Source organism: Balearica regulorum, chromosome 2 (genome assembly GCF_011004875.1).
Source record: "Balearica regulorum gibbericeps isolate bBalReg1 chromosome 2, bBalReg1.pri, whole genome shotgun sequence".
Classification (NCBI taxonomy): Eukaryota; Metazoa; Chordata; class Aves; order Gruiformes; family Gruidae; genus Balearica; species Balearica regulorum.
Window position 1 is genome coordinate 161,438,163 of NC_046185.1, and position 288,358 is coordinate 161,726,520.

Genomic DNA, 288,358 nt, shown 5'->3' on the forward strand with positions numbered 1-288,358 from the left:
GTAAACAAGCTAATGCTGAATTGCCATCAAGTCTCAAAAGGACAATAGCCTGAGTAAAACACCAGTTTATGGTTGTGATGGGCTTTGAATGAGGTAACCTTTACTCTGGGCCTCCAGGAAATGAGGCAGGGGAAGCTACATGGGAGCTGGATCAGGCAGGTTTCAGTTACGTCTCTTGAGCATAGACAGCACACCAAAATGCTACACTTAGAAAGGTGAAAGGAAATGCCTGCTGTGGTTTGAAATATTCTCACTTGCCTCCTTCATATTTGTCAGACCATTGTCTTGCATCAAGAATGAGTTAATTTCCTACAGAAGTATGAACATTTTGCATGAGCAGAAGAGGCAGCCTGGAAAGCACAGAGCTTTCTGTGTAACAGTGGACAACAGGAACACTCTGCTGTATGCAACTTGCCCTCCAGAAATGTTGACTGAGTCTTTAGCTGTTTCCCAAATCTTGATCCCAGGAAAGTCACTGGGATCTCTCCTCCTGCATTCAAGTGGGTGAAGATTTTTCTGCCTGGGTCTAGCTCTGCTGAGCGTGTTTACTTGTGCCATGGAGGTGGAAGAAGAGTGGTCACTTGTAGGAAAACCTCCTGCTGCTGCCCTTCTGGGGCTGATGTTCCCAGAGAGGGGACCAAGATCCTATGTGAAATGGGTTGGAGGATTTACATCTATATGACTTCAGATGGGATTCATCAGGCCTAGTTTATACGTCTAAAAGACAGTTTTAGATGCAAACTTAGGCAGTCTGAGTTTGAAGCAGTTGGCCTAGGCGTCTCTTATAGCCAAGGGAGGGAAAAGGGAATTAAGCTCCTCCAAGAGGTAGCTGCAGAGCCCCTGTACCATTTAAGCTCATGTCTGACTCCCATAAAAAAACCCTCTCGTTCAGATATCTAATTTACAGAAGCCTAAGGTATTTGTGATCGGACCCAAATCAGCCAAACTAGGTCTATTCTCCTTTTGTTTCAATGGTACAAATCTGAGGAGGAAGCAATGTGTTGCTGCAAGAATAATGCCAGCAGGATTTCTTCATTTCCTATGCTTCCTAGCTCCAGGGGGGACAACGAACCGCATGGGTGATGAGTCAAGGTTTCTGATGCTACTTCCCTGTGTCAGCATGGATCTAGTCAAATGCAGATTTGGATCAGCTTGCTAGAAGGGTGAGAGGGACCAGAAGTATACTTTGCTTAAACAAAATTGAATGACCCTGGGGTGAATCAGCACCTAGAAGTTTCTTTACTTTTTTCCTTTTTTTAACCTAAATCTGACCATTTGGAAACATTGACTCATTGCATTATTGCAGGTAGACCTTGGTTTTTTGTACAGTGTAGTTCAGCTGGTCCTTCTCAGAGCTTGCAGCATCTTTTGTGGGCTCTGGTTGCTGGACCAGTGTATTCATGTAAAAGTTTTGCCCTCTGTGGGATTGTGTAAATATGTCTTTCTCAAGATGCACTTGAAAATTAGCCAGATCCCTGGATTCAATTTGCTTGGACCTAGCAGACAATGGGATGACAACATGAAGGATTTATGCACATCTCTGAAGTTAGCATCCTTACAATGCAGGGACAAAATTTGGTCCTGGTTGCAGTAACCTCAGACTTGTAGCTGTATCTTATAGCACCATCAGAGCCACACAATGTAAATGTTTATTGCCTTCTTTTCATGGGCCTGTGGCTTGTGTTTTGAGATCCATGCAATGCAGTGAGGAGGGCCTCCGGAGAGCAGTGTTTTAAGAGAGCCAGAAGCCAGATGCGTATGAGACTCTAGCCCAGAGAAAAGTCCCTGCAGTTTGACTCCGTCAGGGCAGCAGGGTACTGAGAACAAGGGAAAATTGAGTCGGCCGCAGGATGCCATCCGGTCTTTAGGGCGGACAAATGCATGTAATCTTGGTCGGGACTGTAAAAGCAGCATTGCTAGGCTGGAGGAGAGGAATGCGTGGCAGGGGAGCTGCGATAATGGAAGGAGGAGCTCGGAAGAAAGAGGAGAGGAGCGACATTCGCTTTCCCTATCTGCGAACTTGATGCAGAGAGACATTTGTAGTTTCCAATAAGCAGTTCATTTATCTTAACTTAATACCTTTTTACTCCATCACTAGAAGAGTGATCCCAATTAAGGCAGCGCAGCAGGGCTTCCTGTATAAACCTCCTAACACCGCCAGTTACGTTATTTGCTACAACCAGCCAGAGTTATGATCACCAGTGAAAAATAAGCTTCCTATCTGGCAGCTGGCCAGAGTCATCCTAGCAAAGCGGCAGAGTAGAAGGACTGGGAGAGGGAATGCATTGAAATGTAAAACAGTTAACATTTCTACAATATATGTCAGCATCCACCAAGCAGTGTGGGCAATTAAGTAATGTTACATTGTACACTTCACCTTGGAAGAAAAGCTCATTTTGATGGAATAAAATACCCAAATGCCACAGACTCTACTGCCAATTTCACATCTAAAGCAGTGTTTTCCCTTCTATGCACAACGCCTAGCACAGAATTAAGAGGGGAAAAAAAAGCAGCATGATTTTAGACTTAGAAGATAAGTAAAAGTGTGGGCCTTCTGCCAAGTTTCTCACCATTTAGCAGTACTGAGATGGGATAAAGAGCAGATTTCTGACTGCTTCCCACAGCCACTTTTCTAGTTTTGCAGAGCTGTTTTATATTAGAAAATTGCTGAAGATCTTTCATTGCATTTTTTTCTTTCCTCTGATTTAAGGGATCTTCGCGTCTCCTCCTCCCCCTGCTTTTCAGTGGAAGCAGCCTCTATAGGGGCCCCGACCTCGCACTGCATGGGAACTGTTTGCTTGCAGGAACAAGAAAGCTCTTCAGGAGAGTGACCGGGGAAATTGCTTGTGGCTGCATATGCCAGTCCTGCTGCACTACTATTTTTTTTTGAGGTAGGGGTGTCCCAAAATTAAGTGTGATAGCTCTGCCGGAAATCTTCCACATCACCCTATGGACAGCCTTGAAACTGGATGGTGACTTTACTGAGAAATTCAACGGTGTATGTGCATCCGGGCCATTAGTCTGAATAGCTGAACTCGAGAGATGAATGGAACTTGCCTGGTGCTTGAGTTCACCAGAAGGGAAAACCTGTCTTTCAAAAAAAAAAAAAAAAAAAGAAGAGAGAGAGAAAAGATATAAGCAAAAAAATGTAGTCTCTAAATTCCTGTGGCTTCTATTAAAATTCTTCCTCTGCTGGCATGTTACTGGAGAGCCTTTAGCTTTGAGAACTGATTGTCCAGTACTGCTGCTTGTCTTTTTTAAAACCTGGATGCTGACTGGAACCAGATGAAAAATTTTAACTGAAATGTCTATTAGGGAACTAATTCTAGGAGGAATTCAACAGACTTTCAGGCTCATTTCTGATACACCCAGATGCCGAATTGGTAAAGAGATACTGCACATGCTGCAGGCCAATAGAAGGAGAGGAATGGGGAAGGAGAGAACAAAAATAAAATGGCAAGAGTGTTTGCGAGGCTGGGAGGTGGAGGGGGGAACTTTGGTCCATGAATCTCATGAATGTTACTGTTAGTTTCATAATTAAACATAATAAGATAATGAGATTCAAGGAGGAAAGTTCCTATTTGTAGCTATGCAGAACTTTCCGAGAGGTGTTTTGGATACACAAACTGTTGTTATGCAAATGTAGAATGGCTTTTTCTTTTTTTCTAAGCCTCTCTGTTCAGGGCATTGGAGCCTGGTGCTGCATCTTCCTTTGGTGTGGTATTTTGGAAATTTGTTGGGCTCAAATTCTGAATGCAGGCTCTGCTCTTAACACTTTGCGGGTGTAGGAGGCTGGCTTTGATATTTTGCATAGGTTCTGCTGAACCTATTTCAGGCTGCAGTTTGATGGTTTACACAAGAAAATAGCCTGAAGAAAGTGACATTTAAAGCCTGATTGTTCATGAACCACCAAAGCCAGGAGAAATCGTGTGTAATGGGAGAGCTGGAAATCCCAATTTTGCAGAAATTCCCTGCTGGTCATGAATTTTGTGCCTCTGAGTAGTCACCGGTCATTCATACTAGGCAGGGAATTGTTTTTTTCAGACCTTTCAGAATACCCTGAAGGGCAAAACTGGGTTTCTCAGGCAGCCAGGACCTAATTAGTCCCAACAATACCAGGATTCAAATGGCAACAGAAAGTCCCCCTAGAAAGCATCCATGCGACCTTAGGAACATCGGAGCCACAGGGACTCCAATGGATTTAACTGGCAAACACAAAATGTCCTTCTGCCACCACTTGACCATGGGGTATGCTGCCTCAACCTGCTAAATGCCTTGCTGTGATGGACACAGGTGCAAATTGTTTTCCGGGCTTTGTCTTACCATTTATCTAGAGCTTTTTTGATAGCACAAAACCTCCTGTTCTTTGTTTCAGGTACAGCTCTGACACAGAGAAAATGTCCAGAAGCTCTAAGGCACGGATCCTGCGAGGACTTAGCCCCTAAACACATTGACTTAATTGGGACTACCTGAGCTTATTGTCAAGCGCACAATCAAGTATTTCCTGGGCTGATGCCTGGATTAGTAACCAGGACAATAAACTGACGGTGGTGGTTTAGAATGCCAAGTAGAACGTTTAAAATATTTAGATGTCCGGGACCTGAATCCAAAGAAAACAGATTCTATATTTCCATATTCTGAACTGACCTGTATGACATGGGGCCTTTTTTAATGTTCCCGCAGCACTCTCTTAATCCCTATTCCTTGAATTAACTCAAAAATGAATGTACTGCCTGGGGTAGCAGCTTGGTTCATCTCCATGGCACAGCTGTGGTTGCATGCTAGCTTGAGCAATAGGCTAGCAGGATGTATGTTTTTCCTGGGTTATTTTCTGCTGTTTTCACTGTTACCTTACTTATCTCTTTGCCCTTTTAATGTTAGCAGTGTTCATGCTAGTTTGGATATAATCACTCTGTTAATTGAATGCTGCAGTTGTTAATGTGTCCTGTTACACCCAAATCATGAACAGTATGACCCTTATATCCTTCCAAACTTCTCTTTGTCCAGATAATACCCTTTTAATGCCTTTTAACCATCTGAGACTATTAATAGTGGCAACTCCAAGCACCTTCTCCTGCTGTTGTTTCCCATATGGCTTCCGACATGGGACCCAGGAGCTCAAATGGTGTCTAGCTATGGCAAATCCCTTCCATAGTCAATGGGAGTTGTTCTGTGGAGGAGCATGGGTGATGGATCAGGCCAAATGAACTAGTCACTTGAATTTTTAAACACGGATGTGGCAGGTTGAAGGACTCATAGTCAACTCCTGCAACAATACTTGTGAGGATTTAGTCCGCTCCCTTAAAAAGCAATTCACATGCTGTTCCTCAGTAAGGTTCTTGGTCTGTTTAATGGGACAAATTCACCCTCTGCCTGACCTCGGTGAGTTTTATAGCAGCACTGTGTGTAACTCCCTGTGCTCAGCCAAGAGAGCTCTGGGTAAAGCCAGCAGTGGGAAGAGCAGCTATGCCATTTACTTAAGGATCACTGCTTCAGGCACAAAACTCTATCAGGAAAATGTCCCTAAATATGAAATTCTATTGCATATTCTGGAGAATGAATAGAGAAAATACCCCCCTGTAAGCTGAGATACCCTGGTGCCAGTACCCTGCGTTCCAGTTCTTTGTGTGGTGTCCTGGTGCTATTTTAGTCCAAAATAATCCACGGTGACTTCTGTGAGCAAAGGGCTCATCTATGTACAAAGTGCCTGTGTTAACCTGTGATAGGGGGAGCAAATTTGGCCCATGGCTTAAATGTGGTCTGCAGTCCCTGGGTTTCCTGAGCCCCTGTGAAATTGGGTAAAGCAAAGCTCTGCCAGCCCCAGCACACAGTGGTCACCCACCAACAAGCTCATCTTGTCCCTGAGCAGGGTTCTACCCAAGATACGGGAAGTTCCCATTCCTTCTTGTCCCAGTTTCAGCAAGAGGGGAAATGAGGCTTAAAGCCTGTCATTGCTCTCACTAATTCTAGTTCTCTTGGCTAGATGGGTAAAATTCATCTCCACTATAAACATCTTCAAATATTTACATACAATAACAATTATGGGCATTTTGATTTAAATGATTAAAACACCAGGCTTGACTAGACACTAATTGCTATTGATTGTTTAATGATATTGTGGAATGGTAATGCAGGCTTCATATTGACAGTCAAAAGCAATTGACCGAAAAGTCATTATCCATTTTTAGCCTTACAAGTAAACTGCCTGAATTTTGATTGAAAAATATTTTACTAAATGTAGAAAACCTCCTAAAGAAAAAAGCATGAAAACTCTAACCTCCATATTATTGAAAGCATTTAAATTACTCTTCTGACCACACAGCGGGAATACAAGAAGAAATTTAACCTTCATTTCCAGAAGGAAGCTTTGACTACAGTCAGTGGTTAGAGCACTAATCTTTTGGTTCTGGGACTGGGATTTAAGTTCCTTCTCTGATTTTTATGTGCAGTATGTTTATGGCCTCATCTCACTCCTATAATTGGCATTGCATTTCATCACAAAACCATTATACATAATTTAGCTGTGTTCTTCATAGGTCAGACCTGAGTAGAAGGTCACATTGGAGCTACCTAAACCATATGCATTCTGAAGATAAACACTGAATCTTGATTTTTCATTTTGCTGCCAATTCTTTTTCCTTTTTTTTTTTTTTTTAATGTGAAAGGGGGAAGGGAGGGTACAAGGAAAATCCTGAAAAATGCTGTATTTTATCAGTAGCAGTATACTTTTAGTGTTCTCTGTGTATATTACTATGCATGCGGCTTGCAGCATAATATACAAACCTACTGGGTAATATCAAGGGTCCACAAACTCACTATCTTCTCTCTTATCATGACCAGTATGGGAATTGTGACATATTATTTGAGCTAATGTTCCTCAAAGGTGTATGGAAATTAAGGCAGAATTGAAGCAGAATCATGGACCTACAGGACGCTGAGCCATTGGGAGGATTGGAGCTGGACCAGGGCTTGCACAGAGCTAACCAGCTCCAAAATAATCATCCTGATGTTGGCCAAGGCCAACTTCTGCATCTCATCTCTCCCACTCATGTTAGTGGTTGTCCAGGTTTCAATCCAGACCCAAATTCAGAAACCAGATTATTCGTCTCCAGAGAAGTGACCTCAGCGGATTTCAGTTCAAAAGTCGAATTCTGCTCCTTCTAGAAATAGGAAGACATAGTTAACATGTGAAAAAGGAATGAACCTTGAAGTAAAGGAAGGATTTGAGCAAGTGAGGGTTTCAGTTCACCTGGTAATTGTAGGGTGGGCATCAGCTAAACGATCTGAATGTCCAGAAACCTCCAGCAGTTTCCCACACGGGCGATTTCCAAGACATCTCTACAAAGGTGTCAAAACAACGGCTGGGTGAATTGCAGTGGTAAGACCGGGGGGCAGAGCCATGCCAAAATCCAGCCATGCATACAACGTGGAGCCTGGCACCCAGAGGGGTATATCCTGGGTATTTCTTTGGTTTTTAGCTGTTTGCACGGGGGTGAGGCTGTCTCTCATGCCTGCACTGACTTGATCACAGTCAATGGGCACAGCATAACAGCTCCACCAATAAACTCAGGAGAGAGAAGCACAATTTATGCACTTAAATTAATTGAGAAAAGCATACCTTTTCTGTATCATTTATTGTGATACTCAGGAATCTTTTCTAAGAAACTGAAAGCAGTCAGTATTCTAATTACTAGACTGAATCTCATCTTCTCTCCTTGTTCGAAGTACTGAGCTATTTCATTACAACTCAAAGAGGATGGGCTGCTAAATAGAATGCCTCAGTCAATAGTAAATCACAACTGCTTTTCAGGGCTTTAAGAATATAAAAATATACACTTTGATAATTGCGCTGTGACCCCATTATATGACAGGTATAAACCACTGCTGCTAATGAGTTGTCATGAAATAATATGAAAGCAACCAAATCAATTTATAAATAGTAGTTTTATTTTGAAACAGTTTGGAACATATTTTCCTAAATGGAATATTCAAAAATTACTTCTAAATACTTTTCTGAAGGAAATGTGGAAAATATTTGTATACACTACAATTAAGAAGGAAAATGAATATTAAAAGTTTTTACCAGTCCACAAGCACAAATCATGGCCTTCCAGCCTAGCAATGTTATGAGATTTCCTTCAAAGTAAGACCAACATTTCCAAATATCCGTTTTCACTGGCAAACTCCTAAAATCTAAACATAATCAAGTAAAAGTAGCCTGATTTTTATAAGATTGTTGAACCTTCAGAGGCTATAGAAGCTGAGAACAAATTTTATTCATTTTTAAGGCCAGAAAACCTTCAGAACAGCTTGGGGGGGGGGGGGGGGGGGATATCACATAGTTACCATACCAGTCCTAGCAGTATATCCAGCTAAAAATTCTCTTCTTGAAAGAAATCTTGTCTGGGCTGGGATAATTCAATCAATGTAGAATCTTTCTTTATCCTTGGTATCCTGCTAAATTTCCACATTAGTTGGTTTTTAGGAAAGGAGCAGGGGCATTTTTCTATTTAAAATGAGCTGAAATTCCAGGTGCTGAATCTAACTGATAAAGTTTCTTTGCTAAAATGCCCTTTAGGACCTGGAATTCTCTGGCTACGAAGATGCCTGATGATGTATAATTATCACTGAGATTGCTCGGTTTTAGGCTCAGTTCTGGGCACGTTGGTCCTTTCTTGCAACTTTGCAGAGACTACTGCGCTGTTTGGGAAATGAAGGAAAAAATGACTTCCTCTAGTGCTTCTCAGTGGCACTGACAAGCTGGGAGTCAGGTACTCTGCTCCCTGCTTTTGAATGATGAAAGAGATGAGCCTAATACGGGATGACGGCTTCTCTGATGTGTGCAGTTCTATAACACCGTGTTCATTCTCTGCGCTGTTGTTCTTACGTGAAGAACACACATGAAGCAGATGGGCTTCTCTCTGTGAGGGTGGAAAGTCATTGGCCAAGCTTGGCTGCTTGATTTGTGTGCTATTTCATTGGAATTTTACGTGCCTTATCCTGAGGAAGAAGGGAGGTGATATCATCCAGGTTGCCTAATATACCTAAGTACCTTTTCTTAGAGTCCGACCCTTCTGAACAACTGCAGGCTAGAGTCCAGCCTACCTAATTTTGATGCTTTCTTCCTCCATACTTAGGAGATCTTTTCTAGACCACATATAGGTCCAGAGGACAATTCAGTCTGCTTTTGCCTCTTTGTCTGACAGTACTGGGAGGCAGTGGGAAGCCCTGGATGCCACCACTCAGCAGGGAATCGTGTCTGCCAGGCTAAAAGACCCTGGTCTCTAAGCTGTGCTCAGCAGGAAGGGATGGCAATCCTTCTGTCTGCCCCAGTCTGTGCCCAACAGTGATGGGACTATCTCTGCCTTCCTCGCTCTCCTAGGGCTGCAGAGCAGCCAGGACTGGCAGAGTCATAGTGCTGGCCAGAGAAAAAGAGAGGAGAAATCTAACTTTAGCCTAACCGTAAGGGCTCTTAGCTGGAGGAAATCAAAACTGGGCTCCAGGCCCAGCTTTCTGGCAATCCTGTGCAGTTTTCTTTAACTCATCAGTGGGGTAACACTGAAGAAGAAGTCTGTAGCAGGGACCTGAAGCCTAGGTCTTTTCCCTTGACCACCAGCCACTCCTTTCCTCATTTTTTACCCAGTCCTTGGGAAACTTCTTTCACCCTCTTTTCTCTTATGGAAATTTTCACATTCCTGCCTGCAGAAATAGCCCAGCTGCAAGAGAAGAGTGCAAGAGCAGGCACTTCTGGACTGTCTCATATCCTAGTGGTTAAGGACCTCTCCTGAGATAAGAAACAGGGAGATTAGTCTTCCCTGGACTGAGCAGGCATAAACCACAGCATCCCACTGTGGGTGAGCATTTAATTGCCAGAGAAAAGGGCCAGAAGCTGGTGACACCTCCACCACCATCTTCACTGCAGTCCTAATGACGTGTATGGTCTCAGGTACCACCTACCTGCACCTCTATCAAAATACGAGACAGCAACCATCTTCCAGTTTAAGGATGCGCGGTGATGGGTAGGTGACCACAGCTATGCAGCCAGTGATCTTTCAGGCTTAGTATATTTAGACATCTTCAGGGCAAGGCAGACTAGGTGTATACACAGGCTGTTTGGGACCTTTGATGAATTTCAAGTGTTTCAGTCTCATTTGAAGCAGGATTTGAGCTAGCTGGATCCTTTTGTAAATGACTAAAAGTGTTTTGTGCCTTATTACGTGATCTTTTGATAGGATTCATAAGTATTGGGCTGGGAAATGAAATACTTTTGAAATGTCTGGCAAGGAAAATGCAATGGCTTTAATTCAAGTCACAGAGACTTTCCCTGTTTATTTTAGGACACTCAGTCACCACTTCTGGTATAATCATATGCACACTGGAATTAGAGATGGAGATAAGAACTTTATGTGTTTCTTTCCAAGATCTTCTTTTCTTAAGTGATTGGTACTCTCCCCTTAAACTGAAAAGTTTCTATTATTTGAGGTGTGAAACTTCAATTATGGGTAGTGGTGTCTTCTGTATACACATTCCATCTATCTTTATATCTGACCTTTCTGGTGTTAACAAGAGACTTACTAAGCATCTAATAGGTAAAGCGCTCTGAAAAAAAAGCATGTAGGCACTTTTACTACAGCTTTGTTTTTATTGCAGATTGAATAAGCTGGAATGCAATGCAGATATTAATTACAATCCATTTTGCTATGTAATCAGAATAATATAGGAAATACTTTCCACTTTCCTGGCAGTGGCCCTGATCCAGCAAAGCACTTAGATTAGGAATAGTCCCATTCAAACAGGCAGGAATTTTATAGGATCAGAGTTAAAGCATATGTGAAAGAGATTTTTTTTTTAATGTGTGTGAAAGCGCATACATACACATATATATAATCCAGATGAATTTTTTTGGTTAAATTTTTAAAAGGCAGTTCTCTAATTTCTGAATATTAGGGACAGATCTAAAAGGAGGCAAATGTTATTGTCCATTTCACGGCAGTTACTGTGAGGCCTCTGTCTATTTGATGGTACTGCTACTAAGCCACATGCAACACCATGCCAAGGTGGCCAGATGACCCCTTGAAAAAAACTGGCTGATGGGATAAGTATGAAGTTGATTGTCCATCCATGTAGACATGCCCTTAGTCATGATAAGTGAATCACATTTAAAGAAAAAAATGAATTCCTGGATGAGAACGTCCAGTTCTTTTGGATTTATGATAGCACACTCTGAAGTTAGATCCAAAATTCATGGCACACTCTTCCCTCCAATGATTCCAGCCAAATTTCTGGACAAGAATAAATATCCTGGAACTCTTAGAGAGTTTGAGATCCAGACCAAACTTCTGCAACTCACATTCCTCTCCAAGGGATTGCAAGGTATTTTTTAATTGAATGGTTGTTTTCTTCAAATAACTCAAGGCTTCAGAATTTGTCCTTTAGCCTCCAATTCCATTTTGTCACTTGTGAGCAATCTATACTAACACATCCAGGTCAGGCATCCAAGGTTTACAAGTCCAGCTTTGCATACCTCTCTCTTTTTCCTTGTCTCATCTTGAAATAGGAATAAAAGCTCTGCTTGCTAGTAAAGCACAGGGAGCTGGTGCTTGCAGTGGGGCTCATAGCACATGGGATTTGTTTTGGGGTTTTGTTTGTTTGGGTTTTTTTTTAAACTAAGAATGAAAAAGAAAAAAAAATCCTAGGACTTGTATCCATTAAGGTCTGATTGGGCTTCACCACCAGGACAGGGAGCAAGCATGGGTGATCAGGGGCCAGTACTTTGGCTTCCTCCTTAGACCTGTTCTGATTAACCACGTAGACATTATCTTGCAGTCTTAAGGCCTCAATCCTCCAAAAATATACAGCTTTGCTCAATTTTGCACACAGAAACTTGATATATGAAGAAATCTGTGCGAGGTCAGGGCCCCAGTGAACATAGACTGAGAGAAGTGCAGTGACGAAGCAGCTTGCTCATGGTTAAAATCCTCTGGGAATATCACCAGGAACAAAATTTTGTTCTCCTTAGCATCAGTCCACCAAACCCTCCCAAGTGACTCCTTCAATAGAGAAGCACTGTTGTCATCTCTGATGGACACTGTGTAGTACTGCTACTGGTGGTTCTTTACACCTGGAAGTGTGCAAAGACAAGTTCTGGAGTAGGACAGGCAGATAACTTAAAGAACATCTAGAGATCGAGAGGGACTGTAGCTGATGAGACCAGAAAGCAGGAAAGCTGCCTTCTCTCTTCTCCAGAAGAAAATCCTACAAGACCTGCTGGAGTCCCCCAATTCTGTAATACCTGGCAAAGGGTTAAGCACTACAGAGGCTCCAGCCTAACAGCCACACTCACTGTGAGTAGTTAGGAGCTCTTTGGCCCATCCTTCACACTTTAGGAGGCCCTTCTCAAAGCAAACATACGTCAATAGTTTAGAAGCAGAAACTATCAGGTCATGCTGTGTTACTCAGAAACAGAGAGAAGAAACCGGTATAATGGGAAAAAGAAATGATCTCACCTGCCTGGTGGTAGAGAGACATTTCTCACAACATTTAATCTAAGAACTAGTCTTAGCCGCTGGCCATATCTATCATTCATCATGACTTAATGAGAGAGGAATTGTCTCGCATTGGGTGCAGAGCTGTGCAATGGCAACAACAATAAACATTTTTGCACTTATAGTGGGATTCTCTTATCTTTCTTTTTTCTTTCTTTTGACATATTCAGCACCACGCAGCAGGGAATAGTTTGGCTTTATATAGAGCTGTACACTTGCTGTGTGCTTTGCAAAGTAATGGATTGGTATAGTAGCAACGATACAGCTGTGCCGCTTGGACTGTCAGCTCAGCAAGGGCTCACTGGTGAATGTGGAGCCTATGGAGATGAGGAGTGCTGGTCAGGGCATCAGAGGTATCCTTCTCCTTCAAGTTTTTCAGTGGTAATTTACCAGCAGGATAAAAATATGAGTTGCAAAAATCCCACTGAACCTTTGTAATCCTTTGCATTTGAACATTGTTCCCAAGGCTGTGGTGCAATGAACAGATGATGGGTTTTGAAACAAGCTAGCTCAGATACTGGATTCATTTTAGCTGGAGTAGCATCAGGGTCCATGCAGACCCACAACTATCTGCTTCTCCATCATAGTCCTACAGCACAGTATGTGTCTGTGAAGGGTCCTGTTTTTCCTGCTGCCTTACTTGGGACATGAGGTGAAATGGCATCCTTTGGTCACTTCTTGCTTTGCCTATGCCTCCTGCTCATATCAGGTGAACATGGAGGTGTCACTTCATGTCTGAGTCTGCTTGCAATAAGTAGCGTGCCTTCCAAAATTCTCTCTCTGTCAGCCACCATATGGTATAGGACAATGTGCAGTCATGGCTAAACCTACTGATGTGAAGATCTGATACAGGAAAGACAATACTAGCCAAGTTACCATGAAAGTATATGGAAAAAAGCACCCCACTGATGTCCAGACCACCACCAAAATATGTTGTTAGTTTTTTAGTGATGTCAAACCCAGCTCTCTAGAGATTTTGCTTTCTGTCAGACAAGTGGAGTCAGAGGAATGACAGCCTCAGGTTTTGGTAGAAAAACACCTGGCAAAACAGCAGAAAGATGAGTGTTGCTTAGAACATACGGCCCACCCCGGGAAGGGAAGGGAAGGGAAGGGAAAGGGATTCAAAGCACTCACAGGCTCTTTAGGAAGATCGCCTTACCTGCCACGTAGCCTGTGCTGTCCCTCCAGGGTGTGAAGATCACAGCGTTTACCAGATCTGTGATCCACATAGACCAAAATACAAAGTGGCAGTTAAATGAACAAAGTGTGAAGTAAAAAAGGATTCTTTCTCTCCCAAAAGCTACACTTCTCTAGACAGAGATCAGAACAGGGGATCAAGAAACAAGAGTACATGTAAAAATTGCAAGCAATTTTTTTTTTTAAAGATGCTATCAAAAATGCCACTCCTTCATCCCAAATGTGAAGCCCCTTATCCTAAGGAACAGGGTGATGGAGAGTCTTGGAAAAAAAGGATACCAATACTTAATATTAGTAAATTGGACTTTTCCCCCTTCTTTTTCTGCAGGAGTGTTCTCAAAAAAGTCTGGACTGCTTTTGATTATATTGACAAGAATCAACCCGAGGCAAACACCCAGTGTGGAAAACCTTTTCTTATACCACCACAAGTTTGCAGAGTTATAGGAAATGGAAAGCAGAACATTTTAGTGAAAAGCATTAGCTTAGATTAGTAGTTGGCAGCATTAGCTGCCCTAACAACGATATTGTTTATCCATGGATGAGATTACGAATAACCGCATTTCTAAGTACATATTATGATATGTCCATAGGAGCTGCTCCAAAAACTCCTTGAAGTCTATGAAAGTCTTTCCACCGATTTCACTGGATTTTCACTTGGATCAAACCCAAGGGGCTGAATTTGTTAAAACTGCTTAACACAGGAGAGTGTTACTTTGAGCTAAAATTTGCAAGGTAATTATAAAAATAGTTGGCCGTTGAAGTAATGTACAGGGAAACCACTGTTTGTTAATGAGAATAGCAATGGGCTTAATATGTCTAAGTGGAGGTAATAAATAAATCAGTCTCAGATTTAGAGTCTGGGTAGTTACCTGATGCCAGGGTAAAAGAAGCTCTAATGTTCTTACATATGCTGTATAATAGGGACTGAATTTGATGAGGATTTTGGAGATTTGTCTAGAGACAATGGAGCTTTAATAGTCGAGTGCTTTTTTATAAACCTTCTTAAACTTATGTTACTTGAATATATTACTGGATTACATGCACCAGCTATAGGTAGATTTGCAAACAAAATATTGGATTTAAAAAAAGAAATTCTGTCAAGACTCCAGTCTCACATTGTTTGCCGCAAAGCATCAAAACTCACATCTTTGTATGTCCTGTTTCTATGTGTCTTGTATGTAAAACCGTTTTGAACTTTTAGGTGATTTTGATCCAATTCAAATAGCTTGCTTCCTCCATCCTATAAATTTCAATCTGTTTCAATCATACTAGTGGAATAGTACAGGTTTCTTCCAGCAGATAAAACAACTCCTTTAAATTCTTGTGGGTGTTAAATGTCTACTACTTCAGTGCTAGTTGTTATAAAAACTAATGCTAAGCTATGTTCCACCTTGAAAAGCTTTCATTTGAAATTTCTTCAAGTCTTTTTACAGTGAGCAGGTTATTTGGAAGTTTTTCCTTTTCATTGGCTGTATAAATTCATAGACTGTGCATCTAATTCCTGTCTGAAGGGAGATACAGGTCTCACCCTGAAGGTGCCTGGAACTGATTCTTTAGAGCATCAGCTAAGGGTTGGTTTGCTTGTACTGGGGTTACCAGAAGGAGTTTTCACTATAACCAATGCAGTGTCCGATTCCTCCTGTACATTTTTTTATAGCTTGGCAAAAATACAGTTAAGTAGTGGCCAAAATATTGAGCATATCTGGTAACAGTTCAGTGCACTGTGTGGTCACAGGCACTGGTGAGAACCTGATCTGCGGGTGTGGGTTAAGCTTCATCAATATTGGTGTGGAGAACACAGGTCCACAGAACGTGCACAGGTATCTGGTGTGGTCAGTAAGCTGGCTGGATGCAGCACCCATGGCATCCTCTATCTATCTCTTTACTTGCCAAGCATAGATGAAGAGTCTCTCTGGAACATCCCAACATTGCAATCTTGGGTGGGATTTATAGGCCACTGGTGTTTGGTCTGTCCTTTGTGAGGACAAGCAAGACTGCTTGGAGCTAAGGCAGGGGACAGGAAGGACCGGGGACAATCTGTCTTTCTGGAAAGCCAAGGGAAGCTCTGTGTATCCAACAGATGCTGCAGCCCTTGTCAGGAACAGGAGATAAATTCAGACCTGCCTGCTCCCAGATGAACCTGAAGCCAACCCTCCTTCCTTCTCCTCTGGCAGTCTTGGCCCGAAAACAGCAGAGTACCCACGTCCTGGAGTTGTCCTTTCCATTTGTGAGCCCTACACATACTCCCACAGGCAGAAACACAGAGATTACTAAATCAGGAATGTTCTCTCTTTGTAGGTGGGAGAAAGAAATGGGAAGGAAGAAGATGTACCTGGAGACAGACTGGGGAAAAGCTACAGAGTTATTTTAGGAAAGATGGCTTACTTAGCATAGCATACAAACACTCAAAGGGACAGCATGCGGAAACACTTACCATCCTGGGGTGGAAGAGAGAGATCGTTCAAAAGAGCATTTCCAGAACAGGATTGTGAGTGAGGACATAGAGACGTCCTTCTTCCTCTGTATCTAGAGTAGTTCCCTCTCAGCCATCTTCCACCTTCTCATTCCCCCCCTCCTCCTGGCATTTTTTAAAGGTAATATTTAAGTGGGTCAGGGAGAGAAAAACCCTAACAGTTAGGATGGCTCAGACAGGTAAAAGCTATGCTTTACCCATTCTTCTCTTCAGAGCAATGAGTCAATGTGGAGAGTGGTTGAGGATGGTGGTGAAAGGGGATGGCCTTTCTGTATCTGACCCAAGCCAGGGAGATGGGATCTGAGGTTCCTTGGGAGGGAGGGATCTTGAGGCAGTTTGGGGCATAACTCATGGGAGGTGAAACAGGATTTACTAGTAGTATGTGAGGACACAAGGTTAAGGTGAGGGATAGCAGCAGGTCTAGCTGCTGGGCGAGGAGACAGGCAGAACTGCAGGCAAGCAGAAAGATGGAAACAGTGGGTTTTTCAGGTCTTTCCAGATGACTCTGAAGGCACTTAAAGTAAGAAAAGTTGCTTATTAGAGGTGACGGACTGACCTTTGCAACTTGGCCAGTCTTTCCCTTGCAAACCAGTCCATCCCTCTGCATATATAGGATGTTTGAAAGGAAATAGGTACAGTCCACAGCTGTTGAGGGACACTTGGCAAAGCATGGTGAGCAGCACAGCCACAGCAAGGGCAGCCTTGAAGCTTGTCGCAATCCTTCTTCCAAGGGAGCATGTTGCTACTGAAACATCTGCAGCCTCCCAGATGGGCAGGGTTGTTGGGAAAACAGCAAGGAAGTGGTTGAGCCAAAGATGTGAAGCAGTAAGAGTCAGAAGACAGACATCTTAGGAAGATGGGTCTAATTTGAATATCGCTGAGCAGCAGAAGTGCAGAGGTACCAGCATAAACAGAGCATCTTTGAACACCCAGTTTTTGCCTTTCTTCTCCAAGCTACATGAGCACGGTTCACATGCAGAGCAGAGAGGAAGCCCTTCCAGCTGTCTGCCTGGCACGTTCACAGCAAAACAATTTGGCTTCCAATTTCTAGAAAACCTTCATGCTTCTTAAAAAAATAATAAAAAAAAGACCCTTTTGTAGCTGAGCAATGTGGGCACAAGCTCCGAGTCTTTCTGTTGTTTCAGTTATCTTTATTAATAAGTAAAAATAGTAATGGCCTAAATGCATGTGTCATGGAGATGGCTAGTGTCATTCTGCTCCATCATCTTGCTGATGCTAAAAAGGTGCAGTAAGGGACAGTGATGCAATACTGCATCCAGCATACTCTGGCATTATTAATATTGCATTGTGAAAGGCCTTTATCAGCTAGATTAGAGCAGCAGTGGTGGCAACACTAGGAAATGCCTGCACATTATCAGTACAATAATAACTATATAATTGTACCCCCGAACTATGCTGTCATTAAAGAGGGCTCTGAGATATAGAAAAATCCAGCGGCTGAATTCTAAAGAAATTCATTTGGCCAAAGTCCCTCTCATCAGTAACCTATTTTTCTGACTATTGAGGAAAGAGGCAGATGATTTTCCTGCTCTGCTCATTTAAGGATCACCTCCAAAATAATGCCCTTTATGAAAAATTTCAATCAGGTTTCAGACCTTATCATAATGCGGAGGCAGCTCTTCTCAGGGTCAGCAATCATTTACATATGTATAGTGTGCTGATCGCAACTTACTGTCAGCTTTTTTATTTTTGGATTTCTCATCTACTTTTCACAGGACAGACCACACAGTCTTGATCTCAGCTTGGGGAAAAGTGACTGTACGATTTCCAGCATGGCTTTCAATGAGTTCAGCCCTTACATTACCACATCCACCAACTGATTTAGCAAACAAGATGGGACTTTTTGTTGTTGTTGTTTTATTCCTCCCACAGCTTTGCCTAGCAATTTCCTGAAAATTAAAGCTTTGGGTTCATGCTTTAGTAGAGGTAATATCTTTTGTATTGGCAATTAAGCAGCAGTAGGACTGAGCTGTGTTTGAAGTTCAGCTGTGTGTCTCAGACCATTGACACCAAGGCTAATGTGTCGCTGAAATCGTCTCCTACCAACCCAAAGCAACATAGTCCTTGAATCTTCTACATAAACACCATATAAACAGGGTTGAATTTTCCCCTTTGCTTCATCACTTTTATATTGTTTCTCTCCTTTTCCTCCGTTTGCGCAATTCAGGTGGAAAAATGGGATTGTACCACTGAAGCTTGGGTTCCTGTTCATGAAATCGTTGTATGTATTTATGAAATATCATTAAATAGCAAGTGCATATCCAGGACTGAAAGCAGGCTAGGACCCTAAAAAACCTTACCCCTGCCTGAGTATTGTAAACAACAGACTGCAAAATAGGGATTTTTTTTTGACTTGTGAAACTTGTATTCCTGAAAAGTGGCCAATTTCAAGCCATTTACCTGGGTCATGTGGATTCATATCCCAGCACCACAAGTAGGGAGGGAACATGACTCCCATTTAGGGCCTCAACCCCACCGCTGTCATTGTCTTTGAGAGAAAATAATTTTAGACTGCGTTATTTTTGTGGGTCTGGGTCTTGTTAATGTGAATCAGGAATACTCAGATGTATGAACGAGGGCTAGGTAGGTATCCAGCAGTAAGCGTAGGAGAGTGCTTGTTGGCATGAGTGGGATTGGGACAGGCATTTCCTATTAAGATGTCTTTTCTGGGTCTGGGTCTTTGCTTCATTTATACTTCTGTAAAAGGGAGGTGATGAGTGTGAAAGGCTCTTCATGGTCTGACCAAGTCAAGGGCAATTGTTTTTCCTCTTTGCTGCCACAAAAATAAACCTGATGGAGAATGGAAATGTTTTCCCTCAGAAACTCTCGTCTTTCCAACACTTTACGGTGATATCAAGCAAGACATGCCTTGCACTGCCCAGCGTATACAACCTCTGATTAATCCCATTAACTGCAGGATCCTGCTCACATGTTTAAATCTAAACACGTGTCTAAGTATTGTGCTAAACTGGGATTGTGGTGCTCTGCTTCTTTACTCATAAAGCCAGATTGTTTTTTAAGGCAAGTTCACTTGAGTCCATTCGGAAAAGAGCAGCCTAACCTGGAGTACTTTGCTTTTTGTTTCCTGTATCTCTTTGAGCTGGGTAAGGATAGAGGCAGCAGAGAGTTTGTGACTATGCAGCATCCAAACCCAATATAACAGAGGCTTTAACATTGCAATTCAACAAAAAACCCCCCACGAAACCCGTTTGTCTGATCTTTACTTTCCCTTGTTAAATCTCACTTCTCCTCCTGTTTCTTCATCCTCTGTCTCATGATAGCACCTCAGGGCTTCGGTCATGACCGATGTCTCTCCTGCTGATACAAATGCTAAGAGAGGATTCCTGCTTTGAAGAGATTGCGGTCTAATGGAAGATGGTGGAGCAAAGATGCTGCAAAGAAAGAAGCAAAGGGAAAGAAGCAACACTGAGAGTATGAGGAGAACACATGTGGGCTTAGCTGGACAATTAGATGTTTTTAAAAAGCCATAATCAACAAATATAAATAGTTTAAGAGCTGATGGATCTGTTACGGCTTTTTCTTTTCTTTCAATATTTGTTCCCTTACTTTAAAAGGTGTTGAAACTAGGTTTGGAGGATGTAATAGGCTGAGTTTTGTCCTTTTTTGAAGACCAGAATGTTGTTGTTCTTTTTTTTTTTTTTTACCCTTTCATCTTTTTAACACCTCTCCAGGTGTCTAGAATTTCTAAAAAAATAAGTCAGTAGGACAGTAAATTCATCAGTAAAGCACTCTTTGATGTCCTCAGAATGGATGTCTGCAGATATTCCCTCAGGTCCCCTGTCCACTTCTTATTGACAGGTTTGACTGCAACTAAACCATAGGAGGCCAGAAATAATCTGTCAAAATTCCCCTTTTTTTTTTTTTCCTGCATGTTTCAGTAAACACAGCTCTTTAGGGATAACATCTGTTTCCTGAAGAAGGCTTCCACTTTGGAAGGAAAGCACAGGGATTTACAGGCAAATTCCCTTTCTCTTCCCTTTTCTTCCCTCGCCCTCCCTTGCCTTGTCTTCCCTTCATGAATTTTTCTCTTGATATCCTCATGAAGCTGATGTTGTTGCCCTTTACCCATATCACCATTCTTACACAAGAGTTACTTGACTGTGATACAGTCTCCCAAGTGGATAAAGAAGCAAAGTTTGGGGGTCTATGATTCTTCCTCTCTTTTAAAATTGGTAACACTTGCTTTCTGTGCATTTATCTTGAAAAAATATTTTTAAGGTAGGTTATTATACCTTGTGTTCATCTGACTAACTGTCTGAATCTCAGCTAGTCACCCTCAGCTCCCTCTGCAGTCAGTGGAGATCTAGTCCAGGGAGCCAATGATTCATTTAATCCTAAATTAGATACTTAATATGGATGAGAGAATCATGTCTTAGGTGGCTGTTTGTCTCCATTGACTATGAGGGAATGACTGTCCGAGTGACTAACTTACCTGCAGCCATCTGCTTATAGACATCTGAAGGTTGGTAAGGCAGACCCTGCCTTCTCTGGCTGATGTCTGAGGTTTAATTTAATTTTGGTTTTGTACCACTTCATTCATTCTTTGTTAGCTAATGAACCTAAATTCTGTCTTCGGATGCTGCGAGATGGGCCTTGGAAGATTTAATTATTGCAAAAGTTGCAAATATTTACATTTGTACTAGTGTATACTGGCAGGTGTGCCTTTTCTTGTGGAAATACATCATTACGTTTGTGATATAGACATCAAAAAATCTGTTTCATATCCAAGTTGTTTTATTTATACCAACTATTGAGAAAATAATAATTTACCGGAGAAATAGTTTCTATTAATATTCATCATCATATGCCTGGAAAACCCATACACAAAATGTAATCACAGTCTGTATTAGCTCTGTAATTTGTGCACCTGACAAATAACCTGCAGTTGTTTGAGAACCACACTGGTAGTAGTATTGACAGAAACTCTCCACTTGCAGTGTTTCACAGTATCTGGATGGGAAAGGAAAAAATGGTGGAAAGATGTAGGATATTACCATCGCAGTCTGAGAGAGACAGCCAAGTCGAGCTGTCTGCAATAATTAAAAGCTTAAAAAGCTTTATATGGAAATTGGAGGAGGAAGAAGGTCCTAATGCACTGCTGAGGTACATATATACTGAAGGGTTTGACTGAAACCGAGGAAGCGTTAGAAGATTTTGATTTTGACTCCAATTTGGAAATGGAATTTGGAAAATAAATACCAAAATATGTTAGCTTATGATGGTTCAATTGGAGATGGAGGAAAAGTGAAGTAATAGCTAACTCAGGCAACTGATTTAGTGTTATAGCACATTGGAAACTTAGCAGCAGATACAAAAAGGAGGAAAAAGACTTAGGGGTGAGATTTGTCTCTCCTAACTTCAGGGATAGGATCCATCTCACTGAAATGTGGGCGTATAGAGAGTGATTCACTGACCAGACGTAGGAGTCTGCTTTACAGTGAGACAAATCGCTTCCTAGGCTCCGCCGACCACGTTGACTAGATCCCCAGTGCCGGCAGTGGGAGTGCAGACTTCCAGCTCACATGTAGACTCTTGCATTGCACCATCCTACACAACCTCCTACCCAGGCTGGCTTTAGGGATGGGATTCACTTCGTCTAATTTCAGACATCTCCACAGCACACATCTACATCAAGCTGGTCACCCTGGGCTCCCTGCACAGTCAATGGAGAGATACAGGTATTTTTAGGGAATGAGTCATAACAATGCAGATCTGTCCCTCCCAACTGTTGGGCTACAAAGCCAAAGCCCCTCTTGCTTGATCCTGTGATTTCTGCACACTTGTCTATATTTAAAAGAAGGAAAAGCAGAGGCCATCATCCTACTCTTGCTGTAACCTGAAGAACAGGGAGCTGCAGGCTCAATTTTGCAGAAGGCTTGGAAGCCAGGTTTTCTCCCAGCTCCCTTTCCCCGGCTGAAGTTCTCCTCAGCTCAGTCTCTGTGCCTACAGCCAGCTCTAGACATACAGTCCGGAGGGTGGCATTGCTGTCGCTTTGTTCATGGCCCTGATTCAGGCATCAATGTCTGCAGCCCAGTGCAAATTCCAGGTCTCCTTTTGTGGTGCCTCACTCCATCTGTTCAGAGCTTGAAGTACCTCTGGGCTCGACCTGAGCGATGCTAGAGCCCAGGTCTGTACAGTGGCTTCCACACCATGGCCAGGTACCCAAAAGTGTGTCACCATGCACCTCAGGTGTGGGCACGCACATCTTTTCTGGGACTCAAAGCTCATCTTGGTTCCAGTCTTGCTGAAACTATTATTTCAGCAAAGTGTTTGCCAGAGGGAATTGGTTATGAAAAAGTTCATTTTTATTTTGGCTTTATTTTCATAGAGTTATTAATGGGGAAATGCTGCTTTACCTGTTCTTGGCTTCTAAGATCTTGTGCCAACAGTGCTCTCAATTGCAAGACCAATAAAAAAACCAAACCCCATCACTTTCATACTGCTTCTCTCCTTTCCCCAATTCATAAGGTCCCAAGGTGCCTTTCAAACTGCATATACATATGTGCAGAGGGGACGTTTAGCCATCATTCAAAGGACAGTGACTATTCAGCAGCCAGCTGGACTGCTAAACTGCTGTTTTGGACAGGGAGGGAAGAAAATTGCTAAATGCCAGGGAAAACTGAGGAAGAAATTTAGATAAGTGGGACATAATTACCTGAGCTGGGACTGAGCCAGGACACTGGAGTAAAATATCTTCATTGTTTGGGCTCACCAGTGCTATCAAATCTTCCTGGATCAGGACTTTGGTCTTTTGCTCTTTTACTATGCATGAAAGAAGTCAGTTCTCCCTGAGAAACAGCACTGTTGGTGGGCTACAATCTGAGCCAACAGCCCCAAAATGTTTCCTTGTAGGACTTTATCCCTGCCACCTCCCCCAGCCCAAATTTACTTAGCTTGAATAGACGCTTGGAATCACTTCTTTTGAACAAGCAACTGTTGATTTAGTACCAAGCCACAGTTTTTCCAAGTGCAAAACACAAAATATAACAAGCTACACATCTGTCTGCATGGAGAGATGCAGTCCAAATCCACTGGAGACAGGAAGAGCTAATTCAGCACTCTTGCTGAGCTCCATTAATCCACATATTTAATACAAACACAACATTAGAACTAATTCTGGCTCTGATGTAGAAAGCAGATGTAAAGGGTGTATGTGTGTCAGAAAATCCAGCTTTTCAGATTACCCATCATTTGTGGTTTGGATGTTAATGTGGTAGTCAAACCTCTTAGGATTATCTACCTGTCAGGAAGAGAAAAGTAGTAGTATTTTCTTTCAGGCAAATGTTAAACCACATAAATGAAGTTAGTCCATTGCCAGCTGCCTTAGAGGATTGTCTAAAGATCCACTGTGGTTATCCTGTTTCAGAACTAAAACTTGTTTATCTAGCTAAGTGAATTTAATTATTTGGATTATGTACGGAGGGCAAGATCATCAAAGATGACTCCATTTTCTGTGCTTCAATGTCTGGGTGCTCGGCAAGGTTACACTGGAGGAGCCCAAAATTTGGAGGCTGGTAGCATACCTGGGGGCTCTACCCTGCCGAGTGCTCTAAAGGCTCAAATTCTTGTGCAGATAGCTGGAAAAAAACTTCAGTTCCTGAGCCAAAGGCACGCAGAAATGTGTAGGGCAGAGAACGAGCAGTGAACACCTATAAATTTCTTTCCCATCCTTTCGGATCTGACCTCTTGAATTCTCTTTGTGTCTCAACCGGCAGGTCCTCGCCACGACGGAGTTCAGTTTGCGCTTGAAGCACCGTACGTGACAGCGAGAGGGGAGGGACCTGGCTGCTGGGGGCAGAGCTGGGACCGGTACAAGTGGCAGTGGAGAGGAGATGGGATGAAAAATACAGCTGGACTATTCAAAGGTGGCCAGTACAGAGTTTCCTGAAAAGTCAGTGGAAAAGGTTTTCCTTTCCTCTAACCAAAATCTACGAACCCCTCCTCATGCCGAGGCAACCGCCACCGTGCAGGCTGGCTGGGGCAATAGATTAGTCCCCGTGCTCTGCAACGCGTGCCTCTGCTCCTGGGAAAGACAGGGAAAACAAAGAGCAACATTACCATAAGGTAAAAACTCTTCGGTGGGGGAGGGATATTTAGTGCTGGTTCTTGTGATCTTTACCATCTGTAGAACAGATGGAGCTTCATTATGAGGAAGGGAACACCTTGAGAAGCATTATAATCTCACACCAGCCCGGAGAGAAGCAAAACCTGACTGTAGTCAAGATCTCTCTCAGGGAGGATTTCGGCTTGTGTTTGTGAAGGTTTAGGGAGCAGGGAAAAGAGGCTGATGAACGATTGGCCAAAAAAAAATGCTGCCATTAATTTTGTTAGCATCTGAGATGAGAAGAGCAGGAGTGGTTTTATGTAGTTCTCTGTCTGAAATAGCAGAGTGTATATTTTTTAATCCTGGGAAGCAAGCCTCATGCTTGCACCTCAGAGATGAAGTTAGCTGGGTGTTTTTTGTTTGCAGGGTTTGGTGGAAACACTTTTATTTTTGTTTGTTTAACCTTTGTGCCTTCGCCCTCTGTCTGCCCTTCGGAGTGTCTCTGAATCTGGCATTCTTGCAAATCCCAAAATTGCAGCAAATCTCAGCTCAGTTTTTCCTGCGTTGGCATGCAAATACCAGGAAACCGCAAGATTCATCCTGCTCACGAGCGGTGGATTCAGCACGGATCTGCACGGAGGTTGTGCAGGCATTCCTGCTTCACGAGGCCAGGAGAGAGCTGGCTGCAGCAAGCCCTATAATGGGGGGCAGGCAGACCCTTAACCCCCTGGCGAGTCTGCACCTGGCTTCTGCACCGCAAAGCCATAAATCAGCTGCAGGACGTGCCGGTGGCCCTTGGGTTCCACCACCCTCCTGACAAAACACAGCTGAGCTTCAAGTGTGAAATGAAATGCAGGTGATTTAGAGGGCTGCAGAAACAACCCCATGAAGCTCCCAATCCCTAAGGGTGAAGAAATGTAGCTTTGGGAGACCAGCCTTTGCTCTTCATGATTTCCTAAAAGTCCCCTCTGCTAGTTCCCATGATCAGATATTCCTGAACCTGAAAACTGTAGCTGCTCAGATAACTTGGCATCTTCTTGTCACCCTTGCAATGATTGCTATGTTTGCCTACTAGAGGTATAAGAAGCTTTTTTTATGAAACAGCCTGGTCCACTAGACACAGAGCGTGGGACTGGGCAGCAGGAGCCCAGCTAGAGCCTTTCTCCAGCTTCTCCATACAGCTTTTTTTCCTTACCACTCTTCAGCTGTCGTCTCTTCCTCTGTGTTTATGCAGTGCCTAGCACTACAGGGCTGGGGTCTCAGCCGAGCCTCTACCAAGCAGCACCATAATACAATATAGACACACTCCTTTAGAAACTCTACCACCTTCCGTGAATAGCTGCAAGTTTGGTTCTGATCCAAGCAACCTTATCCACAAAGTACAGAGAGAACCTGTCATGGTGTGAAATACTGAACTCTGCCTCTATTTGGAGGAAAGCCACAATTTATCAAGCTGAACACCACTAGGAGCAGATCCGTCTGCCTACCTAAATCTTCCTTCCTAGTTAATAGCTAGGAAGGGAGGTTTATCTCTTTTTTTTTTTTTTTTTAAAACTCAGAAGATCTTTTTTTCGAAGTGTAATGACTGCAGTAGATGGGACTCATAACAGATTCAGAATTAACATAATGATATTTGATAATAATCATAACATTTCATAATATTGATTGCCGGAGAGAACTGACAGCAAAAGAATGTACCAGCTGTCTGTACGTGTAACATCTCCCAGCTTTTTAACTTTTTGTCTCCTGATGAAAAGCATCAGACGGAAGCTCTATTTATTTATTTATTTATTGGGGTTTGTTCATTCATAGAGAGGGAAAACAGAGATGGCAGAAATGTGAACATTAAAGTATCTTCCCAGGAAGGCAAAGACCTTAAAACCATGACCTTGGCCCAGACGTATTTTCTCACCTCACCGCCTCTCGCTCGGCCAGGCGGGAGCACTCTGAGGACAAAGCCCTGGTCCAGCCCCTCTAGATGCCCACTGGGACCCCACGGGCTCCAGGAACCTGTGCCCGAGCCCTGGGATGGTGTCTGTGGCTGAAGCTGATTTCAAGAAGGGACTGCTCCCTCGCCCTGAAGCCAAGAGCGGTGGCATACTTCACACCTGTATTGCTAAACTCTTTTGTTTCTCTTTTCTCCTCCCAGCCTCAGGGTGGCTGTGTCCAAACTGCCTCCTACCCACAGCCTGGTGCATGAACCCCTGAGCCATGCTGGGGCCAGAGCCAGAGAGCATGAGCCAAAAACCACGCCAGGGACGGTGCAGCCGTGTGGGTCGCTGCAGGCCAGCCCAGTGCATGAAGCTGTGATTTTATTGATGGCTACACATGGAGCCTGGATGCTTCGTGGGTCCTAATTCAACAGCACATCTAATCCTTTCCCGGACAGAGCTGCCGCGGTGGTGGTGTGGCATTCCCAGTGGCTAGATGCTTTCGGCTTCTTCAATATTACCACAGTACATCCCTGCAGATGCCAGGCAGGATTTAACTTTCCAGGTGCTTAGCGGTTTCTGAAAAGCTGTCTGTGTCAAGAGGAGCATTCAAAATCACTAGGCACATCAGCTAGCATTGTCTGGAAAAAGTGAAGTGTTTCCCCAGACTATGCAAGTTTGAAGAAGAGAAATCAGACTACCTCTCTCAAATCTTATTCCAGCTCTTTAATTATAAAATCTTACAGTTGGTGAGCTTCTTTTGACACTCAAAGGAGAATGAATTGCTAAATTTGTACTGTGGGGAATTTATATTGTGGGAAATTATTGCCACTCCTACCACAACTTAAAGTTACGAGTGCTTCTCCGTGCTGAGAAACAATTCAGAGGGTCTGTGCACAGGGACGTACGTGCATCGGAGAGCTCACTTGAGCTGCCAGCCCCCTGCTTTAACTCTTTACCTACGTTCTGTGATAAGTTATATTGCAACCCTGGAAATTTAGGGTGAGGAGTTTGTTATGCACGTGCAACGTAATGATGTTGTGGCAATATATGTGGCCGGCGTTTTCTGTCATGCGATGGAGTTTAACAGCAACGCGAAATCAGGGCTGAGAAGCATTATCTGAGAGACAGAGGGGGAAGGAAGGAGGAAGAGAGTCTGTTGACTTAAGAAACCCTCCAAAGAGCATGGGATAAGAAAATAAGGAGACTGGTGGAACAGTCAGTCCTTGTTTGGCTGGCTGGCTGCAGATTGAAAAGATCAAATATTTACCGGTGCTCCCAGTGCACACGAATAGCTGGATCTCTGGCTGATTGGAAGCAAAGTGATACTGAGTGCTGTTAAAATAACATAATGCTTAATGCATAATGCAATTTTTCAGCTAGTGTTCTGGTATTCAGCTATACCTATGCTTGGGAAAACTGTTCATCACTGCAATAGTTTTCTCCTTGGAGAAAGGTGAATTGGGGAAGAAAATATACATTAGGATTGGGGAGATGAGTGATTTTGTAAGAGAAAAAAAAAAAAAGCCACTGATGTGAATGGAAAGGAACTCTTCTAGGGAAGAGTTCATTTGTCGCTGACAATGCAGTCCCCCTCTGTAGCAGCTGGCTACATAACGGAGAGGAGATGGACAGCACCTGTCCTCTGCCTGGTCCTGGCTGCAACGCCCGCAGCTCCGGTGCTGCTGTCTTCCTCCTACGCTGAGACCCAGGCAGCAGGCACAGGCCACCAGCCTACATGAAAACCTGCTTTTTGCAGAGCATACCAGAGAGCTGTGACTGGATTTCGCTGCTGAACTATCCAAACCCATGAAAATGAAGGGTTCATGAATGGGATTGTGCCCCAAGCAATTGCACTTGTTTTAGGGGCACCTGGTTTAGGAGATGGTAGCAGTGCCAAGGTACCAGCCTGCGTGTTGCGAGCGGTGCACAATGCAGGAGATGCTACATGTCCGAAGATCCCCTTTCTAGTAATCGGGGAAGCAAAAGGAAGTAATAAAAGGCACACCCTGAATTTCAGAATTGCTGAGATCCTTCGGTCTAACGACTTCAGCTGGATTTGCAAACACTTGGCACCTCTACAGATTCAAGCTTTGCTTCTTGGGATGGTTGAAATAAAACTGGGAGGACTGCATTAAGCGTGGTAGGTAAAAGGAGAATGAGGCTCAAGAGACACACATGCTTTAGCTTGGTACTCTCCAGCCTTCTAAAGCTTCGGCGAAATCCTGAAGCTTTTACCTAACGTTGATTCGTCCTTGCTCAAGGAAAACATTCTCTTCTTGCAGCGGATAAGTTGCCAGAGGAAATTCTTAAGGATTTGTCTGATAATGAAAAGATGATCGGAATGGCTGTGTAAAAAGCCTAAAATGGTGAGAAAGTAGCAGCAGAGTGGTTTCAGAATAATACATTCGCTTTTCTGTGTGTATAGCTCCACTGCATCTTTTGTGTAAATTCTCAGCATTCCCGGAAAAGAATATCAACCAAAGGTGGCATTTTCCAGGAAACTCTTTGAAAAGAATCATCCTCATATTCATTCACTGGAGGCTACTTGTGTGTGAAATTGTAAAGCCTTTTGAGAGAGCAGTTGAGTTTGCAGTTGTTGGTCTGTGAGACATTTTCCCAAATACATTATGCTGTAATCCCCTCCTCTCCTTTTTCCTGTTGGTCTAAAAGTTGGTCATTTTAAGTAATTGATAAAATTGATGATTTTAAGTAATTAGTCTGCCCAACACAGTTTCTTCTAAGAACTAGAGTTGAACCAACTGCTAAACGTAAAAAAATGGAAAATACTGGAGTAGAAGTGCTTAAAACGTTGTTCAGAGATCATATACCAAAGTTTAATGCAGTGATTCTTTCAGGTGCCGAAAGGTGAAAATGAGTATATTAAGCATTTCCTATGGTTATTTATCTGTGGATCAAAAAACCCAATAATTGATTTGGTGGTGGTAGAACATGATAACGAAGGGTTCATGAATGAGAATGAGGAGAGAGTGGTCTACTCTGCAACAAAGTGCTCCATGCTTAAGTTCCTGTAGCAAGTCATCAAGTCATGGTCTCTGCTAATGAGCTACAGCCTAGTCTTTCATTCAGCGTGCTTTTAATTCCCGTGTGTTTCATTTCTCTTGAGGGACTACAGAAAAGCCAGGTGAGAAGTTCTGCTGCCATTCAGCCTGCATGCAGCTGAAGACTTCAGTCTGAATCAGCCCATCCAGGAGACACTGATTTATTGAAGAGGATTGAACACATTAGAGATGGTCTGCTGGAGAGGCAAAAATCTGTTGAAACACTGAGAGAAACTTCAGGGTCAACCAGATTCAAAATGGAAATCACAGCTGATCTTAGTTAATGAACTACTGGGAGAATGGCAGTAGAAAAGAGGATTTTTGATCTTGCCAAGCATGTAGACTTGTGGTAGGATGGCCAAAGTGCCTTAGATGCTCTCCATAAATTTCAGAGAGAAAAATACACCTACTGGGGAAAAATTTGGTGTATGTGAGATCTGAATGCCTGGTTGGAGAGTCCTGTCTCCCTCAGTAACAGAAGCAGCCCAAGGTGATTAAGTTTCCAACTTAGATGCCCTAATGAGATGCCCAGTGAGGAATCCTGAAATTGCCACATCCCAGAGCTGGTTCCTGGGGAGGATGAATTTGGATCATTGCTTTTCCATGCAGTGACGGATGGCTCCCTGGGAGAGGGAGGAGGAAGGAAAGGGAGGTTTAGAGAGCTGCTGAATGCACCCTGGTCTCTGCTTCTCATGCTAAGAAGCAACTGAAATATTAAAGGTAATAAAATATGATTTAGTTCATGCTGTGAACTTCAGTTATTTACTTCAGTTCACACTTTGCATTTTATCTGCTGGGCCTCAGACTGTCTGTGTTGATAAATCACCATGTTCCAAGTACAGAAGGGGAGAAGAACACTTTATTTCATAACTATTCAATTATGAAAGCAAGGGAGGAGGGAAAAATGCATGAATCAATATAACTTTTTCCAGAGTTATCAATATCTCTAGTGTCATCCTTATTTTACCCTTTCTCAGCCAGGGATCCCCATCCCCATTTTAAGGACAGGAATAGTGACTTGTTCAAGAAGCCAGGGATAAAAATGAGCTTTCCAACTGTAGTTAATTTTTTCCACTCTACAAAACTGCATAACAACACTGTTCTATGGTTAAAAACCAGCCCCTCCGCCCCAGGGAACCTCTGGACCCAAATCCTCCCTGCCAAAAACCCCAAGTTGCACTCACAACTTGTAGCACGAGGAGGTTGTCAACAGCAGCACAGTGATGCTCAGAGGGGAACTGTTGTTGCAGTTTTAGGGGCCTACCCTTAAAATGACAAATTGTGACACTAATTGACAGAGTCCCTGATAATTAAATGGAAGGTTGAAGTGATTTCCTTTTTTTTCTTGCATTTCTATCCTTTTGCCACCCCCAACAAAGGACAAAATGTCAGTCATTACTTCAACTCAGCTGAGCTTTGTCACTTTATCTCTGTTTTAAATGTTATTTGAATGTTAGCTCTTTACATTTGCTTTTCTTTACTTAATAAAAAAGGCAAACCTATCATAATAGGCATAAAACCGTCATGAGAAGGTCATAAAATGCATACTGCTCACTGAAATGAATGGGGCATCTTCCATCCTATCTATCTGGTAAATAAATACTGAAGGAAGTTTCTCTGTCTTGCTGTTTATACATTTTTGAGTGTACTCCGAGCTGGTATAAAGTGCCAGATTGACAACTCTGCTTGTTGCCAGAATAGTGACAGCATAGACTGCAGGCAGGGTGAGACACCGTCATGCTAATATGTTTCAAGTCTGTTTTGGACCAGACTGGGATGAAAGAAAGTATGTGGAGTGAAAGATCCAGTGTGTGGCCCATGTAATCTTTTGTCTTTATAGTCTAACATAGATGGTGGTTGTACGTGCCAGATTACAGAAGGAAAAAAAAAGGAGGGAAAAAAGGCTGGCATTAAAATAATTACTAAGCAAAGACTTGGCCAAGATTTACAAATACAGTTATTTTAGTGTGGTTGGATGCCATTATTTCTGGGTGTGCAAATTAAAACACCTTAGAGAGCTGGTTTTCAGAGCGCATGGAGCACTCCTCCTCTGTGAAAGCTGTGCTGCTTAAACAGCATGCCTCTCCCGCAAAACCTAAACAATACTTCTGAGTATCCAGCTTACATACAAACAGGAGATGAAAATGCCAATAGCTTGTGGCAAGTAGGAAGTTTCTCACTGTAAATTGCCTTTGGATTCTACCCAACCAAACATTCATTAAAAAGGAAAGAAATCCCTAGTCCCACAGGTTGCGAAGAAGTCCTTTTGAAACCTGAAAAATTACTTGGGACATGATAATATTCCCAGCCCGTGAGTCAAATAGGTAGCTTGGGTGATTTTCCTTCTGCTCCTGGTTTTGTCAGATTGGGGGGGATTTAAAACTCTCCAGAGCCTCATCAGTTCTCGCTGAACCTGTGTGTTACACTGAGCCAAAAATCAGGTCAAGGTCATCCTGTTGCTGCTGAAAGTTGCACAGCAAAGTATATGTATGCATCTACCATATACATATGGATCTATACATTATAGCTACCTATTGGAACAGAAGAAAGGGAAAATTTCCTTCACCTCCACCCTCAGTTTGGGAAGAAAAAGGACAAAAATTACTTATTTAAACAGAGATGTTACATGACTTAAGGGGAAATTGCTATTTAGAGGTTTGATGAGGATATCCTCTTTAAATAGAAGATGCGGTAAGCTAAACCACTACTTCCACTTTTTAGACCTGCAGGTGGCACATCTGATAGACAAAGCGGTAACATGGGTGTTTTTCACCTTGTCTAGGCAGCAGTTCATGGGCCAGGGGATGTCAGGTGAGCTTTTGGGAGCCCGGTTTCATAATAAACTACAACCTGTGGCTGGAAAACCTGTAAGCCCTCCATTTATCGCTTCCACAAGAGTTGCTGTCAGGGCAGAAACATCTCAGTAGAGGTGGGTGTACGCACAGAGGCTGGTGCTGGTGTGTTCCTGCGAGGTCTGACCGACCAACGCAGCTGCGGGAAGGGGAACCCAACTGTGTTGCTTCATCAGCTCTTGCAATTAGTTGCATCTAATCGCAGGACCAAACAATAGCAATTGATGAATTAATGAGTTGGCAAGAGATGATCAAGAGAACATAATGTGGCTTTCAGAGCCTTATGACTGACGTTGCGATGTGAAAGAGAAGGAAAGAAAAGCAGGAAAGAACAAATGTTCTCACATACCCAGCTTACCGTCCTGTCCTCAGGAACTGGAAAGGTTAGTGGACAAAGAGGAGAGCTCCTACAAAAGTTAAGACACATCACAGGAAACAAACTTTGCACGGAAGAAGCTGCAGTAGATAAAGGAGCAGAGATGGGTGGGGTGGGAGAAGCACAGTATCATTTTCCCAGTAGATCCCTGACCCCCCAGTTGGATGCATGAACTTGCACTTCTTTGTGCAGGAGACACATGACAAAGCCTTCAACTGAACCCACAGCTCCACATTTAGGACAACTTGTAGACAAGTGTTTAACTTTACACACGTGCTAAAGTTCCCTTCAAATGCTTAAAAGCTATCCTAGGTACTCAGGAACAGCAAGTGCAGTTCCCTGCCTTTTTAAGTGACCACACCTCTTTCAGAAACTGGTTTCAAGCCATCTTCAGCCCACTGGATATTTCGCTTAATTCCATTCTTGGCCATCACTGATCAGCTGCTTTTATATCAGGAATGCTCTCCAGCCTGCCCTGGCCAACAATACTGCCCTGAGTTGGGACCACGTGATCTTTATCATAAAATCTCTCTGATTCATTTTTGTCCTTTTATTTACATATTATTCTTATTCCCGTTATTGCTAAGCTTACACTGCTGGGAAGCACTCTGGGCTAGGACACTGAACACATTCATATGGTGTTATACATCTCCTTCCTTCTTTGTGATGGAAGGAGCCAGGGGAACTTGGGTCCGTGAGTGAGCCTAAAATGAAAAGCAATCCATTGCCACTTCAGTTTGGAAGAGGAGCTGCAGACAAAATGTTACCCTTTGAAAAGCTGTGAGCTTTGGAGACCCCAGGCACCTTCCCATCTCACAAACCATGTGCTCTTTGGGGAGGGCAAAGTTTTGGTGCCTTTCCTGGCACATATCTGGGTGATTCCAGTTCAGATGTTGCTTTGTACCCACACTTAGCCAGGTTCCAGCAAGCAAGGGAAGCGCTTGGCTGAGCAAAAGAGTTATTCGGGGCTTGAGTCATGGTAGAAATGAACCTCCCTGAACCTTGAGGTCCCAGCCAGGATTGTGAAATCACTGTGTGTCTGGAGATCTCTCATCTTCCCTGAATAACAGCTTTGCTCAGTTGACTTTTGGAATCCATCTTTTTTTGTCCCAATAATTCTACAACAACATCTTGGGGGAATTTATCTTAATCCACAACAAGCTCATGTTTCTGTTCATCATAATCTAAATTTAGACAAATAGAAAACTACAGTCCACTTATTCTCCCTACTGAAAGAGAGGCTAAGAGGGAGCTTTTACCATTTGCACAAGCTAATGGAGATACATCTCCTAATTCCCTCTTTGCCTCACAGACTTGAAGCTGCTTCTTGCTTGCTGTTAAAGCTGGTAACTGATAATAAAGGTAGCAATTATTTTTACATTGCAGGATGCCCAGTACAGAGGCTATGCAGGAGCCTTATTACTAAACAGTATTCAATATTTATTCATGTATGTAAATTCCACTGGTCGAAATCTTGACACATTCACAGCATCACATATTTCATTCAGTTTATCCTCTGTAATTGTTCCCAACTGCTCAACAGCTCTGAACGAAGAGTCCCATTGAGAGCAGGAGGTACAATGAGTGTAGTGGCTGTTGCTTCATAAATAATCTCAGAAGCTTGAGGACTGCAAACGACCTTGTTGCGTTTGAGCTTAGAGCAAGGAGCGCACTGTTGAAAAGCTGTTCGGTGGTTTTGACTTTTACACTCTGTGTTTACAGATGTGTTCCATTACTTTGTCTTCGTGAGGAGAAGATGGATGGCACAAAGGGGTATAGAGAATGTGAGGTGCAAGAGGGGTGTAAGAGTCATTGCTGTAAATAATAAATTTGGTATTTTTACTCTGGTTTGGGATTTTTTTTGAGTATTTATTATACAGAATCACACTGTGCAGTTGATCTAGTAACCTACATGCATATATATTAGGAACAAAAATTTTAAAGGGGTTGCACACAAGAAAGGGTGGACATTGAAGAGCAAATAGGTTAACATATGTTACGGGATTTATTTAAAATTTATCTCCTGATTCTTCGTCTCTGTATGGAACCCATTTTGGCATGACTCTGACTACATTGAGAAGGACTAGTTCAGTGCAACTTCAAGATCTTTTTAATTTGAGCCTGAAATGGTGGGCATGGCAACACCTAGATTTTTCCTTCAAACCGTGCTCACGTTGCTGGCCCTGGCATCATTGGAAACGCTTGGTAACTATTCCTGAGCTGCCTGGAATTTGTGCTGCTGAGCTAGTGGTGCTTTGCAGTGGTGTAGTCGAAGATAAGCCCAAGAAAATGGAGTTCTCACATGTTATTTGGGAAACGTGTTGTTTACTTACTTCTTTGGTGCATCGATGCTGAAATTTCACTCTGTCCTCACTGCTGTGCCCCAGGGTGCTGCCTGGCTCTTAAAGCATCAGCGAGTTCAGCTGAGGGAGAGAGACCCCTCTGAGAGATCTAAGCATTAATAAGACACAGATTATGCCTTCCACCCTCACACGGGGCAATTTGGAAGACACCACTAAACATGTTGAAAGGCAAAATCAAGAGGCGAATATTTTCACAAGGCAAATCAACACCAGCACAAGGAAAGAGAACAAAACACCCAAAGGTTTTTAACATATCTGCAACTTGTTTGTTGCTTTAAGCAAGACTGGAGCATTGAAATGAAGCCTAGAGAGGAGGTGGAAGAATACAAACATTATTATTACTACGTGTAAATGCGGATGTTTTTGAAGAAAGATTTGCCACAAGTAATCACAGACTAGAAACTTGCACTGGGGAACCAAAAAGTGAATCGCTGGAGTCCCAAGCCCAGACAAGTGAAAGGTAATCAGCAGGCTCGATCTCACAGAAGGAAAATAGTGAGGAGACTTGCACTCCCATTTAAAAACAAACAAAACTGATCTTGGCACAAAACTGATCTTGGCCTTATTGTTACTGCCTAAAGTTTAAGAACTGCATGGTAGTGATTATCATTTCATCATGGAAGGAGAGAAAGACTGCTCCAGGCTCTGGCTGAAGTTACAGCATCTTGTCTTCCACGTACCACTCCTCTGCATCTTCAAGATCACTGCCGATGTGGCAAGAGGCTGTCCTTGAAACCTTGGCACAGCCACTGCTTGCTACAGACAAGACACACTTGCTGAGCCGATGTTCATGGTCCTTTGACATTGGTCCTTTTTTTATTGTTTTCTTTGAACTAGGTGATGTTAGACTGAAAGCATATGTTGGCTGTTTGTATAAAGAAAATCATGACCAACCACCACATATAAATTACAGCTGGTCTTGTTACTTCTTATTAGCAAGAACAAATTTGAGAGGATGCTGTTTGCACTCACCCCGACAAGGTTCTTATATTGTGTCTGTCTCCAGAGCAGGCTTCAGAACTAAAGAGTTTTGTATTTCTGCTTTTCCATGAAGTAACCTGGCCCATCTGCTGAGTTCAGGCTGCGGCACAAGCTTAGCAGGAATTACTGTGAAGAGAGGAGAGTATGAATGATTAAAAGGAGCCTTGACCAGCTAAGCTGCAAAGGCATTTGACAAAAAAAAGTCTGTTGCTGTCACAGAAGTTAATGCTGAAGAGTGTTTTGGTGCCATGAATATTGTACTTAAGGAATTATATCAGCATGTTAAAAATGCATCATAAGAGGGCATGTTTCATTTGACTTAGTTTCAAAAAGGAACAACTAATAATACAAAGACATAATACCATACCAGCAGGGAAAATCATCCTTTCTTCTCTTAGGTTGCTGTAACCAGACTCTTTCAATTACAGAGATCCCAAAAATGTGCCCAGTTGTTAAATTCAAGCTAATCAAGATTCCAGCAATACTGTCGGGTGTTGCCAAAAACTTATCGGGTGTCTCAGATGGGCGCTCTCGAGAGAAAAATGAAAGCTTTCCAAAAATTGCATGCTGAAGCAAAGGTATTTGACCACATCTTTTCTACAATGTGCAGCTCTGGTCCTCCAACCCCTCCATCCTGAGAAGAATCCCTTAGAACTACAAATAAATGGTACTAAAAAGGTGAGAAGGTTGCTTACAAATAAAAAAAGGCTTTATTACAAGGAGGCAACATCTGTGCTAGTAAATGAAACGGTCTGGGGCCCTGAGGACAGGTAGCCCAGCACAGCTTTTATGAGTATAGCCAAACTCTTCTGCAACAGAACAGGCAGGTCTGCTCCCTGCTGCCTCTTGGCAACCCCTGCCTTGATCTGTCCCGGGGAAAGTGGAGTGTCTTCATTATTGGAAATTTTGGAGAATAGGTTAAAAAAAAGTCAGGAATAGTTAATCTCTACCTGAGCCTGCCTTGGGACTGGGACTCGGTATCTTCCTTCCAGCCCCAGTGCTTTCAGTTCTGTTAGCTGATAAATATATGTCTTCTTGCCCTAAGACATGCTACAATTTTTCTAGGCATTTTTCAAGTCTTACCTTTAACTCACTTCTGAAGTGGCTGCAGGAGGTGGTGAAGTAATCCTTGTTCATAACAATCTTTGTATTGTATGTCTGCACACAATGTCCCTCGGGATCCAGCCCAGTATTGGATGTGTACTAGACATGACTATTTTAGACATCACTTTTCTATTCAAACTGTAGGATGCTCCTCTGCCTTTCCTTTCATTTGATGGCGTCATCTGTCCTATTCTTCTTCCAGCTTTTTGTTTGTTTTGTGTTTGAGGAATGTTCCTTGATTCTGAAATGAATAGAGAGGTCACTAATGGAAACCCTGCATCCGAAACACTGGGAAGTGAGAGAAAAACTCTGCCCAGCTTTGAGGGACAACTTCTGGTTGTTAGGATATATTACGAAATTTTTGTGCCTGTGGCAAAGGACACCACCTTGGAAGTACAGGGATGGAAACTAGTCTGCTCTACGTACATCAGCTTTCTGGCTTAATCTCCCAATGGCCTGTACCTTGAGCAGTTATTTGCACCAGCGTGTACTAGCATTTTACGTCCACCCCATGTGGCTATCGATCTTCATAGGGCAAAGAACAGCAGCCCTCTGCTCCCATATTATAAAGGGAGATGGGAGGAGAGGGGAGTGGTACAGGGGACAAAGCTGCCATCTGGGGACTGAGGTCCCAAGAGAATAAATGTCCCAGCTAAGCTTTGTGCTCTTCCCCACTAAGTGTTAGAGCAAGTCTGATTAATACAGACTTCTCTTGCTTTGTCATCGAAACCTTTGGTGTTGTCTAAATTCATGAAAAACATGTTTCTTTTACCAACAAATTGATTTGATTTTCTTTGATAAATTATGAGTTATCATAAAAGAAGAAGCACTTTGTGTGCCTGGTGACAACTTCCTTTGAGGTAGAGCATATTAATCTACATACCACGTTTGCTTTGAAGTCAGAACAAAATCCTGAATCGTGATGTGTGTGCATGAAAAAGAGACAGACGGCCAGCTTAATTCTCTTCTGCTACATCTGTGTAAATCCGGATCAATGCCAAGGCTGCAACAGAGATAAGGATTGGGCCCACTATGTTATCTCCATGCATATCCCATGCTTGGTGGGAAGCAAGAGACAGGAAAGAGAGAAGTGAAAATTCCCCATCTTAGCTGTATGTCATCTCCCCAGTGAAAGATGCGTTGACCGGAGGATGATCTTGCACATTAAAGGTAATATTGTGTATCTGTATAGAACAGCTTAAAGTGAACTAGAAATAAAAAAAAGTCAAAGGAAGCAGTTATGGTGGTAAATATCAGTGTGACACAGACAAAATAACTCAAAATGCTTTTTACTGACATAGCGTCAGCAAGATGTAGAGCCTGTTTCTCCACTCGTACCAGTTTTACAGCCACATAACTCACCGGATGGCAACAGAATAATCCTTGATTTGTGCTGGTTCAAGAGGGTCAAGCAGTTACCCAAATTTCTCAGTCCAGCCCTCTCATTTCCTTTTGCAATAATATAACCTCTTCCTTCCCAAAGCTGCCATTGCTGAAGCCTGTGGGCCTGCTGCTCTGACAGCTCTGGTGCTGCAGGACTGGCTGTCTCTGGGAAGGTCCTCCTGCGCTCTGTTAGCATCCCTGAGAAGGGAGTCAGACCCCACGTGTGGTTGTCAGCACCCCATTTACAAAAATCATGTTCAAAGGCAACATGTATAATGCTGTGTTCCATGGAAACCTAAGTGAAGGAAGGGAGATGTCTTACCTGATGTTCACCATTTATCACTTTTCTTGCTCTGGTCTCCTCTCGCTCTTACTGCTTTGGCCAAAGTATGGACCTAAATATCACCCTTGGATTTGGGTATATTATAATTTGGGTTACGACTTTTACTTCCCAGATGTCTCTGAGCACACCTTGGTAAAGGAAAGCCGTTGAGTGGGAGGAGGTTGACGCAGAGAGGATAATGGAGCAGGAAAAGCAATCACAGGCATCTGTGCTTGGATAACATGGGAAAACCACAGAATAAAATAAAGAGGTGGTGAAATCATTGGAAAGGACTGGTTTTATTATCATCATTGTTGGAGTCTGTACCACAGCCTGTAACGCCCAAAACCACAGAAGCAGCTGGTCTGCTTCTAGTGAGAGAGCTCCCTACATTCACTGTGGTGAAGTGCTCTGAGATGGATGGAGACATTGTACCTCCACCCAGCACAGAATCACTGAGGTGCTGAGGCTGGAAGGTGCCTCTGGAGACCACCTAGTCCAACCACCCTGGTCAGAGCAGGATCAGAAATAGCAGGTTGCGCAGGACCTATTCTAGCTGGGTTTCTAATATCTCTGATGGTGATGCCACACACTCTCTGGGGCAACCTATTTCAGTGTTTGTCCACCCTCACTGTAAAAAAGTTTTTATTTCATTTAAATGGAATTGTATGTATTTTAATTTATGCCCATTGCCTCTTGTCCTGTCACTGGCTATCACTGAGAAGAATCTGACTCCATCTTCTACACCCTCCATTAGGTATTTACACACATTGATAAGATCACCCTAAGCCTTCTGTTCTCCAGGATGAACAGTCCCAGCTCTTGCAGCCTTTCCTCTGACATCATATGCTGCAATCCCTTAACCATCTTGGTGGCCCTTCAGTGGACTCACTCCAGTATGTCCATGCCCTTCTTGTACTGGGGATCCCAGAACTGGATCCAGCACTCCTGATGTGTCTCAGTGGTGCTAAGCAGAAGGGATGGATCAACTCCCTCAATGTGCTGGTGATGCTCCTCCTAATGCAGCTCAGGAGGCTGTTGGCTTTCTTTGCTGTAATGGCACATTGCTGGTTCATGTTTGACTTGGACACATGGGCCTTTTTTGCAAAGATGCCTTCCAGATGGTAGGCCCCCAGTATGTACTGGTGCATGGGGTTGTCCCTCCCTAGGTGCAGGAGCTGGCATTTCCCCCTGTTGAACTCCATGAAAATCCTGTTGGGCTACTTCTTCAGCATGTTGAGGTTCCTCTAAATGGCAGCACAACTGTCAGCTACTCCTCGTAGTTTTCCATCATCTGCAAACTTGCTGAGAGTGTCACTCTGTCTAGGCAATTAATCTAGATGTTGAAGAGTATCAGCCCCAGTATTGACCCCTGGTGCACACCACTAGTGACTGTCCTCCAGCTACATTTTGTGCTGCTGCTCAAACCTTGAGTTCAGTGGCTCAGCCAGTTTTCAGTTCACCTCACTGTCCACTTATCTAGCCTGTACTTCATCACTTAGTCAATAAGGATGTTATGAGAGACACTGTCATATGCCTTCTTAAAATAAACAACATCCACTGTTCTCCCCTCATCCACCAAACCAGTCACCTCATCATAAAAGGCTATCAGGTTGGTCAGACATGATTTCCCCTTCAGAATTCCATGTTGAGTACTCCAAATCACCTTCTTGTCCTTCCTGTGTTTGGAAAAGGCGTCCAGGAGGATTTGCTCCATCATCATCCCAAGGATCAAGGTAAAGCTGACTGGCCTGTAGTTCCCCAGATCCTCTTTCTTGAAGACCATAGTGACATTTGCTTTCTTCCTCAAGAACCAGTCCCAGTTGCCACGACCTTTAAAAAATAATTGAAAGTGGCTTCACAGTGCCATCGGCCAGGTTCTTCAGCACTCATGGGTGCATCCCATGAGGTCCCATGGACTTCTGTATATTCCGTTTTTTTAAATATTTCCTAACCTGATCCTACTGTACCAAAGGTATATCTCCTTGCTCCATACTTTGATACAGGTCTCAGCACCCTGGGATTCCTGAAGGCAAGACTTATCAGTAAAGACAAGTAAAAACAATCACAACATTCAGCAACAAATAACAAGGCAGCTTCCCATCTTTTTTCCCTTGTCAATAATTACAAGAAATGGTATATAAACTGTGATGAAACCAGGTAGTATGTAGAAGCCAGTCTGAAGAAGATACTGATGCAGCTCAGTTCTTCTGAGTGTTCATACGATTGCCAAATAAATGCTTTTTTACTAGAACAGCAGCCTCTTTGACCCATCAAGAATGTTACAGCCAGTAATGCCACAGTTTAGTCTTGTGCATTTTCCTTACAAGCCTATAAATACTATAGAGTCTTGCTTATAAATACTGTAGACTCTTGCCTGTAAATACTGTGAAGTCTGTCTTACACAGAAGGCAATTGGGGGCTTCAAATGTCTTCCCTTTAAACATACCTCACTGTAGTGTTTGAGGTGCTTCTCAGCATGTGAGAGTAAGTGAAACAACCAGAAAGGAAAAGACGCAATCTGGATGGTGTTGGATCTAGTTCAACTTTTTGTGTGTGTATGTTACGTGTAAGAGATCATTTGCATCTGCTCCATCTTTGGCTTTTCTTTAAAAAAAAAAAAAGGCACTTTTTTTTGTGGAGGGAGGGTGAGAGGGGAAAGAATTGTTTCTGAATCTTATCAAGAAATAAAATAACATGAAGTACATCTTATGAAAGAAGAGGCATACTGTGCCTTTTTTTCCACTGGCCTACTGCCTAAGGAAAACATTCACTGGCAAATCTAAAACTTGTTCAAAACCCTTTGGAGAAGCAGACTATTATTAAATTATTTATTTTATCTTTGAAGTGTTTCCATTTTTGTACTGTTAAGGATTTCTCTGTAAAAGCCGGGGTGCCTGCGAATATTTGGCCTGTAGTGATCTTTGAAACATAAGCCTCTTTTTTTTTTTTGCTCTGTCTTTTCTTCTCCCCCACTCTCTCCCTCCCAGTTTCTTCCCAAAATGAATGAGGATCTGTCTGATGCAGAGAGGCTGTACTCATTGGGGAAATTTAAGGAGATCTTTAGGAGCTGGAAACAACGAGTGCCTGGTTTGCACTGTGTTTGCTTACTTATTTTTTTTTAAGAGAAACAAACCTGGCAAAATCAGAAAGGGTGGGAGACATACCCAAATGTTCTCAAGCGCTTATTAAAATGTTATGTAATTAAATGTTAAGATCATGCCTGTAGCTGTGTCTTTTGAAATAACTGTACTAGCTGGGCCTCGTTTGCAAGGTTATCGGCTATTGAGGCATATGCCTTGGGGACCTAATTTAATGGGAGAACTCCCGTTGACTCACGTGGGCTTGGACAGGACTTGAGGGGAGCCCTGCTGTTGTTTCCCAACGTGGTCCTTGCAGATTCAGAGGATAAAATATTGCGTAGCAATATGACGAGCACAGTGTTTTGTGTTGGGGTGAGGTGCTGGTGTGACCCCGGGGGGGTAGCAGCAGAGCTAGCGGGGCTGAGCCCTCCACGGGTGGTGGGTACAGGGCCCAGGAAGGATGCTCTGCTGGATGCTGGATGCGGTACTGCTGGCAGCAGGAGATGCGATACTTGAAGACACAGGGACCATCGCTGTCTCTGCAGGATTTCTTACTGGGTAGCAGAAAGAGGGGATACAACACACAGGGCTAGCGTGTGAGCCTGGTAGAAATGTGCCTTTTAAAACAGCATCATGGGGCTTTCCTTTCCAGCGGTGGCTTCCCAGTTACTATGAGGAGGGCACCTCTATTAATGCTGCTTCAGGCTCAGGGAACAGAAAGGGTCTGAGTGTTGGGTGAAACGGGTGTAGAGGTGCAGCCTGGGCGCCGCGAGCAACCCTGTGTCAGCGGATCCATCCCTCAGTGTGGGAGGTCCCACGCTGAGAGGGTGAGCTGTGCAGAGTTGCGTGTGTGGAGGAGTTAGCAAAAAGGATGCGTTCTTCCATTGGTGGGATTAGGACCATGTGTGAAAGGGATCATTTCTGTGCAGCTGGGCTAAAGCTGAGCGCAGCAGCGAGGAGTTACACAGCGGCAACAGGAGGGGTAGGGCAGGTCCCAATGCAAAGGGGCTGACGAGGCTGTTGGTGCTGCTTCCTGCAGTGGGTAACATGCTAGCTGGTTCTAACCCATAATGCTTGATGAACACGGTGGGGAATTCCTAGCTCCCAAGATTACTGGTAGTGAGATGTTTTCTCTTTTAGCCAGGTCCCTGATTGAAGAGCAGAGCTAAAATGCACTGAAAGCCTGTACACAACGCTCCATTTATATTGCTCAAATTTATTCCACAAGGGAGGGCTTCTGTGTTGGTCTGTTTTGTCTTGTGCAACCTCCTTCTTGCTGTCTTAACTGCATATGATGATTAGGTAAATGAGTCTGTTCTTTCCCGTAAGTAATGGGCATCTTCGCTCTTTAGAGCAGTCTGGGCTGCAGTGGATCACCTCACACTTTTTCACTCAGCATATTGCCTGTCATTAGAAATCTGCTCATCTTTCCTTCATTTCTAAGGCCAGTTAAGTGCACACGGCTGCAAATGCCTTCAGGTGCTGCCTCGGCTCCCACACCTCTCCTTTTACAAAATATTTGAAACCTAACATGCTGAAAGTGCATCTTGTGAAGGGGGACTCTACTGCCACAAATTTAAAACCACACTTCCACGATCGCCAGCGTCAGGTCTCCGCAATCCCTGATCAGCCACCTCTACAGACCTGCGTTGGAGCAGCCACATATCTGCACTGTCATCAACTGGCAGGAATGGGACAGCATAGAAATTATGATCCCAGTTGTGGGAAGACTAAACTCTTCATGTGGCAAAACAATTCCTGATAAGGGTTGAATCACCAGTTTTGAACTAGTGAGCTCCTACCAAACCAGTGTTGTCAGCCACGTGGTCTTTTAGACCCGGCACTTTGACACCGACGCCAGAAGTGGCATATCATCAAACCATGGCTTATGCTTGCTGCAGGATCCATATTATGATGGGAAAGCATAAGTCTGTAATGTTAGGCTGTCCACTTTATATTTTTTGCGAAATAACTTAAGTGAGTGCAAATAATGATTGTGGGACCCAAAAGCAATATCAAAATACTAATAATTAAGAGATTTTTGTTATTCTGGGCAGCCAAGACAGCAAGCCAGCTTCTGGTTCAGGGGAAATCAGTGGAAGGCAGTGAAGCCACATTTCAGCCCTCAAAATGACCAATTTTGGAAGGGCCCCGCTAAAATCAAAGGTATGATGTGTGCCTTGGAACGTCCCTGAGGTAACTGCTTTTGCTCGACTGAAGGGTTTGCAGAACAAGGTACAAGGAGGGAAGGAAAGCCATTTTCCTTATGTACAACGTAAAAGACAGATCCAATAAACAACATCATTGTGTTCCCTGAATAACGTTGGGGGGTTTTTTCATGCTTTTAACATTTTAAACTACTACTTGCAAAGCCCTACACTCTAGCTCCCTCTTAGCAGATGGAAATTGGAGGAAAAAAAAAAAAAAAAAAAGACTGTATGTGCTGGCATATCCATATGGCATTCAAGTGAGAAATCACTTGGAACATGGGGCCTCGTGTGGGGTCACAGCCTCCATACGTTCTTTGATGGGTGCAAAGGGTCCCGAAACTTGTTGCTGCTGTAACAGCAGGGGAATGGGGTTGGTATAGCACAGGCTGAAAATCCCTGACAGAGAAGGAGGGAAGACAAGAGATATGAACAACCCCCAAGGTGTTTAGTTACCTATCTGCCCCTGAAATCTCAGGCACCGTTGAGAAGCCAGGCCTGAGTGCTGTTGAATGATTTGCAGCCTCTTGCTGTAAAACGATAATTACATCAGAACAAATATATGCCAGCTTTATCATGCATAATAAACTCCATCTGAGTGAAGCCCTCTCCAGCACGGAGGATCTGCAGAGGATGCTGCGCAACGTGTGGGGAGGGTGTAAGTGATGCAGGAGCCTCGTGTGGGCTTTCTGCCTTACTAGAAGGACGTGTGAGGACTGCACATGCTACAGCAGGAGCACAAGCGGATAAGAGATGTTCGTGAATTGTTCTGAGTGGCTCAGTAGTCTGCTCAAGTTGTCTGAGCAGCTACCCGAATGCCAAAGACTGACTTTGAGCAGAGTCTTTTCTCTTATCCCCTTGCATTATCTAAACCTGTTCTGGAGTCATCTAGTACATCCATCTTTGGCTTTTCATTGACTTCAGCAGGTTTGGCATCAGCCCTGTGTATGCGCGTATCTGTCTCTGTAATTCTCCTAGCTGTTTACATATCTGTCTTATGTATTTATTTTCCCTAGTACCCACCACTGTAATATATAAGGCAGGAATCATCCTCCACAATGCCAATTTCTTTTGGCTTCTTTCCTGTGCATGTTTGGCTTTGCACTTTTCCTCTAAAGTTACGGCTGGGATTCTCAGTTATTCTGCAATGTTGCTCTAACTCTGCTCAGATGAAGGGTCTACCGCCAGCTTCAATGGGAGCAGACTCAGAGCAGGGCTGTGTTTTTCTGGGTATCCTGCCCTCCGTGTACAACAGAAATAGCCTGGAGCTGCAGTGTATCCTCCAACAAAAAAGTAGTGGACCATGACTTTCCCAGAAAATTAGAAGGACTTCAAAGACCCTGCAGATCTTTTCCCACCTGGGCAGGCTTAAATGTCAGTTGTTGCATCTCTAATTAGGAGTTAAAATAGCTGAGATGGGTATATTTTTTGAGAATAGAATATCATGTACAGAAAGGAAACTAGCTGTATTCAAAACTTTATTCAGAACCGTATCTGCAGCCCCAAACTCCCATGTATGTAAGTCAGTCAGGGGAACGATCCATTTGTTCCTATTCAGAGTGCCAAGAGGAGGCTGCAGAGAAGTCACAGGACTGCAGCACTCGCGGACCTCAGGATCCTCCGAGGCCAGCTCTGGTTTAGCCCTTGTTCAACCTCTCGCCAGCCAGTTGCTGTGTTCCTTCCCAAGCTCCGAGAGGGAAAACCACACAACCGAAGCTCCAAAACCCACTGAAGCGATGGGGAGTCTTGGGCTGAAATCCAACTCTGTGGAAGACTTTCATCTAACCAGTGCTAGTGATTAAGCTCTAGGATGACAGATAGACATTAGCTTTGTGCCCCTCAGAGCTCTTTCCCAAAAAGCTGCTGGTTTACATGCCCATATATTAAAGACTAATCTCAGTTACAAGCTCTGACATGGACTTCTCATTAGTAACCACCTATGAACTTGAACTGCTTGAGGTCAAGTCAGTTGCTACTTCTAATTTTTCAAAAGGAAAGAGCTTTGTAGAATACCACCCTTCTCTTCATTTCTTTGCTCGTGCCTAACGGGCCCTTGGAGAACCTTATAAGAGGTGTGCACCTGTAAGGATGTGTTCTCGTAGCAATGAAACAAAAGACAACAAAATCCAAACGCAGCTAACACTTGTTAATCTATTGGAAGTCCAAAAAGCCAGTCATTACATATGGACAGCTTTATACCAGACATAAGTATTGCTTGGCATGGGTCCTTCTTTAATTGCATTATACAAACATAACAGAAAATTGACCCAAAGGGGGAAAACAATTTTATCCTTAGAACACTCTTCTGACTTAGTACAGAGCTTTTAATTAAATTCCCTATACAAAGTGACTGCCTGTCTCTCATGTTGAGCCTAATTGATATCAAAGCCATCCTTAAAATCAATATTTTTTTCTGGAAAAAAGAGTAGATACCCTCTCCACCCCAACAGAATTCAATAAATAATTTGATAGTACTTGACTCCTAACTGTAATCTTTGTCTCATTTGAGCAGAATATAAAGTGAAAATTTGTCCCCACCGCCCCCCAGCATTCCCATTGCATCACAAATCAGGCACCACAAAATGTCAGTATTCTTCCTCAGTAGCTCTGCTGTTTCCATTTATTTCAGTGAACCATGCTGAGCAAGGGAGGAATTTCAAATCTTCAAGTGGCAACACATTTATACGGCTTTTGTTACCTATTTTATATTTTTCACTTATTTATGATTACGGATGCAATCGGATCCCATTAGAAGTCTCAGTAAGATCAAAGGCTTGTTAGAGCAGGCAGCAGACAAACCCATACTTTTCCAAGCCTGCTCGGGAGGGTTTGCAGTGCATCGTACCCCTGCTGCAAACCCGTAAGCAGGTGCTTCACTCTATTCCTAGGAAAAACGGCATGCAGGTCCCTGCAAGATGGGGCCCTGCTTTGATAAGACAAATACACAAATCAAAGGAGCAGGTCTTGTTCGTTACCTTTGCTTTCCCAACAGTCTCCTTCATCTGTCCTTCTTGCTTTCTGCAGGAACCCTGTCACTCTATCTTGTCAGAGCTGGCAAGAGAGTTGGTCTCCTTTGCCAGGAGCAGCTTAGAAAACCAAAGGAAAAGAGCAAGAACAAAAATGAAGCTAAACGTTAGGGTGTTTGTTTGCTTGTTTGTTTGTTTGTTTTTTTCAATTATTCAGCCAGATTGAGTGAAGCGGGGAGCTGGAGGTCTGACATTGGTTACTGCCCCACCAAAAAGATGGTCTCACCGTAAGTCAAAGCAGAGTTAGCGTGCGTAGTCCTTTCCCATTGCCTGTTCCTGATAAAAGCAGGAGTAATCTCTGCAGAGACCACTGCCTAGCGAGGGAGCACGGACTTGAAAGCTCAGCCCTGATCTTCAGTTTCTGCTCTGTAATGTCTCTCTGTTGATATTGGCCCTCGGGGACTTTTGCTACAAGCACAATTTTCTTTCAAGAGCGTATGCTAATTGTGGCATTAGGGCTGTATTTATGATCTCTAGCTGACTGTGGCAGGTAAGATTGGGAGGGCAGTGATACTGAAGCTGCAGACAGATCACACTCATAAAGCATGATTTTGTGCTTCCCGTGCACTGTGACACCCTGAAGCACGAGGGATTAGCATAAAGAGGAACCTGCCTCGGCATTACTGCAATAAAAATTCAGTCACAATTTAGGTAGCTGAGCCAGCTCCATGGACCTCGCAGCACGCTTGCGCGCCGGGATAACGACCTGAACCCTGGTTTTTGTAGGCGACCAGCAGAGCAGTCTGCTGTCCTGGGCTTTGGGAATGAAGAAAGGCTGGGGGAAGACTGGGGGCATGGAAAAGCGATGCTATTTTATCACATTATGCCTGGTCCTTTATTCCAAAAAGCATCATTCATTTAGTCCTAAAAATTATTTAGCTTCCAAAGTGGTCCCATGCCCTCATATTTTCCTGTGGTCCACCTCAGAAGCAAAAACCTGGTGGTTGCAGGAGAGAGCAGACAGCTAGCCCTCCTAAAAGGCTCACCTTCTGGGGGTTTCTCATTGGGGTCTGCATCCCACAATCCTTTTAAAGTTTTGTTGCTGGCTTTGGCAGACAGAAGTGATCGGATCACCGTGTGAGCGCGTTTGTGCACACCTAAGTCGCATCCTCAGCTGGGATTGCAGCTGGCGGTGGGGAGCCAAGCCAGCGCCCGCCATGGAGCACAAAGGGCCCTTGTAGATGGCGTGTGCTCAAAGACACCACCATTTCTCACCTAACATAAACTTGTTTCAGCTACACGCAATACAAATAAAATAGCAGAGGCTGGCCATACATCTGAATGCCAGCAGAAAGTGAGAAGGGCTGAAAATAAATATTGACGTGAAGGTGCCAAGGCCTAAGGTAAGTCAGGTGTACGTGTCGCTATTTTATAGGCTCTGCTAAATAACCAGAGCCTGACTCTTCTCCCAGCTGCAATGGTGTAAATCTGAAATAACTCTGCCGATGGTAGAGTTGCACCACTTCAAAACCGGTGTGTACGAACCTCTGTCCAGTGGGGTTGAGCATTTCAACGCAGTCAGGAAGACCCAGACCTCCCTTCCTATTAATATTTATGCAGGACTCCCCAGGCGTCTTGAGAAGAGTCACCATAAAGTTTCTGTTGCTGTAGGGAGGGCCTTGAAAGAACAATTTGCAGGCAATTATTATCATTATTAGACATGGCAATTTAATTAGTAGTTATTTAATTATTATTATTAGTGTAAGAAATAGTTCTTGCCCTCCTTGGTCCTGCGAAACGCAGTCTGAGGAAATCCCAGTAAGAGGGAAGAGCTCCTTTTGGAGACAGCTATTAGAAAAACACTGCAGCGAAGGAGGAACCAGAGGAAATACCCATACCCACCCAGGAGGCAGTTACTGCACACTCCAAAATATTTCAGAAGAGGTGCAATATTCTGGCCACTTCCAGAGGTGTATTTTGGTTCAGGGAGGAGTTAAACTGGGAGTTGAAATTGTTGATTTATATGTACGTGTATATATATACTGGGCTTTGCTTTGTCAAATGTATGGCATAGAGGCTCCCAGGGTAACCGGTTAACTTTTCCATGGATAAGTGGCTTTGAGTTATGAGAAACATTTATTTACTGATGGAGGCTGTGTGTTGACAACACAGCCTGTAAGGCAAAGCAGGTGGAAAGAAGGGTCCGTCTTGGCCAGTCTTTAACACGAGCCCAAGAGATAAGCGTTTCCAATACAGCATGCCAAAGCGATGCAGGGAGATTTGTCTCCTACCCAAGCTAATGATGGAGCCATGTCACCATATGTGTGGTTAGTTTCCAGCAGCTCCTCACTTTTTCAGCACGAATGGAGGATGACAGATTGTATATTAGACAAATTACTCTTCTCTCGAAAGCAGCAGTCACAGTGATATCCAAGTGCCTTCTTCACTCTCTCTTCACTGAACAATTTCTGCACCATCATTCAAAGCTCTTTGCAATAAAAAGGTGGTCGGTAAGCAAGAATTACAGTGCAGCTCCTTATCCCTCAGCCAGTGCTTCCCGAGGCTCTGCCTGGACCAGCGACCGCAGCAGGCTGCCGTCCACCCTCTGATCTTCCTGCCAGCTGGCACGGCCGTGCTGGCACCCACATGGACAAACCATCTTCTTCTGAAAAAACAGGGTGGTCACATCCCAGCTGCCCGCTGAGAGCAGCCCGGACGGCTCCAGCCAAATCCCTATGGGGGATGATGCTTGTGGGGACAGTGCCAATGTCACCCGGCTGGGGCTCCAGCCAGGCTGCGGACCTGTGTCCACCCTGGGATGAGTGGCGGGGGGGAGTCTCCATGCATAGCAGGGTGGATTGATTCCCTGACTTCTGGGCTGCTCCCTGGAAAGTCTCCAAAGAATCAGATCCATCAGCACTGTGGGAAGGAAATGGGGAAATGATGTCCTCAGGGGAAGCCTTAGGGGTTGCCTCAGACAACAAATTCAGTAGTTGCCTTGGGGGCAAAAACTGGAAGGCAAACATGTCCTTAAAAACATCGTGCCCCTGGGCATGCTTTGGTAGAGATGAACTTTTTTTCACCATGTTTGCAGCTTTCAGAGACAGGTGTTGATTCCCCTTGCAAACTCAAATTTTTAAGGCATTTCTGACATTAAAGATTCATCTCAGTTATCAGTTGAACCCCAGGTTCCCTCTGGTCATTGCCTAAGGGTACAGCGTGTAGGGTGACCCAGCTGGTGATGACAACTGGTCTGTAAAGAAGTACCCTCTTGGCCTACTCTCCTTTGAAGACAAAACCGTGATCCCATCGGCCACACATTGCCAGGGGTCTGGTGCTCCACGTTACCCTCCATTCATCTGCGTTCGCTTTTGCCTCACATCATCCACCTTCTGGCACATCTTCCAGGCACCACTCGAATCACAGACCTAAATCTTGGGTCTGGTCTTTGGCTATCACTTCCGTCCTTCTCTTTGCCCCCTCCTTAAACTCGTGCTGCTGCTCTCTGTCTCCAGGACATCACTATGGATAGTGCATTGCCCTCTAATGGATAGATTTCAAACTAAGCTCCTCCACCCACCACAACTGTTGGTAGGATTCTTTGACCCACTAATGAGGCAGAGACTTGATATCCACATTCAGGCCACTTTCTATCCCCTGCTTCCCTTGATTAAAAATAAAATACCTTTTTTTTTTTTTTTTTTTTTTTTATAGCACAGGCATCAGACTGAATGTTGCAGCTATTTTTAAGAGGCAGAGGAAATTTGTGCCAGTATGAACCCTGGTTTGTTCATGTCCATGAATACTTTAATTGGCTTCAGAGTTAGGAAAGCATTAACAAAGCTGATTTCTGTGATTCCACGCATCTGGATTTCAGGGTGGGTTTTTTTTTAGCTTGCCTAATCCTGCTTAAAGTCTTAAGATTTATTCGTATGTTTATAAGATGCTGCTTTTCTCATTATATGTACATTACAGTCACTACTAAAATAATACAAACAAAAGTAAAAACAGAATGGACTTGTAAGCAGCTGATAATTAATTACGGAGAACTTTTGAAAGGGTGACTTAGCATCTTAAGCAATTCCTTTTGCTGTCAGATACATGGGCTTGTTTTATAAACTACAATCAATCTGCCATGGGGGGGGGGGGGAACTGCAAAATGAACTTAGTCATCTGAGCTCATTTTCAGTTTCAAAAACTGAAAGGCTTTGGAGTATAAAGCACCCTCTTCTTTTAATGCCAGTAAATAAGTTGATCTGTTTATATGGTTTTCAATACAAGTAAACTGCTTGCCATTTAAACAAGTTCAATCAGCTGTGAAAATTGACATTTTTAACCATAAAATCAGACTTCATCCTACCATGATATTAAATATTAAGGAATCATTTAAAGGACAGCATACATTTCAGAAACCTGCCTGGAGAGATGAATGCCAATTTCTGCCATTCACACATAACATACAAAAAAATGGCCCGTCGGCTTGGGGCCTGCTGCTCTGTAAAAGCCACTTTACAGACTTATTCCAACATGGTAAATCATCGTTGCTCTGAGAAGACATTCAAGCTTCACGTTCAGCCCTTGCATGGCGAAAACACATCCTCGAAGAGGACTGCCAGCGAGGACGGATGGAACAAGGGCATCGTACGCTGATGCTCTCCCTGGAGACGGCATGTCCGGGTCTGTGGGAGGCTGCGGCAGGGCTCAGCATCCTCCGGTCCCTGGAGCCTGGGGCTTCGTGAGCCTGGGAGGCATCTGCCCGGCCATACCCTGCCCATGAAGGCGAGCAGTGGGATTTCCAGCTCCCCGTGCTCATATGCGTGGCTGTGCTCGCAAGCGGCACTTGGGAATGGGACATTCCTACTATCATCGAGACTTCAGGAGGTTGCACATACTCCTCCGGCCCCTGCCTTTTTAAAAATTTTTCTTTTCCTTCCTTTTTTCCCCCTGCTTCTATCCAATTTTGGGGACAAAAAAACCCCACGCTGCTTCTGACCGGGCTTACAACTGACACAGCTCTTCACAGCTCAACACCCCTGATGTTTTGCCTGTGCCAAAGGGGTCTCATTGTGTAAGGGGTTTCCTTCTGAATAGGACAAAGCAAAACAGCGAAGCAGTGGGATTACTGGGCTGCTGAAGGGAGACAATGGGGAAACAAAACTCAGGCTGGAGAGACATTTATTTTTCGGAGGGGCATGGCTGCTCTTACACAATCCCTTTCAAAGTGCTGTGAAGTTTCCCTAACATAATCCAGTCCTGCAGCCAGGCAGAAATCCAGCGCATTCGAAAACTTTTCGTTCCATCTTTAATTTAAAAAATGTGCACCCATTTACTACCACAAACTGCAGGGGTATTAAGGTATGGGAAGATCTAACAGCAGGCTTTGGGGTTTCTTTGCTTGAGCACCTCTGGACGTTTCAAGCACCGAATGATGATGGCGGTCAGTCCTCTCCGTGCTGACTAGCTGATGGGGAAATCTGAGTGGGTGCCGGTTTCGGTGATCTGCTGCCTTCTGACTGAGCACATCTCTGTCATTCCCTGTCCTGTCCTGGCTCGCTTTTGGCTTCCAGCCTGAATTTTAGCTCTAAGTCCCCCCAAATGGCCTGAGGCTTTTCCGCTTGGGGGCAAGAAGAAGCGGCAGCCCTCTCTTTGTGGCTGTGGTAGTGCTCTGCATCCACAGTGGGGTGAGATTGAAAAGGGGGTGTTAATTCTGGGGGTGATGGGGGTGCTGGTAGGGTCTGTGTTTGCTCGTTGTTGGGGATTCAGGCTGTGACTGATGTTCTTTCCCTTGTAGAGATTTTCTCTGGAGCCCCTCCAATGCTGGAAGATTACCTTACCCAGACAGGACCATTCAGTGCTGTCTCACTTGTCACAAGTGCTGGGTACGAGCCCCCCAAATCAGCCCGAGGGATTCGTTTCCTCTCAGCTTCCCACATGCCAAGCTGTGACTCTCTCCCTGCCCTGGGCATAATGGGAAAAATGTTGGAGAGAGAGCAGTACGGTAACCCACGGGGCCGCTTGCTATAGGGCTAGCTCTTGGCATTCCTTTGTTCCCTTACAAAGGCATGTGGGATGGGGAGAAGCCAGTCCCATCGTAAGTAAACAAATGCGCTGAGTTAAATTTTTTAAATGGAGTCATAAATAAAGAACTATCATTGGAGAAGTCCCTAAAGACACTGGTTTTGCTAGGGTTTTTTTTTTAATGTTGGCAGCTTCAGCAACTTTTACAGAGATGTCAGAGTAAATAGCCTGTGATCCTACAGCATCTTATAAAAGTCTTTAACAAGAAGAATTTTATGCTTTCATATTAGATGGGTTCCTAATAGACATTCTGTTCATGTCTCCTTATTTTATGTAGTGTAGAAAAAAATAATAATCCCTGTCTGTAGCGTATCTTAAAATGTACATCTTTAGCAATTTCTGACTTAAGGAAGAAAGAACTAGATGCCTTTTGGACAGAAGACGATCAGAGTTTTCTGGGATTTAGAACATCCCATAGCTTCTGCACCAGCCATAAAGGGGGAGGGAGGGGAAGAAATGTTTATTCTGTTTAACTTAACAAACAGAAATTTGTGAGACTTAATCACACCGTGCAGGTAAATTTCCTGATATGCTGTCAGAAGGTTCTTTCATCCTGCGGATTAAAGGCTACCTGGGGAAGCTGTTGCACAGTGAGGTAAAGGGTGCATTAACTCTCCTGGCTCAGCAAGTACAAGGTGGGGCATTTCACTTTCAAAGTGGAGTAAATTTTGTCTCATGAGGAGAGTTACTACAAGGAGCATTAGTACAATGTGCTGTATGCTTACAACTTTCATTTGGGATAGGGTTGATTTCCCCCACAGAAGAGGTCAAAACCATGATGAGATACAGTAGCTGAAGGCTGAATCTCTCAAAACAACCTGAAAATGAGCATAAACTATTAACATCATAAGCATTTTTAGCTCCTGGAACAACTTACCTAAATTCCCCATCATCTGACAGCTTTAAATCAAGTCTGGATGTGTTCCTAGAAAATATACTCTAAATCAGCTGAAAGTCAAGAGCCTGTTCAGGGAGGGTCTACAGCCTACATCATGAGGCAGATGAGACCAAGTGAGCAGAATGGTCTTAAAGTTGCAGAAGCCAACACACAACATATCCTACACCACTCTCAACCAACTGCATCTACCTGCAGAGTGAGTACCTTTAATAAATCATGTTTTCTCCTTTTTGTGCTTATCACTTGCTTCATCTCTGGAGCTTTCTCAAAGGGAGTGGTATCGGGGCCCAAAACCTTCACCCATGACTGAAGTGCAAACATGATGATGGGGTTATAAAACATGGAGCTGGTTTTATTAAAGTCTCCTTTCTTCCTCATGCCTGGAACTCATCCCTTAAACTTTCAGACCCCATCCTTTTCTAAATCTACTTCCAAGGTGACAGATAAGGTGAAGCCCACCCATACTACCTTTGGAGTTGTCTACGTTGCTGATGTCCACCTGACCCAGTCATTATGTATAGGAAGGAGAGAAAAAAGCCTTTTTAAAGAGTGACTCTTCTGACCAATGTTAGGGTGAGGTGACGAGTGCCCTGGACTCCTTTGGCTCTACCAACTGGACTGGCAATGAGCGTAGGAGGACCTGAGGATGGTGAACTCAGATAGACTTAGAGCCAAGACGGTGTTTCTTGTACCTTGAAACAATCTCCAAAGGAGAATTTAGTGCAGCCAAGCTGGAAGGGGGAGGTGGTGGTGACAATTTTTTATTAGACTTACTGGTATCTCTAGGGAAGCCCCAGGTAAGCTTCTCAGAGTTGTGTTCCTTCACCAGGTCTGGCAAGAAACAGTAGGCTCCAAGGCAAATACTGGTTAGCTGCAACTGCAAATCCAATTGTCTACACAGGTCCAGCTTGAAGGCTAAGTGCTGGGGGCTGTCAAGAGGTGCTCACTTCCTAGGAGCACAGTTCCCTGCAGTTGCAGGAGCTGTGCTGGCTGTGTATATGGGCAACTCAAGCCTTGCCTGTAGTACCAGCTGCCTCCAGTCCTCTGAAAACTGGCGTTCTCTTTTCCTTTCCATGTGTGTAAGCCATCATTAGAAGCTCGGTGTTTCCTTTAATGCTGTAAATAGGCAGCCTGTTAGTTCCATGACTATGTTTGGCCTAGATACTTTTAAAACATTGCTCTCATGGATCTCTATTCTCTTTACTTCAGGCTATTATCAAATCAGCGTGAACTCACGATGCAGATGATACACTTACAATGAAGTAAGAATCATTCAAGCTACAATTGCATCTAGTTTTGCTGCAAATATATGTCCTTTGTACTGTCTCTATGCTGATAACCTTGGAGACTTTGTAAAGGCAGAGTAGAAGTTTGGAAGGATAGTATCTATACCAAATCTGGAGATGTGACTGCAACTGAGATGGACGCCTGTCATGGTTTAACCCAGCAGACAGCTAAAACAACCACACAGCCGTTCGGTCACTCACCCCCCCTTCAGTGCAATGCAGTAGAGAATAAAAAAAAAGGGTAAAACTTGTGGATTGAGATAAAGACAGTTTAACAGGACAGAAAAGGAATATACTACTACTACTCATAACAACAAGAACAACAACAATAATAATTATTATTATTAATAATAATAATAGAATTTACAAACCAAGTAATGTACAGCACAATTGCTCACCACCTGAAACCAATGCTCACCGAGTCCTTGAGCCAAACCAGCTCCCAGCCCACTGCTCAGACTACTCAGAAGTAGATCGGGCATCTCATATTACATAATATGTCCACACTATAGTTTTTATAGGACTACCTAAAAAGGGCTAAGAGTGGGCCAGAGGAATGGCACCTTAGAAACTGGGATAATTTCTTAACAAGCAAATCTCTTCCACTATGGAATGATTTCCAGTGGCAGCTCTATTGCTTGGGATATTTAAATCTAGATCTGGAAACAATAAAAATCAGCAATGGGATATGACCACCCAAAAGGTATCCTCCAGCTCCACTTCCATTGAAACCATGAACAGAAAAATGGTGATGGATTTACCATCCCAAGCAATTATGAGGCCATTCCTGGCAGATGGCACTGGACCTGATCCACAAGACTCCGCCCAGACACCACCCTCCCTACTCTACTACAGGACATTAGCTTATGACTGCTACCAGCTAGTAAGTGAGACGCATTTCTTCAGCAAGGTGAACAAAGGTGTTCAAATCTTCTGCTGAGCCAAGGGGAAGTCATTGTTCCACCAGGATGTAACAAGGGGTGCTTTAGATTATTCTGTGCATATCTGTGTTGGCCCTGAACTATGGCATCCAAGGGTATGCAGTATTAAGAGGGTTTTTTAGGCAAACAGCAGGATAATAGGTTTTATTAAGTGCTACTAAAATCTCTGCAGACAAATTTAATTCTTTAGTGCACAGAGCTTCAAGAATTATCTTGGTAGTTATTGTGTCTTTGAAGCGCAGAACAGCCCAGATACGAAACACAAAAGGCAAGTACCAACTGGAAGTAGACAGAATTAGGGTTGCTTAGTTGTGTGGAGATGTGCAGTGAGGCTGGGTTCAGACAAGGACCTTCTTGTTGTCAGATTGTGGTTTTCTTGTTTACATTGTTCTGCATTACCTCTTTCTGATCCAGCAAATCCATTGTAGCTAAGCCACATGTGTGCCTGCTTATAATAATTACCAAAACCTGAATTGAGGAAATTCAGCAGTAACCGAGGGAACCAATGTCCCTTGACCACTCCTAGAACTGCTATATCTGAGGAATATGCAGCTGGAGCAATACACTGGGGACCCATCTTACATTCCCTGGTCAAAGCAACTTTTATGTATCTTAAGCCTAGAAGCTGCAGTCTGCAGATCATGGCAACTCCAGCGGGTCTATAAAATCACAGATCTTCTTAAAACAGAGGAGGGCCTTTGAAGAAAGCAGAAACAAATAGGCTGAATATGGGTTGACTTCCTGACTTGTCTCCCTCCTGTTTATCAGGGCTCACACCCTGTCTCATTCCTTTTATGCTCTTTATACATCAAATGGCTGAATAGCTACTGTGAGTAAATCTGTCATTACTGCCTTACTTAGCATTCAGAACAACTTTCCTGTTGGACGCAACTTGTGGGATCCTAACTTTGCAGACCTAAGACAACTTGCGTAATTTGTGTTCATATGAACAGAAGTTTGTGCATTTTGAAATACTACAATCAAATAATCCCATCTGTAGTTGGGAGTCTGAGGCAGCCTGACTTACAGTTGCTTTTTTGCAGTAATTATGGAACTTCCTTGGTAGAAAGCATTTCGGCTGAGCTAAACCTCAGTCCTCTCAGCTTTCAGCTTCCTTGCAAGATGAGATTTGTAAACCCAGTGGAAAATTCAGCATTTCGCATTTTAACGATCTCTGGGAAGACCGACCACTTAGTGACAGCACCTCCTACCTTCTTCAAAACATCTCCAATCTCCTATACTTCAAAATCCCTGTGAGCTTTCAAGGTGGAAGGTATTTTACCAGATTTACCAGAAATACCCAGGAAGGTATTTTTATCTCTAGCCTTTCCCTGACTTTCGAGCATTTCAATTTTTTCATTAAGTTCAGTGAAGACCCGGAGAAGATTGCTCTCATCTTCCAAGTCAAGCTTTGCCCATCCTCCTAATAAATACACTGCTGTCCAGTTTCTCCCTTCACAGCATTTTTGGCCATAGGTGGGATAGGATGAAGTCTTCATCAACATGAACAATTAAAATAAAATTTCCCTGCTGCTTATTTGTGCTGTATTTTGAAAGTATAGGCGAAGATTGTTTTACAAACTGGATTTTCAAGGATCTGTCTTTGAGGTCTAAACGCAGGTTAATAAGGGTTTCGTAAATGTCAGTCTCCTCCTCCTGTCACTGGTGAGGGTTGCTTAGTATTTCTGAAAAATCAGATCCATTGCTAAAATGTGCTGCCAGACAGAATTTGATATCTATTGTTAAAGTTCATTAGACTGAAGCCAAAAAAATCCCCCGTCTGGTTTGGTGCAAAGCTCTTTTTCCCCTGAGTGCCTTTGGCTACGAATTCTGCATATTCTAATTTTAAAGTATCATTCATTTTCTATTTGGTGATAAATGCTTTCCTGCATAAGAGTCTTTTGATTGCTCTGCTAATTAAAGTGGATAGTTTCCTTTTATGTTAGGTGACTGGGCTTCTGGGTAACTGCACTTTGCAGGGAACAGCCAAGGTTACGTGGCAGTGTTTATTACCTTCACTCGCATCACCAGCAGGTACATCTTCTGGAGCTCCAAATTCTCAGGAAGGAAATTAATTAAGAAAATGAGGAATTTTTCATTCTGGATGCTTTTTGGTCCCCCTTTCCTAGGAGTGGCTTTTTATCCATTTGCTCTCCTAGATCCATTACACTGTGAGAAAGTTCTGATGACTTACAGGGCACAGAGACAGAAGTAGGAGTGGAACTTCCATGTGGACCTCTTTTTTCCCCTCTGAGCCTATTTTGGTCAGCATAGATATTTGTGACAGTGGCACATGAATGTGTGCTGAGAAACTCACTCTTTCTGTGAATGCTATTTTAATTGCCAAATGACACTGTGCCTTCCCTTCCCCAAAAATGCCTATCTTGATCTGGACTGCTCTCGCAAGTGCAGGGAACTTGATCTGAAATATTAGAGAAAACACTATTTTTTTTATATATATATATATATATAATATTATATATATATTATATATATATGTATATTTTTTATATATATATTAGACAATGCCCTGAACAGAATAAAAAGTGAATAACCATGGCCAGTCAGGGCAATATATACAGAAGAAAGCCTCTGTGGGTGGAGATCTAGCTAGCACCCAAGGGACCTTTGTTCCTCCAGGCTGGACTTCTCCCATGATGGAAATCAGCAACAAAACTACCAAAGATGAGCCTCAAAATATCCCGAGTATCTGCTAAAGAGAACTACTATACAAGAAATACTTTCCAGTGAATGGGACTTACAGATGGCATAACAAAAGTTCACAGGGAAGATGTGGAAGTTTTGGGGTGTCTCTGGAAGGACATCACTCACATCTTCAGGATGCTCCTGCCTGTAGGTGTGTGTTCCTGCAGGTCTGTAACTGTCATGATGTGTCTGTCTCAAGTGTGAACATGGCTTAGGAGTGCTGTTAAAACGTGACATTAGGATCTTTAGCTGTTTTCACACTGTTGGGGTGACCAGGAGCTCTGGTGATGCAAGTGGTTTTGGTGCGGGGGAAGGTTCCTGCCGCTTCTGAAGTCTACAGAAGCTGGTCTTCAGAGCTTACATGGAGCTGGAAGGGGTACAAGCCTTAAAGACCAACTTCAGAGCTAGTGTCTAAAAAGGGATCTAAGACTCAACAGGACCAAATTCATGGACCAAAGTTTGGGTTTAATATAACATCATGACGACAGTTCTAAGCAAAGCTCTGCCAACTGTCTTCAAGTGAAATTTGGAAATATCTGGAGACCCAGTCCCCCGATCTGACTGCTCTTCTCTGAATGCCAAATATCCCTTTCAGATTCCAGTTTCCCACATCCTGAGTAGCAGCAGAAATCATGAGCCTTGCAGGTCACATCAGTGAGGGAAAGCAACCATGGATGCAGCATGGGTAACTTGTGTGTAGGGTAACTTGTTTTAGTCGAACCCCTGAAGTAGCATAAACTGAAAACCTTATAGCAGCACCATTCTCAGACTCCACAGGATTAGAGGAAGCCCAAACTGAAACTCTTTTAGGCTTCAATGCTTTGATCCTCACAGGACTTTACATAACTCGAGCTGTGAACATTTAAATCATCCTACTAAACTGAACACGCCTTTGAGATTAAGAAGAGCTTGGAAGACAACGTGTGCTGATACCCCCATAACCACGTCTGCTGGATATCATGTGAGGGGAAAAAAAAAATAAAAAATCTTACCCCGTTATTGGAGACGTAGCTCTCTGCCTGCCCTGGTTAAGGCACTGGGGTGCAAGATGAGATCGGTCCTACCCCACATGCAAACCTTCCCCTTTGTACCTACAGCAGCAGACTGCACGGCACGCTGCATTAGTTACAAAGCTACACTGTGCACACTACTTTGACTTGTCTACAGTGACCAGGATTTTCCTTTTATAACCCAGACAGTGAATATTATCTACATGATTTCCCCAGAACCATCTCTCCTGTTGTCTCTGAGGCAGAGCCACTGGGTCAATCGCCAGCAAGATTAAAGAAGCTGCTATAGTCTTCTTGTTCTTCATTTCCACAGATGTGCCCCCTCCTTATAAGCAGTAACAGAAACGAGGAGCCCAGACCTCAGGAACCTGCACAATCCAGCCTCCTGGGTCTTGTTTACACAGCATTTTCCATTTCTAGGAGCTGGTGACCTGCGAGAAAGCCATCACCTCCACTGCAGAGACACTGGCACACTTACATAAGGGGAATCATGGTTTTCTCAGTCTGTGCTTTGTTTTTGCATTTGCAGTGAGCATTGCCACATCTTCAAAGCCAGGCCAGCCTCAGGTGGGAGCCTTAGAAACTCCCCCTGCTTGCACTTTGGGGATTCAGTCCCAGGATTTTGCCTTTGGATCATCCCTACCCAGCAGCTGCATTGCCAATGCTGAACAGTGACTCCAACTTTTGCTACCCTGTTCTGAAACCTCCCTTAAAACGTGGAGTGAACCAGGGGAAAAAAAGACACCGCAACAGACAGGTGAAGTCTAACATTTGGCCACTCCAGCTGTAACGGCTGTAACAAGTTGTCGTTCATTACCAGGCAGTCTTACACATGAAACAAATGTTGTTCACCTTCCAGGTATCCTCTTGTGGGCATGATGCTGAGTGCCCTGTGGAGGTTAATTGGCTATTTAGAAGTGCCACTTTAGGGTAATACACCGCTAATAGGTAGTCAGCAGGTCCTGAAAAATAAATATTCAGCCAAATAATTCTAGAAAGCAGAATTTCTCTGGATGTTTTGGAGTCACCACAAATCCTACTAATAATGCATTTTAAGCCTGGCTGCATTGGTTCACTGCAGTCGTAATTCCAGAGTACCCATAGAGCTGATGTGGATCTGGGGAGTTGTTTAACAGATGGTTTCTTTTGGAAGCTGGATAAGAAGAGCTGCCTGTTAGATACAGGACAAGCAGCTGTGTGAAGATTTTTCAAGTGTTCAGGTAGCCTTCCAGTCGACACATCTCTGGATTTAGTTGTTAAGCCTGACTGAGTGAAGGTAATGGTTATTATGGAATTATATAGGTCCAGGAACAGTACAACATGTGTTCAGGCAGAAGATCTCTGACTTTAGGTAGGGGATAGGATACAGTAACAGTGTAAGAAGGGCTCCTTTAAACCTGAGGCAGCAAGGCTAGGCATGGGAGAAGGGACTTGGGCCAAAAGACTCCCACTGAGATGTAGATTAGGGGCAGCAGCAGACTCTGGGGACAATGCTGATCCCCAAGTCCTCAGTCAGGGTTAGAATCGGAGAATCACAGGTTCCGTTCTGTGATTCCCTGATTTTATCATGGGGCGATTATTGTAAAGTCTAGGAGCAACACTGCATCATTCCCTATTGCTTTTTAGTATAGCAAATATCTGCATCCTGGTATGTTTATTCTGAATGATTGAGTACTGGGGTCATTGGGGGAGAGCCATTACAATCATCTGCAGTTCTGCTAAAGCCAGAACATTTGGACTTGCCAAACCAGGTTCAAGATTTCTTAGTCTTGTAATGACTGAGAAGATGTGGGTACCCAAGGGAGTTGTACCATCCATCACTGAGATTTTCAACACAGGCTGCGTGAAGACTTTTCATCTGTTCCTGCCTTTTAAGTCCTGGGGTTGAACTTACCTTCATACAGCCATGCCCTTATCTCCTCCAGCTCTTGTAACCATATCTCATTGGCAATGAAAGCCTTGTGCCGTGGTGGACTTTTTGCCTTCTCAGTGAGAATATGATAAACCCATGGCAAGACCCACAGCTGTGTGTTTGTGATTAAGGGGAAAGAGTTCTCATTGGCTTTGATGGACAAGGTTGATGTTTTGATGGTTTGTATTTCACATCATGCAGCCCGAGAGGGGAAAAGCTAGTTCTGGAAGAAATTATGTTTGCTGTTCATATCACACGAGTCATTTCTCATTATGGTACGCATAACCAAGTGAGTTGGATGCCTTTCCTTGATGTAGACACTTTTTCTATAGGATGCTTTGTGACACCCTAGTCAAAGATCAGGCAGACCCCTTAAATCCATTGCTAGCACTAAGAACAGCATCATGATGAACAGTTAAGTTTGCTGTACTAGGAGTGTAATTGTAAAGAAATTCAAATCAATATAGGTCTAATCTAAGTTAAACTGAGCTTTAGGGATTAATCAAATCTTAATTACAGACCAAACCACACAGCTACAGTTATTTCTAAATTCACTGGCTGAGCATTCAGGCGGGTGCTAGAAACTAAATATTACCTTTTTGTATTACTGTTATTAAACATTATACATTCATAACCTTTTCAGTTGTAAATTATTAATGGGTGTAGTTATACTTTTAATTAAGACAAACTCTTAGGGACAGGTTCTACTACTGTTCTTTATCTTGTGCCTTTTCCCACCAGGACTTCCCTTAACTTCAATGGGATAGTTCATGTGATAAGATACTATTAATTTGTATTTATTTTTGGAAGAGTGGATAGTGTGTTAGACCATATATTCAACAAGGGAACATTCATGTCCAAAACAACTTGAAACCTAAGACTAACAGGCAAGAAGGCAGAAACTAAAAGAGAAGAAAGAGTGACATAGAAAAAGGATGGACAAACAAGGTGGAAAAATTTATAGCTAACATCACTCCTGTGTCCAGAATAGGTAATAAAGAATTTCTGAAGGTCATAACTGAATTAGGTGAGTGGACAGCATGAAGGTACATGACAAGTTAGTATTAGCAGTAGTATTATTTTGTGGGCTTAGCTGTGGATCAAGGTCTTACTTTGTTAGGCACCATATAAACCCAGATCAAGGTGAGAGTCCTTGCCCTGTTATCCTTCAGTTAAACCGTTGCTGGTGAATGTAAAATAATCCATATAAACAGACTGGAAAGGAATTTGAGTACACTTATTAGTTGCAGATGCAGCGCTATCGTAGGACTACTGCAGTGATAGATGGCAGGGGATCTCAGGATAATTTAAAGGGACTTCAGAAAGTTTGCAGAAATCTTCTATTAATTAAAAAATATTAATTAAGGCAAAACAAACTGAATTGTGTTGACTTACATTGGCTCAATACCAGTCCTCTGTGGGGCTAGTGAGCGTTTATCTCTGCTGCCACTAATTACAGGTGCCTCTTCCACAGTGGAGAACCTGAGCTGCTGTCAGCAAAGAAAGGTAGTTAGAGGCACCCTGTTTGGAGTATGGCACAAGGAAAGAGGAGCTCAAAAGGTGAATGCACTTGCAGAAAGCTTGAGAAACATCGAAGCACCTTAATAACAGCACTGATCAGCAGAAAATATCTCTGAATCATTATTGCACCCTTCTCACTTAAGTTTTCAGCTCCGGGGTACAGCTTCCGTCAAACAGGCAAACAAAAGGTTAGGATGTGTAAGAAATGGTATGGAGTAAATTTCAGCATGGTATAAACCCAAGGCTTCTCTCTCATCTGGAATGCTATATGTCACTGCCAAGGGAATTAAAGGATGTTCAGATAAGGATGACAAGAATAATTTGAGACCTGGGAAAAAAAAAAATCTTATATGGAGAGAGATTGAAAGGATAAGTGGTGTTTACGGTGGAAGGGAGCTAAATAAGAAGGGCTGTGATAAAAGCTCCTGCTGTCAGGGCTATGGCAAGGGAAGGAAGGAGAATGGTGAAAAGGAACGCAGAAGGTGTGAGTGTGCCTGAGGCTGCGGGCAGAGCTGCACTCAGGAAGACATCAGGCAGGGTGGTGGGAGAGCTGGGGACATCGGGAAGGAGCCAGAAATCTTGCTAGGGCTGAGGACATGACTTGGGCTCCAAAGGGAAGGGACACAAACCTGTTGCCAAAATTTCTCACCCTAACGCTATGCACTGTCAGAAACAGTGAAAAGGAGGCTGGCTCAGCATTTTGTTTTTTTCATGTCTCCCAACACAAAGCATGAAATAAAAAAGAAGGCAGCAGGAAGGAGAAGATAAGTAAGAATTGCCACTGTGGAAAACATGATGGGTTTGTGGAGCTCAGTTCCACTTGATGTTGTAGTGGCCGAGGACTTAATGAGGTTCAAAGAGGGACTGACCATTCTTGTGAGGAAATAAAACCCAGTACTGCCATAGAGAACATGAACACACTATTTGGAGCAAACAGGCATTCTCCAGCTCCAGGGGTTACACTATCTCCTAACTATCAGGAGGTGAGATGAGGCCTTTGTGCAGAACATGGTCTGCAGAGGCTTTCCTGGCACACGGCCTGAGACAAGGTCCAGGGCAGGATGGAGGCAGGTTGGTTTTGCTGTGACCAGCCACCTGTTCTTGAGATACAGCCAGTATGAGAGGGGCTGTCCTCCAAGAAGGTCAGCTCTCATGCAATTATAGTGTTCCCCATGGCTTGGGGAAAGCAGGGTGGCCTGGCACCGCAGCTCTGAATGAAGAAGAGGAGCCCTGGGCTGTGCTCACAGCTTCACCACTGGGTCCTTAGGTGCTCTTCTCCACACCACGGTTTCCTCATGTGTAAAATGGCATCAGTGACACTGACCGCACTAGAAAGTTTGATGATCTGCTACTAAAAACTGCCACACAAGTGCTAATAACTTACATTTTTTTGCTCACATAATGCTTGCATAGCTCCATGGGAGGAATTCGTTCCCAGCAAGAAGCTCCAGCTGCCTTTGGTGTCACCATTCTTGCTCCAGACATTCTTGCACCATTCTTGCTTCCTCTCCCTTACCTCATTCAAGAAACTGTTCCAGCAAAAGGCTAAATTAAGTTTACCCAAAAGCGTTTAATTTAGCTTCACTGAGACAGTTATCCTATATTAGATAAATACCCACTGGGTTTTAAGAGCATATTTATTTGAAGATTAACTACAAGGCAGAGTTGTTTATTCAGTGGGGCAACTGGATTAATGAAAACTGAAGCACCTATCCTATTATACTACAACTGATGACTTAGTTTTGCTACTTTGGTGTTTCGAGTTATTCTAAGTCACTTCGCCTTGCGCTTCTCCTGCTCCTCCTGTCTAGGCAGAGCTGCTGACCTCAGTCTGTCCGGCTTCAGAACGGGGAACTCAGTTAAAAATGTGTCAGTGGGGCCAGTGATACTACAGGAGCCTTTGGGATGCAGTCTGGGGTCTTTCTCACTCTTCCTCCTTCCTGCCCTGTTCCCAGGACCCCATCCTCCTTCCATCTTTCTGCATTACAGGCTCTCTGCAGATCTCAAATATCTACTCTTCAGCTTCTTCTGAAACTTCAGTCTGTCTTTTGCAGTAGGTGCGTATTCATTTGTCCAATAATGTTCCTCCAAAACAAATTCTTTCCATTAGCCAGAGGAAGAGATTTATGGCTGCACTGAGCGGTTGCCTGAAGTGTGTTTACTGCCATCTGAGATTGTCTAGCATCTCCCACTTGATGTTGCAGAGGAGCATAAGTAGAGTTTGTATCGTACCTACCTGCCCCAGATGTCCTGGATATCCTTACACCCATTTACCACACACCTATTTTTGGCAACGAGTCCTTTATTTTTATGCCTAATTGGATGCCTCCTCCTTCACTTTGGGATATGAGAAAAAGAAATGGGGATGTGAAAGCATTATGGCTGCAAATTTAGACTTTCAAAGCAAAGGAGCTAAGTGTCAGCTCCTGTTGACTTCCAGCATATTGTCTGAGTTTGGTTGAAAATACCAGCCATACCATATTCCTTACAAGGTCACAGGCAGCAACGCTACACATAGCATCAGCAGCATTGCATCCCAAACCGGTCATGATAGTCTTGCTTGAGCCAGTCTTGAGGAGCTGCTGTAATCACAAATCCAGCTAAGAACCGTTTACGTCTCCAGTGACAAGGAAATTAAAATCTCTAATCTTCCTCTATTGAGGAAAATGGGGAGGCAGGGGGTTCGTTGTTGTTTTCACGGAAAAGACAACTGATATTCTGGACCAAGGGCATGTGGCAGACTAGTCCTTATGGGCTAAAATTGATCCAACTCTAAATTTGGTGCCAGTGTGAGTGGAGTTTTGATTAGAGAGCTTCCAGTGTTCCCCATTAACCTAAACAGTCTGCTCATCTTGGTTTTTTATGCAATGACATGGGAAATTATGAGTTAGTTGGAGAAAACAAGAATGAGCAGTAGACTATAAGAAGAGCAAGAAACTAGCCTGAGGAGAAACAACCATCAATTGTGCTGAGCAGTGATTTCTTCCATGGGGCAAAAGACACAGATAGAGCTTGGCACCAAAGGTAGAAGGGAGGGAAAGAAAATGTGCTGGTGACATCAAGTTGAGAAGCATTGTCAGTACTGAAGGGGCTCCAGACATCCTGCAGGAAAGCCTGGATGATCTCACAGATTGAAATAGCGGAAACGGGATGAAACTGTAAAATCCTGAAGGCATGACCTTGCACTTTGCATTAATTCCTGCTGTAATCAGAAGTTCTATGGATTCACTGAGATTGCAGAGGAGAAAAACCCAGATGGATTGGTTAATCATGATATGTCTGAGCTACCAACGTCATGTCACGTCATGTCAGACTCATGCAATCCTGAGACGCATCAAGAGACACATTTCTAGCAAAGATACAGCTGTATTAATGCCATCGTACAGGCGGCTGATGAGGCCTCTTCTGGAACAGCATGTACAATTCCTGTCACTGGTGTTCAAAACTGATGAATTCAGATTGAAACAGGAAGGACCACTGATCAGGGAAACGAACCAACTGCTTTGTAAGAGGAGATTACAAATTCGACTCCTTCAGCGTGGGAAAGACAAATGTATATAATGACTGCTTATAAATGTATCAGGGAGGTAAACATCAAGGGGGAGATAGACCTATTAGCCTGAAGGACAACACTGGCACAAGAATAAACAAGAATGAATTGGCCATAAATTTCAGCTAGTAAGTAGGAAGAAGTGTGCAAGTGACAGGAGAAGTGAGTCTGTAGCAGCTTCTTCTCTGAACCATGGAGAGGAAAAACCTGGTTAGGTTTAAGTTGGAGCATGATCATTTCTGAAAGGGGAAATATGGAATCTACTGCTGTAGGGACTTGTTAAAACAAAAACAAAACAACCAAATACAAACCAGAGGCACTTTTTAACCTCTAATAACTTTTTTGTTGTTGTTTTTTGCAAGTCCACTGTCCACAATAATGTTGCATGGATATGAAAGGGGGAGATGTCAGCTGCAGGATGCTTTCTAGGCAGAGCTCCAGCAACCATACTGAAAGAAAGTCCTCACTGACATGTACTGTTGCTGTGGCTGAACCCAAGAGCCTCATTTCTCCAGGCATTCTGCAAGTCCATAGGTGCAGTCCCTGCCCCAAAATCTTACAAACTAAGGTAGGACTTCTTGTTTTGTTAAAAACATTTTATGGTGTCTCCGGATACTTTCCAAACGGGGCCAAACCATTGAAATAAATTCACAATATGCTTTTTAGTGTTCAAGTGATATATTAAACTGGATTATAGACTTGTATCATAGGAAATTATACTTGCGCTTTAGTTCCATTAGCCTACTTTAAACATTGGTATTAAAAGCGGATACTTACTTAAATACCAAACTGTGCCTGGGTTATAATCTGTTTCTCTGATATCATAGATCATTTGCAAACCACAAAGCCCCTTTGATCTTGCAGAATGCTCAACTGAACTTAAAAGGAAATTAAATGCAGAGCTCAATTTTTCATTAAATTGTCACCCACTGTTTTAGAGTTATGACTCTTCAGATCTGTTTCTTCTAACAGGTGGACAAACAGAATGTTAATACCATGGTATCTGTGGAGTTATAAAATCTGCACTGAGCAAGAGATTTTCTAATTATTACCACTTCTTTATTAGCAAGACTAAAATCTCATTTTTCCAAAAAGTCTCAGGACACTCTAAAACACGACTGAAAAATCAGGGCTTTAAAAAACTGGGGACAATTCTGTAGCCTCGAATGGTTTAAGGCAATAAGAGCTAAACAGATTTTATAAAATTGGAGCTGCAAAAATCAGGGCTTATGTGCAATTAAAGAAGTCCTTCATGGGTGTTTTGCCTGTATAAAGCCAGATATATACTCCTTAAGATTTGCAATACAGTTGCGGACTTTGATTATGAACCTAAAACTGCGGTGTGAAATCTTGCAGGTGCTTTTTGCCAGGGGCACCGATGGGTGCAGAACCAACCGCTGTGAGAAATTCCCGACTTGCTCTACCTCACTGAGCAGGATCGCAGCAATCATTTTGTACCCTAGAACTGAAGCTCCAGCTCCCTGAAACACCGGCTGCGCAATGCCTCTAAGAGGCTGAATCAGGAAGCTGGGTGATATAAGGTGTGTGTTGCATGACTCTTTTGCTATCTCATTCTCAGAGAAAAGATCTATTGCAGCTCCATCCAGACAGCCTTTGGTGTCTTTAATCCAAACTGTGGCAGCTCACCATTTTAGGCTTGAAAGCCTCCAGGTTTGGCAAAGGTTGTGGTCGTAATAGATGGACTTATCAAGCTACCTATTAAGGTCACAGTCTGATGCTGCAGATACAGCAAAGACTGGCTGGAGGGAGATTAGGAAGCTGCCTGTTGACTGCATCCATTAGTAACATCCATTCTTTTGGATCAGGGTTAGGGTCGAGTTGTGCTAAGAGCTAAGCAGAATTAAAAGCTGACTTGGATCTGTGAATTATCTGTGCTCCAAACTCCAAATCCCACTGTGAATTACCTGAGCTCTAGTATTTATTCATACTAGAAAGCTTCTGGTAAAGGGAAACAACTGCGGCGAGTGAGGCGGTGTTTGTAGAGCTTCGTCTGAATGGGGCACATTGCTTCTTATTTCTTTGTTTTGTAGCTGGAGTTTCTTACAACTGGGAAATTTTTTTTTATCTTTTTTTTTTTTACTTTTTAATTACAACAATTTTTTAATTGGAGGAATTTTGGGTGGGCTCTGTCAGGTCCAACAAGTCCTGTTCTTGGAAATCTGTTTTTTTTTTTTGGCAGGGTTTTGTATAAATCTCACTGTGGTTTCAGAAAACTTTCTCTTTTGAGAAGTTGGCTGAGCTTTTGTTTGTTCGCACAGTCATCCCTCTCTCCCAGGAAATGCGTTCGGATTTAACGTCGTCTTCTGTGAACAGCCTGGTTGGCTCACCGGGCTGTTGGGAACAGCATGCTGGCTGCATTCACTGCTTTTATACCAGAGCCTTAATGCTCTGACAAGTTGAGAAATGAAGAGCAGAAGATGTTTCCGAACTGTGGAAGGAAAGACATGGTGAGGGTGTCTGGGCCTAGGTGGGGAGGCAGACACCCCTCTTCATCCTGAATTTCAATGAGACTGTGAAAGCACAGCTATTATTTCCCAAAAGAGGAGTTTGGAAATACTGGGCAGATGCTTTTATTATAGCAATACAGTCAATGCTAGTACAATAAAAACCAAAGGCAACTGTTTCCTCTGAGCCAGGGAGCGAGAGAAGACACTCTTTGCATGCCCTCTTTCCACAAACACCGGCGGAAGGAGCAATACTTCGGGACAATTTGAAAAGCAATGGATTAAGACAAAAGTGCATGAATTTCCACGGTGAAGACCTATTGCACAGCACTGTTAGTATTATAAAAGATTGCAACTGAGGTCAGTCAGCCCAGACTCGTTTTATTTGAGCCCTGCAGAGACTAGGGGTTTTAACTATAGCCCAGTGGAAAAAGGCCAAAAGAGGTGTCTGTTCCAGGTACATGTCTTCAGGGTTGTAGCTGCATTTTCCAGACCAAATAGTTGCAAGTGGATCATCTCTGAGAAATGTCCTCTCCACACTCTCGACACCTGAGTGACAGCAATTCTACTGACATGGACTTGGTGGATCCTGAACAATTTCTCTGATTTGTTTGAAAATCTTTCCTTAATTAGTAAATCAGTGCATAAAGGAATAACTCCAAACCCCTTCTGAGATTACTGTGGTGTCCTGGTTTCAGCTGGGATAGAGGTAATTTTCTTCCTAGTAGCTGGGCTTGGGTCAGGCTCCCATCAGCATTCTTAGCTGGTAGCGGTGAAGATGAGGCAAGACTAGGAACTTCTGTTGAGGTCTTGCTCATCGGCCACCCATTGAGCCTCATCATGCCATGCACATGCATACATACAAAGAGAACATCCCTGGCTATAAGGCAAATATAGGAGGAGGCTAAAAAAAAAACCCAGATGGGTGCAAATGTAGCGGGGAAGCATGAGGCAAGAGCAAGACAGTTAAAACTAGCTTGAAAATACCTTGGACCTCTTGGCCCCTACCAAATCCCCACTGGGGTGCTTTAGCTATTGTGTGCAAACAAAGAGTAGGGAGGAGAAGCTATAAAAATGGCACTGCAGTCAAATAACTTTTTAAAAATTCTTTACGCTTAGCCTCCATTAATCTTGTAATGTTAATTAGGTCTCCTGGGAAATAAATGTTCTTCCAGGACCGCCTTTTGCTGGGAGGCAGAGTATGGATTGGAGAGAAGATCATTCTTTGGGAACAGAAGGCTCAGAAATCCCCCTTGATAATTGGCAGGTCTGGCTTACTTGCGGATTTGCCATGATAATACCTGTCTGTCTGGGTGGGAGAACCAAAATCCAGGAATTCCAATAGAGAGGGTTAAGTCTTCCTTTGTATGGTCATCACTTTTTAACTTTAGAAAATGATGGCCCCTTACAAACCAACCCTTAGCATCTAGCAGCTTGTTGTTGAGGGCTCCTTAGGGCTCTGACTACAATTCATGAAATTTTTGATATGTTTCATGCTTAGATGCAACTAGCTAACTACCAACAATTAGCCCTTAACCAGCAATACTTGGCCTTTGAAATGAGAGGAGAGGAGATACAGAGTACACAGGGATGCTGCAAGCTTCCCTGTGTGTTTCTGTCTAGGTATTTCAAAACCTGTGACAGCAGGAAAGGCTCCACCCAAGGGGAAGACCACTTGCATCATGCTACTTAGAGGGTCTTGATCCATTTAAGCATTTCCAAGGAACAACTTACTGACAAGTAAAAAACTTTTCCCTATCTTCGAGGCTCAGGAGAGCAAGGCTACCAGTATATTATACGACTACATCACACAACCTCCAGACAGAATATGTTATTAGGATTTATTAGGTTATAATCCTTTTTTGATTAAAAATTATAAATCAGCTCATGTTTGATGTTAACCCATAAAAGTATAGCACGTGTCAAGCAAAGCATAGTATGCACGGCCCCTGGGCATGCATGGAGGAGCCCACCCTGCTGCTTCCACCACTTTGCAGAAAATAATGGACACGATCAAAGCAGTGTGGCCTGCGCTGCATCAGGGTTCTGGCTTTCAAGAGGTTAATTCTCAGAGATGGAGCATGCTAAGCTGTTGCATTTGATTTATTGTCCCTCCTTTCTTCTTGTTTCTCCTTGAAACATAAAAGCTTGCAGCCCACAGACTCTTGACATTTCTTTTAAATGCTCTTGTCATTCAGAAATTGCCACAGTCATCTCCCGTAACTTTGCACTTAGTGTTCCCAGCCTGTTTGGGGTTACTTGCAGAAGTTAAAAAGGAAATACGAATAGATTACAGGGCTCAGTCCTGCAAGGTGGAGAGTCTTCTAGCTCTGAACCAATAAAGCGCTTAACCATTTACTTAACTTCAAGGGTGGGAGTAGTCTGACAGAACTGTGTTGCCACTAACTGAGTTATAATCTTGAGAATTAAATTGTGAAGATGTCTGCAAAGCAAACAGCCACTCTAGCTACCGAGGACAGGTGATACTGTACGGGATTTTTAAAGGGTCTTGTTGATTTATGAGCACAATTATGGCTTGTACCGGAACCTGCCACTTAAATGCTTTTCTAAAAATCTGCCTCCCTATGATTTGGGGTTAGGTCCCTGCGCTCCTTGAATTCTCTTTTCCACAGCAGGACTGTTTTTCTGCTCATCCTGACCGTACCATGCAGGTGTCTCTCTCTCTAATGCATGCTAATGAAGGATGGAGAGTCTTTCAACGTGCAAGACAGTTCAAGAGGTTTGCAACTTATTATCCCAGACCTAAACATCTCTGCAGGAAACTCAGTCTCTGGCCTTTGTAGCCACCTAGGGTTAAGAACAAAAGTTGAGGGTTAAGAATAAAAGCTAAGAAAATCCTGGGCTTTTGGGAAAGCACCTTTATTTACTTCAACACAATGCAGGAATGCCAGGTGGAGCTTTCATCCATTTATGAGCAATTAAACTAGCAGCACATTGTTTAGCTCTGTTAGCTACGTATATGAACAGGGATAGAGATAATCGGCTTGTAAATGGTGCTACATTCAATATGAAAACAAGCATAATGCCACCTTCAGTATTGCCTTCTGAAGGACAGCCAAACAGTGAAGACACCTTCAGGACCTTCACTGATCTCTGATTGACAGGACAGGTCCTATGGTTCTGACCGGGGTGGTGCTGTTGATCACAGATAGTGCTTAAGTGTGGTTCCTTGACTGTCATGAACCTTACCCTCCATCCAGTGCTCATCTCCAGGAAACATTCCCCGTGATCTAGTGCCTGTATGCAATTTTTTGTTTCTTTTCTTGGAAATTTTCTTGCTTCATCCTTTTTGGTGGAACTTATTTTATTGTGACTAATGCTTCCAAAATCCTTTCCTTTCAGCCCTGAACACTAGGGAACCTGAATACTAGCCAGCTCTTCCAAGGACACGTGGAACTCGTATTTCCTAGCTGAATCCTGAAAGCTCACTGGGCAAGAAATCCTTTTTTTTTTTTTTCTCACACACACTGTAAATTGGAATAAAAATCTTAACTTTTTCAAGTTGCTCGTGGCTGAATGCAGCTGTTGTTTCAATGAAAAGGTCATGCAAGAAAAGCATGACAAGGTGGTGGCAGGTTGAGGTTTCAGGCCTCCTCAGACAGAGGAAGGGAATGGACCCAAGTCTTCAACTTCTTGGGTAAGTGCCTGAAGATGAGGTTACTATGTGGAAAATGTGGTCCCTTCTTTTTTCACTGTACCCTTTCACATGCAGTGCTGCTGGACTCCAGAGAGCACCTTGCCTTCCAGCTAGGGCATCCCAGGCATTTTGGGCAAGCAGCAGCGCTTGCAGACACCAGAGCGTGGGTATGGCACCTGGATGGGCTTAGTGAAGACAGGGACATCCCCAGGCATGGGGAACAGCAAAACTTCAAAGAGTTTCCTCAGCAGCTTTTGCCAGGGAAATGGAGACACTTACAACTCTGCAGGCACCCAAGTGGGATGGCATTATTTTTTTCACAGATATCTCAGTTCAGCTGAGGTGTCTCTACTTTGTGCAACTGCTGTTTTAAATGTTGCCCTCTGTGATTTGCAAGATGAGGCCTCAGGTGGCTTCAGGAAGCCGTGCTGCACTGAAGAGGCACAGCTTTCTCTCAGTAATCCGGCTAAGATAGCAGCGACAAGTGACATGAAAGGTGCGTTTTGCATGACGTACGTGGAAAAGCCAATTACATGTAATTAATGTTGGTTAAATGCTTTGAAGATGAAAAGCTTTTATATAAGTGTGATTAACATCTATTCTGTCAAAATGATTGTCTTTCTAATGTTTTAAGAAGCTTAATAGCATGCTTCAGCTTTTCAGTGTTTATCTCGGAGATGTGATGACCCCATGTAAAGCATTCACTGGAAAGCTATGTAAGAAAGGCCTTCAGTGGGAGTTGATGTTGGCCACAAACCAAGAGTAAAGACTGAGACACTGTGGGACAGAGATGATTCACCTGTCAACAGCTCAATCTCTTACAAAGGTTCCTAATCAGCAAACCAGTTGAGCGATGCTGTTGTCTTGATACAAGGTCTTAAACTGTGAGCACTCGCTACAGCATGGCTTATGGAGCCTATGGAGATAGTCTGTGCGTGCTGGATCCAGTTTTAGAAGGTGCTGTACCAGCTTACACTTAGCAGGAGCCCAGGATCTGGCACAGGACCGAAAAGACACCTCCAATCGGGAATTTTGCCACCGATTTCAATGAACACATGAAATGACTACATTTTAGCATGCAGAAAAATAAGCTGTTATTGACTGAAGGCTTATAGTCGATTGTCTTGCTCCAACACATTTTGCTTTCCACTGTAAATAAAGTGGATTTCACTGTAAACCACTCGCAGGAGATGAGAAACAATAAGGGTCGGACACTGAACAATAGGCATTCTGAGAAAACAGTGAGTTCATACATTGGCAGTTGCTGTTATTTTCTGAAAATGAGTGCAGATGTTTTAGTATGCTGAAATCACTCAAGACTTTTATGGCAGAAAGAGGCCATGGAGTAAATAAACTGGTGACAGGTATAATGAAAGGCATTCAGTTTATTTGCTTGTTCAGAGTTATTTTATTCAAGGGAGCCCTGTTTTGCCTACCACAGGCAAATCCTCGAGACCATCCTGAAGTATCTCCCTGGAAAAAAGAAACATGCAAGATCATGTGGCAAGCCCAGGGCTTCTGGATGACAATCAAATGGGTTACTTAATTCTTTGTAAGCAATTCCTAGAAAGCATCAGATCCCAGAAGAGACATATATGAAGGCTCTGTTCTTTATTTGCTGGTGGGGAAACACAAGGGCTGTACCTCCGGTAGTGAGGGGAAGGCCATTTGAATCACTCGTGGTGCTGTGGCCAAGAAAAGTTTCCAGATATCACCCAACATCATGCTGTTAAATCAGCCAGATAAAGGTCAGGGAGGTTTACAGGGCTGGCAGAGATCATGGTCTTTCCCTCCATCAGTTACCTTCCTGGATGAACTGATCCACTGGTGGGTTAGGACCAGTCCCTGCAGGTTTTCCCTGTACGGTGGAAGTTGCAAGATAGCTCTGAGGGGTTGCTGGGATCGCCTTTTTCTCCACTGTTCAGCCAACCTAGCTAAACCCTTCCCTGCACTGTCCTCCTGGCCGTGGTGGAGGAGCGGGTGCTGGGGTCAGTATTAGCATCAGTTGCAGCCATATTTGCTATCGAGCACCAGCGCAGTGTCACTCTGAGCTGTTGTCCTTCAGGACATCTCTCCTGAGGTTCAACACATCCCTCAGAAGTACCAGTGATGTGGCAGTGGGGACACTCAGGACTCACAAGGTCTGTGCTTACCTCGTCAGTCTACACATGGCAAACCAGGTGAGATGATAACCCGAGCTTCACCGGGCCCTGCTAACACACCCCAAAGATGGATGAGGTCCTCAGGGCGTATCTCTGCCAGTTCACATGTATTAATACTTTGGCTGCTTTGCCTTGACTGGGATTTCACCTCGGGTTAATTACTCTGTATTTGCTGATGCCATGTAGGAACATGCTTTTTTTTTTCCCCCTGCTGAAGAGGAGCTAGATCCAGAGAAGTGCTCCCCTTCAGTGCAGCTTGCAGCTTCGTCCTTCAAAAATGCGATTGGTAAAAATGTCAAAACCGTTTCCATGAGGCTGTTGCCGCAGGTGGGGATTCACGTGCTCTCCCACCCGGCACCGAGGTGCGCTGCTGGAAAAGGGGCATTGCTTGGGCTGTACCATTTACCATGCATCGGGTTTTCAAGTCCACCACCTTTCATAAACATTAAATGCCCTGAAAAAGAGTTTTAGAGGAGAGAGCTGCAAGACAACCAACCTTTCCCTCAAAGGGAGCCGTATGATAACTTCAGCTTTTGTTCCTGTGACCTGCCCTTGCAGGACTGAAAAGAGCTTTGAGCACGCACCCAGGAGAGCAGGAAATCTCTCCTACGGATCACTTGTAAAATGGCCCAGTTTGAAAAACACACTGCAGAAAGAATGAAGCCTGACTGCAAAGGAGAGTGGGGTTTTTTTTTGCCCGTGAATAGGATTTCAAACTAGCAGCCAAAGTGAATCATTATACATCCTTGCCATATGCCACTTTCAATCAATAAGGCCTTATGCTCTGCTAACAATCATCCTAAACTATACCTATTAACAAGAATGCACATTTTCATAGTAATATTCCACGCACGTCACCGCACACAGACTGCAAACAGTCGAGAGTGATCACAGCCGAAGGGAGACGAAGTTTCTGAAACAACAGGCTAAGTGTGTGGACGCACCACGCTGTAGAGGCTGCCGCTCTTACACGTGTAGGCTGGTTTTTGCTTTTAATGGCATACGCTCCTACAGACTGATGTGTTTTTTTTCTTTCTTTCACGCACACACTTCCTTGATGACCCAGCCAGTTTCTCTCCTGATGACCCAAGAAGTGGCTGATGCACTGAGGAGAAGGTGCAGCAATAGCAACAGGGGGTGAGATACAGCTTCAACAGGACGCCTCCAGTTTGGAAGGAGAGAGATGACAGCAATCATCATGAACTAATCATCAGTATGATTAGTTCATACCTGAACTGATCTCTCTGGGAAGATATGGAACCCTCTGTAAAAGAGACACAGGGTTTGAGGGACGTGGTGCAGGAGCAGGAAGTGCAGACTTTATTTCCTGCTGATCACAGGGCACCTCTGTTTCCCACCCGCTATTTCTTTTGTCTACTTACATTGCAAACTCCTCCTGATGGGTGTCGCTTCTCCAAAAATACTGCACTTGCTGTAGAAGTTATTGACTGAAATGCCACAGTCTGAGCTGCTCAGAGCAGCCAAGTCTTACACCATGGGCACGAAGCACTCGGTAGGTTCACCCGACTACAGCAGAAATCTGCACTTGAGCTAGTCACCCATGGCTCCCGTGCTAGTCAATGGAGAGCCAGTCAATACAGTCGATGGAGTCTACGGTGATTCATCTCCTCCTAAAGTAGATGGTTAAAACAGAGCAGATGAATTGCATAATAAAAACACTTATTTCTTCTTGCTGCCTGGGAAGCCCAACGTGACAGCTTGCATTCAGAAGGTTACTCCGTAAATATCTGAAATGAGGTGAATCTAATCCCACCACTGCCCTCATGACCTTTCCCTGCCCTGGTGCTCTCAGGCATTTGCTGGTGCAGCTCGCTCTGTGTCCTGTAGTGCAGAGCGCGCTACGGTTGGGTTGAGGGACGGCAGGGCAGAGCAGAGCAGAGTGGCAGTCCCACACGTGGGTAGCTAAAACGTACCACCTCTGACCAACAACCCACAGCCTCAGGCCCTCCCATGTGTCCCCAGATCCCAGTCCCCCGGTCCCACTCATGAGTCACGGCCAAATGACTCAAAATGTGAGCTGTGCTTTGGGATTGCATCAGCCCGGGGGGGTCTGGTTGTGCAGGACCTGAGGCTAGACTATACAAAGTTCTTATGTCTGCAGATCCCGGATTAGTAGAGCATCTACAGTATGGCATGGTCCCAGTACAATGGCCTTTGGACGCTACCACATAAAAACCCCTTCTATCTTTCTCTCAAAGGCCGAATTTAATCTTTGCCTATTTCTGTGTTTTGTAACTAAAGGCTGTTTCTGCAACCCTTCTGTAGATGTCTTACACGTGGTCTATGCAATACCCTTCACGAGTAATCCTTGTGTGTTTTTCAAGGTTCAACATAAAAATTCTTTGCTAATCGAAAGGCCTTACTGCTCAGATGTTTCTGTGCTGCAAAATAACCCCCAGTCAATCAACCCCCCCTCAAACAATCCCTGCCTATGCTTATGGCTTTGCGGCCTTGTTGCCTGTGGGTGAAGGTGGGAAAGGAGAACATGCTTACCTTTGAGCAAAAAGCTGTGCAACTCTGTGTGTCAGTAATACCACCAAAATACACCCGAGGTGGTGCAGTGCCCTTCTGCTGCCTTTCTGTGCAAGCACATATCCGTAATGGCATCATTTGCTGCAAAGATTTCACTTAGTTTCTTCCTCTCTGGCACAGTATGCACTCATTGAATCTGGAAGACCTTATTCCTCAGACAATTCCTCTTGCCTTTGATGAAGATTTGTAACCCTGGAAGGGCTGTGCAAAATTTATACTACTAATTTTTCATATTTGGAGATATTAATGATGTACAAGTCACTGGATTCAGTATGAGATAACTGGCCAAATTGCTGTAGTCTATTTTATATGTGAAGTAAATATAAGCGATCAAAAGAGAACTTCTGGCTTGAAAAGGCATTAATACTACTAATATCAGCTGAAGTAATTAAACTGCATGTATTTGTTTAAACACTTAGTGTAGCTGTTGACCCTATGGCATCCTCTCCCTTCTTTCTAACATCCATAGACATTTTGACATCAGGGGGATCTTTAGGAATGAGGGCAGTAAAGCTGGGCAGAAAATAAATTTTCCCATCACAAGAATGCTCATGACCACAAAATAAACACGCTTGTATTCCAAACTGGGATGAAAGCTCAAAATCACAGCCCCAGAATCCAGTCCTGGCAACGACAAAACCACACACGGTCCAATCTCATTTTACATCTGGAAAATATAGTCAAACACCTCCTAACATTTTTGGCCGCTGTTTCTGGCCGAAACAAGACGCACCTGCTCCCAAAGCAGCCCTGCATCCCTGGGGACCCCGTGAAGGCACGCGATGGGGGTGCAGGTGCTCCCTTACGGCAGCTTCTTGGGGATAAAGCCGAAAGATGACCTTAGCTGGGTCTGAGCAGACAAGGTGGTGGATATTTCACACAGAAAGGTTCCTTTGAAACTACTTTAAAGGGCTGTGGCGAGTTGAAAGGCAGATTCACATCTGCTCCCAGCAATTCGTCCCTACGGTGTCCCCAGGCGTGATGTTCTGCATGGTTTGGGACACAAGACTGCTTTCTTACCCATGTCCTCCGTGACTTTTTAGGAAGGACGGCAACTATTGAGATAATTATTTTGCTACCCATACTATATGCAGAAATACAGCACAATCTCATGCTCTCAGTCGGTTGTTTCAGGCACAGCCAGTGGGGCTGGCTCTGCATGGACATGTTAAGCTGAATTCACAGCAAACTCAACTCCCTGTGTTGCAACTAATTAGAAGGTGCTTCCAGTGGGTGAGATACTGGAGAAGAGCTTTAGCCACGGCAAACCATGATCTCCAGCCAGATTCAAATCCACACCCCCCAGCAAGCGCAGAAGTGTGTTTTCTACCCTGCGCAGTCCACATTTATTAATATTTGCGTGTCTTCGGTTTTTTCATCCTTCATTTCCCTTTACAGTTTTATTTTTCCCAGTCAATAAGAATGATTTTATTCTTCTTAATTAGATTTTTTTTTTTTTAGCTTTCCCATAGTAATTAAAGCACTTTTCTTCAGCCGTATAACCTATTACAGTAGTTAAAATATTAAATCATGACTGGTGCCAGATCCAAGGGACCAAGAAACATAGGTTTTTCAATAGTCACTTCGTCTTCATCTTTTGAATTAGTCTGCAGCCTGCTTTACATTTTTGGGTAAGTAATAAGATTTGTCGATTTGAATGAAGAACAATATAAAAATAAATTGCATTGTACTTTTAATTACATAGTCTTAATTTTTGTGGTGACACTCCAGGCTCTCATATAATGTTGTTTAATGTTTACTTCTCTTTATTGATTTGATAATTTAAATACAAAAATGTCATTTAATTTGCAAATTTCTACATTCATCGTTGGGGGGCTGTGCTCATTAAGGAATCAAAGGAATTCTATCTTTTCCCCCACCTCTTTCATGCTCACGCAGGCATGTATGTTCCATATTTGCTTTTTTTTTTTTTTTTTAAGCATCAAATCCCGGCTACAGAGATGTTTTTCTACTCCGCTGCTGTGAGACCAAGATCCTCCCTACGTTCGACATGTCGAACCAGGGGACTTGGTGTGAAATGGGCTGCTGCTCCAGGGAGCCCTTTTTTTGGGACTCCTTGGAGGTGGTTGAAGATAGCGGTGGGTAGGTCAAGAGCCATCGTTGGATGTGCTAGCCTTGGCAGGCTCTTTCTTCACCTGGGAAGTCAAACACCCTCACAGCACTGAGTGGTCTGAGTCAAACCCATCCCTTGCAGAGGACATGGTGGAAGCAGATGTTGCAAAGTCCACAGAAACTGTAAGATGAGCCCAGTTTGGTCTCCTTTGGTTTAGGGTGAGGATGATATCCTTACTGCTCTCCAGATGCCATTCAGAAATAGATATGAGAATGCAACAAACCAAAGGCAAACCTTCAAACCTCCCTTCCTCCATCAAAAGCAACATCTCTAACCTACCTCCTCCACTCACCTCAGCTCTCTCGGAGAGGAGCCACAGACACCGCTCCGTCCTACCCCAGGCAGTGTTAGGCACTCGGCTACATCCCAGCTTTGTGGACTGGTTTTGAGGTGTTTGTCTTCTAGTTTTGGAGCTGCAGGCATATTTCAGAGCTTCTAGAAGTTAAGCAAAATTAAACTTTTCTTTCAAAAATCCATCACCATAAAACTGTTTTCCCCCCCTCTTCATTAATGATTTACTTTCTGTGGAATAAATGCACCAACTGAGGACAGAATCATTATCAAAATCTCAGTTAACAACACAATATTACTTTGGTCCCTTCATTTCCTCCACTATTATAAAATTCAAGATTCATTTCATCTATTAATATTAGCAATCTATTTTTTTTTAATTTTGACCAGGCACAAATTAAAGGGGGAATGATATTATGGAAGTGGCACAGAACTTATTCCTTTTTTTTTTTTTGTAAAATCTATTTTTTCCTTTCCATCAGTTCTTTCTTTGCATCTAATATTGGCTTCTTTTGCATTGATATTCCCAGTGACTTCATTTCATACCTGGCATTACTCCCATGGAAGTCAATTGGAAGAGGCCAACAGACTTCCTTGGAAGGTGATTAAAATTAGAGGTCAATGAAGAGCTGAAGGCTGGCACACGGGTTTGGGAGCAAGGGAACTGGGTTCTGGCCCTAGCCCTGCCACAAAATTGCTCTGTGACCCTGCACAAGTAATTTTATTTCTCTGTACTGCAGTCTCCATGTGTTTAAAATAGGAACAGGAATGTTTGCTGCTCATCGTTCAAGTCTCCTAGCAAATAAAACATGATGTGTAAGAGCTAACTGAGCAAGAAGGCACACATCCTTCTCAAGAAATCTGCATCCTGGAGTAGCGGCAGACAGTGAGGACTGGGACAGAACAGAGATGCACTCTTACTTTTCCGAGAGCTCATGAATTGCTCCTGTTCCCTTTATAACAGGTCATTGTCAGTGGGTTCTAATAAGATTTCCTTTGTGCCTCTCTAATACTAAACATAACTGAGATTTCTTTGCAGTATTTCACACGGAAAAGCTCCGCTTATGTGTAGCGTTTCCTTGTCAAAGGCTGGATTTTTAATGCTCTAGAATAACCAACTTCTACAGTTATGGCACACTTATTTCTTAGCTTGTTTCTTTACCCCTACAATCCTAGGAGCTGCACACCAGCTAAATATGCATGGGATTGCTCTTGCAATCTCCTTGATTGCAAACAGGAGATTGCTATTGTGGCAGGTCTTCCCAGATGCTGAAGGGCTGAATTCCAATGATTTCAGTGGCAACTGGAGGAAATAGAAAAAGAAACTCGGATAAAGCCTTCTAAGAAACCCCCGGTACAATGAACAATACTTGAACCATCCCTGCGAGATCTTTGTGTAACACCTTCCTGCAGTGACAATTCCACAACAGCCTATGGAAATATCCCTGTGCTGAACTACCCATAGCACCGGAAAGTTTTTCCTCATCTTTTACCTACATCTTTCCTGCTGAAGCGGAAGCCCGTTACTCGCAGAAGGTGCGAGGACACGTTGTGTCATTCCTCTTTCCATCAGCCTTACACGTATTTGGCAACTTGCTTCGTCTCGCCTCGGTCCCCTCTTCAGATCACACAGTTCTCTCTCCCTCAGCCTTTCCTCAAAGGCAGGTTTTCTACACCTCCAACCATTCTTTTTGCACCTCTTTGGGCTTTTCCCAGCTGAGCTGTATCTTTCCTGAGGTTTGGAAATTTTTCCTAAGAGAAGACCCCGCCACTGCCAAGTTGAATGGAAAGATTGTCCCGTGCCTTCTGCAGCGTGCCCCTCCAAACAGGCATCCCGGGAGAACTGCTGGATTTTTGCAGGGCTAGATTTCTGCTGTGCTCCCAAGTATCGCATCCCCGGATCTTTTTCCGCACAGCAGCAGCCTGGCCAATTGCTCCTCACTTTGTATTTGAGAAATTGATTTTAACTCCCCTGCCAGGGAGTGCAACATTTTAATTACTTCTGTGGATAAAGCCCATTGTTCCCATTCTGATCAGGACTTAAGAGATAAGTAAAGCAAAGCCTATCAGAGATCCTGCAGAAGCTTGAGCTGGAACCCAGGCTACAGGAATATCCCCAACCAGTGCTTCTGCCATATGTCCTTCGCCCTTCTCATCCTCGTCCCATGCCATCTTTGTTTTTAAAAAAATCTTTCTTCTTCTCCTCTATTATTATCGAATTATTTTCAGATCGGATGTTAGTAGCCACCTGCAACCATTGAAACCGTGGTAGGTGAATAATTAAGGGTCTGTGCACTATCCCACAGCATGGACAGGTCAGAAAAAATGGGAAACAGATTGGTTGCTTGCTGGATTATTGATTTAATTTCCCTGCTGCCAGTTCCTGCTTCTCAACACAAATGAGTGGCATTTGGTGGCAAAAATAAAGGACAAAACCAGTGGCCTTTGGGAGCAAGAGAGTCTGAGTGGATACAGGGCCAGGAAAGTCAAGACATGAAGTGTAGTCTTCTTTCCAAAGGACCTAATCCCAATTGAGGGGACACCAAGACACCTACAAATAGAGAAAACCTTGAGCCTGGCTACAAAAATATTTGTGTCTCGTTCTTCTTCCTGCCCATGCCCCAGCATCTCAGCCTGCAGGGCTGGCTGCTCTCACTTGTCAGTACATTTATCACTGATAATAGGCCAAAATGTCCAAGAGTTGAAGGCTGTGGAGCTCTGGGAAGGAGAGCAGGTTCTTCTCACAAGCATGGCTGAGCGCAGCAGTACTTTACCTGCATCTGTATTGGCAATGTGTCACTCCTGTCTCTCTACAAAATTGACGGACCAGTGGTTGGATTTTGAACAGAATAGTTTTCATACTTTGTAATTTTTATGACATGTATGACTCTATGATCCCTGCTATGAAGCTAAGGAAATAGTCTGAGAAACGGCATTACGGCAGCTGAGCAAGAAGCAGTCGATAGGAGGGTAAAGAGGCAGGACCAAGGAGGAAGCCCATGAAAGCCAGAAATTGCTTGGATGAGCCCATCAGCAGGTCGAGGGAGGTTCTCCTCCCCCTCTATTCTGCCCTGGTGAGGCCACATCTGGAGTTCTGTGTCCAGCTCTGGGCTCCCCAGTTCAAGAAAGACAGGGAACTACTGGAGAGAGTCCAGCGGAGGATGACGAGGGGACTGGAGCATCTCTCGAATGAGGAAAGGCTGAGAGAGCTGGGGCTGTTTAGTCTGGAGAAGAGAAGGCTGAGAGGGGATCTTATTAATGCTTATAAATACCTAAAGGGTGGATGTCTAGAGGAAGGGGCCAGACTCCTTTCAGTGGTGCCCAGTGACAGGACAAGGGGCAACGGGCACAAACTGGAACACAGGAGAAGTTCCATCTGAACATGAGGAAAAACTTCTTTACTCTGGGGATGACCGAGCACTGGAACAGGCTGCCCAGAGAGGCAGATTCTCCAGAGAATCTCTCTCTGGAGAGATTCAAAACCCACCTGGACATGATCCTGTGCAACATGCTCTAGGTGATCCTGCTCTAGTAGGGGGGTTGGACTAGATGATCTCCAGAGGTCCCTTCCAACCTCTGCCAATCTGTGAATCTGTGAATCAGGGAGCCCTTCAGCATCCCAAAGACCCACAGTGTAAGTAGGAGGGCTGAACGGAGCGAAGTCCCCCCACAGCCAAGGAGCGTATGCCAGAGATGGTGGCATAGGGAGTCAGGACTTCAGCAAGGGAATCCAGTCCTCGAGATACAGCTAAGCAGCCCAAGAGATGGAGCGAGGGTCATGATGTGCAGCCAGAAATACAGGGAAAGGACAAACTGGCCTGGTTTGGCTTTGGTAGACTGAAGAGAGACCGTCTTCCAATGTGTAAAAGCTGGAGCAGAAAGAGAAGGAGCAATCCAGCCCTCAGGTGCTTGGTATGGACCAAACTGCAGCAGGGAAGGCTGAGGTTACGCAGGAGGGAAAATATTCTGCCAGTGAAGCTTGTGAAGTTCTGGGGGACTGGAGCACCATGCAGTGACCAGCACTGCAGGAAGAGGTCAGATGAGCATTTTCCAGGAATGACACAGGTCGAGTAAACACTGCCGAAGGGAAGAGGATGGGCTGGATGACACCTGAAGATCCCTTCCCACATTAGCATCCCACTTGCACATTGACAGCTGCCAGCATGTGGGACCAGCTTCCTCCAGGCAGTTTACATCAGCGTTTCTCCACGTGAGCAGCAGAGACAGACCCAAACTCTGGTCTCAATAACGACAAAACTACCTTGCTAGTGATGTCGCATTCATTACTCAATACCATGTAACACAGTAACATTGCACTTGAAAGCTTAGTGCATCTGCCTTACTCTATTTATACTGTGGTCTTGAGTGTTTATCACCTCCTGCTAATGCAGTAGAGTATTTGCCACAAAAACTTAATTATTTGCCTTCTTTGAGAGGGTATTTTTCCTGATTAAAGCCTTCCTGAGAGCAATGCAGGAAGCACTCGGCCCCACCGGGCATTCTTTTACCCTAACCACTGAAATCTGGGACAAAGGCCAATAATCTGGGACAAACTCTAAAAATACAGCAATCACTCCGGGACATATTTTATTGGCCCTTCCATACATGCCTTGAGTGCGTCAGGAGGCACAAGGCCACAGGTAAGAGCAGTGAAAGTAAACCCTCCGGCATGGTCCAGCTGGCTGCGGGAGCGATACGGATGCTTTTCCTAGGCAGAGCCATTTCAAAGAGACACACGACACCTCCATATGAACCTTCCCAGTGTTAAAGCTTAATTAAAACCAGTTTAAAACCCCCGAGTCTAGCCTTTTAAACAAAATATTGGAATTTGAAAGACCTTCTTCTGCCAACCAAACACCTGGGGAGGGAGGAGGGCGAGGCAGCTGGAGAGATGACAGCCCTTAGCTCTAGGCTGCCGTAGCCACCATATGCACTTTAAAACACCCGCACTGCATTTTCAGGTAAAACATCAACAGCTGAAGACAATGTGGGTAAATACCTACTATCTTCTTTCACAGAGGATGGTAATTTAAACGGATAGAGTTAGGGAACAGTCTAAGGGCAGTGACTGAACATGCTGTTCTCGCTGTATGGATTGAAGGGCTGTTGTATTCCCAGGCTTTTTTTTTTTTTTTTTTTTTTTTAAGGTGTTGCAAAACCCTGTGGGATCTGCTGGCAGCCACCCAAAACAGCGTGGCACTTAAGGCTGCCCTAACCTGGTCCAAAGCTCTCCAAGCGCAGGGGTTCAACGCCTTGCCCTTCGCCTGCCACCCCCAGCTGATGCCAGCGACGTCGGCTGTCGCACAAAGCAAAGCAGAACGACCAGGGCGACCCGGCAGCTCCCGAGCAACACGCTCGCGGCGTTGCACCCTGGCTAGTCTTACACCGAGGATGGGAAGAGTTTCTTTTGCTGTTCTGCTTGTCCATCTCACATAGAGGCATTGTAGATAACCTCTATGGAAGCAAAATGATTTGACGATGGGACCTGTATTTATTTACCTTCAGCTTTTAATGGAAGGAGGACAGAGTGCTTTACCGGCACAGAGCAAGAGATTAATAGATTCCCATTACTGGAGGCTGTCACAGCCACCAGGATTGTCACCAAGGACTGATTTCGGTGTTGCTACCAATAATTTGGGAGCACATTTTCCTGACAGGCATCCAGGCAGTCTTAAACATTTCAAGCAGAAGGGATTTTGCTGCTGTGGCACTCGGTAATTTGTTTGAATGGTTAAGTACCTTCTGGTAGAAACATCTTCCACCAAATTTAAGATGCACCAACTTCAACTTGCTGTAACACATGCTCTCAGAAGTTGGACAGATACTTATTTTTTTTAGGAGCTAAGCATCACCAATGCTGTACTTGTATTTTACAGGGAAACTGAGGCAGAGAGCTTGAAAGCAGGACATGAAAATTAATGTCTAAAGTTTGGTACCGTAATCCACTTATAGAAATACCGTGCTTTTCCCGACTCCTGGCCACCAGCTTGTGCAACTGCCGGAGCTTTTGTACCTGAGGTTCAGGGAAATCCCACTGCGAGCGGCACAGCCTGGCGTTTCAGGGGAATTTGAATGCTGGTTTCTCATCACTAAAATGCACAGCAGTGCTGAAGGGCGTAAGACAATGCCAGCCACCACAGTAACTTTAAGTACAGTGAATCTTAATGAAGAAAATACCTGAAAGAAACCACAAGCATTAGGCAGACCTTTGACGCTATGTCCTGGGTTAAAAAAAGATAAAAAATGCAGTCCTTTACCAATTAAGCATATACCGTCATTACAGAATTAGTCATATGATGTCCGTAATCCTCCTTGTCTGAGCACAGAAGTCTCCAACTCGAGCGTGGGCGTGCTTTGGTTCCCGGCGAGCTGGCATGACTTGGGCTATGGATTAGAGCCTGGATTCTCCTTTTGGGGGTGGTGGGGGTGGTGGGGGTAACACGCTAACGGTACAGCTACCATCCAGCGCTGACCGTCCTCCGGAGCCTTCTTGCAATTAAGTTCCCCGCCCAATAGGCCAGACAAGTTCTCCTGGATTTAAAGTGAAATAATTATATGAGAACTCTGGTGGTTACAGCGGTAAAAATAATGAGCTATGCCCTAGAAGTCCTAACAAAATTCACGGATGAGTAAAGTGACACTAAAGATCCAACCCGAACAGAGCTTTGGCGTGTGGCTCTGACACCGGGTGACACGTGCCAGTTGCTGGTATTTACACTTTAATCAAAATACAACCGAAAAACAAGGGAAAAATTCAATTTCTGGAAGACGGCAAAAGCGCCGGTTTACGGGCGTCTCGGCAACAGATCCCTTCGCTCGGTATATTCCCCCCTATCTGTCAACATCTGATGCCTTGCTCTTTAGTCTGGAGCTAAGAAAAGCTATCAAAAAATACCTTCGTACAGTTTAGGGCCCATTCTGTCTGCCGTATCACTCGCTATTTTTACCGGCCGCACTGAAGCCAGACCACAAAGGGCAAATTTGTCAACGTGGGTGGGCTTTTTTAGTGCGAAAACCAAGGGCTCGTACAGACAGTAGCAAAGACCATCTGCATCCACGTCTGGAAGTTCAGGCTCTAATTTAAAGCTGCTTCAAATATAGAAATTCCAGCAAAGTTAATTGTAGCTGCGTTATGGAGAGGTGACAGCAGCGAGTCCTTAGAAAGCTGGGGAAGGTTTAAATCTGCCTCAACTCTGCTCCCTTTAGAGTCAGGCAAAGCCACTGGAGCAGAGTCGGGCTAATACTGGGTGTAAATCCTACCGGGAAATTCTGCAGGTGAGATACTGACTACACAGCAATGGCATTTCTTGAAAATAAGGATAAAGTTCTTGAGCAAAACCATCTTTTCTTCACATGTCGAGAACCGTGCAACACCGCCCCGCTGTATTAATTGGTCTGTGCTTTTAAAAGCTTCCCAATTCTGCTCACAACCGAGAATTTAGCTCACCATTATATTAAGAAACCGCTTCATAGTGTGGGTTGGTTGTTACTGGGAAGCGCTTAATTACAATGAAATGTGTAGTTCAAGTGACAATTTATTTACTCAAGGTTACGCATAGAAATCGTTGTTTCTTACCCAGGCATTGCGAACTGGGGAGGCAGAGGCTGGGATCCCGGGAGTTTCGCTAGGCTCAGTGATTTCCTACAAGCAGCTTTAGGAACCGATACGGAAACTGCAGCCCGTAAAGCAGTTTGCTGTCTCGGGGCCGCAGCACACGTGTCTCACCTGTTGCAAGTAATGCAAGTTGTGCTTAAGACGACTGGAAACGGGTCCCTTTAATTGCATCAGAGCTCTGTAACCTGCAATGAACCAACGCAGAGCTGAAAAATAAATCCCCGTTAGTGAGCACATGAAGAGATAAAGGAAAACGTTGGGTCCCCTTCCCCCAGTATTTTCCATGTTTTATAACACCTCTGTCAGTATAAATTTCCATTCACTGAAGAAATTACATTTCACGAGAGCTACAATAGGATTTTAAGATAAATGACATGCGAGCACTGCAGTTTTGTACAGGCTTAAGCGATCCAAGTATCTTTATCACGTGCGGGGTATCAAAATACATGAATTTGACTTGTTACAACAGTCACCGAGAAAGATTGAGTGTCATATGAGGCTGCAAAGCATAAAACCATCTTAGTTAGAATTTATTTTAGCGCGGGAAGGTTTTTTAACTGTTAAGAATAATTATTTAAAAATGGTCTGAGCTGCGCAGCTCTAACGATAACTGGAAACAGAAAAAAGATCTTGAAAAATGCCGCTTGTAAGGGCACTTCTTGCAAGCACTGCCTGCTCTTAACACTTGCTACCTTCGTTCATCGCTATTTCCGAAATTCTTGGAGGCTGACGAAGTTTTTAAGTGTCATCTTCCTAAGGCTGTAACATTATCTCCAGTGACAATACTCACTCCTGGGCTTTTATGTTGCAAGTAGAGAAAACATTTTAGCTTTTCAGGAGGGTAAACATCTCCCTGTGAAACAATGTAAGCAAGACGGATTGCAATTTAATAAATGAAAATTTAGAGTATCATTTATCCCTGGGCAAAATATCGCCCTGGATCCGGCTCTGTGTCGGTTTGCTCTTTGCGGCATCGCCTGCGCCACGCAGCAGCACGCTGTGCAAGCGCAAAAGGCCACGCTACGCCCCTCGTATCGGGTGGCTATAGGACAACATCCGAAGCGCTCCAGGCCCGTTTCCTCAAAAGCGATGACAGCCGCCTGATAAACGTGCTCCCAGGTCTCTGCCTGTAAAGCACAAATTCGGGTACCATGAATCGGGGCTTTCCATGGCGCAGCGATTAAAAATAGGAGCGGCATTGGCCAGGGAGCGTTTCAGGCCAGGCAGGGAGGCAGCCCAAGCGATCGTTACGTTAGCCACGCTGCCAGCTCCCGAGGGCTAGTACTTTCTTGGTGTGAACTACATGACCCTTTTTAGGTAATCACGGGGTAATCACTGTACAGTGAAACACTGGGTCACGTTTTATCACCCCACACATTTCTCCACACTTCAGCCACTTGGTAGCTGTTTAAGAACTTATTCCCCTATTGAAATAAGCAGAAATATTGACCTGTCATTTGCTTTCGAATGAAATAAGCGGCGTTATAGGAAACACTGACCCATTATTTGTCTCTTCTCCAGGCTCCAAATGCATCCCGAGCTGCTGCAGCCCACGGCCAGGACATTTACTTCTCCTTTGACCACTGTTTTACATTCCCCTTTGCCCCTCGAGTGCCTTTCTCAGTGACTTGCCCCACCAGTGTCCAGTGACAAAACCAGTCCTCGCTGCCTCCAAACCCCCAAACCCCACTTTGTCAGTGCTTGTTTCTGAATAAACAGGGATCAGCCCTGGCCCATCCCTCTGACAAACACTTCTCCTTCTCATTTTCCATCCTTGGTTTGAGCAGCTGGGTGACATTACCCACCTTGCTTGCTTTTTCCGCGCCACAGCCCTGCCCAGCAGCAGCTCTTCGTGGACTTGTTTTTGCTGCTTTTTTGCTCTAAAAATTATTTTCTTGAGTGGTTTTTGTAGCTTTACCAATTGCATCGCCCATCGTCGGTGCGCACGTTAGCTCTAACTTTCCCCCAAGAGTCTCATGTTTAAAGTCGCAACCACTATACGCGTGCCGATGTATTCCTCCTTACTTACAGTAAACACATGAATGAGGTATGATAGCATGAATGATCCTATTAATCACTTTATTGCAACTCCACCTAGGAATCCCATTCACAGTTAAGACCTTGTTACGCAAGTGCTATACGTATATAAAAAAAGTTTCTAGCTTCAAAGAGGTTACGAGCTCTTACAAAAGCCTCCTGAAGTTTCCTGCGAGCTTCTTACTGTAAAAGAAATATACGTATTCCTTCTTGGAACAAAACGCTTCTCAAAGTTTTAAAAGAATGATTCATATCTATTCTTATCTCCCTCCAGAGGAAAAAGCAAATGGTTTTACAAATATTTTCAGCCTTACTCCCCGTCGGACAAATTAGCGAGAGCTGACCTGCAATTCACCACCGTGCGCAGGAGCTCTGTCCGTGCCGCAGCCCTCGTCCCCGTGAGGCGTCGGACCTCGGAGACCCCAAGTCTTGGGAATGACCCAACTTCAGCGTCTTCCCTTCCTCTTCCTTCCCCTTACCAATCCTTTGGTGCTCCCTAATGCCGTCATATTCAGTTATAATTAAAATAAATTGTGGGGAGAGTTCAATTCCTGTAACCCTGGCAATAGAGGAAACCTTATTAACCCTGAAACGGCCAGAAAATTGATTCTGCTGAGGTTGATTCAGCCCTGGCACCCCCGGACACTCCCTGAGCCATCGCTCCCGCAAGATCTGGGGGTCACAGCACTTCCTTGGGTGCAGGGGGCTCTGGGGCAGGCGGGACACCAGCAGGGAAAACACATTCTCACCAGCTTGGGAAAAGAGGATTTTTTTTTTATTTATTTATTTTTGCAAGGACACGGTTTATTCCTACCCCGGGGGGGGGCCCGCGCTGTTCTCTCCCCCGGGAAGGCGGCGGGCGCGGGGGGCTTCCCGACGGCCACCCCCTTTCCCCGAGAGGCCGCGGTGGCTTCGCCCTGCGCCCCTCCATCCCCCTCCTCTCCCCCTGCCCCTGTCCCTGTCCCCCCCCCCCCCCCAGCCCGGGCCGCTCCGCGGGGCGCGGCCGTGACGGGCAGCGCCTCTCCCCACTCAGCGGCCGCGGAGCCCCCGCGCCGCTCCGCCCCCCTCCAGCCTCTTTGTATCAAACATCCGGGTTTCCCCCGCTGGCTCCGCTTCGGCTTCTCCCTTTTTTTAGAAGCCATTTTGGACTCGGTTCAGGTTTTTTTTTTTTTTTTTAATTATTAAAAAAAAAAAACCCAACAACACAACAACAAACCTCCCCTTTCCCCCCCGCGCTTTTTTTTTTTCCGCCTTTCCCCCCCCCCCTTCCCCTCCCCTGTACATGGCAACTCCCGACCCAGCCTCTGCTCCCGCCGCCCCCCTCGCTCCGCGCTCCGCGCAACCCGCGATGCCGCGGCGCGGCCCGCCGCCGCCGCCAGCCCCCCTCCGCCGCTCCGCGCCCCCTCCGCGGGCTCTTGCCTGCCGCTCAGCAGCCGACCTGGATGCGGGGTCGGTAACCTTGTAAAGTTTCGCTGCTGCTGCCGCTGCCGCCCCGTTCGCTGCCGGTGCTGGGAACGCGTGTGCGTTGTACGGGAGAAGGGGAGTGTGTGTGTGTGTGGGGGGGTGGTGTGGTGTGTGTGTGGATGCGCGTGGGGGTGTTGCGCGCCTTGCAGGGGGCTGCGCGTGCATTGCACGGGGCTGCGCGTGCATTGCGCGGGGAGGGGGGTGTGCGTGTGTGTGTGTGTGTGCGCGCACGCGGGCGTGTGCGTGTGCGCTCGCCCCTGCTGCTGGGGGAGCCGGAGGGGCTGGGTTGGGAGGAGGAGGAGGAGGAGGAGGAGGAGGAGGAGGGGGAGTCGGTGTGTGTGTGGTGCACGCCGCGCTCCCAGCACAAAAGCCCAGGGAAAGAAACTCTTGGAAAGCTCGGAGCAAACGCCGGGGCCGGGCGGGAGCAGGTCGAACCGTCCGGGGCTGTTCCTCTCCACTGGATACATTTTGGAACTGCGAAGGAATTAAATCCGATTTTTATTTTTATTTTTCAGGATTTTTTTCTTCTTTTTTAAGAGAGAGAGAGAGGGCAGAACCTCGCTTCTCCCCCCTTCTTTCACTCTCTCGATATTTTTATTTTTGTTTCCCTTGGGGATAGAGGGGCACACGAGGAAAAAAAAAAAGTAAAGGAATATGATTGCTTCGTGGCTGACTTTCGCCTTGCTTTGTGGAACTTTCTGTGCAGGTAAGTGCATTTCTGCGTGTTTACCTCCCGCTCGGGCTTACGGTCGCTTCTCCAAATGCAGAATTGAATGGGCCGTGCAATTACTTGCAGCCACCCTCCAAAACAGAGCACCCAGCGACCCTACAAACTGGGGAATAACCCCACCGCTGCGATCTGCTTAATTTTCTTTTCTTTTATTTTTTTACACCCCCCCTTTTTTTCTTTTCTTTTCTTTTCTTTTCTTTTTTTTTTTTTTTTGCTTTTCACCCCCTCCCCTCCGTTTTCTCTCTGCTCGCAGAACGAGCCTTCCCGTGCTGCTTTTTGTTCCCTTCAGGCAGCCTGTGGGAATAGATGGCAATGTAAACACGGCGCGATATCGAGGAAACTTTACAAAAATGGGCATTTACTTCTGGGCGGGTGCTGCCGGAGTGTGTGTGTGTGTGTGGGGGGGGGAACCTGGGGAGGTTGGGGGGGGGGGGGGAGTGGAACTTGGGAGCAGCGGGAGGAGACCCGGAGGTTGCTCCGAAATGGTGCGGAGCCGCTCAGGTAGTGGCCATGTGTGCGCCCCGCTCCTGCCGGGCTGCGGTTGTGTAACCCGGGGAGGGGGGGGATGAAGGGGAACCCCCGCTCCGCCCCGAGGGGACCCCCTCCGGTTCCCCCTCAGCCCCCCCGGGATGCCGCGGTCCCGTCGGGGTTTGCCTGTTAGCACGGAACGAGCCGTTTGGGGCTGGCTGGCGCTGCGGGGAGCTGGGAGAAAGTTGGGAAAAAGGGGGTGTACGGGGCGGGGAGGGGGTTGCCTGGGGGAGCATCCCCCGGGAGGAGGCTTTTGTGGCGGAGGGAGTGTTTATTTTGTATGTTCTCCATGCCATTTATTTTATGGAACTGGGCTGGCCCCCAAACTTCAGCTCCAACCTGCGGGGTGCGCGGTTTGCCGAGGGACGCGGGGTGGAAGTTACCCGAAAGCCCGGGCAGCGCTCCGCGGGGCGGGGGGGGGGTGTCCACAGGGTGCCCCGTCCCGCAGCCCTCGGGGGGTGGGGGGGGCGGGAGGGATCCAACCCCCTGTGCCCCAGCACTGAAAAAGCGGGCGCGCTTGAAGTCCCCACTTTCCCTCCTTGTTTTTATTTATTTTTTTAATTATTATTTTTTCCCCAATTCCTTTATATTAGCGCAGCATATTCCCCAGGAGAACCCGGGCTGGCACTACTTTTGCCCCCTTCCCCCCCCCCCCGCCCCCCCTTTTTGCCTGGTCACCACAGCCCCTCGACATCCCCCCCCCCCCCCCCCAAGGGGCTGAGCCTGCCGCCCCCCGCCCCGGCACTGGGCAGTAACTTGTTACGTTACCTCCATTCCCCAGCCCGGGGCGGGGGGGGGGATGTGTGAGCGGGGGGGGGGGGGGGTGTTGTTTGTGGCCGAGGGCTTCCCGGGGGCAGGGTGTGGGAGGCAGCGATGCTGCAGCCCTGCCCTTTCCCCGCTCCGCGATGGGCAGCCGGGGAGTTCCCGTTGGCTTTGCCATCGCGGCTTCATTGTATTGCAAAGCGGGTGTGTGTGTGTGTGTGTGTGTGTGCGTGCTCGGGGGGGTTCCCCGCGTGTCCGTGTGTGTCCCCCCCCCCGCCCCGGGGAAGGGGCTGCCCGGCGGGGCCGGGGTACGGGGCAGGGCGCGGGGGGGAGCGGGCGGCGGAGCCGGCCCCGGGGCGCTCCTGCAGCCGGGCTTCCTTTGTTCCGAGTGCCCATTAAATATGCACTGCCACCGCCTGCCTTTGGCATTATAAACACTGCCATCGCTTAATTATTTTTTTAAGTCACGCCGAAAGTGTGAGGCGGGGTGGTGGTGGTAAGGCAATAAAAAGGGAGCGGGCAATAAAAATAAAATAAATTTGATGGTGAGCAAAGGCAGCTTGGGCTTTTTTATCTGGTCGCTGGGACACTTGTACGCAGCTTTGTTTCCATGTGTTAGGAAGGGGGTTGTGCGGGCTTGTATTTACATAGCAGTGCTGAGGGAGAGCAGGTATTTTGGAAGCAGCAGGCTCTGCGTGTGTGTGTGTGTGTGTGCACCATCAGTATTCGTGGTGCTCGGCGTTGCTATCATCACAACAGCTCTCCTGGCTGGAAAATTCTATTATGTGCATAAAGGAGATTTATGGTCAATGTATTTTCTTTCCATATATCTTGGAATCCTTTTATCTCGGGTGATTCAATAAAAGAGATGGCTTCCGTGTCGGGGTGGGTTTTTTTTTTGTTTGTTTGTTTGTTTTGGTTTTTTGTTTTGGGTATGGGGTTGGGTTTTTGTTCGGTTTGGGGTTTTAACCTGATCCTGTGGCCGTGTGCATATAGTGGCAGAATGAAGTTGGAAGAAAAAAGCAATTGCTTTAAAAAAATTAACCCTGAAAGCTTCTTAAATGTATCATGTTATGAAAAGGATAATCTGATAGGGCATGCCTATGCTGACTTTTTCTTTCCCGTGAAAATACAATAAAGAAACCCCAGAAAATGAATATAATTCTGTTTATTTGAAAAGGTCCTCTCGAATCATTAAATCAGTGCATTAGCAATTCTGTAAATACCTCCCTCTTTTTTTAAAGCCTTTTCTGCCTTTCTTGTGATATTTCTGAGTATTTATCAACGTGATCTTCATTGTCCGGTTTTTCCTAAAGCTGTTCAGTCAAAAAAAAAGAAAAAAAACCCAACAAAAAACCAACCCCGAATACCCAAAGTTGCAATGTGTTGCTGGGATTCAAGCACTGGGCTTTGCTTGAAGTATGTCTTTTGTGTGTGTACATATTAGGACTGTGCGAAAGTGGTGGGCTTTTCGAAAATTGCTTGACCTCCATTGTTGATGATTCTCATCGCTACCTTGGCTGGCTGTAACAAAGCAAGCACGGGCTGCTATTCTTTCAAAAAAAAAAAAAAAATCTGTTATGCTTAATTTTTGGAATACTGAGGATTCATTGAGGAAAACATTATGTTCATTTTTAGCCCTTTGTTTGCAAATTTTCTGCAGCCCAAATGTTCAGAAATCATGTTTTAATCTATGAGCTTTAGAAAATACAGAAGGTGTAAAAGGATTTGTCTTGCAGAATGCACTGCTAACGCGGTTTCCCGAGCCATTACATTACTTTTATTTTGGTGCAAGTTTAAGTAATGCCATGCAGCAATGAACTGTGCTGCAAATGGATCTGGTCTCCTCTTTCACTGTCTTGTATTTATCCTCTTGTGCTTGAGAAAGGGAATAAAACTGGCTTCATTAGCTTGCTAATTAAACACAATGAAGTGCATGGCCCAAGGTTAATGGCAATGGCCTTTAAAAACACAAAACTCTTGAACAGGTGTTTGGGATATATATTTTTTTAATCTGTCATCAAATCTAGATAATTATACCACCGAGATAACCATTGTCACAGTTCTGTGGAGAAGAAAATGCTATGTTAGAGCTGCGAGCGCACAGTGCATTATTTTTAGTGGCATTATTTATAAACACCTCTCCAGGTCCTGCACAGCCTGTGGTTTAGCTCCCCCCTTCCCCCCCGCCATTGCAAGGCATCTTCTGCACCTCCCCTTTGGTGTAGGTTTTTGTGGATCAGGCAGGGTGAAAATCCCTGGACCGGACTGAGAGTCTTAAGCTGAGCTTGGGTAGTTAGCTAAAGTATTTACGTGCTGAAATTTCTGCCATTTCTTGTGTCTTTGAGCAGCCCATCCAGGCTGTACCGCTCCTGCTCGCTTGATGAGATGGTAAGAAACAGCCAATTAAAGCGGAGGTCGCTTACTCCCCGCGTTCGAGCTGTCACCAGCCTCCTGTCCACTCTGGTCTCCGTCAGCTAAAACACGCTTGTCAGGTTTTTTTGTGCTTTACGTGATGCAACAGTTGTAGACCTCCCCTGCTGCCACTGAATAGATGGTAGAGAAGAAAGAAACAGGCCAGCCTCACTTTTTTCCTTCCTTTTTTTTTTTTTTTTTGTTGTTTTTGTTCTCTCCTTCCCACCATCTCCCCCCTTCCCCATCACGCACTCCTTGCCTTGCAGATCAAGCTAGCGGGGTTTCCTGGCTTCGCCAGTTCTGGGAAGCAGGATGCAGGTTCAGATGGAAGAGGAGCAGCTTTCGGAGTGCTGGAAATGGGATCAATGTTAGGACCAGCCCAGGAACGCACTGCTGTGACTTCCATCACGCCTGTCCACGGGGTCGGTTCCTCTGCAGAAGTGTTGCAGGTGTAAAAGGAACCAAAGGATCTTTATCATAATTTATCAAGAGCAGAGGAGGTGGATGAAAGAGATGGTTTGAGGCTGGGCACCCAGCGATGGTGTACTTGTGCGCTCTGTCCATGTGGTGCCTGTTCCTAGAAAGCCGGGGCGCCTTTAAAATAAAATAAAAAGAAGTCAAAGTTACTCCACTTTTGGGCCTTGTGGTGGAAGGTGTTTTGGCCTATTTCAGGGCCTACTTTTAGAAGCATCTCTAACATTTAACGTTAATAGTAGTTGACCACGTGGAGCTGCACTAGAATAGTGAGAATTAAATGGGATTTTAGTAGTGCTGCATCTTTTGAGCCCCATAAAATATAGCACCTTTCTACCAGTTGCACCCAGGACAGTTATTTTGAGCTTAACGTGGGAGCTGTAGTCTAAAAGTTATGGAAGGGACTTGATAACCCCCCCCGCTTCTGGCTGTGTGTGGCCAAGGCAAGGTACTTTGCTGGATGCCCCTTCCCAGGGACCACCGCACCTGGTGCCGGGGACGCGGCCTCTCCTTACGGTGCTTCCCATCCCTCGCCTGGAAATCTGCGTATCCAGCCCCATCAGCCGGCGCCGAAGAAGCGCCGCTGTAATTTGGGAAGGGTGTGGGCAAGAGAGAGAACCTGGTTGAGTTCGGTGGTAATCAAGACCCAACTGAAAGCCCTGATGGGGGTCTTACCCTCGGCTTCAGCGACCGAAGAACTACTTACATGCCGAAAAAGTCTCGCAAAGGCAACTTTTACGAAGTCAGGGTTGGTCGATACACTGCTTCAGAGTTGGCTTTCTCTTGCTGTTGGCCTGAAGGAGTGGTGTCAGAAAGGCGGCAGCATTTTCCAGGTTCCTTGGGCAGCTGTGGGCAGCGATGCGGGCAGCGTGGTGCCGTGCCTTGGCACTACCGCAGCACCGCGGCTCCGGCGCTCTCGCTGTAACAAAACATTGCGGGAAGTTGGGAAATGGGAACCGCGGCGCGTAATCTCTGCTTTAAAGAGGTGTTGTCTTTCCCTTTTATCCCTCCTTGGCCTTTGATTTTAAAACTAGCAGGGGGGTGTGATTTTCTTGCCTGGCCAATAGCGCTGCCTGGATCTGAATTATTCAGTGTAGCACTTGGCATTCTGCACCCTGTTCCCACTTAAGCTCTTTTTCGCCTGTTCCTTCATGTGGAGATTTTCACATCAGTGAAATTGGATGTGTTTAAGAGAGGTGTTTGTGGCCGCAGCGTTCACCAGTATAAGCTCTCCTCTCCCCTGCCTTTCCCCTCCATTAACCATTGAGGATCAACTAATGTCTAATCTCTTCTCTTCATTATTACTTCATTCTGAAATAATTTTGTATCTCTCTAGTCATTTGTTCCTTTAAGGTATATTAAAAATATATACATCACTTCCCCCCCTCACCCCCTTAAATCTTCTTTGTAAGTTTTCTTGGAGCCGCTGAAGTCAAAGGGGCAGAGAAGTAAATTAAAGATGAAACACTCTGCCTGCATTCTGCAGACCCAGCACATTTTATGCTTAGATTTGAATATAACCGTTGGTCTTTTTCACCAATTTCATGTTCTTTTCTCTCTGTCATCTTCCTCCTTTATTACGGTATAGCTTCAATTCAAACTAAAAGTTAAGAGCAGCAGTTGTCAATGTACACTGTAAAATAATAATATGCTTCCCTCCAGCACACAAGTGCCTCTTATTTTGCCAGTATTCGAGTCGTGTCACTCTGATTATGTTATTGCATGTGGCATTGGTCCATCGTGCTACTTAAGAAAAAAAATATGTTACTGATGTCTAGGTGCCTTGGAAAAATACGACTCCTCTTTTGCAAAGTGGTGGTTGTGTAGAGAGAAGGTCCCTGCCCCAAAAACCCTGAGTGGAGGGGCAGAGCATGGGAAAATGGTGGTATCTCCAAGTGTTCCCTGCTGCATCCTGAACTTCTCACCCGAGGTCACACCAAATATTTTGTACCTATACCAAAAAAAAAATGAGCCGCGTATTGGGTAAAATCAGGCTTGAACCTGGTAGTGTGCTCTGGCCACTTAGGTGATTTTGTTTTCTTTTCTTTTGATGACTTTATTGGAGATGGTTGGTGTGGTTTTGCTCCTAGAGAACATCTTTCCCATTTGGGTTGAATTGACTGTAAGCAAGGACTGGCTCATGCATACGGATTTGTGAATTTAAATATAAAAGAAACATAGTGGAAGGAGCGAGCCTGTTTGTGCTTGGCTGGAGGAAGATGTGAATTACCTGTTTCTCATAAATAATTCTGCGATTTCCAGCTTGGTGTGCCGTTTCATCCCAGGTTTGGTTTCGGATCTTAGGGGAGCTCTGCGGGCAGGAGGAGGTTGCTCAGAGGAGGGCAGGAGGCAGCCTGGACCCGAAGCACCATTTTTGGGTTTGGAATGCAGGGGTGTATTAAGGAGCTGGAACGAGCCTATTAAAATGTTGGCACAGGAGCTGTTAGAAGTAAAACTTGTATCCGTGGATGTTTGCATCCTGTTCCTGTAGTGCATAATTTATGGGACGTAGCAACAGTTTAAGAGCTATTCCCACCTCTTCTGTGGCAGGAGTGACTTCTCTGAGATTTTGGGGGTCAGCGGCAGGGCAAGAGTGTCGCTCCCCATCCTCTTGGGTCCGCGGCTGGTGCTCTGACCACCCCGTTACCCTTTTTTGTCCACCTGGGATTAAATTTGCTGGGAAAAATGAAGTGTTCTGCTCGTTTTGTGAAACCAGAGGTGTCATTTTGTTTTCTTTCTCCTGTCTCAGTCTATTGCTAATAGATCCATATATGAGTTCCTCCTCTTTAAATAAAGAGAATAAAGCGCATTCATGAAAAGATGCAGTGCTTTCTGGTCTGAGCTACATTAATTTTCCATCTAAGTGGATACTTGTGCAAATTAAGACATGGATTTTGAACTCGACTCTTCATGTCTAATATCTACCCTTGTGTGATGACAGAAGAAGAAAAAGGGGCTCACGGGAGCAGAGGGAGTACGTTAATCCTCCTCCATGAAAGCTGGAAACGGAGCGTATTGCCGTCAGTTTTACTGAGAAAGAAACAAAAACTAGGAGAGATGAGTGTGTCTCTGGCACTTCCCAGACCAATCCAAAATCCCAGACTTGTGCTGAATGATCCCTAAACCACAGCGGCAAAGGTGGTCATTTTAAGAAGTCCGGGTAGCCGACACTGCCCTGTTGTGTCTTAGGTGCTGTGACGGTCTCTACCTTTTCTTATTTAAAGCTTTTCCCATTATAGAACTTGTTTTCTAACTGCTGGCAGAAGTTTAAATTTTCTCTGTGGTGCTTGTAGTGCTAATGTAATGCTTCTTCCTAATTTATTGCTCCAAGGTGTGAGATTATAAGCTTTTGAGTCGATGAGAGGGATAAAGTTAGGTCCATTTGTGCCCGATCTATCAAATGGGTCAATCTAGGTGGCTAACCCTTCTTTCCTCCAATGTTACCTAATTAAAATTCCTTTTTTAATGTGTGCAACTTTTAAAATTTGGCTTTTAGGAATATTTTGCTTATACATGATTTATCTTTGCAGACAGTTTTGAATTCCTGAGGAGGGAGGAAGGCAACTGTAGATCTGAAGTGAAGAAATGTTCAATCCAGCTCTGTCTCCTTTTTCTGACTTTTTAAAAGCATTTCATAAAATGAGGGCATTTTAGGCTTTTTAAGCCCTTTTAGTGCTATTCTCATGTTTTGCAGTCTCTAGCTTGCTTCTGTGGACTGGTGGCTGTTGCTGCAGTTTGACTGAGCTATCTGCAAACTTCCCTCTCCAGTGGCTCTGTTTGCCATTGATACTTTTTTTTTTTTTTTTTTTGGCAAACGAGGGCATTTAAGCTTTGCACAGTTGATGTCCAGGCCTTTCTCTGAGGCAGCAAGCTGAGCTTTGCACTATTAAAGTTGTAAGGAGAACACGGTACCGCTCTTGGAATAGTCTGTGGGCTTTGTAGGCGTTGAAGCGCGAGGAGACGTTTGCTTTGAGACCTGTACGCTACCGCCTGGATTTGTGAATGTCCCCATACTCAGCAGAGAGGAAGCGATGGTTGACTTGAGACGTGGTGGCTCAGCAAAGTGCAGATTCGTGGTTATCTTGGTGGTAGCCTTGTCCTGGCAAGTTCAATCTTGGGACAACTGAGACATGGCAGTGCAACCTGTGGGCGCGCAGCTCTTGTTTCTCCAAGTCTTTATTTTTCTTTCGCCAGTGTGACAACAGAAACACAGCGGGCTTTTGTATTCCTGCTTTAGTTCCTGAGAGTAATTAATGGGTTAAGAATGCTAATTCCCTTATATATGTGCAGGCTGAGAAATTCAGTTGTCCTTGGGTTTTCGTGGTGGGAGTATCCAGTTACAGCTCGGCGGCTATTGGGTGGCTCTCGGGTGCACGAAAGTTTGAACTCGGAATCCCTTGCTTTCACATGCACCCACAACTTACCAGGCACTTTTATTTTTATAGGAAAATCTCCGTTAAAGCACATTCTTATGCCCGGGACAAGGCATTTTCCCATGTACTCACCTGCTTGGCTCCTAAAAAGCAAGTTTGGGGTGGTGGCAATAGGCACCGTTGCTGATGTTCCTGCAGCAGTTCCCTGCCGTGAAATTCCTGTTTAAGGTGCCTGGCATGCATGTGGAATAAAGCTTAGCACAAGCCGAAGGAGGAGAGGAGGACGGTGCATTTGGTGCTGCCTTCCCGGGACGTCGGCTCTGGCCGCCGGCAGGCGCGGTGTGCGGTGCTGTGAGTGCCCGACCCGGTGATGGCACCGGAGCCGTAACGTCTCTGGCTGAAATGCTGCGCCTGGACCCTCGGGTGGGGATCTTCTCATGCAGTGTGCCCTGCCACGGAGCTGCCTCATCCGTGCTCCCTTGGCTTCCTTCAAAATATTCCAAAAACACTCTTTTTTTTTTTTTTTTTTTTAACAAAAAAACCTAATGGAGGTGAACATTTTTATCTGATGGTTGTTGTTTTACTGCCTTGCTGTTACAACAGACCTTAGTCTCTTCCTCAGGCTCCTGGAGCATCTTTTTAAAGTGAAAGCATGAAGCAGGGGCCTGCAGAAAGGGCAGGCTCGGCACGCTTACTTATAGCAAGAATTTACCGTGTAGATTTTAATCACCTTTTACTGTCTTGGAAGCGACACAGTGGCCCTTCGTTCTCGATTTCCGGGCTTCTTTGCCCAGGCGATAAAGAAAAGCGGAGCCTGATGGAGCATTTCTGATGAGCGTGCTTGCTGTTGCTGGGCAGTTCCCCTCGTGGGTGCAGCTTGGTGGCACAAAGCTTATACAGCCTGAATTTTGAAGGTGATGGATGGAGAAAAAAAAAAGGGGGGGGGAAGGAGAAAAAAAACCCCAACCCACTGAACGTACCGTCCCTGCAAGTGCGTGTCCCCGCGGCTGTCGCCTGGCTGAAGCCCTGGCACAGTGCCTGCTTGCATCGGCGGGGAGTTTGGCCCGATGCGTCCGTTCCTCGGGGGGTATTTTAACATTTATATTGTACCTGAGATAACTTGGGAAGTCTTTTACAGATAATTTTTATGGCTGTAGATAATTTTCTGTAGATAGCTTCTGCTGTTGTCTAATGGGATGGAGTTAGTGCTGCTAAAAGCAAACATGAGAAATCTTTTTTTTTTTTTTTATTTTATTGGTAATAGAATTTCCTTTCCCATGCAATCCTGTACAGATTGGCTATTTATTATGTAAATAAAAGCTAAAGGAAGCCCTTCCAAGGTAACTGTAAGCCCCAAAGGTAAATGAGATCGCTCCTACCCTGGTAGATAAGTGAGATGCAAGTGTATCTGGCTGTGTAACTGTGTCTGTAGGCTCCTTCTCAATGAATTGCTGATGAAAGAAGAAACCCTGCGCGAGGAACGCGCCGTTCTCGCAGCCTCTGCTGGAGAATTGCCCCGTTGACGTCCCCGCCGCTTTTTTGTGCGTGGAAATGATTTCGAACCAGCTAACACAAAAAAACCACTTTGAAGTGCGGTACGACGAGATGAAGTTGGCTAAAAATAGGTCTGAATATGAAAGTCAGGCGAAAACTTGGGGGGGGGGGGAGGTGGGGTGGAGCTGAGGGTTGGTTTACAGGCATTGTTGATAGAGTTTCAGGGTCCCGAGAAGGGAAGATGAATGTCTTTCTGTTATAGTAACAGCTGCTCTCTGTCCATCGGGATCTAGTGTTTGCCCATCCAACTCATAATAATTAAACAAAAGAGTTATTTCATAGCAGCCTTGGTGGAGGATTTATGTTGGAATTTTATCTTTCTCCATTTCGACTTTTCTTCCTCTATTAAAGAAAAATACAGAGTTCTCTCTCACCTGGACTGTGTCTTGCCTCTTGTCAGATCCAGCTAATAACTACAGGGAGGAAGCTAGCCGGTAACTGGGCATTCAGAGTTACGTTTCAAAAAAATAAAAATTTCAAGTTTCACTAATGCCCTTGTCCTTAAAGAGATCCTCAGGGCTTTTGCATCCTGAACCTCTGAGCGGTTGGTGCCTCTCTGGGGTTGTTAGTAGGTCCCTAGTATGGCCATGTAAAGCCACGTGCAGATGTCTTGTCTTCTTTCCCGTTAATTTTTTAGGGATTCCCCCCCTTTTTGACAGCTAACAGCTAGTGTGAACAAGCAAACAGCTTCAAAGGAGTCTCAGATGCAAAGTGTAGCAGTGTTTCAGGAACGGATCTGCGTCGTGGGACTTTATTCCCATGTAGCTAACTCTGCAAAACCCCCGGGTATGGGTCAGTCTTAGGGGAGTCCCAGAGGTCCGGAGCAAGGCACAGCTCAGTTACTCGGCACTTCCTCACGTGTTCAGCCACAACATTTAAGACAATTTGATGTTACCTCTGTACTCCAGAGTACAACAGCCCTTGGCCAAGCGGGTCGGCATGGCACGGCGCGGCTGGTGCCACGCGCTCCCGTTCTCCCCCTGAGCAGGACGGGCACGTTCGAGCCCTGTCCTTGTCCTGTCCCATCCCCTGGGCACGGGCTGGAGAGGCACCCTCCAGAGCCATGTCAACTGTTCCTTCTTTTTTGCAAATCTCTCCTACCATTTTTTTTTTTGTCACGGGGCTCTGTCCCTGCAGAGGCTTTCCAGAAGATTGCACCTAGAAATAGCTGGTTTGCAACTGTTTTTCATCGCAGTGACGCAGCTTTTGTTTAAAAATACGCTGAAGCTCCCATTCCTTGAAGATCACAAGCTTGAATTTATCCAGTGCTGAAGCACTGCAAGAAGCTACCTGAAGCCCAGGGCTCCCGTTGCAGGATCCTTTCCCATGTCTTAACGGGATACGTGCCTCCGCGTAGCTGCCTTTTGAACCCTGGCTGCTAATTTAATACCGTTTACCCTTCTCCGAAGGAGAATAGGCCCAGTTGGATGGTAAGGTTAAAACCTGAGCTGCGCTATGTTTGTATTAATAATTTCCACTGGTGAAATATGGATCTGAGAGTTTCCTCATTCATTTAAACCTCATAGTTAATAGGCAATAGTGGAAATGTACCATGTACGTGATTATTGCAGTGACCTGATTTCACATGCTTTTCTGATCTAACATCTGTTTAAAAAAAAAAAAAAGAATTATATATAAAATTGATTTTGGGAGCCCTGAGAAGGAGAAGGAAACCAGGTATTTCAACCCCCAAATTCCTTTGAGCTGTAGAAACATTGTCAAAGTAATTGTAGCCTTTTCAATTTTTTCTGTGTAGATTTCTTTCTGTGTAGTCTCAGAAAAACCATGCTCTGTTGATGGATGTCACTGTTTTTTTACTTGTGACAAATATCTCCCAAGGTATTGTTTGAGTGATGTAAAATTTGGTTCATGTGTAAAATTCTAGCTTTTCATGAATACTTTATTATGGATCTGTGTATGCCAGCTTCGTCTGGATTAAGGTGTTATACCTTTAGTGGTTTGCTGCGGGATATCATCTTAATCATTTTTGCTGTAATTTAATCATCTTAATTAAAACTGCATTGAATTGTGGAAAGTAATTTGGGTCTGGAGAGCAGTGGGTTTTGTATTTGTATTTTAGTGTGGTGTGGTTTTTTGGGTTTTTTTTGTCTTGTTAGAAGATGGTAATGGTTTTGGCAAGGTTCTGCTAAAAATTAGCACAGTGTACAAAAACTCATGTTGCCAAGTTAATACAGTATTTCTCCAGCTAATTGTGGCCTTGAAGGGTATAATATAAAAGGTCATCTTTGTTAGTGAACTGCAAGCTTCTCCTGCGAGACAGAAATCCATGTCCTTATCAAGGATGAAATCTTGGCTCCTTGGTTACACAATTGAGCTTTGCTATAATTTGGACATCATTAGGCTCTTTATTAAAGCAGCGGAACACTCTAATCAATCTTGCTGCTTTGCTTTCTTAAACGTACTTCTGTATGTGAATTTGTGTTACGGCTTCCCCTTCTTTTTCTCCTCCACAAACCCTGCAAAGGGGAAGGGTCTGAAGATAAGGTGGGATGAAAAGTTGCTGGTTTCCCCTTTTCAGGGTGTTCTTTTCCTAGAAGGTTCCCATTTGTGACAGTGGTTTTGAAAGTTGTGATGTACGACCTCCTCTTCTGATTATCTTCTGTAGAGAAGAACCAGGAGGAGACCGTTCTGGAAAGAGCAGCCACTCGTTTGGGTTTGTGGTGTTAAACAAAAAAAAACCCAAACCAAAAAAACCCCAAACACCAAGCCACAAAACTTAATGAACCCAAAATTTAATTTAAAAAGTAGTTGGCATTACTTTTTCTTTAAATCCAAACAAAAGGGTTTAAATTTTTTTTGGGGTGGGAGCCCCAACCTAAACCAGAACTCTTTCTGTGGCATGTGGTCATAGGGCAGAAATGTGGGGGAAAGTAAGAGTTTGTGCTTTTGCCCCTTTTTTGTGTTCTGGGTCTTATTTTCATTAGGGTGTTTGCCCTCCCAGGGAAGTATTTTTGTGGCTCTGACTTCTGGATCATAAAACGTAGCTGGCGTTTACCATCTCTCTTTGATTACTATTTCTTTAACCAGCAACTATTTTTCTAGTTGGATAGTCAAATGGATCTTTCCCACTTACCGGACAGTTAGATCTGATTTTTGCACAGCTATAAAAGTTAGACCCATGCTTTGGCAGAGTTTCATTCGCAAGGTTTTGGAGGTTCTAAATTTTGGTGCCTTCCATCGCCTGTATTTGGGTGGATGATGTGCTGGAAGTGCCTGTGTCCTTGAGACGCTCACGGTTGTTAGAAACGCTTGCAGAGGTGGGAACAGCAACATGAGGTCATCTCTGAAAAGGACTGTCTTCTGCAATATCCCTGCCAACTTCACTTTCATGCACCTTGAAGATGATAATCTGAGAGTACCGCCCCACTGGGACGTGGAAGCGCTGTTATTCACACACACAGGTGAGGACCGGAGCAGAGACGCGCTTTATGGGAGCAAGTCTGTGGTCCCTGATCCCCAAAGAGAGGGGTTTGTACGTGGACCTCTAGATCATCTCGACATTCCCTTGCTGGGAGGCAGGTACCTACAGTTGTCATTATTAAAATAATGTACCATATAGATGGTTTCACCTCAAGCACAGATACTGCGACAAATGCCTCGTTTCGCAGTTGGTTGGTCTATGTGCTGTGGCTCTGTGCAGAGTAACATGTCATGCCTTTAAAAATAATTAAAAACTGGAAAAGAGACTGTGCTTGCGGATGAAAAACACATTTTTGGCATCTAGTAACTTCTTTTCAGGAATCCTGCTTTTCCTTGAATCCGCTTACTGGGGGCTCCTGACCTCACGCTGGTACCACCGTCGTTCGCGGCTCCTTGCTGCGTGGATGCACGTGGAAGCGCTCAGTGGCGTTTGAAGCGGGTGTGTGCACTACCTCCTTTACAACCCCCTGGTTGGTACTTCCCCAGTTTCTGCCTGGCAGATACGTGTACTCTTCAGGAGCTCTCCCCAGGTTTCGCTGGTTCCTGCAAAAATTTGCTCTTTGAGCAATTATGAGAACCGAATGTTTCTGCTCTGAAGGGATGAACTTTCTTGGGCTGCAAGTTTTTAATGAAAGCTTTAGGTTATGAATGTGTCATCATCTCATTACTGTTCCTTACCGCTTGGCGTCCTGTTGGCCCAAGCCAGTTTAACTGTCTCCAGCCTAAATGGAGTGCTGCTTTCAGTATTTACAAACTCTACAACTGTTCAAACAAACCAAGCCTCCAGTTGCAGCAATGGCAGTGGGGTTGAAGACAAGGAGTTGTCTCTAAGGAATATAGTCTATTATATGTTGGGTATAAATCAACCTCTGACTTGTGGGTGTTGGGAGGAAAATTTCCTCAGGGACTTGTAATCCAGAATCAGCCTCCTATAAATCTGCTTGGATATTCTCCTGAAGCGTGTGGCGGTACTGGAGAGCTGATTATGGATGTAGACCATGGACCTGGGAGTGTGAAATACTGCTGCTCCTTCCGTTCCATCACCACGCTGGATGGACAGATCCGAGGAGCAGATTATTTTCAGTATGTTAGAAGTGATGAGTTTATTGTCCTGTTCCCTCCCTCCCTCCCAGTAAAACCTGCAGACTTGGCTTTAGATATTGGGAATTGAAAGCAAACAACAACAAATATAACTGGGTTGGTTTTATTTGCTTTCTGGGGTTTCAGGTGTGAGAACGCGCGTTGGTTGCATTTTTGTGCTTTTTATATTTCTTTTCTTGTTCCTTGAGGGCTGGAAAATATTTTTCTTTAAATGGAAAGTGATGTTTTACATCTTCTAAATGTCTCTGAGAGATGAGTTTGTAGCAGACAAAAATCCTGCTCTGTACTGGGTAGTGAGAAATCTTGGGAAGGAAGAACAGGGCAGGAACTGATGCCACCACAGCTGCAGGGACAGGTTGGCTCGTGCCGGCTGGACATAATGGTGTGTGAAGTTTGTCATTGCACACTTTCTTCAAAGGTTTTTTTTGTCTGTTTGTGGTGCAACCTAGATGCTAGCAGCAATCTTAGTGCGGCAGGTTAAGGTAGCACTCAAACGACGGGTTGTGTGAGCAGCTCTGGACCTTCAGGGGTTTCTGTGAAGAGCATAGTATGGTTGATGTCCTCTTTGTAGTCGATGAAATTTTCTCCAGAAAGGTAAACCATTCCTACGACAGCTCTAAAATGCCATCCCTATTCTGTGCTAGAAAAACCCCAGCGATTAGGGCAGCGTTATTCTCTTCAGTTGCCTTCAGTGGGCTCATCGGCCTCTGGGTCTAGGAGGTTGCAGGATCAGGCACCTCCTACAAGATGTAGGACTTGTCCATTCCTCGTGTTGGTCACTTCTTCATCCCTGTGTCCATCCTGGTTTGCGCACCGCTCAGATGCGGCGTTTACAGGAGGTTTCTCCTAACGGGAAACATGGCCAGTAGCAAGGGATACATGGGCTTGGGTTGTGGGTTTTTAGTAACCTTTTTCTTTTATCACTTCTCATGCAACTTGCCTGCTTCTCTTCTTGGGGTTTTTGTTGGGTTTTTTTTTTTGGTTGTGCTCCCTCTACCTTTCTCGCTCTTTAGAAGAAATTGTCTGTTCCAACTTCAGGAAATGTTTTCTCACTTGTCAGAACAAAAACAGCTGACCCTGGTGGGTTTTTTTGTTCGTGTGTATGCAAGAAACGTGTCAGGGTGTTTTTACGGGCGCTGCTGCCGAGCTTGTCAGCAGGGGCTGGGCCAGGCAAGCCAGGCTCCTTTTCAGATTACATATCTTTACAGATTTTTATCTCCAGTTTGCAGAGAAGGGTAGCCTGAAGTCAGTTCTTGACAGTTCGGTAGAGGAGAAGCCTGGAACCACACCGCTCATGCAGTGCTTTGCCAACAGACCCGTCCTCCTGCCTGTAAGCAGAGGAGAGGGGTGATGGGCGCTGTGGACAGGGACCCTCTCGCAGCATCTCCATCACCAGAGACGAGTCATCCTGGGGTGGTGATCGTACTGATCTGCTTTTGCAACGACCTCTGCTCCCTTCCCCTCCTCTCGTGCTTGTTGCTCCTCGCGGCTGGAGGAGCCTAACTGGGAATGGAGAAACCCGTCCCTGCCCTTTCCCCATCCAGGGGAAGGTCCTCTCAGACTACTCGCTCTTCGGACTCCTAGTGACAAATGATTTGCCGTTAGTCAGGAGTCCTTAAAAATCGTGCCGATAAAGGTTTTTTATTTATCTTTCTCCCAAGTGGCTGTTTGGGGGTGGATGCTTGCAATTCTTTAGGCATATTTCTTCTCCTGCTCCTTATGTTCAAAGGGCCCCGGAGAGGAGCCGGATCAAACCCTCTGGGCTGGAGCATCTCCCACCCCAGGGTGAGCTCCCCTTCCCAGCGTGACCGCGCTTGTCCTGGTTTTAGCAAAGTCTGGGCAGCGCCCGTTGTGATCCGATGAGTTTTGGCTGCAATTTAAAGATATTACAGGGTGTTCTTGCTTGTATGGGCATTGACACCCGTCCCTCCCCCTCTTCCCCTCGGTATCGGGGACGCCGTTATCTATAGCAGTTCTGTTGGGTGGAGGGTGAGCTGTCAGGAGTTAAATCGAAAACAGGCAGCAGGTAACTGGACTAAATTAAACTGGTAATTCCCTACTAAACCCCTTCTCCCTCCCCTCACATCTTTGGAAATGCCTTTTATCTGGACTGTAAATTAGATTATGGTTCTTCTTGTTGCTTGAAAGAAGCTGCAAGGATGAGTTAATGGGAGCTCCTGAGAGAGGTCTCCTAAGAAAGTCTCCTCTTAGTAAGATGTTAAGGAATCTTTTTCCCTCTCTTCCCTAATTTTTCTGAAGCTAGGATAGAAATAATAATTCTGTCTTTTCCACTTCAACTTTCATGATACATTTACAAAGGAAAAAAACCAACAACAACCCTATAAATGTCTTAAGTATTATCTTTTCTTGCAGGCTTCATCGTAAAAATATTTATTGAGACCTCACAGGCTTAAAGTGTTGTGGTCAGCATCATGAAAGTAATGTTTTTCTTTGTTTCTTTTTTTAGTGGTACTTAAAAAAAACAAACCCAACAAACCCACCTAAGAAAACCCTCATAGCCTGGCAGTGCTTGGTTCCCTGGCTTTTTGGTATTTCTTTACCAGGTAGGAACCTGAAAAAGGAAAAGGAGCAGTTCCTTTCTGTTGTCAGAGCTGAAAAGGAATGTTTAAAATAATGCTACAGTTTGTACACTGCTAAAGGTTTTTCTAAAAAAGATAAGGCATAAAGGGTATACTTTTTGCACTTTTTGGGGGCGGTGGGTTTTTTTTTTTTTTTCCTTTGTGGGGGGGAGTGGTGAGGGAGTTGTTTGGTTTTGTTTGTGTTTAGGTTTTGGTTAATTATCCTGGCTTTGGAGCTGTGGAGGGAAGAGAAGGAAGGGGGACATCAACCATTGGCACGATTTGGAGAGGAAGGAGTGGGGCAATGGGCAGGTTTGCAGGAAGAGAGACAAGGCGGCTCCTGATGCTTCCTTTCACCGCTTCCCTTACTCTTTTGTTTCTGCGCCTCTCCTGCCTCCGGATCTTGGTGTCACGCGACTTAATGCTTTTGATATCACATCTCCTACGCATCTGCTTGTCCCTTTGCTAAACCCCTTCTGTCAAAAGCACGCTGTCTTTCGTCCGTCGGCGCTGGACAAGCGGCACTTGGGCGTATGGTGGTGCAGGAAGGTGGTGGGACGCGCTGGGGTGGGAGCGTACCTGGGGGCTGGATGCACAGCGGTTATCGCCGGTCCCCTGGGATGTGAATTAGTGATGATAAAGTAACGGGGAGATGTTCCTGACCTTTCTCGGCACTGATGCTGCCTTGGAATTTCTCATGGAGACGTTCGTGTTTGTTGTCGGTTGTGTAGTTGAAAACACAAACGCGCACTGGGGCACTTGTGGGTCCCAGGGCACCACTTGGAAATCCCTGGTGTCAGGAAAATACGGGGAGGGAAAAATAGCTTGGAAGGTATTTAAGAGTCTCAGGCTGGTACCTTTTTATGAGATGTAGCTACCTACATTTTTCTAACTGTTTCCATCTCTGCGCGGACGTGGGGCTCACCCCTGTCAGGAGCTGTGCTGGCATTTAGCCATGGCTGGAAGCTGGGGCTGATGCTGACTGTAACTGAGATCAGATTTTAGTGCAAGAGATGGACTTTCTGGAAATGATGAACTAATTCCTCTCATTTGTCAGTGAAAGTACAAAACTTTGGAAATCCTGCCCCCGTGCCAGCCAAGAAAAGACAAAACCCAATCGGGGAGAGTTTCTGTAATGGGGATATGGCTCCAAAACCCAGCAGCAGTTTCTTGTTTCTTGCCTGCCAGAGCACACTGCAACCTCTCCTCCTCAAGCTGTTGTGGTGCCTGACACAAACCATATTTTTCAAGTAAGAAATCATCTTTTCCGCAAAACACAAAGGTCGCCGTGTGTATGTGCAAACCCTCCATCTGTGAAGGGAATAACGTAACCTCTGTCCTTTCGGGCTTCACCTCAGTTGATCTGTACCACATGTCCTTCAAGGTAAGCTGGGTAAGTGGCTAGCAGTCAAGGCAGGGAGAGAGAAATCCTGTTTGAAGCTGACCTGATGCCATCTGACATTTTGCTGATTTGAAAAGAGGAGGTTTGGTATGGAAATGGTGGGGCTAGTTCTGAGTTGCTGCAGCTCCTTACGACATATTAATCTTCAGAGTGAATTACAGCCTGACAAAACAAGTTGGTTTTTTGGTTTTTTTTTTTAACTCTGTGGTGAAGACTTTTTCTTCCACGGGCCACCTAAGTCTGCTTGGATCCTTGATGTGTTTGTGTGCCTCACTCGAAGCATGTTGAGAAGCCGTTGTGTACCTAGTTAAACGTGTGCGTTAATTCTGTAAAATTAAAGCCTACTTAATTATCCCTCTGCTGAGGTTTTATGGATGACGCGGTGCACGTTCCCTACTTGTAAGTCGGGCCAATGTATTCTTTCTCTCTCTTTAGCTCTCCTTCTTGGAGAAGCTGAAAGTTTGCAGCGTGCTTTGAAGATGAAGGAGTTACCGCTGCAGCCTGTCTGCTCTCCGGCAGATGCAATCCCCTCCCTTAGGAAGCGTTCAGCTAGAGGTTACAGAAAATAAAACATCTCTCCGTACTGTAATAGTTTTGTTTTAAATGGGCTCTAGAATTTATACGCATGGGTAGGAAATTCAGACTGCTGCTCTGCTTGCTTTTTGGTCTTTGTGAAACGGCATTAGCTTTGAGGCTTCTTGATACTTTCTGTTGACTTTGTGCCAGGTGAGGGGTTCTCGAGCCTGCCATCCAGCTTTCCGTGACCGTACAGTTTGGAGCGTGCCATCAGCACACAGCAGATATGAGTGGTTCTGCCTTGGCACGGGAGCCCTTATGTGCCCTGCCCCTGTTCCAGCTCCTGGGACTCGGACTGACAGAGCAGGCACAGGAGAAATTTAAGGCAAAGAAATGCCTGTCGTTGGGAATAGAAGTTACTGAAAGTTTGTATTTTTCTCATTTTTCATTGATGTGATGTCTCCAGGAGGAAAGGCAGCATTTTTCCTGTTCGTCCCCTCTCTCCCATCACCCAGCAGCTGGCTGGTGAGGTGGCTGCTCCTCTTTCCCATCCACATCTCGCCTGGTGCACCAGCGTGCTGGGCTGGGGTTGCATTTCCTATCGTGCGCTCCACTGGGCGCAACCAAGGAGCGGGAAGAGCCAGAAGAAAGATCTGATGGTCCCCAACCCACGAGGATGTAGGGAGGGGGAGAGTTGTGGCCACGAGTGAGCTGGACGCTCTGCCGTTACGCTTTCTGCCCAAGTCCCCTTCTACAGTTGCATCTTGTCCAACATTCCTGATTTTACTTGGCCAAGTACTCATCTCCGTGATACCGTGCTGGATGCCCTTTACAACGTACTGTAATCTGGACATCGGCTCCGTGTGGTCTATGGGCTACTGGCCAGGCTGTGGGACAGGAGTCGTTCTCCTAAGGGAGGTCCAGCCCAGCTGCCACGAGAGCAGGTGGACCACTGCCACGGCCTGGGGGACATCCACATGGCCATCCCGCTGCAGATGGACATCGGGTGGGCCATAGGGTGATGAGGATGTGCAGTTGGTGGGATGTGGGGGTGCAGCAGGAAGGTGAAGGACATCTAAGGAGACCGAGGGTCACTAGCTTCCACACATTTGGAGGGTGCACGTGGCGGCTCTCCCATACCCCTTGTTTCCAGGCAGCAGTGTGTATTCCAGGGAGCTCTTCAGGATTTTCCTTCTTAGAAGGAATTGCATTGGGTGAAAATCCCCGCACAAAAAAGCTGCTGTTGTCCTGGTAGGATCACGTTTGAGAGTGCCCTGTAATTCAAAATCATAGCTGAACAAAGACTTGCATCTATTCTGTTTTGCTTTGTTTGCATTCCTAAAAATCATCCAGACTTTTTCTTCTCTTTTAAAAGCAGCAGCGCTGCAAACCTCTCCAGCTGCTGTTACGAAATGAGTGAGTTATTCTAGCTCAATTGAGTAGATTGGACTGGAAACACTTCTGGAAATACTGTGCAGGTTGTGGACCAGCTGTTGGCAAAACTAGCCAGGGTTTCATACACAGGGCCCCAAAAAAGAAACAGTATTTTGCCGTAGTTATTTTTTTTGCCCTCTTTATTTTGCTACAAGCGCAATCCTGCACTTTTTAATTAAAATTTGAGCTGTCTCAGCACTGGGAGAGGGCTGTAAGTCTGCGGCACGAAAGGGCAGTCATTTCCTTCATGCTAGGTGGTTTCTCTGCCTCCGTCGGGCGGCCGGTGACCTGAGACAACAGCACGTGTGAGGCGACAGAGTGGAAGGAGCTTTTTTTTTTCCTCCGATAGCAGAGTTTTCCTTGCCTTTCCAACCCCCTTCACAAGCTGGCTCCTCCTCAGCTGCACTCAACGGGTGGCCCAGCGGCAGAGGGAGCAAAGGAAGAGTTTGTGATAACTGAGATAACTCTGCGGAGCATCCAGCGGGGAGCAGGAGAGGGGTCCATCGGGGACAGGTAGACCCGCGCTGATCTCAGTGCAGGTTGGCAGTTGTGGACATCTCCTGTTTGCTCTAGTGGTCTCTCCACATCTGCCTCAGTCTATTGCTCTTGGGTCCAAACCAGTTTCTTGGAAATTTTCTGCCTTCCCAAGGGTATATCCTAACTCTTTAATTTAGGGCTGTGGTTGTGCACGAAGGCTCGCAAGCCTCCTTCCCTGCCCGAGCGGCTGGGGCAGGCGCAGTGGGCTGGATGGGAATGAACACAGGCTTAGTTTTCTTTTGGATGCATAGTCAAAAATTCTCCCAGCAACATCTCCCCTCTTTCACGTGGAGGAATATTATCATCAAGCAAAATGGAGAGCGCCAAATTCTTTAGCCTACTGCTACTCTTCTTGTTTGTGAAGGGTATGTCCTTTTTGACTCCCTTCTTAAATGTTTCCCCTTTCCAGTTTGGGTCAGTTCTTAATCCATCAGGTTTTCAAACACAGATAGGAATTTTGTTCTTGTTTTCTTGCTGCACTTGCGTGTTGTCCGCTGTCAGGTATCTGGCCAGGTCAGCTGGAGCCCGCTACTCCGTCCTGCCTGTGCAGGAGCAGCAAAGTCCAGATGCAGCCTTGTCACGGCTGGCTAGGGTGAGCTACCATTAGTTTCTGAATGAATCCAGCTTTAATGCCCTGCTGCCAAGGGTATTTGAACATAAGAGGGACCTTTTCTCCAACCTCCCAAAGGAAAAAACCCTAAACCCTTTAAAGCGTGGTATTCGAGAGTCTGTAACTTTCTCCAGCCAGTTGACCAAGAGGTTGACAGAAGTAGTGAGATGCTGCTCGTTACGCCCAGATGCTGCTGAGATACTAAAGAAGTTTTGACTCCCTTAGAACAACTTGAATTAGTCTTTGCAGATTGAGGTGTTTCTGCTCTGCACTGAACATAGCATTTAAAAACGAGAGGAGGTGGATGTGAATCCCTCTGTCACCCTTCCTGCAGAAAACCTTGGAAGTGCTACAGGAGGAACCGCTTCCTCCTGTTCCTTGCAGTCTGCCCTGGCCAAAGGCTTACTTCCATTTTGAGGCATTTTAGCAAAAGCATGATACTTGGGAGCGTTGGCAATTCATTTCTCATAGCAGAGTAGCAGCTGTATGATGCAAACTCTCACAGCTAACTTTGCAGCACCAAACTAAGGTTTTGAAATGTTGCTTGTGATCCACCAATGTGCCTTTAAACAACGGCTTTGAACTAGGCCACGCTCTGATTTTGGGGAAGACAAGGCAGTGGTGGGATCTGTGGCTGAGTAGGTGTGTTGTACAGGGAGATAAGCTACCGCGTCCTCCCTCCTCTGCTGTAAATTGTACAGGAGATGAGACACAAGTGGCGTTCGTGGTGACACAGTTAGGTGACCTCCCAGGACCTCGCTTAACTGTGGGTGAGAACTTCCCTGCTTTGCCTTACGATGATTTTTAGAGCGGTATAGCTGTCATGCGATTGTTAAATTATGGTAAAAATACAATTTTGGGGGGAATTCTGCTCTTTAGCTGTTTTATCTTAACTCGAGTTGTAGCTGCTATGAAAACGCCCATTTTGTCGCGCTGTGCACGGGGTCAGAGACCTTGCATACCTCGTCTGAAACCTAGAAGCGTTCAGCAAACTCCATGGATCTCTTTACTAGGTGTACTTGACATTGTAGTGTGCTGATACGCTGCTTTAAAATGCTGTTTGGCTGGGACTTTCCATTGTGGACTCCACGTGCTTTGAAAAGCACTGCTCTCCTCTAGGCAGGCAAAAGGAGGATCTGAAGGGGCTCAGATTGCTGTGATCGCCCTCGGAAATCCTCTGCCGGACCGTGCTGAGCAAGAGCCCTGCTCCTGGCATCGGTGGAGAGGGATATCGCCCTTTGGAAACGTTTCGGAAGCGTGAAATGCTGTCCCTCCCAGCGTGCCGACCCCGCGAGGCTGAATTTTGCCCCTGCCCCCTCTCGCCGGTATAGTTTTTATATGGGCAAAAATTTTGCCTTGACTATTTCAAATTTGCATTATCAGCATGAATTACTTTCTTTTCTCTCTTAGGTGTAAAAAAACTATTTCGAATGGCTGCTCCGCTTTCCGAGGAGTTATTTAAGCGCAGTAGGTCATCAATGTATTGCGCATATTACAGCCATGCCTTGGCATTTGGTTTGCGTTTGTAATTCAACACCCAGCTGCTTCAGCCTCAAACTCCAGGCAGCTATTTAGTGGTTCAGCTAGTGCTGAGGAATGCATTGTGGTGCTGTTTACTTCGTTACGTGCAAGGCTTATACGGAGTACAGTGAGGTTCAATTAAAAAGAAAAAAAAAAAACAAAACAAACCCACCCAAACAAACCAAACCCAAAAGCCAAAAACCCAGGCTAGGAAATGCAAGCTTAATAGAAATGTTAAACCAAGTCAGAGTAGAGGGACCCAACGGAGGAAATTTGGGTTATATTCCGCAGTCAGTGCAAACATTCTTGATGATGAGAGCAGAGATTACTTGCAGTGCGATAGGGAACTGGACCAAGAAAAAAAAAAAAAGTATCCATCTACTCCTCTGCTGCAGCTGTTCTGTTGCTTCTCCATCTCTGGCTGAGCAAAAAGCACTGAAAAACCCCACCCAGAGCAGTAAATGGGGCTTTCCTGGGTATATTCAGGTTGTGCTGCTCCTGAGCTGGGTTAGTATTTCAGTTGTAGGCCAGGCAGATGGTTTCACCCAGCGTTTCCACATCCCCAAACTCTCTGGTTTTACTGAGGTGCTGTGGGGTGAGTTGCCCTGTGCCTTAATTTATATCTGGTGCAGTAGTGAAAGTGTGCGAAGGCAAGGAGAATTCAATACATTACGTTTAGCTGGATAATTAGGATGCTGCTAGCTCGTTACGTAAAGGGTGGTAGTAAGCAAAGCCTTTGATCAGCTGATGAGGATTTTGTGCGTATTCCTGCTGAGGCTCTTTAAGCCTCCCGGGGCGTGAGGAGCAGTGGTGGCTCTTAAGAGGATCTAAGGTACTGAAATCTCGCTGCTCTGGTACAAGGGGGAGAGGGCAGAGCTCTTCTTCCTCAGCAGCTGGAGATCGTCACGATGGTATCTTCTCGCTTGCAGAATAGCTTCTCGTGACAGACGAGTATGTTGTCTCCGAAATGAGGAGTGATTAATGGGGGGCTATTCCCGTCCCCGTGCTGCAACAGCTGGCGTTGGAGGAGGGATCTGAGGATGCGGAAAAATTCAGGGAGCTCGGTCCTTGTCCCCCTAACCACCAGTCTCATGGATGGATGTGGTGGAGTCAGGTTGAGGGTGGTTAGCTGGACTCCCAGTTTGGGCTGACCACAGCAGGGGACACAAACTGGGTGTTGCCAAAAAAAAAAAAAAGTGAAGGATGTGTTTTTCTGAGCTGGAAGTGTAGCACGTGTGTGTGTGCAATCTCTTGGAAGAGCCACTGCGCTGCAGTGGTACCTGCAAATGCTCCAGCAACCAGGGCGTGATGCTCAGGCTTTGGTGGTCGAAAGTGTTAGTACCTGGCCGGGTCACTTTGTGGTTTTGCTGGAAGAAGAGAGCGATAACCTTCGCGTGCTTTATAAAATGTGGGCCCGTTCGACTCAGATTTCTTTTTTAAAAAAATTGTATGGCCTTGAAAAGAATAAAGATGGGATTAGGATATAAATCTCAAGGCAGCTTGACTGTGTGACCTGGGCAGCCTGCACAGCAAGGGTTTTTTTAAAATATAGGGCTAGAGAGCAGTCATTCCAGTTTGAAACTGGGGTTTTTTTTGCTTTACCAATTTGTCATTGGGCTTTCTAAAGATGATGCCATCCTATTTTAGCTTCTCACTGTTCTTGTGTGGAAGAAACAAGTGACATTGCCCGTACTGGTGCAAGGATACATCCAGTGAGGAGGTCTGGAGTGCTGGATGGACACAGCTATCCAACAGAGAGGGTTTAAAATGCATTTGGTTTTATTTGAGCAAAAAGTCTCTTGGCATATGTAGCTGAATCTGACTTGGCATTTATATTTTGGGTTGGGAGAACTGCTTTAAAACTCGTGTATCACTGGCACGTTTGCTTGGGGTTTTTTTTTTGGATGCCATTATATCCAGCAAGCAAACTGTGCTGGGCTCTAGGAAGGGTTTAATGAGTAAAGGTTGGAGCAGTGACCTTTTCCGCGTGTATGGTTTTGGATGGGATCCTGCTGTAGAGCCTGGTGTCTGACTGCCCTGCGTTTGCGGCTGGAGTCAGGGCTTTATCAGCCTAAGTCAGCATTGCTTATCAAATCCCTGGACGGGAGTTCAGTTTCAGTGCCAAAAGGAGAAACTTTTTTTTTTCTTTCTTTTTTTTTTTTTTCTTTCTTTCTTTCTGTGCAGTGGGATGAAATTTGAGGGAAATGAGAGGTTCTGTGGTCCTCTTCTGCTCCACTTGCCAGGGTGTGGAATGGATGGAGGCTGCGGAATGAGGTGGGACTCGTCCCCACGGGTCTCCTAAAAACGAGTGCAGAGGCAGCATCCTTTAGAAACAGATCTCTGCACCATGCTCCCCTGTTGAGAAGGGGGAAAAAAAAAAAGAAATCTAAGCCTATTTGTAACAAAGCAAATAAGAACTAGTATTTTATTGAGAAGGGACTGAGACATCCCTTAATTCCAATAAGCTCTTTGTCCTTTACAGCGGCGGTAAAGAAGGATCTTCCTGCCTCAAAGCTGATGCTTCCAAAAGGGTTTCCTCTGTGTACGGCAGCAGTCTTTAGATTCAGAGAGGCGTTGGGTCCCGCGAACGTCTTCAGCTGCGAAATGGTTATTATCCAGCTATTTTTGTAGCAGAGGGCATGTAAAAGTGGCTGTGTGGATTTCATTTGCCTGTTTTCCCTGTCAGCGTAGGTTAGGTATCTTGTCATACTCCGCGGTGGCTTTCATTAAAGTGGTTTCCAAGCAATAGCACTTCAGTGGTTTTGTTGTCTTTCTTTCTCTTCCTACTTTTCTGCTGGCACATTTCAGATTTGAGAAGAGTTGAAGAAAGCTGGCGTGTTTTTCGTGCTTTCTCACCTAGCAAATCCTTCCCCGCAACCTGGGACCAGCTTCTGACTGTGCCCCATTTTTCCAGACTCCCAAACCTTTGCAGTACCGGGCTTAAAAAAAACCCTAGCTGATGCTTTCTTATATGTTATGGGGTAGTCTAAAAATAGCGTGCTGCCCTTTTTAACAGAAGCATGTATTATTAAAGAAAGAATGAATAGGCAACGGAACCCACATAAAATCTCCTTTCTTGCTGAAGATGAGTTTTAAAATCCTCTAAGCCAAAATATTTGACCCTTTTGAAAATGGGAGTTCCTATTTGGGAAGTGCAGTCTAAACTTTGAATTTCTCAGCAAGTGGCGAGGTGGTGGTTTGCCTTTGCAAATGTAGTTCCCAGGCGATGGGTGTGTTGGTTTTTGGGTTTTGGTTGGTTTTTTTCCACCGAGAGGAGCAGCAGCAAGGATGGAGCTGGAACCAGCATTTTCCTAACATCTCTATGCCCTTGCATTTCTGCCAGGCGCTCCTAGGTGGTTTATATATAGTGATAACGGGGCCCATTGTATTTATCTCGCCTGGGACGTAGCGATATAATATACCCCTAAATTGGGCTGGTCGCATCTGACACTGCGCAGTCATTCACGCGGGTGCTGCGGTGTGTAAAATGATCCCGTGCTGCTGCGGTAGCATCTTCCATTCGCTGCTGGCGCAAATGAAGCGAACAAGATGCCCTGTGTCTTTTCTTGTCTGAATGACCGGTTGGGACAAATTATTGAAGGGTGTTTATAAGCAGCAGGCTCTTCTCTTTGGCTCGGTTTCCTGCGTGTTGCTGGTTGAATAACAGTGTGTATAATAAGCAATTAATGTCTATACATTTAATTTTAAAGGACACTGTAAATAACAGGTTTTACTTCTCTCCCTCCCCCAACTGTTGCATTGAATTTCATTCCCTTTAATTATACTAACAAATGTGGAAAAAATGATAAATATTTATAGTGGACTGGGTGGCTTTATTCCATGAGTGAGTGAATGCCCCAAGGTTGATTATAGTCTTCCATTCAATCACAAATCAAAAGTATCTATTATACAACTTCAAGAATGAAACTCCAAACTTCTGCCAAAGGCAGAATGAAACAACATCGGATGTCAGGAATGTTGTTAGCGCGCGCGCTGCGGCACGGCTGGCCGATACGTTTTTGTTATTCCTGGTTCTGAGCAGCTAAAAAGTGAATTCTGTGGCTGTAATTCTGGTGCGACAGTGCGTTTTAGATGCTGCCAGTAACCAATTTTTGGAAAACAAATGTCGAGCCTTGACATTGACTTTGATTCAGTGCGTCTTGTAGAGTTTTAATTTGTTGAAGTATATTTAGGCAGGCGTATGAAATGATGGGCACACAAGTTTGGGTTTGTTGGTTTTGTGGGGATTTTTTCTCCCCATCTGTTAGTGTAAAAACCTCTAGTTTCAATATTGCTTTTATATCCCAGGTTTCTCTCTGACAGTCTGAGTTTCTTCCCACATCCTTTCCATGTGTGCTGGTCACGGGAGAAGCCATCCTCCTGGCAGACCAGGGTGTTACTGGGAATGCTGTGTATGTCCATTCACCTTGAAGACTACCAGCAGCATAACCCTTTGTATGCCCTCAAAAAAATAGTTTTATATTTAGTTTAGTGCCTTTTTTTCTTTCTTGAGAAATGCTCAGCCGTTACAGAGATGGGCCTTCTCTTGCTGCAAGAAGAATATAAAGTTTCATGTGGAGTTGTGGAAGGGTTGAGCATTGATTGCTTGGCGGAAAATAAGAGCTAAAAGTTAGAGATTGCTTAAAACTGGTTAGTTTGCACCAGCATATGCCTGCTTTTGCTTTATGACTATATGGCTGAGAAGAAAGGAAAAAAATATCTCAATTTTCACCACTGAACATTTGATTGTCACTTTAGTGGACATGTTAGTGGTGTGACCAGCTCTTGGTGGATGAATTCCTCAGTCCACGTACTTCATCTCTGCTAAACTCCTGGGACTGCTTCTGTGGGCTCTGGTTGTGTATCTGCACCAAGCTGATACACCTGAGCTTTTTACAAATGAGGGGAGAATTATTTTTTTATATATATATATATACACATAAAAGCATTGCAGCTATAACCACTGAGTAATGGTCTGTTTGATTAAAATTTTCTTGAAAAGAAAATAAAGAGAAGACTTGCAAACCTTCTTTCTGTTCTTTATTAGCTATTCTTCTTTGTATCATCCAGCTGCTGTAAGCCAGCCAGGTAGACTTTTAACGGTACGGATTGTATTTTTATAAAGAGTCCAGCATAATAGAGTCCTAACAGGAGCCCATAATAGAGACAGTGATCATTATTGGCAATAAAACCTGGCAAATTTGCTGGAAGTGTCTTGTGATTTTATAACTTCAGATGTCTATCTTACATTATGCTTAAATAAACGTGTCTCAAATTAGGAATTTAAGGCTTAAATTAGACTAACATTCCCACAAGTTTCATGATTTTTGTTTTGACTTTGAAGAGCTGAAATAAAATCACTTTAGTTTATCACTCATCCCCCTCCCTTTTTATTATTGAAGAGGACTGAAGTGACAGTCTTTGAATGTGGTCACACGAAATGTTGGTTGTGTAACTTTTTAATAGGTGCTTTCAACTGCAAATAGCAGGTTTGAGTTGAGGCTTAAGTAGAAGACATGTCAGATTTTTTTTATTTTTTTAATTTTTTTTTAAATGTTAAGTTTTTAAAATAAGTTGTAGTGATGGGCAAATGCTATACAGTCTCCCATGTCTAGGCTCCTGACATTGGCTCCTTTGGCCTCTCCTCTCCAGCTACCAACCCTCCAGCCATCCCCACTACATCACCTCCATGAATATCCCCCAGCCTTTCCTTCCCCGATATCACACGATCTTTTTTTAAGCTCCTTTTCCTCATCTTTAAAGATTCTTCGCGGCTCTTTCCCCGGTCGCTTAGGTGATGTGGTGCTTTGCCGCGTCACTCGGACGATGCCAGCCTTAATCATCCATCTGTCTGGCTCTCCTGCGGGTGTCCTCGGCTGCTCTTTCATGTGCTCCTTAAGCGGGTCCATGAAGACGCTTCTTTTTCCTCCAGATTGTTCTCTAAGACTCCAGGGATCCTACGGAGAGTTGGTATTCATACATGCTAGGAGAAAGGCCCTTTTGATTTGCTCAGAGAGATAATTCGGGGAATCCTGGAGATACAGTTCCATAGGATGAGGGTTTTAACTTTCCAAACCCCGTGAATTTTAGATGGTGCCTGTATAAAAATCACATTCTGTGTCTTACTGTGGATTTCCGTTCTTGTCTCTCTTGCTCTCCCTTTCCATTGTTTCTTCTCAAATTAAATTGCAAATGACGGTGTGGCAGCACAGAGAGGGAAGAAGGGCAGGAACCTTTCCTTATGTGCTTTGAATGGTTCCTACCACAGTGAGAGCTTGATCCTGTTTTATACCTTTCAATACTGCTTTAATGTAGACCTTTTTGTTGAGTGACACACATAATTCCCCAACAGCACGGTCCGCTGGCACCTTCCTGGGGCTACCTTGTCCTCCCTGTGTGGGGAGGAAGCTTTCACATGTCTTTTATATAGACCACAGTGACCTTGAGATACTCAACAACGACCTATTTTATTTTCTTCTGGCCTCTTCCTAAAGTTGGAGTAAATTACCTATGTGGCATAGTTGCTGGTAAGGCTCCTGGTAGTCCAGCTCTGTAAGTCAAATGAAATTGGTTGTGAAACTCTTCCCCTGTATTTTAACCTCAAGTTGTGCCACGCTGGGTCTCAACGGCTGTGTGGTGGGAAAGAGGACTTGTGCTCACCACGCCGGGAAGACTCTGCGCGTTCTGCTGTGGGCATTTGTCCTGTGTAATAAAAGTTGTATTTATGGGTCAGTAACACACACGGTCCCGTTCTGGAATAGTGCTGATTTGTACCTCACAGCCCAGGAGGCACCCAAGTGTGTGCTGAGGGTGAGAGCGGTTGAAGCTAACTGGGAGCCAAGTGCAAGAAGGAGGGGGAGAAGGCAAGGTCCTAATTTTTCTAAAGGAAAGCATGGCTGAACACCTGCTGTTCCCCAACAGAATAATAAGAATTTGCATCAAAAAGGGGTCCCAATCAGTTGTGCTGGCTGCTTTTGAGGAGAGCAGTTGTGTCTGGAGGCATTCTGTTGGGGGAGATGTCTTCCAGTGAAAGCATTTTCCACACAACAGCCGTGGGGCCCACCCCGTGGCTGGCATTTAGAGAGGGGTGGAAATGCTATTTAAATTTCAAATGGACTCAAGTTTTCACAGTTGCCATGTCAATAGATCAAGTTCCTTGAAATACATTTTAAGCGGAGTTTACACAGAGCCGCAGGAGCCCGCATTGACTCCGAGGCCTGCCTTTATTGTGCCTCCAGCAGTGGTAAGTCAATATGGCATATTGAAAGCAGCTCTGCTCTGACACCGAGTGAAAGTTAGCAAATTCCCCCGTCTCCTTCCAGCTCTTTTCTTGGGTAGCAGCATGTTTAACTAACTGAAATGGTCTTTTTTTTTTTACTTCTTTCTTCTTCTTCTTGACTTGTTTTGGGAAGGCGGTAATTAGATCGGGCTATCAAACTCATCACACCTTCCAAAACACCAGACCAGGCAAGGCTGAAAAGCCGATGTGATACAAGGGAAGGTAACAGGAAAACAAGTGGGACCGGGGCGGTGCTGATAAAGGCCGACAGTTGCTTAGTACAGAACAATAGAAAATAAAACTCGGAAAGCAAGACCGGCCAGAAGAGTGGTTGTATTTCATTGCAGGAGCTGATAAAGTTTGCAAACCCTAACTCTGGCGGTTCCAGGAACAACATCCTCTGGGAGTGACCTGATCTGACCCTCCAACTGTTACCCTTGCCTAGTTGTGGTTCTTACTCATTTATCTTCGCTCCCTACCCAAAATACCTTCAAATCCTGTACGACCAGGGCTTGCAGCAGGTGTGGTTTGTGGGCAGAGGATGTGGAGATGGGGTTGTCTCCAGATAGAGGTGGGATGGGAGCTCCCAGTGTGACTGGAGGTGGCTGCTCCTGGGAAAGGCTCTGGACCTTGTCATTAACTTCCCCAGCTCGTCCATCAGGGTGCAAATCTATCTGACATAAATGTCCTGGGTTAAAACCGCTTGATTTCTACCATCCTGCCTCCCTTTTTTTTTTCCCTGGGGGAATGGTGCAGGGAGCAAACACATTGTGCTTCTGCTGGCTGATGCTGGAATCGAATGTTGTCTCTGGTCTTCTGGCATGCATCTGAATTTTGTGTGTGGGTGCATGCAGTGAGTCTGCAGCGCTGGAAACTGTAATCTTTGATTTCGACAAGACATGTTTGAAATGCTTTTGGAGATGTTGTGTGTACTTCTCCATCATCCGCTCATGCGTGGAAAATAGTAATTTCTCCTTGGGACTACCATACAGGTTGTCGCTATTAAAGATCATAGAATCATAGAATGGTTTGGGTTGGAAGGGACCTTAAAGACCATCTAGTTTGAATCCCCCCCTGCCATGGGCAGGGACACCCTCCACTAGACCAGGTTGCCCAAAGCCCCATCCAGCCATACTTCCAGGGATGGGGCAGCCACAGCTTCTCTGGGCAACCCCTTCCAGTGCCTCACCACCCTCACAGGGAAGAATTTCTTCCTAATATCTGATCTAAATCTCCCCTCCTTCAGCTTAAACCCATTCCCCCTTGTCCTGTCACTCCACGCCCTTGTAAACAGTCCCTCACCAGCTTTCCTGTAGGCCCCTTTAGGTACTGGAAGGTGCTATAAGGTCTCCCTGGAGCCTTCTCTTCTCCAGGCTGAACAACCCCAACTCTCTCAGCCTGTCCTCACAGCAGAGGTGCTCCATCGCTCTGATCAGCTTCATGGCCTCCTCTGGACTCTCTCCAACAGCTCCATGTCCTTCTGGTACTGGGGCCCCCAGAGCTGGATGCAGTACTGCAGGTGGGGTCTCACCAGAGCAGAATAGAGGGGAAGAATCACCTCCCTCAACCTGATGCTCATTAACTATTTCTTGCTAGGCATTCACAGTGGATGTGTGAATCTTAACGTCCCCATCCATGGTGAGTGGATGCTAGCAGGTATTCTGATTTTGAATTTGACCTGCTTTGATATTTTAAGATGCGACACGTTGCTAGCTATCTGTGGTCCTCCTCTTTGCGCTGGTGTGGTGTGTGAGGAAGCTGAAGCAGTATGCAAGCTGGAGTCTAGACTTTGAATTTTAAATGCTCTGGTATGAGTTGTTTTGTTTCTGTTTAGATTGCGCCTACCACTTTCATACCCTAGTGTTACCCTGCCAGGATAAATCACTCTTGAGGTGACCACGCATTTCCTGAGAAATACCGGTAACTTAAGCAAGCAAATGAATGACCTGGCAAACTGCCGTGTGATGTTGGGCACTGATGATGGAGGCTTTGGTTCTGCAACCCAGGGAATGTTCCTCTCTCTTTTCCAGGACTCTGGTAAAGCTCTGTGATTGTGGTACCCAAAAAAAGATGGCTAGATTTACATTCTACCAGAAATAGAGGGTGGCATGGGAGAAACATATGCCTTGATTCCTAAATGGGGAAAAAAAATTATTTAGGAAGGAAAAAACAGTTCTGTGACTAATTATTTTTAATTGTTTTCTTTATAAAATAAGATCAAGATTGTTAGAGTGCTTCTTCCCCTCCAAAACATCTACAAGTGATCAGGCTACCAAACAGACTAATTAGATGTCAAATAGACTTCAGTTCTTAAATTGGTTTAGTTACACAATGCAAAACATCACATTGGGAAGCAGATGGCGTGTCATTTTTAATATGTCTTGTAACTTGCCTGAAACCACTTCAAAGTTTCCTTAAAGAAAATGTTGCTACTACTGACCAAAAGAGATGCCACTGAGTATCTCTCAGCGTAACAGCAAGGTCTTGGGCCAGCATCTTGCAAGTATTGTCGGTGCCTTCAGAGGCTTAGAAGTAGAAGTATCTTTTTAAAGGGGTTTGTGTTCCGTGGGTAAAGAGCTCATGCTCTCTTAGAAAAGAGATACCAAAAAAAAAAATCAAGGCTATAATATAACTAGTTTTGACAAATCTTCCTCTGTGCCCAGACTATATAGTTCAATTGGCAAGACTTCGGGCCATGCCTTCCTTAGAAATGCCTGTGTTGCCCTGGAATCTAAAAGATGCGTTGAATAGGAGTATGGAGAACCAGAAACCCCACAGCAGTGGGGGGGAAGTATTAGCCTTGTTTGCAAAAAAAAACCCCAACCAAAACACATTAAAATGGCTCAATATCTTGTAACTCGAGTCATTACAGCATTAATAAAAACATCATTAAGTGCTGCCAGGCTGTTCCATTGCAACCTTAATTACTGAAATAGTAGGAAATGAGTGTTTGGGTGAAAAACAGGTTTGGGATTGTAGTCAAGATTAAGTAATACCAAAGAGGAGGGAGAGCTGTGCTCGAGTGATCAAAACTATGAGATAACCTCAGTTATATTTTGAATCCCTACCCAAATATGCTTTGGTGGCTTTGGAGGGTATGTTTGTTGCATAGGTGGAAAAGTCCATGAGATGCTGACAATACCAATGAAAACAGAGTCGGTAGTAGGTAAAGAGATGGGATTTTTTTGGTAGGCTCTATTATATATAAAAACTCAGTTTAAGTATCCTCGAATGATTTAATGCTTGAAGTAATGTGCCTTCCTATTATAGGTTTCATTAAGTATTACTGGAATGATATCGGTTTAGGTTGGGGTGAAATTTAGAAAATACTTCGGTATAGGTAAAATAAGGTGGAAGATTTAATTTCTTTCTAATGTTCTTCATTCATACACAACATTAGCTTCATTACTTAAAATTCGTATTTCTAAAGGAAAGTGATAAATGCAAAGGATTAGTTCTTAATTAATATTTTAATCTCTTGTGCAAACTTTGGAAATACCTTCTTTTATTGCAAAATAACCCAAAATAGTGGAGTCTCCTCCCTCTCTTCAACCCTCCCTTCCTGAGCTCATAAACATCAGGAGGAGCAGAGTAAGCTTTGCCACGGGGCATCCTCTTGTCAAAGATGCTTAATGGCCTCCGAGTCTACTAATCTAATATATGAACAAATACCGAAGCAATTAATTGTGTTGATTTAAAACCCATTTCCCCTCTTTTCTTTCTGCTTCCCCCTCCCCAAATCTCTTTCTGTATTTGTCCTGTTGGCAACAGACCACCGGTTGTGAAATTGGGTCATGTATTGACCTTTTTGGTGTTGGAAAGCTGTGACTTGCAGAGTAAGTGCTATTTTAGGTGGGAAGGAGGAGATAGAGGAGTTGGTTCAGATGCGTTGGCAGCAGGGAATGATTTCTGCTGGGATGAGGTGTGGTCCAAAACTGCTGTTGGATGTGGGACCTGTGGTCATCCCCATGGGGAAAGAGGAAAACCAGGCTGGATCACACCTTCGTTGGGCAGGGAAGAGGAAAGCTGGCCCTTTTGAGTAGTTTTCACACCCTTTAGTCCCCCTGATGGTAACAGAGTTTATAATTAACCTCATTACTAGAGTGTACAGGGCCTCAATCAGTCTCTGGGCAATTGCTCCCAAGGATATCTTGCTAAAGGACTACACGATAAGCACGTTTGGCACCAGAACGTGCTGAAGATCTTTGTCTGTGGTGCTAATTGCTTGTGTCATCCTTCTCCCCGCTGCCAGCTACACGCGGTTCTGGAGATTTTCCTGAACGGCAAAGAGTTTCCTTGGAAAGCAAACAGCCTTGACTGTATTTTTTATCATTTTATACGGCAGCAGTTGTTTTTCAGTGCTGCTCTGAGGGATTTGAGGTGGTGAAGGCAGTTTGAGGGGAACCTTCTGTGAACCCAGTGGATGGTTTTGAAAGGTGCTTCTCACCTTGGGGAGCTTCAGAAAAATCTGTTTTTAAAAGAAAAAAAACACCCCCAACTGAAAGCATAAAACAAGAGAAGCAAGGAGCAGGGTCACTTGCCCTTTTTTTTTTTTTTTTAAATCCTTGCTTCCCCAAAATGGAAGTGCATGATAGTGTGGAGCTGTATCGAGGTCATGAAGTTTGCAGAATAGCAACCAGGTGGAGGAGAAGGTGAGAAGGCAAAAGTAAATGCAAAAAGACTGGGATTAGTTTGGGGTTTTGGGGGAAAATGGTTCTCTGGGTTGCTTCTCTGGTAGACTGCTTTCTTTTGGGTGCAAATTGAGTCATCTCATTGTATTCAGCTCTTGGCATGACTTTGTTTTTTGGTACCTGGTGGGTTTCATCCTACAGGGCTTTGCGGACCCTTCCACATTTTTACTAAGGATTTACAGATCTCGGAGAGCACCTTTTAATAACATTGGCAGTAGAGCTGCTTTCATTTGCTGCTCTCCTAGACCTTTCACAAGTTGTCCTGGGATCCTTAATGGTCTGTGCATCAGTACCTTAAAACTCCTAATCCCTTGAATTATGGTAGCGTTTCACCTGATGGATTGGGACCTGTTCATCTGTTTCTTCTTTTTTTTTTTTTTTTTTTCCCCCCCCTAAAAGGCAGAGGAAGACTGGAAACTTTATTTTCTTCATAGAATCATAGAATGGTTTGGGTTGGAAGGGACCTTAAAGACCATCTAGTTCCAACCCCCCTGCCATGGGCAGGGACGTCCCCCACTAAAGCCCAAAGCCTCATCCAACCTGATCTTGAACACTTCCAGGGAGGGGACAACTACAACTTCTCTGGGCAACCTGTGCCAGTGCCTCACCACCCTCACAGGGAAGAATTTCTTCCTAATATCTAATCTAGATCTCCCCTCCTTCGGCTTAAACCCATTACCCCTTGTCCTGTCACTACACTCCCTGATAAACAGTCCCTCACCAGCTTTCCTGTAGGCCCCTTCAGGTACTGGCAGGCCACAATTAGATCTCCCTGGAGCCTTCTTTTCTCCAGGCTGAACAATCCCAACTCTTTCAGCCTGTCCTCATAGCAGAGGTGCTCCAGCCCTCGGATCAGCTTTGTGGCCTCCTCTGGACTCTCTCCAACAGCTCAATGTCTCTCCTGTACTGGGCCCCCCAGAGCTGGATGCAGTACTGCAGGTGGGGTCTCACAAGAGCCGAGCAGAGGGGCAGGATCCCCTCCCTTGAGCTGCTGGTCACACTTCTGGTGATGCAGCCCAGGACACAGTAGTTGCAAAGGAGTTATGGAAACTTTCAGCACGAGCACGCTTTTTATCTCGCAGTGGGAGTAAAGACTCCAGGGCATTTAAGAGGGACCTGAGCAGGGGAGGTGGGTTCTGGGGTGCCGTTGCTGGTGGGTGATTGTGGGTGTTTGCTCACCTTCCTGGCAGCGCTGGATTATTGGCTTCATGTGATCCTGGCGTGGGAAAAGTTGTTGGAGGAGGAAGCGAGGAGCAGCTCTGTTGCCCATCTCTTACATTGAATCCAGTCTCGCTCGCTATTTTAATTACGAATGTTTTACTTACCCGTTTGTTTATGTGGGCCTGGACTCCAGCAGTAGCCCCTTGACCACACACTCAAATGAACAAGAATGACACGAAAAATCTGACCTACTGTTGTCTTTCATTCTCAAAGCTTTTTTCAGTAACTGTATTTTTTGGTTGTTCTACACCTAAAAAAAACCCAACCCTTTCAGCAGCCTCAGTTGGTAGGCTGCAGGAGGATGGGAAGGCCCTGTAACCATTTCCCCCATGTTATTTTCCATAAAGTGTGAGCATTTTAAACAGAAAACCTGACAAGTCATTTCCTATCATGCATTGTAATTATCTATTATAATAGGGAATAAAGGATTAATTAGTTTTCAAGCTGCAGATATGATTTAATTAGTTTTCAAGCTGTATCTGAAACACCTGTCTCGGCAAAATCAAAGTGATTTCAGTTGGGGGGGGGAAATAGGGGAGAGAGAGAGAAGGAGAGACCGAGTTCAGGGTCACTGATGTTTGCTGACTCGAGGGGTTGCTCCCCCGTTTTGCACCCTCAGCATGGCGCGATGCGTTTTTTATTTTAACTCTCCCGTTTACAGCAAGTGTCTAATGGCACTGATGTGCGCGTGCTCAAGAGATGTCACTGCCAGTTCATGCCGCTGCTCCCCAAAATTTAAGAAATTTTGAGTGTCCTCTATAGGGTGTATGTGTTGATCCCATGGAGTCACGGCAGAGAGGAAAAGACCAAAACCCACGTTTTTTTGTGAAAATGTCAGCTCGGGTCACTTTGAGAGAAGGCGAAGCGGTGGCTGTGAAACTCTCCTCTGGTCATTGATTTGGGGACAGTTCAGTGCTGAGTGGTCAATTTAGGTGAAATGATGTTTTTGCTCTGCGTGAGCGGCAGGTGAAGTCTTCATCATGGTCAGCTGCATCTTTCATTGGGATTAAATGTGATTTGGGAGGAAAAAGGATGTAAACCAGGAGGATTGGGGTAGGTTTTGCCATGGCGTCACCACTCGCTGTGGCTTTGCCTGGGGGCCAGCTCTGCCTGTGAGTGAAACTGCATCCTCTCTACTGTCTTTTCCTTCCATGATGATGATGATGATGAAGAAACTTAAGCTGCTTCTTCCTCTTCCCTGCCCCAAAACTATATTTCAGGGTCACTCCCTGGAAAGAGGTTTCCAAAGAAACAAGAGTTTTGCATCTTAAAGGTGAGAAAAACGGACCATTCCTGAAAAAGGCTTTTTTTTTTTCTTTTTTTTTTTCCCCCCAGTCTCTAAAGATTTTTCTTTGTGCATATTTTTTCCCCTCCATCTCCCTTTCTCCCCACCACTTTTATTTTCAATTCTGCCTTACAAAGCCGCTCTACCTCCCCAGCCAGACGCAGGGTGCAGCGTGCTTTCTTCCTGTAGTAGTAGTAAAGGTCACGCTTCCCTGCGGTGGCTTTTTTGGCTGGGTTATTTTTAACTCAGAGCAGCCCATCCGCGCTTCTCCTCTCTCTTGCCATCGCTTTCGCACGCGACGGGGTCTGCGGGAGGAGAACAACAAACCAATTGCACTTGAGTTTATTTTCTTGTTGTTATTATTTTGGTTTGCAGTGGGGGTTTGGGGGGATTTTTTTGTTGGGTTTTGGGTTTTTTTCTTTTTTTTTTTTCTTTTTTTTCCTTTTGGAACCGCTGGGGCTCTGCGGTTGGGTTGTGCCTGGTTGTTCGCCAGCAGCTATAAATAGCGTTGTGTACAAGCAAGAAGTGCCTGAATGAGGTTGAGCGGCAGGAAAGGAAAAGCCCCTTTTGGCTTCCAGCTGGCTGCCGGCCAAGCAGCGCATTGCTTCAGCAGATGAGTGTTTTGAGGTAGCGTGGGAAGGAGAGAGCAGTGAGTAAGATGGTCTTTCTCCGGTTAGAGGTGTGTGTGGATGTCTGCGTGTGTGTCTTTTGTTGGGGTTTTATTTTATGAATGGCCGCCTGCGGGCAGGGCGGTGCTGCCGACGGGGATGCTGCGGGTTGTGAGGGGCTTCCTCCCGAGGTTTGATCCCTCGAGGTGTTAATGAGCGAGCCTTGAGAAGGATGTAGCAGTGAGGATGCTCTGGAGGATCCCGGGCGAGGTGGTGCTGGCTTGGGAATCAGGTGGGTTTTGGTTGTGATTTGGCTCTGCTGCTGCTGTGTTTAATGTTGCTCGAGATTCTTCTCCCTTTTTTTTCTGGTCTGGAAATGTGCCATCACATTCAAACTAGGGTGTTGCATGTGTTTACGGGTGTCCCGTCTCCAGCACTTCTCATGATCCCGTCATCCTGATGGGTTTTGGACTTTCGAGGTCAGAAAATGGGAACGGTCCCACTGCAACGGGAGGGATGGGACCATCGTGCATCACTCCCTTTGCCCCCGTCGTCTCGGGGGCTGAGCCACCGGTTGGGCACCCGAAGGGCACCCATATCCCCAAACCCGCTTCCTTGCACCCGGCTCTTCTTTCCCACGGGGTGGTGAGGATTTCTTGCGTTACTCTAGCACTGAGCGGACCCTGGTGCTATTGGGGCTGTGCAAATAGACTCGAAGAAAATACTCAGAATCAACCCTTGATGTGTATATTTTTTTCCTTCAGTGCACAGATAATTTAATTTTAATCAAGGACTTTGCTTGAGAAGTCTTTTTGTCTATACATATATTTAAAAAAAAAGTGCCTTTAAGTGCTATATATAGAAGCATGGATTAAATGGCATTGTTACTATTGAATCAAATGACTTTTCATCAGAACACTTAGAGACGCTTTTTCAATAAAACTTGAATTGGACTGGAGAAAACCTGACTTTTTCTGTGCAGTTATTTCAGCTCCACTGAAAGGCTTTCTAGGAAGAGCCGCAGCTCAGCCTGGAGAGCCTGCCAGGTTTGTGGGAAGGAAGGAGGATGAGGGGAGAGTTTGCTGTCTTTGGCTTTCAGTTTTAAAAAGAAAAACAATAAAAAAACTCCACCAAACTTCCTTTTTGAGTAAAGACTGAATTTGCTAGATTTTAGTCTGAAACTTGACTATTTCAATGACTTATGGGATACTAAAAACAGGGGTGAGAAGTGGAAATACTTTGAGAATTTATTCATTCTTCCCTCTCCCTATTATAATTTGTTTGCAAACTCAGTGAGAAACATTTATGCTCAAAAACACCCCACATTATATTATTTAAGATGGGCAATTATTGATTTCCTTAACCAGGTAAGATTTCTTAAAACTTCAAAACTGATGAATTAGCTCTGCAAGAAAGCAAGCAGTACGTTAGGGTTTGGCTGATATGCTAATAAAGGCAGCATTAGTTTTTAATAGTGATGGTAGTGAGTTAATGATTGCTTATATGGCAGAACAATATATTCAAATGTTTATGGTCTGTGCTGTGGCATGCAATGAGTTCGCAGTTACTGTAACCATCACTGCCCAAAATAACCTCAGATCCTGCACAGTCTGCTTCAGAAAAGCCATAAACTGTGGGGTTTGCTCTCTTAAATGTTTTGGGGACTTTTCCTTTCTTTTTTTTTTTTTTTTTTTTTTTGAAAGCTTCATCCTAATTCCATTGATCATCCTGCAATACAGATAATGCAGCATTAATTTAAAAAATACATCAATCTCCCTCTTTTTGGTTTCATAGCTCTTCAAATGCTATAGCTGCATGATATTGCTGGATAATTGTTTTTTCCTTCTGTAATTGAATAGTCTCAAAATGCAGAAGCAGCATCTATTTATTTGAACTGTTTAGAGGAAAATTAATTGGGCTATTTTTATGATTGGTGTTTTGTGTCATGGTCTTATTTTTTCACTATCTGATTTATGTAGCTAGAGTAAAAGGACCAAAAAAAAGATCTGCCTCATTTGAGTTGCTGATATTTATTTTATAGAGGTTTAGGTTGGGATTTTGTAATTTCTGATTTTGGACTAGAAGATACAGAGCTTGTGCAGGAGAACCTGAAATACGAAATTTCTTTTGTGCTGTTGTGATATTTGGGCTGCTTTGATCTCTCGTGATGAAATGCAAGATGCTGCAAAATGAAAAGTTGCTCGAGAGACCGGGGCGGGGAGGGCTTTTTTTCCCCTCCTTTAAATTCTTCATGCAGCTGGATCAGAGACAGACCCTGCGGAGGGAATGGGACGGGGAGGGGGACGCAGGCTGGAAATGCCGTTAAGGGAGTCGGAGCGACAAAGGTTGGCAGAGCCCTCCATAAACCCAAGCGGAGGTTGCGACCCCCAACTCCTGGCTGGGCACCGTCCCCTTCGAGGCTGCAGGATCGTTCCTGGGTGAAACCGAGCCGTGGAAGGCTGGCTTCTCCCTTTTCCAAAACAGACGATTTGTTCTACGCGGTGGTGTTTGCTAACTCAGGTCAGAGACCAGCAGGGAGTTTGCGAGCGATAGTTTGGGAGGTCTCTAAAAAGTGGACGTGGGAACACCACCTTCAGTACCAGGTTTGAAGCCTTCTCCTGAGCTGCGTCTTCTCCCTCTGGTGCTGGTGCTGTGAGTGGTGGTGGGAGGTTTCTAGAGGTACTGCTCCGGTTCCTTGAGCAGACCCAAATGGAAGCAGAGGGGTTGGCAGCTGGCAGCTAGTGACTGCCCGGCCGTGTGTCTGTCCCCGGTTACGTGCAACGCCAAGAAAACAAGGTGGCTTGAGCCCCGGAAGGAGACACGGGGGTGATGGCTCTGCCCATGCTACAGAGCAGGCGACCCCTCAAACCTCGCCCTTGCCCGCTGCACCCAGTTTATCTTCTCATCCCCCTTTTTTTCTGACTTAGCAGAGGAGTTAAAGCACTTTGTTATTCCCGTAGTGAGCAGCTCTGGTTTGATATAATCCATTTAAAACATTGAAATTTTCTTTTTTTTTTTTTTCCTTCTTTTTTTCCCTTTGTGGTTGTCATAGACGGTTTGAAGCAGTTAATTACCACCAACCTGTGGTTCTCTCCCTTTCCTCCCCTCTCCTTCCCGCCCCCCCGGCACCGTTGGAGGCCACCGGAGGAACCCTTCCGACAGCCAGACCTTGTTATCCAGGGAAATGCTGTTATCTCTCCGATAAAGTTCTGTTTATGGGGGTTTTTTTTGGCGAATAGCCTTCTCCCCTTACAGTCACGACTGCTGGAGGAGTTAAATCGTCCAGCTTGAAGGAGCCTGAGCCCAGCGAGGCACTCGGAGCGCTGCCGGTCCCCGCGAGCTCCCTCTCCTCAGTGGCCTTTGCTCGTTTGTGGCAGCGTAGGTTGTTGATAGGGAAGTGTTGTCCTCTAATAAACGAGAGATAGCGGATAAGGAGATGTTAATGGTGGAAGGTGCCGCATGAAAGCCAAAGACCCAAAGCACGTTGGGGGCTGTTGGCGGTGTTTCCCTTCCTGTGCGGGCTTCGATGCGCTCCCAGGCTGCACAGTTCATGGCTACCGTGAGGGTTGTTAGGAAGTTACTGTTAGCTCTGAGGGTAAAATCTGTGTTGGCTAATGATAGTTCAATACCTCTACATTTTACACCTTTTTTTTTTTTTTAAGCTATATTAAGTGTATTTTCTAGTTAAAACATGTCCTGGCATGATATAGTTTTTTGTTCTGTGAGCACTTAATGGTCAGAGTTAGCGAAATGAGCCAGAAGACCTTCTGTTTGGGGTGATGCCACGTACCCAAGTTTCACCACTCCAGAAGAGCTTCACATCTTCCGATGCGGCTGCGAAGGTCACGCATCAATGGAGAGAGACCCATCAGAACCATGCTGCTTGTTTGAACTCCGGGCAAAACCAAGTATGGTACTTCATGCTTTAACTCCTCTGCTAAGTCAGAAAAAAAGGAGGATGAGAAAATAAGCTTGTTCCCATTAAAAAACCCCCCTATAGCCATATTGGTTTTATAGCCATTATAACCATAGTTGGGGGGCATCTCTGCTTGACGAGAGGAAGGATGAAGCAGTCATCAGAGCTCTTGGCATGTGGGAAATCCCAGGCTGATCCCCTGCTCTCCCGGAGGTTGTCCCTGGTAAGTCACTTTCCCTTTCGGTGTCCCAGCCCCCCCAGTCTGTAAGCACAGAAAACACTTTCCGGCTGCACTGGAAGGCTGGAAAGAATATATCAGTGTCTGTAGAGTACTCAAACTATCAAGTGGAGGTTATGTATGCACCCAGCATGTGCATGCTGAAATTGTCTCCTGGTAATGTGTACAAGAAATTGCTGTTGTGATAAAACCACAGGTGTATAAAGTACTCATTTTCCTATGAGATGAGGTCACATCAATTTGGGTTGGGTTGAAGGACTACCAGGTCATGACAAGCGCGTTCGGTATGCAAAGAACAAGATGCGTTATTCCCGACCAGCAAATGTCTTCTTTGTTACTACTGTTATGTACTTCTTGTGTTTACTTATACATACGTGCATTGAAATTATGGAGAGGGTTTTGCAGGGTTATTTGAGAAGCAAAACAGCGTAAGTGATCTGGATGCCTGTAGTCACTGGAGAGAGTGGATTGCTAGATCATGTTTTCTTTCTCTGTTTGAAACTTTGGAATATGAGATTGTGCGGAGTTGTGTTTTTGAGACACGCAAAGGAGTGTATTTGAGCGTACAGTGTAATTAGCAGTGTAATTAGCCTTCTAATTAGCGAAAGCCTTGATTTTGACATCCAAAATAGTGTCCTGGTGGTTGGGAAGAATACATGTCGCTGTGATGGGGTTGCACGGTGTCCCTGATGACTGCGCTGAGAACTGCTGGTCCAGGGCACTCCGGCAGAGCTGCCGTGGGGATCCCGATGAAATATGTAGGCAGGGATGTGTGCTATTAGGAGAATGATGTAGGCACACTGCCATGGAGGTAGAGGTTAAATCACTGTGGCCTAATGCAGATTGGCACTAAACCTTGCCAAATTAAATGTTCAACCTTTCCTCTGTCAGAGGTTGCATTAACCAATGGTGTAATTAAGAAAAAACCAGTAATTTTACTCCGAGAGAGAGTTGAGAGGGGTCTTGTACCTTGAGTTGCAAGAGTGAATAATGTGAATGTCTGTCGAATTCAAGTGTTCGTACTAACAGGTTTTTACCAAAAATGAGTCAGTAGGGGGAATTAATTCTAGTGCGAAGCAGAAGTTCCTGCTGAAAAATACCGTGGACTAAAGAAGTGAAGAAGATGGAGTGTGGTTAAAAGGAAAGGTAAAAACGCTCTTTTCATTAGTGTTGATGATAATTGGCTGTTCGGTGGTTGCTTTAGCTGTATTTAATGGGCATAGGTTCCTTCTTGTTATTTGTTTTAATAAACTATAACAAAACCCCACTGATTTTAATCAATTGAGCCATTTCAGCTAGATTTTGGTTTTGCTTGTTTTGTTGGCTCCGCATCATTCATTCGCACCAGTGAAGTCTACTGGTCTGGAGAGGGCAGGAGCTCCGCAGGAGCAATCGTGCTGATATGGTGGCTCAGACCTTCACTGGATTTTATGTTCCTCCTGACGATGCCATTTTTTAATTCTTTCAAAAGCTCCTTTCTGCTGCAGCTATTTGGTGTCATCTCAGCAAACTGTGCAAAACCGAGCGCCTTGGCTGCGGTGACTTTGCAATGCTGGACGGAAACGGTTTGGGTTTTGTGTTGGGATGAGCTGTTGAGTACCCAGTCCTTTCTCTGCGTGGTGAGAAAACAGGGCTGTCCCATTGCGACTGATACTTCCCACGGCGGAAATAAAACCAGCGCGTGTGGGGATGTGGAGGAGGAGAACATCCATTTTCTTGGGCTGGAGGAGCAGTGTGAGGGGGAGAGGACCTGTTTTGTTGGGCTGGAGGAGCAGCGCAGACTCTGGAGGTGGCAATCTGTGAGTGAGGTTACAATCAGCCTGTCTGCAAGAGATCTTCAAGTGAAGCGAGACTCCCAGGAGCCACGTCGTTACTGATAATCGAGCCGAGGCTCCGTGAAGATGGTCTCAGCAGCTGTGCCGGTCCTTTCATCTTTTCAGGATGACCCGAACGCCCTCACGGTTGTTGAGGTACCACTAAAAATTCCCGATTGAATGGCATGGCCCTGACGGCTGTGGCATCAACCCGAGCTCTGCCAGGAACAGCCCCTGTGGGTGTTGTTTGCCTTGACAGATTGAAGGTGCTCGTTCAATTAATGCTGCATCATGGTTCGCTTTCGGTAACGCAGGAGGTGTCAGCAGTTTTGTTTACGAGCCTCTGTGCTCTCCCGGTTTAAGTCATTCCTGACAAAAGGAAGTTTAAATGCTTGCATTGATTCCTCGCTCCGCAGTGCAAAATATCCGCACGTGGCAAAGACGCGGATATTTTTCAAAGCAGCCTAAAGGATTTAAAGTGCTTTTAACATCTCAGGCACTGAGCTCCCAGGCCTTGGACCACTGCTTTTAAGCATCCGTAAGTCACAAATAGATTTAGAAGATAAAATGCTGGAGGCTATTAGTTCTCTCAGCACGTACTTTAGTTATTATTTCTTTTGAGGAGAGCACGCTTACTAAATTTACCCTTTGTAATGTTTAGAGATTGATATTCACAGATTTGGCCTTTCCAAAAAGCATGTTGGGTTTTGTAAAGAACATTGTGGCTTAGAAGCAAGATTTCTGGAGACTTTTTCCTAAGTCTTCTCCCTGTCACTGAATAAACTACCCAAAAATACAGTCCTTAACAATTTGAGATGTGATACATGTAAGCAACTAAGACGCTTTTTAGTTTTCAAGTAAAAGCTGTGTGGGTTTTATTTTGGTTGGGTGGGTTTTTTTTAGGAAAACCAAGTTTTTAGCAGAAGTGGTTTATATTTCCTACTTTTTAATCAAGTTAAAATGTTCCATACTTGAATGTTTCCTTTGAAATTTTTTTGAAAAGTCTAATTCCGTGTTTGCTGAAAAAACTTGGAATATCATATATTAAGAAGTCTCAGTATTTGGGGAAAAATGTGTGTGTGGGGAAAATTTCAGTTTGAAACTATTTTCCATGTCAGATATATTGGAGTTAATTGGCTTTTGTATCTTGTTCATCTGTAGTGGATCCACCAAAATAGCCTAGATGATTGCTCTGCTCCATCTGGTTATTATCCTGCTTCTTGTAGTACCCTCGTGCCACGCTGTCGTGGCCGGCCGTGGCTGAGAAGAAGCTAGCTGGAGATTCCCGAAGATCTGCTCTGTTACACGTTACCAACTTGTCAGGGACTCGCTTGACAAATTGAAAATTAGCCAAATGCTTTTCCAAGCCAAAAGTAGCCTGAGATGGTGTCGATGCATCATACCGAAGAGCTCTTTTTAGTTCCTTAAGGTGACTGACTCCAGATACTCCTCAGATTGTTAATAGTGCCCTAATAAACCTGGAGAGCGATCCTATAAATTTCTACACGTTCGAGGGTCAAGCAGTGAAGTCAATATTAATTAATAGTCAAATGCAGTATTTTATTTCATGTAATCAGCTTCCTGACAGTCTGAGCAGTCTTGCAGGTTAGTTACGCTCAAAGAGTGGGAGCGATGCCAGAGCATCCCATGCTCCGTTGTTATAAAATAACAAATACTCTCGAGCTGTTGCATGTAATAGCTGCAGATTTAATACATCGCCTGAACGCTCCGTGCCCTTTTGTAAGGGGCAGTAGGAGCAACGTTCTGGTGGACCTCGCGCTGGTTTCTCCTTGCCCACCCTGTCAGCTCTCACTGGAGGAGTGTTTGGGAAAAGTTGGCTTTATCATGAAGGCCGGAGAGGGGTGCAAAGACCTGGGTGTTGGGGTGACCTTGGGTGGTTGGTAGCTGCAGTGGCTTGGTGATGGCAACTCCAAGGTAGAAGGTTGCAGGGGGAAAGGAAGGATACGTGGAGAAACTCCACACACAGCGCAGACTGAAAAGGAAAAGGGGCTCCAGAGAAATGGAAGAGGATGCCTCTGATGTCAGCTCTAGTATAAACTAAATGACTTCAAAATTGTTTAATGTGCACTACTGGGAATATTTGAAGGATTCAAGTTCTTTTTCAAGGGGGAGTTGTGTTTGTGTACCTGGACTGTCAGATTACTGTGCTCAAAAGCAAATCCATTTATTTGAAGGAGTGATTTATAGATTATTCTGCCTTTAAATAGCTGATCTGCAGCTCCTGGAAATTCCTCATAAACTCTTGTCCTTTGCCTGGCTGGCGGTTGCCATCTCACCCGGATTTGGCTGTGGTTTAGAGACACCCTTGGTGGACAAGGATGGGCGACACCTAAAACTAATTGCAGGATGTTTGATAATATAAAGCCCATCTTGTCCAGAAGTTCTGCCTTCACCCATTTTCACGCTAGCTTGAAACTGTAACGTGTCCCAGATGCAACCCTTCACCTCCCAAAAAGGGGATGAGAGGGAAGAAAGAAGAGGGGGGAAAAAAAGAAAAAAAAGATAATATTTTCCAGGCAGGTGCACAGATTCTTCTTAGCTGAGGATATTTGACAGTGTGAAGATAGATGCTCCATCCAGGTGTTTGTATTTTCTCTCCAATCTATTAATAGAATGAATTAGGATACCTTTTGGCTGCCATCTCTTCTCTAAGTGGCAGGCTTCTCCTAAGTTATTTATGTGGGATATGTCACCTTATTAATTATATTCCTATGTAACCTTATGGGGCTGAAGCAGAGTGTTCCCCAGCGTGAGGAGGATTCACTTGTGATGGAGCCAGGCTGGATCCACAGCGCTCATCTCCAAAGCTGCGTCGTACTTCGTTCTTGGGGAAGAAAAATAAAAAAATTTTCAGAGATTTGTGGCCAGTGAACCCAGGCAATACTTCATTTTTGTGGAAAAAAAATAAAAGATTTGTGGCCGGTGAAGGGTTTACTATAGAATTTTTAAAATATCACGTATCTATACATACATGCATAAATACAATACGTGAATATAAAATAAACATATATTCACTGCCAGTGCTACTGATGGTACGTTAGCGTTTTAATTCAATTTAAATACATTTTGCCTGCCATCTCGCTGCAGCTGGAGTCACAGTCTCCTCCGTGAAGTCCCTCACCGCAGGGCAGCCAGGTGATGGCCCTGCAGGGTAGAGCCGAGCGTGTTGCTGTTTCCAAAGCAAAACTTCTCTCTTCATTTTTTTCCACTGTTGAATCTGATTAATTTACTCAAAGAACATGAAATTTTGATTGAAGTCTTCCTGTGTCCCAGTTTTGGCCCCTGTTCAGTAGACCACATCTTGCGATTCTAGTTTAGACCCATCATGTATTTATATATTTTTGTCCTCCTGTCATGGTGAAGGCCTTTGCTGAAAGATCTGGACTGAAGCACGTTAGGTGAATGTTCTCTGAATTGGGGTTTTTAATAATATTAACCAAATGTTAGGCAGCCTGGTTTTGGGGGGACGTGTGTAGATGGGGGGTAGGAGTGGCAGCTCTTGCTATCAATCTGTGCGTTTGTAGTGCTTAAGGACACAGTTGTTCATCATCCACATTTCTATATTACCAGATGCAGATGAAAATAAATGTGCCCGGTTTTAATCATGTTTCAACAAAATTGTTTAAATACTTTGCAAAGCTCAGGGTTTCCTTCCAGCAGCTCTTTTCATCCCAAGACGTATCCTAAAGGAGACGTTAGGCGATAATGTTATTGGTGCCGTCTCAACGGATGAAGTTTTCAAAGGTGACGTGTTTCTACAGCTATCCCGAGAAAAGGCTGCTGGGTTGAACGAGTTGTGCTTCTGCTATCGCCTTGGCCAGGCGTTTTCTCCCAGCTGGCCTGTTTGGGATTTTGGGGTGCAAACCCCAGCTGCAGAAGGGATTACCCCGTGGGTCAGCCCTCCAGCGACTGGTTCAGCAAACCTCTACCCGATGGGGCATCCCGGCGCTGCCACAATCCTACAAACTTTTACCGTCACTGCCTTTTTCTGCCCCCCCCCCCCTTTTTTTTTTTCCTTAAAATAGTATTTTGCCTTCATCTCTGGCTGTAAATGGATTTTGTGCAGTTGAGGAGATAAACTGAGAAGCTCCACTCGAAGGTACCTTGTTGACAGCCTCTCCTCCGCCGCAGGAGTGCTTTCTCTTTCTGGCCACGTGCGTTTTTTTAGCCACGGCAGCCGAGTTTCGAGCGCGTATTGTTGAGCACGTCGTGAGGCTTTTTGGTGGGCAAAGCGCCTGTGCATGCAGCACCGAATTCCCCAGCATTACGGTGGGTTTTCTCTTAATGCCAGCAACATCAAAACAATTTTGCTAGATCCCTTCTTTCTAGATTGGTGCAAAAGTGGGATAAGTAATGGAGATGGATTAGTTTCGGAGATAGGCTTTTTGGGGGAGTTGTGGTGGTTTTGGTTTTTTTTAATCCATGGGGCTGAAAATTGGTCTTGGATGAAGATGCGTTCCTGCAGCGTGGCTTTAGATGTAGCTGCAATCTGGTACGTCCTCTCCTAATGAGAAAGCTGGCTGCCTCCTCCCCCCCATAGCATTTCTTGCTCCATTCCTTGTCTTTTTGTTTAAGTGTGTGCCTTCCATAAAACCCAGCAGTTTAAGCATCTTGCAGTCTCAGTTTAAGCACGTGGTTACGCACTGCCTTGGATAGGGGAGGATTTCAGTCCTGAACTGCCACTTTCCCTGAGAATCTGTCTAAAAAATTAACACAAACCTCCAGCTTTTTTCAGCTGTCTGTGACATGAGTAAATAAACAGCTCAGTGTTTTCCTAAAGGACCAAATATATTCCATAACTATACCAAATAACTCTCATTGTGCAGATAGTGGTATTTTGGATGAGACCATCCACCCAGATGTTTGGGGTTTTTTTCAGTGGTAACGCTGTGCCTAAACTTCAGCTTCCATTGCCGTAGCTACATCAGCCAGGGATGGGACGGCCACGATGCCGAGGGAAGCGCCTTGTCAGATGATTAAATAGTTGTATTTTTAACTAATTCCTCAGTTGTGGGATACATCTGAGTGGATGGAGGCTGATTAATGCCCACCATTGAGTTTGGGCATCTGTGCTTGAACTCCCAAGTGTCCTTTTTATGATGCGAGGAGGCAAAAAAGCAGTTGCGTGAGCTGGTTTAACTGGTGAAGCATTGGTGTTTTGTGGGAGTAAGGGGGAAGGTGGTCAGGAGAACTGGGGTGCCCACTTGGCTGTGCTTTGTTCTCCAGGATGGGAAAGATGCTGTAGACCACAGCCATAAAATAATAAATATTTAAGCATCTCAATATCTTGGCAGGTCTGAGCTGGTTTTCCAAAGGGTGCCAGACCCCTTGGGTGATTGTTGGGTTCGGGTGGTACCTCCAAGTTTGCAGCCAGGTGTTGGCGTTTGGTCCTTCATCTTCATGTTGATTGTTTTTTTGTTTGGTTTTTTTTTACGAATGCTCAGAGGCTTTGGGTGGGATCCTGAGACACCCATTCTCCAAATGGGTCCCTCCTATATTTGCAGGGTGCGTGCGCAGAGACAGGATTTAATGAGAATGCATCCTCTGTCAAAATCTGGTTTAAATGGAGACAGGACTCACTGGGCTCCCCTAATCGCTGGTTTGAGTGGCTGAGCAACGGAGAGAGTCTTGGCCTACTTTGAAGCGAGAGGAAGGGAATGTGTAAGGGGAAGCAGGAGCTGGAGTTGCTAGGGAAACACGAGCGGGGATGCTTGCATGGCTCTCACCTGATCCCTGCCGCAGCAGCTCCGCGGCACAGGTTCCCTTTCGTACAGGTGTCGTGTAGCCTCCTGGGTGAAGTCACGGTCACAAAAATCTGCTGAAATCGTCCGCTCTGGGAGCATTTCTCCCCCGAGGCTCGAGGGACGGCAGTGGTGCCCAGTAGGACCCCGAGGAGACGGGGGACACGCCATCAGCCCCTGGGCTGCTCCGGGGACGCGATCCCCGTCGGCGTCACGGCTGATCCCTGTCGGCGTCACGGCTGATCCCCAAGGGGTTTTTCTCCTTCTGAGATCACTTTTGGGGAGCTGCCAGCTCTCCCCTCGCTAGGAAGAAGTGCAGCAGGTTGGGTGGTTTCTCCACTCGTGCCCGTAGGACGTAAGGGTCCTCCTGGACCCACCTGGGTTCTCCCCATTTTCATTGCTCTTACAATTGTCATTCCCATTTGTCCCTCTGGACTACGAGTCCCGGAGTGCTTTTGCTGTTTGACTACTTTGTGCCAGGCCATGTTCCTAGTGCTTAGCACACCCTGTACCAGGAAAGATGACTTTCATTGTATTTATGATTATGCAGGTATTTTCTTTCCTGCAGATGTTTTATTTATTGCAATGGTTATTGATAGCTGCACGTACCAGTTCTGTTGAGGCAAAACAATCTTCTGCAACAATTGTTGTGGGTTTGGTTTTTTGGTGGGTTTTGGGGCGGTTTTTTGGTGTCTTTTTTGTTTTGTTTTGTGGGTTTTTTGTGTGCATGTGGAATAAAAATCAATCCTGGCAAAAATTTGAATATCTAGATTCCTCTTGGCTTCCTCCCCCACCCTCTGTAAGATTTAATAATATCTTGTAAATGTTTTCATCAGCTGCTCCTGTGTTGTTTAATTGAGCGCAGATGAATCTTGAATGAACGGGGTTTGTATGACTTCTGTTTGTTTGTTTGTTTGAATGTTTAAACAGCGATCCGTTCAGTTTAAGCAGTGGGCGCTTTTGGGGGATGGATGCGGGACTGTTTGGAGTGTGATTATTTTCTTAAGTTTCGAATTAAACAGTTGAGGAGGAAAGCAACTGAAACTTTCCTATGCTGGCTGGTTCCTTGGGAAGCAGCCTGTACCGTGCAGGAATTGGAAGCAGCTGGCTTTGCTTTATAATTAATCAAGGGAGTGATTATCTTGCGATAATCTTGCCCCCTTCATCTCCTGTTGCATAAGTAAACAGAACTTCAGCTTGTATAAATTGAATTTTGGCCTTGCACCTTTTGCTACCAGAGGTGAAAATTCAGGCGTGCCGTGATGAGCTGCCCTTCCAGCAGCTCTGCCCGGCTCGTCGTCCCCATCGCTGCGGGACGGTGCAAGAAGGGGCTGAGGAGCAGCGACAGAGCCCGGAGCCCAGCTCGGTCGAGTGGGAACCGCATTTCACAGCCACATAACTGCGTGAGGAGAAGGTGTACGTGGATGCCGGGGGGCTCCAGCAACTTTTATGGGTTTGGGTTTTTTTAGTTGGTTTCTTTTTTTTTTTTTCTTCTTTTTTTTTTTTAAATGAAGCATTTCTGGCCAGGAGGCTGCTGCTTTGAGCTTCGAACAGAAGAACGGGACCAATTAAAAAACGAAAGGCACCTGCTGAGGGGTGAACGTGGAGCTCGAGCTGCGGTGCCACGGAGTCAGCATCTCGAGTTCAGTAGGTTGGCGCTGGGTGAGATGAGCTCAGATTAGCTGAACTCCTGTCCTTAAGAGCCTTGGTAACATCCGAACTTGCAATGGACTCGTGAGGTGGTTGGCACGCACGCGGCCGGCTTCGGGGCAAAGCCTCAGATCCCTTTCGGCCAGCTCGGCCGAGTGCTGCCGGGGGGTCAGCATTGCCGCTTCCGCGGGTGCCAGCACCCCAGGCTGGGCTTTGCCTTCCCAGGCTGCTTTCAGGTCCCGTTTAAAAGGAAGGAGAGAGCACATCTGAATAGCAGACGCTGCATTCGCCTCTGATTTTATTCCTTACCGTTCCCTTGCGATATATTCCCGCTGGGAAGGTGAAACCGTGAGCTGGAAGGAACCGGCTCCTTGCTTGTCAGTGGCGCCGGCGTGGCCCGTTTGCTCGCCTGGAGGCGGGGGACGCTCAGTGCCAGCTCCTGGTCAAAATACATTTAGTTTCTAAATTAAGACAGGGATTCTGCAGAAACACTTGGCATAGGTGAGTTGGAAAAAGGTTTTAAGGGTAAGCAGGTTATTTATACTCTGCCTTGCGTGTCCAGCCTGCGTTTGCGCTGCTAAGTCGTTTATTTTCTGGAGAAAGACCTCTGCCATAAATACTCCTCTAACCAGCAGCCAGCGCGGGGTGGCCACAGGGCCCAGTGTCCAGCTGGGATGGGGGGGCTGGGGGCTTAAATGGGCTACGACCCCTTCCCAAGGACCGTATCCCACACCGTGCAGCGATGGAGAGGTGTGGAGACGAGCGGTCCTGCCCCGGGTTAGGAGTTAGGGCATCCACGTGCACACGTGTACAGGTGTCCCCAGCCTCCCTCCATCCCTGGGCAACTTAATTTTAAACATTGGAAAGATTTACAGGCTTGTGGGGCTGGGAACAATCACACCTTCATGCATACGATGATTTTTTTAGCAGGGATTGGTGTGTTTATACGAGCCCTGCTATGCTATGGCAACGATCCCACTGGTGAAGTCCCTGTGCTGTTTTAATATACGTTTATATAGGTGCTGTTTAATATACATTTCCCTCCTCGGGACATAGGTACGCACTGGCCGTTGGGCACTCGGGTTTGGGTAAAGAGGGTTTGGGAGGTGCCCCTTGGTTCAGAGGTGGAGGAAAAGGGTTTGGCAGGAGCTGAAACCCGCAGGGTGTTAAAGAAAATCCTCCTCTTCCCATAAAATGTCGGCAGGGACGTTTATCCTCGCATTTGTCTCGCGGAGTCTTCAGTCGGAAAGAGTTAAATGTCTTCTCACATGTGTTCATTGGCACAGCCTTGAGGATGTTTCTCTTCTTCAAGAAATAAACGTAGCACGTGTTCAGCTAAAAATACTGCAGGAGGAATCCTTCCTTGGCCACAGCCCCGATACGGGAGAGCAGCTGTGAGTTGCGAGGATTTTGTTTGTTTTTAAACTTTATCTGTCTTCAAAGTGATGCTGTGGCGGTCATGGGACGTTAGAAGAGCCAAAGTCCCCATTGACCTTGTTTTGCATCCGAGGATGGACGTGGACTAGGACTTCTTGGCAGCTATTTGCAACGTGGGTTGGAGGAGGCTGTTGGGTTTTATTTGCAGTTCCCCGCAGAACCAGAAAACCGGGAGGTTACTGGGATGAGTTGCACATGGGTGGCTGCAGGATGGAGCGTTTTGAGGTTGCTCGTCAGCATGACGATCTGCTGCTGCACAGAGGTGGAGGGCGAGGAGAGATGTCTCAGCCTAACTTTGCGCAGGAATCAATCCACGACACGGAACCTTCCTCATCGAGCAAGGCTCCCGGTTCACTGCGTTAACGGGTAAAATGGATATTGACCCCGCGAATCGACTGTCTTCCTCTAGCCGCGCGTGCCTTTGATCGGTCCACTGCTTCTGAAAAGTCAAACCGCTCCCGTGCGTGTCTCAGTGGGGTGGGATTTCTTACGTTTAGCTTAACCTTCTACTTTAGGGCCTTTTACCCCGGCAGGTAATTTCAGCTTAGTGTTTCCGTTCTCCAACGTGTAGTGCAGAGATCGGCGGTGTGGGATGGGACTTCCTTCCCGGCTGGACTGGCACTGCAGGTGGATGCTGCTGCTCCTCAGCATCGTCATGAAGGTGCTGGGAAGCTGCGCTGGAGGACCAGCATGCCCTGTGCTAGCTGCTCCCACTCCCAGACAGATCATTTTAAATTGTGCCTTACTTTGCATTGTAAAAGTAACCCTCCCCTCTTTTTTTTTTCTTTTCTTCTTTTTCTCCTTTTTATTTTCCTCTTTTTTTTTTTTTTTTTTTTTGCATTGCTGGCCAGTCATTCACCCACCACCCCAAATCCCAATTGAGACGTGATGCTGAGGGGCAGATGAGGCAGCGAATGTATTCAGCCCGATGATTTCCACATGAGCAGGGCTCTGTGCCGATGAAAGACGTGAACTCATTGCAGAAACCTCCCAAGAACAAAGCTTTGGAGAAAGGATCAACCTTATTAGCACATTTAAGGAGAAAGGGGGTTTGTCACTGTATCCGTTTATGCTTCAGCACATTAGCGTTGTAAATCTCTTTGTGGAATGATTGGTTAAGAAACTATATTTACTTTCCCCCCTAAAAACCCAGAAAGAAAAAATTAAATCCCCAGCACGCTAGTTTGCTGTAAATCTTTTTAAAAAGTTTAGGGAGTTTGATGGTTTTGAAGCCTCCTGCAGTTAAAATGATTATTTATTTTTTTTTCCAAGCAATCTTTTGGTTTCCCAAGTATTCTTCTGGCCTTTTCACTTGAAAAGGAAAGGCAAACTTTCATGAATTGAGCAGGGGCACTCTTTGAATGAAGCGAGGGTCAGTGCTTCTCCAGGCTTTTCTTCGCATTGTTTGAAGAATACACTGAGGATGGTAGGAGCAGATGTGCTGCTTCTATCCAGGCTTATTCTGCCCCTAGTATGGATATATATGAGCTGCCTTTGCATTAATTCCTCCCGTGGCTGCTGCGGCTTAGTCTACGTTACTTAATGTATTGAGGCTCTTCTGATAAAGAGTTGGTGCTTTACGTTGATACCATCCCACTGAAAAAACAACAGCAGCGCCAAAAAGGGTGGAAAAAAATATCGGTAGAAGGAAAAAATCAGTAGGAATCTTTCTGTTCTGTGATTTATGTTATGGGATGTAGACCCTGCACTTGTGACCCCCTCGTAGAGGTGTATCTGCCAAATAGTCCTGCCGCAGCTGGGAACGGGGAAACTTAGCCAGCTGCGTTAGTGATGGAGGGGGAACTAATGCAGCATCCAGTCACTGATTGCTGAACGTGAAATGTTGTTTGTAATTGTACCTGCTGCTGGGATTTAATTCCAGCCCCCCCCCCCCCCAAAAAAAAAATGTGGAAGGTGAAGGAGATTGCATTTAAAATAAGTGTATGTGAATGATTTATCTGTATTTCGTAATACACAGAGAGATTAGCCATGCTCTGAGCACTGGACTACTAATGGCTTTTGTTTGGCCAGTGACTCTCAATTTAACTGTGTTGTAAATGGAATGGAGAATGAGCGCTCGTGGTCACGAATGTTTTAATGTTAATAAAACCAAAAAGGTACGTGTTTTTATTAGAGTGGAGGTTTAGCAGAATCTGGCTTTGGAGCAGAGATGCTGCATTGTTAAAGGCGGCCACAAACCCGGCAGATTTTTTTGCTTTTGGGGAGAAATCCTGCAAACAGGGGCTTACTTCTGACTATCCAAATTGACATGAAAAATCTCTGCTTCGTCTTAGTTACAGATGTAGCATCCTCGGTTAGGCTGTGTCCCGTCACGGAAATACTGTTATGTCGCTGCCTGTTACCAGCTGGGTTCCCTCTGTTAGGATATTTTTTTAAGGCAGGTTTTGTCTCGGGAGCACACATTGCAACCACCGTTTCAAGGACAGTATCTCTTTCACGAGGACGGTATCTCTTTCACCTTCTGAATCCCTCATCCTCTTGAAACAGCAGTTGTTCGGGGGAGAATGTAAAGTACATCCTCATCCCTACCTGCCAGTAATGATGGAGGCGGTTTGTTTTGCTTGGGGGGAAAAAAAAAACCCTCACCATATAATGACTTATCTATTCATCTCCCTTTCTGTCCCATTCTCTTACCTTGTTCACGCACGCATGTGGGACACGGTTTGCCCAGAGGAGAGGGCGGAGGTGGGCTCGGGTCCGTGCAAGACGAGGCAGCCCAGGGAAATCGCCATGCTTCCATGAACGATGGCTCTAAAGAGGGTCACGGTCCGCTTGTCTCCTTGTAGTGGGCAAGGAACGCTCTTTACCCCGTGAAATGCCCATGTGGAAAGTCTGCGGCACGTCCCTCTTCCCCAGAGGGAGACACACTGGGAAGAAATTCCGGTCCGCTCCCCTGGAGCTGCCTTTGCTGCAACCCCCTCCTAATTCAGCCTTGTCTGGAGGAAATTACTGGTTTGCACCTGATTCATTATCAAAAAAAATCCGCTTGCAACAGGCTGGATTACCTGTGACATTTCCCAAGGCCAGCTGGGAGAAATGCTTCATGATTAAGTGAAGCCAGTTTCTACCCAAGCCATGTGCTTTACTCTCCAAAATGTTTCATTTTTGGAGGGCAGGATGCATATTTCTCACTTTCTTGCTGACAAGTACATTTTAAAAATGGGGCTAAACTGCAACCAGTCAAACTTAACTCCATCCCCTGGTCAAACAGAGTTGAAGAGATGCTATCTGCAGCAGGATTTATGATGCATTTGTGTGCTTGGAAGGTGCTGTGTGATACCCAGCCGCAGGTTGACCGTTCAGGGAAGCGGTCGGATGACAAGAGGAGTCACCCAGCAGAAGCTTAGTGCGAGGAGCTTGAGATTTTATAGACGTTAAGGTTGTTGAAGACAACTGTGATACGCTAATTTAACCTTCTACATAGCACGGACGGAGGAACTTTATCTTCTGATACCCGCAGCCTGTCTTTTTTTCTACTGGGTACTCTTCAGGCTTAAAATCTGTTCTAAGATAAGAGTCTACTTAAGCCGTCAAGATTGCTTAGCCATCAGTAGAGCTGGAAACAGAACGGTTGGCTGAGGAGCAAAATGATACTGGGTATATCGGTTCCAGATCCCACGGGGATACCCGTGATGTGGCAGAGGCCGTTGCTACCGACGGAAAGCTTTGCCGAAGGAATGGGACCAAGAAATCTGACTGTAATGAAACCTAATATCCACGCTGGTGTTTGAGTTGAAAACCATCTGCTTCAGCTCTCCTGCTAGTCCAGCATGAGAAGTCTGCGTGTTTCCAAGAGGAACCATGGAGAAGCGGCGTCCTTCATCTATAAGTGGAAAATGGAAATTAGAATTGGGAGATAGAAATTTTCCACCCTAGGATAATGAGATGAGGGAATAGAGCATCAGGAGGAAAATACCTGGAAGGCGCATCTGGCCGATGCAGACAACTCCTCTGAAGAAAAAATTGTCAATCCTTAATCTCTCCTACTGAGGATGCCCTGGGTTTGGGATTCCTGTTCAGCCCCGGAGAACATTTTGTGGATTCATGGGGCTTCCCTGTGCACTGAAATACGTGAGAGAGCCGCTTGCTTTCTAGCACTGCTGCGGCGTGCTCGGTTCTTGCCATCCCCGAGGCGGATGGTTTGCAAGGCGGGATTTCCCAAAAGCACTTGGTATTGACTCAGCCCTACTTCCAGAAGCCAAGGGAAACATCTGCTGAGGCACTGGGAAGCCCCCTCCTGGAGTTGCTGAGGTCTGTGGGGACTTCCACATGTGCTTTGATCTTGCTGTCTGCTGCTCTTTGAAACAAACATTTTGTGGGTAGCAGATAGTCGGGATTCCTGAAGGCTTTTGACTGCTGTTGTGTAGCAGCTCTCGGTACGTCTTGCCTTTACGGTGATGATCCTCAGAAGTGAAAGACCCCCATCCAACGCGACCTCAACACGAGGAGATGCAAAGGGCACCCCTGGAGCTGCAAGTGGGGTTTTGGGTACAGATAAACTCACAGCAGTGGCTTTCTGGTTTGCAAACTCTCCTACTTGCCGAGCAAGAGGCCGCGCTGCAGGAGGGGACAGGGCAGGAGTACGGGGAATTTGGATGCAACCAGCAAGTCTGGGCACTAAACCACTGGGTGCCCCTCCTCTGAGCGCCGTGCTCTCCGAGTCCTCGAGTGACTTTGAGTCTGTGGGAAGGTGGTTTGCTCCGTCCTTCACCGGTGAAACCGCATCCACGTGAGGCTTTTCTCCAGTGGCACAAACCTGCCTCTCGCTGCTGCCAACAGCTCCTCGGATGCTGAGTTGGGAAGAGCTCTTTGGACTGCTGTTGTAATGCTCTCGCTCAGCATACCCCGTGTTTGCCTACCTGGTTTAAAGTGTTACTAAGTCCTGAATACAGAAACTATTTGCAGGAACTCATTAGCTTCCCTGCTCTTAAGGGCTACAGCTTTTAAGAAGTGGCTGCTAAAGATTTGGTCAGGTGTGCTATTGAAATTAAAACATGATATGAATTTAATGGGAAATAGCTGCTTCTAAATGGCTACCCGCATGCAGATATTCCTAATCTGCAGGGGAGATTAATTTTTAATCTGTTTTATTTCATTGCAGTATATCCACGAGGCGAAATTGAAACAAAACAATATTATTCCAGGATAAACATGCTCGCCTGTGGGTATTCGGGAGGAACGGGAGCCCGAACAGCTCTGCTGGAACAGCTCCGTGTGCGCACAAGCTGCAAACCGATTGCAGGCAGCAATCGTCTGCTGTGATTTTAAGAGGGAACCCATGATGTGGAAAATCCTTTGCAGCTGATATGTCAGTCATACCTGAGGATCAGCCAGGAGGGAGGGATAACAGCACGTTTGCTTCCCAGTCGAGGGCGAGCAGCTTGCAAAAAAACCTCGAGTAAAGCTGGAAATAAGCTGCTGGGACTTAATAGGGAATTGTGGTGCGGCGTACGAGCAGTTACAGTGTGGGAGAAAAAAGGAAATGGAGCCGATGCTCCTGATTTGGTCAGTGTCTTAAAAGCACTAAGATTGATCAAAATTTCTTGCAAACCACCATTTTCTGGGGCGTTCGTGCGAGGCCCGCTCTAAGATAGCTGGCTCTGCAGGAGGCATCTCTGCGGGAGCTGTTTGCACCGAGCGTCGTGCGAGGGGATGGGGACGTTTTCAAGGTGGTTCTGGGAACTCATTGGGCTAAAAATAAAACATAAATCTATGGTGGGTATGAGCAGTTACTGTATTTTCCCTTTTTAGCATGCCTGAGCTGGTCTCTCCCACCCCTCCATCGCCCCCTCCTCTCTTGGTGCTCGCCTGCCTGCCCGGCTCTGGATGTGCCAAACCAGAAATGCTCCTCCTTGACCCCTTTGGCCAGATTTTAGGGTAGGGGGAGAAGTTTCTGGCTCGCAGGGGTTGAGATGCGTTCCGGATGCCTTCGCTTCGGCAGAGGGTTCCATGCCGGGCTGCCTCCTGGTCCTCTCCCTGCCTGCGCCGCTGGTGGTGTACCGGTGGTCCCAGGCAGGTTGGCTGGCCCCGGTGCTGGTGTCCTCACACCCAGCGTGGTTGTTGCTGGGCAGGGTGGAGGGATTACAGGCGCTGGTGGCACCCAGGGTCTGTGGGTATGTGGCCACGGGAGCTTCTTGGGCCACTGTGCTCCCCTGGGTCCACTGGTTGGGAGCGATGCAGGATGCCACATTTGAAGGGACTGGAGCACAAGTCTGATGAGGAGCGGCTGAGGGGTTGTTTAGCCTGGAGAAGAGGAGGCTGAGGGGAGACCTTATTGCTCTCTACAGCTACCTCAAAGGAGGTTGTAGCCAGGTGGGTGTTGGTCTCTTCTCCCAAGTAACTAGTGAAAGGACAAGAGGAAATGGCCTCAAGTTGCGTCAGGGAAGGTTTAGATAGGGTATTAGGAAAAATTTCTTCACTGAAAGAGTGGCCAGGCATTGGAACAGGCTGCCCAGAGAGGTGGTGGAGTCACCATCCCTGGAGGTGTTCAAAAAACATGTAGACGGGGCACTTTGGGACATGGTTTAGTAGGCATGGTGGTGTTGGGTTGACGGTTGGACTTGATGATCTTAGAGGTCTTTTCCAACCTTAAAGATTCTATGGTTCTATGATTTCCCTTGATAGAGTTAAATAATGCTTTTCTATTCTTTTTTTTTTTTTTTTCCTTCTTGTTTCGTGGGGGATTGTGACACTTTTCCACTTCAGCTATTTATACATCCAGGCAGCCCTGCCCGCTAGTGCCGGTCCCTATTTTAGCACAGCCCAGCTCCTTCCTTTGAGGTTGCCTTCACCTGGTTTATTTTGTGATAAAACAAGCCCATCTTCACCCTGGTTTTTACCTTCAGGGCTGTGAGTTATCCGAGTTAAGAGCTATGATATTCTTCACTTAGTCATATAGAGATGCTCAAAACCCTGGTGCTAAACAGCATCGATCCAAGCACTGGCTGCCCGGGGTCAGGGGTGCCTGTGGGAATTGGGTGAAACATCCCTTTGCTTTTTGGGTTTTTGTAAAAATTGGTTTTGTGAATTGGAAGAAGCTCTAAAAACTTAGTTCCTTATTTTGTTGTTTAAAAAACCCTCAGACCCATTGCTTCAAATGGGTGAAGAGGACGGGTGCGGGGCTGCAGCCAAAATTGCAGGTGATGGGAGGAAAGTAGTGAAATGTTGTGGGATCCCGGACTGTCGAGAGTTGTCACATGCCTGTGGCATCTTCTTGCCGTAGGGAAACACTTGATTTCATCTTAGCGAAACCTGGGTGGTTTGTGCTGGGATGGTGGCGGTGGCACACCAGGTATTCCTTGTATTTGATACCGTGCTGTTTCACCTCCGATAGAATTTGGATGCTTTTCATCATCTCCACAACATCTCTGTTAAAATTATTGATGATTAATGTGATTTTCCCCCTAAATTCTGGGAAATCTCAGCAGAATGTTGGAGCAGAGCAGGAAGCAGCAGCAAACACCATCTCTCCCTCATGGGGAAAAATCCCTCTCCTTCCCTATTAAAAAATAAACAATAACGAAATAATTCCTTTATACTCATAGCTGGTCAGAAATAACTTACCCATCTCAGGAGTTTCCTTATGTGTTTGCTGAAAATCTTTTTCAGGATGCGGGGCTTACTTTTTTCTAGTTCAAGAAAATTGCATCCTCGCTGGGAGCGATGCTGTAATAGCGTGTTGATGAGAAAGCGATCCGGACGCTTTGGTTTTCTCTCGTATTAAACCTTACAGGGGGTTTACCTACTGGAATCAAGAGGATTTAAAATGAAAGCGGAGGTGCTCAAATGAAGGTAGTGTGCTGAGTCTGGTGGTGATGGGAAACAGCTGTACACCATTAGGGAGGGTAGTCTGAAATCTCAGGCAGTCAGAAGGCAAATGAAAAGTAAAGATGAAAAGTTCCTCAGAGGTGTTTGTTTACTCAAAACAAAACAAAATTAAAATAAAAAAAAATTAAAATAAAAATCTTATGGAAGTAGTTCATTGCTAACGCGCACCCAAAAGATGTGGCAATTCAAAAAAAGAAAACGCTAAAAACAGAAATTAAAATTCCTTATATTGTTTGAAAGGCAAGAGACTGCTGCTTTAAAAGAAGCGCCGTTGGCACGTGTGGTATGTTCTGAAATTGCTTGGGAGAGAATATTGAACTGGGGGGGGAGGAATGGAGGGAGAGACTAATTATATATAATCTTAAAATGAATTAGGTGATATAAATGTAATGAAAGCAAATCCTGTTCCTGGAGAGACTTTTCAGTTTGCATTTTGATATCCTAGGGCAATGGCATGTTGCTCTCTGACAGACAACCATTTGATTTGGAAATATGTGAATAATTGGAAAGTGGAACCTCTTTGAATTTGTTACTTTCCCCTCTAGCGTTTGAAGGACTAATTATAGGAAGAGCTGCGGAATGCCCCATGCGGGCATGCATGCAGCCAATTTTATACTGCGCCGGTTGCATGAGTCACTGCACTGCATCCCGTGCTCTTTGATACGTGTCCTTGCTTCCAAAATTATATATTTATTTTATAGATGGAGAGATAAATGTGTTATACTCCGTGTCGCTGAGCCCTCGCTAAAGATACCTGTGGGGGAAAAAAAAAAAAGTGCGCAGCAGCTCCATGGTCAAGGCTGGGGATGGGCTGGGACGTGGAGGTGGTTGGGTTGGAAGAAACACACACACGGACGATGGGCAGAGTGAGCGGCTGAAAGCTTGAGCATCTTGGCAAGGCTCGAGCTGCCTGCTCGATTGAGAGCCATCGCCCTATTTTAAGATGTTTTTTTAAAGTGGGTCTGAGGATGTTTCTGTCTGCGGTTCTCTGCTTACCAGCTGCTGGAGGCTGACCCGGCGCTGGCCAGGAGGGACCATCTCCCTGTGCCCGTCGTGACCACGGCACGGGCAAAATTGGTGTGGCCAACCTGAGCTCTCCGAGGAGGAGGAAGGGTTAATGAGCTGCGTGGCTAGTTGGGGGCACTTGGTCTCATTTATCATCACTGCCTGTGCCCAGCCCCAGGATGGAGGGTTTGAAGGGAGCCAGCACTGGGGCAGGAGACACCGAACGCGTGAATAAAACCACTTCTTAATCTGGAAAAAAACCCAGTATTTCACTACTTGGAATAGCTCACAAATCCTAAATAATAATACTCTATAAATGTATGAATGTCTTAAAAATACATGAAGTCCTTCTCTCGCACTGAAGGTAATGTTCATGTTTGGAGCACAGTCACCACCGGGTTGGGCTGTGTGGGGGAGAGGGGCACTTACAGCGAGGTGATGGATATAAAGCCACAAGCCTGCGTGCGAGATCTGCAGTTCCCAAGCTGTGCTCTGCAGACCCCTTACAGTGTCTTGTGTTAAGCTTTCGTTGTTTAGGCAACAGGAAAAGTTTGGGATCTTCTGACATTGATGAGTCAGATATTCCTAGTGGCTCGTTCCTGACCCGATACATAACCTTGGGCCTGGAGCTGTGCCTCCTCCTCCGGCTCTCCCCACCTGTGATAACTGGGATAAAGACATTTGCTGCTATTTGTAAAGCAGCACTGGCATGGAGAGCTGCAAAGTAAACCGGGATGCTTTGCTGGGCTGGGATGCGGGAGGCTCCGCTGGTGATTTCGGCCGAGAGCCGATGTGTGAGGTTGCACGAGACTCGGCGCATCCTTTGTCTCGCCTTCTTTAGGCAGTATCCTCTTCGGGAAGAGACTAATGCAGTGAGGACCAGATGTATGTTAAGCCCTTAGGGCCATATTGAAATGCAAATGGAAATGAAATAGTGTATTACTTCCAAGAGCAGTAATGGTGGTGTAAAGACAAAAATGCTGCGTTGGTAGACTGTGCATCAAAAGCGGATAGCTGGGTATCAGCCCTGACAATGCTTTGTGCTGTTGGGAAACCTGCATGCAATGCAATGTTGTATTTGGGGTTTTGAGGTCATTGTTACACAGATTGTTTAAGCCTGGATGCATTTTTAGCTGGACTTTGTCTAAAGAATAAACATAACCAGGGCTGTTTTCCAGTCATCAGCTAAACAGCCAGATCGAGGGCTTGAGTCAGCGATCCTTGCAAAACGTTACTGACTATCTTCCGAAAAAATTCCTGACACTTTTTGCTTTTGAAAATGTAATCATGCATAAAGTGATGCACGTTATTTTCACTTCACAAACGATTCTGGTGCCTGGACCGTGTCTGCGTGTGTGTCTTGGTTCTGCTTCTCACATGCGCGTATGGTGCTCTGCTTCCTACATGCATCCATGCACGCCTGAGCTGGCAACCTGAAGGTGGGACTAGTCCTCTTCCAAGAGTAAAAGAGCTTAATTATCTCCTCTGAAAAAACAGTGGCAGAAGGACAGGAGTTATATTTTCGCTACGCTGGGGACGTGTGGCTTGTAACAGCATCACTAACATGTAGCCCCTATCCCACTAGAAGAGCCAGCTGCAAACAAGGGCTACCAGCTTGTGCTGCAAGGCTTGTGGTTCTGCCCTGGCTTCTGATTCAGTCCGTAGGACTCCTTTCCTGTAGAAAGGCCAGTATCGTGCAGAGTTTTGCAGTGAGGTAGCCAATCCCCATTAGTTATCCCATGCTAGAAATGTACCTTTTATGGCAAGGAAGGCAATATGTTAATTTATTGCTATGCTGAAGTCAAAGGTGGTTGTGAGATGCCAGCTTGGACCGAGCACTGTGGTGACTTCTGCTCTATGCTTAGATTTTTCAGAACTGTTTAGTGGCTTGTGGATACTTCATTTGAGACATTTTAAACGTTTTTTTGTCCCCTCAAGACTCAGGCACCTTTTCAAGGCTGCTTAGGCTGGCTGCCCTGCATGAAAATCTTTACTCCCTTTGAAACTCTTGGCCCACATCTTCTCCCAGAATACAGCCGGACAGACACGGCAGCTTCCTCTGCTTCAGTGAAAAGGTCACTTATGATGTGTTGTTAATGAATAATTACTACTGCATGCTTCCCTCTTTAAATGGCAGGGGCATCCTTGCTACATAAAACATTAAAAAGTTGTTAAGATGCAAAATGCCAATGAACAGATGAAAACCCTGTGCAAAATCTGCCCATTGGGAAACAGTTGCAAGGGTTGATCTGAAGGAGAACGGGGATGGGCTCTGGCAGGGAAGAGCTTGTGGAGTCGTCGTGTCCTTCTCCCAGCAGCTGCTGGCTCCAAATGGCACTTCTGGGCTTGGGGCAGTTGTTCGAAGGGATTGGGTTCCTCGAATCCCAACATGAAAAGAAATGCAGGCTGTCTGGATAGGTCAAATGGAAATCAAGGGCGAAGTCGCAGTCAGTAACATACTGTGTTTGGTTTACCAGTAGCTGCTTGGGTCTTGAAAAGTTTGAAGTATTTTTAAATAATGTTTTTCAGATTGAAGACATTTAGTGATGTGGACGATGGCCAGACTGGGCCAGAACAAAAGCCCACCCAGCCTGGTGGCTGGTTGTCCCCATCTATAGCCAAAAGATGCCTGGGGAGGAAAAGCAGAACAAGGAAGCACATGTGGTTCTTCTTAAAACATTATGAGGCCTTTTCTGAGAAGGGGCTCCCCATGTGGCATGACCTTTGCATGAGGAACGGCCTTCTCCAGGTTTGTTTTGAACCTGAATCCCACCAGCTGTGATTGTAGCTTCATCCACTGTCTCACCCTTCTTCCGTTCTCTCACCCTTACAAAGGTGAGATGGAGATTGATCAGCAATATTGTTCTCCAGTCTTCATTCAGTGTTGAGAAGAGAGCATCTCTTAGCGCTCACCAGAGGTCCCAGGATAGCTAGAATGATAGGGTATGTTTTGCTGGGGTTATGATGTTAAAGAAAGTGAGCGCTGTTCTAGAGTATTTATATTGAAAAGCTGGAACTGTGACGTGATACCCAGGGGAAATGTGTACATGTGGCCTAAAACCCTCCCATAGTCTTATATTTGCTCCGACCTTAAGAAAAGAGATATGAAAGACGGAGAGTTTCCCGTCCTTGCTGCTGCCTTGCCGGGGCAGGTGCGTTCACCTGCTTGTTGGTGTGGAAGCAGATGGACAGTCCTGCGCTTTCCAAAAAGTTATCGAAAGCTTTATTTGCTCTTCTCGTTTAGCTGCAACCCCTTACCAAAGTTCAGGGAAATTGGCTGAAGAGCACTGAGACCCGTGTGTTCAAACCTAGTGGGTAGCTTAGTGGTTTTATTGCTCAACTGGCTGCTGTCATCGTGAAACTTTTCACATTGCCTTGGAATTTTTTTATTATTTTATGTAGAGAAAAATGGAATTTATTGGTCGTATTGTCCTCTATTTCTGTTCCTGCTGATTAACAGCAGTGTACTGTAATGTCTCATACGGTACCTTTTTATTAGAGAGGTGGGAGTAGTTTGCACACCTGTGTCCCCGGGTATATCTGGGCAGGGAGGAGGCAGCGAGAAGATCTGTTCAGGGTTGCAGTTTGCTCATCTCTGTGTAGTTGCCAGACCTCTGTCTGTATGTTCTTGCAGGAACCTCTCTCATCTTACAACTCGTGCACACGGACGTAAAGAAACCATTATTGCACCTTGCTGATGAAGGTCTTGAGGAGAAAGAAAAGGATTTGTCTGCAACCTAAAATGATGATGTTGCACATTGTGGAGGGAGTATTTGAAAGATTTTTTTGCAAGGTGGTTTAAACAAGGATGAGCCGATCTTTGGTCGCCCTCTTTCTGAAATCTAGAGGAGAAGGAAGAGAAAGAAATTTAAAGTATCTTCAAGTTTTGAAATGGTTTGGTCTGTCAAGGTCAAAGTCTGACCTACTCTCTGATATCAGGAAAGGTCTCTCCACTGAGTGCTCAGGTTAGTAGAGGGAGGATTTATATAAAATGATTGCTTAGAAATACAGCTAGATCTTACATAGAGCTTCAGACATTGATGCCTGTAGATAGTCCTTTTTATCTACAGGGAGACCAAGGCATGGCAAATCAAGGGGTGACTTGGGGTGGTTAGTGGTCTTGTGGTGTAACCAGGAGAGGGACTTGGGCAGCAGAGTAGTGCCGTGCGCTCTGGGTCACACCTGGTAACTCTCAACATGGTGAGAATCACCAGGGATGAAACGTCCTCTTGTCACCACAACAGTTGTGCAATCGAGGCTGACAACCATGTACTGTTGTTTTTCTTTCAGAGACCCAGCTATGTCCATTATAGATTTACAGGCTGGTTTGGGTTGGAAGGGACCTTTAAAGGCCATCTAGTTCCAACCCCCCTGCTATGGGCAGGGACACCCTCCACTAGATCAGGTTGCCCAAAGCCCCATCCAACCTGGCCTTGAACACTGCCAGGGATGGGGCATCTGAATACATGGGAGCAACATCAGAGATGGGGCTTGTTGAGACTCCCACCTATCTGAGGTTAGGAAATTGTCTAGGAGTACACTACTGAATGTTAGAATATTATTTTGTGTTGTTTTATGTAATATTGGAGCCTGGTCACCATGGGAACAGGCATCTAAATAGAAAGTTGAACTGGAAGGGGATGTATTCAGTTCTGGGGTGGAGCTGTTGAGCTCATGTCATCCAGAAAGCTCAGACATGGATGGGAGGGTAAGTGCTTCTCCTTCCATGCCATGTGCACACTATGGTCCGAAGTGGTTTAGTCTTCCTTATGGCTTGGGAAAACTCTAAAACACCAGGAAGGAGAACTGTCCAAAACCATGCAATTATTTTATTGCTTTCCGCCTGTTACACAGGCGGAGTTTCAACTCTCTGGGACAATCTGCTCAGAAATATTTTCATTTCAAAGTGGAATCCGGACGCTGGTGAGTGCATGTAATCAAGATGAAAGCTAATAAGGTGACTTTATTCCCCCCCCCCCCCCCCCCCCCCCTTTACATAATATCTCTTCAGCATCTCTTTTATAACTTGTCTTTAGAGAATCACTGCAGTTATCCAGCCGTTTCTTCCGTGCCTTTCATTATTGTAACAGAAACAATCACTGGAAATTGCATGATGGTATTGGATTGTGCTACATTCCTTCCTCAGGTCATTTGACGGTAGCTTTTCAATAGACCCGAAGGAGAAAGGTACATTTCTGTAAACACGAGACAAGTCCTAGATGTGCTTTAGCCACCTGGGAGAAAACTCCATTGTAAAAGAGGCTTTTAAAATTGCTCATGTGGGATTTACCATTAGGAGCATAAAGACGGGAGAAATGGACTTCTGATTCGGCTGACAACTCGCTTCTCATCCTCCAAAGAATTTTAGGAATGTCTTTACTTCCTTTTGGAGGGCTTAAGGCTAGTGTGTGATTGCGAGGGCTAGAGACTTGCTTTTCTTCCTGCCTCCCTTCTCTTTCAGGCTAGGTTCAGCCGCCTTCTCATGCTTTGACTGAAGCCTGTTAACTCTTGATATACCAGGGTGTGCTGGAGAAAGAGGCTTTTAAAAGTCAGCGGTGTCTTCTTTTGCCAAACGTGAATGACCTGAAGTTCTAGGATGTAAAGTAAAAGATGTCGTTTGCTTCAAGGAGCTATCGAGTATTTTCATACGTACTGCTGTGGGCTGAACTGAGGAAGCTCTGACTGGGCTGTGGTAACGCATGCTTATCCTTCATCAGTGTAACTATAAAGTGTGCTAGTGCTTGCTTGTGCACTGTACTTCAACTGTAGTCTTACTCTTTGAGCTAAAATACACCAGGCCATCAGAGCATCAGCGATTTCTCCTGCGCCAGGGGATGCAGCTTGGACTGGCAGCTAAAATTTGCACGTTTTATTCTCTAGAACATAGGGAAATATGGGAATTCTGTCATACTGTATTTTGATGACAATGGTCTTTGCCCCAAAGGACATAATTACCCATCAAAACATGAACCCTCAAGCTTGCTCTAGGGAGCAGTGGGCTTTGCTGCAACTCAGGGCTCTACGTAAAGACCTAGGCAAGCAACCCCCACGTGGTCCTGCAGCGTTTCTTCTTGCTGAAGCCCTTGGTTCCTCTGAAGCAGAAGTCTGGTTTTCCTAGGTGACTAAAGTAGAGACCCCAGTTGGGATCAACCAAGAAACATTCATCATCACACTGGAACTGAGGTTCGAAGTTACACGTCCGGTAAGATTTTCTCTCTGCCACTGTCTCCCCTTCAGTAGGCTGGCGAGGAGAAACTCAGTGCCTATAAAGCTACGGAGTAGCAGAAAGGTAATCTTAGAAACTTGATTTCTAGATAGAGTGAATCTTCTTCTACTGACAGTGATCGAGTTAATTCTTCTCTGAGTTTCCCACTTGCTCACGTACTCTGCTGATTGATTCATCTCAATGGAGTATTTGAATTTTGGTCAGTGATGGAGTTTAAAACAGTGATTTTGAACCCTGTCCCACAGTTTAGAGTGATTGTGCTTTTTTATTTCCTTTCTTCCTCCATCCTGTTGAGAAAACTGCCCAACTCTGAGCTTTGGTTATTCAAGTGGAAGAGGGTGACAAGAAGACAAACAAACATCATTTAGTTCTTGGGGGCACGCTTTCCTGATGCTTGACCTTTTGGACTTCCAACATCTCCTTGTCCATTTACATGCATTACAGTTTTTCCAATTACCAGTGAATTAAATTTGGAATTGTGGTATTTGGAAATGTCAAGCAGAATCAATAGAAAAGCACTTGGGGCCCAATCTTAGTAGACTCAGCACATTTTAAAGCATATTTGAAATGTCCCTGCTGATAAATCTCAGAGGACCACGTGTAGATTATGAATTGAGGTGCTGCTGTTTGGGTACCGAAGCACTCTGTGGCTTGCCAGGTGGGCTGTTTCACCATTATTTTAGGTGCGTGGGGTGTGTTAGACACACATCAGTCTCTCCCTGGAGAAGGCCTTAGAAATTAGGAGCTCTGAAAAGCCTTTCTGCTGGTGACAGTGGTATGGGAGGATGAGGATGGTGATGGAGCAGGGACGTGAAAGAGCTGGGAAAGGTATTGTTACGTGGTGATTGGTGTTCCTTAAATCTCTGCACTCCACAAGGAGATGCTCCTGTGTCCTCATCCCTTTGCCTGGAAGGAAGTTTGAGGGTTGCTTTGAAAGCTTTTCAAAACTTTGCTGTGTGGGGGAAAATATTTACGAACATACGTGATTTCACTTCCTCCTCCCATGCTCTTTGGAGACCTCATGCTGGCTCCTGAGGAGAATGGGAGAGAACAAATGATTATATTTTAAATGTCATTTCAGAATTCGCTGCATATTTTACTTGGTGATTTGTGGCATCTGGTCAAAATCTGCCCTCTATTTGATTTTTAGGAGTGTAGTTGGAAATATCTTAATCTTGTAATTAAATTCTAATATTTTCCGTCACTGAGGCTGCAAAGTTTGGGGGCTGAGACAACCTTCTCGGTAGCTTATTTGCACAGTGTTTAGCCCACAAGGGTCCATTTGTCATGCCAGAGAGTAGTCAATGCTGTTACAAGCAAAATAAATGGTCTGCTTAATGCTTTTATGAATGCACACCTCAAATTTAAGGAAAAAAAAAATAATCTCAATAACTATGCTTGTTTGAAAACTTGTGGTCTGGGGGAAAACACAACCTCTCCTCTATGGAAACCCCGTATGGAGCGAAGCATTTTCTTGGTGTGGTGGTGCAAAGGAAGCCAGGAGGTGTCTCCTAATGAGCAAGGGTGGATGGAGGAACAGTTGGCATTCGCCTGCTACGCTTGTGGCAGAGGTCCTGCACGAGGTGGCATCCTTGAGGACGGTCACACACGGATAAACATCAGCTCGGCATCTCAGGAGGTTTGGCCGGGTGGTCTGCAGCTTCACGCGTTCTCCTCCGCGCTGCAGGCAGGCGGTCGGTGGCGGTGCCCTCTTTGGGTGCTTAACTTTGTGCTCGTCGAGGCTGACTTGATTTTGGTTTTATCCCCTGGGGTGTAGTGCAGGAGTGTATATCTGTATAAAAAAAAAAAAAGAAAGAAAGAAAAATAATTTGGGCCTTTTTTGTGTGTTATTACTAATCCAGCTTGAGCTCTGCTGTCCAAATTGCCTCGTTTGTGACCCAAAGTGCATTTAAACATGAACTGCAGAAGCACCACGGCATTAAATGCTTTTGATTGATCTCCCTGATGGTTTTATTAAAGAACTAAAACCTTTTTTGGGGAGACAGATACAGTTAGTGATGTGAAGGGAGAAATCTAATTACATTTTGGCTTTGTCCTTAACTGAAATGCTACAAAATAGGATTTTTCTAATGGATAACTAAAATGATCTCTTCTTTAAATAAAATATAGAAATGACCAGCTGAGTTCAAGTCAAAAATGCACTCTTTCCAAAAATTGATTAACTGTTGGCAACATTTCTGTCCTGCCGCACACCAGTCCAGCCGGTGAGCTGGCCAAACCTCCTTGGATCGCTCTGCCTGGCCAGAGGAATGATTTACTAAACCTTTCCCTGAGTGATCCTCCCCTTTGGGCCAAGAGATTAATCTCATCAGCTCTGTGTGTGTATGTACACCCAGTATTTCACTAAATCAAGTAACGCTGTCATCTCGCTCGGCTCGGTCTTCCCTAAACAGGAATCTGCTTGGTTTTATGGGTTTGGAAGGAGCTGGGAAGCTGCACGTCCTTCTCCGGATCCTTCTTCTATCAACCCTATTCCACTTAATATACCAGGGAAATTATTCAGAAGAATTAAACCTTTATTGCATCCTTTCCCTGAGCTGGTAGTAATGACTCTTAAAACATGCTCCCTATATTTTACAAAACATGTTTTACTAGCAGTTTGGGGCAAAATTGTAATAAAGCTCTAATTCCTTTGAATAATTTCCTTGTTATCTTTTACTGAGTTAAGCCCAAGTTAAAAAAGAGATATATGGGAGGGGGGATTGCTACACAGATGTCCGTGGAAGCTGTGAAGTGTGAGTCATGGTGTGAATATAGAAGCCCTGAGTTGTCATCCCTGGTGAGCAGGGAGGATGTATTTCTTAATATTAAAGTTCCTTTTTTAATTTTAAAAGAAAATGACTTAAAGCCTCCTGTCCTTTTGAGACTGGTTGTCAATGGCATCATTGCAGGTTACCATGGCGATATATGCTGAGATAATAGATTAACAGCCATTGATTGACTAGAAAACTTAGAGCTCTTTTATCGTGGGATATGCCAAATGTATTGACAGAAAACAAAATTCAAAGTAATATCCTCCCTTGGCGTTACACCGTTGCAGTTCTCGGTGCTGCAATGGACCCGGTTTTACCTGATCTGGCTTAAGAACCAAAACATTTTGAAATAGTCGGTGCTTTACTAGATTTTTTTTTAATAAGCCAGGGCCCTGTCCGTCCCTGCACCCGGCCGGCTGGAAGGGGCAAGCCCTGGACAGCTGATGGCTCCGTGCCTGGGTGGACGTTGGCCACGGGGTTCCCAAAGGTGGGGTGAAGTTTTGGCTTGAGAAAGGGGCTCTGCAGAGTCAAGGGGGCTCGTTTCTGTTCTGTGGGGCTCCGCCGTTTCCAGGCTTTTAGGGAAGAATGGAGGATACAAGCAATGAGTCTTTAAATCCTCATGTACAGTTACGTACTTAACCACAGATGTCATCGCTAGTTTGATGCTTTGCCTAAAAACGTATTTAGACCCTATTATTTAAGTACAGCAGGAATGAAATCACTCTGCTTGGGGAATGAGCGCTGGAACAACAGTTACTAATTGCAGATTCATTATGTGCTCTGTAGAGATGCAACTGGGTGGTCTCTGTAGAGCAACATTTTCCAAACTTTCCCAGTTGCGAGCCTTCCTCTGGTTTGGTTTTGGGATCCAGTAACTATTTGAATTTCTTTAATTTGCAATCCTGCCACATAACTTCTGGACAAGCATCTGGGAGAGGCAGAGCTGGGGGGCAGCGTCCCTCTTTCCCTGCCTTTCCCTCCTCCACAGCGCTTCCCAGCACGCTCCACACGTGCTTCCGTCCTGGTCCCCCCACTGAAGGATGTGCCAAAATTCAGCCCCGGGTTCGGAGGCGGCTGGTTTAGCATCCCTGCCCGTGCCGAGCGTTGGGAAGGGGCGGGCGTGAGCCGGCGCTGAAGCGGCTCATCCCAGCAGATGCTGCAAGGTGAGCGCCCAGCAGCTTCTTATTTCCCAGCTCTGCTGAACCATGCCGCAGTTTGAGGGATGGCTCTTGAAAACAAACCCAAACCTCAAACAAAGGGCCCGACTTTCATAATCACACATGCAAGAATGCATCCGCAGTTGCTTAATTGCTGCATGCAATTACCCTCCAAATTAGAGGGCAATTACCCCAATTCAGTGTACAATCTCTGTCATTTTATATTATAAAATTACATGTACAAATAGCTATATAGGGACATAACTAAGTGTTTGCAAATAACTTCAGTTGCATACACATTTTCTTGTATAAAGCCCGGTGGTTTTGACAGTTAGGCAAACAGACTGTCTGGTAAATCACTCAGTGTTTATGCAGACTATTTTGACACATCCCATCTTTTCGTATATACTTTCATTTTAGGTTTTAAAAAGGGGACAGGCAGAGATAAAGAGCTGAGATTTATAGCAGCCTTCAGCCTTGGGGAAGATATTCCCCATGTATCTAATTATGAGTTAGGAGCCCAGCAACTGCTAACACCTAGACCTGGAGTTGCTACACTGGATCTTGGCTGTAATTTAGCAGCTGTTGGATAATGACACAGCCTCAGTGATCTGTCGGCAGCTCCAAATTAGGAGAGCAGAGTTTAGTCTCAGATCAGCAGCAAGGTCCCATGCCTCAGCAGGCTGAAGTCCTTCAGTTCAAGAGGACCCTTTTTAATGAGCTCCCTCTGCGCCTTGCAACTCCCGAGTAGAGGAGAGAGGTCTTCCCATGCCACGCAGTGTTTTGACTGCTCTTCCCATCATTACGTGCCTCAGATGGGTGCTGGAGGTCTTACTCGGCAAAAACCTAGTGATGCTCCGGTCGTTTGGAGCAAAAATTTGACCCAAGGGAATTGGCGTAATGATAGTTTCTCAGGACTGAGGTCAAAAAAGTTGATTTCTACCCCAAAAATGGGTGGTGGTAGGTAGCCTCCCTCTGCCTTCATCATGTGGTGGGAGTTATTTGGACTTGGTGGTATTTTCTGTAAAGGTATTTGCGTGAGGTTTTTGTTCAAGGAAGGTGTTGGGGAGAAGCCACGCTGCGTCATTCCCAAAGCGCTGGGTGGATGCAGTGGGATGCCAGAAACCCATCTGCTCCTGCAAAGCCTAATTCTTCCTTAGACTTTGATTTCAGACAGGACTTCAGACTTTACTCTTTAAATGACTATTTGTGCTATTAAAATCTTTGTTGGTTTTGCCCGGCTGCTGACGTGAGGCTCTTTTCCACGGAGAAAATCAGGGCTGATAAGTGGGCTGTGCTGCTGGAGATGCCATGCTCCTGCCTGACAGCCACCCCAGGCACGCTCCGGGTTTGCTTGCTCAGCGTTTTCTGCAGAGCGCTGCCTTTGCAGCGAGGCGGTTCTGCCTGCCGTAGTTTCAGCGCCGTTGAAACACCCCCCCTGCAAAATGCATATACGTGTGGCGGGGGCCAGCAGATCCCACCTGCCTTCGTACCTCTTGCCTGTACCTAATGGGAGTCCCTGCCGGGTAGGAAACCGCTTTTTTTCCCCAACTTTTGCTTTGTGGCTGGTGGAGTAGGGTTAGGCAGGAGGGGAACGAGGGCCCAATGAGTTAAACCAAGTTCTGACAGCAGTCTTCAAACACTTGCTTAGCGAACGTTTTATATCTCGTTCCAAATCCTGTTGACTTTCTGCCAAAAGCTAAGCAGTTCCCAGGTATGTTTGCTTTCCACCCCACCTGAGCAGGATGTCCTCACCAGGCAATGCCACCAAACGAAGGAGGTGAGGAGCTTTCCTGCCACGTACCAGTGCTGGTATGAGGGACATCGTCGGGAGGGGAGGGCAGGACGAGGGGGACAGAACCCCTTTAGTCCATCTCAAGCTGTGGTTTGTGACTACACCCAAAGGCTTTTGTTTCAAGAAAGCCTTATTTTTTTGCCAAAGTTAATCCTGTCCTCCTCTCAGCTGCTCAGGTTTGGTTCCCTTGAGCCAGGTCGTGCTGAGGGAAGCCCACTCAAGTCCAACCCAACCCCTGTTGTGCTAACGTATCTGCTGTGTCTGGTGGAAGGAGACAAGTGCTTCCTGCACCCATTTTGGGGCAATACCCATCAATTTTTCTTGCAACTTGAAATGAGAAGCAGGACATGGTAGATCTGTGTCTCTCCCACCTGTGTCACTTGGCAGAAGTGTCCAGCTCGGTGTTTCTTACACACCTCCGGTGGCCTTGGGGCACTTCCGTACCCATTGCCCAAGGGAGGAAGAGGAGGCAGGAAAAACCAGGAAAAACCACATGATTTCCTAGAGATGCAGGGAGGAGAGCTCAGATTTCCTCCTCTTAGTCACCACCACCCCACAGTTCTCCATCAGAGGGACAAAACCTTGTTGACCCTCAGTTGAGGGTTGTAACGCAGGGAGTGTAGATAGGGCAGTTAGCTACAAACTTTGGTCTCCATTACAGAACAAGGTGCGAGTGTTTCGTGATGAGCTAAAGCAGCAGGTGAAGTAATACCCGATCCTGGAACCGTGCCCCTTCCTGCTGAGACCCTCTTGGGCACAAACAAAAGGGTTTCTTGCAGTCCTGAGCACCCAGCAGGATGAGGATCCTTACCAAATGGCTTTTTAAAAAGATCTGAAAGCAGGTAGCAAACGCGCAGGTTTTTTTAAGTGTCTCCTTAATGCAAGCATCCTTAGGAGCTGTTTTAAGGAAAACATACATGTATTTAGTCATCCAAAACTTTATACAGGCTTTTATTCAACTCAGCTAAACTTTGACAGCGGGGGAAAAACCTGTGAAAGGCCTTTTTCCTGGCGCGGTTGCTGTTTGCAGAGTTGGGTTTGCGTGTTTGCAAGCAGATCTTAGTCTTCAGCTAAAACTTGTTCCAGAAAAGACAACTGTCTTGGGGGAAGGGAGCCTGGGCTCAGCACAGGATTTAGCGGCCTCGATTTGCTGGTCCCCGAGCCGATAAAGCTCCTGCTTCACATCTTTTTAACATTGCCTTTTCAAAGCGTAGTGGAAACATCAAATCTCACCGCAGCTTTGTGCATTGCATTGGCCCTCGTTGCAGGTGGAAAAAACAGAGGCTACGCAATATCGCTCGAGGTTACAGACAGAGGTGGCTGAGCCAGGATTAGATTTTGGAGGCTGCTTCCCAGGAAAATGGTTCATTAAACCTTCTTGCTTTCTGGGACATAGGGTTGGGGAGGGAGAGGAGATTTCCATCTAGAGCAAAAGCAGGATTCGGGTTGGGATGATGGAAATAATATTACAGAATGTATTTCAAGGACTGGACCAGAAGGTGACAGTGAGTATTAGCTATCGGGTATCAGCTGGAAGGCGTGTGAATTATTACAATGAAGCTAAGGTATTTACTCATTCCTTTATAAATAAAAAGATATTGCCTTCCCTGTGCACAAGACGATGCTCCTTCGCTTTCCTGCTGATTTAACCGGTATCTAGCAAAAATGCTTAATCTGCCCTAACAAAGCATGGTGTAAGTATCAAGAGAACAAATATCAAGGCTTTAACAAGAAGTGTCAATATTGACATTGTTCTGTGTTGAGGGATATTGGTAGGTTGTTTTTATTATAGTAAGCAACTTGTCAGAGGAAAACTCCGATGGAGCTTTGCAAGTGCCGATAAAACCTGCAGGTGCTATTGAAATTGAGCTCTTGTTCCTGTGTGCTTTGAATATAATTTCCAGTTCCAGCAGTCCGCTTTACGACTTTCTCCTACCCCTCCTCCCTTCCAGTCTCTCCCATGACGCAGATTAAAAATTCTTCCCAAAAAAGAGTTATTGAAGCATTGAACATCTCTTCAGCTTGCAAAGACATCTTCCTAGTCTGATGAGTTTGCTCCGTACCACGAAAATTGCCCGTCCCTGAGTCCAGGTGTCAGTATCAGGAGCAGGGTGGACACGTCACCCCTCGCTTGTGCAGAAACTATGGTTTCTCCTGCAACGTTCTTAAACAGTTCCACTTCTGCTCCGTGCCAGGTCATCTGCACTCCTTACTTGATGCCTGTTGGCAGCAGAAGGTTGATTCCCAACCGCAGATCAGGCTACATTCAATAGCTTGAATGCAATCTCTAGCTCAAGCGCCGTCTCTAGAGTGTTCTCCATGCGCTGCAAAATTGGAGGTGGATCCTGCCACCAGGTAACAGCTTGGAGACTTGGCAACTCGAGGAGTTGCGGGCTGTAGAAAAGGTAGGTCAGACTCCCCCTGGCATGCTGCTCGCTTGGGACAGGTCATTTAATCTTGGCATGTTGCATCTTCAGTTGGAAGTAATACTCCCTTTTCCATCTGGATGTTGTGAGGTTGCTTATGTCAGTAGCGGATGGGTGTTTGGGTATGGAAACGATGAAGCTACAGAAGGTACCCGGGACCTGGAGCTGGTGCCTGTGGCCAGGCTGGGTGTTTGCTGGTTATAAGCCACTCGCTGCTCAGTGTCTTATGAAGACTGAATTGCATCACCTTGGAGACCTTTCAGAAGTGGCTGGTTTGCCATGTTGAGTGGGAATCACAGGGTGAGTTGCATCTAGATCATCCAGATACGGCCCTGACTGCCGTAATCTCAACATTAAAGGTTGCATGGCCTTTGGAGAAGATAGTCATGAAAGCACTGCAAAATTTTCCAGCCAGAAACTTAGTTCTGCACTTTACAAAGGTCTGGCTATTCTGGGAATGCAGCACTTTCATTTCATCATCCTGCGGGACCCATTCATGTTTTCTTCCTAGTTGTCAACACATTTTATTGGGATACCTACGTTTTCTGTGATTGCAATCCATCAAAATAATGGCCAGGTCTGACCTTGCCTTAGGTTGGGTAATCCCAAAGAGAGATAGCTGCAGGGCATCTCAGAATTTACAAAATCACAAGCTTCATGGTACCTTTTCTGGGTGTCTGCTTATATGTCATGTGTTTGCTTCATTTCTCATTTTAAACTAATCCTCAAAATGCCACAAAGCAGAGTATTTCTAAATGAAGAGAGGATTTCTACATCTTAGGACAAAAACGGTCACCTGCAGATATCTGTGTTCCTTTAATTGACTCTATTTTTAATGGATGTGTCCATAATCGTGTTTCAGTTCTGTGCCATGGTGGCCATGTGGGAATTGTTTCACTTGGGGCAGTAGGAACTCCTTGGTCCTTTGGTACAAGGCTCTAATGGGGGAAGGACCCACAGGCTATGGAGATTCCTTGGTTTGTGGTGGCCAAACATCTGTTTGTGGTGGGCAGAATTGTGTGGGGAACAGAGGTGCTTTTTGCTGAAGGTCTTGCTTGGGTGGAGAGGCAGCATGAGCTCTGTCAACTGCAGCTAAAAGCATGGCATTTACTGTATGGAGACTTACCCAAATAAGCCTGAACTGGGATCTAAGTGAGGAGCAGGCACTGGTCTGGCCCTCCTGTGCAGGATGAATATTATCTACTCTCAGTTACGTCCTACTGACATAAGAAACCATTTATTTTTAGGTGGTGTTTCCTGAGTGGTGGAGAGGGTGGGTAACTCTGTTGTGTGACATCCCAGCAAGCGGCAAGTAGCACCCTGGGAGGTTGTCTTTCCTAAACAGGGTTTCTGTGGTTAGAAACTACTGGATAGGGGTTGTCTTGTACATCCCCCTGTTTGGGTTCTGCTGTTGAAGCACTGGCTGGAGGAGACCTGGAGGGGTCTCAGCTGGGCTCTTGACTTCACCATGAGCTCCTGTGGTGGGCCTAGGCAAACCTGATGGCTCTGTTCCCCACCTCACACCAGCAAAGGAGAATGATCCTCCACACCATGCTGAAGCTCGCAACAATGAGCTGCTTAGCTCCCAGGGAGGCAAATGTATGTGTCACCTAAAGCTTAGCCATGTGGAGATGTGTCTTCTGGGATCTGTTTCTCATTTTACTTGAACCTACTTGGGATTTGCATTTTGCTTCAGGACCAGGCCATGGGGAGGCTGAGACAAGGGAATGCATTTACTACAACGCCAACTGGGAGTTGGAGAAGACCAACCAGAGCGGCGTGGAGCGCTGCGAGGGAGAGAAGGACAAGCGGCTCCACTGCTACGCCTCCTGGAGAAACAACTCGGGATCCATCGAGCTGGTGAAGAAAGGCTGCTGGTTAGACGACTTCAACTGTTATGACAGGTAATAGTCCAACTGTTTTATTCTGAATGCGGGTTTAATTGTTCCTCTAAGTGCAAAGGCTCTTGCTTTTTGCATCGAGGAGACGAAAGCAAGTCCAAGTCAATTGGCCCATTCATCTCCTGTAATTACTTCTGTTGCTAATGCAGCTCTCAGAATTGTCACTTATCTGCCTTGACTTTCTAAACAGAAGCTGCAAAAGGCACTTTTAGGGGTTTTTTGTTGTGTGGTTTGTTTTTTTTTCCCTTAGCAAAGCTTTGATAATTCTGGCATGCATTGAAAAACGTGTCCTGTACCATCAAATGAAGAGCAATATGTTCTTCCAAGAGCATTTGGCGATACAAAGGAAAACTTGGAATCATTTGGAGCACAGATATCTGGGGGTGGTTAGAGGTTGAGTTATTCTGCCGTTGGTGATGTCGCAAAAAGTTTCACTGTTCTTCGGCTGAGTTAAGAGACGGGCCAGGAGAAAGAGTGGGGCAGCAAAAGCGATAGGCGTGTTTGTGTGTCGCTGCCTGTAGCGAGCTGAAAAGGAGACAGGTTTTGTAGAATGAAGGCTCCAGCCTCATTAAAGAGCTGGGAAAGTCAACTGGTCTTTTCTCATTCCCCTTGGTGCAATTCTGCAGAGGGAAAAAGAATTACGGCTGAAGAAAACAGCCCTCTGAAGTTTCTCAGTTTAAAAGGACAATGCTCGGTAGCTCTGGACTTGGTGTTTCTGTTAAAAAAAACCCAGTGACCAACCAAGGAACCCAAACCCAACCCTTTCAGTAAAGATTAATAGGACATAAAATTCAAGGATTTCCCTTGGTGTAACACCATTGTAGGTTGATGTCACCTTTGTGCAATTCCCAGCTGCGCATCTTTGTAGCTTCTCATTCCAAAAGTTTTAGAACATCAGGTCCTAAGCCTTGGGGCTTAAGCTGGGACTAGATTTGTCCCATGGCTGGAGAGTTTTCTCCCTTCGGCGCTGTACACTATCCCTGCTTTTGCGCCCGTTGTCTTAGCTTAACCCGCCTGTGAGCCGTTCCTCATCTTCCTTCTATTATTAGCGCCGGGGTTACTTTCCCACCACACCTATTCCCTTGCCAGTTGCGTAGCCACGCTCTATATATAGTTAAATTTTTATTCTTTCTCGATAAATCAATCCTCCTTGGCCCATTAGTCATCTTAATGCCGATCCTTCTGAGAACAGAAGGTCACTCTAGTTTCCTACTTCCAAGCAGAAGTGTTTACTGTAAACAGATTTCTCCTTTCAGTGCCTGCTCTCGTATACAGTGACACTTGTATTGTCACTGAGTGTCTCTGTGCAGGGATGTAGTGGTTCTTAAACTTTGTCATAATGTGTTGCTCTGTTACAACAGTAAAAAGTTTCCAGGGCTCCTCAGAAGCCTTTTTGCAGCCGGGGGGTTGAGCATCCATTATCCTGCAGTCTGATTCTTCAAAGTCGCAGTTCCAGGGCAAAGCTAAAAGATCTTCTGAGAATTAACAAACAGCACAAGTGTTGAAAGCAACGTTTGAAATAAAGGTTAGCTTTAATTAAATAAAGGGAGTTTAAATGGAGTCTTTTTTTTTTTTTTTCCCCTCGAGTGCCCTCAGCAGTCTTTCTCGCAGGTGGTGTTGCATCCCAAGACAGCAAAAATGGCTAAAAAGATGATTTTTCGATCAACGGTGCTGCCCTGATGCCGTTTCTGTCCCTGTTTTCAGCACCTTTGGGTGCTGAGCTCCTGGGTGCAGCCTCGGGAGGTGCACCTGTACCCGTATCTGCAAGCATCCCGTGAACGCAGGGCACGGTCCTGCTCTGCCAGGCTGCAGCTCCTCGTGTAGCAGAGGCAGCACGTACCGGCCCGTGGCAAACGCTGCCTCCTTGTCGCTGGAAGGTGAAAAATTCAGGAGTGCAAGGGTTGGGACGTTGAGGGTGATGGCTCCTTACTCTGGTCTTTATCTTAAGGAAACAAGGACGTGGCATATGTACATTTAAGGCTATAGGAAAAAGGTGGTGTTTAAAAATCGACTTGTGTGCTCTTCGTTTATTTACACAGCCCCACCGGAGAGGTCGCGTTCGTGTTCCCTTGAAGAGCACGTGAACCTCTACGAAACGTGCCCTCGCTGCCGTAGAAAAATGTGTCATTCTCTCCCACTGTCTCATTTGTAATATTTGCTAAGTATAACATGTCATACGTACCTGGATGGCTGCCCTGAGCGCACACCAACTCAGAGACAGGGATAATGAATTGCAGATGTGGAGCAGGCTGTTTTCACTCATTAGCTTGATTTCTTAACCAACAGATTTAGCAAAGGATGTGTTTTCTATTGAAGACTCCAATACTGATGCTGTTAAATCCAAACGGCTTGTTATCTGATTTCATGAAAAAGCATCTGGAAACATTGCTTAACTTGTTGAAACATGTTTGTTCATTTGAATAAGTCAAATAGCTGCTGCTTTTTTTTTTTTTCTTTGAAGTTTGAAAAAATAAAAGCCTGAAAAACAAACCAAGTGCTTCCCAGCTGAGACCTTGCATGAGACATTTCGGCCAAAGCCGCTTTAAATATTAAAATATGTAAATAATAAAGCACCAAAACCTACCCTGTGTTATGATTGAAGAGAGCCCTTTCCGTTCTTCTCGTGGCAGTATGTCAGTGATACCACAGAGAGGGAGGCTTGGCACGGGTTCATAAATGACTAATAATGTCAAACACATATGATTGTTTTGCTACTTCCTCCGAGTGGTCGAAGGAAGGAAGTTATGCATATAATTTAGCTGGGCTTCAGGAAATAGTTTGATACAGTTCTCTGCGGAGAGCAGCTCTGCAGCCCTAATAACTAAAAGCAGAGGGTGACGTAGCAAAAGGTGGCAGGGAAGGGAAGCAGGCATTTCAGAAAGAGAAAGAAAGGACTGCTGGAGCGCTGCGAAAAGTCACTGCACGTCTCTTTTGGCATTGATCTGCGGGAGAGGGAGGATGTGTGGAAGTGGAGTTGGTCTGATCCGTGGAAGTCCCCTAACGCCTTGCCGAGTGTGGAAGGAAACCTCAGTGCTGAGGAGGCTGTAGTGCTACCTGGATAACGGGCAGATATGAAAAATGAGAGCTGCAACCTGATTTTCTTAAAGGCTTTTGTGCAGGAATAAGTTTTTTAAAGGAGAAGGAGATGGCATTTGAAAATTAAACTTTAAAAAAAAGTCCCCAAAACCTGCAGCCTCCCTCCTGCCTGCAGCAGGACTGCTGCTGCTGCCGGCGTCTGGTGCCCTCCTAGTGCATACAGTGATGCTCAGGCTCTGAGAGCAGGTCTAGCTCAGCCCTCTTTGTACGTGCTTTATGGCACAATCTTTAATTGCACGAGCAAATACTCCTGTCCCCTGACAGCATACATACAGGCTGCGGGAAAGACACTGTTCAGGGAACGAGGCATCTCTCCATCGCTTTTCTGCTTCTCATTCAGTTGGCGGCAGTGGCTGTTATTTATTACTCGCCGTCTAATGCCTTCGGTACATATGGAAGCATTTGTTTCCTTTACGGTCTTTTCAAGGGTCTTTGCTATCCACTGGGGTATTTGAGTGCCAAGTTGTTTTCTGTAAGTGCAGATCTGCGCAGCGAGGAGAAGGCGCGTGGAGAAGACAATTCGGAGCAGGTCAGCTCCCAAAGACAACAGGCAGGAGTTGGCTGACGTTGTTTTTTCTCTTCCCTTCGTTGCCGTGTCTGTCCCTCCCTGACACAGGCAGGAGTGCGTAGCCACAGAAGAAAACCCCCAAGTGTTTTTCTGCTGCTGCGAGGGCAACTATTGCAATGAGAAGTTTACCCATTTGCCTGAAGTCACCGGCCCAGAAGGTGAGTGACCGGTCTCTTCCTCTAGACCCAGTTTGTGATGGCTTTGGGCTGCTGGATGGTAAGCAAAAAAATACATCCAGTGGGACGCAAAGTACCGTTTTGGTTATTGTCGTGGTTTTACCCCAGCCGGCAGCTGAGCACCACGCAGCCGCTCGTTCACTCCCTCCCCATCGGGATGGGAAAGAGAATTGGAAGAGTTAAAGTGAGAAAACTCGTGGGTTGAGATAAAGACAGTTTAATAGGTAAAGCAAAAGCCGCACACACAAGCAAAGCAAAGCAAGGAATTCATTCACCACTTCCCATGGGCAGGCAGGTGTTCAGCCATCTCCAGGACAGCAGGGCTCCATCACACGTAACGGTTACTTGGGAAGACAAACGCCATTGCTCCGAACGCCGCTGCCCACCCCCTCCTCTTCCCCCAAGCTCCTTATAAACTGAGCATGACGTCATATAGTATGGAATACCCCTTTGGTCAGTTTGGGTCACCTGTCCTGTCCGTGTCTCCTCCCAACTTCTTGTCCACCCCCAGCCATCCCGCTGGCAGGGCAGTGCAAGAAGCAGAAAAGGCCTTGGCCTCGTGTAAACACTGCTCAACAATAAGTCCATAGAACAAAAACATCTCTATATTATCAATGCTGTCTCCACCACAAATCCAAAACGTATCCCCACACTAGCTACTATGAAGAAAAATCAATCCTCTCAGCTGAAACCAGGACAGTTATAAAGTCCAGAAACCCTTCTACTGGGATTCTTTAAGAATAGTTTTGTAATGACATTTCACTCTGTGGGTGAAGGGTGTTGTACCAACACCTCGGATACCGTCGGTAAGGATTAGGTTTTCTTTATGGGGGATGTTCACAGTGGGATCTTCCAAAACAAAATCCCCCCACACAAGGGGAAGGGAACAGAGTAATTAATACAGCATGGCTCCCGACTCAAACTCTTAAAAGGTATTTGACACCTTCTTCATTAATTTTCGTAGGTCACAGGTCTCCAGATACCTTGAGCATCTGGGATTTTTGCATTTGATCGCTATTTTGTTGGTCTGGGGATTGTAAGGGAGTGGGGGGGTTGTCAGCTTTCAGAGTTTGTGGATATATTTCAAGGAAGAAAAGTAATAGCAGGTCCTTCTGCAGAGGCTAATAGAAAAAGGATTCTTTTAGCTGTACGCTTGCTAAAGTATCATTCAATAAAAATTATTAAAGCAGGTGGATGTTTTGCTTAGGATGGTTTCTTTTGCTATCAACTACCTACATTTACTGCGATGTTCCAGTAGGCCATTATCAGATTTTCCTGGGCTTTCCTGTTAGGTTTTTAATTGTTTACATGGGTTTTATTATCTCCTGTTATTAATGTACCCGTAGCAACCTAGTAGCAAATTTTCTTTCTCTCACAGTTTTTTGTTTAATTTGGCAAGTCTTGCTATTTTTTTTCCTTCCCTGTCTCCAACATAGCAACATGGCTCCATTTAGTATTCCCATTGTTTGTGTCTCAACTGCACTGATGTAATTTGGAACAAGAACTACTGTGGGAATAGTGCATTTGATTGTGGCTCCGGCAGCATTTTACTAAAAACTGACGTCTTGTCAATCACTGTAAAAGGCAAAGCAACGCTACGAGGGATTTCTTGCTCGCTTAATACATTCAGAAGGGTTAAGAGGAGGAAATTTTCTGCTTTTACATAGCCCAGCAAGAAATACCCACCTTAAATAAAGGTCAGATGCAGGCTCGGCTTGCAAAGCGTGGTTTGTACCATTGTAACTCCATTAGTAATCACCATACGGGAAAGGGTAAACCGCAGAGCCCTGTGAATACTGTCGGACGTGATGGGACATGCCACTAAGTGCTGTCAGCTTTGGAGTAGAAGGAAGGATGGGGTTTGGTTGCATCTGGACGTGTAGCTGGCAGTGCTGTTGCGTGCCTGAAGGGTCCTCTCCCCCGTTGACCCTGTTCTTTTCTCACAGTCATCTATGAGCCGCCACCACCAACGCCCTCCCTGCTCAACATCCTGGTGTACTCGCTGCTCCCCATCGCTGTCCTCTCCATGGCCATCCTCTTGGCTTTCTGGATGTACCGTCACCGCAAGCCTCCCTACGGGCATGTCGACATTAATGAGGTGAGGGAGTCGCTTCCCTTTATTTGGACCTTACAAAAGACACGGAGGCTGCTCAGTATGTGTTCGCATCCACTTTCGCTTCACTGTTCAGGTGACCTAACTTCTCTTCTCTCTCTTTTTGAAGCTGGTAGGTACAGATGGCCTCTGTGGTGATGTTAGCATCCCCTCCGAGGCTGATGGGTTTAGATGGGGTTGTTAACACGTCTGAGATTCCTAAGGGATGGAGTTACACAGCCCTGCTTGGGGGCTTACCCTTCCCCCCAAACTCTCAAACCCGTTGCCTGATTTTGGCCAACTTTGCAGAGGAGCAGAGATCAGAGAGATGATAAAGTTCCTACCAGCTTTATGGGGTGAGGGGAGATGCTTTCCCTGGTGAAGCTCAGTTTTTATGAGCCATCAGAGAATGCATGCAGGAGGTCATCCTCATGGCCCAAAGCCATCGGGAACTGGTCCTTGCTGGCTCTGCTGTGCCCTGAGCCTTCTGGTTTCTTCTGAAGGGCCGAGCTCTCCTCAGCCCGGTAGAGCCCATACTGTGAGCCTTTCCCACCTGAAAGCAGAAAGGACAGAGCTCCAACCCCACGCGTCCTGCGGGGTTGCGATGTTCTCCTGGGCAAATGCAGAGTTGAAACAGATACGATCTTTATGATGCTGACAGACCTGTTTACTGCCCATCGCTAGGGTTATGTGAAACACGCCTGGTGAAGTGTAAAGCGGTGGGAGGTTTTAGGTGTAGTTGGCTGTTGGGTCACAAAGATCAAAAAGTTCCTGCGTTTGGCAGGAGGTGGCCTTGAGGTCATCGGTGTTTTACAGCCCAAAATAGCTCTTGCTTTGAAAACACAGGAGGATTCAGGTTTTGTCAGAGGATGGCAGGCAGCAGATTGACACACGAAGTGATGCTTGGAGGCGCAGATTGTTATATACGTTCTATACAGATACCCTACCAAGCAAGACAGGGAGCTTCGGGCTGCTCTTGCTGCAAACGGTGCATCAAAATAATTTGCATTAAATAAAATACCACTTCTTTACGCCTCTGTCCCCATATGCAATCTCTCCATTCCTCCTCTCCCTTTGTTTTACAGTCCAGCTTCAGCTGGTGACTATGTTTCTCTCTCATGCAGGACCCCGGCCCGCCACCCCCTTCTCCCCTGGTTGGCCTAAAGCCTCTGCAGCTCTTGGAGATCAAGGCGAGGGGACGCTTTGGCTGCGTGTGGAAGGCTCAGCTGATGAATGACTACGTAGCGGTGAAAATCTTTCCTATTCAGGTGAGAAGGGCGTTGCATTAGGTTCTCGCTTGTCGGGCTTCCTCCCCGGTGCCGAGATGCTCGTAGTGCCTATGGAGGTGGTTTTAAGACCATAACAAAGATGCGTTTGGACTCTTCTGCTGGGGGAAAAACTTCAAGGACCCTCCCTTCCTACACTTTTCTCTGCGCTTCCTCATTACCAAATGCTTCCTGTAGTAGTAGTTGTTACAAGAAAGGCAAAACCAAGCACGTTTTGAAATCTACAGGGTATTTTAACTTCACTCCAAGTGTCTGTGTTGTTAAAAGTCCAGCGAGGCATTGTGCGGCCGCAGCGCCCAAAGCGCACACCAGGGACCAAAGCCTGGCGCTGTGTGTCCTGCCTGGGTAGATCCTAAATCCAGCCCCACACCTAGCAAACAGTTCGCAGCTTAGAGAGGCACGGCCCCGGCGCTGTGAAAGCTAATTGCACCGCAGCGTTTCTGTCAGCTCACGTCTTCTGCTCTAGGAAACCTTTGAACGCTCCTGACTTGACTCTCTAGGAATTGCAGATGGAAAGAGAAAAGCAATCAAAAGTCAAATGAAAGAAGAGTGACTGAAACATCTGTGTGCTCCTCCGCTATCTCCTTCTCCGTTAATTTTTTGCCCTGTATTTGTTGTCATAGCGTTGCTAAAGGAGATTTGCACATCTCCTGGCCAAGCCAGCAGTGACCTACTAGTAAATATTCAATAGAGCCTAGATTAGATTTTGCAGCCGTAACAATTACAGCTACAGCGCAGATCTGGGTGCTGTATGCACAGGCTTTATTCTTGCAAGCATCCTTAGGAAATCTTGACAAATCTTATTTCTCAGCGAGGTTGAGTTTTGATTCCTCCCCCCCTCCCCACACATGTGCTTTAGGAATAGCTGAGGATAATTTTGGAGAAGGAGAGACTGAGAACGGCAACTTCCAGTCTTTCTCCAGCATCTACCCTTTAGGAAAACAGCCTCATTTTGAAGGGATACATCACATCCGAACGCCGGAGGATGATATTAATAGGACCGTGAGCAGCTCTGACTGAGCTGAAGGAGCTGTTTGCTTTAAAGGGAAGCGTGATCTTTGATGGTGCATTTCTCCCTGCTTTAGGATAAGCAATCTTGGCAGAGCGAGAGGGAGATTTTCAATACTCCTGGCATGAAGCATGAAAACCTTTTGCAATTTATCGCAGCAGAGAAAAGAGGGACAAACCTAGAGACAGAGCTCTGGCTGATCACAGCTTTCCACGACAAGGTAATGTATCATTGCATCTACATTTTGGGAAGGCAAGAGAGCCAGCTGGTTGTGGAGCAGCAGGATTTGGTGTCTAATATTCTCCCAGAAGCTCCCCTGTGGTCTATCCCGTCTGTCCCTGGTGAGCCATTGCTCACTGGTCGCAGAGAGCTGCTCCTGCTCCGCTCCGTCAGAGGCCCTTCCTTTAGCTTTCAAGGCTTTCCTACACAAGCACAGGATTAATAAAGGTGGGACTTGGTGAGAGAGAGAGGCACAGAAGGCCACAGCTCACGTATGCGGTGGTCGCCATCTCGTACCCTGCGCAGATGAGCACGTGGGAGCCGGGGGTTGCAGACCGTCGCAGTCCCGACTCACCCCTTGCAGATGGGCTCCGCGTTTGCTTTTGAAGCTCGGGGCGTATCTCCCGTTTCATGGATTGCTTTAGTTATCAAACATGACTAACACTTAAAATAAAACAAACACACACAAATCCGGGGTTGAGCCAGCAGCGTTATCCCTCTGTTTAATCCAAGGTCTACTGAGTCAATCATTGCCACAACCACTTGCTACGATGCATCATCTTCTTGCATGGATGACTTTCCCCTTTCTTAGGTTAGATGAATTGCTGTTTTGAGATGATTTTGTCTCTTCCTTACCTCCCTCCCCTTCCCTTGCAGATTAGTAGACTCCTTTTAAACATCCAGATACTTTCTGTGCTGTCAAGGGCTGAGGACTCATGAATGCTTCTGCTTTTTATTTCTTCTTTTTTACTTTAGCTAGTGATTTTTTTCCCCCTGTTAAACCAAGGTTCAAATTTCTCAAGCACTTATTAAAACCATTTTCTAAACTGATGAGTTGGCATATCTGTCACGTAGCAGAGTCTGCGATTAAAAACATACGATGTCCCGTTTCGCAGGGCTCTCTGACGGATTACCTGAAGGGCAATATTATCAGCTGGAATGAGCTCTGCCATGTTGCAGAAACAATGGCCCGTGGCTTGTCCTACCTTCATGAAGACGTCCCTTGGTGCAAAGGTGAAGGACACAAACCTGCTATAGCACACAGGTACGGCCTCTTTCGTTGATGCCATTCGAGTGCTGTGTTCAAATGCTCGCAACTTCTTTGAAATGATGCTGTTGAACGGAGGAGGAGATTGTGCTTTTAGGAAGTAAATGCCTTTTAACCCAACAAATCCCGTGCCTTAGCGCAGGATTCTTGTCTAGACAAGATTTTTTTTCAACCACATATGAAATGGTGAAGGGCAAGTAAGCGTCTTGTCCGTGAAACCGTCAGTATGGTTGGTAGTGGTTTGTGGCAAACGTCTGAAGGGGACGTGCTCCCCTCTTCCATCAGCACTTCTCTTGATGTAGTAGGAAGGGAAATCTGGTTGCTGCAGAACCAGTCTTTGAAAGAACTGGGCTTGATAAAGCACATCCATCTATTTCTGTGGCCATACCAAGATTTGGACCCTGTTTTTCTTGGTTTAGACAGATAACTCCACTGTGTGTCTTCCCACAGAGCTTTTGATCATTACACAAGAAATGGAGAAACTGATGAAACGCAGACAATGGCTGCTTTTTATTTTTCGCTGTAGTTTTGTAGTGCCCAAAGCGTGCCAGGGTGCTTATGAGAGACACCAGAGCAGGCATCAAAGTCCCCGAGACCTCTTGGCACATGCTTCAATCCACCTGGGTGACAGCATCGTGGGGACAGCGGGAATCCAGAAGGCAGTGGGTTAAACCATCCTTATTGCGACAATCCTTGGTTTTAGCCCTTAGCAGTCCCACATTGCGGTTTGCTAGTGACACGGCAGGAGGGGGGAGTTTTCCAGAGGGGATTTACACGGGCTACACGCCATAATCCGCGGCTGTACTCCCCCCACCCCCCCACCGCATTTCATCTAGGAGGGACTTAAACCCCACGTTCAGCTGCAGCAATTTGTACCCGATCTAACGGGGCCGTCTTCATGTACGGCGAGATAATCCCTGCTTTTGCAAGGGTGTCCCTTCCCCCAAAACAACCCCCCCCTCCCCGAACCTGAAGGTTTCTGAGAGCTGGGGGCTGTTGAAAGAGCCTGCAGCTGCCTTTGTGCTGCTCCTGGAGCTGACCCCTGTGTCCCTGACATTTGTCCCTGTGGAATAAAGGCACTGGTTTATACATGGGAATTCCTGAGGGTGGGGAACAGAGAAAGGCTAGAGAAAGGCTTTAAAGCAACAGATCGTGCTCATTAGTGTCCCCGTCCATTTAGCAAATGATAAAAGATGGAGAATGCACCATTTGTGTGAATTTAGCAAATACCTACAGAAGAGGGATTTCAGGAAAAAAGAGATTTCCCTTGGATTTACCCCACTGCTTTTAGTTGTATTTTTTGTTTTACAAGAAACCGCCAAATACATTTTAAATCTGGGGGGAGGGGGCGGGTGTGTATTTTCGACCGGCTTCACGCGGTGCATGGGAAGATGCTGGAGGTGCCAGGTGGGACTCCCCCAGTCACTGCTGGGCAGGGGTTCCCCTAACTCCTTACTGTCCCCCAGCGCTACAAGGAGGATTAAGGTTATGGGATCGCTGGTTGGTGCGAAAGTGCCCCCACGTGGAAGCTGAAAATAAAATCTCCGGTGTCTGACTCGAGTTAACGCACCCGCTGTTCATAGTCCGCTCGCTCTCTTTATTTCCAGTTTGAAGCGTTACGTGGAAAAGGATATTTTCTTCTTTTCAGGCCGCTTTGCTTTATCAGTGACCATTTTAGGATGGTCTAATGCACACGGCGTTAGTGGGAATTCTACCTGGCATGGCTTGGATCAGGTCTTTCTCCCTGTCCTGGGTACGTTGGCATTGCGGCTCACACTTGCCAGTTCAGGGTGGTTTGTAGAAGGTAGGAAAGCCTGGAAAAATTGGGAAATGTATGGAAATAGGGGGAAAAAAGGAAGTGCGAAGGGAAATCCCTGCATCACGTATCAAGATGTAGTAGTTAACTGTTGCATGCCTGAAGGGCAGTGCGGGTGAACAGCAGCAGCAGACGCCCGTACAATAATCCTGGTTTACTTCTCGCTTCACTTTAGAAACGTCTCGTTCAGGCAGACTGTCCGGTAATTTCTGTGTGGTCCTTGTCGAACTGCTGTTGTGTAAAAATCTCGTGCACAATCTGTACCATCCTGGAGGGCATAATCCCCTGATGCTGACCGAGCAAAGGCGTTTATCTATGTCATTAGATGATGGCTGTTTTCTACGCCTGTGGGGAAACTGCTACAGCGTGGAAGCAGTCAGTCTCTTAAGAGGACAGGTATTAGGTAAATGGTGTTTTTCTGCGTAACAGAGGGGTACAAATGTTTTGCAGGCTCTGCAAAACTGTACGTGTGTCCCTAGAAACCCCGTGTGTCCCCTCGATGTGATGGAGGCTGGTTTCTGCTGGGGTTCCCTGGTTGTATGATGCTCTCTAACTTCACATATGCTTCTCCTGTCTTGATCCTCGAGTCAGAAATGTCCATCACGCTATGTTTAGCTTAGAAAGGAAAAAATCCTTTCTTCAGACTTTTTTAAGCTCAGCATCAGGGGCTGGGTGGTACAGGATGATTTTTGCTCACGGTGCTTTGAGCTGGTGCTCCGGCATCCAAGGCCGTGACGAGCAGCCCTTCTCTATGGTCCATCAGTTTCTCTCTTCCCAAAGAATTTTGACAGGTCTCTCTAGTGCGGAACAATTGTATCTGCCCTCATTAATTATTTTGTGCAGGCCTGCAATATCCTGCAATCAGTAGGGTCACCGAGTGAATTGATGATAGGGAAATTATAATGCTGAGCATACAGGACAATTGCCATCTGCTGTCTAAGGTCTGTAATTTAATTAGATTGCCAAACATTCCTTTTCAGATGAAAATGCGGGAAGGCCAGGGAACAAGGCTCAATAGGTTAGGCATCTCGGTGTGACCCTCCTCCACCTCCCCTTTCCAGCCCCTGCAGATTTACCTGAGCTGCCCTGGAGCCATCCCGCTGCGGCACAGGACTGACACAAATGTCCCCTTAAAGCCATCCTCGAGCACAGACCCACCATCTCTGCCGCAAAACGCTTACACCCGCCCGTCGGCTGTCCGGTTCGATCCTGACGGCTTGTCCGAGCGTGGGCTCACTCCCTCCCCTGCTTGCTTTCCAACCTTCCGAGTTCTCCAGGGGAGATCGTTCCAGCAATTAAAACATAAGTGTAATAGATGACTATGGCAAAAGTCTGTTCAAGTGTGTAGTCGGGGTGAACAGAGTCCCGCCGGCATCTGCTAATTTCCAGGATGATCTAGTTTTGTAGACAGGAGCAAACGTCCTTACCAGGACAAAGAGTAAATTCCCACCCTTAACCTGCCTTGCATTTGTCGTCGGGAGTGAGAAATGTAAGAAGCGCCCAGAGGCGGGGGTCCACGGCTGGTACTCGGAGCAAAAAATAGTGCCTGCTCGAATTAAAACACCCCCTTCATACCTCTCCTTGATTTTATTTCGAGGTTAACTCACCGTATAGTTCGGCTGACTCTGTGCTGGGCAGCACAGGGCTGTGTGGTTGTGTTTTAGGGACACGGGCAGCGGGAGCAGCTGAATTTGCCAGCGCTGGCTGTGCCGGGCAGCCGGGGAAGGAAGGAGGGAGGGAGGGAAGGAAGGAAGGAAGGAAGGAAGGAGTGAGCTGATTTACTGGGGGCTGCTGAGCCTATTGACTTAGAAGGTGGTGTGTTGCAATGTGATTTAGAAGCGTGCCGTAATAAACCCGTCCCAAACTTGCTTCTTGGCTTGTCCGTAGGGACTTCAAGAGTAAAAATGTCTTGCTGAAGAACGACTTGACGGCAGTGCTAGCTGATTTTGGACTAGCTGTACGGTTTGAACCTGGAAAACCTCCAGGGGACACTCATGGACAGGTAATCATTATCTTTAACAATAACATTTTAAAAAGTTGAGCTTGAAATAGCTCCTCAAGAGTGGGGAGTAGTTTGTATAGACGCATTTAATTCTCTTCAAGAGATGTATTTTCCATAAAAGCTTTTGCTCAGACATAAATTCCAGGAGCTGCTTTGATCTGGGTGAGCAGGGCGAGCGCTCGGACCCTTCCCACCGCTGGGTAGGTGGGTCCCCCAGCCCCGGGGGCAGGCAGCTTCTTCCTTCAAGCACGGGACTTACTGACTCTCTATTGTCTCGGTATTAAACATTAATAGTCCTAAAATTATCAATTTATTTTTAAGCATTCAGCCAGGCTGGCTGCTCAGGTGGCCTTTAGCAGCGGCAGATCTTGCGAGCTGGCTGGGCGCTGCGTAAACAATTTAATACGTTTTTATGGGTTCTTAATTTTCTGCCTTTGCGTTGCAGCGAGTGGCCCCTCGTTCTGCTCTGGTGCCGGGGCGCAGCGAGGCCGGCATCCTCTCCGTGTGCCTCCGGGGATTTTTGAATGCCCATCTCCAGTGCAGGCTCCTCTTTCTTCCTTCATCCCAGAAGGAGTGAATGCTTTTCTGGGTTAGCCCCCCCCCCAACTTTCCTTACTTTTGCCCTCTTTATTTGGACTTTTTCAGTATTTTCCACGCCTTTTCATGGCTAGGCTTCCCCGTCCCCGCTGCCTCAGATAACAGCAAGAACAGATGAGAGTTTCCTTAAAGGAAAATATTAGAGGCATTTAAATTCCCGTGTTAAAAAGGTGCTTTTTCCCTTGCTCTCCTCTCCGCTCTCCTCCAGTATGGGCTATAATTCTGCCACCTATATAACCAGAACTATATGAGGAGCTCAGCGTGGCTCTACCTGGACTAAACACAACAAGATCCGTGCTATAACGAGGACTGAATCCCCTCAAAGCGAGAGGGGATCTTTTCCAAACCAGATTGTGGCAAGACAGGGCAGGGGAGATTTTGCAGGTTTCATGTTTGACTACTCCTGTGGGTGCAGAACACTTGTTTTATCCAGGGCTGTCAAACCAACACTTTTTCCTACCGTCTCAGGGTATATCAATTTTACTCTTCTTTTTTTATTATTTATTTATTAGTGAAAGAGAGTTTAATTTTCAACGACTATGATATCAACCCAGTCTGACTTGACTTCAGGGTGTTTTGTGTGACTCCAAAGACAGCATTTTCTCATGCAGCGTGTGCTGCTGGATCACGACGCGGTGGGACGCGGGGAAGGCAGGATTTCATCCGTACTCGCCGTGCCGCGCTGCATTTAAATTAGACCTGTAGCGTACGCTGAATGAATATCACACACGTAGCCGTGCACTTTGGCTTTTTCCTTCAGGTAGCTTATCTAGACTCGAGTGATCTTAATGAGAATCGGTGTCAGAAAAAACAACCCCCTTTTGCTCGTTTTCCGAGTGAGGTGCAACTTTAGCAGAAGTAGCCTTAAGGCTAATGAAACCAACTGTCACTCATCCCCAGGCAGCGGAGGCTGACGGCCCCAACTGGAATGTAACTTGAGTTGTTTCTTTCTCCGTAGGTGGGAACGAGGAGGTATATGGCTCCTGAAGTGTTAGAGGGAGCAATCAACTTCCAACGAGATGCCTTCCTGAGAATAGACATGTATGCAATGGGACTGGTGTTGTGGGAGCTAGTCTCCAGATGTAGAGCAGTTGATGGTAAGAATAAAGATCGTCCTCTTTCCCTGGGGAGGGCTCTGTTTCACCGTGGTTTAGTGGTCCAGAGAATGGGCCTGGCTTTGTTTAAAAAAAGTTAATAACCAGTGGTGTATTTTTATTAAGCAGCTAACCTGTTTTTCACTTGCCTGTTTTTTTAACATAAGCTGTCATCCTCTGTAGAGAATAACCTTTGTAGCATTCAAGTCTCAAAGTGCTTTTAACTATGCCGGTTACATTGCAAATGGGCTGAGGACGCAGAGGGAGAAGGAGCAGGTGATTCCTCCACCAGTGGTGGGTGTCCTTTAGTCCTGAGCCTGCTCTGTGCCGCTCTCCGTGGCGCTCGGCATTCCTGCCTGCGACCAAGGCAGGCTTTGAGCTCCGGAGAAGAGCCGTGCCCAGCTCCAGCTTGGCTGTCACACATCACTTCTGCCGGGCAGTCTGGAAGCCCAGAAGTGAAGCACCTCCGTGTTCAACAGGAACACAGGGCTGGAAGGATCTTCCTGGGTCAGCAAACCCATTTCCCTGCTGTCCTAAGTCGTTAGGTATTAATCTTGTGACTTTTGCCGATCAAGCCCTCTCTCAGCAGTGGGCTGACTTTGTTGTTCCATCTACAACTTTGGAGGATCTCACTTTCTCCTCAATGATCCAAAAGAAAGAACTTTCATGGCTTCCCCTTTCTCATTTTTTTTTTTTTAACTCTAAAACGATGCTGCAAAATGGGGCCGATGGGGGCCTTTTCTGTCCAAAATAGCATATCTGCTTTTTGGTGACATCCTTGCCGTTGGCAGGACCTTGTCCCTGGTCAGGGAAGGAATCATTTCGTTGTAGTAGCTTTAAGGCTGCTTGCTTCAGCTTCTTTCCTCTTGTGTAGATATGGGTGCTCTGGACTGACTGTGAAGTTCATAAATTACTAGTACCTCACCTGGACTTCAAATATTTTTGTTAGTATTGCCGTAGCATCGAGGAGCTTGATTATAATTAGGATGTCTGCATAGGTGTGTGGTAAGAGAACGTGTTTTCTTCAACAATTACTAGCTAACCAGATAAAATGATGGAGGAGCAGGGAGGTAGGAGCTCAGTGGGGTGAAAAAGTGATACCTGGATCACTCTGCAGGTTTTTGTTAGATGTAGGAATAACCCTTCTCTGCTGAGGCCCCCCCAGATACCCACTTGGGTTTTTGCCTGTCATGTTTGTGATCTCCTTCCAGCTCTTCTCGGGCAGCAGCTGGCCAAGATGCTCCAGGTGTCATACACAGCACCGTTAAATCAGAGGAAAGGCTTCCTTTGGAATGAGGGGTGTTGTGCTGATCCTCATCTGCACATTTAGCTCAGAAGTGATGTTGTCTAACTTGGATCACCTTATTTAACAGATGGGCTCCATCTTTGTGGTCAAAATTATGTCTGCTGGCTTCAGTGACCGGTAGCCCCAGTCCTGATGTGTGGAGCTGAAAGGCGATGAGTGTAACTTCAGAAACAGAGCTTTAACTCAATTCCAGTTGTGGGATAGTTGGTGAGCGTGATTTGGCTTGGAGATCACCAGTGCAGCTCTTCATAGTCTTGATTCCTCTTGGAGGAAGAGGGAGGGAAAGTTGTGAGCTTTATTGTGCCATCCGTTATGACGTGTGTTTCGGTTTGGGTTAGTGACTGGCATTGTGTCAACAAGAATAATGATAAGCTGTTCTAGTGATTTTTATTTTTGTTTTAGAGTACCTAAACATCATGTTTGTGGTGTCACAGTTCATGACCGGCTGAAATGGCCAGCTTTTTTATTTTCGTCTGGAAAGGCCCTCTTGAAATATCTCCACTCTTGAAAGAGATCACTCTTTGCTACCGAGAAACCATAAGCGATGCCGCGGAGCACCCTGAGAAAGCCCATCAGTTAAGCTGGGCTGCCGTTTGTGAGAGAGCATCTACGCGTTGCCAAAGGCCAAATGACGTTTCAATAAGCAGAAGTTATTGCTACCGTCCGGCGTCTGCACTGATACTCATAACAGTTGTCTCATTCCCGTGGCCCAGGGCAGTTCACAGCCATAACTGGTATAACTAAAGCGTTCAGAAATCATTTTGCACTTAGGAGCTGGTACTTGGGACAAGCGCATCTGGCTCCAGCGTGTCAGGGCTGACTCAAACCTGTGAACAAGCCAGATCACGAAGCAAGAAATTATAAGCGTTGTATATGCCTGACCTAGGTAGTCAGTGCCTAAAATGAAATTAGGCTCATGCTGAAACCTTTCTCTAGGTTATTGTATGTTGAATTGCTATGCTAAAATGTGAGGGTGGGATGATTTGCTCTTTCTGTTAAAATAAATCACGGACTGCTCAGCAAGCCCCCTCAAGGAGAGCGGTGGGATCGGGAGGCCCAGCTGAGGGTTCAGATTTATAACTCAACGAGGTGGAAAATGCGTGGCCAGGCAAGCAGCGGGGACAGCAAAGTCCATTGTGCAGGAGGGATGTAAATCACATTTGTCTGTAATGACATGTGAACTTCAGGCTTTGCTGCGGTGAGTTGAGGTTGCTCTGGAGCCACAGCTCACTCGTGCATGGGGAGGACGTGGCTCTGCAGAGGACATTTCTCTACTAACCCGGTTCTTCATGTGCACCTCAGGTCCAGTGGATGAATACATGCTGCCTTTCGAAGAAGAAATAGGTCAGCACCCATCCCTTGAGGACCTGCAAGAAGTGGTGGTTCACAAGAAGATGCGCCCCGTGTTCAAGGATCACTGGCTGAAACACCCCGTACGTCCCTCCTGGTTAACGGCAGAAAACGTTTTCTTGGGTGACAGGAATGAGGGATGCGCTTATGCGTCACTTGTTAGCTTCAAAGGGAACCTAACCAGTCCACCCTGGTGCACGGACCTGCTCCTCGGTGGTAGACTCAGTCAGCGCTGGGGAAGGAGGGTTTTCTCAACACCTTCATGCTCCCCTTTCCGTTTGTCCCTTGGATTTAGAGAGTAAGCCAGTTGATTCAAGTCAGCCAGCGCTGAATGTGGAGCGTGTGGTGGTTTAGTGGGACTCGTTTAATATGATGAAAGAATGGAAAAATGTCGTCCCTTTCATTAAGAAAAAGAAAATGATCCGTACCATCGGAGACGTGTTCCTCACAAGCTAGATAGCGTGCAAGGCTTGAACAACTTTTTGAGGAAAAATTAATTAGATGTGAAGGCAAACAGACAATGAAGTAAAATGCAGCGTGGGTTTCCCAGAGGTAGATCGTTTCGGGCTCGTGTTTTTAATAAAAGAGGTGATTTTTTTCAGACTGGAAAACTGAGCAGATGATGAAATCTCACAGGGCTTCCGTAAGAAGCTAAATATCTCTATTTTGACTAGACTCAGGTGTACTAACTCGTTGCCTAGAAGTGAAGGATTGCTGTGGGTTGTAGATAAAGACGACTGTTCCAGTTGCTGGGTGAACGGGGTTCAAATAGGAGCTGCGCTCTTCCAGCAGTGTGGAATTCGGTTATTTCGGGGATGTCTATGGAAGGGATTGCCAACAAAGCAACGGTTTCGTAGTAACTGATGCAGTGCTGCCAGCTCTCATGGTTTATCATGGGAATCATATACTTGATGTCTTTTAAAGCATAAACTGCTGAGTCTTGTGATGTACTTTGATATTAAAAAAGTACTTTTAAGGCTGTGAAAAAAAGCTGGATGAGACCAGATCCTACTGCCAGAGAAAGAGGAAGCTTAAAAAACTGGAAAACACATATTTAAAGTAATTTTTAAAGCTAATCTCATGATAATTCTATGAGCCATTCTGTAATAATTTGCATACTGTAGAGCAAATATTGTTAGTTTTTCTTTGCGGCGTTAAGCTGTGTTAAGTGGACTTCCCCGTCCGCTACAAGGACGGTTCCCGGAGCAGATGTTGTTGCTGAAGGCGCTTTCTCCCCCTTGTTGTCCGCAGGGCTTGGCGCAGCTCTGCGTGACCATCGAAGAGTGCTGGGACCACGATGCGGAGGCTCGGCTCTCGGCGGGCTGTGTCGAGGAGCGCATTGCGCAGATCCGCAAATCCGTAAACGGCACTACCTCGGACTGCCTCGTCTCCATCGTGACGTCCGTCACCAACGTGGACTTGCCACCCAAAGAGTCTAGTATCTAAGTCCTGGTTCACTTTTGTCTTTCCAGACTCAGTGGATTTAAAAAAAAAAAAAAAAAAAAAAAAAGAAAAAAGTTTTAAAAAAATAACCACACACAAAAAAACAAAAACACAAAAATCCAACAAACACATGAATGCAGCTGCTATTTTATCTTGACTTTTTATTATTATTGTTATTATTATTATTATTATTTTTTTGGATTGGATCAATTTTACCAGCACATTGCTCTACTGTATTAAAAAATGGACATTTCAGCAAGCATTCAGGTGCCGACTAATGAATGCAGAAAAGGTGCAGGTACCTCAGAACCTCAACAAACTCACTTCAGTTGTTTTTATTTTATTCAGTTTTCTGGGTTTCTCTTTATTGGTCTGTCTTCTGAGCGGAGCATCTGTGACATAAAGGAAAACCACCTACCATCTTAGAAAACGCAATGCTGCAAACTGTGGAGGAAACTTAAGACTGTTATATAAAGAATACACCTTCCTCAAAAGGATTTTTTTCCCCATTTTGTTTTGGTTTTGGGTTCAGTTTCTTTTTTTTCTTTTTTTTCTTTTCTTTTTTTTTTTTGGAAGTGAGCTTCAAAAAAAACAGCAGATGTGTCTTTTACGGATCTAACGGGTGTCATTGTAACATGGAAAAAAAAAAAGTAACTGGGCAGAGAATGTTAATTCTTGATGGTAGAGTTGAAGGGGGGAGTGTAGAATAGGGGTGGGGAGAGTGACGTTGGATTTGGCAGCATTTGGGGAAACATCATTTGCTATGGAGCTACTTCTCAGGTAACCATTAGAGGAGGGGAAGGACATTTCTGGGCAGAGTATTAACGGCTGCAGCGTACGGAGAAAGCCGAGTTAAGGAGCCAGTGGTTTTGAGCAAGGTGCTAGTTCTTTCTTCCTCCAGTGTCTCGGGCGGGAAAAGAACGAAGCAGAACTAGAATTACCTTTTCTTTTCGACTCCAGACAGTAATGGGAAGGATGCTTTTAAGCAGTGTAATTGGAAGAGGTGGGCAAGTGTGTTCTCAGAAGCACTTTGGTAAAATACTGGAAGATTGGAAAATTTTTGCATCTCGCTTTAAGCGCCAGTCAGTTCAGGAAATTCAGCCTTGGGGTTGATTATCTGTCAGCCCAAGCTACCGGTGCAGATGGTGAGAAGAGGAAAAGTGTGAAAACTGGCTCTGTAATTTTTAATTTTTTTTCCTTCTTAGTTTGGGGTTGGGAGGAGGTGTGGAAATACCTGAACCATTGGCAGATGGCTCCTGTAGCATCCGAGAAGCCTATGAACTGCCCAGTGTCAGGATGCAGAGGCAGCTGAGCAGCAGCAGTGATCTAGTGCAGCATCTCTCCAACTGGTTTCTTTGACGCTGCTTTCTCCTTACTCTGTGACGAAACTCTTTTGTCTTAAAGTGGTGCATATTCTAAGATACCGTTACTCTTATTATGCCATAAACTCGCTCTAGTCAGTGAATGTTCCTAATGCTGCTGATTCAACATTGAAATATTTTTTTAATTTGCAAAACATGCAATGTTTAAAAAAAAAAAACTTTAAAAAAAAAAAAAACAAACACAAAACACACACACACGTTACGTGGCTTCCGAGGTTTAAACTGAAAAAAAAAAATTAAAAACTTCATGACCACAGACCACCTCAAACCAGAAATACCTCAGAATTTTCTACTTGTATGAGTTTTATTATATATTTTGTTAGTTGTGTTGTCTTGTAGTAAGTATATTTTAATGTAAGTTGGCTTTTATGACAAGGGAGTTTTAAAAAAAGAAAAAAAAGAAAAAAAGTTCCAAAATCTTTTAGGAAGTGCTACCATTTTTTTTTTTTGTTTTATAAAGCACCATTGTAAATAACTGTATACAGTTGTAGAATAACTGCCTATATAAGGTACCTGGGCATTATTCACTCTTATTTGTGAAGGCTGTTTCCATTCTGTGTTATTTTTTGGTCTGTTTTAGTGAAAGGACAGTACATCTTTTTTTTTTTTTTTAATTATTATTATTTTTATTTTTTTGACTTTGTATATAACATGAATTCTGTGTCTTGCTAGACTGACAAAGTTATGTCCATTGGATGGCCAGAATTTCTAAATTTTTCTTTGTGTTAAGCCAAAACGCAGTCCTGAACCAATCACCCTGTAACAAAAATGTAAAAAGTCTGTACTATACAAACGAATTGGACTTCTTGCCACTGCCAAATTGTCAGCGTGCACCCTCGCACAGATACAAGTTATTAAGCAAACAAAATCGCTAATTGGAGAAAAGATAAAGAAAATATTTCTTGAAAAATATAGCTTTAAAACCTAGAGGTCACAAATGAGGACACGGTCCTTTACCTTGAAGAGACATTAAGAGAATTGCCTTAATTTGTCTATCTGAATAAAGTCTTAACCTATTCTTTCAAGTTACTGAATGTATATTGCATATTAGTATGTACACACATGTAACTGTATTTCCGTGTGTAGGTTCGGAAGTTTCTTTTTCTTAATGTGCTTCTGTTGCGAACACCTTGACAAAAACCAGACAGAACGATACCGTTTTGACCCAGCCGATGTCCCCGGTGGTGGTTGGCATCTTTGGGCCTGATGCTGCGACATACCTATGCTTGGCATTAAACGTGCAGGTCGCTCTTCTGCGGTCATGACGTTAGGCACTCATTTAATGTTAAGCGTAGTCGTAAAGGCTTGCAGGATCGGTATTTTTCATGTTTAATACATTTCTGCACTGAGATTTATATAAAAATGTGACTATGTTTTAGAAGTGAAGTGATGTAAGGGTTGGGGTGGAGCGGAGAGCAGTTAAGATTGAGTGAATACTTGTTTCGAGGTGGGCTTGCTCCCGTTTCCCCGGGAATGGGAGCCAGTTCATATTGCTGCAGAAAGAAAAAAGCTGTACTGTCTTTTAACTGTTAATATCTGTTTGCTGTTCTGGGTTTTTCCTTCAGCATTATGTATTATGGCTAAAACAGGCTTATTACAGCAGTTGCTTTTTTATCCTGATTTCTTTAAGAAGCTTTAAAGTATTTATTGAAAGTGCCATATGATTTTAATAGCCTATTAGACAGTCTCTTAAATCTTCTCTTTTGAGAAAGCATAAACAAAAATTTCTCACGTGTAGCTTATCTTACTGCGGGGAACTGCGCGATCGTACAAACCTTGACCAAATGTTGATTGTAAAGTACGACATCTTCCCTGGTGTAACGGTTCCTTATAGATCATCTTGTCAACAGGATTCAGAAACTGATTTTAAAACGAATTTCCAAATTGCGTGTGTGCTCAGTTACAAATTTTAAATGTATGTAGGTTTGTGTGTCTCGCTGTCGCAGCTGAGAAGGAAATCCTGAAGTTGTGCTTATTTACAAAGTTGTACCAGTTTAGCTGAAGCTGTTCTTTTAAGCTGGTTTTTATTTATTTTATTAATGAAGACAAGTTCTGATGAACTTACTGGTCTTTCAACACTTGAGCTGTCAAGCAAGTAGTTTCCTCATGGCTAATCTAGGGTTTGAACTCTCACTGACATGATTTTGGTTCCGTTCAGTACTACAGAGGGTTTTTCCAAGTCGGCAATCGGGCACATCCGTAGGTGTGGCTGTAATAAGCAATTGTGGCTCTTTTCCTCTTAACACTCCCTTGAATGCGATGGGTACATCATCTCTTGCATTACTTCCCAAGCACTAAATTTCATTTCCCATTCAGACTTAGAGGAAGCAGCTCTTCAAAAAACTTTGCTGGAGAATTTTATCGTTGGCCTTCCTCTCTTGTATGGCAGTTCTTAAGTAAATACTAATCTTGAATATCCTGGGTAAAAATTCTTCTTGACTTTAGGAGCCAGGGTTCCCCATCTCTTTGGTGTAACTCCCTTTATGAATTCCTTGCACTGGCTGGGCTGGTTTCCTAGGTGGAGGAAGTTTGAGTTCACATTTTGAAACTGGAAATCCCACAGGAACTAAAATTGGAGGGGGTTTTTTGAGACCATAGAGCTGTGACTTGCTAATGAAATGGCATTAGTACAGCAAGGCTGGAAATTGTATGTGGCTCATGTTGAAATACATGTGCATGGTAGAAGAGATGGCTATAAACCAGTCTGACCATCCATTAAGTAGTACCAGGCTTATTCATTATGATTAAGGATTTTAGCTAGTCCTGATCATAAAGTTTTCTCTATTAAGACAAAAGAGAACCACATTTTATTCTGCCTCGTTCTTCAGCTGAAATTCTCTTGCAGAATTATCTCTGCTAGATAAAGTTACACCTATGGAAATGCCGAGATCTTTGTGTATCTTTGTTTTGAAGAGAAGGTCCGTGAGTTCCCCCCCAGTAACTCCACTGCATTTTACTTGGGTCTCCCGACCCCCTGCTGTTTCCACTGGAAGTCGTTGGTCTCGGCAGAAGCCCCAGGTCCACTCAGTGCAACGTTGCTGGGGTGGGATTTCCAGGTTGGTTGGGTCAGGCCTCGCCATTAGGAATCCTGATCCCCCCTTAATATCGCAGCACAGAAACCGGAGAAGACGCGTTTCATTCCTCTTCTGCTACTTTCTAGGCAGGCTGTCGGAACTTCCCCTGTTTCGCAGGGAAAAGATCTGGTATCACTTAGTATGGAAGAAAGTCGTATTGCAGAGGAAGGTGCTGGTTGCTAACGTTGTGACGGTGCTCTTGTCGCAGTCGTCTTCAAGCCACACTCCGCTTGAGAATTTGCTGAGCAGGAAGTGTCCCACAAACTATTATCACTTCTACATACAGAATATTGTTTGGTAACATTGTAAATAAAATAGGCTATATAATAGAGGAAAATAAGGACATTTTGACTTTTTTACTTTGGGAAAAATATATATATATATTTTAGTTACATATACAAACAAAAATTCTACATTGTGTGAGAATTCTTTTATACCACAAATTATTTTTGTAATGCCTAATATGTTTCTGCAGGGAAAAGGGAGAAAGGTCTGTGTACGCACAGCAAATAAATAAATAAATATATATCTATATAATGTTTAAATTAAGTGTGCACTACATCAAAGTCTAGAGGATAGAACAAGTGTAGCCTGAAAACAGTTTGAGGAGCAAGTTAGGATCACAAGAAGTGTGACCAGCAGGTCAAGGGAGGTGATCCTGCCCCTCTACTCCGCTCTGGTGAGACCCCACCTGCAGTACTGCGTCCAGCTCTGGGGGGCCCAGTACAGGAGAGACATGGAGCTGTTGGAGAGTCCAGAGGAGGCCACAAAGCTGATCCGAGGGCTGGAGCACCTCTGCTATGAGGACAGGCTGAGAGAGTTCAGATTGTTCAGCTTGGAGAAGAGAAGGCTCCGGGGAGACCTGATAGCACCTTCCAGTACCTGAAGGGGCCTACAGGAAAGCTGGAGAGGGACTGTTTACAAGGGCAGGGAGTGACAGGACAAGGGGGAATGGGCTTAAGCTGAAGGAGGGGAGATTTAGATCAGATATTAGGAAGAAATTCTTCCCTGTGAGGGTGGTGAGGCACTGGAACAGGTTGCCCAGAGAAGCTGTGGATGCCCCATCCCTGGCAGTGTTCAAGGCCAGGCTGGATGGGGCTTTGGGCAACCTGGGCTAGTGGAGGGTGTCCCTGCCCATGGCAGGGGGTTGGAACTAGATGGGCTTTGAGGTCCCTTCCAACCCAAACCATTCTATGATTCTATGTACTTGGACATGCTTTGAGGACAGCACTGAGTGTATGTTTAGGTTATCTTGCACGTCACATCCCTCCTGCTAAAGATGCTTATTGCTTTTCTGTGACCACCTTCCGTTTAACCAGGAAGAGTTTTTTCATGCATTCATGCGAGTATCCGTGCGTGAGCAGTGTGTCTTTTGGCACATGCTGTGAAGCTGCAGTGAGTTGTGAAGTCAGGGTGTTAAGAATTTACTTGAGACCAAATAGCCAGGCTGATCTCGCTCACTGCCATATCCGTTTATAGCAGCTGCGTCTGCTGCATTGACAATATGATCTGTAAGGAGCTGTTGCCAGTTGAGTCCTGATAAACCCAATTCCTAGAAGTTCTTTCTCTCTCAAGTGACACAACTAATCAGGCTTCACCAGAACACGCAGATACGTGCTCTGTGTTCCCAACGTCAGATTTTACGGTCTGGGTTGGAGGCACTAAAGAAAAGGAGCACCGTTATGTGCAAAGTCCTGCTCACAAAAAGAGCGTTCCAAATTTGTGTTACCAATCCAAGGTATTCTAAAAGTATTAAAGAAAAAAAAAAAAAACCACCACCACCTTAAAATGTATTCTTTTCACTTAAGCTAACTTTTCCCATTGGACTGAAAATTCACTGCGGTCTTTTTGGTTCCCTTAACCTTGACAGCACGGTGTCAGTGGGGTAATAGTTACCGAAAAAAGCTTTAAACCAAACAATACACCGCGCTACCTGGAAGCCTTTTGAAATTGGTGCTCAGACGGCTTCCAGCAGGCTCCTGCAATTGCCGAATCCTACAGCTGTGTTCTTGGTGAAGTCCTGGCCCTGTGGAGGCTGCAGGGGGGGGAACTTGCCATCCGATTAAGTGGGACCATGAGTGTGCGTGTGTTCCTGCAGCACTTTCTAAACACACCTGATCCCTTACTTACCTGGCACTTCTTTTTTAAAACTCTAGTTTTAGGGTGACGCTCGGTTCCCTGACTGACGTAGTAACGTATAGAGTAAGCAGTAACCCTTTTTGTCAGGACACTTCCACAGAAAGAGATCATACTTGTGTTATGTCCATCCAGCTGTTCTGAAATGGAATGCTATTCTGTTGTGCCTTTATTTTTCCATGTAAAAGCAACTGCTGTAAGCTTTTGGGTTTGTTTTTTCTTTTACTAGTTTTTTCCTGTCTGAAAAAACACTTTTCATTGCCCAGCTGTTATTTCTGGATGCAGTCTGTGATCCAGGTATTTCAAGAACCAATTACCTCAAACCTCATGTTAAACAGTGTTGCTATCTGGATTCTCCTTGATACTACAATATCGTAACATACACAAACAGGAACCTTGCTCTATATGGGTGTTTATATGTATGTATCATATATGTATATGATATATATATATGATATATATATGTAAATGGAAAGTGATCCCCAAGGACTGAAGGAAAAAAAGCAAAACTTTTTTGTTTTCCAACATTGAAACCAAAAGGGCTTCTCTGAAGCTCTGTAATGGCATTGTGCTGGATATATATCAAGAAAGTGTTTTCTGAAAAGTGCTTCCTTTGTTAGCCTTTTATTTCAGTATTTTAATGGGGCAGATGATGTGATTAAAACACAATTTCTGCATTTTTGGCCCAGTTTGAAGCAGAGGCCTCTTAATCTTTCCAGTTGTTAAAAAAACAACAAAAAAAAATCCCGACCTCAGTGTATAACATTCCAGTAAGGTTAGTATTGCAAAACTTTAGCATGTTCTGGGAAGACTTGGTAGCTTCTGTTTTTGTGAAAAGGAAGGCATCGGCCATACTTTATTCAACTATTCCGCTGTTTTGAGGAACTGAAGTTTAACCAGTAACCATCCTAGTCAATTAAAATCTTAATTCAGTAGTCACCGGCATCTCTGCATTGCCACCCCTGTTAAAACACCAAAAAAACCCCAAACCCCCAGAACAACCCAAACCAAAAATCAAGTCATGACAGAGGAGGAGGAGGTTGGAGCATTTCATAGCTCCTGACGGTGGACTTGGCACCAGAGCAGCTTTCTGGATAGCCAAAAAATGTGCTGGCAAGACCTAGAACCTGTCTGGCCCTTTGCTTTTCCCAACTACCTTCTCCCAAGAACGTTCTCATAAAAGCAGAACTTCAACCACAGTGACTTCTTAATGGTACTTTGCTGAAGAGATTTCTGTTCAGGATATATTTTCTGGGGAAAAACAAAGTTAGACCATTCTTTTCATTAACGTTTTTACTGCACGTGTTCCCTTCCCAAATGTCTGTTTTTAAAAAAAAAAAGTCTCCATGTAGCTGATGCAACATTACAGTCTGTATTTTACTTGGACAAAATAGTAGCTTTCCAATCCAAATAGTAATGAATTTACTATTACTAATAATTCATTTAATGAATGAATTACTGGTAATTAATTGCTAGTAATTAATTTGCTATTCTAAAGGAAGAAAAGGAGATGTTTCCCCATTTTTCTTTGACTATCTAACATTTCTATGGCTATCGATGGTTTATGATTATCTTTGGTAAATCATTTACAAAAGTACTAAAATCTCCCAGGAGGAGGCATTTTGCAATGCTGCTGGCCTTCCAATGGAATAACTATGATGCAGAAGTCGATCTGTTGGTGGATGAGAATTGAAGGAGGTGGTTACTGCAAACTAAGTAACATTCTTGACCTCAATTCTATGCCATAAGCCCGCACAATGCCATTGTCAATCTGCTCAAACTATCTGCTTAGGAATTCTGCATGATCCTCATGATAGAGTTGAAAGCCTGATCTTTTCACCTGTTGATATTTTCACATTCGTCCTTAAGTTTGACAAATTTTATACTGTAAAGTTGACTTAAGTACAGTTTGATGTCAATTCTTGTGGAAAGAGCTTTCTGCATGTAACGTTAAGACACATACAGTTAAACAACACAGCATAGTACAAAACTCACACAAGAAAATGTTTTGGCACCAGCAGAAAGAAATCTCACCCTAACCATTTGTCATTTTAAACCATCTTATTGTAAGTTTTACCAGCTACTTCTAAATTTGTGCTTTATTTAAAGAAATAAAAAATCCTAAGACTTGTCTAGCGTAGTGAAATATGTGTATATCAGTTTTAGGATAAATAGCTAAGTCTTATTACGCTGTGTTACTTAACTTGTATATATAGAGTATACATAAGAGTTTGCAGTAACCTGTTTCTCCAGGATTTCCAGTTTGAATGGGTTTAAGCTGAAACTGAGATTAAGTAAATGATTTAGAAGATTGCAGAATAAACTGAGTGTAAATTACAGGAAGCTCTATCAGATGGTGAAATAATTTTTAAAGTCTTTTGGTCCTTGGCTCAAATTCAATAAGTACTGTTTGTATACCAAGATATGTGAAATGTAAATGTTGTAGGTTATATTTCACTCTTGTAGCTATAAAAATGTAGAACAGAGATAGCTTGTACTACTGAGTTAACAAAAGTTATACTAAAGTATCCTGTTAAAGAAAAAAGTATACAGAGAGTTAAGCTCGTTGCTGTAACCCCTTTTGAAGTGTGCTGATTTTTTATATATGTATATTATATATATATTCTGCAAAAGTATATATATATAAAATGTATATATAAAATGGCCTAATGCAGACATCCATTGTATTGCAGTTATGAAATGAAGACATTTGGAAAGAACATTGTATCATAGTTCATGAATTTGCAGTGGATCTTTGTTCCTTTTTACTGTGGTATTTTAGAAATGAGTCTCAAGTTTGAAATTAGATCTGCCAAGTTGGAGTTTTGCTGCTTCAGCTTTGCACTGGGTGTCTGAATAAACCAGTATGAATGTAGTATTTGCCCTGTGTGAAGCAGCTACACCCCAACAGATAGGAGGAAAAAAACTAGAAAGAACTATTTCAAGTTTATCTTTTTGTATATGAAAATAAACAGTAAATTACAAATAATTGCTTCTCTTGTTGGTGTGGTGTTAAAAATTGTTGATATTTTATTGTCTTTGGCATCTAGCTGGAGTATTTCCTTTTTCTATAGAAGAATGTTTTGGTGTTTTAATGGCATCTCTGCTCTCCAAAATCCGTAAGAAAATCCCTGCAGAGGCATAGCCGAGGCCTCTACTACCCATCATTTGCTAACTCCTCCAAAGGGAAGAGGGAATTAGCTTGAATCGCTGCATCTTAAGGGTGTTGCCTCATGTAGTACTGTGGTAACACTGCTTATCCCTCCCAGCGAAGAGCCGTTTGCACAGAGCATTATGTGCACATTAAGCTGTTATCAATACAAAGTCCAGCAACATAGCTGCAGTGATGGGGGGTTTAAGATGAATCCCAGGACCTTGCAGTGAAGCGTCTGCCCTTCCCTTCCACCAGCTCTAGCAGAGGAGCAGAGCAGGCAGCAAGGGACAGTGATTGCCTATATGGTGCCAACCTGATTTACAATACCTTACCTGCTAATACCTTAACAGTTGCAGGAAGTCAAAGTTCTACTGAATGTACAGCTGCTGTTAGAGCCATGAGCAGTACAAAGCAGCACGTTCCTGTTCATGGTGTGTCCACTGCAACTGCACCGCCAGGTCCTTGGTAGGACAGACGGGTATTTCCTCAGGGAAGGGAGGCTGTTAGCAAACACGCAGCGTGCACAAGTGCTGTGGGGTCTGTTCCCCGTCAGGGAAATGGCTTCAGCGTGAGGTACCTGCCGTCAGGGCAAGCATCGGACCTGGGACTGAGATGCAGCTTCCATACACCATGGGTTTTGGGTTTTTTTCGCCCCGCTTCAGCTGAGTACCGAACAAGATTCAGTGAGGTGGAGGGACTTGACCTGAAAAAAGATTTAAAAAAAAAAAAAAAAAAAAAAAGAAGCCTGAGCTCACTTGTAGCAACACAGTGAGCTCTGTAATCCCCACAACATGAGGCAAGATGCTCTCAGCCACAAACTGAAGCATGGCTGGGCCTCTCCGAGCAAGGGGCCTGACGTGATGGTGTGACGATACAGCCCTCATGTTTTGGTGTGTGCCATTGCTAAACTGGTCCCTTTCTTTCAGCAAAAATGCCTCTCGCTTGGTACGGAGTTGGAAATGCTTACACTGAGCCCACATGAGGCCACTATGAACATTAACAGGCACTTGTGAGGGAAAAATAGTAATAATCGGGCTGGAGGTTTTCCAGACAAAAAGCCTGATGTCAAACCACCAACTGGTGACTAAACACCTTCCTCTGGGGCTGGAGCCCAGGGCCATCACCCCCGGCCTCACTGGCTGGGGACTAGTTTAGCCACCCCTCTCCGGGCGGCCCCTGTAGTCCCCGTGAGGCCGAGCCCCACAGCCTTCGCTCTCCCTTTGTCACCGCTCTCGGGAAAATCCCGCTTCGCTCGTTCCTCGAGTGCCGTTTCCCGGCGGCGAACCCAGCGCGCTGAGGCGATGCCGCCATGGCGGCCAAGTCCCTGCGCCGCTGCGGGCGGGCCGGCAGGGGGCGCTGCGGGACAGCACGGTGCCGCCACCAGCCCCCACCGCGCCCGCCCGCCCGCCGCCATGGCGGCCTTCGCCCGGCACCGGCGCTTTCTGGGCGGTTTTCTCTGTGGGGCCGGGGCGGGGGCTGTTGCATCGTGCTGGGCTGCGTGGCGGCTCCTCCGCAGCCAGAGCCAGGCGGAGCTGGTGCCTGAGCGAGCCCTGCCGGAGGGTAAGAGCCGCGGGTAGAGGGGAGGCCGGGCGCGGCGGCCCCGTGGCTCCGTGCAGCGGGAGCGGCGGCGCCTCAGCGCGGCCCCGATCCCTCACAGAGCTCCCCAGCCCCTAAGACCGCTCTCTCCCCTCTGAGCAGCTGCCTCCATCCTGAGGCCTGCTCAAAGGGAGCCAGGAGGGCCGGGAGTTCCCCGGGTACCTGGGCCGGGCTGAGGGGGGAGGAGGTTATTTGGGGATGCTGGGCTGTAACTTGCATTAAAAACACAGCTTCCCCTTGCCGCAACTGCTCACAGCGAAATGTTGGTGACACGCGAGGAAAGTGGTCTCCTGTGGGCTCCCGTGTCGTAGTGGGGAGTGGAGAGCAGTTGCCCTGCATGATCTGGTAATGTCTGTGTAATATAAACACACGTACGTGTACTTTTAAACACACAGTTCAGGTCAGGCCATAACTAAATTTGAGCTATTGTTTCCCCAGGGAGGTGGCTGCTCGCTGTGCGAGGTGTGGGGAAGGGGCTGTTGGGGGGCCCAAGGCCTGGTGGGAATGAATGGTGTTCTCTGCAGCCCAAAGGCTTTAAAAGGATCTGAGCATTGAAAAGCACAGGAAGAGGGGCTCTAAAAACCTGAGTTGCTGTCGAACAGATGGCTGGAGGATGAGGAAATCAGTAAGATGGATGTAAATATTCCTCCATGAGAGAAAAATGTTACTTGCAAAAAAAAAAAAAAAAAGAATAATCTCAAAGTGAAGCTTTCATTCATTCATCAGAGTGTATGTATTCCCAGTAAGGGCAGGACTTGTGCCTGTGCTCAACTCTTACATCTCCGTTTGTGAGGAGGAGTGCGATTTCCAGCTCTGAAGAGTGAAATGTGTGTGTCCATAACTCCTTGTTGCCAGATATGTCCCTAAATATCTGAGAGCTTTTCTTCTGAAGGCCAGCCCAGAGTGATTGCTAGGTAGATGTGTGTAAGCATTAGAGTAGATGAGTTAGCCCTGGAGCTGAGAACATCATGTAAGGACGCAATGAAAAGCACGGCTCTTTTGGTAGAAGGGAGTTTCACTGGATAGCTCTCAGTATATTTTTAGGTCTTAATTGTGGGACTAACCTCAAGTGGTTCCCTATACAGTGTTTACATCCACTGAGATGTTTTTCTTACTGTCTTGTTTCTGATCACATTTCATCTTGGGATGGCTTTCTGTTTATTTTTCTTCTTAGAACCAGTAGAAGAGTCTCTGCTGGAAAAATACGGATTCCCTGAAGCTGGAACAGAGACCAGATGTTACACAAATCATGCACTGTCTTATGACCAGGCAAAACGGGTGCCTAGATGGGTGATTGAACATATTTCAAAACAGAAGACACTGGGTATGTAGGTGTTTATTTTCTTACATTTATGGCACCTAGAATGGGCTTTGCAGTTCACAGAAGGTGGACCCAGGAGCAGACAGGGAGAAAAATCCTATAGTAATCTCTAGGTATGGATTTTTCAACCCATTCCCAATCCAACTGGAGGCAGCAGGCCTCTGAGTGCACGTCATCTTCATGACAGTGTTAAGGCCAATGTTGCCAGTGATTTAAAAGTGATCTGTCACTGCAGCAGCCTGCAGCAACCAACGCAGGCCTTTTCAGACTAGTCGCAACAATAGAAAGAACATTGGTATTGAATGTACGATGTCCTGAAGCCTGCAAGACACACTTGACCCAAGGGCTGACTATGAAAGGGAGGAATGAAGAAGAACGAGAGCTACCTTCCATGAGATGTTTCAGTTATGAGTTTATGAAACAGTCTGTAAAGCACCAGATCGATATAGCTGTGTCTGCGTAAACACTGTAAGTCATATTGCAGGAGGGAAGTTTAACTTACCTCTTTTAAACATGAATGGAGAGGATATGACAAACTGGAAATTAAACTTTTCTTGACCTGATTGAGACCTGCAAAGTTCAGTGTTATTGTTCAAGCACATAAAAGTTGCTCTTGCTTCCTTAGCTTGTGTAGTTAGTTCTGTGGGCTGATTTATGTCAAGTTAGGTGCTGCCCCACATGTGTGAATGCTTGTGGAGTCAGTGCCTTTAGTGACCAGACTGTTTTGTCTACAGATCTAAAGAGATTTCCTCAGAATGGGGAGAAAAGATGAATGTCCGTTTCTGAGATGAAAATAGAGCAAAGGGCATTGACAGTTGTAATTGTTCAAAGCTAGACAGGACATACCTACTCACAGCAGCCATCATTTACTTTGATGCAGTTCTGTTGTATTTTCCGATGTGCATAATCTAATATTCTCTCCCCTGTTCTTTATACGAGGCAGAGGCTCAGTGATTTTTTTCCTGTCAGTGGTAAATGAAGTATAAGTGGTATACAGTCATTGTAAATTAAGTTTATAGCATTAGTTCAGTTTTTCTAAGGCAAATTATTAGTAATGGAGGTAACTGTATAATTGTAAAGTGTTTTATGAACGCAGTAGCCCTCTAAATATATCTTAATCACTGTCTTCAAATTACCATTCAAAATTAAAAGCATGATCCTGAAAATATTTATAACCAACCCCTAAGTAGCATCATTGATTCCACTTCTTTCTGAGAAGAAAGCAGTAATTCCAGGTTTACTTTCAAGTGGGCCTTAACAGCCAAATTGTTAGAATGTTTTCCAAGTGATCAGCTACAACTAACCTGCAAGTTGAAATTAAGCATCTTGAGGCATTCAGCTCTGATTTATGTCTGATAGCTACTCTAACTGAGATTTAAGGCAAAATTGTGTTGTTCAGGGAAGGTCACAAAAACCTTTAATGTACTGAAGTTTTGAAACAAACTGGAGTTTTGATGCGAAAAAAAATTACTGATAAGTAAGAACTTAAATGTTTAAAAAACATGGTGGAAAGAAATTAGCTTTACATGTAAATGAGATGTACAAATCTGATTACAGAAGAAATTATCATTTTTTATCAAAGCAGTGAACAGAGAATAAATGAGCATACATTTTCCATTTTTCAAATTTAATTGATAAATTACACTTTGTCTTAAATACTGAGATTAAATATGATTTTTTAAAAATAAGAATTCTGCTGCTTTGCACACTGATAATCTTGTGTTGTTCCTAAGCATCAATCCTGTGCTAACGTATCATGTCACACGCTTTACCAAAAAAGAAAAGTGAAGCTCCTTCCTTTTACCTGCACTGCACAAAGATGCTGTGACCACCTCTCTGTTTTGACATCACCTCCATGGACATACGCACAGATGGTCAGCAAAGAAGAGAAAATTGCTTACAGGCACTGGGGTTTCCAAGAGATGCATTATCCATATGCATGCTCATTTTCCACCCCCTCCTTTCTTCTTTCTCCTCCTTGCATATTCTGGGGTTCTTCAGAGAGCTGCCCAGTGGAGAGCGTGTACCACACTTTGTTCTCAGTACGGAGGACAAAGAAGCATAGGGTGCTTATGCACTCAGCGATAACATTGACGTGACAAAAAAGCCAGAGTGCATGCAGTTTGTCTGTGTATGCACAGTCAGCTATAGAAGAAAGAATAATTTTAACAGCTAGCAGTGATCACTATTGAAAATTACCTCTCACGCTGTATTACAACAGGAGATACTTTATAAAATGCCATGTTTGAGGAAAACTCTCCGGTGTGTACAGGCCCTGATTCATGCTTAAATGAAAAGAGAGTTTGTAGTGGTCCTGTGTATTACATCTGTGAAATTATGCCTAAGATGACACCCTGAATTTTATAAAGAAAAAAATCAGTGTGCTGTAGATACTTTGAATTATATGGGAAGAAGAATTGTGGATAACAGTGATGGTGCTCTAAGCCAGTTATTTTCCAGCTGCACACTGTGCCGCTGCCTGTGTGGAGCCATTGCACAGGTGTGGCTGAGTTAGCTCTTGCGCGTGCCTCCACTGCTTCTCTGGAGCACCTTCCTTACTATGGATGTTCTTCGTCCCAGGCCATTCCCTAAGAAAGATGGTATCTTACTGGAGGTTGTCAGTGCCAGAATAATTCATGTAATTCTCTTCTGACCATCACTTTTCCAAGGAAGCAGTCAGTGTTTGGGATGAAGTGGTCTCAAAGTTGTATTCCATTCAGAGTAATTTATTTTCCAAGTAGTTGACTGGGACTTTACACAGTGCAAGGACATAAATATATGTGTATGGCCAGTAAACCCGGGAAGAAGTGACAGGCTTCCTAGCAAACATAGCAGCTTAGAATGGGCTGCCATCTCTGCAACAGTTAAGTTAGCTCCCCCCACAAGCCTTCCCCCAAAAAGTGTTTTGTCTTCCAGAAGTTTTAGGCCTAGACATTTTTTGTGCAGTTTCCAAATATCTGGACAGGCAGGAGAATCCTGGAAGGGAACGGGAAAGCTCTACACTTATTTCTGTGCCCACGAAGAACAAAAGACTTTCTCTTGAAGGGGTTTATTATTTTAGCAAGTGTAACTTTATCAAGATACACGCATTCTACTTCCAGGCTAGAACTGGAAAAAGAAGAAATACTTGTGGCTCAAATGTAAAAATGGAATTGCAGCTGGTGAAGATTGGTTTATCTTCATTGTCCTAAAAAGTGAATCTATACTGGATTATATGTTTAGTGATCTTGCCTTTAATATTCATCTGCATTTACGATAAGACAAAAGTATTTTGTTTTTGTTTCTTCTCTATAAAACAGTAAGCATGTTAGAATGTCTAGTGTATAGCGGGGAAGAATTTAGAACTGGAGCACAGATATTTAAGCAGAATTATTATTTTTCATGGTTGAGGAGAAAAATACCCAATTTAGATTAATGTGTTGAATCCTTAAGCATCGGTCATTTGGCAAGATGTGACAGAACCGATTTTTTTCATCTTGTTATGATGGTTTAATGATAACCTAACAATTTAGTGTGTTATTCCTCAGGCAATGCAGACCGAAGGCACTGTAAATTCAGACCAGATCCTAACATCCCTCTAATGTTTAGTGCTGTCAATGAAGACTACCTTGGGAGCGGGTGGTCACGAGGACACATGGCACCAGCGGGAGATAAATTTTCAACAGTAGGATTTTTTTCTTTCTTTTTCATTTTTGTTTATCAGTCGGAAAGGGTCAAAAGACCCTTAAAAATAATGTGTAATGTTCCTTTTGCAGTTTGTTTTGAGGTGGAATGTGGTCTCATTATTGATGCACAGACCTGGACTCGGAGTTACAAGGTCTGTTCCTGACTGTGCGCTGTAGGATGCTCTCACAGTCTGCTTCAGGTGTCTAAATCAAATGCATCCTTTGGTGACATACCTCTCTTCATTAAATCACACCTATATTAACTTGTTTGGCAGAGATGGTGTGAGTATATCTTGTAATGTGTAGTGTTAAGCAAGTCTTTGCAACCTCTTGTACATCACATTGCCTGCTTGTAAAACAAAGATGATAACCTTCACCAAACAAACCTCGAAAGTCTTCTGAAGCTCAGTTAAAGGGAGATAGGGAACAATGCCTTCATTCTGGCCAACGGGTGCCGAGATGTTTAAGGCTAGATTGGGCAAAGCAAAGATGCCGTTAAGTACTCTTCTGTATTGGCAAGGGGATTGCCTGGATGATTTAGAAGGCTTTTTCCTTTCTGGCAGTGTGTATGAGGTAAATTAGAACCTTCTTTTGCCATAGTTCTTTCAGTCTATAAAATGTCTTCACCTGCCATTTATTTGAGCTGTAAGAAAAGCATGCCCTAATGCCTTGGCTGACTAACAAAGCAGCCTTGGATTTATTGGATCCTCTTGTGAAATGTGCCTAATGCAGCAATTTGTCAATTAAGAAGCAGTTTGAATTTGTATTTCTGCCAGGCAGAATAGTATGCAGTGGGGCAGAAGGACAGCACAGTGGCATGTGGTGGATGAAAGAACCAGTCATGTTATTTCTACTGGAACTGTCTTTGTGGTTATTTATTTGTTATATCTGGGGAGTTTTGCTGGTGAGATATCTGTGCAGAGAGATCCTGGACCTGGCTTGAAATGCGTTGAGATGATATAATCTTTCAAATATGGGACTGTAATAATTTAATTTCACAGTTTAATTAGTGCAGGTACTGTTTGCTCATTATCCTAAGGAGTTCTGCCAGCTCATTCACTTTGAAGAAGTATTATGTGAAAAACATTGACAAGTACAGGACCTATGAACATTCTGGGTTAAGATCTTGGAAATTTTTTTCTCCTATATTTCCCTGCATATGCATAGTTTTTTAGCGCCAGGTCCTTCGCATCTGGAGATGTGTGGGCTTCAGTTCAGAGGTTTATGACACTTTTTAAAGATAAAATTAAGCAGATGTGTAGATGTTTGACCATTATGGTCTCATAAATCATTTCATCGCCTGCATGTTATGTATTTCTAAAATATTGATGAATATTTTTAATAAAACCTTTTCTTGTCACGGAAAGAAAAAGCTAGCCATTAGGCAGTCAAATAAATGAAAAACATGGGTGAAAACTCCCTTCCCATTCAAAAAGAGGAGTAGCTAGTTGCTTCCAAAGGCATTGCAAAACTGACACTGGGTAACATAGGAATTCCTGTGCCTCTAGAACTGGACATTCTTGTGCTATGCTTCTGTCAAAAAAAATAAAGGTAGATACATTTTGCAAGGCTTACACCTCAGTTATGTACCTTTTAATCCAAAATAATTTTGTAGATGTTCTGACTTAGGTTTTATCTGACCTTTTATGTTGATAATGTTAAGAGTAAACTAGAAATGGATTCTGATCCAAAAACTTCTGAAATATGTTTTCAGGTCATAAATGTTTCAATGAAATTATATATTTTTTTTTTTTTCCTGTATGCAGAGAGCTATGGCCGAAACGTTTTATCTGTCTAACATTGTGCCTCAGAATTATGAAAATAATGCTGGATTTTGGAACAGGTGAGAAATTACTTCTAAATAAACTAAGTGAAAAATATCAGGCAGTGGCATAAATAAAAAATGCTGTATTTATAAAGCTTCTTCACATCAAAGTATTCTGGAGCGTTTCGTAGGCTATCTGTAGAGATCATAGCAACTTTCTCTGAAATGAAAGGCAGTTCGTTCCTCACAGTGCAAGAACAGTGTAACAACTACTCTAGTTCTTTATTCGATTAAACCATAGAGGACATTTATTTAGAATAGATAAAATTACTTCTTCTGGCTGATGTGGCTCCAGGTACCAGACTTAACATCTCTGTCCTTAAGGAAAATCCAGTAGAAGCAAGGAAAGGGTTTAGATCTTGCTTTAACATCTCCTCAAAAAAGTGCTTCCAGCATGAGAGTATTCACATCTCTGTATGTGGACATTGGTTCACTTTGAATTGGAGAACTGAGTGCTCCCCACTGAGTAGTGACTACTTCAGGTCTTAGGTGTTTCTTCGAGTGCTGGCTTCCAAGTAGCTGTCAGGCAGGTTCTCTGTCACTTGTGAACGCCAGCTGGATCGGCTTTGAGGTGAAGTGAGTGGTTGATAAATTTAAACTTTCTTCACGTAGGATTTTTATTCTTTCCTTCCTTTGAGCAGAGAAAAACATTAATAAAAGTAGCATTCATCCAGGGCTACTTGCATAGGACTTACAGAATGTGCAGACTCAGAAACAGGAGGGGAAAATGATGAATTTCACAAGGTTCGCTCAAGGGAAGGTTAGTAAAATTATGTGCAGCATTGTACTAAGTCTGTCAAAAATGCATCATCATTCAACTACACGCTGTTTTCCAGTTTTACAAGAATGCGTATAAAATCATATGAGGCATTCAATAAAGTTATACTGTTTTATAGACAAATAAAATCCTATAACATTTTAAGAGAATTTTTTTTGTATCGTTTTAATATCTCAAGTATTTGAGCATAAAATTTCCTTATACCAAAGCTAGGCATTTGTACCAGTTCAAGGTTGGAAGCCTTATTTCCCCTGGCACTATCAGCCCCATAATTTAAGCAGCTGTATCACTTTCTCCCAACTCCAGCACCCTATCCCCACAGTTAAGTGCATGAACAAGGTATTTGTGCCACTTGTTTTGTCAGTCACTTATTTAATATTTAAATATTTTTGAGGATACCATATTTCACGTGTGTTGTATTCCTTCCTGGCTTGAGAATTCTCTTCCTTTTTTTAATTGCTTAGTTCTTGAATTGTCTTCTGAGGTGCAGGTAGACAATATAGCTTAGTCAGTTTAACAATCTGTTGGTTTTTAAAGTGGTGTTCACCTTCCAGCCATGTGTTTTTGCTGCTTTCCCAGTTCCAGCTCTGGTACTAGCCTGACTGCAGCAAGTCAATGCCATTTGCTAACCCAGTTAAACTGATTCGCATTTTGTTTTGCTTGGTTATGTTTCTGCCAGATTAGAAAATTGGATCAACTGGTGAGATGAGTGCCAGAGCCAACACAGAAGATGGAGTAGGACTGTTCAGCTGGGGCAGACAAGGGAAGCAGTAGGAAAGGGGAGAGCAGGACTGCATCATTCAGCAAGCTATTAGATAGTAAGCTATTAGATTGGTTCAGTGGTATGCTCTAACTGCACCCTAGTATTTATTCCTCATTCTCTTCCCACCAATGTGCATGCTTCTTTCTTTCCTGATGTTTAACTGTCATTTTCTGTCTTGTTTTGAGTGGGATTTCATGATCACTGTAGTCTGATCTCTGTCCCTGCTGCCACCAAAAGCAGTTTGCTCCCAAGCTGCATTTATTCCCATTCTTTCTTTGTGCCAGGTGGTGTTTGTATTGCCATCCCATGGGACAGCCTGAGGAGCTGAGCTGCTTGGAAGCAAAGCTGACGATAGCAGGAAAAAAAATTAGCTTGCGGTCAATGCTTTGGCGTGTCACATGGCAGCTCACTGTTACCAAAGAAGAAAGGGCTCATTCCTGCTAATTCTGATTTGTGTGAGCTGATTTAACTCACTAACCCAGCACAAAAAAAAAAAAAAAAAAGACTTTTTGTGCTAAAGGTGGCCCAAGGGAGAGGTATGAGGAGCAGGGATGAGACAGAGAAGGGGATGAAACCTCCTTCTTTCAGAGGCAGCCAGAATAGCTGGGCTCATCTGTCTCATGTTCTGATCTGTTTGTTTGAGTGAAGTGCAACTCTGTCTCTAGTAAAGGAGCAATGGGTTCTCAATGTATGTGATTTCTATAACAGGCTGTTAGATCAAAGACAGGCTATAATCTCTTTTTTTTAAAAATGTAAAATAGGTATGATCCAGAAACATTTGGAGAAATATTTTGTACTGTAAACAGAATCAATTAGTATAAGAAGCAAAAATAATGTTAGTATTTCTGGAGTGACTACTTTATTTTTAAACAGTTTTATATTAAAAAAAAACCCATTAAGTAGACTTAGTGGGAATGGCACATAGAAACTTTCCTAAGTACTTTGAGCTACGGAAAGAGCTGTCTGTTCCTCGGGGAGGAACATGCAAATCCAGTAATGTGGTAAAACCTGTCAAAGTAAGAATGCCACAGCCTGATGTTTAAAACAAATATTTTACTAATCCCAAGTGACCATCAACAGTATCTTTCTAATGTCAAGCGTGGGAGTAAGTAGAGAACTCAGATTTTCAGGACAGGTGGTAAGGCTACAGAAACCATTTTCAAATGTGTGTGGTAACACATGCGTATCTGTAAATAAGTGAACCTGGGGCAAGTGGGAGGTATGACTTGGGCCTATGTTTTACCTTCTTTGGCTTGCGAGTCAGTCACATGAGTTTGGAAAAATTCTCCCAAATTGTCAGTAATTCATGTTGCCCTTCACAGTATTGTTTCAAAGATTTTTGTGTTAAGTTTTCCCAGCTGACTTTACCCTATCTGACAAATATGTTCCAGAATGGAAATGTATTGTCGGGAATTGACCGAGAGATTTGAGGATGTTTGGGTAGTTTCTGGACCTCTGACCTTGCCTCAAATAAATGATGATGGAAAGAAGAGTGTTACTTATCAGGTATGTATATATATATTGCTGGGTAAACGGTGCAGTGGTATTACTTTATGTATTTATTTAAAACTGATACTGTAGCTTGATAAACCAAAGTTAAACATCCTAGTACATGCAAAATGTATGAAATGTCCAATACTAGTTGGAACAAGTTCAATAGAGATGTTACATCTTGCCTACACATGAAAAAGTATAATTTTAAAATAATTTGTTTTATTTAAGAAGGAAGACCTATTAAATATCTGTTCACAGCCTGCAGTAAAACTGTTTTCTGACTTCTATAATACATGACAGTATCTAAGCAGAGAGGTAGTGGGTTTTACTGATGTGTAGGCATGTATTCAATCATTTGTTTATGTGTTTTAGAAATAGCGCGATACAGAGGTAGTGTGGGTTTCACAGAACTATATAGGGAATATAGTGGAATGCCTATGCTCCATTAATTTCAAAAGCAGTTGCTTCCTGATATCCCATATGCATCACTTAGATGAGGCCTTGCAACTGAGGTTCTGAGTGTACCAAAGTCAATTGAAAGACTTCATTTGAGTTCAGTAGGTTTTAGGTGAATGTAGTATAATCACTGGTCCATGGCACTGATACCCCCCTTCTTCTTTTGGTCCCCCCATTTTTATGACCTGCTTAAAATACTCTGAAGATTTTAAGATTAATCATGCCCAGTCTCTAGAAACTGTCACTGATAGACAGGAAAGGCTATCAAGTTGAGAGGTGAATTTATTACTGCTTATCCTGACTTACTCTTTGTGAGCATGTGTTCAGACATCTGTAGGATCTGAGTGTAGTAAGGTATTCAGGGGAGGGAGTATTAACTTTCTGCCCCTACTGTAATGAGATATTATTGCTGTTTTCAGTTGCTAGATGAAAGCTAGCATAATGCAAATAATAAATGCTGTATTTTGTGCCTCTTGAAAAAACACTTTTCCTTGAAAGTAAGCACTTGGATTAACTGCAGCTTCAGCTCGTGATTCAGCTGTCCAACTAGTTCTCTGAGGAGCAATGAATGAGCTTGCTATAACAAGCCCCAGTTTCAGAGGGATACGAGACACAGAAAAGAGAGTTGTTCAGCTTTCAACACTGGCTTGTGTAGTGGTAAGATTTAGGCATTATTTCTCCGTTATAAATACACAGCTGATTTCCATTTGATTCAACTTGGAACTCAGTCATAACAGAATGTAATTTTTCCTGTTCGTTTTTACCTTTTTTACTTTAAAAACTGTCCCTTATGTCCCCACCCACACGTGTCTAGAACCTTGACTCTGATGAATTCACAACTTTGGTTTTGGGTTTGTTGTTATTTTTTTCCCAGTTATATGTTATGCATATAAAAATGCAGTAATAATAATTTATCTTTTTCACATTCAGTGGCAGTTCCAAACTCCAGCTCCCACCACATCTTTGTGAGGAAGGTGACAACTGTGCTCCTTTTCAAGTGGATAAATAAGCTGTGGTTAAGGGATATGACCGATGCCACATGATAAATTAATGGCAAAGCCAGCTTTAGGCTGGCCATGGTTCCTTGCCGCCCAAAGGGCGAGTGCTGACCTTGCTATTACCTGTTATACTTTCCCGTCCTTTCCCTTGTCTGCCAATGCTGATGACTGTCAAGATACTTCCACAAGATGCTTAATTACCCAATGCAATAGAAAACCATCCATGCTGGATTCTTTATTTGCATACTGGGCTTGTTTTCTACTGCTGTAGAAAGATAGAGCAGCACACAGAGGAGTCCAGCACTTACTGATGACAGCACGACGTATGTCCTAAAGCACATGGCTGCGAGCAGGAGGGAGATGTTCCTTCTCAACAGTCTTGAGCTGAGTGGATTACTGTCATGCAAAATGGTACTATAAGAGTTCTCTAGGCTTGCACATAGCTTGCTGGAATTTACTTCCTTGTACTGTCAGGATATTACATTTACTTTTTATCCCTAAAAATATATATTTGTCTTACACAGGAAAGAATTAAAAATCCTGAGCTGACTTGAACATTTTATAACTGGAAATTATTTTCCAGGAAGCAGTTGAATCATCTATTAACTGCTTCACTTCAATCCTAGAATCATAGAATCTTAAGGTTGGAAAAGACCTCTAAGATCATCAAGTCCAACTGTCAACCCAACACCACCATGCCTACTAAACCATGTCCCAAAGTGCCCCATCTATATGTTTTTTGAACACCTCCAGGGATGGTGACTCCACCACCTCTCTGGGCAGCCTGTTCCAATGCCTGGCCACTCTTTCAGTGAAGAAATTTTTCCTAATACCCTATCTAAACCTTCCCTGACGCAACTTGAGGCCATTTCCTCTTGTCCTTTCACTAGTTACTTGGGAGAAGAGACCAACACCCACCTGGCTACAACCTCCTTTGAAGTAGCTGTAGAGAGCAATAAGGTCTCCCCTCAGCCTCCTCTTCTCCAGGCTAAACAACCCCTCAGCTGCTCCTCATCAGACTTGTGCTCCAGTCCCTTCACCAGCTTTGTTGCCCTTCTCTGGGCCCGCTCCAGCACCTCAGTGTCCTTCTTGTACTGAGGGGCCCAAAACTGGTCATCTTTTTCTAGTTTTTCTCTGGAGAAAGTGTTTATTTAGAAGAGAAGGATTGCAGAAAGATGATTGTGGCTCTCCATTTTGGTTTTGAAATGTAAACTTTAGTATTCCACAGGTAAAAATACGAGCAAGCACTGCATCTTAACTGCTTTTATTCAAAGTAACTTGATGCCAGGATACGGTGATGGAATAATAGTGGCACAAAATGTCCGTGCTGCTTTGGTTATCATATCATTCTGTTCTTGCCTGTTGCCAAGATGTCTTCATCATCTTTGGGTTTGATGACACCTCTGGTCTTTTACGTGTGTTTTATCAGTTTTGGTCTTAATATAAACTATGAAGTGAAGTTCAGTGTGAGATTGAAAACGGTGGAATGATAGTATTCATGTTTTCATTTCACCATTTGGCCACATTCATTAATCCTTTACTCAGCTTCCTATGGTGAGATTCATTGTGTAAATTGATTTGTATTTGAGCTGTATATAAGTACAGACAATGCTGTCTACAGGTGGGAAAAGTAAAATGTTGATCTGGGAGTTTTTGTTTTGTTTTAAATATTAAATTATTTGATTTAGGTTGTCTGTCTGCACTCCTAAGTGTAAGTAAATACAGGCTGAGAAATGTTTTGTTATTTTGAAGTCTCTTTATGGCATAAGTTCTTGTGCTTGCCATTGAAGTTGTCCTTTGGGGAGAGAGACTTCAGAGTGGTGTGTTGTTTTTTTTTTTTTTTTCCTTCTTACATCAACACATACACTTCGGAGAGGGAACACAACCTGTCAAATCACTGGAGAGAAGCTCTTTTCAAACCAATACCTTGGATGTAATTGCAGTCATTGTCGTTGATTTTGGCAGTCTGGGATTCTGCCCCTAAACTAAGAACACTGAGAGTTGGCAGCTGAAGGAGAGGGGAAGGTACCGCTTCGCTGTCTGTCTGCTAGGTTCAGACAAGTGACTTAGAAATGAAAGGTTTTAAGTCCTCATTGTTTGGGCTTATGAAGCTGATGTGAGAAGGTGTCCTTTTTATGTGCTGTTTAAGAAGTGCTGTAGTATATACAACAGCGCTGAAACTCACAACCTATAATCTGACAATGTGACTGTTAAGGCTGAGCTCTTTTCTAATGTTTTTCTTCTCTGAGACTAGAACTGTGGAAAAAAGAAAACACCAAAGTGCTACAGTGAGTGTGTCCGCATTGATTTGTTTCAGATCCTCTCTTCAATCTTAGTTTCTTGGGTTTTGGCTAAAGGAACAGTGAAATATGTATCCATAGAGTTACAGGCTGGTGTTTTTCTCATCAGACATCCAAAAAGGTTATTTTTAGATCACTATAGAGGAAAAACAGAGCATCGGTCGTGGCATTGTTCCCAGTTCCTGCTTGGACTCTGGTACCATTTGCTGTTTAATTCCAGAAAGGGAATTAACCTTGAACTCTTTAGATGCCAGCGTTGTTCTATCTATTGGCTGAACTTGCTGTATCCTCAGATATGTTCTGTCATTTCATCTGTCTCCAGCGGAGGCTTTTATTGCAAAGAGTAGATTGATGACTGTGCTTGGTGTCTGAAAAACGTATTTTGAGAATATATGTAAAATAGAATGCCAACAGGAAAAATCTGTTGTGTGTCATTGGAGAGGCAGATGCAGGTTTTTCATCTTTGTCCAGATCAAATCAAAATGACACTGTCTTGTTTTATACGTTACTGTTCACCAGTGACTGTTGCTTTAGTGATTTTCCTCTGTCAACAGATTTGGAGTTTGAATTACAAATTTTGCAATAATTCTACTGCATCATGCTTAATGCTCCACCCTTCTTATTCCCAATGCCATCGTTGTAAATACTAATTTAAGAAGAATTGGCTACGGTTGATGAATGAAAGTACAGTTAACATTTTGTTTATTGTTTGAAGATGACATTTTTCTGTACTTTTTAGTGAAAATTTAGTGTTCATACTGGCAGCATGTCTGTTGTTTAATTTTCAAAATTGAATGACTAGGCTGGGCCAGAGATGCATGATAATTGTACCAGAAGATATGTTTACTTGTCATCTATTTTTGTGACAAGTAAGGCTCTGGGAAACAAATTGCACCTCTCAAATATAAGATGGTACTTTATGGTTTTCCCTCGTCAACTTTCAGAAGTAGTAGAGGTTTCTCCTAGCCAAGATACTACAGGGAAAAGAATTCTTGTTGAAGGAGGAAATAAACCTGGGGACTGTTACTGTTTGTTGGCTGCTCCAAATGGGCTCAACGCTACGCAGGCAACTGGCGGATCTAGGTCTGTTATACTTGCTGCATAAAACTTGGGTTCGAAGGGCTAGATCTTAGATCAGCTGGTGTAAATGACTAGAGCTCTCAGCCCTAAATTTAGACATGATGTACAAATGAAAATAATAGACACTGGGTTAAGATTGGAGGAGAAGAGACATCAACGGTGCAGGATAAATTTATATGGTTGTGTTTATTTAGCATGGTACCCATCCTAAAGGTCCTTTTATTATAGGAAGAGTAGTGATAGGGACTGTAGTGGATTCAGTGTTAAGTAACCTGAATGAATTCTGTGGAAGTAGTAGTCTGTCATCATGTAAATACAGTATCATTGTGCTTATACACACTCTCTTTATTAAAAAAAGGGGGGGATTGGGGTGTCTGTCTTTTAATGCTATAACTATGTATTTAGGCACAGCTCTTTTCTCTTTTTTTTGTACCATCTCTTCTTTTTTACTTTTTTTCTTCCTTCTTTCTTTCTTTTTTAGGATTGTCTAATGATTTGGCAAAGCAATCAGACCAGCCGTAACAAATTAAATTTTCCTGAAGTACATACATTTCCATTTTGGAGGGCTTGGCTGTACAGTGTTGTTGCAGATTGTTACTGGGATTTTTATCTGTAGTGTTCTCTATTTTCTGTATTGCTAGGTCTTCCTTCACACCCCTCAGTTCTTCTCAATGCCATCTGACAGAGTTCTCTCAAATATTGGGGGAAAAACACTAGCAACAGAATCAGTGCTCACACAAATCCAAAAGGAACTGAAGTGAAGGTAGTTAATGGTGTCACAGTGATCAAGTAAATAAAATTATACTGATAGCAAAGGGAATTTTTTATACTGCCAGAAAGTCTATTTCTATACAGAATTTAGTATCAAATTATAAGAAGGCTCTGGATTGTCAAACTGGGGGTCATGTCAGCAGGAATGATATTATCTACAGAAAACATCTGATGGGCCCGGTCAGTATCATGCCTCAAGTTACAGCTAAAACAAAACAAATGCCTATTCAGAGAAAGCTACAGTCTTACTTTGAGTGGCAGGAGTGATGTCCTTGATTTCTGTCCATCAAGAAATGTGACAGAAGTCTTAATTTTGTTATTGCCAGATGCAGATGGAAGTTCTGTTAAGTAGAGAATTGTATGTATGCATGCTTGTTTTCAGTCAGTCCTGGCCTGCAGTATGGCTTAGTTCTAAACTCGCGTTATACAGGGAGTGAAATGGTTACTGGAGTGTAGAGGGAATTTCTGGAGCTATCATTTTAATGTATTTGATGATAGTACCGTCTCATGCAAGGACTCTTCAGTATATACTGGCAGTTAAGGCATGATTGAATGTGATTTCTGTTTACCAGGTTCTAAGAGAATCTCAGATAATTGCCAATCCAGAGCTGATGAAAGGCTAGTCCCTTCTGCTCATTCTCTTCACGGTTGATTTTCATTTTCTAGTCACTAGGTGGCAAAATACTACTTTGGGATTCATGAGTCCGTCCTTTTAAAAATTACTCCTACCCGTTCAGAAGAAGATAACTTTCTTACTACTGTGGGAAGCTGTAACAAGTCCAGTATGAAATGAAAATATGATAACATTTGTGTATGTTTTAAAATTCCTGGTAACATTCTGTTTTCTTCTAATATACTCTTAAGTGTTCTGCTATTACACCTTATATATTCCTTTTTTCCTGTTAGTGTAAGAAGGGAATTTTCTTTCTCACAAACTCCAAACTGTCATTTTTTGGGGCTGCTTTGCCCTGTATTTATCTGACTACCACCATGAAGGTGAAATTTGTTAATGCCTTGTGCTTAAACTTACCCTAGATGCCATTAGCAAACGTCCTCATTATTTATTGTGGTACTTAAGCACTCCACAGATATTACGAAATTTGTCCTTCCTCCAATATTAAAAACTATGACCAAGAACAGTTTAATGATTTGATGAAAATCATGAGGAAAGCCAAGCTTAAGACAAATCCCCATCTAGTGACTTAGCTGTGAGACTGAATTTATCAAAGCTCACTGAGTTCTCTCTGGTTTAAGAAATCATGTTACTTCTGCCCTTATCTTTATCTGTCCCCATGAGCTCTTTAAGTTTGTATAACTGCTTACCAACACGTTTGTTGTTTTAGCAATATGTAAACATCTTAAATGTCAGGAGTTGCATACATTTTAATGGCCTGTCCTCATGACAGCTGTCCACGTTTAATTGGGCATGGAGGAGTATAACAAACTTATGCTCACTTGTGGAATGTCAATAATAATAAAAAAGAATAAACACTATGCTGAAAATGACATTATCATGATGTTGCATTATTAGAAGACACTGGTTCAGTCCTAGGGCTTCAGCCAGCACCAGATCACTAAAGAAAACAAGAGCAAAGCAAAAGCGAAAGGAATAAGCAGCTGCAAAAAGTTAGGGCAATGAACATTTTTATATTTAACTGGACAGCAAAGAGAATAGTGTCTGAAATTTCACATGATGATCGGACAGGAATATATTTAATGCTATAAAAGAAGGCTTTTAGCTTGAGTGTTGTTTTTTCTGTTATGAGGCTGTTGAAAATCTGAAAGATTAAGCAAAATTTTATAGGAAGAGCAAAATGGAAATTTTCAAAGGATTACACAAAAATTTACCTTGTGGCCTGTTATCAGCACGATGTGAAAGCATGTGGGACAGCAGGGATTTTCAGCAGGCCATTGCTGTATTTTCTTGCTTGTATTAGTGCATGAGATTTTTTTTTTTTTTTGAATCACAGATACTATTAAAAACTGTTGCTCTTCTCCAGCTGGGACAGATAGCTGTTTCAGACATTGATTGCTGAAAGATCATCTGCTGCCTGTGGATAGACAGCACAAATCAAAGTCAACATCTGTGCATGGATAATCTTAACCCATTTTCTATTCTTTTACAATAGGAGCATATGCTATCTGCCTTTGTTAAGCATGCATTGAGATAAATGGGATGGTGCAGATCAGAATAATGATTCAACTGCTGTAGTTGAGCAGGAGAGTCCTCTAGATGGCAACAGAAAATGAATTGTTGAGTTTGGTTTTCCTACCTATTGCTTCTGTTGCAAACTTCACTTCTGTGGAATCACACTTTGCTTCTGTCCATGGCTGTTGACCTGGGGGGGGGGGGGCAACTCTGTGGAAACATTCATCTGCAGCTTCTATATCTACTCCCATAAAAAAGCAAATTGTGGTATATTACAGAGCATAATGATGGAAACATGGCATGTTCCAGAGCTGCATTTCCTTTTTAACAGAAATCATTGGGTCACACTGCCTGCATACATTGTTGGTGGTGCATCCTGTGCATGGTTCACAGAAGTGTTAAACTGCAGAAAAAAACCATATATATTCTTTGTTGTGCATATTTACTCTGTCAGAGAATCAGGCACCTTCCTTTGATGGTATTCTGCTCCAGCAGAATGAGCTGGGGTAGAACTTTCTATGCCGTGTTTTGTGTAAGGAAAGGACTGTTGTGGACTCTGGCCGTTTGGCAGGCTGGAGTTTGTTTTAATTACTTTAACAGTATTAGAACTCAGTGAAGTAATTACAGAAGTAGTTTACTGCTGTTCAGAGGACTAGTATAAAGCCTGTGCACTACTTAAATTTTATTTAAATCTCAAAAGAGAGCTTATGTGGAACTGAAGTGCTACATAAATTACTTGTATGGCCATTGCCTGTATGGAGTTGAGTTGTATTTAGAACTACATTTCTCAAAAGGCCAACCCTTCCTTCATTTTGAACTAGTCCTCTCTTTCCTTCTGTCCTTCTTTCCTTCACAGGGGCATATACTATGCATAAATGTGGCTTATTTTGCATAGAATATATATATATTTGCATAATATTACATAAGCATAGGGTCTGTTTTCCCTTAACACCCACTTCAGGCATTCAGCATTTCCATTTCATACCTAACTCTTCTATGTGCGGCTCTATTCATTCCCCAGCCTTTCTATCCACCCACTCAGTCCTCAGACTCAATCCCCTGTTCCCTCTGCTAACTCACTCAATGCGCTTTCACCTGTTTGTTTTACATATGCCATATACCCCCTAATTGGAGATACTTGTAGCAGCTCCATCTGTGTGTTCGCCCTTCCTTTCGTTTCCAGACAGAGGATGCTGGTATGTGTGTGTGTGTGTGAGATGTTGAGAAGAGCAGGGAGCCGAGCTAAGGAGGACCTAGTACGTATAGATGTATTTATAGTGGGAGAAAGTATGTGAAGAGGCCTGGAAAAGGCAGTGAAGGCCATACTGCACAGGAATGCTGCAGGTCAGGAGAAGGTTGGCCCAGGGAGAATCTGGGGAACGGGATTTAGTCTCTCTAGTGCCTTCTCTTGGGAGGCTATAGCAGCTTCAGGGTACAGTGCAGCCGTGCACAGCGTCCTGCTTCTCTTCCACCCTGCCCTAGGAGTGTGCAGGAGGTGGGATTGCCACCGGTGGGGTGCCGGCTCTACAAGCTCACTGCTCCAGGGGGAGAAAAGGAACACCGTCCTTTGGCCTTCAACAGTGTCAGTCATTGCCTGTGCTTGGGTGAATGTGGAAATACGAATTCCCTCCTCTCCCTCTCAGGGCTTTTCATGCTTCTTGGCTCCATCCCTCTCAATACGTTGCATATACTCCCCAGTGTGGGTGCCACCTATTTCAAATAGGTTGAACTCCCAACACCATTCATTTTGTAATTCAGTTTTAACCCACCGGATATAACAGTGTGTTGATGCGTAGTTTTTAGTATATTCTAAAATTACCTGTGCATCAGTCGGTTTTGATTATGTATGCAGTTGATCCTGAGGAGCTGAAACTCTGGTTTCACCCACACTGAATGCTAAATGCAAAGTGCTTTGACACTCAGGAGCTCTAATTTCCCTATCAAGACATCTGTTTGGCATAAGCAATTTATTTATTGCTTACCAGTTTCAGTGACTGTTAGATGTCTAGGCAGAGCTTTATTTAGGAGAAGGCTGGTGGCATAAGCAAGATGATTTTTGAAAAAAAAAAAAAAAACCACCACCAAAACACAACAAAAAAGTTTAAACTGTAACGAAGCCATTAAATAGCCTAGTTTAGGGAAGGGGAGGAAAATACTCTGTAACAGAATGAAGAAATCTAAGAGCACATATTTGCCAGAGGCAGTAGTAATGTTACTACTACATTATTGTACAAAACATGAGAAAGCTTTCTTTATCAGAGGTTTCCCTTTCTCCTGAACATACTTTCTCTGATTTTGGTCTAACCAGGAAGGCTTAAATACCAGTCACTTAAAAAACTGGCAACAGAGACAGAAGACACACTTGAAGCACTGAAAGAATTCATAACCGAAATTAGTTAACTGTTGGAATAGACTGATGTGAATCTTGGTTCAGTAGCCACAGGCAAGATTTAGTTTTAAAAACGTATTTTTGTTTGCAGAAGTGCTGAATACTCTCAGAATAAAGCATACACAGGAAATGTTTCTTTTGTGATTGAGTTATACCGAATATATGAATGGACAAAGCGTGTCTGAACTGATATACTGGATTAGTTAGTAAAATACTTCCAATTAATGTGATCAGTTGTGGCAGTGAAATAAATACCTGCTTTCTCTGAAATTGTATTTTAAGTGTATCTAACAAAAGCTGTCAAAAAATCAAAACAAGCAGTCTTTGCTTCTGCAGGTATTGCAAATACTGGAATTAGTACCAAATTACTGGATTCTATGTATAAAACAAGATGCCTTTGTAGTTTTTGTAAGGCATCTGCATCTTTTTTTCTGTTGCTGTTAGAATAAAAGTACGAATTTTAGAAGGGTAGTTACACGGAAGGGTTATGCAAAACTCAGATTTTCCATACGTGAGCTTATTATACGTTGTCGGCATGGCAGATTCAGTTCAGCAATTGAAGGGGAAAAAAAAGCCTAATACAGTGCAAGCATAAGCATTACTTTTTGAATACTGGGGAGATTACTTTTATCAGCAATAGGTATATTCCCTTGGACTTACTCCTGACACAGGGTCGGGTGTCTACTGTATAGATGCGTGTGTGAGCTTTTAACAGATTTCACGTGAATTCAGAGTCTTGATTCTCCCCTCCTGATGCTTCAGTTAAAATTCCTGGATTCTGTTCTGAGTGACACAGCAGGAAACCCAACATGTACAAGCTCTTAAGTTGAGTCATAGTGAGTTTATGGAAGAAATAGGTGCATTTTCTTGGATAAACTTTTCTTCCAGGATACTGAGTCACTGAGTGTACTTCTTTATATCCAGGTGTCCTCAAAAAAACGCTTGCTTAAGTAACATAGCTTTTAAATACAGCCTGTCTATGGGTAACAGAGATACAAAAAAATAACTGACAGAAGGTAGGTTAGAGTTGGTTTGAAATACATATTAAAACCCACATGATTTGGAACTGTCAGGTCTGGAATTTAGCATAGAGCCACTGTTATTGAAACCAGCCTTCCAGGCATCAACAATGTGATGCAGTATGAGAAGGGAGCTCTACCATCCATTCCAGTCAGTTGCACTTACAGATCTGCACCAGGATTAGGGAGCTGGGCTCTTGGCTGACTCCCTGTTTCCAAACATGTTTTCCAGATTTGGTTCCAGTCCAGTTTCAGCCATAACTGAAGTTGTGTCTACTTGGGAGATTTAAGTTCGTTTTTCTACCAGAGCTCCTTGTCTCAGATCTTTACAAATATTTAGGCAATTACTGACTAATCTTCTGGCCTTTTGTCTGCATCATTCTTCTTAATAGTATAATACAAAGTCAGTGGTGGTATAAGAGAAAGGCAGAGAACCTTCTGGGAAAGACTCCTACAAACAGTGGCCAAACCACCCTGCAGTGAGGTGTTCTTTGTCTTGCTTTTCCTGTCTGAAAGAGGTTCAGGCATCAAATAACTAGCTCATTCCAGACCAGCTATATAAGGAGCTGCAATTAAATGGTGCTTTCCAGCTCAGCTTCTAGTCTGATAACATGGCACGTGATTTTGATGTGTAGTTACATGCTGTGACTCCTTTTTAGAGGTAGTGGGATTAGTCTGGCATCTTCTCCTCTGCACCCTCAACTGGTAGGATCTGTATCTGTAACATAAACTTTCCTTTTGACAGGTAATTGGAAAGGACGATGTAGCTGTGCCATCCCACCTATACAAGGTGATCCTTGCCAGGCGGAGCAGGACGTCTACAGAGCCCTTGGTACTGGGGGCTTTTGTGGTGCCAAACGATCCCATAGGCTTCAGTCACCAGCTGACTGAGTTCCAAGTAAATATTGAAGATCTGGAAAAAATGTCAGGTTTAGTTTTCTTCCCCCAGGTGGACAAAATCAAAGATGTTAAAAATATCTGTGAGGTGGATACCTGTAAACTGATGGGCTTCAAGGAATTTACATTGTACATCACTGCTCGAAAAGCGCAGAGTGCCCGTACATTGCACCGCTTGGAGAAAGCCATGTCAGAGTTAAGGGAGGCAGGAATTGAGCCTGATGAATATCTTCTAAAGCTTCACAAGAAAAAGGAAGAAGAACTACTGCAGGAAAAACAAGTAGCAGCTCGAGAGGGGAAAGCTGGCTGAGTACTTGTTGAGGAAGATGTTTGGGGTTTTGTACTTTGAAAGGGGAGCTGAAGGCAAACGCAAAGACAAGGGCTCTCTGAATTATCCCTTTTTTGAATTGTGAAAACAATAAAGAAATATTTGGAAGCTGATGGGTTTGGAATAACATTCATTCTTGTGTAACGTGATGCATGTGGGAAATGAAAATGACCCCTTTCTGGCATGAATAGATTACTGGACCTCCAGAAAAGGCTTTGTGCTATTTTCCAAGCGAGACGTCAGACTTGGGGTTTGTATGGAATCCCTTCTAGGAATATTATAAAAATAGACAGTAGACACCTTGGGAGTATAACTAGAACATGTTTAAATGTAATTCCGCCTGCAAATGTCTTTCAGTATGATGCTGTAGAAGCAATGGTACTTTCTGGGATTTTTAAAAAAATAAATTAATTTAGAAATATTTCATTTAACACTCTTTTATTAGAGATCTGTAAGGCATAATCTGAATCCCTTACGGTCTTTACTTAGTTGTGTTAAACCAGATTGTCTCTTACCTCCCCTGACCTTGTGTGCTTTGGATAGTTCAGCATGTCAGTAGCTGTCAACTGTTGTCATTTGCAGCGGGCTTCTTCCGTTTGTGTATAATTCCATAATTTAAAAAAAACAAAACACAATAGAAACAGAGTTTACACAAGTTGCTACCAGTGTAGATTGGGTCTTCATAAATTAATGTAAGCTTAATATTTCATTTTCACCACTAAGTTTGGATAAAAGTGGTTTTTTGCATGTTTGATTTGAGAGGTGAGCACTGCTTTCTTTCTGTGGTAGTCACTCACTGGCTTTTTTCCCAGCATCAGTCTTTGGTCTATAAACTTTGCAACAAAACTTCTACGTGAAAGCAGAAGATTGACTAAAAATGCATTTCCAGTTCTGTTTCAACAGCAACTGAAGTTGCTCGGATTCGCCTCTGCTTGGGAGATTTAATGACATTATTTTTTTGGTTTTGTACTTTATTTGCGTATGCATCTTGAATTTCAGACATACTTGTCTATACATCAGACATAAATTAGTGTAACTTGTATCCTTGGAGATTTTTCATCTGGAAGGAAAGAGTAAAAACTGGAAATACTTAGATTTATTTTTTTTTTAATGGTAAGAATCTATAGAAATTTGGAGTAGTGCCATAAAAACACTTCCAGTTGTTTTAATGTGTGAGTTAATAGTTTCTGAGAAGGGTCACGTGGTGCCAGGCTGACTTGGGCTGTTTTCATGAAGGATGTATCAGGAGCATTATTTGGATGTTGAGAGTCATTGGCTGGATGTTCTAAAAACTGTCCGGTTTCCTTCATCTCAGTTCAGTTGCAGCATCCAAAAGTAGATCACTTTATAAAGCAGTTATGGTTCCCGCGACACTTTTGTTTTTGCCAAGAACACATTTACAAAATCCAGACATTTAAAACCGGAGAAATGTGACTAGCTAAGGACATCATAAAAGCTTACTGCCCACATAAATTAGAGAGAAATTGGGTGAAATCGTGACAAAATGTTTGCTCATTTCACTTTTAACCCAGAATTTTGGTTGTTAATCCTGTCAGACGGAACAAAAACGGTATATCGTGAAACAACAAGCTACTCCCTTTGCAGAACACGGGAGATGTCAGTGTGTGTTGCCTGGAGTAAGAAAGTGCCAGTTACTTCATGTGCCTCTGGATGGTCTTGTGCGTGCTTCACTAGAATCTGAGCAGCCTTCTGGCACTGCCATGGTGTCACCCTTTGGAAAAGGTACCTGGTCATGGCTCTCTGCATTGTCTTTCTCTTTTCCCCGTTACTAGAATGATTTATGGTTTTTAATTCAGCCTTCCACCTTCCTTTCCCTCTTAATCCTTGCAGCCAAGAGGTTACAGATCTCTCCTGCAGTGCTCACATACACCTACGGACGGCTGAAACAGATCTCAGTGCTACAGATGCGTATCCGTCTAGCAAAAACCCTGTGCTGGGACGGCACCGGTTGTGTGCGAGCAACTGCAAGCGTCTTCCCTTTCTGCTGACACCTTGCCATTACGACAGCAGCAGAAGTGCCGAGTGTGACTCCTCTGGAGGCCTGCTACAGAGACCAGCTGCTCCCTACTCAGTACCTCCTCGGGCCTTATGTGCCCCCTTGCATTCCTGCAAGCCCCAGTTACCAGAATCTTTGTGCCTCGTGGCTTACCGCGTAGACTAGACTGCCTATGTAATTTTCAGGTCTGTTTGAGCATGGTCGGTGTTCACCCTTGGAGGGTGGTAGCAGGTGGTGAACGGTGAAACCGCTTCCAGCGCTGGTCTGTGCCAAAGAGTGCATTCACCTGCTCGGCTTCTGCTGGTTTCCTCATCTGAAGTAACTGTGGAATCTAGTATATAGCCAAAAAATGAGCTTTCATACAATATGAGATACAAGACAAGTATTTCCTTGGGGGTGAGGCTTTACACACTTGTTTGAGCCACCTAAGTAGTTGCTTCAAGATCCTTCATGAGAACTGTGGCTGTGTCCGTGTCCATCTGTCATTCCTGTTGCACAATTAATCGCTTCCCTGCGTGCATCTGTAGCGGCAGTGCGAACCCCTGTGATGCAGCTAAGCAGCAGGAGTCCTGGAAACGGCGAAGTCTGTCCGTTATTCCTTCACTGTTTCAATACGTTTGTTTTTAGAGCTAAGTAACCGAATCGCGAGGCAAGTTGATGACTGGGCTGCCCACAGCCTGGTACACTGATTTTCTGATATTCCCTTGACTGCCTACTCTTGATTGTTACTGCTGGTCTTGGGTCGGGGTGAAAGCGATGGTAAATAGGAGGCGGACGGGAAGGGAACGCAGGGGAGAGCTGCCGCTGCGCTCAAGGCTCGGGCTGCAGCCCACGGGCTCCACGCGGTGCACTTTGGTATTTGGCCTTTTGAGGGCAGGCTGTTTCCGCAGCGTCTGCCTCCATGGCCAACAATGATGGGGGATATGAATCAAATGTCTCCGGCCTGTAATAACTGTCTTTCTGCTCGTGATACAAAGATACTTGTCTAAAATGAATTGTTGTTTTGAGCATTCTATCGACAGCAGTGCAGTATGAAGCTAATGATTTTTCCTAGATAAGAGTTTTGACAATAATGTTTGAAAGTACCTTTAGGTTGACCACCCAAGTTGTGTATCTACTCCAAAGACAATTTTGACACCAGCTTCTTCATGAATCTCATTCTAGGTGAGGATTTAACCCTGTGCTGATGTCTTGCAATGCTGTTGTTTTGCATCTATAAGCACAGTGTGGGGTGGGGGTGGAATTTAGAGTTCTGCTTTTTGTGTGGTTGGTTCACTCAGAGCACTGTTTTGCAATTTTCAGTTTGTCCTGTAGTAGTAAAGATGGATCTCATTAGCTAGTTGTGCTAAGTGCTTGCGCTAACCTGTGGAGAAACAGTCCCTGTCCTGAGAAAGGAACACGGATTAGATAGAGCAGGCAACAACTGGAAGGGGAGAAGCTACACATCCAGAAACATGAGGATTCCTTTCATCAAAGGGCTTCAGAGCTGCTGCAACACCCAACTTCGAGTGTCCTTTCTGTCACTGGAATCACCTCCCTGACGGAGACACTTGGGTGTCCTGTAAAGTAAATGGAGGCAAGTGGGTAAGAAGCCCCAGAATTTGCAGAAGCCGGCTAATCGGGCCAGCAGTGATTGCTGGAGATGGGCACTGGGTTTCTCTGAGGGTTTTCAGTCATGGAATTGACATCCATTTTGGAACTGGCTAGACAAGCTAAGCCTCTGTCATGGAAAACCATTAAATAGAGGTACTTCTGCCAGTACACCACCTGGTTTACTGACATGTCCAAGCAGACGTGCTGTCACAGCCTGCTCTGATTCAGTTCATGAACTCGAAGCCACTGATCTTTCTAGTGAAACCCTACCAAACTGGCCGGCTAGGGCCATGGTGTCCCCAGGCTGCTCACCAGAGAAGCAGCCGTGTCAGCCCCAAAGGATTTGAAGAAGGTGTCCTGCCTGCCAGGCGCACTCGTCATCTGTGCCGGTGGGTGGAATGGGTAGCTGAAAGCCGGCAGCCTTGCTTTGGAGGTCTTTGGTGGGAGGTCTCCATGGTGAAGGAGCTCCAAAGACGCATTCCAGGTAGGGCCAATCAGGTGGATAAACCCAAGCTGCTTAAAGATGGGACGGCAGAGGAACAGGAAGGGATTTTTTTGGCGGCAGCTTGCAGAGAAGTGGGAACCTCTGGTACTGCAGTGCCTGGGTCTCTTTACGTGTTTAACCCATGCCAGCCTGTGTGAAGACAACCCCAAACCCTCCTGTGCCCATCCTGGTCCCGTGTGCGCGTTGCCCGGCAGTGAAGCTGTGGAGGAATTATATATAAACCCCAAAGTGCTCTTGCTAGTAACCTGGCTCAGTGGGAAAGCGAGGAGCAATTTTGCTGTTATTTTTGAATTGTCTTCTCCTGCAGTCACATGGGAAAAGCTTTTCTCACCATGCAGCAAAGGAAATGTAGGAAATGTTCCTTTTTCCTTTTTTTTGTGTTGTTATTCAGGTCCATCTAATCAGCTCCACCTACACAGCGGCGGTATAGCCAGTTCTCACACGCTTCCTAATAGCCATCTGCCTGTGCAATTAATGGCTTGTCTGCTTTTCCCATAGCTTGGAGGAAAAGACCGAACAAGAGCTTTGAGTATTTGCTTAAAATATCCGTAGTGTCTGGATGCTCCGGGGTGGATACTCAGCGCTGGCTATGAACAACCCCCACTTTTCTGTGGTGTAAAATATTACAGAGCAACTGGCCTTTTCCATCGTGCCCTTCAAACAGGTTTCCCACCTGCCGTGTGAAAAATTAACAGCTGTGGCAACATAATATTCCCCAAATACTCGCTTCCAAGAGCTGAACGTGAGGCTTTTGATGTTGGTTTGAGAAGTACGATGGCTGGCATCCCCGCTTCCTCGCCGGCGCGTTCGGTGGGTGGGGAGAGATGCAGAAAAGAGCTCTGGAACAACAGTGCTTCCAACTCTGCTTAAGAAACAGAGCGGAGGTGTTTGGCAGATGACAGAAGTAAAGTTGGTTTGTGTCAAGAATAAATATTTCCCAGGACAACAAATAAAGACCCTTGCAAGCTTTCCCTAGCAGCCCTTGACAGCCGATGGGGCAGGGCTCGGCATCCAGGGAGGAAATCCGGTGCTCAGCAGCCTTAACTCCCGACTCATCTTCGCACGGATGCGTCCATCTGGAGGAAGACCGGCCCGTCTCCCTGCCAGCCTCCTTTTACTCCCATGCATTACAAAAAATGCGTGTTCCTCCCCGCGCAGGTGTGTTGTGACCCAGCCGCTGCTCTTTGGTGCTGCAGTGCCTCCAAAAGCGGGGTGGCCGTGCCTGAGCCCCTGGGGAGCCACAACAGGACACAAAGCCTAGTGAAATGAAACCATAGCCTAGCTGTAAAAGTGACCTTGAGCTTGGATTTGATTACAGAGTGTTTAAAGAGGCAAGGTAAGCTGAAACTAAAGGGTGAAAGCAAGGTGAGAAAGCTGAACTAAGCCATGGCAGTGCTAGAGGGGAGGATGCCAAATTGGGTCCCTCAGCCATCAGCGGGTCCCTTGGGTTGAACCTGAGCTGCTTCAGTGGGAGCTGGAGGACCTTGTGCAGAACATCTGCCCTGCGATACCATGCTGTGAGGTGGACAGGTATCACCCCATGCCTGAGCGTGTATACGCGTGTGCTGGTCCCAAAAGGAACCGGGCAAGAAACAAGGCTTGCTACAAGCACTGCATCTGTGATACACACGGTCCGTTTCCTTTCATAGAATCATATCATAGAATGATACGATTTGTCACATGTGACTTCATTTTTCAGTCTCCTTAAACAGCCTTTGTCTGTTTTATCTTTGCCTACACCTCCACAACCTGAATTTCATCACCTGCAAGGAGACACCACTCCTCTCCCGTTCCTCTGGAGGAGGGAAGGCGGGAGAACGTAACCACTGTCCCGCTTATTTCCTTGGGACGTAGCGTTGCACCTGCGTGAGCTCACCTCAAGCTGTGCTGTGCAGCGGCTGGAGCTCCAGGAAAAGGTGCTGAGATTCAGCGAACTTGATTTAGCTGCACCTTGAAGACAACTGCATTACTATTCCTATTGCTACACTATTACTGACTGTGTTGTTATATTATTAGTATATCAGACCGACTGCCTTTTCCAGTCGAGGGAAATGTAATCAGCAGACCCAGCAGTGCTCACTGAGAGCTCAGGACCTCACAGCAAGAGATGGGCTGGAGATGGGGCTGCCTTCCCCAGTGCCACCTCTGCCCCGGGGGACTTCAGAGCCCCGCAGATTCCTGCCAGGATTAAAGAACAAATAGAGAGTGATTGCTTAGCGTGTTTCTCAGCCGGGGTGACAACATCTTAACCTTTCCTTTTTCTCCTTGTCACAGGCATCGTGTAATGTCAAGCAAGTGTGATGGGGAGAAGCTGTGCAGGAGCAGTGAAAGGTTGCGGTGAAATTTCCCCGTCCTCCCTTGTCCCAGCTCCAGTCTTCAGGTGTTTTACTGTGTGGGGAGGTTCCCGTGGATGGGAATGCAAATTGTGCGTTCACGTGAGTTAGGATCGGTGTGTGGCTGTGAGAGAGGAGTTTTGGCTCCAGGGTTACGTTTTCATTACATCAGGTTTGTGCTGCAGTGAGTAGGAGATTTCAGGAAATAAATCGATATTCCTCCCATCAGGATAAGTCCCTTGGGTAGCAGAGCAGCTCCCTCGCCATCTCTGGGCTTGCCTGTCCTGAGCCCTTGCCAGGGGTTAGGTGTCCAAGGCAGGCCACGTCCTTCTTGCAAAAACAATGTATATAAAAAGCAGAGACACGTATTGGAGACGCTGGAGGCCAATGTTCAAACACCCCTGCGCCCGATTTGCACTGGGGATTTGAACTCCAGGTCCCCACTCCCAGGGGCCACACGCTCGCCATGGGGGTGTGGGAAGAAGTGGGACACGAATTCTGCTAAAGCGTTTCTACTGTCCCTAAATTGCTTGGAAGCTTTGGCTGTCGGGCCGGTGAGGGAGGACGTAATCCTCACTGCAGAGCTCATCGGTGGTGCGAGTCTCTGCCCCGCGGATGCTGGGAGTGCCCTGAAGAAGTGGGTGAGACTGTGCAGGAGCGTGTGCGGGGGTCCCGCAGGGCAGCACCCCTGGGACTGCGAGCGTGGACAGGAGGGAGCCCCAGGGACGTCTGGGCTTTCCCATGGCCGCGTGAGTCCTGGATCCAAACCAGAGACACTCCCGTTGCGTGTGGTAAGACTCCAGGCACTCGAAGATTGAGCCAGGTGATACTTTTTTTTAATGCAAGATGTGCTAGGCACATAAAATACGTGTAAAAATTTCCAGCCATTCCCACACTCTTTTGCACGCTGAACTATCCCCTGAGCACGGCCTTCGTCACCCCCATGGTCCTCCTCATCCCCATGGCCCTCCTCACCCCCATGGACTCTTTCGCAGCGGCAGCTTTGCTTTGTTCTCACCCCTTTGTACTCCTCCCCCGTCGGAAGCTGCCATCACCAAAGCGAGCGCGTTGCTCTTACTAATAGCAAAGTAATCAATTTGAGTCACTGTATACATTAGTAATGGCCATGTAATTCTAGTGCAAATTAGGTTTGGGCAGGCTGCAAAGCCTGAGACATCTCGTCTTCCTGAGCAGAGCTTGGATTTACTGTCCTCTGGGGAAGGCCACAGCGAAACACCCCCCTACCCCCCTCACAAATCCTCCCTTGATTGGATACAGTATGGTCGTCTGATTAAAATTGTGCAGTGGTTCAGAAAATGATTTTCAGCCAGTGCTTCGCAGTAAATTACTTTTTTTTTCCCCCCCAAGACAACAAATTTTTACCTCAAGTGCAGCTGGACACTGAAACAAGAAGCTCAAGAAAAGCAAGATGCCAGCGATGCGAGGATGGAGAGGGGTCAGGGGAGCACCCGGCAGTGGTGACGCCGTGCCACGGGCCATCCCTGGTACACAGACGTGCATCTCCCACGAGCCCAAAGCCTGGTGCCCACTGCCCACTTAACACCCAGATCCCTTTTCCCACCGAGTCAGGCCCCTGACAGGGGGTGAGGAGCATCTCCTGTGGGCAAGTATCCTGGTACCACCACCCACCTGGGATGTCCCCTTCCCGACGTGCCTTGTCCGTGCCCGTCACCAAACCACCTGGGGAGATGGGTGGGCAGAGGAGAGTGTGTGTCCCTCCCGCAACCCTCACCTCCGCTCCAATGGCCACTGATGCCTCTGGGGCAACGAAAGCCCCGGTGTTACATGCCCACCAGTGCCAGCCATGCGGTGTTTTCTAGTCCTGGGTGTTAAAACCACTTCAGTGAAGGAAATGCAGTTTTTCGTCAGTCCATGGAATGGGGTCTCCTGTTTTCCACATGAGCATCCCGATGACACGGAGTCTCATTTGTCCCTAATGCCTGATCCCATGCTAGCTCGCTCGTCCAAAACGCTGCTGATGCTCTTCTGCACGGGAGGAGCTGCCCGCTTCCTTCCATCCTGCGGCGAGGGCTTGGCAGGGAAGGATGCATCTTCCAAGACGAGTCCAGGATGAATCTCCTGTTTCTTGGTGTGGTGGTTTAACCCCAGCCGGCAGCTGAGCATCACACAGCCGCTCGCTCACTCTCCCCGGTACGATGGGGGAGAGAATCAGAAGAGCGAAAGTGAGAAAACTCGTGGGTTGAGATAAAGACAGTTTAACAGGTAAAGCAAAAGCCATGCACGCAAGCAAAGCAAACCCAGGAATTCATTCCCCACTTCCCATGGCAGGCAGGTGTTCAGCCATCTCCAGGACAGCAGGGCTCCCATCACACGTCATGGTGACTTGGGAAGACAAACATCGTCACTCTGGATGCCGCCACCTTTCTCCTTCCCAAATCCCTTATATGCTGAGCATGACGTCATATGGTGTGGGATATCCCTTTGGTCATTGGGGTCAGCTGTCCCGGCTGTGTCCCCTCCCAAGTCCTTGTGCACCCCCAGCTACTGGCTGGTGGGGTGGGGTGAGAAGCAGAAAAGCCCTTGGCTCTGTGTAAGCACTGCTCAGCAGGAACGAAACCATCCCTGGGTTATCAACACTGGCTGCAGCACAAATCCAAACCACAGCCCCATGCTAGCTACTGGGAAGGAAATTCACTCTATCTCATCTGATACCAGGACACCCCCAAAGGAGGGTCAGGAGGTGCACCACCCTCCAGAGTTTCTAAAACAAGGTCTTAAGCATCTGCCTGAAGGAAGGTGTCTTTGGTTGTGACTCCAGTGATGGCAATACTGTCCCAGTTTCAGCAAGTTCAAGCCTTGAGGAGGAGTGAGATTTAAGCGCGCAGCAATCAGCCCTTACTGATGGCCTTTTGTGGACCTTGTGCCCACCTAATCGGTGCTCACCCTGTGCACTGGGTGCTGGGCTGGGTCTCCAGACATTGGTCACCCAGCAGTGGGCACATCTGGACTGAACCTCGCTCCAAGCAGCTCCTGCCCCGTGGCAGGGAGCTGTGTCTGTGTAAGGAGGTAGGATAAGGAATTACACAGATTCACAGATTCATGGATTGGTAGGGGTTGGAAGGGACCTCTGGAGATCATCTAGTCCAACCCCCCTACTAGAGCAGGATCACCTACAGCAGGTTGCACAGGATCGCGTGCAGGTGGGTTTTGAATCTCTCCAGAGAAGGAGACTCCACAGCCTCTCTGGACAGCCTGTTCCAGTGCTCAGTAACTCTCAAAGTAAAGAAGTTTTTCCTCACGTTCAGATGGAACTTCCTGTGTTCCAGTTTGTGCCCATTGCCCCTTGTCCTGTCACTGGGCACCGTTGAGAAAAGTCTGGCCCCTTCCTCTAGGCATCCACCCTTTAGATATTGATAAGCATTAAGATCCCCTCTCAGCCTTCTCTTCTCCCGACTAAACAGCCTCAGCTCTCTCAGCCTTTCCTCATACAAGAGATGCTCCAGTCCCCTCATCATCCTCGTAGCCCTCCTCTGGACTCTCTCCAGTAGTTCCCTGTCTTTCTTGAACTGGGGAGCCCAGAACTTGACACAACATTCCAGATGTGGCCTCACCAGGGCAGAGTAGGGGGGAGGAGAACCTCCCTCGACTTGCTGGCCATGCTCTTTTTAATGCACCCCAGGATACCATTGGCCTTCTTGGCCACGAGAGCACACTGCTGGTCATGGAGAGCTTATTGTCCACCAGGACTCCCAGGTCCTTCTCCGCAGTGCTGCTTCCCAGCAGGTCAACCCCTAACCTGTACTGGTACCTGGGGTTATTCCTCCCTAGGTGTAGGACCCTACACTTGCCCTTGTAGAATTTCATTTGGTTCCTCTCTGCCCAATTCTCTAGTCTGTCCAGGTCCCACTGAATGGCAGTGCAGCCTTCCAGTGTGTCGGCCACTCCTCCCAGCTTACTATCATCGCCAAATTTGCTGAGGGTACACTCTGACCCCTCATCCAGGTCATTGATTAATATGTTGAATAAGACCAGAATTACAAACAAAAAAAATAAATTCCGTGTACATGCTGCAGCAAGTGTGTGCCTCAGAAGGAGGGAGTGGTGGGGAAAAGGGAGATGGGAATTTTTTAATTAGAGCTGGATAATCTATTGACTGTGGGCTCACGTGTCAATGTGTCATTTGAAATGTCTTTCTACAAGTGGTATGGCATTGCGTACAGGTGGTCATACACTGAGCTGAAGGTCTGAATTTATCATCCTCTTTTTTGTTTTCCTGGAGGGACTGTGACAGCCTGGGGGAGTGGACGGCAACAGCAGGCAGTAAACCAGCTTTATGTACGCTATATTTAAGATGTATGTTTGCGTTTAAATAAATGTAAATCTGATTTCCTCCCTTTCGAGAAAAAAAGTTAAAAGCTTACTAGAAGTCTGTTGATGGCAAAGAACCACCTCACTCTTTAACAACCCTGGAAGGAGAAGAAAATTTGCACGTGGTGCAAACAAGCGGAGAATCTTTGTCTCAGTCGACCCCAGCCGCCCACCTTTGCTGCGGCACAGGCTCCCTCCGCTTCGTATTTGCTCCATGAGAAGTGGGCAGTGTGGGGGAGGGAAGGGCTGTTTATTAAATTAAGAAAAATATGTTTCACAGCATATTGGCACTGAGACTGGAAAGGAGCAGCTCGGTTGCCCACTCCCTCTCCTGGTCCCCGCAGGATCATTCCTCGCCGGGGATGATTAGTGCCTTTGTCCGTCCAGTTTGAAATGTCACATTTCCTGCTGCAATTAGAAGGAGCTTTTATCCGCAGGATGTATGTGTGTGTGTCTGAGGGGGGGTTTTCATTCCCTCCAGGTGAATGTTTTAGTAAGCAACATCCAACACATAACAAAAATACTTGAAACATTTTACTATTAGTAAATGCTGTTATTGCAGCTTTCACGACCTTTCAGAGATCCCTGGGAACCTGAAAGAAGGAGTGGGCTTGTAAAGGGAAGCGTGATCTTGTTTTTAAGCTGGGGCACAGGAGAGAGGTGGCTTCAGGGTGCTCGGTTCCCCAAAGGAGCTGCTCTCACCCTTGCAGCGCTGGCCAACGCCAACCCGCTGGGACCCAGCAGCAGCCGTTGCTCTTCTCTAAATCACTGTTACTCCATGTTACCTGACACGTCTCCATGAGTCCCACTACGTGTGTTCTGTGTGTCCTACTGCATGTGTTCTGTGTGTCCTACTGCATGTTTCCTCGGACCGTGGGGCAGCGTGTTGCCATTTCACTTTGGGGTGACTTCGCACAGGTCTCAAACAAGGCCCAAGATGCTTGTGGCTTGCAGGTAGTCCCCCTCCCATCTTTCCCTCCACCTTACAGTTTTTCATGTACTTTTTCCTCTTTTGCTCTCATTTCACTTGTTCTTCCCTTGTTCCTCAGCGTTCTGGCACTGCCTTTGCCATGCAGCTCACAAGGTTTTGTCCAATTCAGACAGGGCCGATCTGCAGGGAAAACCGACTAGATTTTGAATGTACAAAAGAAAAAGCATGAAGCCCAACATGTTAGTAAGGAGCAGGCTTTAATTACCTAGCCATTATTGGATTACTCCAGAATAGAGGAAATATGACTAATGCTATGTCTGTGCTTCTGGCATACGACTGCTGTCAAATTCAATAAGGACTTATTAAACATCACAGAGGTGTGACTAAAGAAAACGATGAGCAGAATGTGGAAAATAGCAATCAGGGTCCTATTGTGTGCGCTATGAATTTCTAATCTGGGAGGGTGGGGAATGTCTGTGGGGGAAGAGCAGGAAGAAATTGCCATATTTTGCCATCAAAGAAAATCAAAGTTAGGCTTCAGGGAAAGCTATCCTAGCTATGAAGTGATGGGAGATCCTCTGGCCCAGGAGACCCCGCGATGCTGCTGAGTCTTCTCTTATGGCCTTCCTGGGTGTTGGTCGCTGCTTCAAGCATGGCTTATTCCCTTTACAGGAGACAGTCGTTGACTGAAAAACTCAGTCCTGAGAGGAGAGACCAGCACGCAGGTCTGTCCTCCTGTGTGTGGCCAGCACTACAGGGTGGTGGTCTCACTTTCCATCTCTCTGGCCTAGGTGTGGTGCATCTTGGGCATCCTAGCTCCAACTCCAGAGCTGGACACAGAGAAAGTCTGACTCTTGGCATATCCACAAGTTGTAGGAGGGCTGGAATAGAGGAGCTGTTGTTTGGACCCTTTCCTTGCTGCTTAGAAACTTGAATCTCCCATCTGTCACCCCCCCAGGTTACCCAGTGCCAAAATATACTCATCCTGCACAGACTGAATGGTGGCTTACTGGTGGTATTTTGGAGAGCAGGAGCTCTACTTTGATGACAGAAGAAAATGCAAAGTGTCTGAAGGTGTCCAATGTGAGATCCAAGCTCCAGGAGAGATAGGAATTGGGGTGCACGTCTCTGCCTGGTGCCTCCTACACCAGGTCATGACTCCTGCCGGCTCCCCCCAGCTTTCTGGCTTCACCCTTCAGAGGTACATCTCCTCCAGCTGAAGGCACAGGGATGTCCCCGATTTAGGCAGTCTGGATCATCCTAGCACAGCAAGACGTGTAGTATTTTTGCTGTCACCGTGCACATGTTAATCACCTAAGCGGGTCATCCAAATTGTGCTTGCAGCCTCCTGAGTAAAACTCTTCCGAGATACATTTTTTATTTAGGAATCGGCACCAAAGACTGCTCTGGAGAGTCAGGGCCTGCTATGAAACATGCAATTATCTCCTCAGAAGAGGTATAATTGTAGAGTCAGACTTGCTGCTAATGTAAAAGCTGCCAAAACTGTGGTGACCCCATCGGAACCGTACCAGCCCAGGCCAGGGGCACTCGGCCCCGTCTTCCTGCGTCTTCCATCGCATTACTGGCTCTGTCTTTAAAACAAAGACATAATCATCAAGTGTTTGCTCATTTTAATGCATTAAACAATTAGAACAGCAAACAGAGGATCTAAATCATTTCTCCTTTCAATACCTAACATCAGTGTCTTCCTCCCGAATGAGTTTTTAACAGCTGTGCTGTTTCAAAATGCGGCACAGCACCATTTAACAGCTTTCCAGAGTAACTATTACTTTTAAGTAGAGTGTTACAGGGCTGACTACCGTTTCTTTCAGGGATGCAGTTAGGTAGGTGATGGAGTGTGATGCCTGGTCACGTAATTGATCAAGTGTTGGTCAGCTACTGCCCCATATTAATAGAATGATCGATGGTGATGATACAAGTTTACTAAAAGAAATGGGAATGAAGGAACAGCAGGGTCTGAACCGGGTGCTCGTTGGGTTTAATGGGCATCACTGTGTGCTAATGAAGCCCTGTGTGAGAGAAAATCAAAGCTCAAGCTTAGCTCTCTGGTTACCTGCTCACCCCTCCTCTGCTGCGGAGCTGCCTCACCTGAACCTGCTGGGTGCAGGGACCATGTGGGAGAGAGTGGGACTGCATATCGCAGCATGAGGATGTCCTGGTGGGCTATCTAGCCTGGATCCCCTGCAAGTTCTTCCAGGGAGGGAAGAAACTCTGACCTCTGCTGAGCGAGCCACACTGAACTCAATTTATAATGAATGGAGAGATCATAGAATCATAGAATGGTTTGGGTTGGAAGGGACCTTAAAGACCATCTAGTTCCAACCCCCTGCCATGGGCAAGGACGCCCTCCACTAGCCCAGGTTGCCCAAAGCCCCATCCAACCTGGCCTTGAACACTGCCAGGGAGGGGGCATCCACAGCGTCTCTGGGCAACCTGCTCCAGCGCCTCACCACTCTAACAGTAAAGAATTTCTTTCTAGTATCTAATCTAAATCACAGAATTATAGAATCATAGAATGGTTTAGGTTGGAAGGGACCTTAAAGATCACATAGTTCCAACGCCCCTGCTGCAGGCAGGGACACCCTCCACTAGAATCTACTCTCTTTTATTTTAAAGCCATTCCCCCTTGTCCTGTCACTACACTCCCTGATAAACAGTCCCTCTCCAGCTTTCCTGTAGCCCCTTCAGGTGCTGGAAGGTGCTATAAGGTCTCCCCGGAGCCTTCTCTTCTCCAGGCTGAACCACCCCAACTCTCTCAGCCTGTCTTCATAGCAGAGGTGCTCCAGCCCTTGTCCTTTACACATCCATTTTAGGGTGGAATGAGTAGCATTTTATACTCCACTGTCTCTGGTGGCAAGATTTCCCTGTAAGCAATGCTACAAACTCTATTTGTGATGTGCAGGGAGGTACCACTCATCAGATGCTCTTTGTGACTTCCTAGGCAGTTCTGCAAGTTTGCAGCACACCTGTAATGCGAGTTAAATTTTGAAGGCATATGAACAGATGATAGACACGACTGTCTCAAGGTCAAACATGAAGTCTATGAAACCCAGAAGTCCTGGCCCCATTGTGCAGGCTTAGCCACTTGATTAAATTACTGCACTGATTTTTTTCCCTTCTTTTCCTGTTGTAATGCTATTATTGCCTGCTTAATAAACTGCACATATTAATGGTCCATGAACATCTAGAGAAATAAAATGAATTGGGAATTTCAATCTCTTGAAACTTTAACCACAAACCTACAAGCAAAACTTTAAAGACACAAATTTCAACATAGCCAAAGTTCTCAAAGCCATAACTCAGTTGCTGTCTAAACCATAGGTGCCTCAAGGGTCTAAGTTTCTTTTGGTCTACATTTATCCCCTCTCTTTGAGTTTATATTGGACAAGATACATTGCTCTAGCCAATTAAAAAAACTCAAATGTTTGTATAGCAAAATACTGTATTTTAGATGGTTTCATGCACAGCAACACAATTGATCTGGAAATGTCCTCATTAGCATATGGATGATTGAGCTGTGAAGAAACCCAACAAGTCCCTCTTTTGCTGCATTATCAGTGCTGATCAGTGACAGTTCACATCAAAAGAGCCTGGTAGTCGGCTGTAAAGCTGTTGTAAAAGATCCAAGAATCAGAAGAAACCCCCAAATTTCTTTCAGCTAAACCCAGGTAATGCATTACACCCTGCTGTAAGGATTCAGTGCGTTTAGAGTCCAGAGGAGGCCACGAAGCTGATCCGAGGGCTGGAGCACCTCTGCTATGAGGACAGGCTGAGAGAGTTGGGGTTGTTCAGCCTGGAGAAAAGGCGGCTCCGGGGAGATCTAATTGTAGCTTACCAGTACCTGAAGGGGCCTACAGGAAAGATGGTGAGGGACTGTTTATCAGGGAGTGTAGTGACAGGACAAGGGGTAATGGGCTTAAGCTGAAGGTGAGTGGATTTAGACTAGATGTTAGAAAGAAATTCTTTACTGTTAGAGTGGTGAGGCACTGGAAGAGGTTGCCCAGAGAAGCTGTGGCTGCCCCATCCCTGGAAGTGTTCAAGGCCAGGTTGGATGGGGCTTTGGGCAACGTGGTCTAGTGGAGGGTGTCCCTGCCCATGGCAGGGGGGTTGGAACTAGATGAGCTTTGAGGTCCCTTCCAACCCAAACCATTCTATGATTGTATGATTCTATGATTAACATCACAGTGTCCATGGTGGGACTGATTTAAGGTACAAAACTTTTCTGCCAACCATACGGTATAAATATGTCAGAGAAAGTGGGAACAAGTGCACAAACCTCAGCTCTCTGTTTCTGTGATATTGCATGTATTTAGCTGAATTTTATGGGTGGAAAAGAGATGAATCAGGCACATGTAACATGAGAAAAAAGAGAGCTACATTAAACCATAGCTGGAATTTGTGGCTGAGTCATGGGAACAGTTTATAGATCAGCAGGACAAATTTTAGAGGTAGGAGAGACATTCATCCAAATACTGTTCTTCCCTCCAGAAGCATCTTGCTTGCAACCATTATAAATTGAATTATTTCTGATCAGGAAAAAATGGGAGAACATCTTCCCATCTTATTTATTTTGTACAATTTGTGATAAATTTGATCCCAACCCTTGCTTGTAGTTGTCCTGTGCTTGTTGTGGAGAACCAACACGACTTTACACCCCTTTTCTTGTTTCTAGGCCTAAGTTTCATTTATGACCAATTTAAGGATTTTCAACATTGATGGGTTATTAAAAAAAGAGATCTTAGCAGGAAGCTAACTGATTAAGTCCCTCATACGGTGTCTGCTTTAGAGATCTTAAGGCTGTAGGATCTGATGTGTTCATTCAAGCAGTAAAGCAGAGCAGTTTCAACATTCATGTTATAAATCAAGAGCTGCTAATGGGGGAAGATAATATATTAGCAGAGATTCAGAAAGCTTGAAGTAGTCAGGGCTCCAGCCATGGACACGTCACTGCGGTCTCTTCCCAAAAGCTATCCAGGGGAAGCCGTTGGGATGGAGAGGTTTCCTCCAGCTCTGTGAGAGTCTCACATGGCTCCGGTCCAAACCAAAGCAGATATCCTCGATTTTGGTGCAGGGGACATGTCTGGAGGAGAAAGGGAACATCTTTATCTGCTGTTACCCGTGGCTTTGGCCATGGCCTCCAGCAAATTCTAGCAATGTATTTGGAGCAATGTGCCAACAACAGAGAGAAGGACAAAGACTCGCTGGGCTTTTCCAGCTTGGGTCTGCATGTGCTGCTGATGGCTGGGTCTATGCTCTAGCATGGAGGCAGCCTGGTACTCTTTTTCTTTCTTCTGCTTTTTCTTTTTCCCAACATTTTTCATGCCTATTTATATGCTGTTGAATACAGTTCTGTCATTTTTGCAAGCAAGGGGACTCTCACAGCTTTCTACGAGGTTTTTAGCAGTTGGGACTTTTCTTGGCAGCCCTCTTGATGGTGCACTGGAAAATTAACGGTTCAAATCCCTCACAATGAAATGTGAGATGAAAGGGTCAGTGGCCTGTGTCTTTCCATCTTATAAATCCCCCCCCCCCAACTTCCAGCTTTGTGGAGAGAGACAAAACAAGCCACTTGCTGGGCTGACCCCCCCTTCAGACATCAGCTGACAGTCTTTCTCCTGACTTGAGGAACAGCCTGAGAAGGGAAGAGAGATTTCTGAAGTGAAAAGTGCCCTGTGATGAGATACGGGAGCCAAAGAGACACAAACTGCTCCTGGACTCCCAGCCTGTGGATAACAAACTCTAGCTGACACTTATGAGTGAGTGGGGAAAAAATGCCTTAAACCCATGTGACACTTAAATAACTTAAGGCCCGGGATGTTTTTCTTACAAAGGAAAGACGAGTATTGCCAGGGGCAGCTTTCATGATAAGAACAAGCCAATAACCTCTGAAAATGGAGAGTTACTGAAAAAGCAAGCCTTCAGGAGAAGCCTGGACGTTCCGTATCAGGCTTGTGCCCCTCTTGACTGTAACAGGGCATGGAGCTTGGTCGGCTGCTGGTGGCTCCCAAAACTGTCGTAAGCCAAAGACCTGAGACGAACAAGTGTTTTGGGTGATGCAAGAGACAGGCAAGCCAGATTTCTTGGTGGGAGGAGATGCTGAAGAGTGGGGCTACACAAAAAGAAGGGGAGGAAGGTGCTGTGTTGAGAATGGGGACTGACACCCCACCTTCGGACCAAAGGAGACCTCACTTTGCTTGGTGAGGTGAGCCCAAGGTAGTGGTTTTTTTCTGGGAGCTTCCCAAAATCAGCAGGTTCTCCTTATTCCTTGCAAGCCCTCCAAGAAGCAGAGAGGGAGAGCACAGGAGAACTGGAGCAGATGACCTCCTGAGGTCCCTTCCTACCTGAGTTTTCCTCTGAACCTGTAGGGATGGTATAAAGAAGTAGGTGCTTAGGAGCAACCATTCATACTGCACATTTGTAGATATAGAATATATGACAAGGAGAAGGAAAGGAAATGGGGGGGATGATCACTGTGGGCTACCTTGAATGTACACCTGTACCCAGGTCTTTTGCCAGGTGATCCTTAAGAAGCTGCCTTTTGGTGGCACGTTAGCTGATGCTGGTGGGGTAAGTCTGACACGCTGCACTCAAGAGGTAACTGCTGGGCTGAGACCAGCCTTGTCCAGACAAATTTGGGCACTTTGGGACAGGTGTTGAGAATGGAGGGACTTCAGACCAACCATCTACTTTAGATGTTTGGTCTCTTCCAAGTTTTGGAAGAGTGGTAGATGCCTCCAGAGGGATGGCTTGGCACTTCTTATCCAGGTGAAGGCAGATTCTTGCTCTGGAGTTTGTCTCCCTGCAGAGTTTTGCCTTCCCTCTCTATGGAAGCACCATGTTTGGCTTCTGCATTCCTCATCAAACCATGTGCTGCAGCCCCTCGTGCTTCCTGAGGAATGGTGGGCACACAATGCTTTTACAAGCAACATTAACAGGAACCGGTCTTCAAACTCATCTTCGTGACTGCTGGGTGATTGTGAAATCACTGTTTACATGCCCTAGAGAGATGTCTAGAGGCAAAAACCTGTAGCTGCAGAAGCTAACAGACAGGTTGAAAAGGGATGGGCCTTTATGTTTTCAGAAAAGTGTGTCCCCCACAAATAATTATCTGTAGTTCCATCTAATGATATTTAACACTAGTGGGTCTCAGCTTGCTCCAGGCAAAAAAAGGCACCCCAGCACAAAGAGACTGTACAAGACTTGGGTGAGTCTCATACAACTCGTAGGTCTTACCTTGAAGATACACGTCAATCTCAGCATTAGGGTCCTATGTACATGCTTTTTTGCTGTCTTGCAGTTGCTTTCCTGCCCTATCTCTGTGCACGCTGTCCTTTTTGCAAAGTGATACAAGGCGGCAGGGAAGCATGCATCATGAGCGTCTCCTGGGCAGTGACAGCTCTCTTCCTTTGTGATCTACACCCTGAAAAGCCGGAGCTGCCTGACCCTGGCATCTGCATTTGAATCACTCTCCTGTTCCTCCTCTAAATCCCCACCTGAGGTCAAGCTTTGAAAGAAAGGTCGGTTCTATTTGAAGGCTGTTCAGAGGGAGACTGAATCACTTAATGATGAGTCATGTGAAAATTAAATTGATGCAAATGTTAATTTGACAACCTGAAAGTCTGGAGAGAGTTCCAGCCAGACCACAGGCTTTGTGCTGATGCAGCTGTGCTTCCGCTGGCCTGGAGGAGGTTTTGCAGCAGGTAAACACGGGCTGGGAGACACGTCGCTACACCGAAATTATCTTTTCTTCCCAGAGTCTGACTCATCGCAGGTATCTCTCAGGAGGGGAATCTCTGCAAAGAGCCTGTATCATCACCGTGTCACCGCCTGGCAGCACTCCTGATTAGCGGCCCCGAGTCAGGGCTGTTGAATTTTTCGTTATCAGCAGCAAAGGTGCTGGACACAGCGCTGCCGGCTGACTTGCAGAGCGACTGAACACTTCCAGCGCTCCTAATAAATCATTAACTACTCCAGAACGATCACTGAAGTGTGCAAGGAAATAAGCAATTACCTCCTGCCCTAGAGGAGCAGATCCTGTCGAAAAGGAGAAAGTGTCTGGGGATAACAATGTAACTAGAATAATTAAATGCTCTTTTATGTTTGTTAAATTCAGGATTCTATTCATAATTTCACCCTCCCCCCTACTCAAAGTAGGGGGTAATTAACTTTGAGGCATCATTTCTGGCATTGACCGACCTTTGCATCGTTTGCGTGAGCACAGTCATGACGTTTTGCACCTGCTTTGCATGGACGTGAATGACTAGAGCAAATGTAAGGAAAAGGAAAAACAAGATCTGTATTTGCCACGTACAAACAAAGGTCTTAAGGTTGTGCAGCCAAGCTCACGCAAGTGTGGAAATGCCAGAATTAAGGTTGTTTCTATGGTGCTTGCAGCAGAATGTCAAATGGATGCTGAGTCCTGTACAAACTTTTAAGAGAAATCCAGCTAAAGACAGGTTTCTTACCAAAATATAGCCATGTCAGAGCGCTACATCAAGTGACATTTGAAATGCCCTTTATTTTCAGATTATGATTTAATGCAGAAATAGGATGACTTGCTTTGTCAAAAGTAGAGTCCACTTGGAAAGCCTGGATTCTTTCTATCTTTAGAAGTGACCGCTAAACCTTGGGAGCTTTGTTTGCCCTTTTTCAAAAGGAAAGTTCTGGCCTGCTATGTTTTGGGTGGGTTTTTCATTCTTTTTTTATTTTTTTTCAGCTGTCTCACAGCTCAGGAAGCAGTCAGAAAATACTTTCAAATAAGATTTGTTCTATTACTTGTATACCTACTTTTATCTATTTCAACACTGGTTCACTTTGAATACCATTTCTGGGCATGGTGATAGGCCTCCGGTTGGTAAACAAGAGTTTAGAAGAACTTTAATGGGTGACGTTTGTAATTAAATATTAAATGAAACACAACCCCAGCTTCCTTAAAGATGATAAAACCATATCTTCTTTATCCATGGAAAGTTTATCTTTATACATATAAATAATAATAATAGAGGGCTTCATCAAAGCTCTATAGTGTTCTTACCTCCTCATTTTCTACCTTTTCTGACTGATCTGGACTATATCTAACCATGTTATTATGTCATTTGGGAAGTGATAAACTGGTGCAGGTTAAACACAAGGAGTTCTAAACTTTGGCCCAGGAGGTGAACAATATTTCTGGAGCCTCTCCTGCGTGTTTTCCTTGCGGAAGCTGATTTATTTGCTCCGGGGCAGGCTGCTCTCGCAGTATTTTCTAGCTGGAGTAGAAGTCCTGAGATTCCCATGGGAGAGATTGAACTTGACACACTTTCAAGCCAAGAAATGTTCAAGACAAATAATTTGGACAAAATTGGAAGGGAGTACTAAGATAGAACTGAAATCTTTGATAATCAGCCAAGGGTAGGGGAAGTGTAAAATACCGAGGGACAAGTTCTGCTCTTTTAACGTGTATTCAGCATCATCTCTCTGCAAATAGCACCAGTAACATTCCTGCAGGGCAGGCAGGATGGAGATAACTAAAATTTAAAATGTCTAATTTGCTTAAGCAGGAAAACAGGAAGGAACAAAGTTACTCAGTGTAAACAGAGATTTCATGTTTGTCAGGCTGATTTTGTCCACAGGAAAAAAAAAATAAACAAACAGAACCTGTGGGATAAAATATCAAAACCAGAGGAGTAAAATTTTTCAGGCTCAACCAGTTTATTGATTTCCTTTCAGGAACATGTAGCTTATTTGCCACATTGTCAGCTACTACAGATTTACTGCACGTTGCAAAATAACTGGTGATCCCAGGACCAGAGACAAGACGGTGCAGAGTTTGGCTTTCCTTATGAAGTCTCACCCCAAAGAAAGCCCAGCCTCCTTGGTCAAAGTATGAGAAAGCCCAGCTCTCCTGAAACCTAAATAATCATCAACTAGGAAACAAAGAACTAAAAATAAATTAGAAAAGGAAAAAAAGAAGCACATGCAGTCTCAGCAATAAGATCTTGGTTCTTCAGGGTCCTCCTTGGTGATGTTTGGAGAGGTGGGTTGGTGAGGAGGTTGGGAGCATCAGCCCCAGGAAGAGAATGAGGGAGATGCAGGAGTGCTAGGTGCAGTATGCATCATCCCAATTTTATCCAGAAGTGGGTGTATATCCCCTCCCCGGGACTCCAATTTATTTACCCAGATGAAGATTTAGCTCGCGCAGGCTGAGGATGAGGGAAAGGTCAATGGCAGCGGGCAGCATCGCTGTCCTCGCAACACCCAGACAGCCCACGCGTGGGGGGGCCCTGCCAGCAGCACCCCCAGGGATGCAGCACAGCCCGAGTCGCGTAGCAACACGCAAAGCGTCTGGCGCCCAGCACCACGGCCATTTGTTTGTTATTGTCGTTGCCACTTTCTTCTCTTTAACTGAAGGGGTTTTTCAAAATTTATTTTATTTTATTGGATCTCGCTGAGCCTTTGTAAGAGAAGGGAAATGTATGTGGGAGGAGCAAGGGGGAGGTTATGGCACGGCTGTTGTTAGAGACGGGGCTAATGGCCCAGAGATTTGATAAATAATTCTGTTTAATTTAAGCCTCAGGAGCTTCTAATCGAATTGCATCACCTGTGGTTCTGCTGCTTTCTTCCAGGCCAGAGAGAGGGAAGAAAAAAGCCCAACAGAAAACCCCGACCTTTGCTGCAACCAGCTGTGAATGGAGACTTTCCAAGCCTGAGAGAGCCGGAAAGTTGAAGGGAAGCGTGTTCTCTCTAATAGCCCTTTCCCCTGGAGAGCCGAGGGGATGGATGCTGCAGCCAAGGCGCCGTTTGAAGAAGCCCAGGCAGCTGATGAGGTTATCACGGGTACCAAGTCAGACAAATACACCAAAGGGGATGCAGGGCGGCAGCTTTGCCTTGCTCAGTGGCAAAGCAGCTAACGCACAGTGCCCCAAAAAGCTCACCCCAAAGTCAAACACCAGCTTTTGCATTTCCTTCCATCTGCTCATGAGTAAAATAAACCTGGGGGTGAAAGGGAGAGATTATGCCCTGATGCTGCTGACATCGATGCGTTGTAACATGGATATGGCAATAATAGCCCATCGTAGAGCAATGAGGGCTACAGAATATCTGATTTAGTAGTTACTCCTCTTTTAAAAGGAAAAGCAGAGTTTTCAACCAAAACACTGACTTTTTAAAGGGGTTTTTTCTTTACGTAGGTTAAAACTGGGATCTATGTCCCAGAAGCTGCATCTGCCTTGCTGCAATATTTTGAAAATACCTAGGGCTTCAGGCTAGGAAAGCAAAGTTTGGAAAGCAATGCTTGGAGAAAGCTGCTAATGACCTGGAAGATGACTGATATTTATCCTCACTGAATTGGCAGTAAATCTGACAGGGAAAACTGCATCTTGATTTTAGCACAGATTCTTTAGCTTTCCAAGTCCACAAGCACAGGGTTAGATTCCTGCTGTGCAGGCTGTACTGGGCACCCATCTTTTTTTGCTCTCAGTCATCCATGCACAGCTCTGCTCAGGTGAGAAGGGACAAGAGAGACATGGACAAGAGGTCCCAGAAGCAGATGCTGCTGCGCAGCAGCCTTTGTCTCTTCTGCTCATGCCACTCAGCATACTTCTCTCTCTGTTACTACTGAGAAGTGGCTCAGATGTAGCCGGGAGCAAAGCAGGCTGCAAGCAGTATAAGCTAAACCAGAAAAAGGCATCCTTGTTTTGGGTTAAAAAAAGAAAGAAAAGTCTGCCGAGGGATTTAACTCTAGAGGGATCATACAGCTATAAAATGTCCCCGCTTGAGCCAGATCTTGAAAACCTGGTTAAAACTGGACACAGTGAAGGGAATGATGAGGGAAATGCAGAGGGGACATGTAGGAAAGGGGACAGGTTTGCAGAAACACGAGTACACAGTGGAGAGACGAGGAAACCCGGTGAAGGGCTAAGAGCACACAAGGCAAAGCAAATTCTGTGTGCCTGGGGGCACCGCGCATGATGTACGCCTTTTGGGGCACAGGAAGGAAACCAGCAGGAATTACAGCACGCGGCGTGTTTTTCTGAGCTCAGCTTTTGGTGAGCACCAGTGGGCTCAGAATCAGCCCCGTGGCCCGAGGCAGCACGCCCAGGATTACTGAGAGGGGCGGGTGGGGACGTGGGCACGAGAGGGGGGCCCGAAGATGCTGCAGCAGAGACACGTGGCTGCAGATGCCTCCTGTGAAGCACCTGCAGAAGCTGAGCTGGAAATACTCATCGCATCCAGGGAGAGAAGATGGAGCAGAAGTAATTCTGGTGGGTCACCTGGGTTGTCCCGGGAGTACACTGTCATGAAACTGCTGTCCAGGTCACCATAACTAATGCTCTCCTGTTAGGGGAGGGCTGTCACTGGCAGAGAAAGGATGCCCAAAGCCAAGACTGAGGCACAGTTGTGTGTGTGCATGGGTAAAGCTTGCACCGAATCAGCCAAGGGCTCACAATGACTCCCATCCCTTCAGACTCATTTTGAGGGATGTTTTTTCTCTGTTTAGACCAAAGACCAGGCCAGCCCTACCCCACGCAGCTCCACAGACGACTGTCTCCTGCAATCAGATCAGGACAGGCAAAAGCCCGCATCCAAACTGCGATGCATGGGCTTTTTAAGATGCCACGTGAGAGCAGGGACTTGCCTTCGGGAACCAACTGCAGGGTGAGGAGCGGGGTGACTTTTATTTTAGCAAGGACAGGGACAAGAAGAGACCACGGCGATCATCTGATTCGCCTTTCTGCACGGTGAAGGAAAGTCATGAGAATGTGCCCAGCAATTCCTGCAGCCATCCCAGGATTTTGGGGTGAGGTGGTGGGCACCACCAACAACATTTATAATTATCTGTCCCCTCCCCAAGTGCGTATCTACCCATAGCCCAAGAAAACAAGAGCTGAAAGCAGATTTCAGAAGAATAATACTATAATTACCATTATCACACTAGAGCTGTGTTGCCTACATGGATGTGCTTGGAGGGGGGTGTACCATCATTTTGGGGGGACTGAGCATGTGCTTGTGCAATATTGACCCCGTTGTTTTCCTGCCATTGATTTTTTAAAGGAAACATTCAATTAAAATCCCATTTAGTCTGGCTAAGCAGGAGCCTGTATTATCCGACTGATAAAGAGAAGATAAGGCTTCAGAAGCTTCACACGTGTTACACTGCTGAAGTTTGCGCTAGGACATAAATCCTCCTGGAAATCTGGTTTACCTGGATTAAACTCTACAGTATTCAGCCTGACTCTTTATTTCCCTGACATCCCATGGACCCCGCAGCCTTGAGCCAGGCACTAGGGAGCTGCACGCAGAAACTGGTTGATGCCTTAGTGAGGAACCAAGAGAGCTGATGTGCAGAGAGGTCCCTAGGCTGGCTCGGAGGCAGCGCAGAAAAAAGCGCCGTGTCTTCAGTTCTGCCCTTTGCCAAGAATTACAGGTCTTCCAGTGTGCGTTCCTGCATGCTCAGGCTTTGTAAAATATAATTAAAGAACTGCTGAGTAGCAGTTTTTAATAACTGCATTTTCAGTGTAGCTCTCTGAAGTTGGAATTAGCGGTAATTCTTGTGTAGATTTAACCATTTATAAAAATGTCATGCCTTCTGCATAAGGAAGCCCTGGATCAGACTTTGTTCAAGTGTTTGGACCCACGGTATCAGAGGATGGATCTCCAGGCTGGATTATCACAAGCACTGAGCATTTATGTTGGTGCCTGTACAGAATCTCTTCAAAAAATGCAGTCCTAGTCACACCTGCTGAAGTTCCCCAAGAATAATCTGCTTATAAATATCCCGTGAAGTCAAATATGCCAACCATACATAGCCTTCAATTTGAAGCTAAATTTACTTTCCTTTCTTGTATGTTAGACTATTTGAATTACTGAAACAATCGTGGAGCTGGATGATTAGTGCAGCACATATGCCCATATTTTAGTTGCAGTTAAGCTGGTTTCATAAAGCAAGTCACTCTTTCTGAAGCAAAGTCCCTAGTTTATTTAATGAAACCAAACACTTTATTTCCAAAAAATTGAGACTGTGCAAATACGATCATTATAATCCAATTCCAGAAGAACTAAGACAAAGATCAATCCAGGAATTCATTAAATGCCTTATGTGTCAAGATGACCTTTAAGGTTTGCTGGTAATCTACATTTTCACAATTTTAGGCCTGTTTTTACAGACTCTGAGAGTGAACAAAGAAGCACTGATCATACTTGTTGCTTAGGAAATGGGGAATTTTTTTACCATTTTACATCTATGTATTTTATTTTGCACAAAGTTAGCGGTTATGGGCTGCACATTACAAATAAGGTGCACTGGAAATGCAAGTATTGTGAGCTCTTCTTCCACAAAGGAGCAAGAGTTATTTCAAAAAAGCATCAGCGATTGCATCTGCCATCCAAACCTCTCAAAAAAGCATATACCGCATCTTGTCCCTCTTCCACCCAAAGAGAGAATTTTTCTAACCAGAGAACCAACCTGCCCCAAATCTGGCATCATCCTTGAAGTTGCTCCTGAACGGAGTCTGGCCCCATGTCCTTTTTCCCTAAAAAGCTGAACCGTTTTGAAAATTAGTTGGGTTTTACTGAGAAGGACTGTGCTCAAGTCTTTATTACATTCTATTGGCTTCCAGGAGAGTTAGTTATTGTAAAATGGAGTATTTTAGGTATCTGGATTCTAGGTTAAATACCAGAGTCCAAGTCAGGGGAGCAAACCAAGGACAGGATTTGCAGAAACAAGGCTGTTGCAACAGGGCAGCCACCTACCAGGAGAGAGAAAATCACCGTGTTCCTGCACACTTTGTCTGGGTAACAGCTCTGAAACTTGCTGATACTAGTGACCAAAATGCTGGCTTATGGCGTAGTAACTCCTGTGATATTGGAGACTCAGTCCAAATTAGGAGCTGCTGCTGGATCTCATGCTTGCTGGGGACAGTGAAGTCCGGTTCTTCAGAGCAGACCAACTCTACCCCATAGCAGGTTCCAGCCCTGCATTTTTGGGGGTAAGAAAATTGGATTTTGTCCACACAGCTGACAAGTCATGACATAGTGCATTAAGCATGACCCAGTGCTCCTGGGGTCCTCGATAACCATCTGAGCTCACGAATCCCACATGCCTCCCCAGACCAACGCTTGACCACCAGATAAGGAGACACAATCATTATGTGCTTATCGGGGATGGGAAATAGTAGGGTGTGGGGTGGCTTTGCCCGCGATTACACAGGAAGGCTGGGGCATAGCAAGAAACCTGTCCAGCTTACCCTTCTTACCCACTCCCGTTGTATTTTTCCCATGACTGAGACTTTTGCTACTGGAGAGAAAAGGTCTGATTGACAGCACCAAGGGGTGAGAGCTTGCCTTCCCCTACAAAACAGGTACGTCCCTCTTATGAAAGGACCACCTGCTAAGTCCTCAGCCTCTCTGCTATGGCTATTAATAATCACTTCCCGTGATTTTCATAGCTTTCTGATGTGGACACTTGACCTCTTGTAATTGTGTTCAGATTCCCCGCTCGGGTTACACAGGATATCCAGCAGCCGTGGTGCTGGGGATGGGCTGAACCTCTCCTCCTCGACACTCAGCCCCGGAGCCCCTGTGCCGGTATCCCCACTTTCATCTCAATCAGCATCCGACACGCCGTTTTTCTCATCGCTGTGCTGGCAGCTCTCCATTATCCATATTCAGATTTAACCACCAGGTTGCACCTGTTAGTTTAGCTGTTGATTGGGAGGAACTGAAGCGGAAAGTGACCCCGCGTGTCCGGCTAAGCAATCCCTCTCCGCTAATGGAAAAGAGCCGGCTGCACTAAAGCCGCCAGCGTGTTCCTCCGGGCTATTTGTATCGCCGGTGTTTCTGCCTTATTGACTGCCTCCTTGGAAAATAATTCTGCTGCTTAATTGATTGTAACATTTCTTTTTTTTTTTTTTTTCCCCCCGCTCTGCCAGTCCATCAGCCTTGGGACTCTATTTCTCCCTTTTATTTGGTTGCTGTTGTGCAGCACAATGTCTTTCTTCAATGAAAACCAAGTGAGTTTTATGCAGCTCTGGCTTTCCAGGCCAGCACCAGTCACCTCTGTCCTCTGCTTTGCACAAAGACTTGCATTTACCAAACTTGTTTCCTGATCGCATGGTTTCCTCTGTGTCTCTGGGCGGGCCCCAGAAGCGAGGGCTTCAAAATGAAAGGATATGAAAGAAATGTTGGCTGGGGAGCTTCTCTCAAGCAGCACAAACTGCAAGATTCCCTCAAAATACTGTATGAACACACCAAGCCGGGTCCTCCCTGGTGGGAATAACCATTAACCAGGAGAACCATCAGTCTGGGCCCTTGTGGCAGCCCAGGACACACTCAGAGGGAAGTAGAGACAACGCAGTTACCTTTCCTTCTGCTGCTAAAAACTCTGCAAGTCATATGTTAAGCTAGCCCTTGGATCATCCTGTTGCAGCCCGTATTTGGATACCTCACAACGGGCCGTAAGGAGCTTTCAGAGGTCCCTCAAGCAAGCCTCTGCCTATCTCCCATCAGCCAGCACCTTCTCAGGGTAGCTCAGCTCAGATAAGAGATGTTCTTATTTTCTTCGGGTTTGCAGTGTGACATATGTATTCCTCCCAGTCCTGCTGACGAGGGATGATATCCTGTGTATTAGGCAACGATGAGAGTGGAGAAGGAGGGCAAAACAGCTTGACAGCTGCTTCTCAAGTAGACTATCGGCAACTATCTGCTAGCAAATTTAAAATAAACCGGGGAGGAATTCTCATTTACAACTTTCCCTCATTTTTCCACTGGCTAGCAGGCAGGCTTTTGCATCCAACAAAATAACAAGCATTTGCATGAGCTGTTTATTTGACAGGGCATTGGAGGAAGGTGAATGATTAGGTCTTGGGGGTATTAATGGGGTCATTTCATGCTGTGGTTATTGGTGGACTGATAGAATGGATTGTGTGCCTATAATTATCATTTTTTGCTGCTGGGTGGTCACCATTTCCCATTGTAAATCTGCCTGTCAGAGCACCAAGACATTTTTCTGTGGGTGTTTCTTATTGTTATTTAAAGGTAAGTAAATAATTTCAAAAGCACAAATTAAGCTTGGTTGCCAACAGGAAGGAGATGAAGTTGACTGAAGGAAAAAAAAAAAAGCTGCTGGGAATCTGACAGTCCTTCCCACATGCAGCCACACTCCTGCGGGATGGGGGGATGCGTGGGCTGCCGCCGGCCTCCACATTTGGATCTGACGTGGAGAGCCGGGAATCAATCACTTTGATGTCTTATCTTATCCCTGAAGATAGATAGCAATGGCTTGTTTGGTGACAGCTGTAGCAATACTTTAACAGACCCTTTTGAAGTACTAGAGCAGCACTTTAGTGGCTGTTGAGAGAGCGGAAAAGCTGACACCAACGCTGCTTTGGGAAATGGCCACCGGGGACGTGGGGAGGATGATGTGTTTGCGCTGAATGGCATCTTTCCTTGTCACCCATGGGTGTCAGAACTGTGAATTTTGGCGGGTGGCTTTGTGCATGCATCTCCCATCCACGTGCGCCTCTGCCCTGGGTGCGTTTATGGCTCCGACAGCTTTTGCTCTAGCAGAGATGCACTAGATGAGTGTGAGGATGGCAGCAAAAGTCAGGTAGGTGTTCAAACGCATTCCTCTGTTTCGTGAGGCTTAGATATCTCATTGGCATTTTGGGTATCCAAACTGAGCTGCTGACTCCATCCCTGGTGAGTGTCTGTGGACAACATGAACTGGGTTCCTATCAATGCCCTTAACGAGAGTCATCTTCTGCCCCTCCAACCTCTCCCCACACAGATTATTTCTTGTTCTATCTGATTTATTCTCCCTACCATCCACAAGATACAATCTTTCCTATGCTGCCACAGAGCTAAAAGCAAAAAAGTTTTCTCCAAGTTTACATTACCCGAATTTGCAGCAACCTTTTCCCTAGCCTTGGCAAGCACAGTCCTACTGGGCACGTCCCCCTTCATGGCATTTCCCCACCCCTCTGCTCTGGCTGGCACACCTCTGCCTTTATCTTTCCACTGGTTCACCTTGCCCTTTGCATCAGTCACAGGAATCTGACTGTATTTTCAAGGCCTCTGTGGCCCGTCGCTCGTTGCCTCTAATTCCCAGCTCTAACCTGCCCACATCAGCCTCTGCTTCTTGCTCATACAATTTTTGAACAAACGCATTTGTGTTTTCCTGCGGGCACCTAGAACCTATCTGCAAAGCGTGCTCATTGCCCGCCTTTGAACTTGCCTTTGCTGCAAGAGAGCCCTTGGTAGTGATTAAGTCGCTGATGGACGAGTATCATGGCCGTCACGCTGACAGATACCTCTTCATCATTTCCCTGTAATCTATTGCACCTGTTATTAAATGTTGTCTTTTCTTTAGGTTGGAAATTCTTAGGAGGGCTTTTTATTCGGCATTTTTACAGTCCCCGGAACACAGATATCCTGGAGTCTCTCAAGTGCTGTAGGAACTCAGGTGACAAATAAAAGAATAGTAATTTAGAGCTGATCACTTCTGTCTAGTGTCCTGAGGATAAAAATCAGCTGAGTTGCTTTCAAAATTTTCTGGTTTATGCATCAGTTGAATGAATTCTGAAGGCTCTGTTCTTCGTCACCTTGGCTAGTTTGTTTGCAGTGCCACTGTGAAATTTCCTTCCATTAATGAAGTATTTCTTTTCTTTTTTTAAAATTATTTTTATTTTTTTTTATTTTGGCAAAGAGTTGAAGCCTTGAATTTTTAACCGAAAACATTTCCATGCCCATACCCCAAAATGCCTCCATGCTGCATCACAGTTTTCCCTCTCCCTACGTTGTCACGCAAAACAAAAGCAGATCCTGGAACCAGTACGTCAAGATGCGACTGCGCCCAGTTCACAAGGTATCAAATCCAGCCATCCACCACCAGAAAACTTGTGAATGACATTTTTTTCCTTACTTTAAATAATCAATCAAAATGGAAAGGATATAGCAATGGAAAGCAGACCCTCTTTGGTTAAAAAAAGAGAAGTGCTTGGTCAAAACCCCAACACTCAGTTGCTGAATGAATTTGACAGAAGGCACTTGATCAGCCTGACTCACAGGCAATATTCAAGCTGCTCTTTGCAGAACCATTCCACCGATGATTCCTAGCACTGACATGAACCCTTTGCACCAGGAGGAGGTCTTCCTGGGTCTCTGACCCATTTCAACAGCCTCTTTCCTCACACTGGGTTTTTTGGTGCTCCTTCCATGTCACCCACTGAGCTCCCCTCCCCCCTCCCAGCATCTCCTTTAGCTCCCCTGAGTTTTAGAGGAAAGACCCACAAACCACAGTGGTTCACACAGACCTTGGTGGATCACCATGCACATTTTTCCAGCCTGGGCCTCCTTTATAAGCATCTTCTCTGGTGATCACCAGTAACAACTGTAGAAGTGGCATGCTGGATTAAAGGTCTGCTTCCAGTGCCCCTGCTTGCAGTATGGAGTCTAAAGTATGAGTAAAAAGGCAATATCTGGGTAGTACCTCCACAAAGCTTTCTGCGTTCAGCCAGTTACACTTGATTGTTCTCTTCATCAGTTCAGGTCATTTTAAATGTCACATTTTCCTGACCTTACATGAGAGACCTCATTACATTTTATTCCTCCTTCTTTTTACCTTGTTTAATATAAAGGAGCCCAGTTCTGCTTCAATCTATATAGCCAAATATTAAAATATAAAACTATGGGACAAAGTCACCCAGATCCCAATTTTCATCTGGCAATAGTATTTGCTAGGTAATCATTGCTGAAAATGATTGTTCTCAATTATTTTACATTGCAGAGAAAAAGTGACTTGGTGGCAGGATCTCTTCAGATGCCTAGACAAAACTGATTTTATTTTTTTCTAAATTACTGTTTAGAAATTCAAAGACATTCCCTGCTATTTGCTGGCATGTGGAAAGGCACACTAAATGGCATTTGGGAGTTAATTTTCATGACCCTGACTTTACCTCTCAACAAGATAGATTACATTTTCAATTCTATTCCTTGGTGTATAAGAGAGAATCATTTTGTAGAAAATGAGAATTGATCCAAATCTTCACCCTAAAGTCAAACTGCAGCTTTATTGACCAGAAAGGGGGGAAAAAAAGGATGCATTTCTTAAGAATACAGTGTTTCCCATGATATCCCCCATGCCAAAATGGCATGAAACAGGAGCAGAGCTGCGACCTCGATGGAGAAACCAATGTCTAGAGAAGGGCAGGCCATGCCTGGGAGACCCAGCTCGCTCCTATGGGCTCATTTGCAGCTTGCGTGCAACCTTCATGCCTTTTCTTCTCATCCTGCAATTCGTCCCGTTGCCTCCCTGCCCTCTGTGCCTCTTCGACTCTGACACTGCAGCCATCGGGGACCATGTATGGCCCGATGCAGATAAAAGGCCAAGGGGATTTTCCGAGGTGTGAACAGGAGCTCGGCACCTCCCTCCTGTTGAAAGTCCCTGGGAGCCGGTGTCGGTGCTGCCCTTCAGGAGTCGTGGGGCAAAGAGAAGCGCTGGCGTTTGGGTGATGGACACCCCGCAAGTCAGTTGCCCAGGGGCATCGGCAATTGGGTGCAGCTTAGGTGTACCCACCTGGGGACGGGTTGGGGAGATCCCACCTGCAAGGCAAGCAAGCTTTGGGCCATCATCCTGCTGTCCCAGCCGGGCAGAGGCACAGATTTTACTTCTGGCCATGCCCCAGGCTGGCTGTCACTTTGGGAAAGGTCATTTCATTGCTCTGCTCCTACGTCTCCGCGCTCACCTCTGGCTTTGCTCTGCATATCCGTACTGCCAGCCCTCCAGGGACATGCTGGGAATCAGCCCTGCCGAAGTAGCCTGGCCAGGTGTTGCAGGTTGGGTATAAAGTCTGATGTCATTTTATCTTCCCCTTCCCTTGAGAGATTCAACATAGTTAAAAACAACAAAAATATTCCTAACCTTTACCCTGAGAGAAAAATGCTTAAAAATGTGAGCCTACAGGGCAAAACAAGCCCAAACTCCTCTCTTTCATAAGACATATAAGAAAATCCCCAAGTTTTACTTATTGTAGGGCTGAAGACTTTTACAGCCCAGTCACGCCACGGCTGCGAATATTTGGGTTGGCGCTACCAGCGCCATGCCAGGTGTGCCAGCGTTTCCCTCTCAGCACCTTGTGTGCTAGTGTGCGGCCAGGCTGGAGAATGTTATTTTATCATCCTGCTTCATAGGAAAGGAAAATAAAAACCCCAACAGTTCCTCAACAAAGCCTTTCTGCAGGAGGCAGAGGGCAGTGTTTGCACGCACATAGAAGTTATGAGCTCAAATGGGTCAAGTTTGTCCCCTATGTTCTCCCTGCTGTCCTCTTTGGGGTGATGGTGGTGACCGCTGGATTTCAGTGAGATGAGAGACAGATTTATGCCTGGACGCCTTTAGGCTCAGATGCATTTGGAGAACCTCATGGGTGTGGTTGTGGTGCTCACCTCTTCTGAAAAACTGCCACAGGTCCCCGTGTGAGCCCCTTGAGAGAGGGGGAGCACAGCCCCTCCCTGGGGGGGACACCTGCGGCAGGGACCCCCCATGGGTTTTTTCCCCAGCTGGAGGAATTGCCCTGCACCAAGCAAGGTCAGAAGCCAGGTCACAAATGTTATAGGCTTCACAGGAGGCAGCTACTCTCAGGTTCAGCTCTTTGGTCCTGTCCCTGGGGCTCCCATGGGTCTGAAGAGAGGGAGAAGGTGCCCACTACCCTATCCTGCTCGTTGCACGTACTATGGTTCTCTTATATTAGCTGTATGGGGGCGACTGGTCTTACACCCCTCCCTGATGGGCAGGAGAGAGGCACTGTGCCCATGTGCACCTCCTCCCTGTGTGCATGCCTAGGAGGCCATTTCGATCTCCTCCCTCTCCCCCCACACCACCTCAAAACAAACGTACAGCGCTGCAACGCGCCTCGCGGATTAGCAAGGGGAGACTACAGGGAGTCTCGCTTCTGGGAAATGACACCGGCTAATAGCACGACCCAAGGCACTCACAGCCTTGGAGCGGACCCTTTGGCAGAAGTCTGTAGGTCTGAAATCAATACCCCCTCTGCTTCCCGTGCCCCCCTGCTCCTGCTGTCCCCTCCAGCGATGAGCTTTCCCAGGGTCATAGCTCAGCTCGGAAAAGATCTGCCTGATCCGGATGCCCCCCATGGCAAAACAGTCTCTAAAGGTAAACACATTGAATAATGGAATGAAAACTTTTTCCAAGCCAAACTCGGTTTGCGCTTACAAACGGGGCTGCTTTAGAAAACTAATAAATTTCACACTTTCCTGCCAGTACCCTCAGGGGAAAAATGTCGCAGCTCTGAAGCCCTGTTACTGCAGAAACAGTCAGCGTGTGCCTGTGGGGCCCATTGTTGTATCCATTTGAACAAGGAGCACGTAACATTTCCCTTAGCATCTCTTTGATGTCACCTGCAACCTGCAATGCAAGAGGCAGCTTCCCCCCCTCCAGCAGCAGCTGCATTTCACATCATGGTAAAGATGGAAAAGGGAGATTCTTCTGCCACTTGATACTAACCGTCCCATGATTAAATTAATCCTTACGTTAAATTCATTGTGCCACTGGAGCTGAGCCAAGGATTAATTTATCCCACATAGTTTACGAGGTCCTCGTGAGTTTATGGTAGAAAAGAAATACGCTACGTGCCAGCAGTACACCCAAACAGCTATTTGAAAGTCCCGGCTCTGACCTGAGCAGGCTCTAGAAGGAGACTGCTGCAACAGGTGGTATTTAAAGAGATTATAACACAGCCATGTCTAACTAGTTGTTAAACCATATGCCTGAGAAATGCAAAGTTAGCTCTGAGATAGAATTTCTTACCCATCAGAGACGCTGCTCTCATTGAAGCGTGGGAATTATTGTTCCCCATTTTGAGCCAAGCAGCTATTGAATGCTGAGGGATCCCCAGGTTGTTTCCAGTAGGGATGGGAACTGAATATAATCAGATATTTCTTCAATGCAGTCTCAGATGCACATGTTCGGTCCCTCAGTGCTGCAGGAACCAACAAGAGCATATATTTCCTCTCCCAGGCTCTCTCTTTCAGTCAGCAACTCAACCTTTCTGTATTATTTTTTCTAAGGGACATCCTGTAAATGCCTTCTCGCTCTGCTTGCGCCTTTTCTGCCAGCCAACGTCTATCCAAACACACAGGCAGAGCACTCTGCCAGCACCAGTGCACAGGTTTCTGCTCTGGCATTCAGTCCCAAGGCCAGGCTCTTCTTACACAGTTTAATTCTGATCCGCCTCAAATGTTCTTCCGATCAGCCTTGCAACTTTGGCTATTTTCATTGCAAAAAGCTTATTTGCCACCTCCATCTATCCTGAATAATGAATGACCATACCACCTACATGGCACAGAGTTGGGACCAGGTCCCAGACCTGTTAAACTCCCAGGCACGTCCCCGGTGGGAGGGCAATGCACTCTTAGATACACTCCAAATGGGATTTGTTTTGTTAAAGATTTAAAAAATCACAGAAAAGCAATTATTTTTATAGTGTATTATTTCTGTTGGGATATTTTGACAACACAGACTGATTTTAGTCCTATCCAAAGCTCCTGATCAGAGCTCCTGTGCCACTCCATGTCCATCTCAAGAAGCCTCTCTGCACAAGCCCACTGCTGCTTCCTGCGGGGTGATGGTTGTCTGGAGCTCTGGCCTTTTTGTTGGAGAGGAACCTCATTGCCCTCACACCTGCGCCAGCCTTTGCTATCATAATTGTATTCTCAGTTTGGGAGGTTTCCACTGTGAAATCCTGTCCAAAACCCCATCCCCTTCACACCTCTTTGGGTGATCTGTAGGGATAACTTGGAAGGCAGACCTGAGCCATGAGACCCCTGTACAGAAATTAACTTTTTCAGGCAGCACTGGCAGTTTATCCATCTTAGGATTTCTATTTTTCCTTCTTCCAGGATTGCGGAAGCAAAAGCATTCTTGGGTTTTAAACATTTCACAGTTTAAACTAGCTCCCTATAGAAAATGAACTAAAATCTTCCACCTATAGAATTATTTTTGCAAAACTTCTAGCTTTTAAGATCCCTGGAGACCTCAGAGGGATTTCAGAGAGCGGTCATGGCAGGGAGACCATTGGAGGGCTTTGCAGTAGGTTGGTGAAGGGATCAGTGGTACTTTCATGGGGCAAAAGCAGAATTTGGGAAAGCACCATGCCAGTGGGAGGTGTGAGACTGGTGTGGGAGGAAGGGAGGTGGGAATGGAGATTGGAGATCTTTGAGGCTTTGGGAGAGTTGAGAGCAGACAGGGACTTAGTGATCCCTCTCCAGTGGCATTATAGGTCCCCCCAAAGAGAAGGAGAAGAGGTCAGAAGATGATGGTGGTGAACACAGCTGCCCATGCTGCCTTACACCCCTTTCCTGTCCCTTGAAGCCAGGAGAGGACCATCCAGGCAGGAAGCAAACAAAGAACAAGACCACTCATGCCAGACTCCTCAGATATGCCCAAAACAAGCAGTTTATCTCCCTAGAGACGTGCTTACTTAAAGTAGGTCAACATTTGTGGTCAGTCATACTTTCCCTTTTTTAGGTGTTCTTCAAAACTTCAGTAAAGCTTCAGACAGGGTAATCCGGGGGACTGAAGCCCTAAGCTTTGTAATACGACATCCTTGTGTCGTGTTGGTGGTGCTGGGGCTGCCATCTTGCTTACAGCATCTCGCCATGTTTGCAACAACTGGACATATGTGTTGGGAGGGTACCATGAATGCTCAAGTCACCTAAGGGAAGTGCTTTGAGAAACGTATCTTTTTAGGGGGTAAGATGCTTTTTGCTCCTATCTGTAAGTGAAAAAAAGGGAAAAGATCTTCACTAGAATGACTTCACCCGATCTGATATTCAGAGCTGGAGAGAAGCCCAAGGGAGTAATGCACCCTTTGCTGCTGAGTGCGTGGGAGCCTGCGAGAGCTGCCTGCCCAGCAATGCCTCAGCAGCACTTTGGGCATCAGCCTGGCAAGAGAGTTGGTTAGGCAATGCGTGGGTTTCAGAGATGGGCTGGTTCCTCTCTGGTTCAAGGAGGATAATGTCCTCAAACCTCCCAAAACTACTTTTTTTAAAATTTAATTTTATTTTTTTTCCCCAAGAGAGGCTTCTGCTCCACTGCCAGGGCTCCGATGCAAGCTCCACATGGCTCTCCTTCATGGGACACTGGGCAGAGAGAGGTCTTTGCAGCGCTGCAAAGCAGCACGCCGACCCCGGTGAACACTTCTGATGTGACAGATGGTTTGGAGCTGCAGTCGCCTGGTGGCAGCGCCTCAGGGTAGGACCAAACTAAATTTCCTACGTGGCAGGAGACACCTCTGCCTACGTGCTCCAGGACTCAGGCAACGTGCTGCCCTCAGGCACTGAACAGCAAACGCAGCAAGTGAGGTCATGGCATGTTACTGCTGTAGGGGTTCAAGTTTACGGTGCATTTCTTTTCTTACATCAGAAGTCTCTTTAATACGCATTCGGAGCTAGTGTACAAAGATTTGCTTCTTAGGAAAAATTCCTGGTAGGAACCCACTTGTTCCCAAAAGTCACAATGGGGGGCTATTGTTTGTTTAGGAGGTGTCCCACTCTCCCTGAGCACTCTTCACCTAGCAGAAGTGCTGCATAAGTAATCACAAAAAAGCCTACCTATTCTAGCTTCGTGGGAAGTTCTTGGAAGAATATCATTCCCTACTTATTTTTACACAAATTTTTAACATCTGGCTTGGTGCTCAAACCAGGACATGTCCACTTTGAAACAGTCTGTCTCCATAGATGGTGTTGGTGTGCCCTGGTGTGTCTGACCTCCATGCCTCCAGGGATGCTCCATGCCAACATGTGCATTGTATATATTGGGATATGCTCAGTAAAGACAATAGATTTAATCCTCGGTGACGTTGTGTAAATAAAACAGATTTTTAACATCTGGTCTTCTGTCTTTAAAACACAATGGCACTTCATAAATAATATAGCATTATAGCTCCCAGAAGGCATTTACAAGTACTTTATTAGGTGTCACGTCAGTGCTTCATTTTGCAGCAACTGCCCAGAACTAGACATCCTATAATTCAGTTACACTGTAAGTAGCCACTAATGAGGCATATTATTATAAAAAGCCAATGCTGTACAGCTACACTGCAGTAAATCTGGAGTAATTCCAGTGAAATCAGTGCTAAAGTGTGGATTTGCCCCTATGAAATGAAAAGCTAAGTCTCACTCAAAAAAAAAAAAAAAAAAAAAAAAAGAAAAAAGTTTTGAAGATTGATTGTGAGACTTTGAGGAGAGGTTTGTGGAAACCTCCTAATTCTTATTTTCCGCACTTCCCTATTCTCTTTTCCACTCCGTTCTCATCTGTCACTCATGTATTGAGTATCCTGACAAGTCTGTCTGACGATTAATGCTCCTATTTTGTGGGTTTGCATAGTGCCTCCTGAGTACTTAACAGGTCTTAGAGAGTTCAGTTCACTAAGCTCTCAGATTGTCTGGCAGTCCCTAATGGCTTAATAATGTAAAATCATAAACCGGACTGCAACTGATTCATCTTCCCTGTCTATCCTTTTATCAGGATCTGGAATACAGAAAAATAATTAGATGTGCGCTGAATGGGATTTTTCTTTAGCAAGCACAGTTCTGACCTCCAGCTCCAGATATAACCAGGGATTTTGGGGAGATGGATTTTCTGGAGATAATAATGCTTCCTTCGCTATAGGATGGAGAAGATCATAAAGCAGCTTTTTTTTTTTTTTTTCCTAGCCTCTTTTCTGTGATTGCTTACTCAAACATGCTCTTGTAGCAAAGCTGAAATTGCTATATGTTCTCATAGTATATAAATTGGGATGCAACGTGGCTGCATGATGTAATCTAAAAATGACCTCATCCTCCTTAAAATCAGTCTTATTCATCCAGTTTCAAGCTGATAGATTTATTCATAGCCTAGAATGACATTATCTCCCATAGTAGACTAAGAGGCTTGTGTCTGATCTCTGCTGATTAATAGAAAGTGGGTTTCCAGAGACAAACCCAGGTGTGTACGTAAGGACAGGTCACTCTGTGGGCTTGTGCATGTATACGTGTGCGTGTGCTTGCTGACAGCACGCCAATCCTCCTAGTAAGTCACAATCGAATTTACTGTTTCCTTTCGATCTGAACAACATCATTATCTCCTGCTAATGTGGTTAGGAGGGAGCAGGAGATGTTCTGGGATGTTGGCTGGTGGTAGTGAAGCCAGCACCAGAGCACGTGAGCTTTGGGGGCAATTGCTACTTGTGAGGCAGAGGGATGGTATGTCCTGATCGAGAAATTGGAACAATGTTTGAATTGGATCATTGAAGCATAAAATATCCTACGTTGAGCCTGCTTTGAGCAGTGGTAGTCAGCAGCAGGATGCCCATCTAAACTTATCTTTGAGTTGTGGTTTCCGCAGTTTAAGACAAAACTCTGATTCAGCAAAATTACAGGTGACACTTGAGCTGAGCTTCCCTGGGGCTGCCCAGGGACTGGTGATGGGCAGATGCCTCCGCGCACCCCCAGAGACAGGAAGGGTTGGCACTGTGCAAGTCAGCACCCAGCTGGGCTTACAACACTTCTGCTCTTCCACACTGGAACACCAAACTGACAGCAAAGTTGGACAACAGGGTTGAGGTGGCAGATCTGAGTATCTCTGGAGGCACTCGGGGAATAGCACAGAGGAAAGCCTTTTCTTTAATATGGAGCAGTAAAATAGTAAGTGGACTGGAAGCCAGCTACTCTTCCTCCTGGGGGAGCACCCTAATCATGAAGCTATAGAATTGCACTTCTCCCTGCTTCCCAGCCCAATTATAATTTAATTATTTCAAGACACCAACATCAGGGCACAAAGCACACACCACCGCTTCACCATCGCCTATGATTTTGTGGTCACGGCACCCAGAAAATGGGTTCAACTCCCATTGTTGGAGACAGAACGATATTTTAGTCTTCCATAAATGAACCAGCTTCCTCAGCTGTGGACCTACAGGAGAAGAGCAGGGAACTGTCTAATTTTGGAGGGGGCTAAGCCTGGTCTTGCAAGCGTGCTCGGAGTATGTTTGCAGCCCAGACCCCACCAGGGAGCTCCTACGTTGTGCAGTGTGATAAGGCTGAGTGAGGAATGAGTTGGTGCTGGGATCCTTGGTCCTCCAAAGACTGGTGCACGTTGGGAAGTGCCAGGCCTTTAACTACCTGGAAACATTGATGTAAAAAGACATTAGCAGCTCTGAACCTCAAGGGCCTCTTGAGCCCTGCCCCTCTGCAGAACAAGAGGTTTTCACCTCGGAGCTCCAAGCAGTGTTCAGGCAATCGGGGCCCCTGTGTGGCGGTAGGGCTGTGCACTTCCATCTGCAAAACAGGTGTGATGAGGTGAAAAATGCTCAGGGCATGAAGCTCTTGGCCGCTGTGGCAGCAGGAGCAACCAAATAACAGACAAGCAGAAAAAGAAAAGGAAAAGTGTTTGCGCTGTGTTCCAGTGGCAGAGAAAGAATAAGAAACCAGATATCTGGTGTCCCAGTTCTCTACTCTGGATATATAATCAGACTCCTTTCCCTGTGGCGCAGAGATGTACTCAGTTTCCACTAATTCTACAGAAGAGTTTGCTACACTTGCGTTTTAAAAGCACCACCATGTTTTCACACAGGTCTGTTATGCAGCTTGTCTTTACTCCTTGCATAAAATATCTCTTTTTCCTCTGATACCTTGTACAAGGTCTATTTGCTACACATCTCCTCTTGCTTGGCATAGTGAATCACTGTTCACACAATGCTGAATGAAGCCACTAATTAAATATGTGAGTTTTATTAGGCTCTAGACAGGCTATACTTACAAGACTGTGCAGTAAATGACTTGTTTGTACTATTCTTTAACTTATCTCCTGCCCCTCTCCAACTGCTTCGAGTGCAAACAAGTCTACGCTCGCAAGGTATGACGGCCAATTCTCTCTGGATTCATGCTTTTGTACACAGATCCAAAGTCATAAGTAAGAAAGCCTGGAAAAGTAATTACTGGGCTGCTTGTGACTCATTTGGTTACCCTGAAGTAGCTCCGAGGCTTGAAAGGGCTCTCTGTGCTCACGCTGAGCTGTTTGCTGACTTTGCAAGGAGTTCATTGAAGTGAACGGTGCATACTCGCTCCCGTACTCACACGTGTCGGGCAGAAAAGATTTGAGGTGAAAACATGCCTAAGAGCACAGTCTTACGCAGTTCATCATCATACAGATGAGGCGCTCGGTATCCCTTCTTTCCTGTAAGCAGGAGCGGGTTGGCAGATTTGTGGCAAAGCCCTAGTTAATAATAAATCCTATTCCGCTGCTGGCCCTACTCGTGTGCGCGAAAGGTCCCAGGTGGATTCAGCCACCGCTCCCAAACGCTCCGCACTGCCGATGTGCCATGTCGTACACGGAGCTGAGCAGTAGTTGGGAGCACAAAAAGTTTTATCTCCTTATAAAACAAATTGGTTATCGTGATACCTCAAGGGGGTCTGTGTAGCAGGTGAAAAACGGGTGGAAGTAGGCAAACATCACTTTACAGTCACTCTTCCTATGACTGAACAGATTAAAAGCAAATATGCAAGAAGACACAACATCCCAAATCCCAGCATAAATTTATTTATTTTGTTTTTGCAAAAAAATCACACAGCCTTGCAAAGATGAGAAACATGAGGTCTGTGGAAAAAAAAGAAGCTCACCTTCTGTTTCTCAGACAAACGCTCTTTTATAGTGTGGATGTGTGCTATTTTCTTATGGCTTTTAAATTGGTTCCTTGATTTGTTTCTTTATCTGCTCCCTGAGACTTTCCTGATTAGTTGAGATTTTTGCACTCACTAGTTGATTAAATAATGAATACATTTGTTTGATTTGCAGTTGCTTACTTAATTAAAATTTCTTTTCAGTGCCCCAATTTTCATTATGATTTCAATTTTGCATTTAATCACTGTGTTGTTCTTTGCTGCCACCTCTCTTAATAGAGGTCTACTCTCCTGTCAGCCTTATTGCAAAACTTGGCTCCAAGCTGCACATGGGCACACAGTAGAGAGAAACCTCCATTTGTGCAGTTGATTTAGACAGGAGCTAGCAACTTGTGGGGGGGAGAAGAAGGGGAGATTGAGTTTGTAGGAGTATCCAAAGAGTATAAATGCATTTTAAGCTAGAAAATTAAGGCTGCAGATGTGGGCACATGCTCCTGAATTGGTTCACAGTCAAAGGGGATCCTGAGTCAGAAGTGTAGTATTGGTGTTTCAAAAGACAAAAGCATCTATCATCCCGTGTGCAGCAAGCTCAGTAGTTGGTTGGTTGGTTGGTTATTTTTTGTTTTTTGTTTTTGGGTTTTTTTTATTGCTAGGCAAGGCAGAAACACTGCATGATGAACCCATCCCCAGGCACACGATAATACTCTTATGATGGCGTTCTTGGAGAATAAATTATTTATGATATATTTTGTCATCTGTACAAGTAGTATGGTAAGAGTCATCAAAATATCTAGCTGGAAAAATTGATTGCTAGATCAGAGGTGAAGAGGATGCAACACAGAGGGGTTTGAGGAGACAGGCATTGAGGACAACTGATACTGTGGGAAGCTGGAAGGAGGGAATGACCAGGGTTAATGGCTTAAATCCTTATCCATCCAGGAAATCCCTTTAACTCTGCTGAAGTGAATATATGTCAGCTTAGAAATCACAAGAACATCTGGTTTATGTATTTGCAGAAGTAAGTTTTTTAAGGACTCAAATTTTGCTGTGCTTCCACATCTTCAGCTTTTAATTCAGGAATAAATAAAAAAGCATCCTTTAAAGCTGTCCACAAATAACAATGACTCCTCTGGAGTTATGAATTATTTTTGCTAACACCAAACGCAGTAGGAACAGATCTTGTAATCTTGACAACTGTGCGTGACAGTGCATGACAAATGTGCCTTTTCATAGAAATTAGAAATCAACTATTCGTAAAAAACTGGAGCTGAAAGAAACCTTGAGAATTCATCTTTCCCAAGCATAGGGCTTCTGGGAGCCAGAATCAGAGCAAGAGCCTCCCCTCCCCAGGAGAACGTCCAACCATTACAGCTGCACACTTGTCCTGTGCCCCTAAAAGCTGTCTTGTTTTTAGAGTAAGAGACATACAAAAAATGAGTGAAAGAAAATATCTCATCCATCACCTGTTCGAGAAGGAACTGAAGTGGGCTGACTCCAAAGCAACCTCATTCTGGGTATTTCAATAGCTCTCTTGCTCAAGGAGTAGCAGCCCAAAGCTTTCCTGCTCTGGTCTGTGATTTGGATCTATCCTAGTCACCATTCGCAGTGACTATAAAAGTGGGTTACACCTGATTAAACATCTTACACCACTGAAAACACCCATTTCTGAACTATTCATCTGCTTTTCTTATAGACCATGGTGTTTAGGAGTTGGAAGAATCCATGGTTTTGGAGGCACAATTCACCTTGTCCTCTAAAGCCAGTCAGATGAATCATGTCCTCAAAGTACATATTTCTCTGCACTAAGCATAATGAGAGCTATGCCAGCTGAGATGCAGGAGCCTGCATGGCAAATGTCTGAAGTTGGAAGGATATTAATCTTGCACACCTTGTGCCTCTGTATCTTTTCTGCTATCTGTATTGATGGACCAGACAATATACACCCAGGTCTTATCACTAGGAGAAAGATAGACGTGTACAGCATGGAAGACAGGAGCAAAGACCAGTCACACAAATTGAACAAGAGGTTATCTCTTGTCTCAGTTAGTCTTTCCAGGTAGGATTTCCTTTAATATTATTTCTCGTGAAGTTAGGTGCTGAAAGGTCCATTTGCAATCTGTGATGAGACAGGTGCCTCACAAAGGACAAGTCATCCCCTCTTAAATTAGATATCTCAGATAAGTGGGATGAATCAGACTCTAGAGGAATTTATCCCTTTCCACCGACTATTTATTAGGTTCAATTAATAATGTAGTTTGAAAGTTTAGCCTTTGCTGAGCAGTAACAATGGCAGCAAAGTTGCTACAAAGGACCACTTGTCATCTAAGGCTTTGACTGTTTCCTCTCTGCTGTATTGTATTTCCAGCAGACGTCTGGTAAGGTGAAGTCGTCCATGAGAACAAAGGCTAGCAATTCTCCCAGCTGCTTCTAGGATATTTTGTCTGTCTCTTCATCCTGGTTGGGTGGTCTATAACAGACTCCCACCATGATATCTGCCTTGTTGGCCTCCCCTCTGATTCTTACCCATAAACACTCAAGCCTATAGCCACCATCAAGCTCTAGACAATCAAAACACTCCCTAACGCATAGAGCTACCTCACTGCCTCTCCTTCCTTGTTTGCTTATCCCTCCTGATGAGCGTATAGCCATTCCACTTGTGTGAGTCATCCCACATGTTTCCGTGCGGCAACTATATCGTAGTTTTCCCACTGCACAATGGCTTCCAACTCCTCCTTTTTGTTGCACGTGCTGCATGCGTTGGTGTAGATTAAATTCAGTTGGGCTATTGATCCCACCCTCTTTTTTTGGGGGAAGAAGCCCTAAATCCTACATGACCATTCTCAGGTGCTTCCGTGGTTTCTAACAGATCAATAATCTTTGTGTCTTTGCTGCTGCGTGGATCTCCATCCCCTACTTCCACTGAGATGGCAGTCTGTAGGGCCTTGCTTCTTTACAGAGGCAGTTTTGACGCAGGATGTAGGCCGACTTAAGCTCGGTGACACCTCCAAGCTAGATGAACCGTTGTCCTCGCTATTGTTTGGTTCCACTTGCGGAGCCTCATACCTGTAATGCCAGGGCACCTGGGAAGGTGGGGTAGTCACAGGGCAGATGTGTCTGCTCCTCCAGGCAGGAACTTGTCACCATTGCCCCCTGTCCCTTAAATCACTGTGTTCAGCTAGGCAGAGAGAGCACAGGAAATCCTCCATGTCATGTGTCCTGTCTGTTGGGCCTGTCCCAGGGAAGGCAGGGTGCCATTCCATCCGTCCATCTCTCTCTCGCAGTCCCTGATACTCCTCAACCTGCTCACCTCCTCCTGGAGCTCTGCCACTGAGCGGAGCAGTTCCTCACCTGGGCACACGTCCCACGGGTGAGCTCCCTGCTGCCACCCATCCCGCCGTAAGAGCGGGACACAGCCCGCAGCCTGGCACATGGGTGGCTGCGCGTTCCCACCGGAGCTCTGTACGGGAAGCTGCGTCAGTGGTGGGTGCAGAGCTTAGAGGCTGTGGTTTCTGCTGGGTGGATACCATCGCTCCCTGGTCGAGCCGGTGGGGTTACAGCACCCTTCCTGCACATCCTTCTGCATGAGCTCAACAGTGACCCCTTGACAGGGCAAACAGAGGTCAAGCAACAATCTGATTTTCAGCACCCGCTATTTCCACCCTTCCACTTTCTGAATTGTAAAGCCTGTAGTTGCAGTTAGTGTCTCTCCTGGTCTCACAGGAATGCAACTTCGAAGCAACGACTGGTTCCTAAGCAGGGTAACGTAAGCCGTGTTTCCATTAGCAAGTGCTGCAGCACAATAGGAGCAGAATGAAACAGTTGGTACTGAGGACATAAAGTTGATACTTTACAGAAGAGAGGAGTAGCTATGGGGTAGCTCTAGTCTGGTCCACACGAACTGCCATGCAAACTGCCGTGTCATCCCCTTGGTGATGCGTCACGCCCCGTTTGTCCGCCCTGTCGGTGGTGCTCCTGGTTGCTCACACTGCCTACGAGCTTCTTTTATATGTTGGGGGGCTTGGGTGCCATTGGTCCTGGCCCTGCCCAGGTCTCATCAGCCGCTGTCACACTGAGCTGTGGGCTCCTGGTGACTCTCGGCTCCCCATGAGGTCCCCCCCCCGAGGAAACCCCCCTGTGCACCATGCTAGAGTGCTCCATTGCAGATTGTGCCACCACCAGAGCTGCTCCCCTCGGTGAACATTTTGTCAATAAAAGACTTGTCCCTCTATAAAACATATGCCCATGGAGCAGCTGAGCATCTCTTGATGCGAGCGTCCCTGGGAAAGACTTTTTTGACTTTGCATTTATCAAAATCTGAAGCACTGTCAGTCTTAACGTCTCAAATTTAATTGCCTCTTCTTCACACAGTTCATAATTCAGAAGGTTTTGTTGTAAATCAACCACAACATAATAACCTAAGTCACTTTTAAGCACTCATTGGACAAGTGTATGTTCTGTGCTTCAATAAGTATTGATAGCAGTTTCAAGTTATAGAACAAAGATTCAATTATATCTAGGACTAGCAAGGTCTCAAGTATTTCTGATCAGTGCATTCATTACAAAGCGAGTGCTGGAGAAATTCATAAATAAATAATTTAAATGAAAAGGAGATGCTGTTGTCCTCTGGTCTGATGAGTGAAAACAAAATGCAAAACACGTAATCCCCATTGGAGACGTCTCATTCGGAAAGTAGCTGGAGATTTTGGTATGGCAGCACCCCTCTCCCATATGGAAGGAGTGTAGTCCAAACCTCACTGAATGCCTGGACGCACAATGCATCGCACAATTGTTTGAATCAACCTGGAATTAGTGGAAATACTGTGGAATATGGTGATCTCTAACAAATGCATGACTGGCATAATTTGGACCTGTGGTAATATTGACTTCCCCAAAATCTGCTTGGTAAAGCCTGGGCTGTTCCTTGCACTGCATCGGCAGCGCAGGGCCTGGCTGCACCACAGCGGACACCAGCTCTGGGAGGAAGCTGATGGCTTTTGGTGATGGTTTCTGAGGAGGTGGACTGAGAACTGAAGTAGGAAAGATAATGACGTTGTTACAGAGTTCCATAGGTTGAGATGTAGAGAAATACGGATGGGAAAGCCCAAATGCTGTGAAGGAAAGAAAGAACAGCTCTTGGCAAGAAGAGACATCTATAAAGTGCTTGAAAATGATGTGTGACTGAGTATTGCAATCCTTTAAATAGACATTTTGGCTTATGTTTACCCAGGATGGTTAACAATAAAGGAAACACAGACTAGCACTCTAATGAGCTTTCATTCCCTGAGGCACCTTTTTGCCTTTTTTTCAGGCACCCTTTCCAGTGCTAATGATTTTCTTCTGTGTACCAAGGCAGATTTTTTTTTTTACCATTTACCCTCCACCTATGCACAACAGATGGTGCGATGTGCAGTTTTGGGAGCTAGTCTAGGGTGCATGAACTGATATGCATTAGGCTCACAAATTCAATTGTGTCTTACCTGTCTGCCTGAGGAATCCGTCTACTAGAAGAAGTGAAGAGCCAGAGAAAGGCAGCAGCTTATGTTTGTTTATTGTGTTTTTCTTTGGGGGGAAAAAAAAAAAGTTTTGCCTTTCTGCCAGAAATTTAAATCACATTTCAACAGAATATGTCGAGGGTTTAAGGTCATCCTCTTATGAAAGCACAGGCAGAGGGTCTGGGAAGCTTCAAGCTGAAATAAGGGTTTCTGGTCTAGATAAATTCAGGGAATGCAGAAAAATGCTTTGCTTTTACGGATTTAGACCCAAAGCCTGCAAGCTCTGAAGTACTTAACTTTACTCACATGAGTAGATCAGCTGAAGCCTGTGCATCCATTTCTGGGAGACAGGCTAGGCATGCGCATAAATAACAATAAATCAGGTAAAAATCAGTGCTTTCCAATCTCTTCAGATGGCTGTGCCTACTCACTCAGTTACGATAATGACAATTCCAGTTGGTGCCCATCTTCCCCCAATTTTACCTCTGATGCAGGATATGCATGGCTGAGGCTCGGGGCAGTCTGTGTTGACCCACACATGACCCACAACTGAACTAGAGACTGCTTAAAACAGCATTGTGGGGCTCAGCATAACATGATCATTGAAAAGGGCAAATATGGTAAAAGAAGAGTACTAATCGCAGGAGCAGGGTTAGTGCACACCCCTTGGCCTGCCAGATGCAATATATTTTTTTTTTGCCCCAAATTACACAGGACTGTATTGACAACAAGATCACACTGTTTGTGCTCGAGCCAAACCTCTGCTCCTCGGGGATTATTTCTTTCGTCTTGCTGAATTAGAAGAAGAGTGGGTAGAGAGAGTGTCAAGATCTGGTAGGTCCCTAAAGAACAGACTGGAATAACTGGAGTCATCATCCGTGCTTGTTACAGGGCTGAGCCAGACTTCTTTGCCGAAGCAAGGAGCCAGACGAGGACAGTCTGACCTCCTCTTGTGCCAGCACAATATTGCACTATTTTTTTTGCACTGGCAGAAAAGGAGTTGCATTATTGCACTATACTCCTGCAATAATACGGCAAACAAGTTATGGGAGGTCAGACCTAGAGCATCTGTTGACCAGCTCACAAATTACCTCGTAGAACAAATTTCCCCTGTAAGCAAAAGTTTTAAAAACATATCTGGCACAGCAGCCTGGGCGGAGGAAGGCTCATAAATTGATGCACATATAGCAAATACTTAACATTACTGACTGTTTTCAACGAGCAATGAGATCTGGCAAGGGAAAACAGGACGACAGGTCAGAAAAGTTGTTTTATTTATTTGTCTATTTAAGCTATAACTCCCACTGGTTTTTGGCTCCGGTCACCCCTTTCTAGCTGTCCAAACTTATGCCTGTGGTGAGACTTGAGACAGCTGTAACTCATATACTCATATGCTCCCTCCTTCCTTCTCCCTTCAGCTGGATCCTTGCAATGTGTCATCTAGACCAGCACCGGCAGCTCTTGCTTTATAAGTGCTTAACACCAGCAAATAATGGTTTGAAAGCATGCGTGAAAAGTTCACCTGCAGAAGGAAGAGTGTTAAACAGGAGTGCAATGGAAACACAAAAGGTAAAAACCCCTGAACCAAAGCCTTGCAATCTCAAGTTGCACTATTTCTAAGGTCATTTTTTTTACTTTGACCCAACGTGGAGGTAGTGATCAAAGTCTAGGATGTTCTTCGCTGCAGTGTAAAGTGTAGAGCAAAAAAAGTAAGCTTGTTCTGCCTTTCTGCCTCTCCCCTCCACCTTGCAACGGGTTTCTTTACATGTCCTACACAGAGGCTCATTCCTCTATGGAGTGCAAGGCTGTAAGCAAGAGGACGGTGAAGGAAAAAATGATGAAAAATGTTAAAATATCGTTTCTTTTGATGGAATTTGCAAATTAAACTGCCTGGTTAACTTTTATTGACAGCTAAACAAAAAAGTAGATTTCTCCTTCTCCCAACCTCCCCCAGCCAATCTCCCCCACTTCAAAGGCACCATTTTTTTCCAGGTTTCAAAAACTGTGTTTTCCAGCATTTTGTAAAAAAAAAAAAAAAAAAAAAAAAAAAAGAAACGTCAGCTAAATGAAAATTTCCTGTGGAGAGTTTTGGCCAAAAGCAAGAGAGGAATTACTGGTTAATCCATTAAATAGTTCTATGCCAGAACAACCAGCACAGGGGATGTGGACCAAGCCCTGGCTTTTGAGGACATTAAACAGCCCTGAAGATGCAGAAGTGTGACCTCATTTAAAGCAGGCTGCTGCAGCATCAGTTCCAGTGGTGATTAATGGGGTTCCTGGTGACTCAGACCCACTCAAGCTCCACTCATGTCCAACCCAGTTATCAGAAATGTAATACAAGTGCAGAGTTTAGCCCAGGATTTCACAGGAAAGGGCTGAGTACAAGGTTTAACGTACTAGTCACTACAGTGTAAAGAACTGAGATTGTGTGGAACAGAAAATTATCGTAAGATAGAGAGGCACAACAGTGACATCCAGATGATTTCTTTTTCAACCTTCTGAGGGAACCTCATGTCCTACTGTAGAAACCAGACCACATACATAAATTCTTCTTTGATCAACACCTGTCTTGGAGTCATTCTGCATACAACGTTTCTCAAAATTCCTTCTCAATTCTGTGCCAGAAACAATGGAGAGATTTGGTACACCCTGAAGCTTTGAATGGAAGTGAACTTGCATTTGGACCATTCCTTTCTCAGTGCTAGTATAGGACGCAACATTCCCCCAAATCCTGATCCGTTTATCTAATCACAGTGAAGAAGGTGACACTACCGAAAGTTCACCAGAGAAAATGCACAATTGAAATAATAACTATGCTGACCTTTTCTGCCTTCCCTGATCTGATGTGACAGCAGAGGTCTAAGACAGAAAACCTCTTTCATTTTCCCTCATTCTTCACTATTTTGATGTTCTTACTCTCTTCTCTGCTTTGCAAGCATGAAGCTCTTTACTTGCATGAAGCTCTTTTCTCCCACCAGCACCCACAGAAAAAACACTTTGGAATTAGATGCTGGAATTTGGGCCAGGGAGGTACAATTTGGCCTTTGAGCAGCGGTGGCTCCACACTGTGTGATGACGGGGGGCAGGGGCTAAATGTAGGTGCAGTCCTTCGTACCCACTTTGCATGGAGTGGTGCAGCAAGGATGGAGAGACCCTGGATCACACAAGGGAGGTGAGCACAAGGAAGCCAGAAGCAATGCCAGTTTTGAGAAGGTGCCGTCTCTACAGCATCTACTTTGCCTTATTGCACATCTTAACCCATTTTCTTATCACATGGTCTTGTGGGAACAGGCCTGTAATTCAAGCCATATTTGTTTTAATTGCCTCTGGCTTTCCTCGCCATTTGGCGTATGTACAAAAGGAGGATAGAAGAGCTTTTATGGGAGTAAAATTCTATAATGAATCACTTATACACAAAACAGACCACATACTAATGGGTGGGATGAGAAAGTTGCTTTGTCCATCGGTTGATTTTTGCCATTAACTTATTATTATGCATCCCAGAAATGAGTGGAAAACTCTTTTGCTTTGCAAAGTCTCTCCTTTGCTGCGGTACAGCAGTCTCACCTATAGCTACTGAATTGCAGTATGTATAAAAGAGATTAGACAGTGCAATTACCATATATAAAATTTAATCGTAGCATTTCCATGACAACAAAACTGACCATACTCTCTCCTGGATGCTGACATGAGGTTTGAGTGTTGACTTTTCCCAGGCATAACATACTCCAGACCTGATTTCATATCCTGCATCCAGCCATTTGGCATCACCTACCTGGCACTAAAGACCATTATCTGACCAAACTATCCATTTTTTTGAAGAACCTTCATGGGAAAGGACTGGAGGATGACAAATCACAGAGAGAATGAAATTCCATGCCAACTGCTCCAGCATCTCGGCATGGGGATGTTTTGGGGCTGGAGCCAACTCCTCGCAGGCACACGGTCCTTTCGCCACTCCAAGGCACGAGCAGATTGAGAAGCAGAGCCCTTTCCCAGCCCCTTATATGGAACAGATTTCAGTAAAGGAGATAATCCAGCCCGAAGGGGTTATACAGATAATACCCAACAGGCATGATGGAGGCATGCTCTGCTGAAATCCCCTTATATGGCTAGCTGAATAGACTCAGATCTCCCAAATATCTGATGCATAAGAGAACTCTGCATGAGGTCATACTGCAGACGGAAAGCCATGGTGCAGTGTCAGAGTGCATCTTCCAACCACTCTCTTTAAAGCCAGACCCCAGAGCAGTGCAGCCTCTCGGCCCCACCAGTTCCCCCTGCACCGAAGGCAGCTGCCGCTGCACCCTGCATGGGTGGCTGGATGACTGCTGTGGTGCTTAGAGTGGTAAATGCATTCCATACACAATCACAGAACCACAGAATCACAGATTCACAGATCAGTGGGGGTTGGAAGGGACCTTTGGAGATCATCTAGTCTAACCCCCCCTCTTAGAGCAGGATCACCTAGAGCATGTTGTGCAGGATCATGTCCAGGTGGGTTTTGAATCTCCCCAGAGAAGGAGACTCCACAACCTCTCTGGGCAGCCTGTTCCAGTGCTCGGTCACCCTCAAAAAGTGAAGAAGTTTTTCTTTGTGTTCAGATGGAACTTCTCCTGTGTTCCAGTTTGTGCCCATTGCCCCTTGTCCTGTCACTGGGCACCATTAAGAAGAGTCTGGGCCCTTCCTCTAGACATCCACCCTTTAGATATTTATAAGTGTTGATGAGATCCCCTCTCATTCTTCTCTTCTCCAGACTAAACAGACCCAGCTGTCCTTTCCTCATTCGAGAGATGCTCCAGTCCCCTCATCATCCTCGTAGCCCTCCTCTGGACTCTCTCCAGTAGTTCCCTGTCTGTCTTGAACTGGGGAGCCCAGAACTGGACACAGAACTCCAGATGTGGCCTCGCCAGGGCAGAGTAGAGGGGGAGGAGAACCTCCCTTGACCTGCTGGCCACCCTCTTCCTAATGCACCCCTTCTTGGCCACGAGGGCACACTGCTGGTCATGGAGAGCTTGTTGTCCACCGGGACTCTGAGGTCCTTCTCCACAGTGCTGTTATACATTTGTTACGGGGCAGCACCTGAAGTGAAATGAGATGAAGCCCCTCTGCAGATGCATTTTGGAGGGGATTCATCTCGTTTCACTTTAGTTGTCTACTGTGCAGGCATCTGCGGAAGAGATACTCACCCTAAACTCCCGTTGAAGTCACTGGAGAGAGAAAGACACTTCTAGCACTGTTTTTTTGCCCTGGTTTAGGCATTGGGATGGAGCCAGGACATGGACACCATAAAGTGCTTCGCTCCTTGCTGGCTGTGCCAATTGGTGCATGGAACAGACTCAGACATTTGCACTTAGGCAAACAAACCCATAGTTTGCATATGAAACCTGGCACATCTTTAGATATTTTTTTCCCACCCCCACTACCAAATCAATTACTCAACTTTTTTTTTTTTTAAAGTGTGTTCTTTCATCTTCAAATAAATTGACAAAAAGCACTTAGTGTAGGTACTACCAGAACAAAATGACATGTTGTTAAGGCATTTTCAGAATGTTGTTTATATCTACAAGACTCTGTTTCTCAAAAGATTTTTTTAATTATTTTTAATAAATATGAATTATTCCTTCCAAGTCCAGAACTTGTAAATTTATGAAAAAATTCCAGTCCTGTCAGACTCAGCTCAGCACAGCTATTTTACATTTCAAAACAAAAAAAATACGAAGTGACTGGTTGCTACATTTTCTGACATACATCTCTTTTTGAACTTTATTATAATCACTGTGCAGCTGAAGAACAATTCTGAATAAATCTGACTTTGTAAAGCCCATGGTGCTCCAGCAAAGGATGCTGTTCATAAGCCAGACCCAGAGGGCCCAGAGCCAAGTCACCTCCCAGCAGGGAAATTCTCCTTTTCCCAGGACAGCAATGCACCTTTCTCCATGATCCCCATCAATATAACCTCTGCCTTGTTTCTCATGCATAGACATGAAGTATGTCAGAGTATCCCGTGGAGGAACATCTTCACAACTGGTAATTTTTGGGCGGGATCATGACTTGCATGGCCAACCATGCGTTTTGCAAAAAAAAAAAAGGTATAAAAAATAATATCAGCCTGGCATATTGCTAAATCCAAGTCTCCTCTGATGGTATTCTGCTCTTGAGCCTTTGCAAAACTTATGCCAGTACTGAGGATTTTATATTTTTTTTTTCCATTTAATTGATAATTAGCAGTGTGGTGCACTTTGTAAGATGAAAAACCTGAGCTGTTCTGAAACTTCTACAATTCCCAGACTGAAATTCTTCTGAATAATGTCATGTAATAGAAAAGGAGCCGATCTCTTGTGGCTCTGCTCCTTAGGGAAGAGTGGGAGGGAACTGGGTAGCAACTTGTCTCCATCTGAGATTTCTGAAAAGGAAAAAAATGCTGAAAAGTTTCAGAACAGCATCATGACTAGTGCTATTGCTTATTGCTCGCTAACTGCATAATTTACTGCTCAGAAACTGTATGGCTTGCACACTCTTGTAGGAGTAGGATCTCCTCTGCTGCAGCTCCTGTTCTTCATGCTGTTTATTCATTGTTGCATTAAGCAGCCAATAGACTAAACCTGAATTAATCCAATGAGCACAGATGAGGCCCATTTTGCACAGAAGAGGTAGATGGTTCTCTGTCCTCCTCCTTTCTAGAATTCTCAGTGCCTAAACCTGCCTAAATCACATTTAGATGCTTAATTCTTTATTGGGACTGGTCCTAAGGAAAGTCCCAGGAGGTGCCCTGCAAGCCAGGGTGGGACACCCACTGTGCCACAACGTACTGCATTCCTCCAAGCACTGCTCGGCATTAATTTTTAAAAATGTAAGGATTATATGTGCTTGCAGCTGAATAAACATGCATGGAAATCACAGACACAGACAACACTTGCTTTTCCATGAAATGGACACTTAGGTACTCCGTGTGAACAATTACGTGTTTGAAGTACACATCGTTGCCTATTTACACAGGTACAAAAGCATGCGTGCTAAGCAGGTGCCTGACTTAAAAATGTATCTACGCAGTTTTGTTCTTTTTATTTACACTTTCTTCAATAATTTCACCTGCTAACAGATGCATCAGTAATGCACGATGCTCTGTAATGGCTGCCTAGCAACTCAGCAGGATGAACAAACTCAATTTCATTTAGGTGTTAAATAATCTGAAGTGCAGTGAATTTATCTTACGCAAACATCGGAGGGCTTAATAACAGCAGCAAAACACAGCATTGGCGTAATGGTGATGATGTCCTAATATAATGGAACAAACTGATATTTGGTATTTTTGAAAATGCAGTTTGACAGGTTTCTTAAAAGCACGTATCTACTAAAATGAGTGAATTGTTTTATGAGTTTTGCCTTGGTAAAGGTGGACGGATAAAGTAGTGATCAGATCACTGCACACACTCTAGACGTGCTTATCTGGGGCTTCATGATGTACATCTATCTAAATATCTGCAAATTTTGAAGTTTGGCAGACCTAAACATGCAGCTTACCAAACCAGCAATTCTTATTTCAAAATATTTGGCTTCAACTTTTTTAAATGGTTGATTTCAGATTATTAATTTTATCTTATAAACAGGATAAAATTTGACTTAGGGGAAAAAAAGGTAAAGAACCAAATATTGTTTCTGCACAGAATGTGTTTGTGTTGCAGTGTTGTACCTGGGATGGACAGAATCTGCTAGGTAGAGATGAGGGGCAAGGATGTATGAAAATGGTATAGAAAAACTAAACCCACTGCAGCCCATGAGCGTTTCATGCTCCTGGATAATTTAGTGATGCTGATTAAAATGACATTTCAGATGGTGCAAGGAAAGAGTCAAGACTGAGCTTTTCTTTAACATATATACGATGAAGATAGCAAATTCACACCATGTGAGGCTCGTGGGTGGTTGCTTCTGCTCCCACCGAGAAGAGCAATAATTTTCTTAGAGGTCACAGTGGTGCCAGGCAGTGGGGAATGCAAACTTAGGTGGCTGCTATCTTGGGACATAATCAGCTCAATTCAGCTTGAACTTAATGAAGTTGCTACAGCAACCTGAGATGGCTACTGCGTGGTCCTGTAGCGGCCAAATTGTTTCAGAGATGTGGAGAACCAGGAGCGCTGCTGGGGAAATGCCATTTCTCAGTGTCGTGGGTTAACCCATCGCTTGCTCACTTCCCCCCAGCTGGGATGGGGGAGAGAATCAGAAGGGTAAAAGTGAGAAAACTCATGGGCTGAGATAAAGACAGTTTAACAGGTAAAGCAAAAGCCGCACACACAAGCAAAGCAAACCCGGGAATTCATTCCCTGCTTCCCATGGCAGGCAGGTGTTCAGCCATCTCCAGGACAGCAGGGCTCCATCACACATAACAGTGACCTGGGAAGACAAACATCATCACTCTGGATGCCGCCACCTTTCTCCTTCCCAAATCCCTTATATGCTGAGCATGATGTCATATGGTATGGGATATCCCTTTGGTCACTGGGGTCAGCTGTCCCAGCTGTGTCCCCTCCCAAGTCCTTGTGCACCCCCAGCTACTGGCTGGTGGGGTGGGGTGAGAAGCAGAAAAGCCCTTGGCTCTGTGTAAGCACTGCTCAGCAGGAACGAAACCATCCCTGGGTTATCAACACTGGCTGCAGCACAAATCCAAACCACAGCCCCATGCTAGCTACTGGGAAGGAAATTAGCTCTATCCCAGCCAAAATCTCCACGCAGGCACAGGTAACAGTCTCTGGATGCAAATGAGATGTCCTGCATTAAAATGACTGCCCCCAAAGTATTGCACAATTATTAACACAGATGTCCCTTTTTCCAATAGATTTGCTGTGAACTTACACTAATGGGAAAAACAGAACAAAACAATACACAGCACAGCTTTGAGTTAGAAAAAACCTGAAAATTAGTTTTTATTTAATATTCTGCTTTCCCCTTGAAGTTTTTCCTTTGGCAATAACAGAACACAATCAATTATTCACATAAATCTATTGGAAATCAACAGTAAAGCCTAGCACATCCGTATCATTTCACAACAATAGCACTTCGTCCTTACAGAGACAGGATCTATTTCAGTCCAGTGAGGCAGACCTCAGTCTCTGCTCATCCTGGAAAGCAAAAAAAAAAAAACCCAAGTAGAGGTAGCTTTTCAACAATAGTTTTTAGATTACCCAACTAAACGTTTTTCTCAAAGAAAAGGCCCTCCTAATGGCAGAATATCTGCTCTGTAGATGGAGGTCTTTGTGCCAAACTGCTCGCTAATCCTCTTCCCTTGCAAATGTATTGGCAGAGAGTACAAGTCCATTAAGACTCACTTTTAATATTTACAAATGCCTATTTATCTATAAATGCCCTCCCATCGCTTTCTCCATCACTCTATCATGGCCTACCTGTCTGCCTCCCTGCATAATATGTTGTGGTGAAACATCATTTGATTTGGGACAACTTGCTGCTTTGGCTTTTTGCAGAGCCTCTACAACAGTTTTTATTACTTTAAAAATGTGTAAAACACCACATCCTCTCACTTAACCTTCTATTTTTTCCAAAGGAAATTCAATTAGTTGTAACATATTTCTAACCAAATGAAAACCTGGACTGTGTGACCTGTATGGGTCTCCTCTGGGAATAGTCCTTGCCTTTCCTTTCCGCCTGCTCCTGAAATGACAGCAAAATCTGCTGGCCAGGCCTCCTCTTTTATCAGAGGCAAAATTAACTTGTCCCTCATGTGTTTTGGATTCCAGTCTAAATCTGGACACCGGGAGCTTTTCTAGTTGATTTTGACCTTGAAATAGGACATGTGGGTGTAGCTGAGCACACCTGGCTGGAGGGTCTGAGCAGCTGAAAGACCTTCAGGAGCAAAAGTGTTAATGAAGTCCACCCCCAGCCTCTTTTAATTCCATTTATCTCACCCAGCAAGTCCCTGTTTCTTTTGTCTAAGAGATCTTCTTGTTCTAGTTAGTATCCTAAAAAAAATCCAGCTCAGAGGTTTGAAAATCTTTTAGGGTTGGGTTTGGGGTTTTTTTTTTTGATGTATTCAGTTTAATGACAAGATGCAGGTGGTCTGACTTCACCCCTCTCTTGGGCTCCCATCATTTTGCAGGCTGCATTTAAAAGGCCTATTACAGTGCATCTTGCTATCAGGTAGGCAGGGTAGGGGCTGCTAGCAGGGTGATGTGTTTTCTAAATAACGCATTGCTCAGAAATGGGCAGATGGGCAGCAAAGACCACGTAGGGTGCAAGCGAGAGGAGGGGTACGCCTCTGCGTGCAGTTGTGAGTGCTGGTTGGTAATATCGGTGCTGCATGGCTGCCTGCTCGGACCTGCGACCCCACGCTCTCCTCTTCACCCTGGCCCCTTGTCTGTGCTCTCCCACTGCCCGTTAAGGGTCTGAAAAAAAAGATGCTTTTGTGCTGCAGTCCTTTGTCTCCTCCACCTCAGATTCCCGCCGAAGCTTGGGACTCTGACCCTTTCTGCAGTGAGAGCTGGTGATATCAGAGGCAGAGGACTGTGACCTTTAAGTGTGAAGTCAGCGGAAGAGATAAGTTATAAGAAAGTTCCTGCACGAAATAATTCAATGACAAGGTGTTTTGAGGGACAAAATAGCTGCAAATATATAGGCTGTAATTTCAAAGCTGAGGGGGAGGCCTAAAAATCTCCAAAGAAGAAAATGATCAACTAAACCACGACTTTAAAAACCAAGGATTTATTTTGTTATCCAAGCCCAGTGCTCTCCCAGTGTATATGGGGATATATAGGGCTGAAACCATGCTGGATTAGAAGCACTCCTGGCAGTGTAAAGTTTGAAAGGTCTATGCTAAAGAGTGAAAATAGTCAGTGAAGGAGAGAGGCCAGAATGGGTATGATCAAAACAAGAAGTAGGAGATCGGATGAATTTGCTTTGTTGTTGCATTTTGCCTACACTAAAAGCAGAGCATTAGATGGCTCCAAATTTCACTAACACTGAAGACACACGTGGACTTGCACATGATAACGTCTCTAGTGAGCCAGAAGACTAAGACGGTCTGTGGATAACTCTGGAGTTTAATTTTTTTGGCTGTATCCCCTGCCTGTACTTCAGAGGCAGATTCTTCATGCCGACAACCTGGATAAAAGGCAGAGGTGATTTTTCAAATTTATATTTGGACTTGATTATCCTAGAGGTCTTTTCTAACCTTAAATATATAGACTTAGCTGAGAGATCAGAGTCATCTTGTGACTACATTTTAGAAGTCCAGAAAAACAGAGCTGTAGCTGAAGGAAGAGAGAAGGAAATGGTAACTGGTCACCATTAAGGGGAATGGTGACCCCCAAGTTTTGGAAGCTATTTTAGAAGGAATAGAGCCAGATCAGTAAAGATTTTTTAATGTCCTCATATCAAGGGTGAAGAATGAGCCTTGATTTAGTCATAAAATCAAAACCAGGAAGATGCTCTTCTTTTAAGGAAATAGGGTACAGAAAATCAGTGTTCAGCTGCTGCCTTTTGCCAGGTCTCAATGGGTGCTCTTGGGTAAGTCACAGAGTTTTAGTACTGCACATGTATTTTAAGACTGTCCTTGTGGTTAAATTGTCTATTCATCTACAGAGTTTGAATAGGAGAAACCTTAACATGGGCTGGTGCTGAATTTGGGGTTCTCCCTGCAAGCAGAAGAGGTCTTGTTTCTGCACCCATAACATGGAGGCAACAGCATCTCCCAAGCCTGCAGAGCTAAAGCAATGCTGCCTGAAAAATGCTTAAATAATATTTTGTGGCTGAATCCCTTTGCAGAAAACTTTACAGATAAAATATGGAAGAAGGACTAGAAGCATAGCTGGAGTTATGCTGCCTGCCCGTGGGAAGAAGGTCCATTACGTGGCTGGGTGAGCACCATCACAGAGGAGCTGCTCAAGCAGGCAGAGATCACTCCCAACGTTGTGTGTTGGGATCGCTGTGTAAAAACAGAGCTGCTGTCTTGAGATACTAACAGGAAGCTGCTCATTTTTAGCAAATAAGTGTTGCATAACATAAATATAAAAAGTCCCTATAGTGTGCCAAACCAGAGATCTGTCTTGGTCAGTGTCCCATCTTTGCCCACGAGCAAAAGCAAGGTGAGAAGATAGGAGCACTGTCCTGCAGCACCCCAGCAGACTGTCCGTGCTTAGCAATCCTTGGAGGACTTTTCACCCATCAGCTTGCACTGTTGCATTTTGAACATACGTGAAAAACCGTAATGTCTACGTTGTCCCATGGTCCAAGCTGCCAAGCTGAATTGCACAGCGGGTGGAGAATATCTCATTTTATTTCTTTCCCACCCACTGCTTGCTGGCTTCACACCTCCCTAGTCCTTGGATCAGAGGAGTTAGAGTCTCCTTCCCTATCCATTTTTTCCAGGCCAGTCATGATTTTATACCTGTCACATTCTCCTTCAGATTATCAGCCCTGCAGGCAGAAGAGTCCCAGTCTATTAAATCCTTCCCCACATGGGAGCTGTTTCTTACCTTTGATCCTGCCTGTCACCCTTCTCTGCGCCAGCTGCACCATCCTTTGGGCAAGGGAGAGATGGGAACCAGGCACGATGGACACCCACCCCCCAGTGATGGAGCAGTATGTTGATATCTCTCCCAATAATGCCTAAGAGTTTGCTTTTCTGCCCGCAGCTGCCCTTTGAGCCAACATTTTCTTAGAATACCCATTTCAGCTCCAGGATTTTTTCCCCAAGGAGCAGAAGCTATTTCTCTGAAGTAGACGCTTTTTGCCCAACTCTGTCTGAAATTGGCTGTGGGGTGGTGGCACAAGCCAGATTCCCACCTCAGCTGGGAGGAGGATGAGAGACTTCAAAACTGCGAAACATAGAATAAAGCTACACACACAGAGAGAAATCTAAGTCTCCATGTTTGCTCTGGATCCCAAAAGCACGCAAATTGCCAATTACAACTGCTGCTACTAATGGACATCAGAGACATGAATGAAAATAAAGCAAATAACTCTGTAGACCTTTACTCCAGAGTCGGATCTGCGTAGGTGGGAACTAGATCTGATGGGCCCTTGTTGCTACCCCTCCAGCAAAGGACCTGGGACTTTTACTGCTATTTTTAGCTTGTTTGATGAGGAGGACTTCCAGAAAAAGTGCCTAAACTCCAGAGTCTCCACGCAGTTTCTCTAGTGCCTGGAATTCAAACTGCGGGAGTTTGCAGGCAGCCCCAGTGCCAAGCACGTTTCACCACCCTGCAGACTACGCAGGATTGAAAAACACCGCCTTCTTGTAGAAAATACTTTCCCTTCCCGTAGGACATGGGTTACCAGAAAACTCCAGGTCTGTCAGCAGTTGGTAGCTGGAGCAGCAGCCGGTCTGACTTCTCTGAGTTTTCACAAGCTCTGGAAGGGTTATAAAATGCTTAAGTTATGTAAATATATCTCTTTCGTATAGGTTGCTGGGTCTTAACTGGGTGGTGAAAATATTGTAAATTTGTGCTTCTACAGCATTTTTCATGCAAGGATATCAGAAGTGCTTTATAAACATTAACTAATTAAGCCATTAAACCACACAACACCCCACTGAGTATGTAAGGATTTATAGGGATGTATACAGTAAGAAGATTAAGTTTTACTTAGTAGGTTGTTTTTTTTTTGGCTGAAAAATGGAAAAATAAATCCAGAAATTATTTTTCTATATAAATGACTTATACATCTAATAAATCAGGATAATGTCAGCAAATCAGAGACAGACAGGCTGTGTGTGGGTGGTCTTGGGAGCACAGCAGTGAGCACCATGCCAGGAAGTTGCTCGGCGTTTTCCCCATCCTGTACATTGATGGAAAGTAAGCACAGCTCGATGTCGATCCCCTTGGCTTTAAAATAGCCCCTGCCCATTGGCATTTCAAGGTGCCTATGCTTTGAAGAACACAGATGCCCACACTGAAGGCCTCTGGCATCTTTCCCACACCCATCACATTAAACACATCTGCGCTGGAGCAATATATAGGCTCATAAGCTGATGCTGCATATATTCACGCACAAGTTGGGTCTGACAGCCTGGAAGAGAGGAGATGGGAAGATGGGGTTGTCACCTCCTGACCACCGGCTGCAGGAGGACGGGAGGGGACAAATCCCACGCTTTTCACAGGATGCCAGAAGAGCAGCGGTGGCAGGTATCAACAGCCACCACCATGTCAGCAGACCTGACTCAACAGGTCGCTCAAAGCTTTTGGGTTCTCAGCCACTTCGGTATCGCCCTGAGGCACGAAAGCTGTTCGGTATCGCGTCTGCCTGTCATCTGGTCTGAATCAGGGTGTCAGGGCTGATGGTCGGGAAACTTTGGAAAGTTTTTCAGCTCACAGATAAACAGCAGCAAGCGTTCTCAGGACAACACATTCTGGAGTCCCAATCTTATCAGGGCACTTAGGACACGGTCTGTATACACGTTTCAGGCCAGACAGCCAGAGCCGCCAACAGCTATGAAGACCATGTTGACGGCTGCAGGTTTTGCTTGCTTCTTTTTATTTCTTTTTTTGCCATCCTGATATAACAGGGAATGCTCTGCAGGGCTGGCAGGAGAGTGCTGATTAAAGCCAGCTTTGCAGAAATTGATGCAAAACCTCATAGCCCTGAGTGCCTTTACAGCCAACAGGATCACCGTGTTGTCTTGTGGGGATGGTGGTAGAGAAAAGCAACCCAGGTTGTCCATTTAGATGTGAGGAGGGAAAGTGAGACAGTTCCTGTGTTCCCTCGCGCACAGCTTAAAGGAGGCATTGCACAGCGTTTGGGGAAGAAGCTTGCTGCACTGCTGGTGTGCAGACCCTGTTCACCCTGCATTGCCCAGGTGAGGGTAAGCCATGGGGCTTCTGTTACTGTTTGGCTCAGCAAGCTCAAATCTGCCTGCCATGTATACTATAAACTTAGCCTCAGTCCTCGCTTAGCATTCAAAAGTGGTTGTTTGTGTAGTTTGTAAAAACTCATCCCACTGCTGTGACTCTGAGAGCTCAAAACCACAAGAAACAGAAATAAGCTGTTATTTAAAAAAAAATATACTTCAACAAGAACAAGTCTCTTTTCATGGCTTTTGTTTGGTTGAGTTCAGGGAATTATAACCAAAATATGTGCATTACACTTTGGGGTTGGAAAAATCAATGTGTTTCACACCTACGTGTGTGATGTTACCTAAAACACCTCCTCCTCCTTCCTGTCTCTGCCTGGAGACTTCCCTGCTGCTCAGTTCCTGCCAGCGGATCTCTGTGATCTTCCTCCATTAAAACGAGCTCCCCCGCTAAATTCATTACAGCCAGAGGATGTGATGGATGTGAGCCCACACATCAGCTCCAACTTCACGTTGAAGTCAGATATGAACTTCAGGTGAACTCCCACATATGGTGGGAGAGAGGGAAGATGATGCCTGATCCCAGACTCCTCTTTTCCACCCTGTCTTTTGCAGTTTGGACAGGGCACTGTCACAACCAGATCTGTCTAACCATGACCCCACCATCTCTTCCCTGCTGCTTCAGGATGGAATTGTGGCCAAGATCAGGCTGAGCAAGGAACATGAGAGGTTGTAGACAGTTGGCCAGCAACCAACCTTAGATATTAAAAGGGGCAACAATACAGTCAAAGCCTACTTGTTTTGCAAACAGAAGGCACAAGTTTGCAAGGATAAAGGCTGGCTGCATCTTCCCATTGCTCCCCACACCTTCTTCCTTGCATTGTTCCCTCTAAAGAATATTATAATTTTTGGTGGATGTTTGTAATTTTGGTGCTGCAAACACTTTCCCTGATCCTGCTTCACTGCTGTGGGTAATCAGTGTTTGCCAAGCTCTTCTTGGGACATATGATGTGGGAATGGGCCAGCTGCTGAACAAAAGCTGAGAGTCAAATAGTCATCAGAGCTAAAACATTGCATTTTAAGGTGATGTTTGTGTTACTCTTTTTTGAGTTGGATGTAGGCATGACAGCACAGTCCCTCCAGCAGTGCTGTACTGTTTCTGGTATTAAAGATACTGCTGGGGATACATCTTTGTAACAAGGAAACCGAGCATAAAACCCCACTGAATTTATTGGTGGCTCTTGATTTAGCCATGATTTTCTTATGTTTTTTCCTTTATTACTTATATGAAGGCATTCTAAAATTTCCAGGTCCTTTCATCCTAACCAAAGCAATCCCCTTACCTACCAGCCTTTACAAGCTAAAAATCAGATTCTGCCAAAATCTGCTCCTCAGTACCTAGCATAAAGACAGACATGGGTAGAAAAGGACGTAACATAACTCACTTTTTCCTGCACTTGCCTGTTCTCTTCACAGCATACCTATATAAGCCTAGCCCATAAACCTATATTATCATCTTATGTAAGTCAGTCTAATCCTGATTTATTTTGAACTCTTCTCCTACTTTTTTCTACTTTTCTCTCCTCTCTCCTTCCCTTCCTATTAACTATTTGCAGAAATCAATACATGCCAGGAAGTCTCCAAGGTCACAAGGACTTGCTCTTGCTATGGCCACGGCCACCTCTGGGGTCTCACAGCCCACAGCCTCCTCTGCCCAGGAACAGAAGGGATATGGGATGTTGCTGTCAGACCTTGGATGGCTCAAAGGTTCCCAGTTCCCTTTCATCATCAGAGAGATGGGTATGCTCTTGCAGTGGTCTCTTCACAGCATTTTCTATTGCTTATTTTTGATCTTTATCACATCAAGGATCTTGCACCAGGAGCAGAGAACTGAGTACCCACACTGAGGCTTTTTTTATAAGGTCACTTGACATCTTCATCTCAAGTTTCCAGTATTATCTGGTATGAGAATTCACTTAAGACAAACATCTGTCTGCGACTTATCTGGGGGAAGATTATGTTCACAGAGAGCAAGTGAAGAATACGGGGATTTAAAACTTTTCCTTCTGTTAAAAATTAGTTTAAACTTTACATAATCTGAAAAAGCAGAATGACAAACTTAATTCAACATTCAATGAAGTTGTTTCAAAATTTTCTTCCTGGGGTATGAGCCGACCTTTTCCCAAATAACAAAATGCCAGTGGCTTCTGTCAGAGGCACTCTCGAAAATGGCAGTTAGGTGTTTTTACGCCATCTCTCCCCACAGCTCCTGTAGGAGCTGGTTTTCTCAAGGCCTGACTGTATTTATCCTTACAAAAACCCTGAAGGGAGCAGAGGTGCAATCACTCCTACTTTACCTGTTGGAACCGAGACCTAGAAGAATAAATCTTGAATTTTGAAGCCACTGTGGAGCAGTTTATCTGGGCAAATATCAAACTGCCAGCATAAGTCCAGGCTGGAGTACAGAGGTGCAGACCCTCATCTCTTTGGGCATGAATGGACAAGCTGTCCATAGGGCAGCCATGGTGAATTATCACCTGTCAAGGACACAGCACAGATGTCAAGTCTGTGACTGTATCTGTGGCTGCTCTAAGAGCACAACGGGGTGGACAGAGCCAGGATGAGACTCTTCAGCTAAGGGACCTCAGCTGAACTATTGCTCCAGGCTGACTTTAAGTTAATGGAGAGAAATAGGTGCCTCTACAGAGTGATTTGTCTTCTCCTAATATGGCTGTCTATGGGGAATTGCTCTCTGAAATTGCCTGTTTCTATTGACTTCCACTGGAGCTGAGGGTTTCTATCTCAGACTGAGACATGCAGTTTCAGGTGAGAAACTCAGGGCAAGGAATTGAACTGGATTCTGCCCAGTGCCACCTAACCCCTGGAGCAACCTTTCCTATGGCTTTGCATTATCGAGGGCATGTTACTGCTGTATCTCAAAGCAGCTGGTAAACTTTGAGTGCTCTAAACCCCACCTCAATGGCTAAGCCAAATTATACTCCACAGGGGAGACACCACGCAGGTCCACAAAGGGTTTACCTGCCTTCCAGAGGGTTTGCTCCAGCCATTAGACCTGGTTGCCAAGCAAGCTGGCAGAGTTAGAGGGAAAACTGCCTCATATAAAATATTCTGGCTTTACATTTACAAGAATCTCAGTCATGAATAAACCACAGAAGAGACTACATTGCAGTGACATAATCCATGGGCAGAATAACAGTGAGCATCCCTGAAGGCGAGCACTCAGCTATTCAGCCTTAAAGACAGTAGTAAAGAGAAACATGATCCATGTCTGAATTTTCTAATTCCCTTGAAGTTTAGATTCTCCATAATTTAATTTCATGAAGACAGTTAAGCACTTTTTCCAGCAGGAGTTGTGACGAGAAGGCAGAAACTTCTACCTTAGAAACACTGGTGCAAACTTGCATTGTGGGATTAAATAAAAAAAACAGTCCCAGACTTCATCGGCACAGTTTGACTCCCCATTCTGCATCCAAGAACGAGCAGTACACGCCACATTTGCAGAACTTATTTCACCCCCCTCCCCGTTAGTAGCCCTGTATATCACAAACACAGTCAAAGCAAGATACGGCCTCACTCAGCACAGCTTTACTTGCATAATTGACCCTTCCCTCAATAAATAACTCCTGGCAATATTTCTTGTGTAGACAGCTGTGTGCAGCTGCTGCAGGGAGCACCAGCTCTTGCCTGCCTGCATCTGCAAGCGAGATGTTACAGGGGCAACTGAAGATGAGCTGCTGGGTCAGTGAGACA

At 44.9% G+C, this 288,358-nt stretch overlaps 2 protein-coding genes and 2 long non-coding RNA genes across 4 annotated transcripts; 3 read left to right on the top strand and 1 right to left on the bottom strand.

The window, feature by feature from the left end:
* Positions 1-83,319: 83,319 nt before the first annotated feature.
* LOC142600630 (uncharacterized) lies at positions 83,320-90,693 on the bottom strand. The gene is made up of 3 exons (XR_012834220.1): positions 88,404-90,693; positions 87,673-87,896; positions 83,320-86,627 (listed from the first exon to the last, which is right to left on the bottom strand). It is a non-coding gene; the product is annotated as an uncharacterized LOC142600630 (long non-coding RNA).
* Positions 90,694-91,055: 362 nt separating this feature from the next.
* Positions 91,056-190,886, top strand: ACVR2B (activin A receptor type 2B). Its single transcript, XM_075746746.1, has 12 exons — positions 91,056-91,197; positions 91,728-91,918; positions 170,018-170,225; positions 173,935-174,044; positions 176,009-176,160; positions 177,279-177,422; positions 178,526-178,669; positions 179,565-179,713; positions 183,420-183,534; positions 185,090-185,228; positions 187,834-187,964; positions 189,133-190,886. The coding sequence occupies exons 2-12, from the start codon at positions 91,867-91,869 to the stop codon at positions 189,325-189,327; spliced, it is 1,539 nt and encodes a 512-aa protein (XP_075602861.1). The 5' UTR covers positions 91,056-91,197; positions 91,728-91,866; the 3' UTR covers positions 189,328-190,886.
* Positions 190,887-200,437: 9,551 nt separating this feature from the next.
* Positions 200,438-223,028, top strand: EXOG (exo/endonuclease G). Its single transcript, XM_075746747.1, has 6 exons — positions 200,438-200,630; positions 201,841-201,990; positions 205,515-205,804; positions 207,419-207,495; positions 210,410-210,524; positions 222,420-223,028. Exons 1-6 carry the CDS (start codon positions 200,483-200,485, stop codon positions 222,879-222,881), a joined length of 1,242 nt encoding a protein of 413 aa, XP_075602862.1. The 5' UTR covers positions 200,438-200,482; the 3' UTR covers positions 222,882-223,028.
* An 845-nt stretch (positions 223,029-223,873) lies between these two features.
* LOC142600629 (uncharacterized) lies at positions 223,874-230,665 on the top strand. The gene is made up of 2 exons (XR_012834219.1): positions 223,874-224,642; positions 224,751-230,665. It is a non-coding gene; the product is annotated as an uncharacterized LOC142600629 (long non-coding RNA).
* The last annotated feature ends 57,693 nt before the right edge of the window (positions 230,666-288,358 follow it).

What these genes read in the sequence shown, in the direction of transcription:
- ACVR2B (XM_075746746.1), top strand. Translation starts at nt 91,867, where the DNA reads ATGATTGCTTCGTGGCTGACTTTCGCCTTGCTTTGTGGAACTTTCTGT. An exon ending in TCACAGCTTTCCACGACAAG is followed by an intron (nt 178,670 to 179,564) that starts GTAATGTATCAT and finishes CCCGTTTCGCAG; the next exon opens with GGCTCTCTGACGGATTACCT. An exon ending in CAGGGGACACTCATGGACAG is followed by an intron (nt 183,535 to 185,089) that starts GTAATCATTATC and finishes CTTTCTCCGTAG; the next exon opens with GTGGGAACGAGGAGGTATAT.
- EXOG (XM_075746747.1), top strand. Translation starts at nt 200,483, where the DNA reads ATGGCGGCCTTCGCCCGGCACCGGCGCTTTCTGGGCGGTTTTCTCTGT. An exon ending in AATGCTGGATTTTGGAACAG is followed by an intron (nt 207,496 to 210,409) that starts GTGAGAAATTAC and finishes AATATGTTCCAG; the next exon opens with AATGGAAATGTATTGTCGGG. An exon ending in AGAAGAGTGTTACTTATCAG is followed by an intron (nt 210,525 to 222,419) that starts GTATGTATATAT and finishes TCCTTTTGACAG; the next exon opens with GTAATTGGAAAGGACGATGT.